The 253,515-nt window shown below is 37.0% G+C and overlaps 33 protein-coding genes, 3 long non-coding RNA genes, 3 other non-coding genes and 13 pseudogenes across 75 annotated transcripts; 33 read left to right on the forward strand and 19 right to left on the reverse strand.

Moving 5' to 3' along the window:
* Positions 1–13,517: 13,517 nt before the first annotated feature.
* LOC147934625 (secreted RxLR effector protein 161 pseudogene) lies at positions 13,518–14,321 on the forward strand (annotated as a pseudogene).
* Positions 14,322–19,754: 5,433 nt separating this feature from the next.
* On the forward strand, positions 19,755–21,821 carry LOC104724455 (uncharacterized). Of its 8 annotated transcripts, none has more exons than XR_757677.2 (6): positions 19,755–19,938; positions 20,079–20,104; positions 20,200–20,240; positions 20,644–20,740; positions 21,138–21,324; positions 21,428–21,821. It is a non-coding gene; the product is annotated as an uncharacterized LOC104724455 (long non-coding RNA). The 8 variants fall into 8 exon arrangements; XR_015570915.1 differs by having other exon boundaries at positions 19,756–19,938; positions 20,200–20,247; XR_757675.2 differs by having other exon boundaries at positions 19,813–19,951.
* Positions 21,822–22,245: 424 nt separating this feature from the next.
* On the reverse strand, positions 22,246–23,200 carry LOC147934626 (uncharacterized; annotated as a pseudogene).
* Positions 23,201–28,480: 5,280 nt separating this feature from the next.
* Positions 28,481–30,331, forward strand: LOC104724457 (uncharacterized protein At3g27210-like). The gene is made up of 4 exons (XM_010442948.3): positions 28,481–29,039; positions 29,236–29,349; positions 29,580–29,663; positions 29,747–30,331. The coding sequence occupies exons 1-4, from the start codon at positions 28,925–28,927 to the stop codon at positions 30,136–30,138; spliced, it is 705 nt and encodes a 234-aa protein (XP_010441250.1). The 5' UTR covers positions 28,481–28,924; the 3' UTR covers positions 30,139–30,331.
* A 4,664-nt stretch (positions 30,332–34,995) lies between these two features.
* LOC104724458 (uridine/cytidine kinase UKL1, chloroplastic) lies at positions 34,996–39,071 on the forward strand. 2 transcript variants are annotated; one of them, XM_087471787.1, is made up of 14 exons: positions 34,996–35,470; positions 35,712–35,803; positions 35,912–35,981; positions 36,109–36,227; positions 36,400–36,496; positions 36,844–36,923; positions 37,220–37,414; positions 37,496–37,579; positions 37,664–37,724; positions 37,905–37,965; positions 38,115–38,208; positions 38,278–38,350; positions 38,453–38,535; positions 38,677–39,071. In XM_087471787.1, the coding sequence occupies exons 1-14, from the start codon at positions 35,287–35,289 to the stop codon at positions 38,830–38,832; spliced, it is 1,449 nt and encodes a 482-aa protein (XP_087327913.1). In that variant the 5' UTR covers positions 34,996–35,286; the 3' UTR covers positions 38,833–39,071. The 2 variants fall into 2 exon arrangements, 1 of the variants encoding a protein (XP_087327913.1); XR_015571062.1 differs by having other exon boundaries at positions 35,116–35,470; positions 37,905–37,980.
* Positions 39,072–39,202: 131 nt separating this feature from the next.
* Positions 39,203–41,828, forward strand: LOC104724459 (zinc finger CCCH domain-containing protein 59). 2 transcript variants are annotated; one of them, XM_010442951.2, is made up of 6 exons: positions 39,203–39,341; positions 40,003–40,669; positions 40,765–40,866; positions 40,962–41,114; positions 41,204–41,383; positions 41,468–41,828. In XM_010442951.2, the coding sequence occupies exons 2-6, from the start codon at positions 40,004–40,006 to the stop codon at positions 41,702–41,704; spliced, it is 1,338 nt and encodes a 445-aa protein (XP_010441253.2). In that variant the 5' UTR covers positions 39,203–39,341; position 40,003; the 3' UTR covers positions 41,705–41,828. The 2 variants fall into 2 exon arrangements, with proteins under 2 accessions (XP_010441253.2, XP_010441252.2); XM_010442950.2 differs by lacking the exon at positions 39,203–39,341 and having other exon boundaries at positions 39,784–40,669.
* Positions 41,829–41,920: 92 nt separating this feature from the next.
* LOC104724460 (chloride channel protein CLC-a) lies at positions 41,921–46,325 on the reverse strand. The gene is made up of 6 exons (XM_010442952.3): positions 45,336–46,325; positions 44,435–44,635; positions 44,162–44,339; positions 43,544–44,076; positions 42,334–43,465; positions 41,921–42,240 (listed from the first exon to the last, which is right to left on the reverse strand). The coding sequence occupies exons 1-6, from the start codon at positions 45,512–45,514 to the stop codon at positions 42,136–42,138; spliced, it is 2,328 nt and encodes a 775-aa protein (XP_010441254.1). The 5' UTR covers positions 45,515–46,325; the 3' UTR covers positions 41,921–42,135.
* Positions 46,326–54,679: 8,354 nt separating this feature from the next.
* On the forward strand, positions 54,680–56,086 carry LOC104728425 (uncharacterized protein At4g15970-like). Its single transcript, XM_010447402.2, has 3 exons — positions 54,680–54,959; positions 55,055–55,402; positions 55,496–56,086. Exons 1-3 carry the CDS (start codon positions 54,816–54,818, stop codon positions 55,955–55,957), a joined length of 954 nt encoding a protein of 317 aa, XP_010445704.1. The 5' UTR covers positions 54,680–54,815; the 3' UTR covers positions 55,958–56,086.
* A 380-nt stretch (positions 56,087–56,466) lies between these two features.
* On the forward strand, positions 56,467–57,834 carry LOC104728426 (putative F-box protein At4g22165 pseudogene; annotated as a pseudogene). Its single transcript, XR_015571200.1, has one exon. The product of XR_015571200.1 is annotated as a putative F-box protein At4g22165 pseudogene (transcript).
* A 2,526-nt stretch (positions 57,835–60,360) lies between these two features.
* Positions 60,361–63,459, forward strand: LOC104724461 (disease resistance protein RML1B-like; annotated as a pseudogene). The gene is made up of 4 exons (XR_015571706.1): positions 60,361–60,928; positions 61,050–61,543; positions 61,623–61,907; positions 61,977–63,459. The product of XR_015571706.1 is annotated as a disease resistance protein RML1B-like (transcript).
* LOC147934627 (F-box/kelch-repeat protein At3g27150 pseudogene) lies at positions 63,311–67,727 on the forward strand (annotated as a pseudogene).
* A 4,643-nt stretch (positions 67,728–72,370) lies between these two features.
* LOC147934628 (uncharacterized) lies at positions 72,371–73,722 on the forward strand. The gene is made up of 3 exons (XM_087472708.1): positions 72,371–72,458; positions 72,500–72,670; positions 72,719–73,722. Exons 1-3 carry the CDS (start codon positions 72,371–72,373, stop codon positions 73,720–73,722), a joined length of 1,263 nt encoding a protein of 420 aa, XP_087328834.1.
* Positions 73,723–76,945: 3,223 nt separating this feature from the next.
* Positions 76,946–78,297, reverse strand: LOC104728429 (uncharacterized). Its single transcript, XM_087472709.1, has 3 exons — positions 78,210–78,297; positions 77,998–78,168; positions 76,946–77,949 (listed from the first exon to the last, which is right to left on the reverse strand). Exons 1-3 carry the CDS (start codon positions 78,295–78,297, stop codon positions 76,946–76,948), a joined length of 1,263 nt encoding a protein of 420 aa, XP_087328835.1.
* Positions 78,298–82,925: 4,628 nt separating this feature from the next.
* On the reverse strand, positions 82,926–83,450 carry LOC104728430 (F-box/kelch-repeat protein At3g27150 pseudogene; annotated as a pseudogene).
* A 1,481-nt stretch (positions 83,451–84,931) lies between these two features.
* LOC104728431 (uncharacterized) lies at positions 84,932–86,446 on the forward strand. Its single transcript, XM_087472710.1, has 2 exons — positions 84,932–85,799; positions 85,956–86,446. The coding sequence occupies exons 1-2, from the start codon at positions 84,932–84,934 to the stop codon at positions 86,444–86,446; spliced, it is 1,359 nt and encodes a 452-aa protein (XP_087328836.1).
* Positions 86,447–90,863: 4,417 nt separating this feature from the next.
* LOC109127364 (uncharacterized) lies at positions 90,864–93,337 on the reverse strand. The gene is made up of 6 exons (XM_019231979.1): positions 93,270–93,337; positions 92,533–93,179; positions 92,284–92,436; positions 92,156–92,224; positions 91,511–92,037; positions 90,864–91,406 (listed from the first exon to the last, which is right to left on the reverse strand). The coding sequence occupies exons 1-6, from the start codon at positions 93,335–93,337 to the stop codon at positions 90,864–90,866; spliced, it is 2,007 nt and encodes a 668-aa protein (XP_019087524.1).
* Positions 93,338–97,825: 4,488 nt separating this feature from the next.
* On the reverse strand, positions 97,826–98,473 carry LOC147934629 (secreted RxLR effector protein 161 pseudogene; annotated as a pseudogene).
* A 1,724-nt stretch (positions 98,474–100,197) lies between these two features.
* LOC104728432 (disease resistance protein RML1A) lies at positions 100,198–103,925 on the forward strand. Of its 3 annotated transcripts, XM_087473665.1 has the most exons (4): positions 100,198–100,740; positions 100,868–101,942; positions 102,033–102,311; positions 102,398–103,925. In XM_087473665.1, the coding sequence occupies exons 2-4, from the start codon at positions 101,826–101,828 to the stop codon at positions 103,877–103,879; spliced, it is 1,878 nt and encodes a 625-aa protein (XP_087329791.1). In that variant the 5' UTR covers positions 100,198–100,740; positions 100,868–101,825; the 3' UTR covers positions 103,880–103,925. The 3 variants fall into 3 exon arrangements, with proteins under 3 accessions (XP_087329791.1, XP_019088660.1, XP_087329792.1); XM_019233115.2 differs by lacking the exon at positions 100,198–100,740 and having other exon boundaries at positions 100,849–101,942; XM_087473666.1 differs by lacking the exons at positions 100,198–100,740; positions 100,868–101,942; positions 102,033–102,311 and having other exon boundaries at positions 102,529–102,628; positions 102,705–103,925.
* LOC104724463 (disease resistance protein RML1A) lies at positions 100,265–101,819 on the forward strand. The gene is made up of 2 exons (XM_010442953.2): positions 100,265–100,740; positions 100,868–101,819. The coding sequence occupies exons 1-2, from the start codon at positions 100,265–100,267 to the stop codon at positions 101,817–101,819; spliced, it is 1,428 nt and encodes a 475-aa protein (XP_010441255.2).
* On the forward strand, positions 103,016–105,585 carry LOC104724464 (mitochondrial import receptor subunit TOM20-4). Its single transcript, XM_019233116.2, has 6 exons — positions 103,016–104,207; positions 104,357–104,435; positions 104,527–104,696; positions 104,793–104,840; positions 105,139–105,231; positions 105,310–105,585. The coding sequence occupies exons 1-6, from the start codon at positions 104,094–104,096 to the stop codon at positions 105,445–105,447; spliced, it is 642 nt and encodes a 213-aa protein (XP_019088661.2). The 5' UTR covers positions 103,016–104,093; the 3' UTR covers positions 105,448–105,585.
* Positions 105,586–106,036: 451 nt separating this feature from the next.
* Positions 106,037–107,413, reverse strand: LOC104728433 (putative fasciclin-like arabinogalactan protein 20 pseudogene; annotated as a pseudogene). Its single transcript, XR_015573024.1, has one exon. The product of XR_015573024.1 is annotated as a putative fasciclin-like arabinogalactan protein 20 pseudogene (transcript).
* Positions 107,414–108,830: 1,417 nt separating this feature from the next.
* Positions 108,831–110,770, forward strand: LOC104724465 (large ribosomal subunit protein bL27c). The gene is made up of 3 exons (XM_010442955.2): positions 108,831–109,611; positions 110,129–110,230; positions 110,320–110,770. Exons 1-3 carry the CDS (start codon positions 109,309–109,311, stop codon positions 110,509–110,511), a joined length of 597 nt encoding a protein of 198 aa, XP_010441257.1. The 5' UTR covers positions 108,831–109,308; the 3' UTR covers positions 110,512–110,770.
* On the forward strand, positions 109,010–109,090 carry TRNAL-AAG (transfer RNA leucine (anticodon AAG)). The gene has a single exon. It is a non-coding gene; the product is annotated as a tRNA-Leu (tRNA).
* Positions 110,771–110,856: 86 nt separating the features above from the next.
* On the reverse strand, positions 110,857–111,576 carry LOC109127148 (uncharacterized). Its single transcript, XM_087471864.1, has 2 exons — positions 111,192–111,576; positions 110,857–111,027 (listed from the first exon to the last, which is right to left on the reverse strand). Exon 1 carries the CDS (start codon positions 111,414–111,416, stop codon positions 111,210–111,212), a length of 207 nt encoding a protein of 68 aa, XP_087327990.1. The 5' UTR covers positions 111,417–111,576; the 3' UTR covers positions 110,857–111,027; positions 111,192–111,209.
* A 4,656-nt stretch (positions 111,577–116,232) lies between these two features.
* LOC104724466 (putative amino-acid acetyltransferase NAGS1, chloroplastic) lies at positions 116,233–117,691 on the reverse strand. 2 transcript variants are annotated; one of them, XR_015571135.1, is made up of 6 exons: positions 117,513–117,691; positions 117,298–117,409; positions 117,095–117,152; positions 116,957–117,000; positions 116,644–116,860; positions 116,233–116,537 (listed from the first exon to the last, which is right to left on the reverse strand). XR_015571135.1 is itself a non-coding variant. In XM_010442956.3 (6 exons), exons 3-6 carry the CDS (start codon positions 117,110–117,112, stop codon positions 116,323–116,325), a joined length of 417 nt encoding a protein of 138 aa, XP_010441258.1. In that variant the 5' UTR covers positions 117,113–117,152; positions 117,298–117,409; positions 117,513–117,691; the 3' UTR covers positions 116,233–116,322. The 2 variants fall into 2 exon arrangements, 1 of the variants encoding a protein (XP_010441258.1); XM_010442956.3 differs by having other exon boundaries at positions 116,233–116,460.
* Positions 117,692–119,242: 1,551 nt separating this feature from the next.
* LOC104724467 (uncharacterized) lies at positions 119,243–121,636 on the forward strand. Of its 2 annotated transcripts, XR_015571136.1 has the most exons (3): positions 119,270–119,609; positions 120,477–120,605; positions 121,294–121,636. XR_015571136.1 is itself a non-coding variant. In XM_087471865.1 (2 exons), exon 1 carries the CDS (start codon positions 119,377–119,379, stop codon positions 119,584–119,586), a length of 210 nt encoding a protein of 69 aa, XP_087327991.1. In that variant the 5' UTR covers positions 119,243–119,376; the 3' UTR covers positions 119,587–119,609; positions 120,477–120,587. The 2 variants fall into 2 exon arrangements, 1 of the variants encoding a protein (XP_087327991.1); XM_087471865.1 differs by lacking the exon at positions 121,294–121,636 and having other exon boundaries at positions 119,243–119,609; positions 120,477–120,587.
* LOC109127183 (uncharacterized) lies at positions 120,030–120,483 on the reverse strand. The gene has a single exon (XM_019231616.2). It carries the CDS (start codon positions 120,417–120,419, stop codon positions 120,210–120,212), a length of 210 nt encoding a protein of 69 aa, XP_019087161.1. The 5' UTR covers positions 120,420–120,483; the 3' UTR covers positions 120,030–120,209.
* A 6,554-nt stretch (positions 121,637–128,190) lies between the features above and the next one.
* Positions 128,191–136,717, forward strand: LOC104728434 (GDSL esterase/lipase 1-like; annotated as a pseudogene).
* Positions 129,058–131,466, forward strand: LOC147934631 (uncharacterized). 3 transcript variants are annotated; one of them, XR_015572821.1, is made up of 5 exons: positions 129,058–129,921; positions 130,117–130,218; positions 130,946–130,959; positions 131,032–131,094; positions 131,177–131,466. It is a non-coding gene; the product is annotated as an uncharacterized LOC147934631 (long non-coding RNA). The 3 variants fall into 3 exon arrangements; XR_015572822.1 differs by having other exon boundaries at positions 130,950–130,959; XR_015572823.1 differs by lacking the exon at positions 131,177–131,466 and having other exon boundaries at positions 130,953–131,094.
* Positions 136,718–136,931: 214 nt separating the features above from the next.
* Positions 136,932–138,245, forward strand: LOC147934632 (uncharacterized; annotated as a pseudogene).
* A 7,399-nt stretch (positions 138,246–145,644) lies between these two features.
* LOC104724470 (putative metal-nicotianamine transporter YSL4) lies at positions 145,645–148,619 on the forward strand. Its single transcript, XM_010442960.3, has 6 exons — positions 145,645–146,230; positions 146,333–146,505; positions 146,606–146,703; positions 146,806–146,943; positions 147,081–147,270; positions 147,384–148,619. Exons 1-6 carry the CDS (start codon positions 145,876–145,878, stop codon positions 148,443–148,445), a joined length of 2,016 nt encoding a protein of 671 aa, XP_010441262.2. The 5' UTR covers positions 145,645–145,875; the 3' UTR covers positions 148,446–148,619.
* Positions 148,512–149,913, forward strand: LOC104724471 (DNA-directed RNA polymerases II, IV and V subunit 12). Its single transcript, XM_010442961.3, has 4 exons — positions 148,512–148,661; positions 148,752–148,815; positions 149,258–149,350; positions 149,621–149,913. Exons 1-4 carry the CDS (start codon positions 148,560–148,562, stop codon positions 149,641–149,643), a joined length of 282 nt encoding a protein of 93 aa, XP_010441263.1. The 5' UTR covers positions 148,512–148,559; the 3' UTR covers positions 149,644–149,913.
* Positions 149,011–149,155, forward strand: LOC147934633 (small nucleolar RNA U19). Its single transcript, XR_015573255.1, has one exon. It is a non-coding gene; the product is annotated as a small nucleolar RNA U19 (small nucleolar RNA).
* Positions 149,914–151,171: 1,258 nt separating the features above from the next.
* Positions 151,172–153,070, forward strand: LOC104724472 (cell division cycle 20.2, cofactor of APC complex). Of its 2 annotated transcripts, XM_010442962.3 has the most exons (3): positions 151,172–151,497; positions 151,677–151,763; positions 151,847–153,070. In XM_010442962.3, the coding sequence occupies exon 3, from the start codon at positions 151,953–151,955 to the stop codon at positions 152,922–152,924; it is 972 nt and encodes a 323-aa protein (XP_010441264.2). In that variant the 5' UTR covers positions 151,172–151,497; positions 151,677–151,763; positions 151,847–151,952; the 3' UTR covers positions 152,925–153,070. The 2 variants fall into 2 exon arrangements, with proteins under 2 accessions (XP_010441264.2, XP_087329490.1); XM_087473364.1 differs by having other exon boundaries at positions 151,173–151,497; positions 151,677–153,070.
* Positions 153,071–153,482: 412 nt separating this feature from the next.
* Positions 153,483–155,920, reverse strand: LOC104724473 (uncharacterized). Its single transcript, XM_010442963.3, has one exon. It carries the CDS (start codon positions 155,651–155,653, stop codon positions 153,722–153,724), a length of 1,932 nt encoding a protein of 643 aa, XP_010441265.1. The 5' UTR covers positions 155,654–155,920; the 3' UTR covers positions 153,483–153,721.
* A 1,436-nt stretch (positions 155,921–157,356) lies between these two features.
* On the forward strand, positions 157,357–158,503 carry LOC104728435 (transcription factor TCP6-like; annotated as a pseudogene).
* Positions 158,504–160,284: 1,781 nt separating this feature from the next.
* On the forward strand, positions 160,285–162,336 carry LOC104724474 (omega-hydroxypalmitate O-feruloyl transferase). Its single transcript, XM_010442964.3, has 4 exons — positions 160,285–160,431; positions 160,532–160,844; positions 160,948–161,123; positions 161,238–162,336. The coding sequence occupies exons 1-4, from the start codon at positions 160,339–160,341 to the stop codon at positions 162,108–162,110; spliced, it is 1,455 nt and encodes a 484-aa protein (XP_010441266.1). The 5' UTR covers positions 160,285–160,338; the 3' UTR covers positions 162,111–162,336.
* Positions 162,337–162,346: 10 nt separating this feature from the next.
* Positions 162,347–163,437, reverse strand: LOC104724475 (uncharacterized). The gene is made up of 2 exons (XM_010442965.3): positions 162,948–163,437; positions 162,347–162,854 (listed from the first exon to the last, which is right to left on the reverse strand). Exons 1-2 carry the CDS (start codon positions 163,117–163,119, stop codon positions 162,520–162,522), a joined length of 507 nt encoding a protein of 168 aa, XP_010441267.1. The 5' UTR covers positions 163,120–163,437; the 3' UTR covers positions 162,347–162,519.
* Positions 163,438–169,400: 5,963 nt separating this feature from the next.
* Positions 169,401–172,051, forward strand: LOC104724477 (putative protein S-acyltransferase 6). The gene is made up of 5 exons (XM_010442966.3): positions 169,401–169,948; positions 170,490–170,672; positions 170,754–171,044; positions 171,134–171,367; positions 171,455–172,051. The coding sequence occupies exons 1-5, from the start codon at positions 169,865–169,867 to the stop codon at positions 171,893–171,895; spliced, it is 1,233 nt and encodes a 410-aa protein (XP_010441268.1). The 5' UTR covers positions 169,401–169,864; the 3' UTR covers positions 171,896–172,051.
* Positions 172,052–172,614: 563 nt separating this feature from the next.
* LOC104724478 (double-stranded RNA-binding protein 5-like) lies at positions 172,615–174,399 on the forward strand (annotated as a pseudogene). The gene is made up of 4 exons (XR_015571509.1): positions 172,615–172,795; positions 172,877–173,144; positions 173,249–173,468; positions 173,553–174,399. The product of XR_015571509.1 is annotated as a double-stranded RNA-binding protein 5-like (transcript).
* A 1,904-nt stretch (positions 174,400–176,303) lies between these two features.
* On the forward strand, positions 176,304–178,820 carry LOC104724480 (glycerophosphodiester phosphodiesterase GDPD2). The gene is made up of 7 exons (XM_010442969.2): positions 176,304–176,470; positions 176,567–176,751; positions 177,028–177,087; positions 177,188–177,469; positions 177,854–177,949; positions 178,066–178,262; positions 178,386–178,820. The coding sequence occupies exons 1-7, from the start codon at positions 176,401–176,403 to the stop codon at positions 178,618–178,620; spliced, it is 1,125 nt and encodes a 374-aa protein (XP_010441271.1). The 5' UTR covers positions 176,304–176,400; the 3' UTR covers positions 178,621–178,820.
* Positions 178,821–179,853: 1,033 nt separating this feature from the next.
* Positions 179,854–181,093, forward strand: LOC104724479 (NAC domain-containing protein 104-like). Its single transcript, XM_019232447.2, has 2 exons — positions 179,854–180,180; positions 180,322–181,093. Exons 1-2 carry the CDS (start codon positions 180,009–180,011, stop codon positions 180,918–180,920), a joined length of 771 nt encoding a protein of 256 aa, XP_019087992.2. The 5' UTR covers positions 179,854–180,008; the 3' UTR covers positions 180,921–181,093.
* Positions 181,094–181,682: 589 nt separating this feature from the next.
* On the forward strand, positions 181,683–185,542 carry LOC104724481 (uncharacterized protein At2g33490). 2 transcript variants are annotated; one of them, XM_010442971.3, is made up of 11 exons: positions 181,683–182,089; positions 182,456–182,528; positions 182,950–183,021; positions 183,104–183,165; positions 183,268–183,336; positions 183,454–183,482; positions 183,569–183,779; positions 183,870–184,109; positions 184,201–184,254; positions 184,382–185,192; positions 185,283–185,542. In XM_010442971.3, exons 1-11 carry the CDS (start codon positions 181,973–181,975, stop codon positions 185,306–185,308), a joined length of 1,764 nt encoding a protein of 587 aa, XP_010441273.2. In that variant the 5' UTR covers positions 181,683–181,972; the 3' UTR covers positions 185,309–185,542. The 2 variants fall into 2 exon arrangements, with proteins under 2 accessions (XP_010441273.2, XP_010441272.2); XM_010442970.3 differs by lacking the exon at positions 185,283–185,542 and having other exon boundaries at positions 181,691–182,089; positions 184,382–185,227.
* An 809-nt stretch (positions 185,543–186,351) lies between these two features.
* On the forward strand, positions 186,352–190,051 carry LOC104724482 (uncharacterized). Of its 8 annotated transcripts, none has more exons than XM_087475955.1 (7): positions 186,352–186,643; positions 187,333–187,595; positions 187,693–188,655; positions 188,784–189,035; positions 189,142–189,222; positions 189,349–189,705; positions 189,798–190,051. In XM_087475955.1, exons 2-7 carry the CDS (start codon positions 187,434–187,436, stop codon positions 189,846–189,848), a joined length of 1,866 nt encoding a protein of 621 aa, XP_087332081.1. In that variant the 5' UTR covers positions 186,352–186,643; positions 187,333–187,433; the 3' UTR covers positions 189,849–190,051. The 8 variants fall into 8 exon arrangements, with proteins under 8 accessions (XP_087332081.1, XP_087332082.1, XP_087332083.1 ...); XM_087475956.1 differs by having other exon boundaries at positions 188,787–189,035; XM_087475957.1 differs by having other exon boundaries at positions 186,390–186,643; positions 187,333–187,437; positions 187,703–188,655.
* A 10,304-nt stretch (positions 190,052–200,355) lies between these two features.
* On the reverse strand, positions 200,356–201,201 carry LOC147934634 (uncharacterized). Its single transcript, XM_087472712.1, has 2 exons — positions 200,968–201,201; positions 200,356–200,814 (listed from the first exon to the last, which is right to left on the reverse strand). Exons 1-2 carry the CDS (start codon positions 201,199–201,201, stop codon positions 200,356–200,358), a joined length of 693 nt encoding a protein of 230 aa, XP_087328838.1.
* Positions 201,202–218,627: 17,426 nt separating this feature from the next.
* On the reverse strand, positions 218,628–219,991 carry LOC147934635 (uncharacterized). 6 transcript variants are annotated; one of them, XR_015572763.1, is made up of 4 exons: positions 219,584–219,991; positions 219,200–219,380; positions 219,059–219,113; positions 218,628–218,954 (listed from the first exon to the last, which is right to left on the reverse strand). It is a non-coding gene; the product is annotated as an uncharacterized LOC147934635 (long non-coding RNA). The 6 variants fall into 6 exon arrangements; XR_015572761.1 differs by having other exon boundaries at positions 219,024–219,113; positions 219,200–219,484; positions 219,584–219,977; XR_015572759.1 differs by having other exon boundaries at positions 219,200–219,484; positions 219,584–219,970.
* An 89-nt stretch (positions 219,992–220,080) lies between these two features.
* On the reverse strand, positions 220,081–224,515 carry LOC104724485 (phytyl ester synthase 2, chloroplastic-like). Of its 3 annotated transcripts, none has more exons than XM_087475803.1 (13): positions 224,002–224,515; positions 223,837–223,888; positions 223,583–223,638; positions 223,339–223,497; positions 222,983–223,087; positions 222,697–222,803; positions 222,424–222,545; positions 222,187–222,292; positions 221,921–222,051; positions 221,409–221,778; positions 221,191–221,304; positions 220,843–220,928; positions 220,081–220,742 (listed from the first exon to the last, which is right to left on the reverse strand). In XM_087475803.1, the coding sequence occupies exons 1-13, from the start codon at positions 224,354–224,356 to the stop codon at positions 220,433–220,435; spliced, it is 2,073 nt and encodes a 690-aa protein (XP_087331929.1). In that variant the 5' UTR covers positions 224,357–224,515; the 3' UTR covers positions 220,081–220,432. The 3 variants fall into 3 exon arrangements, 2 of the variants coding, with proteins under 2 accessions (XP_087331929.1, XP_087331931.1); XM_087475805.1 differs by having other exon boundaries at positions 223,837–223,905; positions 224,002–224,375; XR_015572758.1 differs by having other exon boundaries at positions 220,262–220,742; positions 222,161–222,292; positions 224,002–224,461.
* Positions 224,516–225,312: 797 nt separating this feature from the next.
* On the reverse strand, positions 225,313–231,063 carry LOC147934636 (GLABROUS1 enhancer-binding protein-like). Its single transcript, XM_087472713.1, has 4 exons — positions 230,854–231,063; positions 230,470–230,760; positions 230,345–230,398; positions 225,313–225,564 (listed from the first exon to the last, which is right to left on the reverse strand). The coding sequence occupies exons 1-4, from the start codon at positions 231,061–231,063 to the stop codon at positions 225,313–225,315; spliced, it is 807 nt and encodes a 268-aa protein (XP_087328839.1).
* A 2,418-nt stretch (positions 231,064–233,481) lies between these two features.
* On the reverse strand, positions 233,482–237,589 carry LOC109127365 (uncharacterized; annotated as a pseudogene).
* LOC104724486 (phytyl ester synthase 2, chloroplastic-like) lies at positions 237,456–241,327 on the reverse strand. Of its 2 annotated transcripts, none has more exons than XM_010442977.3 (13): positions 240,833–241,327; positions 240,696–240,747; positions 240,515–240,570; positions 240,249–240,407; positions 239,940–240,044; positions 239,732–239,826; positions 239,456–239,577; positions 239,227–239,335; positions 238,967–239,097; positions 238,463–238,832; positions 238,270–238,383; positions 238,058–238,143; positions 237,456–237,966 (listed from the first exon to the last, which is right to left on the reverse strand). In XM_010442977.3, the coding sequence occupies exons 1-13, from the start codon at positions 241,167–241,169 to the stop codon at positions 237,666–237,668; spliced, it is 2,037 nt and encodes a 678-aa protein (XP_010441279.1). In that variant the 5' UTR covers positions 241,170–241,327; the 3' UTR covers positions 237,456–237,665. The 2 variants fall into 2 exon arrangements, with proteins under 2 accessions (XP_010441279.1, XP_010441278.1); XM_010442976.3 differs by having other exon boundaries at positions 239,720–239,826.
* A 5,454-nt stretch (positions 241,328–246,781) lies between these two features.
* On the reverse strand, positions 246,782–246,887 carry LOC147934637 (small nucleolar RNA R71). Its single transcript, XR_015573431.1, has one exon. It is a non-coding gene; the product is annotated as a small nucleolar RNA R71 (small nucleolar RNA).
* A 635-nt stretch (positions 246,888–247,522) lies between these two features.
* LOC147934638 (uncharacterized) lies at positions 247,523–251,791 on the forward strand. Its single transcript, XM_087472714.1, has 9 exons — positions 247,523–247,636; positions 247,737–248,977; positions 249,080–249,215; positions 249,544–249,678; positions 249,745–249,886; positions 250,034–250,131; positions 250,365–250,764; positions 250,806–251,389; positions 251,594–251,791. The coding sequence occupies exons 1-9, from the start codon at positions 247,523–247,525 to the stop codon at positions 251,789–251,791; spliced, it is 3,048 nt and encodes a 1,015-aa protein (XP_087328840.1).
* The last annotated feature ends 1,724 nt before the right edge of the window (positions 251,792–253,515 follow it).

The following is a 253,515-nucleotide window of genomic DNA, read 5'->3' on the forward strand; positions in this document are numbered from 1 at the left end:
TATAAAGTTAACAGAAAACTTAAACGTCATTAACAACACGTTTACTGTTGGCTCGAACTCGGGTTCTTGGAGTGCATAACAGAGTTTTTCACCACTGAACTAGTGACAACTTTTGAACATTAATGCAATGTACTTATTTTTATTATATGAGTACACGGAATTAAAAAAAAAACAGACGCTTTACCAAAATCAGACTTTGTCGATGTGGAGAGAGAAGAAGACCTCGGCGTAGAGCAAGAATGTCGATTTTTTTTTTTTTCAACCTTCAATTTATTTTGTTAGTTAAGTTTCAGATTTTAGAACTAAATTGCAGGTTTGGTTTGAACAATTCTAAGTTTTGGTTTTGTAAGTGAATATAAATTGCAGAATTTTTTTTTTTAGTTGGTTAGTTTGCAGATTTTTGTTAGTTAATTTCCAGTTTTGGTCGGTTTAATCTGTGAATTGAAGGTTGAAAAGAAAAAAAAAAATCAACATGCTTGCTCTACGCCGAGGTCTTCCTAAAGTCTGATTTTTTTTTTTTTTTTTTTTTTTTTTTTTTTTTTTTTTTTAATTTTCGTGTACTCATCTACTAAATGCAAGTACATTGCATCAATGTTTGAAAATTGCCACTAGTTCAGTGGTAATATACTCCCTTATGCACTCTGAGAACCCGAGTTCGAACTTTGGTGATGCGGATTTTTTTTTTAAACTAAGAATTTCAAAACGTTGTTAATGACGTGTAAATTTTCTGTTAATTTAATAAACGGCGTGTTGATTTGGCAAGTTAATGAAAAGCTTGTTATTATATTTGAAAGTCAACAAAAGTTGAGTGTTTATTTGGATAGATAAGAAATTCATGCTTTTTTTGGCGTATCAATACTCTCTACTGGTATTATCTGGGGATCTTGATTAGTTCAAACTCGTAGAAGCGCTTGGAGAGGATTCGTACTCTCCGCTGAATTGGTTAGCGTCGAGCTGAGAATCGCAGAAAACTCAAATCCGCTTGATCTGCATCTCGCTTGTGAGTTTTAACCCGGCGATGAGCGTCTCTTACTCGGTGACATTGTTTGTTGCCTAGAATCTGAGCTTGAACGATTATTCTACAATTTCACCGGTTGGTGACGTTAGGCGGATTCCAATGCCGGAGCCGAGGTGAGAGGATGCACCATCGACGTGCAAGGGCCACTGTCCGTCGAAAGGGTCGACGGGTGTTGGCTCGGTCCCCTCCAAAGGTAACTCAATTAAGAAATCTGCCAAGACTTGGCATTTGGCGGCTGGGCGAGTTCGAAACTCGATGTCGTACTCGCTCAGTTCGATTGCCCATTTTGTTAATCGCCCAGATTGGTTTGGACTGTGCAAGATCGACCTCAAGGCTGGTTGGTTAGAACGGTGATGGTATGAGACCGAAAATACGGGCGGAGTTTCGTTGCTGGAGTGATGACTGTTAGGGTAATCTTTTCAACTGTTGGGTAGCGAGTCTCGACGTCGTCGAGCGATTTAGTAATATAGAAGATTTAGTACTCCACTTACTGCTGATGATGACACTGCGATGTAAAGGAATATGATTTCGTCGTATTCCGGTTTGGCCGGTATCGGAGGCGTCGACAAGTAGTCTTTGAGTTTGCTGAACGCGTTTTGGCAAGCTTCATTCCACTTGAACTTTCCCTTTGTCTTGAGGAGTTGGTAGAACGATAGACATTTATCAGTCAACCGCAAAATAAAGCGATTTACGGCGACGATTCAAGCGGTTAGTCGCTGTACTTTTCTAGCATTCCTTGGCGATGGTAGATCGATGATCGCTTTTCTTTTTGCTTCAATACCTCGCCGAGTTACTTGGTAGCCGGGAAATTCTCCTGACTTAACTACGAAAGTGCACTTCGCGGGATTCAACTTCATTCCATACTTATTGAGGGTGTCGAAGTATTGTCGTACATGAGTGATATGTTCGCTGGCGTGTTGTGATTTGGCAAGCATTTCGTCTATGTAGACCTCCATGGTATTGCCGAGTTGCTCAGCGAACATCTTGTTGACTAGCCGCTGATAAGTTGCTTCTGCAGTTTTAAGCCGATAATTATAACCTTGTAGCAATAGATCCCCGATCGGTAATGAACAATGTCTATTTCTAGTCGTCCTTATGCATGAGGATTTTGTTATACCTGGAAAAGACATCCATAAAGGTTAGGAGCTCGTTGCATGTGGTTGCCTCGACGAGTTGGTCAATTCTTTGTAATGGGAAGCTATCTTTTGGGCAAACTTTATTAATGTCGGTAAAGTCTACGCAAAGTCGTCATTTCCCGTTCTTCTTTTTGACGACCACTAGGTTAGCTAGCCAGTCCGGGTACCTTACTTCAATGATGCATCCAGCGACGAGTAGTTTTTCGACTTCATTATTGACCGTTTGCGAACTTTTCGGGCCTAATTTATGTCTTTTTTGCTCTGGCTTGTGTGTTGGGTTGGCGTTGAGTTCATGCGTTGTAACCGTTCGGTCGATTCCTTTCATGTCAGTCACCGTCCATGCGAAAGTCGCGATGTTAAATTTTTGGGGTTATCTTTGTCCCGATATTCACACACTTTTTCGTATCAGACTCGTCGAAATTCACTTCTTATGTTGCAGCGACACCTTGCTGGATGGTTTTCGGCTTTCCGTCGGTCGGTGACGGGTCGCTACCGCCAACCCAATGTTGTGGTTGTTATAACTTCTTGGCTATGCGGATCTTGTGCTCACTGAGGAAGCATTGTCTTGCAATCTGTTGGTTGTCTCGTAACGTGTACACGCCCTTCGCGGTTGAGAACTTAACGCATTGATGGTATGTCGATGGGACTGTGTCATCTTATGGATCCAGGGGGTTCCGAAACTGACGTTATAAATGGTGGGCTTATCAATGACGACGAACCGAGAGTATTCGTTCCTCCAACAAAGATCGGTAGGTCGATAGTTCTGATTGACATGATAAACTCTCCGTCGAACCCTATTAAAGAGTGAAAATCTGGCTAGATGTCACATTTGTGCCAAGACATTTCTGAAAATAACGTTAATCGAGCTTCCAGTATCGACGAGAATCCTTGTAACTTGACTTTCACTGATGAGGAATTTGACGACTAGAGGGTCGTTATGTGAGAAGTCCAATCCTGCCATATCGTCGTTGCTGAAGGATATTGGTGTCTAGAGGTGAGGCCTTAGATGGCCAAGATCTCGTCATTTTGGCCTTTTTGGTATAGTCTCTGATTGGCCAAACCGAGTCGTCGCCTTGGGGTTGGGGGGGACTTGTTTTGTTTGTTGCTCGGGGCGAGGTCACTTTCCTTGATTCGCCTCGTCTGTTATGTCTTGTTTGTCGTCACACTGGTCGTCGAGATGCAGTTCACTTAAGAATTTGCGAGCTATCCTTTCGGTTCGCGAGATCTCGAGCCATTTTTGTACTTTTCCATTAGGAGGGTTTGAAGATAGCGACATTCTTTAGTCGCGTGCGTGTTGTTTTGTGATAATCGCAATACTGGGTGACGCCGCCCTCTGCCCCATCCTTTCAGATGTACTTATTCCATGGCTAGTTTGGCTGTGTGTCGCTGTCGATTGCAAAGGTTCGCCGAGATCGATCTTGGTTTCGGTTGAAATGTTGCCGTGGCTAATTTTTGTTGCAACAGGCGTACTTGAGTGCGACGATTACTGCTGGATCTGATATCGAAACATTAATGACGATATCCTTAAATTGTCTGATAAACGATCATAGTGATTCCTTGGGCTCCTGAGTTAGGGAGTAAAGGTTGGTTTGTGAATTCTTGTTCTCCATCAGGATAGAGAATTGCTTCGAGAACTCTGTCAATAAATCTTGGATGCTACCGATTGATCCAGACGGGAGCCTAGAAAACCAGCTCATGGTTGTCCCTGTTAAATCCTCGGTGAAGACCTGACACAAGCCAGCGTCATACTACTCGAGACTGAACTGTAGGGGACCGAGATCTACCCCAATGATGAGCAGAAAATCGCGCAGGTTGACTATTCCGTCATAGTAACCCAACCTCGGCTTGACCGTTCGTTGCACCAGCGTGGCTACGAGCCTTATGGAAAATGGCATTTGCCGCGTTGCCATTTCCTGCATTTTGTGCTTGATCTCTTTCAGCTCCGTGTCTTTTGACCCGTCGTTTGACCCGTTGTTTGACCCTTCGACTATTGTGGTGGAGCGCCGTCCTGACTCATTGGTTTGTAGCTGTGGCCTCGTGGTCGTTCCAATTGCGATGAGATTTGCTGGGTTTGGTCGAGTTGCGTGGAGGTGGTTGATTTCTTCTTGAGAACTAGCTTGTGCCGCAGTCAACGCGTCTAGACGAGTATTAGTCCGCTGGTCTTGTTGGTAGAGACGTGCCATTATTTCGCAGAATAGTTCGTCAATGCTGGTGACTGGCTGGTTGGGGAGCCAGGCGAGCTGTGTCAGAGCCTGTGCTGCTTCGGTATTCGTTGGGTTCGCTAGGTTCAATGCAATGACAAATTCCTCTAGGCTTTCTGCAGTCGCGGCTTTTCTCGGGGCGTCCGGAGTAGGAAGGGCTATTTCCCCTATGTGATCCATCGCCAGGGTTATTGTGCCTCCCGACGATCCTATCTCCTGATTTCTGTTGAGTCTAGTCATCTAGTCTGGTTCTCGTAGGTCCGTCTTTCAAATCTGCAAAGAAAACTTCGAGTTGGCTTGTAACGCTCGTGTCCCGCAATCCCAAAGGGGGGGGGGACAATTTCTTTTAAAGAAAATGATAGCTAGATGAGCTTAAGTAGCTAAGCTACTAGCTCAACCAGCTGGAATATGAGCTAAAGGAGCTCAACAAGCTTGTCAGTCCAACTAGCTAAGTTAGCTGAGCTACACTAGCTGGAATATTAGCTAGCTCAGCTAGACGAGCTGGCCGACAACTCAACTTAGCTCGGTGAACTGGCCCAGTGCTGATCCATCTGGGTGGTCCGGTCAGCTAACACTCGAGCTGGAAGAGTGTGGTAGCTCGGAAGCATGAGCGTTCACCATCGGAAGGGTGCGACTCATCAAAGAGACGCGACCCATCATAAAGGGGCGAGGAATGGGCGTGTCCTTTCATGGAACACACCCATTGGCGTCCTATATAAGATATTGACGCTCAATCCATTCAACACACCATCATCTATCCATCATCCATCTATGCCTAAAAAAAAAAGGGGGTGCGGCTCGGCGAGTACATCAATACTCGTCCGAACTGATGCGCATGCTACCTCTCTATCGAAGGTAAGATGAGACAAGCGACAGTTCGACAATCAGGTCGAGACGATCGAAGGATAAGTAACGGTTCGAACATTGAGTCAAACTAGTTAAGCGTTAAACCGATCGAAAGGTCATCGACGATCCGCGCCAATGGACGGATCGATCGAGGATTGATCGGTGTTTCTATAACTAGTCGGATCGTTCGATTGGACCTAGCTTTGATACCAAGACCAACAAGTCGACAGAGTCAAAGGTATGACCGATAGGTCAACTAACGGTACCTCTGGTGCCAAGCTTCGGGAACACGAGTGGTTCGAGAAGCCGATAGCGCAACCGTTCACCATGAACCGAAGGGATTATAAGTCCCCATCCCTGATGTGTGCAAAGTCTATGGGGTTGGTTGGTTGTATGGATAAGTAACAAAGGGATGGGACAAAGATAAAGATTACATTCCGCTGCGTATAAAGGTTTACAAGGCAATGCCGCAGGCCAAAGCTAAGTAAACGAGTCAATGGATATCCGGCCGGGAATGGGGCCAAACGGAAGCCGTGATCGCGGACGCTGGGACATCCGGATCGGGGTCTTTCATGGCTCCCACTACCACTACAAGAAAACATTTCTATTGCTACGGCAAGATTTGTCGCTTATCCCTCTCAAAAACGGTAATAGTGACTGATTTGCGAGAGATGTCAATTCTTCGCAATACGCGTCTCGCAAATTGGAAACGTAGCTCTTCCCTCACAAAATTTGCAACAAATATTTTCCGTAGCAAACCACACGCAAATTGCGATGGACGATAGTCCACGCAAATTGCGATGGACGATAGTCCACACAACTTTCTTGCAAAACGTGTCGAAGTAAATCTCTCGCAGATTTGCAAGACTTTTGCGACATTATTTCCATTGCAAAATTTTAATAATATCATAAACCCATAAATATGTTTCCTTGCAAATTAGTAGCAATTTTTTGCATTCATCGCAAATTCGTAGCATAATTTTGCTACGGATTTTCGTTTTTTTTTTTCATTTTGATATTTATATTTTTATTTTTAATTTTATATGTTTGCCATAATTTTTATAAATTGAAAATGTAATCAAAATAGAAAATAAAATTCAAACATATATATAAATAGAAACAATTTTTTGATTAGCAACAAAACATTGTCTTTACAACCATGTTCAAAAAACAAACTAAAACTTATACTCAAATTGTCTTAAAAAGATGGTGATAGAGAGAGAAGTCCAGTTACGGTTCCTGTGTCTGTGCCAGTGTCGGTGCCAGTGTCGTCCCCTGTCTCAGGTAAGGTTGGATTGGAGCCTCCTGGTATGGTTGGATTGGAGCCTCCATGTTTATTTGTCGTCGGGGTTCTGCTTCCAAACTTAGCAGCAAACTCAGGATCCTTCCCGGCATGGTAGTCAAAGTATGCATCATAGCTATGCATCTTTTCTGCATTGTGGTGAAGTTGAGTGGCTTGAGTTGCCAGAGTAGTGGCTTGACTTGCGAAAGTAGCTTTAGCGACAACAAGCTTCTCAGCAAGAACAACCGGATCATCAGTAGGCGGAGGCGATGGAACAAAATGGGCTGAAGATTCTTCATTTTTCATAGAACCAACTCCATAAAGTCTATTTTTCTTCTTCAGAGCAACATGTCAGCAATACAATCAAACAATTACTTTCATAGTCGTACATAGTCATATGAAAGAAAGAAACAGCAACCAACATACAAGCTTCAAATCCTAGAACAGACACAACAACACAAATTTAGCATATCCTACAAATGCACATTACAATTAGACCAATCTTAGCATATCATATGACAAACTGTAAACAACAACACAAACTATCACAACACAAAGACAATAAGGCAACAACACAAAGAAAGTAAGAAGTTTACCTCGACATAAATTTTGTTCTTGGTATGAACAGACAATCCACCAGAAGCAGAACTCTTCGTGTTATCCCCTGAACAAAGCTGAGACTCCACCTCTTGTATCTTCGATGACACTTCATTGTAGATGGACTCCGACTTTCCATCGACAAAACTCCCATCGGGTTTTCTGTGAGTCTCTTCTAGGAAGGTAGATAATCCGGAGTGCTTTCACTAGTCTGCTTAGACTAAAACAAAGGACAAAGGTTATTAGTAAGAAAAAAGAGTAGTAAAGAAGTAAATGTTAGAATTCAGAAACTTACAAGTTTTCTGGCACGAGTTTTAAAAGAGGTTTGGCCTGATCGGTGTTTATGTATGCCAGTGCCATCAGGATCATGATATCAAGCATTACTTAACTTCTGATTTGGGATCACGCCAATACTTGAGGATCAATCTATAGAGGCTTTGCATTATCACCATTATCCCTCCACTTTCCCTTCTACCGGCTCACTTGATCACACATCCGCTCCTTCAACTTTTTTTCACACTCAAGCCTAACTTTATCGTTTATTGAATGGTCCTAGTTATATGTTTGCTTGTAAAGAAGAAAACAATGTATATAAGTAATGGTACCATCGATCAATATATATAAGTAATGCTACATAAGTTAAATCAAAACACTTGAATAGAAGAATTCACTTACCGCAAAAGTTTCATACCATCGATCTACGACCTGCTCTGGCGTCTGTGTCTAATTTTCAAGAGGCTCTTTGAAATCTCTTTCAAAGATGCTGCGAACAGTGGCTGCAACTCTCCCATCTTCAAAGAACCTAGTGAAAACAGAATAAAGAGATTGGATGTAATCATTTTAAAATTGAACCGACAGTTAAAATTTCAAATTTAAAATTACAATCAGTTTAATGAATTACTTACCAGAGAGTTCCAGGAGGGCAGTTTGGATCTAATCTTGTTAGTTGTTGCGACCAGGACTATCGAGTAACTCCTCCAACGTCATATTGTGTAGACGTTGAGGAAAAGAAGTATATGCTGGAGATGTAGGAGTGGCTGGAAATGTAGGAGTGGCTGGAGGCGTACCAATGGGTGGAGATGCAGCAGCGGTTGGAGGCGCACCAATGGGAGGAGATGAAGCAGTTGCTAGAGGCCTATGATGTGAGGTTGCATGTCGAGAATCCTGAACCCCCGATGAGGTCCCTCGAGAACCACCACTGCATGGAATTGGAGCATTAGACTGAGAGAGGAATCATGTGTAGTCGTTCTGAGAAAACATCTACAAGGAAAAAAGAAACGTAGAGTTTACTGAAAAACTTAAATCGAACATACACAGATCTATTGGTAAAAAAACTTAAATTGTTTATTCATAAAAAAACTTAAATCGAACATACACAGATCTAAATCGAACAATCAACCACATATTTATCCATAAAAAATCTTAAATTGAACAATGAACCACTGATTTATTCGAAAAAAAACTTAAATCGAACACTCAACCACATATTTATTCATAAAAGAACTTAAATCGAACAATCAATCCAGATTTATTCAATAGAAAACTTAAATCAAACAAATAAAAAAGTAAATCGAACAAATAAATGAAGGAGACAACTGTTGTAAACCATTGAAGATGGATCTCCATAACCGGCCCATACAAGCCCAAGTTCATAAGGCCCATCATTGCTATCTATTCCCACCGTCAATAGGTTTTGGGTTTTGTGTACTTGTATATACATGTACTCTCTATTGGATGAATAAGATAAGTTTAAGTTTCACAACACGTTATCAGCACGAGTTTTCTCTAAAATCCCCTAACCCTAAATTGCTAAAAAAAAAAAAAACGCACATCAGCCCTTGTTCGTTCAAACTCGCAATTCAGCTCGTGATCAACTCGTTTGTTTTCCGTGGTCTTATAGCTCCCCGATCAATCCAGTCAACCCAATTGGTGGTTAAGGTAAACAATCAAACTCATCGGACATATATATCGAATATGATCTTTAATTGTATTAGAACCCTATCTACATATATACAATCAACAAATCGAAACCCTAAAGTTATAAACCCTAAATATCCTAAACCCTAAGTTGCGATTTTTGAAACCCTAAATTCTAAAACATTAAAATCCGGTTGTTTGAGGTTTAGAATTGCTTAAGATGAATTGATTGTTATTATCTGATTGTTCTATGTTTTGCATGAAACCCTAAAAAATAAAATCTTAAAATCGAAATCCAATAGGATAACTCCCAAAATTGTATGTTAGATTCTCCTAAAACATACTTTGGCCTTATCTCTTGTATATTTAGATTCTCCTAAATATACTAGACCATTATCCTTAACTTATTTCAAGCTTAGAAAAAAAAACCTAATCCTATCCAAAAGTGGAGAACCTAACTAAAAAAGAGAAAACCCTAATACCCAAATTGTTTGCTTTCCTATGATGTTTTTTTTTATTCATACTAGATCACAATTTGTCTATGATTGTTTTCATGCATAAACTAACTATGTGACCATGTAAGAGAACACTTACTAGGACCAGCATGATTCGGTCTTAAAAATCGCATGGCGTAGAGTCGTAGACTAAATTAATTGCATGATTCGGTCTTAAAAACCGCATGGCACAATCTAAACCGATTGTATGATTTTTACTTAAAATATTTGCTTGTATGTCTTATAGATGTCAAAGATCAACAATCTCCAATATGCTGCACTTAATGTCTCTGGTGAGAACTATTTACAATGGGCTTTGGATACTAAGATTACCCTGAAATCCAAGGACCTCTGCGAATGCATTGAGGATAACAACGAGGCCACTGAAAAACAAAGGTATAAGGCGATTCTCCTCATACGCCATCACCTTGCGCCGAGTCTCAAAAATCAGTACCTCACCATTGAGAATCCTCTTGACCTTTGGGTAGCGTTGAAAAACAGATATGATCACCAAAAGACGGTGCTTTTACCAAAAGCCCAGTTCGATTAGAAGAAACTCAGAATCCAGGATTTTAAATCCGTGGATGAGTATAACTTAGAACTGTTTAAGATAGTTTCAATCTTGAAACTATGTGGTAAGGAGGTTACAGAGGAAGACTTGCTAGAGAAAACATGCTCAACCTTTCACACAAATAAGATATTGCTTCAGCAACAATATCGTGAAAAGGGTTTTACTACATATGCAAGTCTAATCTCTTGTTTACTACTTGCTGAGCAAAAGAATGAGTTATTGCTGATGAACAGTGCAATGAGACCTCTTGGTTCTACCCCATTACCAGAAGCCCACAAAGCTGATATGACCAAGAAAGAGCCTAAAGAGACTAAAGAGTCTAACTACGTCCATAGGGACAAGCATCATGCCGTGGCCGTGGTAGAGGATGTGGTGGTCGTGGCAATTACCAAGGAAATCATTTTGATGGTCAAGGCCGTGGGAATCGATCCGATTTCGGTCGTGGTTGAGGTAGAGGCCGCGGAATTTCCAAACCGCAACACAAAACCAAATCCGTTTGCCACAGATGTGGTATGGGGAACCATTAGGCAAAGACGTGCAGGACACCTAAGCACCTTGCTAATCTCTATTAAGAGAGTGTGAAAAGGAATCCAGAAGCTAACTTGGTTCATCTTGATGGTGACGGAGATTTCGACCATGAGAAATTCTTGATTTATTTTTGATTTCCATGTTTTATGCTTTTGGATTTTATTGAATTATGATTTTGATTTAAATTCAATTATTTTATTACCTTTAATATACATTCGTTTGTTTTATTCATTTATGTCTAAAACATGATTTGTGTCTATATTAAGAAATGACTGAGGACAAGAACATATTTGTGGTGGATAGTTGATCAAGCCACACGATTTTGAAGGACAAATGATATTTTGTGAATCTCACTTTGAAAAATGCCAATATTCGCACAATAGCGGGTATAACTACTCTCATTAAAGGCTATGGCCAGGCCCATATTTTTTTACCTAAGGGCACGCATCTTAAAATATCAGATGCTTTATATATACACAGCTCAAAAAGGATCTTATTGAGTTTCAAAGATATTTGTTTGAATGATTTCCATATTGAAACTAAGGGTGAAGGGAACCAAGAGTTCCTACACATTACTGAGATCACCCAAGGTTTTAAGAAAGTCCTAGAGACTATACCCGCATTATCTACTGGCCTTTACTATGCCAAAATAAATATGGTAGAAGCTAATATGGCAATGAAAAAGATGTTCAATGAACAATTCACTTTATGGCATGACTGGCTTGGCCATCCCGGTTCTAACATGATGCGTAAACTAATCTTAAATTCAAAAGGGCACACTCTAAAAGAGAGACAAGTTATCCCTAAAAATCTCACGTGTGTAGCATGTGCACAAGGGAAACTCATTCTAAGGCCATCACCAGTCAAAGTAACTAAAGAGACTTTCAATTTTCTGGAAAGGATACAAGGAGATATATGTGGACCGATACACCCACCATGTGGGACGTTTAGATATTTTATGGTCCTCATTGATGCATCGACCAGATGGTCGCTTGTTTGTCTATTTTCCAATAGAAACATAGCGTTTGCTAGATTGCTGGCCCAGATCATACGTCTGCGAGCACAGTTTCCAGATTTTCTACTTAAGACTATACGTCTAGATAATGCTGGTGAATTTACATCCCAAGCGTTTAATGATTATTGTATGTCCATGGGGGTAAGTGTGGAACATCCCGTGGCACATGTATATACACATAATGGATTAGCTGAATCTTTCATTAAAGGAATTCAATTGATTGCTTGACCATTACTCATGAGGTCGATGATTCCTGTGTCGACTTGGGGACACGCAGTATTACATGCCGCAGAGCTTATACGCATCAGGCCATCTAGTGAGCATAAATATTCACCATCCCAATTACTCACGGGTCATGAGCCAGACATATCCCATCTAAAGACATTTTGGTGTGTTGTTTATGTACCCATTGCACCACCGCAGAGAACGAAGATGGGACCTCAGAGGAGGATGAGAATATATGTAGGATATGATTCTCCCACCATCATTAAGTATCTAGAGCCAACAACGGGTGATCTATTTAAGGCTAGATACGCGGATTGTCAGTTTGCTGAATCTGAATTCCCTACATTAGGTGGAGAGACAAACAAGCTGGTCAAAGAGATATCATGGAATCAAACATCCTTGAATTAGCAAGATCCTCGGTCTCTGGAATGTGAAGCAGAGATCAAAAAGATTATACATTTACAAAAGCTAGCTAATCAATTGCCAGATTCCTTTGCTGACTCAAAGAAAGTTACAAAATCGTACATACCAGCTTGTAATGCACGAGTACGTATTGATGTTCAAAAGGAACACAATAATCAAGTTGCTACAGAGTCTAAGGCCCGTTTGAAACGTGGTAGACCATTAGGTTTGAAAGATAAGAACCATCGGAAATCTAAGAAAGGTGCAAAACAAACCGAGGTTAAGGAAATTATAGACATGGCCGCGGCAAATCCTAAGGTACCAAATGAGGTTTGGGACGCTGAACCTCAAGGACCTGAAGGTATTGATAATAATGAGATCTCAATCAATTATATCATGTCTGGAATACAATGGAACCGAAAAGATGTCGACATCGATGAAATATTTGCATATAAGGTAGCACTTGAAATGAATAAGGATCATGAACCCACGTCTATATTAGAGTGCACTCAAAGATCAGATTGGCTAAAATGGAAAGAAGCCATAAACGTGGAGTTGAATTCATTAAAGAAAAGAAATGTGTTTGGTCCGATCATAAGGACACCATTCGATATAAAACCAGTACGACACAAATGGGTTTTTGTGAGGAAGAGAAATGAGAATAATGAAATCGTGAGATATAAGGCACGGCTTGTAGCACAAGGATTCTCAAAAAGACCGGGGATAGATTATGAGGAGACATACTCCCATGTGATGGATGCAAAGACTTTTAGATTTTTGATAAGTCTGGCTATAAGAGAAAGTCTTGATATGCGGCTAATGGATGTAGTGACCACATATTTATATGGTCCACTAGATAATGAAATATATATGAGATTACCAGAGGGTATTGAGCTCAAAGATAAAAAAGGTTCTCGAGAACATTACTGCATAAGGCTGAATAAATCCCTTTTATGGAATGAAACAAAGTGGGCGTATGTGGTACAACAGATTGAGTGAGTACCTAGTCAAAGAAGGCTATAAGAATGATCCCATCAGTCTATGTATTTTTATAAAGAAGTTTGCAAACAAAGAATTTGTAATCATAGCAGTATATGTGGATGATTTGAACATTCTAGGAACCTCTGGGGAAATTACCTAAACAGTTAAATATTTAAAGAAAGAATTTGAGATGAAAGACCTAGGTAAAACTAAGTTTTGTTTGGGATTGCAGCTTGAGTACATAAATGATGGAATCCTTGTGCATCAAATAGCATATATTGAAAAGGTACTCAAGAGATTCAATATGGACCAGGCCCACCCATTGCCTAGCCCGATGGTTGTGAGAAGCCTCAGATTGGACAGTGATCCATGCGGTCCAAAAAAGGACGATGAAAAAGTTCTCGGTCCTGAAGTGCCATATCTCAGTGTCATAGGAGCTTTAATGTATTTGGCTAGCCACACTAAGCCATATATTTGTTTTGTCGTGAACCTCCTATCAAGATTTAGTTCATGTCCGATCCAAAGGCACTGGAATGGTATCAAACATATATTGCGTTACCTACAAGGAACGATGGATTTGGGTATATTCTATACTAACCATAACAAAGAAGGTTTAGTTGGTTTTGCTGATGCAGGTTATCTATCTGATCCACATAATGCTAGATCTCAAACCGGCTACGTGTTTACACACGGTGGTACAACAATTTCATGGCGTTCAATGAATCAGACTATTGCGGCCACATCATCTAATCATGCAGAAATTTTGGCTATGCATGAGGCCAGCCGTGAGTGTGTTTGGTTGAGATCAATCACTCAACACATCAGATCAGATTATGGCATGGCCGAAGACAAGGAACCGACTATTATGTATGAAGACAACACAGCCTGCATCGTACAACTCAAGGACGGGTACATCAAGGGAGATCGGATGAAGCATATCTTGCCTAAGTTCTTTTTCACACATGAACTACAAAAGGCCGGTGAAGTTCAAGTGGTACAAGTCCAATCTAGCGACAACTACGCCGATCTTTTCCCCAAGTCATTACCAACATCAACATTCAGGAAGCTCACGCATCAGATTGAGATGCGTAGACTCAAGGATCTTTAGTAATGTTCAGAACAGGGGGAGTAATACGTGCTGTACTCTTTTTCCTTCACCATGGTTTTGTCCCACTAGGTTTTCCTGGTAAGGTTTTAATGAGGAAGCATCCCCAAGCGTATTATGATGTTCTCTTAGCATCTACACGGTTATGTCATCCAAGGGGGAGTGTTGTAAACCATTGAAGATGGATCTCCATAACCGGTCCATACAAGCCCAAGTTCATAAGGCCCATCATTGCTATCTATTCCTACCGTCAATAGATTTTGGGTTTTGTGTACTTGTATATATATGTACTTTCTATTGGATGAATAAGATAAGTTTAAGTTTCACAACAACAACCTCAGATTTACCGGTGATGAAGGAGAACAAGAAACGATGAACCGGAGAAGAAGAAATACTTCAGAAAAACTTAGGGTTTACCAGTAAGGCCGAGAGATTAACCGGAGAAGAAGATGCAAGGATGAAAGAAAGTAACAGTTTACCGGAAACGGCAAGAGGTTAACCAGAGAAGAAGAAGGAAGAATGAAGAAGGAATTTTAGGGTTTTGGTTGCGGCATGGTTGGAGCTCGCTCAAACTAGGGCTTCCATGTATATATAAACTTATGTAGCTTCGCACTTCCGTAGCAAATATTGTGACGACTTTGCTAGTTTCTCTCGCAAATACGTCGCAATACAGAACTAGGAATAAAACAATAAATCTTTATATAATTAGAAACAATTTATATATAAAATGTGTGTGTATTTTTACATTAATACTATGTAGATACATTAAGAATTATTGATTTAAGAGCTGAAAACTATAAAACAAGAATAAACAAAACTAAAATTTTCATATATATATATATATATTAGTATATTGCGAGGCATTTGTGAGGGAAGCCTCGTTAATCTGTCGCTATTTTGTGAGGGATTAGTTACGATCCCTCGCGAAAACCTCGCAAATAAGCTGGACCTCACAATTACGTAGCAAAACCATCGTAAAATATATATAATTATGGACAAAAACACAACAAAAAATCTTTACAATTTATTCAGATTCATTTTATGATTCATTACAAAGTTCATTATCCTCATTAGAGTCTACAAATTTCATGAGATAAAAAATAAATCACCTAGTTCTACCACTTCTATGCATCCAAAAAAGATATCTTATACTTCTATATGATTTGCGGATCAATGTGGGTGATATTTTCTGTTGGCATAGTAATAATGGAAACTTTGCCTACTCTTTCTTATTCTAACAACACATCATCAACAAACCTGTTTAACTGTAATGACAAATAACCAAATTTCATATATTCACTGCATAAGAGCATAACATCTATACTTACTTTGCCCTCCTTGTGATCCTACGATATAAGGGTCGTCCAATATAGCATATATATGTTTTCACATTAATACCATGTAGATACATAAATATGATTAATATTAGAACTAAAAAAATAAAACAAGAATAAATATAACATAAATTTCATATATGTTAATGCTCTTCTTTAATTTGCCTGTAAAATATCAAATTGCGAGGAAACCGTGACGATTTAGCGAGGGATTAGCTAGAGTAAATCGCACATCCCTTGCAAATTGCGAGGGATCTGCGAGGCTCCTGTAAGAATTCCGTCGCATATCCCTCGCAAATGTATATATTCTTTTGCATCAAATTTATATTTTTAGTGATACAATCTCTATTATTTTTATGTTTTTCCTATGTTTTGGATAGTTCATTGTTCGTATAGTTAGTTATTACTGGACTATGGAATTTACATTGCAATTGTTGATCAAAAAACTTTAACACTTGGTCTCATGATCATAATAAAAGTAAATCACATCTTGATATATATATATATATATATATATATATATATATATCTTCCGTGTCTTCACGTCAAAGTTTTTTTACACATGTCAACATCTCAAAAGTTTTTTGTCTCTTGATGTTTACTGGGAACTTCACTTCAGAATTAAACCTAAGCCTTAAACCCTAAACTTTAAACCCTAAACCCTAAATCCTAAACCCTAAACCCCTAATGACCTCACAAATCCCTCGTCTCTTCCTCGCAAATTTTCTATGGATAGTATTACTCGCTAATGCGTCGCAAATCTGCGATAGATTTGCGTGGGAGTGTCTCCTCCTCACAAATGAGTAGCACATCCCTCGCAAATTTGCTAGGGATTTGCAAGGGACAAGTCTCTCGCAAATTTGCGAAGAATTGGCAAGGATCCTCGTCTTCGTAGCAAATGACCCGCAAATCCATAGCAAATTTGCGAGGGACTTTATCTGTCGCAGTTATCTGTCGCAATGAGCGTGTTTTTATGTAGTGTACCTGGCACGCCAAATTGTTGTGTTCCAAATCAGTTACAATTAATTAGATAGTTTAGTTCCGTGGAAAAGATGTCGAAATTCTCTTTATAATGCGGTGTCGGGGCACAATAAAGTCGGGCTACAAAATAGACTAGACGAGTTAAAAAATGATGAAGGGAAAAGACCGATAGAGAAAAGACGAGTTAACAAGCTCGTCGAACTTAAGTTCCGGACGAGAACGCAGTCAATCGCTTGTCATTTCTCTAAATGTTTCCTCTCCTTTTCTGCTGATGCCTTTTTCGATATCGTACGCCCATATTTATAGAAAGTCATGTCGTTTTATCCTCTGAAAAGACCAAAGTACCCTTCATGTGCCTTAAGACTTATTTGGGCCTTTTCTGGGCCGGGTCTTACGTGGGAGTGAGGATCGACCCCCAACATTCCTTGCTATATTTTAATGCATTTAACATCGAAGCCATTGGAATGAAAAACAAACAACCTTCTCCAGAAGATAAGGCAATGATGCTGCAACCAAAAGCATCATCTACCCGTAGTTTGTTATCTTGTACTAGAAAACTTCTCACCAAACTAAGAAGAAAAGAAATACAAATTTGTTAAAGCATTACGAACACAATTCTTGACGCTTAAACTAATCCAAGAAAGGTTTCCAGTACTACACATCAACGCTTCTGTGTTTTTGTATAAACAGACTTAAAACTTTGAAGGTTTTGCTCTAGTAGCCTCCCAATTTATCTCAAATCTACATCAATTGCTTATTCTATTCAAACCAAGAAACAAAACCTTTTCGAAAAATTAGAACTGATATAATGGTTATTACGTACCCAAAGGAGGAAGAAAAAGAAGTAAACATACTGAGTAATCGATGGTGGAAGGATCTATCTCATCAAAGTAAGGCAACGCAGCCATGCCTGAGTAGGCAGGATGAATGAACCCCACAATCAAACTGCACAAAACAACCAAAATCAACACAACAATATATATATATATATATATATATATATATATATATATAAATTGCCCCGCCACCAACACCAAAATCAAAACACGATTAGAAGACAAAACGGGGAGAAAGAAAGACACCATAATGTTTTTTTACCTCTGAAGGACACAGTTTTCCACATAACTTGATGAGTAAGGTCCCCTGCCACTTGGCCATTTAGTGGTTACCATAAAATTTGGGTCATGCAAATCTTCCAACTCTAGTGATGCGAGATCTTGACTCTATAAATTCTAACCAAAATATAAGTTCATCCATACATTAGACTAAATTTGTGTTCAAATTAATGCCACTTTTGCTCGCATGTGACATATAAGATCAAGATAACTGTCTTGTAAATGGGGAAAGGAGCGAATAAATATTGCAAATCCTACGCAAACATTATGGTGTACTTTTGAAGATTTTACATTCTTGGCAGAAAAAAAAAACAGTACTTTGAAGATGTTATAGCCAACACAAAACTATGTGGTTTGTCGTTCCACCCCTGCATGCTTCAGATTAATTTTATCGGCTAATTATTAAATAAAATAAAAGTTATTGAATACTTAGCACCAAATTAACCCAAATTATCTATGTCCAATCCGCTATACTATCCTGAGGCATATACGTAAAAATTAGTGATTTGTGTTGGAAATCGTAGTGAAATAGTATGTATATCATATGGATAGCCATTAATTTCTAATATGTATAGATGGTCTAAAAGTTTTTAAAATATTTGGTTTTCCCAAGTCGAACCTTAACTGTATCTGTATATCTCTCCTCGAACATACATATCTCATCACTTATTGATATCACAATTCAATCCTAGATTCATGAACATCACTTTTTTGTTCACAACAAGTTATTAGCATGAAATCCTAGATTCATGAACATCGATGTTTATAGTAGATTAGTTAATGAGTCTAGGATTTCATGCTGATAACATATTGGGAAATAAAGTTTAGAAATTGTTCTTTGTGTATTATTTGTTAATGAATGATAACATAGGAGAGTTATCCGTTCTTTTTTGCTTGTCTAATTTTTTTTTTTGGCAAATATATCACTAATTCAATTTTTATACGTTTGCCTACGCAAATATATTTTTTAAAAATAGTTCAACTAATTTAACAAGCCAAAAAGTAAATTAATTATAAAACTAAAAAGGATTCTAACAAAAATTTAAATAGAAAAGAATTAACCAAAAGAGATGCTGTGATTAATCTTCAATAATAAGAAACGTAAGTAATTTTCTAATATAAATATAAAGTAACATAGTTAGGGGAGTTACCCGCGGACATATATGACCAAATGTACTTAACAAAAATAGTTTAAGATATTTGTAATATTTTAAAAATATTTTGATTCATTATTTTGGTTGTTTACTTTTTCATATTTAAATGAAATGTTTAATTGGTTTTGTATTTTTTTTTAAAAAAATAAATGAATAATATAGTTATTTAATTTATAACTAACAAATCTTAAAAATTTAGAAAAACTAACATTCACCTAATGAAAATATTAACATATTCTTAAAATCAAAAATTACATATTTTTGGATTATAATTTGTTTTACTCAATATAAATATTTTGAACTTTACTTTATATAAGTAATAATATAACATTTCTTTTAGTGAAAGCTGAAAGCAAAAAAAAGAATTCTTCTGCTAAGATATATATATTTATCTCAAACTTAGAATTTTTTTTTAAGATGATAATATAAATACCTTTTTTTTTTACCTTTCACAATTGCAGTATTTACCTAAAATAATAGTATAAATCTCCTCTTCTTAGTTTTAGTATTTTGTTGCTTTTTTAAAAAAACATTAAACTAATATACAATGATATAAGATTATAAGGACAATTCTCACAAATAGCACAAACATAGTTTTATTTCTAAATTTAGCCCATCATCTCTAAAGTTCCAAAATAACACTATACTATTTTAAAATTAAACCCTAAACTCTAAATACTAAATTCTAATTCCTTAAAAATATACCCTAAATGTAAAATAGAGAACTCAAACCTAAAAACAAATGTAAAAAAAAAAATTTAAATATTCTAAAAATGTAAATAGTGTTATTTTTGGAAGTTTCAAAATTAAACCTTAACCTCTATATATTAAATGTTACCCCGTTTTGTTTTGGTTTATTTTTTATTTTTTATTTTTTATTTTTCTCTTTTCTTCATTTGCTCTTCTCTCTGCCGAAACGAAACGATTTATCAAAATCGACATCTTCTTCTTCTCCGGTTCCGCTTACTTCTTCTAGGTAAGAAATTTTTGGTGACACAATCGTCGCGCCGCAGCTTTGTCTCCAACCAGAGTTCGGGTAAGATCCCATAGTGAGTCTCACTCAAAACTATGTATCCAATTTTTTAATTTTCAGAGGTTCTAGGTTTGAATTGTTAACGAAGCTTCTTCTAATTCTCTATTGTTGTGCACATTGGGGATAATATTATGTGTTTGAAGAATGAAGAAGATTCGGAACCAAAAAGGTAACCTCATCAAACTGTTTCTTCTAGTTATAGGTGTCTTTGATTCTATTGTATTTGTAATTTATAATTCGAAACGCAATTTCGGATACTCAAAGAGCACGACCTGTGAAGAGAGCTAAATGAAGTCAAGAAGCAGGTACATTGTGTTTTATTTGTTTCTGTATTTTTTTTTTTTATCAACAGTCGAACAAGAATTGTGTTTCGACTTTGGTGTTGAGATTGATTACTTGATTGTCTGCTTTGTGAGGTTTGCTCTGTATTGATACTAATCACTGTGTTTAGTTTGGGTGTTGAATTCGATTGAAGTTTTGAAATTACTAGGGATTTAGTTAGAATGATAGGTTTGTCTCGGTAGCTGATGACCCAAACAAATGGTGGTTCTATTCTTTTATAATGTGCTTTCTTGAAATGGAACTTGTTTTAATCTCTTGAAATGGAATGTAGGTGTTGGTGGTTGGTTCCTCTTCTCTTTGCTGTGAAATCTTTTAACCAGAAATGGTGGATCAGATGTCAAAACTTGAGCCTTATTGACTTTGTAGGTTCAACAAACCTACAGATATTCCAGGAACCATCACGAAGACTGCACCTGATCTCCATTACGCATGCAGCTTCAACAGGCTAGCTTAAAGCCACATGGTATGTCTCTCTTCTATCTCCTTCATACTCTCAAGCACAAACTTACTTATTCTCCACATATAGTTTCTTAGGTGTGACGCTATGTTTGCTCGTCTCTAATTGATTAGAATTACCTGGACTAGACTACATTCTACCTGCATATTTTAGTTTCATTGATATATCAGTTGAGAAGTATGTTAATAATCTTGTTCTTAAATACTGAACCTGCTGATTTTCCTCAGTTTCAATTCCTTACATCTTTATAAAAACATGATGTTAGTTAGGCGTACAGTTTTATCTTATAAATTACATACTCCATGTCTAGTGCATTTGCCCTTTCTAACTGCATTACACATTCTCGAGCTTCATGACTTGTGTAATTCTCTTCTGATTAGTAATTTGTTTTTTCTTTGTCTAGTTCTCTAAGTGGAGTTACGAAATTGTGGGAGATGCCTCAAGTTACAAAAAAGATTGCTGTCTTGAAGGACCACAAAGAACGTGCAACTGAGGCAAAACAGGAGAAAGATTTGCGTTTAGAAACTAAAGTAATGATTCTGTATTTGTCGGAGGCAAAACAGGAGAAAGTTTTGCGGTTAGAAACTAAAGTAATGGTTTTTGCTTCTTCACACTCTGTTTTTTGCTGGTTTTTGCCCTTATGCTTTACATTGCAGTAAACGTGAACCGTAAAGCTATAATTCTTTTGTGTAGATCGATGACAACAACAAGAAAGTTGATGATGAGGCACTGAAGAGAGCACCAATATTGCCTCATTGTGACATCGACAAAGAAGCTCCAGATTCTTGTTTGTTCCCTAGATCCTTGATCATACTGCCAAGGCGGCTCTTAAGCACACTTATATCACATTGTTCTGAGTTTGTCAGCGGCTCAGGCTCAGCGGCACCAGTGTTAACAATAATTGCTGTGGAGGAACAATGATCAATGTCTGAAATTATACAATGGCTTGAATTGTTGAAACTGGTTTTGGTTTGTGATTGTTGTGCAATGAGAGGATGTTTGAGAGTTAGATGGAAAATGGTTTTGGTTTGTTTGATTGTTGCTTGTAAAACAAGTTCTCTGATTTTTAAAAATTTTGGCTTAGAAACTTGGTTAGGTATTGCATACATTATATAACCAACATTTATAACATTATAAAATATACTTAAAAATAAAATAGTGGTGAGTTCAAGATAATATAAGGGCCAAAAACGCTCTCAGGCACTCTTCCCCATGCAACTTTAAAACTGCATGGAGTTTTCAAAAAACCGGATCTCACCTACCAGACCTAACTAAAAAAGGCAATATCCAATGGATCTTTCGATACACAAGAAATACCCAGCGGTCCCTGCCTTCCCTCCGGTCTGAAAGTCCCGTTTCCCTTCCCTCCAATCTATGCTCCGACGAACCACTACTCCTGCCAGACTGATACTCCCCCAAGCGCTGGTATGGTTCATCGTACTCCCTCTTAGTTTTTTGTATTTGTAACCATGTCTACTATTTGTAACCCTGTTCAACTCTTCGAAAAATCTCACCCCTGAGTGAGTAACCCTTAAACCCTAACCTGTTTAAATCTGTCTTGATCTTATCCCCCTGTAAGCCATGAATAACAAAATCCCTCAGTACCTAAAAGGCAAATCTGTTGCTAGTGGCTATTCCCCTCCACCCTGTAAAAGAATCAGAGCCCCAGAGCTAGACACGAGTAGCCTCATTGAAGATAATGCTCTTACCCTCATAGGAAGACTGACAAACCCCTCGGTTCAAAGACTTTGGTCTCTCTTTCCTTTTCTCTCGAACCGTTGGAACCTGAAAGGTAAAGCTATAGGGTCAGATCTTGGAAAAGGTTGTTTTCAGTTCAGATTTGACTTTGAAGAAGATCTACAAAAGGTACTGGATAACAGACCCTATCACTTTGACCAGTGGATGGTCATTCTCCAAAAGTGGGAACCAATCATCTCCGAGATTTTTCCTTCTATGATTCCCTTCTGGGTGGAGATCCAAGGTCTCCCTAAACATTTCTGGCATCCTGCGATGGTAACCACTATTGGTGAGGAACTTGGCGAAATCCAAGAAATAGAAATAACCAACATGACAGCCAGGATGAAGGTCCTCATTGACGGTCTACAACCACTAGTCAAAGAAACCATCATTGAGTACCCGGAAGGGGGTGAAGCAAGAATCCAACTATCGTACAAAAACCTCAAATCCCACTGTCTATATTGCAACCGTTTAACACACGAAAAGAAAAATTGTCCTGGCTATTTCGCAGAAAAGGAAAGACAAGAAAGGAGCTTAACAGCTCCAGTTGCGATACCTGAAGTGCGAAGAAACTATTATACACCGAGTGATAATTTCCGTGCTCCCTCTACAAAGGAGAACATATCTGAGAATCGTGGTTTCTCGAGTGCTGCCCCCTCTGACCACAGGAAAACACTCAGCCCGACGAGAAGTAGGAGATCCTCCCAAACATCTTCTAGTGACTACCATTATGGTCACAGGAAACAGGGTGAAAGCTATTCCAGACGATCCTTCTCTTCAAAAGACCATGCTATGGGAAGCAGGAACCCGAGAGAAAGAATACCATCAAACTCTACCTACTCTTCAAGAGACAGATATGCCAGAGTCAATGGAAACCGCCCAAAGGATAACTATCAATGGAGAGAGGTTTCTACACCTAAAAATAATCACATACCTGAGGCGTCTGAGAACTCAAGAACACGACGACCACCCTTGGAAAGAACCATGTCAACCACTGAAGTCACACCACCACCCCCTCCTCCAATCCCTACTACAGATGAGGTCCTGGGCGAGCTTAGAGACGTAACAGTGCAGTATATTAGCTGTGCAGATCCAGTAGAGAGTGCAGCCAGGAAATGTAGAGTGATCCAAGGGGAAGCCAGGGGTCTAACGGCTGAAACAGCCTCAAAAATCATCGAAGCAGCTCAGCTGGCTAATCATCTCGCTCTGGACCCCCCCCCCACCTCAAACCAAGAAACCCCACTGGAACTGGAAAAAGATTTGCCTCCCCACCCTTCGCTGAAGGCTCCGGAGGCTAACTCTGGGAAAAAGAGAAGAGGTCGACCTCCCCTGCATAAACCACAGAACAAAAGCCCTTTACGTCTCTCAGGTGCGAAGTCCAGTAAACGAAACAAATGCAATATACAGAACTCACCAAAAAGAAGAGGGACAAAATCTTCAACAAAGGAGACAACCTTCCCTAAGGCTCTTAGTGACTTACCCTCATCAAGCAACGCTGCACCAAAAGGGACCCTAATTCCAGCTATGGTCAGGAAAAGGGTGGATTTTCACAATCCACCTGCTCCTCCTTAAAGATCTTGAGCTGGAACTGCTGTGGGTTGGGGAACCCCATAACAGTCCAGCGCTTAAAGGAGATGTCCTCCAACATCTCCCCTGAAGTCCTATTCCTCATGGAAACAAAGAACCCTGATGAGATAGTGATCAAGTCACTAAAGAGTCTGAATTATCCGAATCATTACCTGGTATCCCCCATAGCCCTGGTGGAGGTGGTCTAACGTTACTCTGGAAGAAGGAAGTAGAACTTTCAATCATCTCAAGGTGCCAAAACTTCATTGATACACAAATCAAAGCAGAAGGAAAAACTTTCTTCGCTACCTTCCTGTATGGAGAACCTGAAAGGACAAAAAGGAAGATGATATGGGAAAAACTAACGGAGATTGGTATAAGCAGAGAAGAACCTTGGTATCTGACTGGAGATTTTAATGATATTATTGATACCTTGGAAAAGCAAGGAGGCCCAACTAGACACGAAGGAACTTTCACTGATATCCGAAGTTTCATGTCAACTTGCGACTTATTCGACCTTCGACACTCTGGTAACTTTCTGTCCTGGAGAGGCAAAAGAAATGATCATTTGGTACACTGTCGTTTGGATAGGGCAATGTCCAACAGTTTATGGGCAGAAACGTACCCCTTTAGCCGATGTGAGTATATGAAGTTTGAAGGTTCAGATCACAGGCCCCTCCTCACTCATTTGGATCTCTCAAAGAAAAAGAAGAAGGGTATTTTTAGATACGATAGACGCCTTAAAGAGAATGAGGAAGTAACATCAATAGTTAAAAGAGCTTGGACCTTTGATGAGAGTGAGGATGTGGAGGAAAGGATCACCCGGTGTCGTGGGGAGATCATTGCTTGGACAAGAGCAAAACACCTAAGCAGTAAAGAGCAAATAGAACAACTCAAACATCAGCTCGACGAAGCAATGACAAGTCAGAACCATGATCAAACAGTCATATCTTCCATAAACAACAAGCTGTTGAAAGCCTACAAGGAGGAAGAAGATTTCTGGAGACAGCGAAGTCGACAACTCTGGCTGGCCCTGGGAGATAAAAACACGGGTTATTTTCACGCCATCACAAGAGGACGAACAGTCCAAAACAAATTTTCTGTAATTGAGGATCCAGAGGGCAAACCCATTTATGAAGAAGAAGGCATCCTCAAGGTCATCTCTGAGTATTTCTCGGAGCTATTTTCTTCCCAACAGAGGGAACGTTTGGAGTTAATTAAGGAAGCAATCGTTCCCTGCATCACAGATGAGATTAATCAGAAACTGATAGCAACTCCTTCTCCTGAGGAGATTAAGAAAGCATGTTTCTCCATTCACGCGGATAAGGCACCGGGCCCCGATGGCTTCTCAGCTAGTTTCTTTCAGTCAAATTGGGAAACAGTGGGTCCGAATATAGTTATTGAAGTACAAGCTTTCTTCTCCTCAGCCAACCTGCACCAAAGCATCAATGCAACACATGTGCGATTGATACCAAAAATCCAGAGTCCCCAAAAAATGGTTGATTACAGACCTATTGCGCTGTGTACTGTTTTTTACAAGATCATTTCCAAGCTTCTTTCTCGACGCCTCCAACCTGTTCTTCAAGAAGTAGTTTCCGAGAATCAATCAGCCTTCGTCCCCAAGAGAGCAATCACTGACAATGTACTCATCACTCACGAAACACTGCATTACCTTAAAACATCAAAAGCCAAGAAATGTTGCTACATGGCGGTTAAAACTGATATGAGTAAAGCATATGACAGAATAGAATGGGACTTTATTAAAGGAGTTTTAGAGAGGATGGGTTTTCATGAAAAGTGGGTACAATGGATAATGCAATGCATCACCACCGTTACTTACTATTTCCTGCTGAATGGGGCAGCTCAAGGATCGGTGACCCCTCAGAGAGGCATCCGCCAGGGTGACCCTCTGTCTCTGTATATCTTCATACGCTGCAGTGAGGTGCTCTCTGGTCTCTGTACAAGAGCACAGGGTGATGGTAGTCTCCTGGGAATAAGAGTGGCTAAGAATAGCCCTAGAGTGAATCACCTTTTGTTCGCAGATGATACAATGTTCTTCTGCAGATCGGATAGACAGAGCTGTGAAACACTCCTAAACATCCTCAAGAGATATGAAGCTGCATCCGGACAAACTATAAACAAAATCAAATCAGCAATCATTTTCTCATCCAAAACCGCAGAATTTATAAAGAAGGAGGCTCAACAAATCCTTGGAATCCAGAGAGTAGGAGGGTTGGGAAAATATTTAGGCCTACCTGAGATGTTTGGCAAGAAGAAAAAAGATATGTTTAATCAAATTATCGACAGAATCCGTCAACGCTCACTGAGCTATTCCTCATGGTTTCTTTCCCCAGCAGGAATAACTGTGATGCTCAAGTCAGTTCTCTCAGCTATGCCTACCTACACGATGTCCTGTTTTCAAATCTCAGTTTCACTGTGTAAGAGAATCCAGTCTGCCCTCACTCGCTTTTGGTGGGACTCATCAACAGAGAAAAAGAGCATGTCATGGATTGCGTGGTCAAAAATGACAAACTCTAAAAGAGATGGAGGTCTGGGTTTCCGGGACATTACCAGTTTCAACGTTGCGCTTCTAGCCAAGATAGGCTGGAGAATTCTTAAGAAACCTTCGTGTCTGCTTGCTAGAGTCTTATTGGGAAAATACTGCCCAGACTCCTCATTTCTAGACAGCTCAGTACCTAATTCTGCTTCACACGGATGGCGAGGCATTTGTGCGGGCAGAGATTTACTGAAGACTCAGCTGGGTAAGATAATTGGCTCAGGGACTGATACTATGGTCTGGTCAGACCCATGGATATCTCTCTCCTCACCATTAACACCTATGGGACCACCTACAGAACACACACAGAATTTGAAAGTCTCAGAGCTCATTTGCCCGATCTCCAAAGAGTGGAATTCAGAAAAGATACGCCAAGTATTACCTCTCTATGAGAACGATATCCTGGCTATACGCCCTAGTGTGTTGGGAGCTGAGGATTCCTTGGCCTGGCTTCCCACTAGAGATGGAGAATATAGTGCAAAATCTGGGTACCACGAAACCTACAAGATGACAAACCATTGTAAACCTGTTAATCAAACCCAAGGCAACTTCAACTGGCAGAAAAACATCTGGAACATTGACTGTCCGCCCAAGATCAAGTTTTTCCTGTGGAAAGTAATGAGGAATGCCATACCGGTGGGTGCAAATCTACATGCAAGAGGTATAAATCCGACAGCGGTGTGTCCACATTGCCAGGAGGCTGAGTCGTGTCTTCACCTACTTTTCCACTGCCCTTTTGCACAACAAGTTTAGGAGCAAGCACCCTTTAAGACCACGCTGATGACAGAGCAAATCACAGATATCCGAACAGGTATAGAACTTTCGAATAAAGTTACCTGCCTACCGCCTATTGGAATCGGGAAAGGTTCTCTCTTCCCCTGGATTCTATGGACACTATGGACCTGCAGAAACAAGAGGATATTTGATCAGAAACAGGCAACTCCGATGGAGGTCTTAGGTCAAGCTATCGTATCAGCCAAAGAATGGATCTCGGCTCAGAAACCAATCGAAAAGGTGGTTAGCAAACCTACCAGACCAGATCCAACCTTCGATACAAGTACAATAAGGTGTTTTTCGGATGCAGTCTGGCGTGAAGAGTCAAGAGTCAAGTACAATAAGGTGTTTTAGGATGGGTTTTCTCCAAACAACTCTCCAGATCCGACATCTCAAGCCGATCAGTGGCTTACAACGTCCACTCACCGTTACTCGCAGAGGCCCTCGCCCTCTTCCAGGCCGTTAAACACGCCATCGATCTGGGATACCAAAACCTTTCTTTTGCTTCAGATTCGCAACAGCTAATCAAAGCACTCAATTCGGAGCCCTACTCCAAGGAACTCCACGGGATTCTCCATGATATCCTAGTTTTATCACTCAATTTCAATGTTTGTGAGTTTAGATTTGTTAACAGAGAGATGAACAAAAAGGCGGATGAGGTAGCTAAATCGGCTTTAATTATCTCAACCGTTGATGTATCAAACGTTATTTAATGAAAAAGCAATTGCTCTTTGACAAAAAAAAAATATATATATATACTTAAAACACATTTCTAATAAAAATTATATAAGACACTCATATTTAGGAATAACTAATGGGTGGAGAAAAAATAAAATCAAGAAAATGAAGATCTAAACTTAAAATTAGTATTATTTTTAATATTATTAAAAGTTAGAGACACTAATTTGATGATGACTAATGGACATGCTCTTATAGTTATCTCAATTTTTGAAAATTTCACGTATTTTAAAAGATAAACATTAAACACACTTCACGTTTACAGCGAAGGCGTAAACAACTTTTTTATCTTTTCTTTTTCTGTAAATAACTTCACTTCACGTCTTTCGCTGAAGAAAAACAAAAAACTTCAATTCACGTCTTTTCTCACTTTCACATTCAAAGAAAGTAAAAATAAGTAAACAAACTAATAATTAGGAAAGACTTGCTCTACATGTACAACAGCCAAACTTCTCATTAAGAAAGACTTGCTCTACATGTACAACAGCCACGTCATTCCAATGAGACAGAAACCGCACGAGACCACCGTGAAGTGAAACAAAAACAACATCTTCTTTCTCTCCCGATTGAGCCACGTGGAAGGCTGATTGATTCCATAATATCTTCATAGGTGGATAGAACTCTTACAACGTTTCTCCGACTAATTCGATGAATCATCGGCCGGCCAATTTCTTTAACATGCGTGCGAGGCATTATTGACGTGTCAACGTTTTCCACGAGTAAATCAAATCTTTTAATTAAGTGTTGTGTGTTTTTAATCGAAGTCTTAAATTTGGAACGTGAGCGTCCGTCAGTAGAAGGTCGTGAAATTTCCCACTATGATGATACGCCACAACTCAGTTCCGGTGAATATTTCGCCGGAGACGGCGGAGGAGAACGGTGGTGTTATGGACAAGCCAAGTTTTTTGTCTTCCTCTACTAAGAGAATTTCTGGTATTACTTTTTCTATTTTCGGATTTTGGAATTATTATAGGGTACTTAATATTATATCGACCTAACGAGGGATCATGTAGGGTTTCTACGAAAATAATCAAATATAAAATAACTTTAATTTGTGTTATATGTATACACGATTTCGTTTCATTACGTACGTATATATGATGAGCTTTCATTCATATTTTACCTTCAGAATCGCCGGTAAAGGAGAATTTAGCTCCGGTGGCTACTCCAACGACGGTGGATACTACTGGCTTTCATCAAGTGAAATCTCGATGGTCGTTTTCTTCTTCTAAGAGAAGCTTTGGTACTTGTTTCCATAATCTTTTTTATTTATTTCCTTAGTCATACAATACTATCATAATTACTTAACGTTTCCATCAATATATAGTAACGATTTGTTAAGATCTTTTTATAACTATGAATTCTTAATCGGATTTCTCCAAACATTGGCTTTTATTTCTTATATTTGAATTGTGTTTTTATTTATTTATTTTAGTGAAGCCTTGAAATGTGTAAGTTGTTCCAATGTGTCAGGGAGTAGTAAAGATGATACCTTTTTTGAATCACATCAATGGCTGCAATCTGATTCTGAAGATGATTTCTACAGCGTTAATGGCGGTTTGTTACATTTAATTACACCGCAATATAACTTTGATTGATATCTTTATGTAAACTTAACATTTGAGATTTGGTTTATGTAGATTTTACTCCATCACTTGGAAACACTCCAAAGTGTAGTTTCTCGGAGAATCTTCCTCGGTTTCAAAACCCTTTATTCGAAGGAGAGAAACCTCGAGTATCGTTTTCGCATTCTCTAGCACCGCGGAGGAAGAAACTAGGTGAACTGTTTAGAGACAGTATAAGAGAAGGACGAGAGGAAATTTTCGAAGAGTCATCGGAAAACCAAAGTGAAAAAAGTAAAAAATCATCAAGTGATCACTCTGATGAGCTCAAAATCATTGAAAATTCTGTAAAAGAGAAGAAGAATCTTAAATCTTTGAATTATCATCATCGTTGTCTTCCAAGATTCTCGTCTTTTAAAGGAAGTTTAATGGAGAAGAGAAAGAAGAAGAAAAAAATTCATGTGAAATGAGATTGAAAGTCTGGATGTTTGATTATAAGAAATCGAATAACTTTCACCTATGGTAATTTTACATGTTATTTGCTGATTGATGTGATGGAAACATAAGCACTGATTTAGATGAAGAAAACATATTTATGATTTATTAAAAGTTAGTTTTTGGATCATTTGTTAATGAAAATACAAACATGTTTTCTATGTGAAAGCTAGCAATGAGAAACAGAGAGAAACAGAGTAGCGGCTCGAAAATATATCTTCATTGCGTTAAAGCTCAAGTTACAACTAGTGTCCTTTTTATAGTAGAATACACGATACCCTAATGATTACAAAGATGACAAGGCTAATCTCTGACAAGTGTCCCTATCAATAACAAACTATTGATGATGCTAAAGGAGCATATCTGTTCTGCACTTGGACTGTAGTGTGAGCTGGTTGCAGTGTACGGTACAAGGCACATGGAACATATCTTGCTTCCTCTTTGTTTCCGTTAGTAACAAGAGCAAGTTGACAAATTGCAATGGGCTTCTTGTCTTCAAGGCCCATCTTGCTTTGTTTGTTACTCCTAACATCCCTCCGCAAACTTTGTGTGGGAGGACTGACCACACCAAGTTTGTATCGAAGATCACTAAACACTTGAAGTGGCAGAGACTTAGTAAAAATATCCGCGAGTTGATGAACGGAAGGAATGTGATACACAACAAGCGAGCCATCTGCAACCTGCTCTTGAACATAGTGGTAGTGAACCTTAAAGTGCTTAGTTTTCTTGTGCAGAGTCAGATTATCAGAGAGATATACTGCAGACAAATTGTCACAGTATAACTCAGGTGCATTAGTAGCAGGCATACCAATATTCGCCAGAAGATCCATTAGCCAAGTAACCTCTGCAGCTGTATCAGACAGACAATGATATTCCGCCTCTGTGGAGCTACGAGAAACGGAAGTTTGTCTCTTTGCAGACCAAGAAATGAGATTACTTCCTAAGAAGGTGCAAAAGCCACCAGTGGATCGACTTGTAGTTGGACAACCAGCATAATCACTATCACTGTAGGCTCTCAGAGTGAAGTCGGCATCCTTGGAAAAATTGACACCATAATCGACAGTTCCTTTAATGTATCTGATGATTCTCTTGAGCAAGTTGAAGTCTGCAACAGTTGGTGTATGCATTCTTTGACAAACTAGATTGACAGCAAACTGTAAGTCTGGTCTTGTAAGGGTGAGATACTGAAGTTTGCCAGCAAGACTTCGAAAAAGTGTAGGTTGATCAAATACGTCATTTTGACCTTTGACCTTGTGAAGCTCAAGAGGGAGAGGTGTAGCAGCTGGAGCACAATCGGCCATACCTGCTGCGAGAAGCAGGTCTTCTGCATATTTATGCTGATTGAGAAACAGACCTGCAAAGTGATAGTGCGCTTGGATGCCCAAAAAATAACTGAGCCTTCCCAGATCTTTCATACGAAACTCCTGATTAAGACAATGTAGAAGCTCACTGATCAACGCTTTATTGTTGCCTGTTAAGGCCATGTCGTCAACGTACAGCAACAATATGATGATGTCATTGTCTTTGAGATACACGAACAGGGAGGGATCTTTAAAGCTGCATTCAAATCCGAATTTCAACAGAAAGGTACTGAACTTGTCGAACCAAGCTCTGGGAGCCTGTTTTAAACCATAGACAACTTTGTTAAGCTTCCAAACATTTGAAGGATTATCATTGTCGACAAATCCTGGAGGTTGTTTCATATACACTGTTTCATTTAGATCCCCATGGAGAAACGCATTTTGCACATCTAGTTGTTTGACTTCCCAATTCAAGGTTGTTGCAGCATGAAGAATCAAACGTATTGTGGCAGTTCGAACCACAGGGCTATATGTCTCAAGAAAGTACACGCCTTCCTCCTGGTCATAACCCTTAGCTACAAGGCGAGCTTTAAGTCTGTCTAAGCTACCATCAGCTTTAAGTTTTGTTCGAAACACCCATCTGCAGCCAAGAACATTCATGTTCGGAGTATGTGGGACTGACGTGAACGTGTTGGTTTCAACAAAAGACTCATATTCATCACCCATAGCAGCTGTCCAACCCGGGTGTTTTAGTGTTGTGGAGATTGTTTTTGGCTCCTTGATCGTTGTATGAGTAGCATGAAGAGCGTATTTTGGATTTGGTTTACGCACTCCATCTTTTCCCCTTGTAATCATAGCATGATCATTGACTATAGGAGCTTGAAATGGGGGAAAATCATCAGCTGTAAAAAATTGTTCTTCATCAGAGATGGATGAGGTACTATCATCAGTGTCAGTGCGATCAAGAGAGGAGGGAGAAACCGCAGGAGTAGCAGGTAATTCTGGTTCTAAGTGAGTAGCGTCTTGAGCAACAGAGACTGATGCAGGCTCATGCATAGCAGGAGCTGCAGAGTCAGGTATTAGTGCAGGATCCTGGGATGATGGGATAATTGTTGCATCAGAAACAGGTGGAGACAGAAAGCTTTGTTGCCAGGCAGTGAGCAACAATGTGGTTGCTTGCGGAATGAACGCAGAGTAGTCTGTTTCAAAAGGATAAACATGTTCATCAAAAAGAACATGTCTACTTATGTAAACCCGACCAGTTGGAGGATAAACACATATGTACCCCTTGTACTTTTCATTGTAGCCGAGGAAGACACACTTGAGCGACTTAGGATCAAATTTGTTGGAGCCGTAAGCACGCAGTATAGGATAGCAGGTGCTACCGAAGACCCTGAGATGAGAATAGTCTGGTTTTGCTGCAAACAGAACCTCATAAGGACTTTTAAAAACTTGGTGGACAGAAGTTGGCAACAGATTACTGAGATAATTAGCTGTGAAGAACGCCTCAACCCAATAAGCTTGTGGAACCTTACTCTGAAACATCATGCTAAGTCCCAGTTCAGTCAAATGCCGGTGTTTTCTTTCTGCTAGACCGTTTTGCTGCGGTGTGTGAGGACATGATATTAGTTGTTTGATACCATTATTTGCGAGATGAGTTACAAATTGATTGCTAACAAATTCACCACCCCCATCACACTGAAACATCTTGATTTTCTGACTGAACTGATTCTCAACAAGTATTTGAAACAGGAGAAAAACTGAGTAGAAATCAGACTTATTCTTCAAAGGATAAAACCAACAATATCTGGAAAAGTTGTCGACAATGATAACATAGTAATTAAACCCTTGAGTAGAAGTAACAGGAGCAGGACCCCATAAGTCACAATGTAATCTCTCAAGCGGTCTAGTAGCTACAAAAATAGAAGAAGTGAAAGGTAACTGAGCACTCTTTCCAAGCCTGCACGATTCACATGACTTGTTGGTGCGTTTATTGACAGAAATAGTAGCAGTTGAGGAGAGGTGTTGAAGAATCTCTGCATTTGGATGCCCCAAACGATTATGCCAGACATCATCACTGGTAGCAAGCTCTCTCATGGAGTAAAAGGCACTGATTGCAGGGTTATTCAACACATAGTAATCCTTACTCCTGCTTCCTGTTGTGAGGAGCTGCTTGGTATGTTTGTCCTTTACACACACACCATCAGAATCAAACTTAACAGAACAGGGATAGTCATCACAAAGCCTAGATACTGAGAGAAGTGACCTAGTGACATTCGGGCAAACTAGCACATCGTTTAGAGGAAGGTATTTACCTGAGAGAGTCTGAAGAGGAACAGAGCCAATGTGAGTGATTGGTAATAATTCTCCATTTCCAACTATCACAGAGTCGTTTCCTTGATATGGTTGTGCATGTTGCAGGTTTGATGTCGAGTTTGTGATATGAGCTGTTGAACCACTATCTGGTAGCCATTCGTTTCCAGTATGCTGCTCATCCTCTGAGATTCCCATAGCAGCTAGAGCAGTTGGTAGTTCAGGTGGCACATACTCCTCATTGTAGCGATTTTTAGTTGTCAAATATGGCGGAAACCAAATAATCCATTACTAATATAGCAACATAGTGTAAGGAGTAACAAACAAATTGCAATGGGCTTCTTGTCTTCAAGGTCCATCTTGCTTTGTTTGTTACTCCTTACACTATGTTGGTATATTAGTAATGGATTATTTGGTTTCCGCCATATTTGACAACTAAAAATCGAAACAGTTTTAAAAGCGCTATGAAACAATATCAGTTTTGATTCAATGAGCACGAGGATGACGATAACGACGAAATCACCTAATTTAGTAATTTTATCTATTTCATCGGGAGAAGTACTCATGAGAAGTCTAAGAGAGATGAAATACTTCAAAAATTGTTAGAATGGTGTTTGTTAGTTTTTTTTTTTTACTTTTATTTAATTATCATCACCACAATTTGGTGGAGCACATATCACATTGTCAAAAATATAATATAAGTATAAAATATATAAGCCTAAATTAACCAAAAATATAAGATTTATTCCTAAATCCTAAAAATAAGTACAAAAAATTATGTAACTATAAATATATATAAATCTAAAAATGTAAAAGTTGTTAAAAATATGCCTAAAATTAACACAACATTTAATATAGTAAGATTCATTCCTATAAACCAGTGTTCAAGAAAGCGGTCTAGGCAGCCGCCTAGGCGCCATCTAGGCGCTAGGCGCTCAGCTGACGCCTAGATGACCGCCGAAACCGCTTAAAATTACATAAATTTTATTTTAATATATATATTTGATTTTTAAATTACATGTAATTAAATTATTATGTTTTATATCTGTATACGTAATTATAAACATTTATATGTTATTAATATAACTTAAATAAATGTATTTTTCTTACTTTTATTTATAATTTATAATTTTTTTATTTTTATAACATATTTTTTGACATAATTATATATATATATATAATGTTTTATGTTGTAAACGCCTAAACCGCCTAAAAACTGTATAGATCCCGACTAAGCGTTTTAGGCGCTAGGCGCTAGGTCACCGCCTACATACTGCCTAGCGCTTTGTTGAACACTGCAATAAACTAAATAAAAGTACAAAAACATTATTATAAAATAAAAATATCAATTTAGTCAGAGGGAGACAAAGGTTTTGATATTTGCGTTGAACAGATTCCTCCGTTGTTACTTGTCAGTGTCTCCACTACGGCACGAACGCTTTGGTTCTTCGCCGGAAACAAAATAACATAAAAATCCAATTTCTGCAAACACCGATTCATCGGAGTTCAATGCCGGAGGATTCTTCTTCGATAGACTACGCGATGGAGAAGGCATCAGGGCCTCACTTCTCCGGTCTTCACTCTTCTTCTCCACCCAATTCCTCCGTCATCTCTTCACTTTCTCATCTCCGATCAGTTGTCTCTTCTTCTTCTTCTCCTGCTTCCGACGCTCCCAAACAACCCTTCATTATCGGTGATTTTTTTCTCAATCCCTGTTGTTTAGGTTTTTTAATCGAATTTGGGGAACTGGGTTCTGTCTCTCTTGAATTTTGGGAGTTTCTACTGCATTTGATTTCGTTTTTAAATATAGGGTTTTGATCCTTTGTCTATGGTAGCATTTTGTGCTTACAGGATTTAACACAAGTTGTATAAATTTCAGTTTTTTTTTTTTTTTTTTTTTTTTGACGTTTTTGTTTGATTTTGCCATTTGAAAGGGGTTACTGGTGGTACGGCTTCTGGCAAAACTACGGTCTGCGATATGATAATTCAGCAGCTTCATGACCAACGTGTTGTTCTAGTTAATCAGGTTTGATTCTTTACTTCAATGTTCCACTTTCTTTTGTATTGATTTGGCTGAGATTCACATCATATATAGTTTGAATTGATGTTTTTTTTTGTTGTTGTTGTTGATTAGGATTCCTTTTACCGTGGTTTGACATCGGAGGAGTTGCAGCGTGCGCAAGAGTACAACTTTGATCATCCCGGTACACTATCTTAATGGGGGTTTTCTTGAATTTTCTCACTGTTTTTAATTTGGCCTAAGACCAGTGAGGTTCAGTACATGGCAGCATTTGGTTAATCTATCACCTTGTGTTTTTGTTTCTTTTGCAGATGCCTTTGACAATGAGCAGCTTTTGCATTGTGCTGAGACTCTCAAGAGCGGGCTACCCTATCAAGTTCCAATCTACGACTTTAAGACCCATCAACGTAGATCTGATACTTTTCGTCAGGTGCATACTTTACTATGCCCCATTTGATCTGATTCTCCTATTATTCTGGCTTTTGATCTGTTTCTCTTTTTTATTTCACGTACTTGTTAGCACCTCTTGACTTTATTCCTGTGTTGCAGTTGGTGACAATCATTTATTTATCATATTAATATCTGTTGGAACCCTCTGTCAGGTCAATGCTTCTGATGTTATAATTTTGGAAGGGATTCTAATCTTCCATGACTCACGAGTGCGGAATCTGATGAATATGAAGATCTTTGTTGACACAGGTAATCACCAACTTTATCTTCAGTTAATCAGTTCAATCAACTGCTATGTCTTTTCGTTTCCCCAAAGCATGCATATATCCTGCGCTACTCATCGTCTTTCACTCTTTTGACAACCTTATTACTTATTAGTTTTGTATACTGCGGAAATGATATTGTAATCAAAGTTGTCCATCTCCTGTTCTGTTGCTGATGCCTTGATAGGTTCTTTCACTGTGTCCATTTATATCATCCTTTAACCACTGACTATAGAACAAATGCTTTTAATTTTTTTAAGCTATTGAAATAGTCAAATTGGAATCTATTTAACATTTTTAAAGTTCTCATCTTAAGCTATTATATGGTTTCAGATGCTGATGTAAGGCTTGCTCGCAGAATCAGGCGTGACACAGCTGAGAGGGGTAGGGATGTCATTTCTGTGCTTGAACAGGTTAGTCCTCGTTTCTATTTATACTGTAGGATTGGTCAGCATAAGTTTCATCTATCTTAGTTCTTAGTTAAGTGTGGCTTTATTATTTCTCTGAATACGGGACCTGGCTAACAACACATGAAAATTTTGTACTGTTTTGCTACTCTGGTTTCTCCTTCTTACTGTTGTTATTTTTTTAGAGAACTCTATATGTTCTTGTTCCATCCTTTGAGATGGTCCTCTGTAAACATTTATTTGAATCTTCTAAGCTTCCCATGTGTTCAACTTTTTTCTGAGGATGTTATGTTCATTTACAGTATGCAAAGTTTGTGAAGCCGGCATTTGATGACTTTGTGCTCCCGACGAAGAAATATGCTGATGTAATCATACCTCGAGGAGGTGATAATCACGTTGCAGTCGATTTGATTACGCAACATATCCACACAAAACTTGGGCAGCATGATCTCTGCAAAATCTACCCAAATGTTTATGTCATCCAGTCAACATTTCAGGTATGTTCTCTCTTTCTTTGATACTTGATTTTGATGGTTTGTGTTTATATAAATGGTTTCACTATAGGATCATGATTGCAGATAAGAGGCATGCATACACTTATTCGGGAGAAGGACATATCAAAGCATGATTTTGTATTCTATTCAGATCGACTCATTCGTCTGGTAGTTCTCTGCCTTATGTCTTCTCTTTCAACGTCACTTAGCTTTCAGGATTTCTTATGTTAACTAATATCGGTTTCATTTCAGGTCGTGGAGCATGGTCTTGGTCATTTGCCATTCACTGAGAAACAAGTAGTTACTCCAACAGGTAATGCATGACCTGTAACAATACTGTATACTCTTTCTTATATAACTAGGTCATTAGATGTCCATCTCCTTAACGTGGATCTACAAGTTTTTTTTTTGTGTGCCTTTACCGATACCACACATATTATTTAGAGTTAGCTCTCATTAAACTTGTTTAAACTTCTGATCTTTTCCACACCAGGAGCTGTATATACCGGTGTTGATTTCTGCAAGAAGCTTTGTGGGGTCTCAATTATTCGAAGGTGAGCCTTTGAAAGGTATTCTATTTGGTTAAGTTTGATATGATAAGATGCTTACTCTTCCAACTGTTTTACATCATTGAAGGCATAAATTACTTGTTTTCAGTTTCATATCTCTCCTAAGATTTTTCTGTTTTGTATGCTTTTCCTAGTGGTGAAAGCATGGAAAATGCATTACGCGCTTGCTGCAAAGGAATTAAAATAGGGAAAATTCTCATCCACCGTGATGGCGACAATGGAAAACAGGTCTGTTAATTAATATTCTGCTCTTTTTATTAACAAGAATTCTTAAGTTTCTCTTCTCGTTTAAATCAGCTTATTTATGAGAAGCTTCCTCACGACATCTCTGAACGCCATGTCCTGCTTCTAGACCCTGTCTTAGCCACAGGTACCGTACCAGTCTCTTTACGTTGCACATATTTATTCTAGTCTTATTGATGGATTTTTGTTTCTCTTAATCCGTCGCTTTTGTCATTGCTTGTTCTTAAAGGTAACTCTGCAAATCAAGCCATTGAATTACTCATACAGAAAGGAGTACCTGAAGCTCACATTATATTCCTCAACCTTATCTCGGTGAGTGCAAAAAGCTAAAGATCGATCTTTTTTTTCTCTCTCTCCGTGAAAATAGAAGCTAAAGATCTCTCTCTCTCTCTCTCTCTCTCTCTCTCTCTCTCTCCCTATCTCATGATGGCTGATGGCCTTGCTTTTTGACAGGCGCCGGAGGGAATCCACTGTGTCTGCAAACGTTTTCCAGCATTGAAGATAGTGACCTCTGAAATAGACCAGGGTCTGAACCAAGAGTTCCGAGTTATACCGGGCTTAGGCGAGTTTGGCGATCGTTACTTCGGCACCGACGAGGAAGATCAGTAGTCACCACTCAACACTCTGACCGGTTCGAGCAGAAAACAGACGCATTGGTTTGGTGGTCCTACTAGCTTAAATTTATGACTAGAGACACTAGAGGAACTTGTAGTATGTCTCGTCTCAAAAGAACCTACATAAAGCTTGTGCCATTAATATTTGTTTGTCCTATGATAATCATGAATCTCTCTGCACCCAAATTATTTTTTTAAATAAAGATTAAAAAATATTTAAAACAAAACAATAAATGGACTCACGACTGATGGGCCTAAGCTAAGCCCAATAATAAATTATGGCGTAATTCCCACCGCTCATCCAGCATCTACAATACTCTATAAATACACCACCATTCACCTGCGAAGCCGAGGGTTCTGTTTCATTCTCGACTCTTTACCTTTTTTTTTTTTTTTTTTTGACCTAAACCTCCGTCTCAAAATTTCCTTTTTTCTTCGCTCTCTCTCCGATCGAGTTGCAAAGCGTTCTTGCCCTAATCGAAGATATCTCCAGATTCTACTCAGGTTTGCTTCTATTTCGACTACGCTTTCTCCGCGATTATGATGATGTCTTCTGCGTGCTTTCACTTTGGGTTGGGTTTCTCCGTCTTCTCGATCCTCCTTTTCGCATCGACACCCAGAAATTTAGGGTTTCCACCGTTATGGATGAGGGAAAGCTAGGGTTCGGATGATGGATCCGAGTTTTTCTTCTTATTGTACATTCGTCGGAAGCTTCTTGGGGATTTTTCGTTGTTGTATATTAGGGTTTTGATACTTCGAAATCATCGAAGCCTGTCGATTTTGTTCGTGATGATTTTCCTACTGCTACTGGAAACTCGGATGATCGATCGTTCTTCGACTATGGCTTGTTTGGAATTGTGGAGATCTTTCGTTTTTAGTGGTATTTAGGTTTAGAGTTCTAAATGGTGATTGAAATTAGAGATTTAGTTGGGTTTTTTTTCTGTGGACGTGGTGCTCTATGATACCTGGATTGAATTTGGGGTTACAGTCAGAGGATTGGTGCTTTTGATTCTCTTCTTACTTCCAACGAGTGGGGAATCTAAAGACTCCTTGCTTCTGGACTTGTTACCCTTCTGAAATTTTATGTATGGATCATCATGGATGAAGCAACAGTGCTCGACTCTCTGGTTCAGTCTTCTAAAGTTGGTATTTTCTCAATGTTTAGTATGAATTACGAGGCGCCTAGGAGATACTCACAGGGAAGGAATTTTGGAGTCAAGCGACAGCAGGATTTCGCAGCGGATGTAGTTTCCAGAAGACCTTACGCCCCTTATGACAGTACAATGAGGAAAAGTCCAAATAAGTTGTCAAGGAATCTGGTTTGGACCTCAAAAGAGTACAAACCTCCAGAGGTCAACAGGCCAAGGAAGTATGAAGCCAATGGGTCAACAAAACCACCAATTTTAGGCAAAGGATGTTCTTCTGTGCCAAATCAGCCGAGAAAGAATGCTGCGTATGGGCCAAGAAGCTCACCTATTTCAGACACCAGAGGTCCGGTGTCGAGAGCTAACAGCAGTCCTAAAAAGAGTGTATGCAAGTATTGGAAAGCTGGAAACTGCAAGAGGGGTGAGCAGTGCCAGTTCTTACACTCTTGGTCTTGTTTCCCTGGTTTGGCCATGGTAGCTGCTCTTGAAGGACACAGGAAGGATATAAAGGGGATCACCCTCCCTCAGGGTTCAGATAAACTATTTTCAGTCAGTGGCGATGGTACATTGCGAATTTGGGACTGCCATACTGGTCAGTGTGTACATACCATCAACCTCCAGGCAGCAGCAGGATCTCTAATCAGTGAAGGCCCATGGGTTTTCCTTGGCTTGCAAAACGCTGTAAAGGTTAGCTTAAGGCGCCTCTTGACTCAATTATGCTTTCTATTATCTTAATTCTATGTTGGTTATGGTGTTAACGTTTTTGTTTATACAATCCGCAGGCTTTTAATGTTCAAACCAGTAAAGATTTACATCTTGACGGGGTGGTTGGTCAAGTGCATGCAATGACTGTTGCAAATGGAATGCTTTTTGCTGGAACAAGTGTAAGCATTATCTCTCTATCTCTGTACACATGTGTTTTTTCTCTGCTTCTTTGGTGATTCTAAATAAGTTCGTTTTCGTTATTTTGGAATTGCAGTCTGGCAGTATATCAGTCTGGAAAGCTACGGACTCTGAGTCTGATCCTTTCAAATACCTCACATCTCTCGAGGGTCATCACAGTGGTGAAGTCACTTGTTTTGTTGTTGGAGGTCAACTACTATACTCTGGTTCTGTCGATAAAACAATAAAGGTAAGAATCTGACTGCTACTAATTGGTTTCAGCTTTAATCTTATTTCGAATGAATATTCCAATCAATTCTGTTTCCTGTGATTCGCCAGGTGTGGGATCTCAACACCCTGCAATGTATAATGACCCTGAAACAACATACCGACACTGTCACGTCACTCTTATGTTGGGACAAGTGTCTGATATCGTCTTCCTTGGATGGGACCATTAAAGTTTGGGCTTGTTCTGAAAATGATGTTTTGAAAGTTACTCATACACGCAGACAAGAACAGGTAAAGATTTGTTTACACTTACGCCATTCTTCATAAAAACAACACTTGGTTTTAACAAAAAGCATATATGATTGTTTGAAACAGAGTGTTGTTCATGCTCTTTGTGGGATGCACGATGCAGAGGCCAAACCGATCATATTCTGCTCATACCAAAATGGAACAGTTGGCATCTACGACCTGCCATCTTTTGAAGAAAGAGGAAAGATGTTCGCTACGGACACGATCAGCACACTCACAGTTGGTCCTGGAGGATTGCTATTCAGTGGAGACAAGGGAGGGAATTTGCGTGTATGGAGTTTAGCTGCTGGCCCAAAAGTTTAGTCATTTTTGACAAATGAATTATGATTTAATTTGTACATAGATTGGTGGTTGATTGATAAGAGTTAAAAAGAGAGTTCTCGTTTGTAATGACTCAAAATTAAATTCACTAAATTTAATTTCAAAATCCTTGCTTTAATGTAATATCTTCAAATTCATACCCCTCAGAATCTGATGAGAACCAAACTCAAAACATGTAACTTCTCCCAAGCATCAAAGTTTTGTTCTGTATTCAATTTGTTTTTATTCTTCTTTCGAACTGAGAATGTGGGGGAAAAAAATAGAGATTTACAAGTAGAAAACACAAATCTACGAAATAGTATAATTTGTTTTTTTTTGGTCTTTAAGAAAGAATGCAAGCAAAACTGGACAGAATAAATATCAACTAAGAATGTGGAAAGAAACACAAATCACACAAACCAATGAGTGAACCTTCATTGAAGTTTTCCACTTTTGTGTTTATCCAAGTGCGGGAATGCTTGTAGAATGTTATACGCCCTTAGATCTTGCCTTGTTAGGATCCCTATCACAGGTGACATCTGCAAAAACACGAGACATATTGATCAAACACAGGAAAAGGTTTAGTATAGTGTTCTTGAATCTTGAATCAAGAGTGATAAAAGAAAACTTACCCCTGAAGCTTGAATCTTGGGAACAATCAACAAATGTCTGAGACCAACTGACCGGAACAGTACCAAAGCCTTAGCCACTGACATACTCTGCACCACTGTGTAAGGTGTAGTGTTGGTCAAAGGATGAAGATCAACATACAATTGCATCTCTGAGCTTGTGATTGCCACATCGTCGAAATTATCTTCTCTCTCAGCTAACTCAACTGCGGTGAACTTTTCCCTTACTTCCCACTCTTCTGTTCTCCTTTTCTCATTCAAGAACCATCTCTTTTTCAAAACTTTAACAAGATGAGCTCTTAGGATCAGACCATGGAGCTCTGCACCAGTGGCTTGATCTGCTCCATCCAAGACCGGGAATGCGTTATGCGTTGTGTTCCTGAGCACATCGACTATATTCGCAACTTTTTCAACTCCGTTAAGTGTTACAACCGGAGGCTTAGCGTCATTAAGCTCACCTACAGTGAGGTTCCTCATCCAGGGCTCTGGATTTGCTTCCAAGAAAGGTAAGCCCTTTAGATGGAGAATGATCTCGTAGATACTCAGGTTGAAGCTGTCTCCAACTGTTTTAGCTATCAAAAGCACAAACATTGTAATGGGCAACAAAAGAAGGTTGTTGGTAAGTTCCAGAAATATAACACAGAGTGAAACAGTCATTCTCATTGAACCAGCCATGAGTGAAGCTGCACCAAGAACCGCGTAAAGACCCTGATCTATCTTTGTGTAAGATCCCATTGCTGTGCCTAGCATCCGACCGTATGCAGAACCCATGAGAATAATCGGTAGGAAGAGACCCGACGGTGTCGCTATACCGAATGTGATAAGCCCCAAAATGCAGTAGAGGCCAAAGAAGATCCAGAGAGAGACCATACCAAACTCATTAGGAGTGTTTGAAGAGAAAATGTTTCTGACTGCATCATCATTGGTTGTCAGAAACAGAGTAGACAGATCGTTGTAATAACCATTTGGACAATTGAATTGCTTAAAGTTTCCTGATCTTCCGTTTGTTGGACATGTCTCATCTATCGATGGATCACAAGGCTTGCACTCCGCTAAGAAAGGAAGACCGTACAAGCAAACCGATGTGAATAGAGACACCGCAAGACTTAGAAGCACCTTGTGAATCTTACCCTTCCTACACACAAACGTTGACCAAACAATGTTAAGTAAACACACAAATCTTAGAATGTTTTCACTGATCATTAACACTTACTGATTGATGAGATTGTAAAGCCGGAGGACTTTATGGAGAAGATGATTGTACAAGCTTCCAAGAATGCCACCAAAGACTCCAATCAATGTAACCGGGATTATATCAGCTGCGTGGTACCTAACCTCTACATGACTCACATCAAACATAATGAGTCCTCCTGAGCCGAAAAGCCCGCATTTCCCGGAATTGCAAATCTCAATGAACGCTCTCAGTACAACCACCACAACGGCTGTACTGAAGAATGTTCTCCACAAGAGAGCGCTTCTCCACCATGTAGCGACTTCCTCAAGTGCGAATAACACTCCTCCTACTGGTGACCTGAAAGCTGCACACACTCCGGAGGCAGATCCACAGGTGATAAGGTCTCTTCGATCTCTATCGTTGTTGAAGTAACGAAGCCATCTCCATTTGATTCTGTGGTTATCTGGACCACCTTGACCAAGCAAAGAAGCTATGCAGCTTCCAACATGAACCAATGGCCCTTCTTTACCAAGATCTAGTCCAGCTGCAACCGCTCCAATACTTCCAACAATCTAATCCAAAAACCGCAAAATCCATGAGTCAGACAAAAGATGTCACATTAACTTTGCGGGAACTGAGAAGGTTTAAGAAACAAACCTTAACCATCATGGTGGTAAAACCAAACATATTGGGAGTGTCAATGCCATTTAGATAAGCTTTGATCTCAGGAATCCCGGGACCAGCTGCCGTAGGAGCAAAGACAACAACAAGTACTGTTGCCACCAAAGTCAGACCCAAATTCGCCCCCGTAAAGACCATCAGACCTGTCCAAAACCTATTTCAAGCATAGACTTAGCACACAAGGTAACTCAATTTCTTGATTTTTTTTTCTTGTTTTTCAAGATTTTGGCTGATGGATGTGTCAATTACCTATCTTGAGCGATATAGTAGCCTACGGCGAGAAGTTTGTAACCGGCAATGTTTTCGACGGCGAGGTTGATGAGAGTAGCGATGAGACCAGTGAAGAGACCGACAAGACAAGCTAATGTCCATTTTAGAAATATGTATTGAAACACTTGAGCCTTTGATCTGCTTCTCCAGTCATGCTTGAACAGATCATTCTCGTTTATTCTGCAGTTAAAATTATTTTTTTACTGAATTATTGCACTAATGCATATGTCTCAATCACTGAAGATTTATTTTTAAGTTTTTATAAATATGAATATTGTCTGAAAACAGAGTAAATATTAAAACTTTATTGAAAGAGATTTGAGACCAAGACTTATCATACTACTAATAAAGAAAAGGTAACCCAATTTTCTTGATTTTGTTCAAGATTTGGACGATGATTGCTTGCGGCAACTTGAATATGTGAGAGAGAAACATCGAAATATCACAACAGTTCATATGTCTCCATCACACTAATATTTTCATTCAATTTTTGTTCTGAAAACCAGAATAAAGATTTTAAAACTTTATAAAAAGAGATTGAGGCCCATAATCCATTCAATTTTATTTATTTTCTTAAATGAAAATCACCTGAAAACAGAGTAGGATTTAAACTGTATAAGAAGAGATTAAAACAAGAATATTTTCTCAAAATGAAAATCTATCTGAAAACAAAGTAAATATAGATGAGAGTTTTTTTTTTTTTGAAAGAAATTGAGACAAAATGGGAAAAAAAAACGTCTATCCAAAATATTATCTAAAATTGAAAAAAAAAAACTATCTGAGAACAGAGTACTATTGAAACTATATAGAAAAAGATTGAAAATCAAGAATACTAAATCCATATATATATCTGATCATCTGAAAGAAAAAGAAGACATACTCATAATCTAAACTCTCGATGTGTGAAACCTTGGCACCGACCAAAGCAAGAGGAGTTGAAGAAAGTGTTCTATGTCTCTTAAGGAGAGGTTGGTTCAAAGTGTTGTTCTCTGGATCTACTTCTTCTTCTTCTCCATTGTAATTACTATTACTAATCTGCAAGTTTCCATCTTCATCCATCGAGAAAACAGACAATAGGACCACTCAAGAAAGAAAGAACAAAAGAAAGAAGAATAACAAAAGCAGGTTTTTGTTAGATCTTCAAGAGCGTTTGGTTTGGATTTCTCTGCGAGTTTTTGTCGTTTCTTCTAGATGAAGAAGCACCTTTATGAAGCTTTATAGATCTCTCTCTACATATAGTCACATACATACATGCATGCATCAATCAATATACACCATTGTATGTATGGTTTGTATAAAACATCACATTTAATATAAATTTTTATTTGGAGTCACAGTGGGGGATGGGTACCATATGCGTTTCTCACTAAAGATAAGACAGACAATCATTGGCGTATATAATATTGCCTACTCACATAAAATATATAACCAAACAAAAAAAGGTAAATTACGGCATGATATGTGGCGATTAAAGGTTCATATTATCATATATATGTGTGTAGGATAGGAATCTACTATTCTCTAGCTACGTCTTTCAACCAGAATACATTATATAATTTTGAAATCGATTAGCTATAAAGTATAATTCTGTATACCACCCTATATTTGTTTATTTATTCTTACCAAAAGTATAGTCCATTTTGTTATGTGTAGAGACTACTAGAAATCAACTTTTTCTCTACCTATAAGCCTATAACTATACTATATTTTTACTCGTTTTGATGTATTTATAATACAGAAAAAAATAAGTTGTGATTTTTACGTAAGTTGAACAAGAACGACAGAAAATAAAATAATTTTACTACATTAATCTATTCTTATAAATCTTATCCACTAAAGGATACTATCCATTTTGTGTGTGTGTGTGTGTGGAAATTGACTATTATCTAGCTTCTTATATAAGACTACTAAATTATTTGTATGATTGTATCCACTATTTTATAAAAGTGTATATACTATTGAGGTGATCATTAAGAGTTTTGTGGCAGACATAAAATGGTTTACGTGGATAGTTCCAAAATCTTTGGGCGCCTCTTACATTTTTCACTTTACCATTTCTTACATTTCACCCTTTTACACTCTTTTTGTAGAAAAAGTAACAGTGCTAGAAAGTAAAGTATTGTGCATACTGCATAATAACATTTTAATATAAATCATCAGTGATTATGACATTTTTACACTATTTAAGACAGTTTTATCATTAAAAAATATGCACACAATCATATCATATGTATATATATCACAACAAACTTTATGTATCATGTATGTATAGCAAAAAAAAAATCAACCAAAAACCAAATTCTAAAACCATTTAGAAAACTACAAACATTATCATATACTTTAAAAAGTGTCAAAAATGCATGTAGAAGTCCAAATAATATTTTCCCAAATTTCTCTAACATAAGTTATTTAATTTACTAAATATATATATAATCAATCATTCAAAAGTAAAAAGTTTTAACAAATTTTCATGAAGTTCGTGGACAGACCAACGCTCCCATACTTTTCCTTTTTGGATCGACATAGACGGTTGCATGTGGATCTCCAAGGCATCATAGACAAAACAAATTATGTTTTCATTTGCAAATTAATGATATTCAAACTATATCGTCCACAAATAATCATAAAATACTTTACAATTTGCACTAGAGGACATAAACAATATTTTGTTTCGGTTGCTTGTGTACACATGGACATGGTATATCTATAACAAGAAATCGACAATCTTCTTTTATTTCCAGTTCATTTTTTCGTTTTAAATTAGAATGTTACACAATACCCGAATAAGTAGCTTCTCTTTTTTTTTTTTTTTTGTTCGATCCCATGCAAATTTTCTTTTCTAACCATATCATCCGTTTTAATATTAACTGTCGCTTAAAACTTTTTCATTCACCTTGAAAATATGAAGAAAAATAAATAAATTACCAATTGGAAAAATAAGATATCGTAATAATTTGTGTTTCTTCTAATTCATAAACTTAGTTGTCCATAAATTAGCCATTTGGTTGCGTACAGACCAAGTGACCACAACATCTTCTGTTATACTGGTGACTTGTGTCAAGCGACAACTCAGCCATTACATTTGACAGATCAGCAGAAACCTTTGTGACCAATTAGCTTTAAACACGTTAAAATAATCACACTCGTTTGATCATCTCAAAGATCCAACGTTCAGAATAATTCCGACCCTTGAGGTAATCTAACAGCCACTTTTACAATTAATTTCCTTGTACGAATATTTTATCTCTAATCAATTTATTCTCCACACACGTGATTTAATATGTCCCGGCCCCAAAACGTCTGATTGAAAATAAATATTTGACCAAATAAAAGAATATATTACCAATTGGAAAATAATATTTATTTTTATAAACAAGAGAAGCAAAACAACCTTAAGATGATTCGATGTTTTGTTTAATACATCGATCGTTGTCAAATACTATTTAATTATACGTATTCGTAAATGTATACGAATTGGATGAGATTGGAAATTTGGAATATCCCATAACCAAATATGAAAAATATACGAAAACAAAACATACTATATATAAAAGAAGGTGTGGCATACAACCCAACAAAAAAACAAATAAAAAACATCATATATATAAAGAGGAGTACTCTATCGGATAATCTAGAAGGTGTTGGTAATTCAACTAGTTTACATAATAAGAGAACTAAAGATTACAAATTCGAATACTGACGGCAGATAGAAAACTAGTTAATTGGTAGTATAAGAAAATTCTTGGTTAGAAAATAATTATGAAACTAATAAATAATCAAGCCAACCAAAATAATGTGTTGTACATAAGTTTGGTCAGGAATGGGGCCAATACAGAAAGAAGCTACACACGTGGCATATGCGAAAACCATGTGACACATATGTAGAGTCCCTATTTGACGACGATCTTGTGATCAGATCTAATCCCCACTGGCTGGTCTCATGAATTAGACACGTATCTAGTCACGGTTCATGTGAGTTTTTTGTTTTTTGCTTTTTATTTATCTTTTGGTTTCTTTCCCTCATGATTGACATGATAAAAGGAAAAGATTACTGATCACAACCCAAACAGTTAAACACACTTATAATTACAGGCAGAAGTTCTATATAGTGTACAAATTTTCTTTACAACGTATACTAGGTAACAACGTAAACGTATACTATGTATGAGATAAATCAATTTAAAGAAAATTATTATAAATAAAATTATTATTTTAGAGCCAATATTTGTTTGTGTCAAATATAAATTTAATTAAATTACTTGGTAGTTTAATTATTCAATTTTATTATATATTAGTAACAATCAGATTCTAAACTAAATTTTCTGAAGATAATCTAATTTATTGATTTAATATTTTTGATTTTATTTAAATCTTTTGAGTTAGTCGATTTGTTAATATTTTCTAAAATGACGGATTATTACCAAAAAAGCCATTATGAAAAAATTAATGAAATTCCAAAATCAACGTATACATGTAAGAATACATTTCACCTGTGAAATATGTGAACATGGTAAAGAAAATAATTATAAAATGTTACAATTTATGGCAATATATATTTTTGTGTGTTTTAAAAATCAAATTTATATTTATGGTTTGTCGAGTAACTATTACAATTTTGCATAATCTAATAATCACTTATTTTAAATATATTATGATTTTTTTATACTAAGTTTATTTATAATGATAAGGGTTATTGTCTCATTCATTTTTAATAGCACATAAATGAATATACAATTAAAACGTATATTCCTATTCGATTATCAATAGTTCTATTTTTTAATAAATAAGCACACTAAATGTTGAGATTAATTAGTTTACATACTTAGATATATATAAATAATCACACATCATGATATCCCCTAATTTGTTGTCATTTTTATTTATTTATGAATATATATAATTATATATTTATTGGGAATTAAGTTTCTTTTAATGAGTTAGAGATATTTTAGGGGTAATATACTTCCTTTTATAATCCATTTTAATAACTATTGAAAGCTTGTTATATAAATTATTATAGTAGTAATACTAACATATAACATTTCATTTTTATATGATTATGTTAATAAGTTATATGTTTAATAAGTTATATGTTCTTTATTTTTATTAATTGATATGTTTTATAGCCTTTTTAGAATATTTTACTTATATTGATTTTAAGAAATCAATATTTATATTAATTTTAAGAAATCAATATAATTTTGACTTATATATTTGTAAGTAAATTTTAGTGAAATTTTGTTTTACTATTAAATTTGTGTGAGAAATGATGACATATCTAATTATTATTCAGTTAATTGTTTTTAAAATAAATACAATGGCATAGAGCTATAATTAATTAGAAAATTTAAGGGTATTTTGCTAAAAAGTGTCTTGAGCTCTCTGGCGGCGACACATCAGCTTTTTCTCAAATGTGTTTCTCTATTAATATATAAGAGATATGTACAAACCAAACAGCAACACCTAGAAATCAGAATATGGTAAAAGCTCTCGCAAGAATAATTTTCATATTACTGGCAACTGAAATATATAATTACTCCGTAGCATAAATGATGATTTTTTATAATTTATTTTTGTATTACAAAGAATAATTTTTTGTAAATTTTTATCAATTAATACTAAAAAAATTGTAAAATTTAAGAATCATTAATTGGATATTTAAAATTTTGATGAATTATTATTGGTTAATAGTTATGAAAATATTATATATATATATATCTATGTGGCATATATATCTACTATAAAAATATATATAATTCATATATAGCTAAATATTAAATGTTTTTCTTAATTTATGTGAAACTCTTAGAAAATCATCCTTTATAATAGAAAGGGAGTATATATTTTGGACAAACAGAGATGCATCCATATATTCATGATAAATGTTAAATGAACCAATTGCACAAGCAGTTAAAGATACATTAAATACACACACAAAACATTATCATGTGCAATGGATTTGTTTATGGAACGATCCGCCCATCTTTAACCAATGGTCCAATACGCATGTTTCTATTCCAAAATCTGCTAGGTTGGATTGTTAGTCAACGTGATAAATTTTGTAAAGTTTAATCTATGCGAAAGCGTAACAACTTACCAAATTCATGATTTCCAACACTTATTATATATATGAATAACAAATTAGAAGTCTTTTCACGATGAATTTGAATAATTCGGTATTAAAATAATTATATATATCGAGATTTGCATATTTCCTTTTGACTATGAAGTTAAGCAAAGATATTGACGATAATATTGTTTTAAAACTGGGAAAAAAATGAAAATGAAAAGATGGTAGTATTGAACACGGCGTCGACTCACCGCCTATGGCCGACCAGATACGTACACTCTTGACATGTTTGTTACGTAATTCCTCGACTTTGGGGATGGGGTGATAGTGACCAAAATATTTAAAAACAAATTAATATTATTTTTTCAGCAATTAAGATGAACTAGAGAAACATTGGCGATAAGATTTATTTAAGGAATAGGTAGGTTTAGGTTTAGTTGATCAGAATATGCAAGAGAATGACCAGTTTTTTAGTCTTCGGGTCATACCCAATATTTATTTTTCAAATGTTCCTTTTGTATACCAATAATATTATTAATTAATTGATAATACACGATAATAGTGTGTTGAAAACTTGACCATATATATTAATGGCAGTGAATATTGTAGATATATGCAATCAGTCAGACTGTAATTTAAAAAATTATTGGTGAATTTGCTAAATAACCAAATGGTGGAGGTTTGTTTGTAGAAATTATATGGTGGCAAAAGTTTAAATAATTGAAAATGAGATTTTACGCATAATTGATAATAATAAATCATTTTCAATAGCATGCTATTAAAACAGACACAAATTTCACATTATTTTCTTCAAACATATGTGATCATACACTACCCACTTAGTCATGATTTTGCCATCTTCTCACCTTTTTAAACTATCATCCCACGCACATATATATGAATATGATCATTTCAAAAGAAATTTGGAAATATAAAGAACTAACTTTCTATAAGTCATCTGATGTTTTTTTTTAGAATGACATGATTAATATAATGTTACATGTAAATGTACAATATATTTAGTATATAGTTGTAACACCAAATTGTGATAACTTAGTTTACTTGTGTTTCAAGAACTCTTTTGGGAGGGAATTTGAGTCTTTGTTAATTCGAATTTTTAAGGGATGATTTATGTTATATCACTTAATGTCGCTAGAACTTCATTGTTAAAGATAGCCCTGAGCATATTATCCGAACCCGAAATAAAACCCGAACTAATCCAAATTAAATGTAAAAATGCATATAGGGGGAATTGAATCCAGTACCTTGGATATTTAAAGGTGCATATTAAACCATTTTGCCATCTTAGTTTCTTTGTCTTAATTTGAAACGTTAAATATTTATATATATACATATGTTCTGAAATTAATAAAATGATAATAAAAAAAAATTTGTTCATGATTTTTTTGAGTTCGGGTATACCCGATAACCCGAACCCGAACGGATAATACCCGAACCCGACCCGAAAGTACAAAAAACCCGAACCGGTTCTATATGCTTAAACCCGAAAACCCGAACCCGAATGCCCATTGCTAGTTAAAGAAAAAAAGTATATATTCGTAACGTTGTCTATATATGTGAGTGATATTAAAACTCAATTGTTGGATATAAATTAAAGAAACAAAAGGTCGAGAACATTTTAAAAGAAAACGAATGCGTTCAAGTTTCAACATTATATACAGTACTAGGAAACAATCCGCACTATGTGCAGGATAAATCGATTTTTTAAAAATATTATAAATAAAATTATCGTAGAACCAATATCTATTTGTGTCAAACATATATAATATCTAACTAAATTTTTTTTTATTTCTATTCAAACCTGTGTTTTTTCATGTAAAAAAATATATTTTACCGTGAAATCTTTGAATGTGTAAGAGGTTTTATGGTAGAGAAAATACTGATAAAATGTTACTACTTATTGCAACATGTCTTTTGTAAGATTTAAAAATCAAATTCATATCTTCTTATGTTTTATTTTGTAATCATAACAATTTTGCATGTTTCTTATGTAACCATAACAACATATACTAAATTATCCGGTGGTTTAATTATTTAATTTTATTATATGTTAATAACAATCAGATTATAAATTAAATTTTCTGAAAATACTATAATTTATTGATTTAATATTTTTGATTAGACTATTTAAATCTTTTGAGTTAGTCGGTTTGTTAATATTTTTTATAAATAACGGATTATTACCAAAAAACCATTATGAAAAAATTAATGAAATTCTAAAATAAATGTATTCGTGTAATAATACATTTCACTCGTGAAATATGTGAACGTGGTAAAGAAAATATTTATAAAATGTTAAAATTTATGGCAATATATATTTTTGTGTGTTTTAAAAACAAATTTATATTTATGGTTTATCGAGTAACTATAACATTTTTACATAATCTAATAATCACTCATTTTAAATATATTTTAATTTTTTTTGGGTACTAAGTATATTTATAATGATAAGGGTTTTTGTCTCATTCCTTTTTAATAGCACATAGATGAATATACAATTAGAACATATATTCCTATTCGGTTATCAATATATCCATTTATTAATGAATAATCACACTAAATGTTGAGATTAATTAGTTTACATACTTAGATATATATAAAATAATCACGCATCATGATATCCCCTAATTTTTTGTAATTTTATATTTATTTATGAATATATATATATATATATATATATTTATTGGGAATTATGTTTTTTTGATGAGTTGGAGATAATTCAGGGGTACTATACTTTTTTTTATAATCAATTATAATAACTATTGAAATCTCGTTATTTAAATTATTATGGTAATAATACTAACATAAAAATTAACATTTTGTTTTTATATGATTATGTTAATAAGTTATATGTTCTTTATTTTTATTAACTTTATATTAATTGATATATTTGTATAGCCTTTTTAGAATATTTTACTTATATTTATTTTAAGAAATCATTATAACTTTGACTTGTATATTTGTAAGTAAATTTTAGTGAAATTTTGCCTTAAAATATTATGTAATTATTTAATTTTTTTTAATATGTGATATTAAAATTTGGGTGAGAAACAATGACATATCTAATTATTATTCAGTTAATTATTTTTTTAAAATATAATGGCTTATTAATGTAATTAAGTAGAAAATTTAAAGATATTTGTTAAATTATGCACAGAGTTCTCTGGTGGCAACACATCAGTTTTTTCAAAAGTATGCTTATATAGATTCTTATCCATTTTGATCAGATATATTTTGGGTCTAACGTGTCAAATCTTATCTACGTACCAGGCCTGACCCGCCCGTAAGGCAGCCAAAGCATGTGCTTAGGCGATACATTATATCCTAACTATTTGGGCAACTTAACATATTCTTAGCTGAATTGCTTACATACTATGAAATTGTTACCTCTGGTGCGGGTTCAAACCTCTGAATGGTCATTTTACATTTTTATATTTTATGTATCTTATATTTACGGTCAATATATTTATAAGATATTACAAAAAAGCTTTAGGCCTCCCCAACCCTAGAACCGGCCCTGCTACGTAGTATTTTTACATTGCTTATCTATCAAACCAATTTTAATTAATCAAAGTTCTAAACATTTGCTACTGAGACATCATCACCGGTTTAAATATATATTTCGGTTTAAGTCCAAATGATTGGTTTTGTTTCCCTATTGGCTATCTGTGGATTGCCATAAGTCACTTTCTCTTTTATATATTGCAAGATGTATATTATTTAAACATAAGAGAGCATTCTAAAGGGTGCATTTCAGTGTAATCTAAAAAAGTCAATAAATCCATGAAATACACGGTCGCTATATATAGTCAATTCACTTTAATGTAGAAAGTAATTTAATACATACTTGGAAAAAAATCTCAAAATCTGAAAATCAGAAAAGAAATGATTAAAAGTGAAAGTAAATTTAGAGAAAAGATCTCTAGTAACAATCTTTAGTTGAGTCAAAAACAAAAGTTATTTGGGTGATAAGTTCTGAAAGGTGCAAAATGCAATAATTTGTCATGATTAAAAGAGAGAATCCCAATTTAATGTAAATAAAATCTAACCAAATATTACTTTACAAATATGGATTGTGGAAGCAAAAGAAAATGATTATAAACAGATTCTGCATTAACCCCCTTCTTCTCTATTCAAGTATTCAATGTATTCATATTAATCACCATTAATGCAAATATGACAAAACAAAAGAACATAAACAGTATGTTGGACTTTCAAGGTTTTTAATATTGTAAGATTTTGCCAGTCAAAACTCAAGAAGAACAAAAAATGACGATTGCAAGGATAGTGAAGTCACCGTACCTTGTCATATGTTGCCTTCTCTTGATCATTCTCTGGTTGTTGTCTCATCATCTCTCGTGTGCTCCATACATGAATACTATCAGAGGACCAGAATTCTCACATCTTCAACCTGTAAGATCAAGATTATGAATATCCCATTTATAATGCTTATTTTAAATTCAGTAATTAACATTATTATTGATAGATTTTGGTAATTCTGGTCGTAGGAATTTCCAGGCCTATCGGGTCTACTAAAACAAGTAGCTAACGAAGACAGGGTAGTGATTATTACCGTGGTGGATAAAGAATGGGCAAAACGTGAATCCATTCTTGATCTGTTCCTTGAGAGTTTTCGGATTGGAGAAAGAACCAAACACTTGCTGAACCATTTGATAGTTGTGGCTTTAGATGATCAAGCTCTTAGATATTGTCTTCGTGCTCACCCACATTGTTATCTTCATAGAGACTCGACAACAAAGTCAGAATCTTCAAATCCGGATGGTCTTGTTACCGGCTGGAGCAAGAAGTTTTTGGTTAACGAGATTCTAAAAATCGGTTACAACATAATGTTCACCGTGAGTTTTCTTAAGTGATTGATTATAGCGTTTTTAATTTTTTTTTTTTAAAACACTGATTAATATATTTATTTTGTCTGAATTTGGCTTCAGGAAGCAGATGTGATGTGGCTAAGAAATCCTCTAATGCATTGCCACCAACAAAATCCAATCTCAGTGGCTTGCGGGAGTGATCAACATCAACAAAATCATTTAACAGTGGAAAACACAGGAGGTTTCTTCTATGCCAAGTCCAATGATATAAACATAGCATTGCTCAAGACCTTGAACGTAGAGAGGGTTTTGTATCCTGCAACTGAAAACCAATCCTTGTGTGACATTGTCAAGCGCAACGATGTAATCCAGTCCCTTAGCATGACAGTAACCTTGTTGGATGATGCTAACTTTGGGAGGTTTTGTCAACCAAACCCACAAAATCAAAACGAGATAGCTACAGTCCATGCAAGTTGTTGTAATAATACAAAGAGTAAGGTGCATTACCTAAAGCTATTTCTCCAAGGCCGGAAAAATATGAACCCGCAATGGATCATTCCGAGCCAATGCAGAGGATTTTAATTGTTATAAACATTTCTAAAATATGTAACAAAAAAAAAATGATTTACGTAAAACATGTCTCTGTCATCGTTGTGTGTAGTGTCACATCTGGATCTAAGCAAATATATCATTCCTCTTTAAACCAACAAATTGTAGTGGGAAGATCATCGATGCGAGTAATGTTCATTCAAATGGATTATTGACTTGGTTTCTTTACTTATAGTGGACCAAAACCAAATTATTAGAGGTTCATCATGTGGAATCTGTTACACAAACAAGAAATCATCACAAGCGTCAATTCAATAATATTCGATTGGATGAACGATGGTAACCTACACTTTTCTTAAACAAAAATGCGTGTTAATCTCTAAGCTTTCACCGGGCCTAAACAGCCATATTTAACCGACACGATTAAAAAGTCATATCCCAAAAAAAAAAAAAACCCTTATGGGCTTGAATATATTATTTGAGGGTTTAGGCACCCACCCTAATTTAATAGAGTCGGGTCAGAGTATTATCAATTTGCCTTGGAGATGAAGCAGTTACGCAATTCATCCAGTTCCTGGTCGGAGCTTCCTTCAGATCTCTTGAATTCAGTGTTCGAACGCCTTGGCTTTGCTGATTCACGACGAGTTGAATCCGTATGTTGGTCTTGGTACTCCGCTGCGAGACGATGCTTGGCCAAAAAACAGATCCCTTGGCTGTTTCTCTTGCCAGACGAAGAAGGCAAGCTTTACAGAATGCGAGCTGAGGTGTTCATATTCGCAAAGAGCTATTGTTTAGCAACATGTGGAAACTGGCTCCTTATGATAGACCATTGGTCTGATCTCTACATTTTGAATCTGTTTACCCACGAGTGGATCTATTTACCTCCGGTGGAGTCACTACGTGGAACGACAAAGCTGGAGCGAAACTCGGAAGGTGGGTTTTGTATTTCAAACCGAAACGATCATCATCCCTTCCCAGTGAAGTTCAAAGGTATTAAAGATATTATGCATTCCCCTGTGTTTTGGATTGACGAGCAAACTAAAGAGTATGTAGTTGTATGGGGACTTGGCCATTGGTGCAGTGTGGTTTATTCCAAGAAAGGAGATGCGTTCTGGAATCAGCTTCAAATTCCCCCAGGTTCTAGTTGTTCTTCTCAGATGGTTTACAAAGATCACAAGCTTTACTACTTCCGATTCCGAAATGACTATTTTGGTAATAGTAGTGGTTATATCAAAATATTCGATTTCTCCAGAGAGATTCCGCAAGAAACATTTCACTGTGGTGTTACTTTCGGCACCTCTCTACTTGATTATCAACCAAGTGATTCATGGCGGATTAGGGCCACAAAAATTGTAGTCACAGTAACCGGAGATGTCCTCAAGGTTGAACAATTGGTCAAGAATGAACAACGGGTACAGCTCTGGTCCTTCCGCGTCTACAAGGCAGGTTTCTTTAACAAGTATGATGAACAAGTTGATTCATTGGGCGACGAGGCAATGCTTTTTGATCTAGGCATCACTGTGCTCGCTAATGATGACATTGTGGGTTTTAAGAGAAACTCCATCTACTATAATGTTACATGTTATGAAAATAACACTACTCAAATTTGTGTCTTTAATCTCGAGACACAGGAGATGGAGGAGCCACTCCACGAGTTTGTTTGTTCGTCAGAGCAACAACTCGCCAGAGCTCGATGGTTCCTACCAAGTTTCAAGCAGCCATAATTTGTCTTGTTGTTTTTTATTTTTATTTTGGTTTGTTAAAATCCTCTGCTATAACATCACAACTGATATATATGCTGTCTGATGTAGTTTGGTAATGAAGTAATGATTATGGTGTGGAACATAAAAAATAATAATAATCAGAATGTATTGGTTATTTGGAAATAGTGTTTGACCCCTGTTTGAAAAGATTATTGTTTGCTCTGTTTATAAATCTTATGTCTTGCGCTTGTCGTAATTCATGGCTTTCAATGTGTTGGTTATTTGGAAATAGTTTTTGACCCCTGTGATAGAAGCAGTTCAATGGCTTAATCATATTTTTATTAAGTATCAAGTTAACAAAGGTTTAGTGTGAGAGTAAACCGGGGCTGTTTTAGCTTATTTCTTTTGTCTATCTATATATATAAGGTGGAGAGGGTTAGACAGCTTTATCGAGTATTTGGTGAGGTCTTTTAGGGGGAGTGGGATGAGCTCCATTAACAAAATCCTCAGTTCCTTTTGTAATTCCAGTTCTATCATCTATCAAATCCTTTTCTATAAGCAAATCGTAACCTGTTTGAAAAGATTATTGTTTGCTCTGTTTATAAATCTTATGTCTTGCGCTTGTCGTAATTCATGGCTTTCAATGTGTTGATGTTGATAATAAATTTGATTGAGCAAGTGGAAAGAGAAGCTCTATCAAGCGGAAGAAAGGACGGACAAAACACACAAGTAACCAAACCAAGATGCGATAACGAAGAACCCCCGACTTTTGGATGCTTAAATCAAGTTCTCTGGTTCATAGACAGATGAAGGAAATTGTATGTTATTTTATTTTGCTTGGTTAAAATCCTCACAACTGTTATGGTGTGTGATCAACAGGTCAATTAAACCCAATGTGTACTCCACCACGATCTAGTGGTATCGTTGTAACACTTCAGGATCGAATCCACAGAGACCAAGCGATGCACTATGAAATTGTATAGATCAAATAAAGCTAAGGCAATGAGAAAGAATGTTTTTCAAGTAACCGATTAAAAACAGAAAAATAAATACGAGTTTCGAATTCAAGGGAAGATATTGGGCGTTGGGTATCAGTTAGGGGACACAATCTCGAAATTAGATGATAGGTTGGGAAAGCATTAGATACCATTTTTGAACTCAAATCTCGAATGTAAAACTAACCTACTGTCGCAGCATTAGTTATCTATGCAAGGAATTGATAAAACTCTAAACCGTCGTTTGAATCTAAGCAATCCTAGCAAGCAATAAGTTCAAGTTTGATTCTGTTCACAAGGTGCCTTAACTTCAACTTTCGTTGGCTAAGGATCATCTTGCTCTCCTATGTTCTTTTCAAATAATTCAACAACACTTTTGATGCCTAGATGAATTTAACCTACAATCATAAACTAGGTAGCTAATCTAGTTTAAGCATTATAATCAACAAATAGAAGAAGAACACAATAGATCAATCCCAAATCTAGCAACCTAAATTTAGAGAATCATGAAAACCCCTTTTTGAAACCCGAAACCCAACAGAGAGACTACTCAGACATAGAAGTAACAGAACAGCAAAACAAGAATGAAGAAATCATAATTGAATTGCAAAGAGAAGTAAAAGGGTTCAGAAATCTTCTCCAAAGAGATACAAAGGACTAGAGATCTTCTCCCAAGCTTACAAGTACTCAAAAGCTGCGTAGAATAAAAGTTATCTTTCTAGAGGTCGAACCTCGTGCTTAAATAGTAAAATAAAACCCTAAAAATCGGTTTAAAACGAAAAAGGAAAAGTTGCTTCGGGTACGGGACTAGTCGATCCCGAATGTAGATCAGCCGATCCAGGATGCTTTTCTGTGTTTGCTCCATCTGCTTGCTAGTCCGATCAGTCTTAACCAAATTGGTTCCAGATGCATATCTTCATCTCAAAATGCTCAGATTCCTTCCAAAATCACCTAGAACCTGTAAAGACTCTCACAAGACTAAAAAGACTCTAAAACCACACTTTGACTCAATAAAAAACTCAAAACAAACCTAAAAACTATGGTTAAAACCTATAAAATACAGACACATCACACTGATGTGTGGTTTTTTTTTTTTATTGTAGAGTTTGACGAGATGGGGAGGAGCTTTGCTGGAAATAGCACAGTTTCAACAAGTCTCAGAGTCAAAGCAAATGATTTTAGGTGCTTTTTAAAAAACAAATATATTTCTTCGGTTTTTTTAGTTTGCATCGAATTCAAATTAGCTTTGATGATATTTTTAGAAATGTGAGCTCTATGGTAGAATTTTAAAATTCTCTTAAACTTCAAAAAGAATATCGTCTTTACCTATATAGTGTCACTCTTGAGTTGACCTTGCGTTGCTCCAAACTGGCACTCATGATTCTGTAGTAGTAGTAGTATTAGTGCTACTTTTCATGTGTTGCAGTTTTAGTATGAGGGATACGTTTTGAGGTAAAAATGTCGGTAATGTAGTTTGCATTAATTATTTGCCAATGGTGTAAATGATTGTGAAAAATTGTCTTCATATCTTGATCTCTAGATTTTAATAGTTTCATAACAGAGTAAGGTATGACTTATTCTTGTTAGTCCAAAAAAAGCTAATGCTATGTAGGGCAAGCTTTGCAAAATGAAATACAAAATCGTAAAAGTCAGTGGTCCTCGATCAGTATACAACCATTCACTCTTATGGGGTCCTTGACGACTTTAGGGCCACATGTTTGTATGTATATTTTCTGTACTAATTTCTTTGGAACTTTCTCATGTCTTCACGCGTTTTCTCTTCATTGTGATACCTTCTTTCTTCAAATCTCACTTCTACTCTTATCTCCATGGCTTCTTCTTCTTCGTCGTCGGACGTCAAGAGATACCATGTATTTTCGAGTTTCCACGGCCCAGACGTCCGTACAGGATTTCTATCTCATTTACACAGTCACTTCGAAAGCAAAGGGATCACTACGTTCAAGGATCAAGAGATCGAGAGAGGCTATACGATCGGACCTGAGCTAATACAAGCTATTAATAGATCTAGAGTCTCGATTGTGGTGCTCTCGGAGAAGTACGCTTCTTCTGGCTGGTGTTTAGATGAGTTGGTGGAGATCTTGAAGTGCAAAGAAGCTTCGGGCCAGGCTGTGTTGACTATTTTTTACAAAGTTAATCCATCCGATGTACGGAAACAGCGGGGAGATTTGAGAAGTACTTTCAAGAAAACATGTGAAGGGAAAACTAACGAAGTGAAGCAGAGATGGAGCAATGCGTTGAGTGATGTAGCAACCATAGCTGGGGTCTGGGGAACACTCTCTAAACTGGTTCGTTGTTTCTTTTGACTCATGAATCAGAATGCTTTTATCTTTCTTAATCCATGCTTTAGCGGAGGAGTTTCTCTCATTTAATTAGACCCACCAACATGATTTTGTTTGCTTTTATTAGGGCTAACGAAGCAGAGATGATCCAAAAGATTGCTACAGATGTTTCAAACAAACTTAATCTGACAACTTCAAGGGATTTTGACGGGATGGTGGGACTTGAAGCTCACTTGACAAAATTGAACTTTTTGTTATGCGTGCAAAGTGATGAAGTGAAGATGATTGGAATTTGGGGTCCTGCAGGGATTGGTAAGACTACCATGGCTAGAGCTTTATATAACCAACTCTCTAGTAGTTTTCAACTTAAATGTTTCATGGGGAAGATTCGTGTTGATGACTATAATCCAAAGATTTGTTTGCAAGAAAAGCTCCTGTCCAAGATCCTGAACTAAAGTGATATGAAGATACATCATTTAGGTGCAATAAAAGAATGGCTACATAACCAAAGAGTGCTCATAGTTCTTGATGATGTGGATGACCTAGAGCAACTAGAGGTGTTGGCTACGTCAGTTTTTAGTAGAGGCCAAAGAGATTCGTGATGTGTTGGCAAATGAAACAGTACGTTCTTACCTATCTATATTCCATACTTTTGTTTGTGATAACAATTTCCACAGTCTTCTTTTGCAATATTTGGTAGGGTACTGGATCCGTCATAGGCATATCGTTTGATATGTCCAAGATTGGGACATTCTCTATAAGGAAACGAGTCTTTGATGGGATGCGTAATCTCAAATTCTTAAAGTTCTACAATGACAGTGGAAATGTTAGCTGGTCGGAGGATATTAAATATCTACCTCGTCTAAGGTTACTTCATTGGGATGTATACCCGAGAAAAAGTCTTCCTCTAACATTCCAGCCAGAGTGTCTCGTCGAACTCCAAATGCTATACAGCAATTTAAAGAAGCTATGGGGAGGAATCCAGGTTGGTATTTAATATTTTTGAATACGTTACTAATGGTATTCCTCATTTTTTTGTGTGTTTGACATGTAGCCCCTTACAAATCTCAAGAAAAATAGATTTGAGTGGTTCCAGGCATTTGAAAGAAATTCCAAATATTTTGAGAGCCACTAATCTCGAGACGTTGAGACTTTCCGGTTGTGAGAGTTTGGTGGAGATTACATCCTCTATTTCGAATCTACAGAAACTGGAAAAGCTGGATGCGTCGTGGTGCTCTAAGCTACAAGTCATTCCCACCAGCATCAACTTAGCATCTCTTAAGGAGGTGAGTATGCATGAATGTTCACGACTGAGAAGTTTTCCAGATATGTCTAGAAACATCGAGAGTCTCTCTGCAGGAGGCACAAAGATTAAAGAGTTTCCTGCGTCCATTGTTGGACACTGGTCTCGTCTTGATTTTCTACGGATAGGCAGCAGAAGCGTCAAGAGATTAACACATGTCCCGGAGAGTGTAAAACGTCTAATCCTACGCAACAGTGATATAAAGGTGATTCCAGATTGCGTCATAGGTCTCCCGCATCTACTATCTCTGTCCATCGATAACTGCACAAAAATCGTGTCAATTCAGAGTCATTGACCTTCGCTGGTTTCCCTAACTGCAAACGACTGTATATCACTCGAGAGTGTATGCTGCGACCAATCTGGATTCTGAGTTTCTACAACTGTCTGAAACTGGATAAAGAATCAAAAAGAAGAATCATACAACAATCAGGTTTCAGGTGTATATGCTTGCCAGGTAATAAAATCCCTGCACACTTCACTCACCAAACCACAGGGAACTCCATAACCATCTCTCTTCTTACATTCCCAGGTGGTGGTAAGAAGGCCTTTTCTACGTTCTCAACATTTAAGGCTTGCCTTCTGCTTTCACCAATCAACGGTTTGGGAATGTATACGATAACATATTCTCTAAGAAGTAAAGAAGGTGTCGAAACTAATTGCACTGGAGAGCCCCTATGTTCTATTACGCCCATTACATCTTTGTCAGAACATCTGTTAATATTTTGTGGCGACTTAATTTCTGTAAAAAACAGATGCCTTATGGATGCAACTCCGAATGAGATTCTGTTTGAATTCAGCTCCAGTAATATTGATATTATGGAATGTGGTGTAAAGATCTTGGCAGAAGAAGGACAGAGTAGTAGTAGTAGTGACATGGAAGTGGGCTACGCTGAAACTGGAGGCAACATAAACCACCACATAGATGGAGAAGCAGAAGATTGTAAGGTCCCTCAAGATGAAAACAACAAAAACAGTAAATATACACGTCACTGGAGTTGGCTTAGAAAGCTTCGTCTGGGGAAGAAGAGGATTAGATGAATAAGTGACAGAGCGTAGTTCAAGACCAGTCTCAGGATCCAGTGATGATGATACCTGAGAATCTTCATGAGGGTAATTTGAGCCTGCTGACGCTGTTCAGCTCTCAAAAGATGAAAACGTCAAATGTTAATGTTGGATTTTGCTTGGGAATAAGACACTATCAATTGGTAATAGAAATGTTAACTCATTCCTCAAAGTTCTTGATTCTTTGACATCATATATAGTACAACATATAACAATATGGATTTCTTTCTGATTGTTGTTAATGATGAAGACATGCAGTAAACTAAAAGCAGGAAGTCTATTATCGGAGTGGAGAAGAACTTGGTTTTAGCTTACGTGCGGAAATAGAAATTGATTTCTTTTGTCACAACACAACCACTTTAATGTATTTTACTCTTTCCAATGTACATAGAAATTGTATATACGCATGCTCTTATATCGTATTATTATAATTTTTTTTTTTAAACTGCTATATTGGTTACTACTGTGGTATGTTGATTATAGGGGTCAAAATATGCTTTTCACTGTCTCAATCTATGTTAAATATGCTTTTCGTCGTATTTTTTGGTTAAATATTTTTTATATATATATATTTTTAAATCATATGGTTGCTGTCTGTTTATTGTTTATTGTAGAGTTATCTTTTTTATATTAAAAAAAATCATGCGGTTGTATCTGTTTATTGTAGAATTGTGTATTTTCACCGTATCTTATTCATAACTTTTTTTTTCCAATAATTATATTTATCTAAATATTTATGTCTTTATAACTATATATATATATATTTTGTTTTCTCTCTTCTTAGATAACTAACAAATCATTGTTCGCTGACATAAAAGTATCGTTTATGATGAATCTAAATAATATAAATTTTACTATTTTATATCCAACATTATTTTATAATCTATTAAAGATTTTAAAAATCAATATAGTAATATAAAAAATTAATGAACTTTTAATTATGTAACTTACAGTTGAATTAATTTATTAATCATAACTCTTTGTAAGAGATGTGTTTTTTAAGATTTCACTATTTAATATTTTATTTTTTGAAGTTGTGTATTTTTATTATAATTATTGGTTGATAAATTTTCACTAAAGATGAAATTTCTTTTATTTCTAAAATTATTTTATCAGAAACTTTCATTTACTTATTATAATATTTCTTTTGATATATTTTCACTTAGGATCACTTCGTCATTATATTTGTCTATTAGTAATATAAATATCAATAAATGTTATGATGTTTGTTACTAATAATAATAACAATCTGAATAAATGTCAACAATAGTTGCAATAATTCGTCGTATTTTTTCGTTAAATATATATATTTTTAAAAATTATATAGTTGCATCTGTTTATTGCAGAGTTGGGTCTTTACCAAAAAAAAAAATCATGTGATTGCGTCTGTTCATTTTAGAGTTTTGTTCTTTCACCATATCTTATTAACAACTTTTGTTCCAATAGTTATGTTTATCTAAATGTTTATGTTTTTGAACTCTCTCATATATATATATATATATATATATATATATATATATATATTTGTCTCTTTTAGATAACTAACAAATTACTGTTCGCTGACACAAATTTTCTGTTTGATGATGAATCTAAATAATATGAATTTTAATATCTATTATTCTATAATCTTACTAAAGATTTTAGAAATCAATATAGTAATATAAAAAAATCAGTCAAATTTAATTTTGTTACATACATTTGCATTTATTAATCTTAACTCTTTGTAAAATACATGTTTTTTTTAAGATTTAACTATTTAATATTTTTTTTTATAAATTGTGTATTTTTATTATAATTATTGGTTGATAAATTTTCACTCAAGATGAAATTTATTTTATATTAAAAAAATATTTTATCAGGAAATTACATTTACAGATGATAATCTTTCTTTTGATATTCTCACTTACGATCACTTCTCAATTATATTTGTTTATTATTAATATAAATATCAATAAATGTTATGATGCTTGTTACTCTTTACTATATCTTTTCATAAAATATCTTATGACTATAATACATACAAAAGAATTTACAAGGTTATCTCGATTCATTATGATTTTTTATTTAATAATTTTTAACTTAGATTTAAATTTTTTATCATAATATTTTATTATTATTAGCCCTACTTATTATTATTTTTCTTTTGAGATAATGTTTAATTTTATTATTAGCATATGTTTTCAAACTATTTATTATTTTTAATAATTATATAATATATAATTCTCAATTTGAAATTTAACTTAACTTTTCTTGATATACTTCCCTCGTAACAGCACAGAGGTTTGAGTCTTAGTAATTCATGGTAGAAATTAGGCCTGGGCATTCGGTTAACCATTCGGTTTCGGTTCGGTTGTATTCGGTTTCGGTTATTTTGGATATAGTAATATAGTAACCATTTGGATATTTTTGAAATTTCGGTTCGGTTCGGTTCGGTTTCTTTCGGTTCGGTTTCGGTTTGGTTATTTAAATAAATAACCATAACTAACATAAATTATATTAACATTAACCAAATAAACCAAATATAACCAAAACTAACCGAATATAACCAAAATTAACCAAATATACAATAACAAAAATACAAAAAAGGGAAAAATATGGATTCAATTTTACAAAATAGTATTTAACTTTGTAAATTCAAAATAATAACATTTACATATATTGATTATTTAAAATATTTAATTGTTTTGAATCTAGAAATAATTTATATTTTAAGTTTATTTTATAGTTTTGCATAATATTAAGTATATAATATTTGATATCTTCTAGGTTTTCGGATATTTCGGTTAACCATTTAATTGTCGGTTCGGTTCGGTTCGGTTTCAGTTAGTTTGGATATAGATTTTTACTAACCATTCGGGTATTTGAAGAATTTCGGTTCGGTTCGGTTTGGTTTTTTCGGTTTGGTTTCGGTCGGTTATTTGGTTATCGGTTATTTTGCCCAGCCCTAGTAGAAATGTAGGAAAAAAATATTATGCTACAATACTTTTCATCCTATGGCTCCCGCCATATCGTTCTGGTCTTAATTTCTCTAGCATGTCTTACATTTACCATAATATCAATCTAGTTTTTTTTTAAAACCAACAATGACTAACCGACATTATATAAAGTAGGATTCTTTGGTATTTGAAAATGTTATAACACATTTTACATATGATGAATTGCGTGCTCATTGATCTAAATTATTTTTTTCAGGAAAATGTCAATCTTATTGCTAGGAAAAGAAAAGATTTCAAGACTAAGAGCAAGCTTGAGCTAGCTAACCAGTCTCCGGCAAGGAGGCTTTTGATTGTTGACTCGAAATTAGGAGCAAGAAAAGGAGAAATCATACAGAAATTTCAATAGCATACAAGTCTTAAATTTCAAGATGACGAGTCTGACGTTTCTCAGGTTTTGTACCAGCTCAAGGTTGAGATTTTTGTCGGAGTCTTGTGTTCGACATACTGGAAAATGCAACGTTTCGATAGTCAGTTTTTACAGCTGCTAAAAAGGTATGATGTTTTTAAGATGAGGCGAGAATGCGGGATCGTGGAACCATACGTGTTTATGCTGATGAGCGGTGAAACTTGCTGGACGAGGTTTGATAAAAACTTTGAGAATTTTGAGACACTTCCAAGAATTCCGTCTGACGTTTGCTTCTCTCTGAGTGATAAAGAATCAGTTTGTGCGGGGACACATTTGATGGTCATTGGAAAAGAGCTGGCAGGCATGATAGTGTGGCGTTACGAGCTAGGGATGCATGAGTGGGTAAAAGGTCCAGCAATGATCACACCGCGTTTCATGTACGCTTCGGCGAGCTGTGGGTTCGATGCTTATTTTGCTGGTGGTCTAAAAGTAAATGGATTTCCGAATCCCGAGGTTTTGAGAAGTGTGGAGAGATACAATGCTCAGACCAAAACCTGGTCAACGATTCCGGAAATGCATAAGAGAAGAAAATTCAGCTCAGGATGTTTCTTGCGCGGCAAGTTTTATGTGATCGGCGGTAGAAATGAGTATAATGAACACCTAACTTGTGGAGAACGCTACGATGAGGAGACAAATTCTTGGACGCTCATCCCAGACATGCTTGGAAGCATGACGTTCATGCCTTCCCAGTCGCCGCCCCTCATCGCAGTGGCCAACAACAACCTTTACTCGCTTGAAGCATACTCAAACGAGTTGAGGGTTTATGATGTAAATGCAAACAGTTGGAAGAAACTTGGTGTTGCACCTGTGATATCAAATGTGGGCTTCGGTTGGGGCGTGGCGTTTAAGTCAATTGGAAATAGGCTTTTGTTGATTGGAAACTCGTCTCCTCATTCTTCGTGTGCGACAATGAGAGCTTTCACGTGTCGTCGTCCGTCTCCAGACGTGGAGGAGCTAGTTTGGGAAGAGCTAAATACCAACTATGGCAATGTTCAGTTCGACCATTTCATTCGTAATTGTTGTGTAATGTTTGCTTAGAGTTTTTTTTAAAACAAAAAGTTGTCTGCATTTCGATTTCTCTTTTCTTGGTTTATGTCTTGGGTGATTTGGACGTAAACGTTTGTTTGGTTTTATCATCAATAAAGTCTTTATGTATACCTTGCTTCATTTCAAACGTAGTAGTGCTACTTTTCATGTGTTGCAGTTTTAGTAAGAGGGATGTGTTTTGAGGTAAAAATGTTGGTGATTAGCTTTGCATTCTTTGCCACTGGTGTTAATCATTCTTGATCCACGTGAGATCTAAACAGATGCAAGTTTCATCTACGTTTGATCTTATTCAGTTTTTTTTTGTAGAGGCTTTAAGCTTTTCCAAGTAACTTGTATCTGCACCGCATTTGATATTTGAGTACGTTAGAACATTGGGATCCTTTATTCTGAATCAGAGGATATTGATATCTGTTCTAGGAACTTCTCTGTGCCCTAGACTTTGCACCTGTATCCTAGCCAACGCATGTTGCAGCACAGTACGGCCAGACTGCTTTTTTTTTTTTTCTGTCACATTGTCTCAAAGTGTATTGCCGATCCTGATAATGATGGAAGAGGGATCCCTTGCACAAGGTTGCCATAAAGTGGAACTCATGTTTGCCTGCTTGTGTTACTTCATTTATGTGCCTTATATCTTTTCTTATACGGTTTTAAAATTGCGTACTTTTGTGGAAAATGGATAGTTTATTTTGTTTCCATTTAAGATGTACATTTTGTCACTGAAATTGGTAACTAATAATAGATAAATTTTGCGTAGATGCCATTTCGAAGCTGGGAGAGGCGGTGTTAATCAATCCAAAGAAGCACAATGCGCTGTTCAGGAGGAGATTTCTAAGAAATGGACACGATGATCAATTTAGAAGTTAAAGAGCTAACGGTAAGCGGTTAATATTGACTTGCATGGCTCAAGCCTCAAGTTACTTGATCTGCTTTGCAAATACTTAAGAGAAAAATTGTATGGAATAATTGCATTTTGTATACCTTTATTTGGCATTGAATGCAATAGTAGACTCCATATTCGATATTTGAGAAATATAACCACTAAGGGTACTGAAATCACAGTTGACTCCCTTACGACCAAACAAAAAACCACAAGCCGAAATGACAGATGTAACCCGGAGGAAGTCTGCAATAGATTTCTTTAAGGTAGATTACAAATTAACGTCGACTAGAAGACATAACAATTGGTCTACTCCTTAATTATAGTTTAAATTTTAATTAACCTATTGACCAAATAATAACCACATAGACTTCATGCATTGGAATAAAATAAATTTACCTATAAAAGAGTCAAATTAAGGGAGGAAAGGCTGATTAGGTTAAAATTATATGATTTAGGGTTTTGCTTAAGTGACTTCTCTGTGGACTATTCGTGGTTACTTTGTTATGTCATAATATTAATACCAATAATTTAACCAAACCGATAGCTGAACTTAACCGAATGCGTACCGATTCCTTGTTTTTAACCTAACTGGATAATTTAACGATATATATACTTCTTTCTGTAGGTCAAACCTAGTTTTTACGTGATCTCTCTCTCTCCAAAATTTCTCTCTCCAAAATTTCTCTCTAAAAAATTCTGATATTGTTGTTCTTGGAAATTCAGATTGTATTCTCATCATTTCTCTTCTTCAAATCTCAAGAACATCTCAGTTACGTATTTCTTGGTTTATCGTCGGCAATTTGCTTTTGTAACGCTGTAGCTATTTTTGTTCGTAAATATATATGTTCTCATCGTTTTTGTTCATTTTGCACACAAATATGGGGTTACACAGCTACACTCAGCCATCTTCTAATTCTTTGCAAGTATGAAGTGAAGGTCCACCCGAAGTCGTTAGATAGTCGCCAAAAATAACGACTACATATGTAGTCACCAACTGTAGTCGTAAAAACCATGTTTTCTTGTAGTGTTATCTCTTTGCTTGCAAAATGATTGTGTAAATGACTGAGAAATCCACTACGGACGTCTGGTCCATGGAAACTCGAAAAGACATGGTATCTCTTAAAGTCAGGCGACGAAGAAGAAGCAGCAACCATGAGAGATAGAGTAAAAATGAGATTGACGAATAAGGTTTCACAACGGTATATTAAGGAAAATGAAAAGATAAATAAATTACAATTAAATTTGCACAGAAAGAGAAGCAAACATGTTTCCCCAGATTGACTTTATGATTTTGTATATAATTTTGCAAAGCTTGCCTACATGGAATATCATGATAGGTATATGACTTTTCTCATTCCAAAAAGTCAAAAACTAATTGAAGACAAAAGATTCATCATTTTATTTTCCACCTAAGCCGAAATCTAATTCATCATTCTAGCTCTAAACATTCAAACTCCAATTTCTAGAAACTCCATCTCCCACAATAATTAACTGTCTTTATCTCCCTCTTGAATTCAAATAACATCTTCACAAACCTTTCCATGTGTAGTTGTAATACAATTTGGGAGACTTTCAAAATTAGACCCCTAATTTGAGTCAATTGCAATGTTAGACTCCTCTTTTTCTCTCTCCAACATTTGCCACTTTCTCCCTATTAAATCCTTGTCCATTCATTGTATTCACAAAATTGCCATTATTTCTGATTTATTTGAATTTCTTGCGAAAATGTTTATTACATTCATATCATCATCTTCTTTTTTTATTTACGGTTGTGTCACCGCCATCAATTTTCCAACAACCATGAACAACCAAATTTGAAGCTCTTAAAGCTTTAACAACCTGAATTTGTAAGCTTAAATAACACCCAATGTTATGAGAACTTCATTTTCTTCCATCTTCTCTCTATTTTAATCCAAGAAAATTTGCAAGTGCATTTATCTTGTTATATGTCATGATTCTTGGATAGTGATTAAATTGGTGCTGGGTTTCTTCCGTGATGACTTAAGACGACGTCCTCGACTGTTTGACATTGCGAACAACCACCGTAAGGTTATTTTCCGGTAGATTTTGTGATTTTCCTTATGTTTTTGTCGAAATTAGACTTCATTTGTTAGTCCAACCGTCATAATATCATGTAAAGTCTACTATGTGGTTAGTTTTGCAATTTAAAATTTATCGAGTTTCGAGCCCGTAGACTAAAATTTCAGTCTCCTTTATTTCATTTGAAAACAAAAAAATATGGTTTAGACTGGATTATAATATTTCTAACGGATACTTCATTTGCAGTCTTCTAAGGTGTATTTTTGCAATTGACCAAATGCTTGACTTTTTAGTTAAGACTGTCAGATGAAGTCTTCGCAGGATAATAAAATAGTAGACTTCTACAGTGGTTATTTTTGAAGTTGACCAAAATATAAAAGCATTGACCGTAATATTATTTATATAAAATTAACTAGTTAACTGCAAAAGAAGTCTACTAGTTAAAAAAATAAAATATTGGTCAACCCCAAAAATGACCAGGACAGACTGCAAACGAAGTCAACATTCCTGGAGACTTCGTACGTAGTCTAATTGGCAAAATTCAAACTTGGTCAATTGCAATACTAACCACAACGAAGTTTAATTTTTCTAGTTGACGGATATATGAAGTCTACTTGTTAGTTAGAAGTCTACTACAAAGTCAATGGTTTGATCAATTGCAAAAATAACCAGTGTAGACTTTAGTCGAAGTTAACTTTTTGAAACTTTCAAAGAGGTCTACTCTTTTATATGTTTTGAATTGCAAAACTGACCAAAATATTAACAAAGAAAGACAACAAAAGAAGTCAACTATCATAGTAGACTTCATACGGTGTCTGCTTTATTAAATTGTAATTGCAAAAATAAACCACACAAAATAGACTTCAAAGGAAGTATCTTAATAGAGGCTAGTTTATGTCTACAATGTTGACATCAACATGAAGTCCTCCAAATTTGAAAACCAATTTATTGCAAATTGGTGAATAATTTTAAAGATTTTCTTGTTGTATTCTTTGATATATGGTATGTACTTGCTTCTGTATCTTATTGACATGATTACGTATTATACATATGGAGAAATCAAGTTTTTAGTTTTCATAGGCAGTTAGGTTATTAAATTAGACTTATTTAGGAAGTCAAACTGTTGGAGTTATCTGTAATGTCTGTACAATTGAAATAGTCTTTAATTGGAAATTTATAAAGATTTTTTTTTGATTTTTTAGTGTGTATGTGTTATATCAGTTATGTACTTGCCTATGTATATTTTTACGATGATAATATATTATACTATTCAATTAATCATGTTTTTGCTTTTCTTAGGCTATTAGGGTTTAGGGTTTAGGGTTTAGGGTTTAGGATTTAGGGTTTAGGGTTTAGGGTATTTAACTTGCTGCTTACTCTTTCAGGTAAATGGCGCAAATACCTGTTTTTTTTTGGAGTATGGCTGAAGAGAAATGGGTCATGGCATTTTGACATGGATGGACGCAAAGGTGGGAGAATGTTTCTTTTGCAACACGATTGTACATACGCTGAGCTTGTTGAAATGGCTGTAGAAGATTATCTGATTGACAAAGAAACAGAGATGGTTCAGTTATCGTATCCCTTAACAGAGATGATGCTTCAGCAATTGCCCCAAGATACCCCTCCTGTCTATGTCACAAATGATAGATCAGTTCAGAACTTGATAGATTTTAGTAGTAGGAATGTTGTTCGCCTTTGCGTCTCTACGTAATGCATGGATAGACATCCGGTTATGTTAAACAACTCTCGTTCTGTTGACGATGGAGAGCCAACAAATGAATTTGGTAACGATATAGATCCAGGTCAATATCGACTCTCGTTCTGTTGACGATGGAGTGTGCAGATGAATGTGCAGAAGAATGTCATGAAACTGATCATACAGATGAGAAGCCGAAAGATGTTGATGACATGGATTTCGATTACAATGAATACGGGAAATTTAAAGATGAAGATGACGATGGAGATGGAGATGACCTGGGATTAGATGCTGAAGAAGGGCAACCCTTTTTGGGTGGTATTCATGAACAGTTAAATAATCCTTGGATAGACTAACTGAAAGTAGGTCAATGCTTTGCATGCAAAACTGACGTCATAACTGAGGTGCATTTGACCGCGATTATGTTAAAATTCTCTTTCAAAATTAAGAAGTCCACAATGTCTCAGTTGGTGGTAATATGCTCTGTGCCAGGATGCACTTGGAGGGTCGTAGCCACTGTGAAGAATGATCCAAACACTTTTTGGGTCACCAAATATCTGAACGTGCATACATGTTCTATTGTGGACCGCGTAGCTAACCGTAAGCGTTGCACCTCAAAATATATTGGGAGGCTTTTCATCGACCAGGTAGGAATAGTAGATGGTGTTGTCCCACAAAATATCGAAGATTCAATGAGGACAATGTTCGGCATGACTTTGGATTACACCACTTCGTACAAGGCTTTACAGTATGCACAAGAATATGTGAGAGGAAGCACAGATGACGGATATGCGAAGTTGCCTTATTGTCTTTGGAAAATAGAGCAGTCAAACCCGGGAAGTGTCGTTGACCTTGTTGTTGATGACGAGCATAGATTTAAGTACCTTTTCATATCTTTCAATGCTTCAATATGTGGTTTCAATTACGTTAGGCGAGTTATTGTGGTTGATGGGATCTATCTCACTGGCAAGTATGAAGGTGTACTGTTAATAGCTTGCGCACAAGATGGTAACTTTCAGATATTTCCGTTGGCTTTTGGAATTGTCGACTCGGAGTGTGATGCTTCATGGGATTGGTTTTTCACCAAATTAAGTGAGTGTATCTCGGATGAATATCCTTTGGTAGTAGTTTCGGATAGGCATAGTTCAATAGCTAAAGCATGTCGCAATGATATCCCATGGGCAACACGAGGGATATGTTATTACCATCTTCAACAAAACATAATTTCTAATTTCAATGGGAATCAACTGATGTACTTGGTGAAAGGGGCAGCATATGCACATACGCATGATGATTACAACCGCTCTTGGTTTATCGTTGGAGATTTGCTTTTGGTGAAAGAGATTTACTGCTCTAGACAAGGTGTTTAGCTCCAGACAATCTAACGATAAACCAAGAGCGGTTGTAATCATCATGCGTATGTGCATATGCTGCCCCTTTCACCAAGTACATCAGTTGATTCCCATTGAAATTAGAAATTATGTTTTGTTGAAGATGGTAATAACATATCCCTCGTGTTGCCCATGGGATAACATTGCGACATGCTTTAGCTATTGAATTTTGCCTATCCGAAACTACTACCAAAGGATATTCATCCGAGATACACTCACTTAATTTGGTGAAAAACCAATCCCATGAAGCATCACACTCCGAGTCGACAATTCCAAAAGCCAACGGAAATATCTGAAAGTTACCATCCTGTGCGCAAGCGATTAACAGTACACCTTCATACTTGCCAGTGAGATGGGTCCCATCAACCACAATAACTCGCTTAACGTAATTGAAACCACAGATTGAAGCATCGAAAGATATGAAAAGGTACTTAAACCTATGCTCGTCATCAACAACAAGGTCAATGACACTTCCCGGGTTTGACTGCTCTATTTTCCAAAGACAATAAGGCAAGTTCGCATATCCGTCTTCTGCGCTTCCTCTCACATATTCTTGTGCATATTGTAAAGCCTTGTACGAAGTGGTGTAATCCAAAGTCATGCTGAACATTGTCCTCATTGAATCTTCGATATGTTGTGGGACAACACCATCTACTATTCCTACCCGGTCGATGAAAAGCCTCCCAATATATTTTGAGGTGCAACGCTTACAGTTAGCTACGCGGTCCACAATAGAACATGTATGCACGTTCAGATATTTGGTGACCCAAAAAGTGTTTGGATCATTCTTCACAGTGGCTACGACCCTCCAAGTGCATCCTGGCACAGAGCATATTGCCACCAACCGAGACTTTGTGGACTTCTTAATTTTGAAAGAGAATTTTAACATAATCACGGTCAAATGCACCTCAGTTATGACGTCAGTTTTGCATGCAAAGCATTGACCTACTTTCAGTTAGTGTATCCAAGGATTATTTAACTGTCCATGAATACCACCAAAAAACGGTTGCCTGTCTTCAGCATCTAGTCCCAGATCATCTCCATCTCCATCATCATCTTCATCTTTAAATTTTCCGTACTCACTGTAATCGAAATCCATGTCATCAACATCTTTCGGCTTCTCATCTGTATGATCAGTTTCATGACATTCTTCTGCACATTCATCTGCACACTCTTCGGCACCTGGATCTACATCGTTACCAAATTCATCTGTTGGCTCTCCATCGTCAACAGAACGAGAGTTGTTTAACATAACCGGATGTCCATCCATGCATTACGTAGAGACGCAAAGGCGAACAACATTCCTACTACTAAAATCTATCAAGTTCTGAACTGTATCTATCATTTGTGACATAGACAGGAGGTGTATCTTGGGCAATTGCTGAAGCATCATCTCTGTTAAGGGATACGATAACTGAACGATCTCTGTTTCTTTGTCAATCAGATAATCTTCTACAGCCATTTCAACAAGCTCAGCATATGTACAACCGTGTCGCAAAAAAAACATTCTCCCACCTTTGCGTCCATCCATGTCAAAATGCCAAGACCCATTTCTCGTCAGCCATACTCCATCGTCAACAGAACGAGTATTTGGTATGGCTGAACGAGTATTCAGTATGGCTGACGAGAAATGGGTCTTGGCATTTTGACATGGATGGACGCAAAGGTGGGAGAATGTTTTTTTTGCGACACGGTTGTACATACGCTGAGCTTGTTGAAATGGCTGTAGAAGATTATCTGATTGACAAAGAAACAGAGATGGTTCAGTTATCGTATCCCTTAACAGAGATGATGCTTCAGCAATTGCCCAAGATACACCTCCTGTCTATGTCACAAATGATAGATACAGTTCAGAACTTGATAGATTTTAGTAGTAGGAATGTTGTTCGCCTTTGCGTCTCTACGTAATGCATGGATGGACATCCGGTTATGTTAAACAACTCTCGTTCTGTTGACGATGGAGAGCCAACAGATGAATTTGGTAACGATGTAGATCCAGGTGCCGAAGAGTGTGCAGATGAATGTGCAGAAGAATGTCATGAAACTGATCATACAGATGAGAAGCCGAAAGATGTTGATGACATGGATTTCGATTACAGTGAGTACGGAAAATTTAAAGATGAAGATGATGATGGAGATGGAGATGATCTGGGACTAGATGCTGAAGACAGGCAACCGTTTTTTGGTGGTATTCATGGACAGTTAAATAATCCTTGGATACACTAACTGAAAGTAGGTCAATGCTTTGCATGCAAAACTGACGTCATAACTGAGGTGCATTTGACCGTGATTATGTTAAAATTCTCTTTCAAAATTAAGAAGTCCACAAAGTCTCGGTTGGTGGCAATATGCTCTGTGCCAGGATGCACTTGGAGGGTCGTAGCCACTGTGAAGAATGATCCAAACACTTTTTGGGTCACCAAATATCTGAACGTGCATACATGTTCTATTGTGGACCGCGTAGCTAACTGTAAGCGTTGCACCTCAAAATATATTGGGAGGCTTTTCATCGACCGGGTAGGAATAGTAGATGGTGTTGTCCCACAACATATCGAAGATTCAATGAGGACAATGTTCAGCATGACTTTGGATTACACCACTTCGTACAAGGCTTTACAATATGTACAAGAATATGTGAGAGGAAGCGCAGAAGACGGATATGCGAACTTGCCTTATTGTCTTTGGAAAATAGAGCAGTCAAACCCGGGAAGTGTCATTGACCTTGTTGTTGATGACGAGCATAGGTTTAAGTACCTTTTCATATCTTTCGATGCTTCAATCTGTGGTTTCAATTACGTTAAGCGAGTTATTGTGGTTGATGGGACCCATCTCACTGGCAAGTATGAAGGTGTACTGTTAATCGCTTGCGCACAGGATGGTAACTTTCAGATATTTCCGTTGGCTTTTGGAATTGTCGACTCGGAGTGTGATGCTTCATGGGATTGGTTTTTCACCAAATTAAGTGAGTGTATCTCGGATGAATATCCTTTGGTAGTAGTTTCGGATAGGCAAAATTCAATAGCTAAAGCATGTCGCAATGTTATCCCATGGGCAACACGAGGGATATGTTATTACCATCTTCAACAAAACATAATTTCTAATTTCAATGGGAATCAACTGATGTACTTGGTGAAAGGGGCAACATATGCACATACGCATGATGATTACAACCGCTCTTGGTTTATCGTTAGATTGTCTGGAGCTAAACACCTTGTCTAGAGCAGTAAATCTCTTTCACCAAAAGCAAATCTCCAACGATAAACCAAGAGCGGTTGTAATCATCATGCGTATGTGCATATGCTGCCCCTTTCACCAAGTACATCAGTTGATTCCCATTGAAATTAGAAATTATGTTTTGTTGAAGATGGTAATAACATATCCCTCGTGTTGCCCATGGGATATCATTGCGACATGCTTTAGCTATTGAACTATGCCTATCCGAAACTACTACCAAAGGATATTCATCCGAGATACACTCACTTAATTTGGTGAAAAACCAATCCCATGAAGCATCACACTCCGAGTCGACAATTCCAAAAGCCAACGGAAATATCTGAAAGTTACCATCTTGTGCGCAAGCTATTAACAGTACACCTTCATACTTGCCAGTGAGATAGATCCCATCAACCACAATAACTCGCCTAACGTAATTGAAACCACATATTGAAGCATTGAAAGATATGAAAAGGTACTTAAATCTATGCTCGTCATCAACAACAAGGTCAACGACACTTCCCGGGTTTGACTGCTCTATTTTCCAAAGACAATAAGGCAACTTCGCATATCCGTCATCTGTGCTTCCTCTCACATATTCTTGTGCATACTGTAAAGCCTTGTACGAAGTGGTGTAATCCAAAGTCATGCCGAACATTGTCCTCATTGAATCTTCGATATTTTGTGGGACAACACCATCTACTATTCCTACCTGGTCGATGAAAAGCCTCCCAATATATTTTGAGGTGCAACGCTTACGGTTAGCTACGCGGTCCACAATAGAACATGTATGCACGTTCAGATATTTGGTGACCCAAAAAGTGTTTGGATCATTCTTCACAGTGGCTACGACCCTCCAAGTGCATCCTGGCACAGAGCATATTACCACCAACTGAGACATTGTGGACTTCTTAATTTTGAAAGAGAATTTTAACATAATCGCGGTCAAATGCACCTCAGTTATGACGTCAGTTTTGCATGCAAAGCATTGACCTACTTTCAGTTAGTCTATCCAAGGATTATTTAACTGTTCATGAATACCACCCAAAAAGGGTTGCCCTTCTTCAGCATCTAATCCCAGGTCATCTCCATCTCCATCGTCATCTTCATCTTTAAATTTCCCGTATTCATTGTAATCGAAATCCATGTCATCAACATCTTTCGGCTTCTCATCTGTATGATCAGTTTCATGACATTCTTCTGCACATTCATCTGCACACTCCATCGTCAACAGAACGAGAGTCGATATTGACCTGGATCTATATCGTTACCAAATTCATTTGTTGGCTCTCCATCGTCAACAGAACGAGAGTTGTTTAACATAACCGGATGTCCATCCATGCATTACGTAGAGACGCAAAGGCGAACAACATTCCTACTACTAAAATCTATCAAGTTCTGAACTGATCTATCATTTGTGACATAGACAGGAGGGGTATCTTGGGGCAATTGCTGAAGCATCATCTCTGTTAAGGGATACGATAACTGAACCATCTCTGTTTCTTTGTCAATCAGATAATCTTCTACAGCCATTTCAACAAGCTCAGCGTATGTACAATCGTGTTGCAAAAGAAACATTCTCCCACCTTTGCGTCCATCCATGTCAAAATGCCATGACCCATTTCTCTTCAGCCATACTCCAAAAAAAAACAGGTATTTGCGCCATTTACCTGAAAGAGTAAGCAGCAAGTTAAATACCCTAAACCCTAAACCCTAAATCCTAAACCCTAAACCCTAAACCCTAAACCCTAATAGCCTAAGAAAAGCAAAAACATGATTAATTGAATAGTATAATATATTATCATCGTAAAAATATACATAGGCAAGTACATAACTGATATAACACATACACACTAAAAAATCAAAAAAAAATCTTTATAAATTTCCAATTAAAGACTATTTCAATTGTACAGACATTACAGATAACTCCAACAGTTTGACTTCCTAAATAAGTCTAATTTAATAACCTAACTGCCTATGAAAACTAAAAACTTGATTTCTCCATATGTATAATACGTAATCATGTCAATAAGATACAGAAGCAAGTACATACCATATATCAAAGAATACAACAAGAAAATCTTTAAAATTATTCACCAATTTGCAATAAATTGGTTTTCAAATTTGGAGGACTTCATGTTGATGTCAACATTGTAGACATAAACTAGCCTCTATTAAGATACTTCCTTTGAAGTCTATTTTGTGTGGTTTATTTTTGCAATTACAATTTAATAAAGCAGACACCGTATGAAGTCTACTATGATAGTTGACTTCTTTTGTTGTCTTTCTTTGTTAATATTTTGGTCAGTTTTGCAATTCAAAACATATAAAAGAGTAGACGTCTTTGAAAGTTTCAAAAAGTTAACTTCGACTAAAGTCTACACTGGTTATTTTTGCAATTGATCAAACCATTGACTTTGTAGTAGACTTCTAACTAACAAGTAGACTTCATATATCCGTCAACTAGAAAAATTAAACTTCGTTGTGGTTAGTATTGCAATTGACCAAGTTTGAATTTTGCCAATTAGACTACGTACGAAGTCTCCAGGAATGTTGACTTCGTTTGCAGTCTGTCCTGGTCATTTTTGGGGTTGACCAATATTTTATTTTTTTAACTAGTAGACTTCTTTTGCAGTTAACTAGTTAATTTTATATAAATAATATTACGGTCAATGCTTTTATATTTTGGTCAACTTCAAAAATAACCACTGTAGAAGTCTACTATTTTATTATCCTGCGAAGACTTCATCTGACAGTCTTAACTAAAAAGTCAAGCATTTGGTCAATTGCAAAAATACACCTTAGAAGACTGCAAATGAAGTATCCGTTAGAAATATTATAATCCAGTCTAAACCATATTTTTTTGTTTTCAAATGAAATAAAGGAGACTGAAATTTTAGTCTACGGGCTCGAAACTCGATAAATTTTAAATTGCAAAACTAACCACATAGTAGACTTTACATGATATTATGACGGTTGGACTAACAAATGAAGTCTAATTTCGACAAAAACATAAGGAAAATCACAAAATCTACCGGAAAATAACCTTACGGTGGTTGTTCGCAATGTCAAACAGTCGAGGACGTCGTCTTAAGTCATCACGGAAGAAACCCAGCACCAATTTAATCACTATCCAAGAATCATGACATATAACAAGATAAATGCACTTGCAAATTTTCTTGGATTAAAATAGAGAGAAGATGGAAGAAAATGAAGTTCTCATAACATTGGGTGTTATTTAAGCTTACAAATTCAGGTTGTTAAAGCTTTAAGAGCTTCAAATTTGGTTGTTCATGGTTGTTGGAAAATTGATGGCGGTGACACAACCGTAAATAAAAAAAGAAGATGATGATATGAATGTAATAAACATTTTCGCAAGAAATTCAAATAAATCAGAAATAATGGCAATTTTGTGAATACAATGAATGGACAAGGATTTAATAGGGAGAAAGTGGCAAATGTTGGAGAGAGAAAAAGAGGAGTCTAACATTGCAATTGACTCAAATTAGGGGTCTAATTTTGAAAGTCTCCCAAATTGTATTACAACTACACATGGAAAGGTTTGTGAAGATGTTATTTGAATTCAAGAGGGAGATAAAGACAGTTAATTATTGTGGGAGATGGAGTTTCTAGAAATTGGAGTTTGAATGTTTAGAGCTAGAATGATGAATTAGATTTCGGCTTAGGTGGAAAATAAAATGATGAATCTTTTGTCTTCAATTAGTTTTTGACTTTTTGGAATGAGAAAAGTCATATACCTATCATGATATTCCATGTAGGCAAGCTTTGCAAAATTATATACAAAATCATAAAGTCAATCTGGGGAAACATGTTTGCTTCTCTTTCTGTGCAAATTTAATTGTAATTTATTTATCTTTTCATTTTCCTTAATATACCGTTGTGAAACCTTATTCGTCAATCTCATTTTTACTCTATCTCTCATGGTTGCTGCTTCTTCTTCGTCGCCTGACTTTAAGAAATACCATGTCTTTTCGAGTTTCCATGGACCAGACGTCCGTAGTGGATTTCTCAGTCATTTACACAATCATTTTGCAAGCAAAGGGATAACACTACAAGAAAACATGGTTTTTACGACTACAGTTGGTGACTACATATGTAGTCGTTATTTTTGGCGACTATCTAACGACTTCGGGTGGACCTTCACTTCATACTTGCAAAGAATTAGAAGATGGCTGAGTGTAGCTGTGTAACCCCATATTTGTGTGCAAAATGAACAAAAACGATGAGAACATATATATTTACGAACAAAAATAGCTACAGCGTTACAAAAGCAAATTGCCGACGATAAACCAAGAAATACGTAACTGAGATGTTCTTGAGATTTGAAGAAGAGAAATGATGAGAATACAATCTGAATTTCCAAGAACAACAATATCAGAATTTTTTAGAGAGAAATTTTGGAGAGAGAGAGATCACGTAAAAACTAGGTTTGACCTACAGAAAGAAGTATATATATCGTTAAATTATCCAGTTAGGTTAAAAACAAGGAATCGGTACGCATTCGGTTAAGTTCAGCTATCGGTTTGGTTAAATTATTGGTATTAATATTATGACATAACAAAGTAACCACGAATAGTCCACAGAGAAGTCTACTTAAGCAAAACCCTAAATCATATAATTTTAACCTAATCAGCCTTTCCTCCCTTAATTTGACTCTTTTATAGGTAAATTTATTTTATTCCAATGCATGAAGTCTATGTGGTTATTATTTGGTCAATAGGTTAATTAAAATTTAAACTATAATTAAGGAGTAGACCAATTGTTATGTCTTCTAGTCGACGTTAATTTGTAATCTACCTTAAAGAAATCTATTGCAGACTTCCTCCGGGTTACATCTGTCATTTCGGCTTGTGGTTTTTTGTTTGGTCGTAAGGGAGTCAACTGTGATTTCAGTACCCTTAGTGGTTATATTTCTCAAATATCGAATATGGAATCTACTATTGCATTCAATGCCAAATAAAGGTATACAAAATGCAATTATTCCATACAATTTTTCTCTTAAGTATTTGCAAAGCAGATCAAGTAACTTGAGGCTTGAGCCATGCAAGTCAATATTAACCGCTTACCGTTAGCTCTTTAACTTCTAAATTGATCATCGTGTCCATTTCTTAGAAATCTCCTCCTGAACAGCGCATTGTGCTTCTTTGGATTGATTAACACCGCCTCTCCCAGCTTCGAAATGGCATCTACGCAAAATTTATCTATTATTAGTTACCAATTTCAGTGACAAAATGTACATCTTAAATGGAAACAAAATAAACTATCCATTTTCCACAAAAGTACGCAATTTTAAAACCGTATAAGAAAAGATATAAGGCACATAAATGAAGTAACACAAGCAGGCAAACATGAGTTCCACTTTATGGCAACCTTGTGCAAGGGATCCCTCTTCCATCATTATCAGGATCGGCAATACACTTTGAGACAATGTGACAGAAAAAAAAAAAAGCAGTCTGGCCGTACTGTGCTGCAACATGCGTTGGCTAGGATACAGGTGCAAAGTCTAGGGCACAGAGAAGTTCCTAGAACAGATATCAATATCCTCTGATTCAGAATAAAGGATCCCAATGTTCTAACGTACTCAAATATCAAATGCGGTGCAGATACAAGTTACTTGGAAAAGCTTAAAGCCTCTACAAAAAAAAACTGAATAAGATCAAACGTAGATGAAACTTGCATCTGTTTAGATCTCACGTGGATCAAGAATGATTAACACCAGTGGCAAAGAATGCAAAGCTAATCACCAACATTTTTACCTCAAAACACATCCCTCTTACTAAAACTGCAACACATGAAAAGTAGCACTACTACGTTTGAAATGAAGCAAGGTATACATAAAGACTTTATTGATGATAAAACCAAACAAACGTTTACGTCCAAATCACCCAAGACATAAACCAAGAAAAGAGAAATCGAAATGCAGACAACTTTTTGTTTTAAAAAAAACTCTAAGCAAACATTACACAACAATTACGAATGAAATGGTCGAACTGAACATTGCCATAGTTGGTATTTAGCTCTTCCCAAACTAGCTCCTCCACGTCTGGAGACGGACGACGACACGTGAAAGCTCTCATTGTCGCACACGAAGAATGAGGAGACGAGTTTCCAATCAACAAAAGCCTATTTCCAATTGACTTAAACGCCACGCCCCAACCGAAGCCCACATTTGATATCACAGGTGCAACACCAAGTTTCTTCCAACTGTTTGCATTTACATCATAAACCCTCAACTCGTTTGAGTATGCTTCAAGCGAGTAAAGGTTGTTGTTGGCCACTGCGATGAGGGGCGGCGACTGGGAAGGCATGAACGTCATGCTTCCAAGCATGTCTGGGATGAGCGTCCAAGAATTTGTCTCCTCATCGTAGCGTTCTCCACAAGTTAGGTGTTCATTATACTCATTTCTACCGCCGATCACATAAAACTTGCCGCGCAAGAAACATCCTGAGCTGAATTTTCTTCTCTTATGCATTTCCGGAATCGTTGACCAGGTTTTGGTCTGAGCATTGTATCTCTCCACGCTTCTCAAAACCTCGGGATTCGGAAATCCATTTACTTTTAGACCACCAGTGATATATCATGGTTTTTAGGTGTTTTTGTGTGCGACAATGAGAGCTTTCACGTGCCGTCGTCCGTCTCCAGACGTGGAGGAGCTAGTTTGGGAAGAGCTAAATACCAACTATGGCAATCTTCAGTTCGACCATTTCATTCGTAATTGTTGTGTAATGTTTGCTTAGAGTTTTTTTTAAACCAAAAAGTTGTCTCCATTTTGATTTCTCTTTTCTTGGTTAACGTCTTGGGTGGTTTGGACGTAAACGTTTGTTTGGTTTTATCATCAATAAAGTATTTTATGTTCTGTTTCGGAAAAAAAAAAAAGTATTTGTGTTCTTGTTACATTTGTAATGTTTACTGGGCTAACATTAGCAATAAGCCCATAGGCCCATTAAGCCATCTGTTGCTTTCATATTTTTTTGGTTTCGTGATTTGTTTGGAGAAGAATCACAAAGTTTTTTTCGATTTTGCCCCAACATTTATAGAAGCCCAAACAGAAGATTCTATGAAATTTTGGGTCTGAGGTTTTGGATTTGGCCCATCTGGCCGCAGGGGTAAAATCGTCATTTTATAGAAGGACAGAAGAAACCCTAGGACAATGATCCACTATAAATACCAAAGGTCGTTGTCAGAGAAAGGGATCCACTTTTTGGGCAATTAGAGAGAGAAAAACAATTATTTTCGTATTAACTGCGTTTGGCTCCTTGATTGTCATTTTCCGTAAACCCTCACTTCAATTCAACGTTAATAAAAGGACCAGCTCCGATTTATTCCCATTATGATTCGTATTATTAATATTGTCGGTTTCGTACATCAACAATTTGGCGCCCACCGTGGGGCCAGATGGAATCCTTTCTTTGACGACAAGAATTTGAAGACTAAGGCGTTTTTGGAAAACCATAAGCATGTCTCACACCGATCTTTCCAGCAACGAAGGCGTCGAGTCCTCTACGTCCCGATCTTCCGCAGCTCGCGTGGAGTCTCCTAGGCCAACCATATGGGGCCGCACCCGTTCGAGAACGAACCAAGGCGTCAATCCAACCGACCGCGAAGACGTAGGCGCTACGCGCGTCGCTCCAACCAATGGCCTAGCCAATGGCGCTATCCCTCCAGAACGTGCAGCCGTAGGCGACCATCCAGCTGACCGCGAAGCCGTAGGCGCTACGCGCGTCGCCCAGACTAACGGCGTAACCAACGGCACTACTCCGCCTGATCGTGCAGCCAACGACACTACTCCAACCAACCACGTAGCCGCTACTCCCAGTCGTGCGCGAAAAGGCGTTACTATCAGTCAGGCCGCGAGTACACTTTCAGGCTGATCAGATGCTCATGGATCGACATGTTGAGCTAAGTCAACCAGAGAATGCAGAGAATCGCGCCCTCAAGCAAGAACTTCAGTAGATGCAAGCCCAGCTGAAGAAGATTACGTCTCAGATGCATCGTGTAACAAGCGCGACACCGGAGCTGGAGACCGTTCTGGCAGAAGCACGACGTTCGCAATTCACCTCAAGGGTTTCAGGTGTCAGAGTTAGACGCAATCCTGACACCAGCAAGAACAAGCCAATACCGTATGACGGAAAGGGAGATCCCACGGTCTTCCTGAAATCGATGTCCATTCACATCGGCAGTTCGTACTTCTCACCAGAAGAGGAGCACGCGGGAAGTTGTCAGTTGTTCGTCGAGAGCTTGACTGGCGAAGCATTGAACTGGTTCTCAAGGCTGAAGGCTAATTCGATCGATGGCTATGAAGCACTGACAACCGCTTTCCTCCAGCATCACCAATGCTTCATGCGTGCGCCCGCGTCAAATGCTGACTTGTGGAGAATGTATCAAAAGCCTAACGAGTCATTACGGACTTTCATGGAAAGATTTAAAGGTGTCGTATCCCAACTCGCTATAAGCGACAAGTCCGCCATCGGTGCGTTGAAAAAAGCACTCGCTCGTGGCACCAGATTCAAAGACGACTTAACAATCCTCTCCGTCACAAGCTTAGGCGAAGTACTTACGCGTGCTAATCGGTACATCCAAGTTGAGGAGGATGAAAGGAACCCCGACCAACCAAAAATTCCCGAAAAAATTCCAAGTTCGAAAAACAAGGCCGTAGAAGAATACTACGAGCCACGCCAGCATTACACCAGAGACTACGCCAAAGGCGAAAAAGGAAGGAAGGCAACGATGTTCGCTATCGAAGGCAACGAGCACCAGCAAGGCAAACGTTGGAACAAGTACGATCGTGAAACTGATGGTCATACCTACAAGGGCAAACGCGGTTATTGCAAATTCCACTAATTTGGAGGACATTCTACGGAGGATTGCAAAACACTTCAATACCTCCTCCTCCACAAGTACAAGAGAGGCGACATTGATGTAGAATGAGAACGAACGAAGGTTAACACGCATAAGGACAATCCGTATTGTTTGGCAGATCAGCAACAACACGAAAGGCAGCGTGCAGAGGAAGCAGCATTACAGAATGACCGAGCACGAGCTCAAAATGACCGAGCACGAGAAATCGCTCGCCTGCCTCCTCCCCCGAAACAAAACCATGATGTGGAAGAACACGATGAACCACCAGCACCTCGCCGAAGGATCAACATGATCATGGGCGGCTTGTCAACGTGCCGCGACTCTGTACGGTCGATCCAAGCCTACTGTCGCGAAACAGAAGTAAAGCGCAACTTTCCCTCCCACACCAACATGTTCAAAACATCCTCCGATCCAATTATGTTTACTGAAGAAGACGCACTTAACGCGAGTCCCAACAACGACCCCCTTGTCGTAGAAATGATAATTGGAGAAAGCTCAGTAACGAGAATTCTCATTAACACCGGAAGCTCGGTTAATGTGATATTCAAAAGATGTGCTAATCCAGATGGATTGATCTATGTAACACAACACGTGACACGCATCCTTTGACGGGATTCGACGGAGACACTATAATGACTGTTGGAACTATCACGCTTCCAATCTATGTTGGCGGTACGATGCACTGCTTCAACTTCGCAATTGTAGACAAACCCATCGTCTACAACGTCCATCTGGGAACACCGTGGCTTCACAAGATGCGCGTCGTGGCTTCTACCTACCACCAATGTGTCAAGTTCCCAAACGCGTACGGAATCTATACGCTGCGCGGAGATCCTCTAATGGCACGAACTTGTTTCATCATCGAGAAGAAGATGCGAAACGCGAGAGCTTTCGTGATTGCCGAATCAGCACCACCACGAGACCCACGCACACCACCTTCGGAAGAATCTGTGATTCAAGTCAACATCAATCTGTCTGATCCCAAGCGTTGCGTCGGGATAGGCGCCGAGCTACCAATAGCCCAGAGGGACGAGCTCGTTAAGTTCCTACATTAAAACGCGACCACATTTGCCTGGTCGATAGATCACATGACCGGAATCGACCCCAGCGTTACCATCCACGAACTCAACGTTGATCCGACTTACAAGCCCGTCAAGCAAAAGCGTCGAAAGCTTGGAGCAGAACGTACAACCGCAGTAAATGACGAGGTACGAAAACTACTTGATGCAGGATCAATTACTGAAGTTAGCTATCCAGATTGGCTGAGCAACCCGGACGTGGTTAAGAAGAAGAACGGTGCGTGGAGAGTTTGCGTCGACTTCACAGGCCTCAACAAAGCTTGCCCGAAAGACAGTTTTCCTCTTCCGCGCATTGATCAGCTAGTCGAAGCTACAGCTGGAAACGAACTGTTATCTTTCATGGATGCATTCTCGGGATACAACCAAATAATGATGCACAAAGACGACCGCGAAAAGACATCATTCATTACCGAAAAAGGCACTTTTTGTTACAGAGTCATGCCCTTCGGGCTGAAAAACGCGGGAACAACGTATCAGCGTTTGGTAAATCGGATGTTTGCAAGTCAACTTGGGCGGACAATGGAAGTTTACATTGATGACATGCTTGTCAAGTCGGCTCACGCTGCGGACCACGTTTCACACCTGAAACAATGTTTTGAGATTCTCAACAAGTACAGCATGAAACTGAACCCGGCGAAATGCACGTTTGGGGTCACTTCCGGCGAATTCCTAGGATACCTCGTTACAAAGCGCGGTAAAGAAGCAAATCCGAAGCAGATTTCGGCAATCATCAACCTTCCATCTCCAAGGAACACTCGTGAGGTACAACGCCTAACTGGGCGTAATGCCGCACTGAATCGATTCATCTCTCGCTCAACGGACAAGTGCTTACCATTTTACCAGCTCCTTCGCGGAAACAAACGTTTTGAATGGGACGAAAAATGCGAATCAGCATTCAGGGAATTAAAAGACTATCTCTCATCTCCACCAGTGCTTGCTAAACCGGAACAAGGAGAAACTCTGTATCTTTACATCGTCATCTCCAGTTCGGCTGTAAGTGGCGTGCTTGTCAGAGAAGATCGCGGAGAGTAGCATCCTATCTTTTATGTGAGCAAGACCCTTGATGCTTCCGAACTCCGATATCCGACTCTCGAGAAGCTCGCATACGCAGTCGTAATTTCTGCTCGAAAGCTCTGCCCCTACTTCCAATCTCACACCATTGAAGTCTTGACAAATCAGCCTCTACGGACAATTCTCCATAGCCCTAGCCAATCGGGACGTCTTGCGAAATGGGTCGTAGAATTGAGCGAGTACGACATAGAGTACAAAAATTGCACTTGCGCTAAATCACAAGTTCTCGCAGACTTTCTCGTTGAACTCCCTCCTGAACTCGAAACTGACACTCCTCCACCAGAAATATGGTCGCTTCATGTTGATGGCGCTTCATCAAAGATGGGCTCAGGAGCAGGCGTACGCCTAACATCGCCGACAGGCAAAATTCTGGAGCAATCCTTCCGTCTTGCTTTCTCTGCCTCAAACAGCGACGCAGAGTATGAAGCACTAATCGCTGGACTGCGTCTCACACACGGAATCGGTGTTAAGAAGATCCAAGCTTATTGCGATTCTCAGCTGGTAACGCGTCAATTCAGTGGCGATAATGCAACAAGACACGCGCGCATGGATGCCTACCTCAAAGTCGTCCGTGACTTGTCCCAAAAGTTTGAATTCTTTGAGTTCGTCAAAATCCCTCGAAGTGATAATGCCCCAGCTGATGCACTTGCGACGCTCGCTTCCACATCAGACCCTGTTCTCCGCCGAGTGATACCTGTAGAAAGCATCGATCAATCAAGCATCAAAGTCAACCTTTTGTCTCCCGCTCCAGCTGCATTCCTCGACGCCACACACTCAGTAGAACCAAACAACGTCTTAGCAATCACAAGATCTCCCTTAACGGATTCCACAACGCCAAACATTCCAGCTACGCACTCACCAGCACCCACTCCTCCTTCGCACGATGACTGGGAAACCGAGATTATAACGTATATCGCGGACGGAATTATGCCAAAAGACAAGTGGGAAGCACGGCGTCTTCGAGTTAAAAGTGCACACTACATAATGTTGGATGGCAGTTTGTTTCGTTGGGATGCCAATGGCGCTCTTCTCATCTGCGTTAATACGAAGGACATCAATGACATCATGCGAGAAGTTCACGAAGGCGCCGTCGGAAACCACTCTAGAGGTCGTTCTCTAGCACTTTGAATCCGCCGTAACAGACATTTCTGGCCAACCATGGTCGCCGATTGCACCGCCTTTGCAGCCAAGTGCGAAAAGTGTCAGCGTCACGCAACATTCATCCACTCTCCGTAAGAGCTTCTGCAAACAACATCCCCACCTTACCCCTTCATGCGATGGGCGATGGATATCGTCGGTCCGTTAACTCTGTCAAATCAAAAGAAGTATCTCCTCATAATGACGGACTACTTTACCAAGTGGGTCGAAGCAGAATCATATGTCTCGTTCGAAGCTAATGAAGTCCAGAACTTTGTTTGGAAAAATATCATCTGCAGGCATGGGCTCCCATACGAGATCGTTTGCGACAACGGCCCCCAATTCATCTCGCTTCAGTTCGAAGGATTATGCGCTAGCTGGCGGATACGTCTTAGCAAGTCAACCCCACGATACCCGCAGGGCAATGGACAGGCAGAGGCAACCAACAAGACATTTCTCGCTGGAATTAAGAAACGCCTCGACGCAAAGAAAGGTCTATGGGCTGACGAACCCGACGGCGTCCTATGGTCTCATCGAACTTCCTCGCGCACATCTACTGGACGAACACCATTCTCTCTCGTCTACGGCATGGAGGCATTCGCACCAGCCAAAGTAGGAATCCCCACGCTCTGACGTTCCATGCTTGTTCATAACTCTGACTTGAACAACAAAATGTTATGTGACAGACTCCTGTTCGTTGAGGAAGAACGCGACCAAGCTATACTCCGCATCCAGAACTACCAACAAGCTGCCGTAAAGTTCTATAATAAGAAAGTAAAGTCTCGCTACTTCGCTGAGGGCGACCTCGTCCTCCGCAAAGTCTAAGAGAATACGAAGGAGAAGAACGCTGGAAAACTCGGCGCTCATTGGGAGGGTCCGTACTTAATCTCCAAGATCGTCAAACCCGGTGTCTACCAGCTACTCGAGATGAATGGCACCCCAGTCCCAAGATCGTGGAATTCCGCCAACCTGAAGCGCTACTATCATTAGTTAAAAAAAAAAAAAAAAGCGCTCGTGTAATCCGAACTACGAATGGTTTGATCCCTTTCGAGGGTACGTAGGCAGCCTTTCACGAGGTTCAACTATAACTTAAAAAAAATAATAAAAAATAAAAAAGTTTCACAATGAAACGGTTTTGAGCAATCTATCGACTCTCATTCTGACGTCCTGGCCAGGCGCACAGCTCTAAAACGCGCTTCGCATGGGTGCAGTGGTGAAATAACCCACGTCCTTACTTCGGTAGGACATTTTAAGCCGAGCCCAGACTCGCATAGCTAGTAGGAACCGGAATGAGTAAGCCGAGACCCCGACTCACACACCCGCAATTCCTGCAGCACCCACAGGGTAAGCCGGTCACGCGTACCACACCTAAACTAGTACGACAAGTCCGTCTTGTCTACTCGAGACGTTTCGGGGAACAACATATCCAGGGTAAGCCAGGAGACGTCCTGCACTGCAAAATATGCCCTATAATAAACCAAAACATCGCATCTCTATTGTACGCAATAATCAAACTTTGTGCAATCATTCAGAAGAAACTTCATCATGATGAAGAAAACTAAAAAATCGGCAATAATCGACATTCGCGTAGTAGGAAGCAAATAACCAAGTTTATGAAGCAAAAGCAAAAAGGTTGCAAATATCCGAAAAAGAAATGCAAAAGCAATCAACAGTTGAGTTCGCAATAACAGAAGAAAAATCCAAAAGCAATAACAAAAAGCAATAAAGACGAGGACATATCACTCGTTTGCAGCATCATCGCCACCTCCATCAGCAGATTCCGGGAATGGCTCGAGATCACTATCGAAGAGCGGAGGCACTGCAACTTGGTTCACTTTCGTCCGGAACTCCTCCTCGCTAGCAGCAAGACGCAACATCCTATCTTCGGGAATAGCAATGCCCCTCTTGATCAATTTCTCAAGACATTGTCTAGTCCCCGTCACTTGGCTAAGAAGGAGCAAGTCAGACTGTTTCTCGCGTGACGCAATCACGTGCCTCCTCAGGAGGTCAATAAGCTTGCAATGCATCCCAATCACAACAGCAGCCTTAGCACGCTCCCGCTCCCCGCGCTCGTCCCTCGCCTTCCTAAGTCGCTCCGACTCGGTAGTCAGCTTCCGTTGGGATTGCTTGAGGGAGGCCATCAGCTCCTTGACGAGTGTTGCATTCTCCTTGCTCGACCGTTCAGCTTGAACAAACGCATCCTGAATGAGTGAGGCTTCCCTCCTAGCAACACGTACCTTATCCTCGTAATCTCCAGCGAGGCGATTCATCCAGCTCAACGCCTAAGGGATCAAAAAAAATAATAGTCCGATTACGACTAACTAAAATCCACATCAAAAAGTTATCCGCTGAGAGATCGGGTTCTAACCTGAAACTATCGACGAACGGCTTCCTCGTACGTAGTTGGACAAGCCAGATTGCCAGGGGTAGGAAGCAAGACGAAATCACCATGAATCTTGCTGGCGAGGTCCGCGCAAGCACTCGAATCGCCGGTAAACGCTTGGTCCTTCACGTCATAGCGAAAGGAGAAGGAGTGGTCAATCCCCACATGACCATCCTCCATGCGATGAGGGCGCCTAGAACTTCCTCCAGCATCACTCCGAGGACTCGAGCGTGACGTCCTCTTCCGAGCACGATCACCACCACCAGCTGCTGGAGCACTCTTATGAGACACCGAAGAAGGCATCTTCGCAGCACGAGTTCCAGCAACCTCGGCGGAACGAGATCTACGACTAGGCTCACCCTTGGGAACGGGCAACTCGCCATCCTCGCCCTCCACAGCAACAATCTCCACGTCGGTCTCGGCGTTCGGTACAACAACGTCGGTCGCGATAGCTGGCGCATCCTCGGCATCGAACAAATCAGCATAGAACGTCATCGGACAGTCTCCCATTTGCAATCCGGTTCGCGAACCTGTAAAAGAAAAAGAGCCTTAGATATGAAAGCACAAAAGTTTAGAGGACGAAGAAAAGCCAGCAAAACCTACAAGTCTTGAGATGAGAAATAACGTCCGGCCACCACAAAGTCTTACACGAAATAAAGGAAGCAGCTTTGTCAACAGTTCCCAAGTCGCACGCAGCCGAAAATGACGACTTTTTTCCTGCGAAAGTAGAACGTATAATCAGAAAACAAAGTCAAGAAAAACAAAATGATAAGAACCCAACCCAGCCACGGCTACCGGGGCGAAGTTCCAATTGGGAGGGCAGATCGTGTCGGGATCCTCGATCGAGGCATCATTTATTTCTACGTAGAAGAATCGTCTTCGCCAATCGTGAATATGACTCTTCTGGCCGCTCACGATCGTGAGACCGGCTGCACAGCAAGCACATCATAACCCTGAACTGTCGTGCGTAAATCGAGTGAGCAGCTCGAAGAGGTCGGCACTCATCTCGATGTCCATATACTTGCCCATTATTGTAAGCCCAACTGCATTACGGATAGACGAGATCGACAACTGCGAAAATGCAATCTTCCGTCGCGCACAGTAACTCGTTAGAAATTCTGGGATGGGACACCAAAGGCCGCAGTCGGTTAAATAGTCAACGTAAACGCAAAGGTAACCTGCTGGGCAATCCCACGGCCGTTCATCAGCGTTCGGTAGCGTAACCTGGAGATCGTCAGGCGTTCCGAAGAGGCCAGTAATGCAGGGTATATACCTCTTGTCGCATAGGGAACTTCCAGTATCGTGGGGGATGCGTTCTCTCATACGATCTCTGCGGCGTCTTGGAACTCTGTTACCTACAGGCAAGCCAACGACGAAAGACCTAGGAGCACGTTCCGAGCAAGTACGTTCTTCGTGAGCGAGCACCTTCTCACAACACTGACTTGAAGGAAAGGGAATCAAACTAAGGGCCAGAGTATCCGTAGGGAACATCACTTCGAGCTCCCGAACATCTTCTTCCGTCAAATCCGCGAGATCAGTCACAACACCTCCCCATGAAGGATTGTCCGCTCTAATTTCGTCGAGGCCACTCTCAAACGCGCGATACTGATCGTCCCCAAGCTTCTCCGGAACATCTCCAAAGACATCACCTCCAGGAACCATAGCGCAGGACCTTGCAAAAAACAACCAAACAACCGATCAGTATGGGAGCAATAGATTCCAGATAGAACGAGCACAACCAAATGAACTGCGTACCGCGTACCGCGCAATGCGTAATGCGTAACGCGCACTGCGTCCTGCATCCTGCGTACTGTGTACTACGCTCTGCATACTGCGCACGACATCCCGTTTCACCTCGCTAAGACACCCGCGAGCTCCTCCTCACCTCGCCAACACGATCTAACTCAATCTCGCCTGCGAGACCACTATCTCACCAATCGGTCAAACTTTGAGCTCGGCACATATCACGTGAATGCACCCGATAGACACATGTGCGAGCTCGCCACCCCATCTCGCCAGACCATCATCAATCTCGCCTACGCATCAACAAGAACCTCCACCTCTCCACCGAGAGTCTCGGAGCTCATCTCTTCGCTACTTCGCCCAAGGAACCAGCACGCCTCTTATCAAAACCAGCACGCCTCGTATCAAAATCAGCACGCCCCGTGTCAATCTCGCCACCAAGTATTCCGTCTCGCCGCAGCCCACCGCACCACCGCCTCACGAAGTGCGCCGTCAACATATTCTCTCTGTCGTACGCCCACTACACGCCATCATCGCGTCTCGAGCGGTCCTGGCCTGGATGGCGAAGCACGGCGAGCGAGACCAGGACGCCTAACGGTCCTGGTCCGGATGACAAGCAAGGTGGCGCAATGGGCGAGAAGCAATCGGCGGATTTGGCCAGACCTGGCTGGTCGGGGAGCGGCTGGCGGCGAGATAAGAGCTGGGCTTTCCGGCAAGAGGCGTATGGAGGCGGAGCGACTCACGGCTTTGGTCGGCTCCATGGCGGTGGAAGGGCTGAGCACGCGCAGATCGGATCCAGCCGCAAGGAGGCGTCACCGGCGGAATAAACCGGCCGGATCCAGCGGTGGTGGCGAGGTAACACGGCGAGAGAGTCACGGCGGCGAGACCAGGGTCGTACAAACACAAAAAAAAGGGAAGAAGAAGATAAGGGAGAGAGAGAGAATTTACTTTTTGGAGAAGGAAGCAAAGATAGAAGTAAAAAAAAATAGGTCAAGGTAACAAATATATATGGGGAGACCAGCGCGTCGACCGAGGTAAAAAGGAAAACCCTAATTTTTAAGCTTCCTCCACTTCTCGCACCTCGAGAAACGTGCAGAACACGCAAAACCCTCATTTAAAACCCGAGAGACCTAGAAAAACGTGCACAATGCACTATTCATCCCGGAATCTCCCGGATGCTTCGAAAAACGTACACAATGCACTATTCATCCCGGAATCTCCCGGATGCCTCGAAAAAAGTGCGCAATGCACTATTCATCCTGGAATCTCCCGGATGCCTCGAAAAACGTGTGCAATGCGCTATTCATCCAGGAACCTTCCGGGAGGCCTTCAAGCTCTTAAAAATCTTTTGTTCCTTCTGCAGGACGGACCTAGAGACACATAACTGTACCCGACGGGCTCAAGCAAGCCATCGCACATCAGACTAGGGGGGACCATTGTTGGATATGGGTTTTGCCCCCAACATTTATAGAAGCCCAAACAGAAGATCCTATGAAGTTTTGGGCCTGAGGTCTTGGATTTGGCCCATCTGGCCGCAGGGGTAAAATCGTAATTTTACAGAGGGACAGAAGAAACCCTAGGACAATGGTCCACTATAAATACCAGAGGTCGTTGTCAGAGAAAGAGATCCATTTTTTGGGCAATTAGAGAGAGAAGAGCAATTATTTTCGTATTAACTGCGCTTGGCTCCTTGATTGTCATTTTCCGTAAACTCTCACTTCAATTCAACGTTAATAAAATGACCAGCTCCGATTTATTCCCATTAAGATTCGTATTATTAATATTGTCAGTTTCGTACATCAACATCGAGAAGCCATGGATATGCAGCAGAGTGAAATGGAGAAATTGATGTTCTTCGAACATGCTCGCTAAGTATCAGAAGCAACCTACACCAAAAGCCCCTTACGATGTTAGTTGTTTCTTTTTCTGGCTGGGTTCATTCATTTCGTGTTTTGATTTCATGGCGGAAATCGAATTGAGGATTTTTGTAGAACTTATCGGAAATAGTAGGCTTTGATGATAATTTTAGATTCGTTTGATTGAATCTGTCAGGGAATGTGAACTCTTTATGTTAAACTTTCATAATTTTAGATATTTGTTACTGAAATCAGTAATTAATAGAAGATATGATTTTGCCTAGGTGCACTTTGGAGGAGGAGATTGTAAGTGTGAGAACTTATGATCTAAATAATGAAAATATTGATTTCTTTAAACTCTGTTTTAATTGATAGAAAATCTGTTTACAAGTTAGTTCTAAACAATTTTCTAACCTCTCAAAACTCTCTTAAAAAAACCTCTTACTCTCTCTAAGATTTTAGCTCTTTTTCTTAAAGACTAAAACTTAATAGCTAGGTTAACTTTCTCTTGTTTGTGCTGAAACTCAACTTTGCTTTAGCATCCTTATTTATAGATCTAGGTATTAGCTATTTAATTAGCAAACTACCTAATCTAATCCTAATAGGAATTGGACAATTTCCTTTTTCTTTATGTTTTAGGAAATTTCCCACTTTCTTCATGTTTACATTCCAATTGTAAACATGAAGCTCTTCAATCTTCTAGAAGCTTCTCGTGCCTTCTAAATGTGTATGAGTCTTGATAATAGCCGTCATAGATCACTCGAAACTCTGTTTTCGTATTAAAGTCATGTCCTTCTGGAGTAGTTCAAACACTTGTTCAAATGTTGCATCTTCAATCTCCCCTTTTTTTAACTTTGTGCTTCTCAAGCAGAAGAATTTTTGGCTTAGATATAAAACAAACATCTTTAAACCATAGTCAACTGTTCATATCATAAACCAAAAACGATCATCAAGCCATAGTTAAACATCCAAACACAATGAACTAAAATGATCACTAAAAATCTTCCAAAGTTTTAATGAAAACACAAAGCTCCCCCAGAATCTCAGACCAGCTAGACTCCCCCAGAATCTCAGACCAACTTCTTCTCCTTCTCCCCCTGCTTGAGAAAACAACAGTTAAAAACAACTCAAATCATCTTGGAAAGTGGATGATTCTGTATGAGCCTCTGAACTACTTCAGTAAGTCTCTGTAGAGCTTGTGTTGTGTCCACCAAAGCTGCATATGAACTCTCCTCATTTTTTTGATCAACCTGTGGCATACGAATGCTACCCAACTGAATTACCTCAGAAGTTGAAGAAGATCCCTCATCCATTTGTCTTCAAACTGGTGTGGGGTCTTCATTCACAGGAAGCAAATTGTGTTTAACCGCATAAGCTCGCCTAGTCCTAACATCATTAGTATAAAACTCAGCAGCTACTTCTTCTTCTGCATCTGACCATTCAAGCGGACCTTCTTGAACCTTAAGTGTTTCGAAAATGGTTCTAGGAAACATTACGCACCGAGTAGTATCAATCCAACTCATATCCATAATCTGATCATAAATTAGTTGTCGTAGATCAAACCGAATTCCTTGAACAAGCTTATACACAACTCGAGCACGATCGATTGAAATATGATCCCTATGAACCGAAGGAACCCAATTATAACTCGCCAACATGAAAAGAGCTGCAACTTGTCCCGGTAGATCCCTAACCTTCAATTGATTCCAAGACAACTTGTCGCGACCACTCAGAACTTCTGCAAGTTCATTTTTACTCAGCCTATCTACAGTTGCATCTGCTTGCTTCTCTTCTTGAGACAATGATTCAAGATTAAGTGCCTCATTGATAGCGCTAGGAGAAAACTCATACCAGTGACCTCTAACAAACACTTGAATTCCATTCCTAGTTTTTTCCTTTGGCAGATTCGCATAAAACTCACAAACCACCTCTTTGACATACACAGGCAAATCTTGTACCGAAAAATGCAACCCTAGATACATAATCTTATCAAGAATCCCAAAGTCAACTGGTTGAGAAAAATCTAGTTGTCTTTCTTTTGTAACCTTCCAAGAAAAAATATTTGCATACCTTGCTTGAGCTGCTTTGCACACAAAAACATTAGACCTAAACTTCCCCTGTGCACGAACACTCTTAGCACTAATAGTTGCAGATTTAGACCGCACGGCAATGGAAGAAGACCCTTGCTTCATCTTCCTCTTTTTAACCGTGTGACGCTCAGTCTGCTCTTGCACCAAGACTTCCTCAACCCAAAAACCCTCAAAATTCGAATCAACTCATTTGCCCTTATCTCGAACCTCTTCTTCCACATTGTCAGATGCGATTTCATCATTACAAGCTGATTCTGATTTGTCTTCTGCGGAATCTTCAACTCCTACTGAATTGGTTTGAACATCACCCCTCCCCCCCGATTTATCAAGAGCTGATCGATCATCATCACTGCTTGATTCGTCGATCAGATGAGGTCGTTGAGAATCACCATCTTGATTCACCTTCGATCTCCTTCCTCCTCTTACCAAACCTTGTCGAGTCGCTCTCACCATCTCTGTTTTTTTTTAATCCGTCGATACAACCGAAGACAACACCTAACATACCTTAACCTAAAAATTAAAATCCAACCAAAACCGCAAATAACCCGGTTTAAATAACACACTTAATTAAACAATCTCAAACCCAGAATCTTCCTTACACTTCGTTCTTGACCAGCATCAACTCAGAATCACATTTCACACACCCCAATTGAATTCCTCAATGTTGTGAATCGATTAGAATCCAAAGCCTTTGTGAATATATCTGCTAGCTGATCTTCAGTATCAACATGATCAATCTGAACTTGCTTTCTCTCAACCAGTTCTCTGATAAAGTGATGTCTTACATCAATGTGTTTGGTTCTTGAGTGTTGAACTGGATTCTTAGAAATATCAATTGCACTTTTGTTATCACAATACACCTGTAAAACTCCTGAATCCATACCATAATCTGCTGACATCTGCTTCATCCATAACAATTGAGTACAACAACTTCTCATTGCTATATATTCTGATTCATTTGTAGACATAGAAACTGAATTTTGTTTCTTGCTTAACCATGCAATGAGATTATTCCCCAGAAAGAAACATCCTCCACTAGTATTTTTCCGATCTGTCACACTCCCTGCATAATCTACATCACAATATCCAACTAAACCTTGATTTGAGTCTTTAGAATACCAAATTCCAAAATCAACAGTCCCTTTTACATACTTAATGATCCGTTTGACTGCTTCTAGGTGTGATTGTTTTGGATTCGATTGATATCTTGCACATATTCCAACACTGAAACTCAAATCAAGTCTACTAGCAGTGAGATACAACAAACTTCCAATCATTCCCCTGTACTGCTTGACATCCACTTCCTTTCCATCAATGTCTTTTGACAATTTCAGAGATGTGCTCATAGGTATCTTGGCTAAAGTCTGATATTGATTCGTGTTCTTCCATCCTTAGATTTTCGAATCGTGAAGCCAACATGTCTTTTCTTGAGCTTTGCACTTTTGCGGTTCCTTCATACTGGATTTGCAGAATATCCCAAGCTTCCTTAGCAGTTTCACACCCCTGAATTAGATCGAACTGCTTCCTTCCTACACTGCAATGAATAACACTCAATGCTCTTGAATTGTACTTGGATTTCTTATGTTCTTCATCAGTCCAGTCGGCTTCGGGTTTGGGAATTCGCTTGCCTGACTCGTCCTTGATCGTCGGTTCCTCCCACTTTTCTAGAACAGTCTTCCAAGCAAGACGATCAATACCTCCTATGATAGATTTGATTCTTGATTTCCAAAACCCATAGTTTCCATCATCCAAGAAAACTTTGTTATTGTTGATCAGATCTCCGTAGCTCTCCATCTTGTCCGCAGAATCTCACCTGTAGTAATCCGAACAAGTGTTGCTCTGATACCAATTGTAAGTGTGAGAACTTATGATCTGAATAATGAAAATATTGATTTCTTTAAACTCTCTTTTGATTGATAGAAAATATGTTTACAAGTTTGTTCTAAACAATTTTCTAACCTCTCAAAACTCTCTTAAAGAAACCTCTTGCTCTCTCTAAGTTTTTAGCTCTTTTTTCTTAAAGACTAAAACTTAATAGCTAGGTTAACTTTCTCTTGTTTGTGCTGAAACTCAACCTTGCTTTAGCATCCCTATTTATAGATCTAGGTATTAGCTATTTAATTAGCAAACTACCTAATCTAATCCTAATAGGAATTGGACAATTTCTTTTTTCTTTATGTTTTAGGAAATTTCCCACTTTCTTCATGTTTACATTCCAATTGTAAACATGAAGCTATTCAATCTTTTAGAAGCTTCTCGTGCCTTCTAAATCTGTATGAGTCTTGATAATAGCCGTCATAGATCACTCGATACTCTGCTTTCGTATTAAAGTCATGTCCTTCTGGAGTAGTTCAAACACTTGTTCAAATGCTGCATCTTCAGAGATTTGTCGTGTCATGTCGGCTGAGAAAGGAGCATCTTATAAAAGGATAATAATGTAAAAGAGGTACTTGATCTGATTTGGGGATAGAAAAGTTATAATCTAATCTACTCTTGAGTGAAATGAGCATTTTGATATGTACACATGGGAATATGGAATGGTTTGTGAAGATGTTTTTGAATTCTATAAGGAGTTGAAGACAGTGAAATTTGCGTAGATTTGTGAAGATGTTTTTGAATTCTTGTCTAATTAGTTTTTTTTGGAATGACAAAAGTTTATCCCTTGGATTGGTCTCACTTTTATCTTAGAAAATTGGTTTATCTTAAAATATTTAGAAAATTGGTTTTTATCTTTATCTCCGGATTTTTAATAAAATCGCAATCAGTGGAAGTTTCAACTTATTCTTGTTAACACACAGAAGCTGATGCTAATTAGGCAAGCTTTACAAAATAGATTACAGAAAGCATAAAGTCAGTGGTCGTCGACGACTTTGCTGGGGACACATGTTTGTAACTTTGTATTTTTCTGTAGAAACTTCTTTGTTGTTTCTCTTACACGTTCGACCTTTTATAGTGAAAGTGGGAAATATGTTTGTTTTTACTCTGTACAAAAATTCATTTTTTCCCTTAATATATAGACTCCATTGTGATACCTTCTTTCTTCCAATCTCACTTTTACTTTAATTCTCATGGCTGGTTCTTCAGTTTCTTTACCGTTTGACTTGAAGAGATACCATGTCTTTTCGAGTTTCCACGGCCCAGACGTCCGTGCTGGATTTCTCAGTCATTTACACAGTCACTTCGAAAGCAAAGGGATCACTACGTTCAAGGATCAAGAGATCGAGAGAGGCCATACGATCGGACCTGAGCTCGTCCATGCGATTAGTGAATCTAGAGTCTCGATTGTGGTGCTCTCGGAGAAGTACGCTTCTTCTGGCTGGTGTTTAGATGAGTTGGTGGAAATCTTGAAGTGCAAAGAAGCTTCGGGGCAGGCTGTGTTGACTATTTTTTTTAAAGTTCATCCATCTGATGTACGGAAACAGTCAGGAGACTTTGGAAGTACTTTCAAGAAAACATGTCAAGGGAAAACCGAGGAAGTGAAGACGAGATGGGGCAAAGCTTTGACTGATGTAGCAGCCATAGCTGGAGAACACTCTCTAAACTGGTTTGTCGTTGTTTCTTTTTGCTCAATTAATGATTAGAATGTTTTATTTTTCTTAATTGATGCTTCAACGGGTGAAGTTTTATCATTTAAATAGACTCACCAACATGACTTTGTTTGCTTTTTTTAGGGCTAACGAAGCAGAGATGATCCAAAAGATTGCTACAGATGTTTTCAAGAAACTGAACGTTACTCCGTCGAGGGATTTTGAGGGAATGGTCGGTCTTGAAGCTCATCTGACGAAACTGGACTCTTTGTTATGCCTCGAGTCTGATGATGTGAAGATGATTGGCATTTGGGGTCCTTCGGGAATTGGTAAGACAACCATTGCTAGAGCTTTATTTAACCAACTCTCTACTGGTTTCCGGCGAAGCTGTTTTATGGGGAACATTGATGTTAATGACTATGATTCGAAGTTGTGTTTGCAAAACAAGCTTCTGTCTGAAATTTTGAACCAAAAGGATATGAAGATACATCATCTAGGCGCAATAAAAGAATGGCTACATAACCAGAGAGTGCTTATTGTTCTTGATGATGTGGATGATCTAGAGCAACTAGAGGTATTAGCTAAAGAAAGTTCTTGGTTCGGTCCTGGAAGTCGGATTATCATTACCTTAAAAGATAAAAGTATTTTGAAGGCACATGGGATCAACGATATCTACCATGTAGATTATCCATGTGGACGGGAAGCTCTTGAGATCTTATGTCTATCTGCTTTCAAACAAAATTCTCCACTAGATGGTTTCGAAGAGCTTGCAAGAAAAGTAGTAGAGCTTTGTGGTAATCTTCCATTAGCCCTTCGTGTTGTTGGTTCTTCTTTTTATGGGGAGAGCGGGGATGAGTGGCGGAGTCGATTATATGGGATTGAAACTAATTTTGATAGAAAAATTGAGAATGTCTTGAGAGTGGGATATGACAAATTGCCGGAGCGACATCAATCTTTGTTTCTTCATATTGCATGCTTTTTCAACCATAAAAGTCATGTTGATTATGTGACAAGCATGCTCGCTGACAGTACTTTGGATGTCGAAAATGGGTTGAAGACCTTAGCCGCTAGATCTCTTGTGTCTACTAATGGGTAAATAACGATGCATTGTCTACTACAACAATTGGGTAGAGAAATTGTTGTTCAACAGGGCGAACCGGGGAAACGTCAGTTTTTAGTAGAGGCCAAAGAGATTCGTGATGTGTTGGCAAATGAAACAGTAAGTTCTTATCTATATATATACCCTGGATAGTGCCTTCTTCTGTTTGTGATAACAGTTTCATCAGTCTTCTTTTGCAATATTTGGTAGGGTACTGAATCCGTCATAGGTATATCATTTGATATTTCCAAGATCGAGACGTCATCTATAAGCAAGCGAGCCTTTAATAGGATGCGTAATCTCAAGTTCTTAAATTTCTATAATGGAAGTGTTAGCTTGTTAGAGGATATGGAATATCTACCTCGTCTAAGGTTACTACGTTGGGGTTCATACCCGAGAAAAAGTCTTCCTCTGACATTTCAGCCAGAATGTCTCATCGAATTGAATATGGGATCCAGCAAGTTGGAGAAGCTATGGGGAGGAATCCAGGTTGGTATTTGATATTGTGAATACGTTTGTTTACTAGTGATTGAACCTAAGTATGATATTCCTTATTTGTTGTGTTTGACATGCAGCCCCTTACAAATCTGAAGAAAATAAATTTGGGATATTCCTCTAATTTGAAAGAAATCCCAAATCTTTCGAACGCTACTAACCTCAAGACGTTGACACTTGCCGGTTGTGAGAGTTTGGTGGAGATTCCATTCTCTATTTCTTATCTACAGAAACTGGAATTGCTGGATGCGTCATGTTGCATTAAGCTACAAGTTATTCCCACCAACATCAACCTAGCATCTCTTGAGGAGGTCAGAATGAATAAGTGCTCACGACTGAGAAGTTTTCCAGATATTTCGAGTAACATCAAGCGTCTCTATGTAGCAGGCACAATGATTAAAGAATTTCCTGCGTCCATTGTTGGACACTGGTCACGTCTTGATCTTCTTCAGATAGGCAGCAGAAGCCTCAAGAGATTAACACATGTCCCAGAGAGTGTAACACAGTTAGACCTACACAACAGTGATATAAAGATGATTCCAGATTGCGTCATAGGTCTCCCGCATCTAGTATCTCTTCTGGTCGAAAACTGCTCAAAACTGGTGTCAATTCAGGGTCATTCCCCTTCGCTGGTGACCCTATTTGCAGACCACTGTATATCACTCAAGAGCGTATGCTGCACTTTCCACGGACCAATCTCGAAATTGATGTTCTACAACTGTCTGAAACTGGATAAAGAATCAAAAAGAGGAATCATACAACAATCGGGTAACAAGTCTATATGCTTGCCAGGTAAAGAAATCCCTGCGGAGTTCACTCACCAAACTACAGGGCACTCCATAACCATCTCTCTGGCACCAGGTTGTGAGGAGGCTTTTTCTGCGTTCTCAAGATTTAAGGCTTGCCTTCTGCTTTCGCCAATCAAGAATTTCGCATTTAATAAGATACGTTGTTTTATAAGAAGCAAAGGTGTCAAAATTAACTGCACTACAGAATCCATATATCCGTTTGTGTCTGGTGGATCTCTATCAGAACATCTGTTTATGTTTTGTGGTGACGTATTTCCTGAAGAAAACAGATGCCTTATGGACGTGACTCCGAAAGAGATTCTGTTTGATTTCAGCTCCAGTGATGTCGAGATTATGGAATGTGGTGTGAAGATCTTTTTGAGTAGTGGCATCGAAGTGGGCTACTCTGAAACTATAGGCAACAGAAACCACCACATGGATGGAGAACCAGAAGCGTTTCAGGTACCTCAAGATGAAAACATCAAAGACAGTAAACATACAGATCACTGGAGTTGGCTTAAGAAGCTTCTTCCGGAGAAAATGAAGATGAATGATGATAATAAGACAGAGCTTAGTTTGAGACCAGTCTCAGGATCCGGTGATGATACCCTCGAGACCATTTTCAAGGGAATCTTCATGAGGTACAATGAGCCAGAAGCTGTTCAGCTCACTACAGATGAAGACATCACAGATCTTTGGCGTTTGCTATGCATTGGTTCCCTTGTGGTATCTGTTTTTTTGCTTTTTTATTGCTGGTTTCTTCAGATGCAATGATTTGTGGTTTGGTGTTATTTAATAAAAAAAGAGTTTAGTTTCCTTATACGATATTCGTTGGGCCGACTTTAGTAAGAAGCCCATAAGGCCCGTTAAACCATCTCTTGCTTTTCATTGGACGAGAAGAGTGAACCGACTTATGTATGAGATGACATGGCTCGCCTTCCTCAAAATTTCGTTGTGACGGAAGAAGAAGAAGAATCGAGAAGCCGCCATGGATATGCAGAGTGAAATGGATATGCAGGGTGAAATCGAGAGATTGGTGTTCTTTGAACATGCTCGAAAAGTTGCCGAAGCTACCTACATCAAAAACCCTTCAGATGCCGATGTTAGTCTTATTTTTCTTTTTCTTTCTGGGTTCATTCATGTGTGTGTGTGTGTGTTTTTTTTTTTTGATAATTTATGAGAAAATCGATGAAGAAATTGTGATTTCATTGCGTAATTCAAATTGGATTGTTTTTTTTTTTTGCTTAATAGAATTTGACGAGATGGGGAGGAGCTTTACTGGAAGTGGCACAGTTTCAACAAATCACAGAGTCAAAGCAAATGATTCTAGGTGACTTAAGAGTAGTCTTTATGGTCTGATAAGATGTACAACATTTTTAAACTATTGGAATCCGTAATTAGAAGATGGGATTTTTGTGTAGAGGCCATTTCGAAGCTGGAAGAGGCGTTGTTAATTGATCCAAAGAAGCATGATGCTCTATGGGTCATTGGTAATGCTCACGTTTCATATGGGTTTTTAACTCCTGATCAAACCGAGGCTATAGATCACTTTGAGAATGCTACTCAGTTCTTTCAACGAGCTCTGGAGGAGGTAATAATTTAGTCTCTTTCTTTCTTTCGTGATTGATTGTTATATGTTTTTTTTTGTGTGTGCTATTTTGTAATTTTGACATGTATTTTTTTGCAGCAACCGGGGAACGAATCCTATCAGAAATCCCTGGAGTTGGCTTCCAAGGTATACTTGTGGTCTTTTGTTTTATCTTTTGGTCCTGTGTGCAAGGAATTGAGGATATACATGTTGTCGAGGCTTCTCTAGTTTTCTTAGGAATAGGAACACTGCCTGGTGTGCTTTGGATCAGTGGGTATATATAGTGACTCTTTGAAAGAGAAAATTTATCTGCATCATATCTTTATGCTTAGAGATGAAGTTTTTTTTAGTGTAGAAAATCACATTGTACAGTGAAGCTGTGGTTATGAATCTTTGGTTTTTGTTCGTTAGACCAATTCTCCTTCCCTCTGTGTGAAAACTGCAGGCTCCAGTACTACATGCAGAGGTTCACAAACATGGTTTAGGCCCACAACCATTGGGCGGTGTCGGTGGACCATCATCATCTAACAATGCCAAGGTTGTTTCTTTTATTCAACACTACACTACTAATTTGGTTTGATGATAATTTAACATGTTTGTTCTTTCTTTCTCACAGACGATTTTCTCACAGACGATGAAGCAGAAAAAGAAGAGTGATTTCAAGTATGACGTGCTCGGATGGGTCATCTTAGCCGTTGGCGTTGTTGCGTGGTTTAGTTTTGCCAAATCTCAGATGCCGGTCCCAAGGCAGTAACACTCACCAAGAGCGTGTAAAGACTTATTCATTTTCAAGCTAAAGAGTTTTTCATTATTACAACTCAGAAAATGTAAAAGAATTCATATTCTCCTTTGGAAATTAACATACAAATCAGTGAAGAGCATAGTTACTTAACTCAGAATAGTACTTCTCATGAACTCATATTGTCCTGTGTCATTTATCACCATTTCTGTAAACTTGTAAAGGAAAACAGTAAACCTGGTTTATCTTTTGGTCTTGATTCAAGGAATTGAGATCTACAATTCTATGTTCACAGAGGCTCCTCAAGTTGCCCTACCAATAGTAGGAGAATAGTGCATCTGAATAAAGTTCTTTTGCCTATAGACTAGATGAAGTTTTAAGTCTAGAAAGAAAAAAACATTATACAGTTACAGTGAATGAATTTTTAGCTACTGTTCTTTAGACTAATTCTTCTTTATGTACTAAAGTGCAGGCTCTAGTACTACATACAGAGGTTCACAAACATGGTTTACGTCCAGAACTATCAACAACCTCAGAGACTATGAAGAAAAATAAAGCACTGATTCCATGTACTATCATCGACATCACAACAAATGGACTGGTATTAAGGCAGTAACACTCACCAAAAGAGAGTCTAAAATCAGAACTATATATTCATTTTCAAACAACACTCTGAACATATTCGAGATTATGGAATTAAGAGAATCAGAGAATGTGTATGAGAGCTAATATGTGTATCTCTCTACATTATTGTTGAATTAAATTGTCTTGTAGAAATCAGTGAAGACCATCATAGTCACCTAACTGAGAAGAGTACTCTTCATGAACACCTTCTACTGCTTCTTCTTCTTCTCCATCGTTAGGCACTGAGATAGACTCTCCCAAACCAACCTGTTTCTCTTTCGGTTCGATCATCTGATTAAAGCCATGAACAGCAATGCAATCGTTGACAAACATATCTGGATAGATGAGTGGGACTCCATTGAGAAGAAGTATATCACCAGACCAAGAAACCTCAATTTCATACCCTTTGAGAACAGTTTGCAGAATCGATCCTTCCCAAGCAAGTTTCTGAAGATCTTTCCAAGAGACAAGTCGATTGATCACATGTCCTCTGAAGATAGTAGCGTAATCGGAGAACTTGGTGGTTGGATTTGGAATCGCTTCGTCGACTGGAGCAAAGACTGTGATCATATTCGTGTCGTTGTTTCCTGAAGTTTCCAATTGCAGAGCGAGAAACGTGGCCATGATCACGAAGCCTCTCGACATTAACAATCTTGAAGCCGATTCAAAGATGTTGAAGCATTTCACTACTGGTTTAGATCTATTAGGAGGACTTGGAGCAGTACGAGTCGCTGAACTAGGGATTGGGATCGAACCAGTAGATGATGAGGTAGGGTTTGGGGTTGAAGAAGACGATGATGAATCGTCGGAGATCTTCGTCGGGGATGTGAAAAACTCGTCGGATCCGTAAATCACGATGTAACCGTCGTCAAAAACAGGGGAGTCTTGGACCACGGCGCCGTTGATCGAAGCTTTACCACCTCCGAATCGTGAAGAGTTGCTGACGACGAGAGATGAGTTAGATCTGAGAGTAGGGATTTTGGCGCCGTTCGGGAGGTTTCTAAGGGATTCACCGGAGAGTCTCGTCGGAGAGAGCTGGTACTTGATATCGAGAAGCGAAGGTTGACCGGATCTGGTGAAAGCTTGATCAGAAGGTGCGAAGATGGTGAGTTCTTGCCAGTCGTCGAGGTTTAGATCTTGGCTCGCGAGCTTTAGAGTGAGTCCCATGGAGAAGTAGCTTGAATCGGAGAGGACTTCCACGGCGGATGAAACAGATGTCAGAGAAGGTGCGACGAGATTGAGATCGAGAACGAAAAATAGGAGGAAGAAGGTAGTTAGAAGATTTGACGCCATTGATGCGTTCTTGGAGCTTTCTCTTTTGGTTTCTCGATGAGAAAAGCCGTTGCAAGGGAAGTTACACTTGTTTTTAGTCCATCCTATTAAAGAGCGGGAAACAGAGTTTACTGGGCTTTTTTGGGGGCAATTCTGGGCTTTTATTAGGCCCATTTGTTTTTTACTGTTGAAACTTTATTTAAGTTATTCAAAAAAAATTATTTTTATTGATTAAATTCTGTAAAAGAAATGGAATCCAACCTCAATCTTTTTCTTACAAATCACCAAATTTTTATCATAATTATCGTAATCACATATATATTTACAATCATACACAAAAAAATACATTGGATGCAAGAAGAACCGATCCTAACAACAAATTGATTATATGTCCTCCAATCCAATATCCACATATATGAGAGATGCTCAAATGCTGTACAAAGAACTAAAACAATAGATTGTATAGTTTACTTGTAAAAATGTATCATTCATATTTGATAGAAAATGATTCAATTGTCAACTATTCCTATCAGAAAAAGGATTGACTGCAGATTCGATACAAAGCTTATCATCATGGTCAAATAAGAATTAACCAAACTAAATATTTCAAAATGAGCTACTATAAAGTACCAAAGCTAAGTAGGTAAAATATGGTCTTCCAACGTGTACTCTTTTATGAAAAAAGTAATCAAGCCTTCTACAACTTGCTATATAATCATGTTTTGATAAATATGTTTGACGACCACTTATTTGGCATTATGGTAGAAGTGTAACACTTATCCTTTTTTACCTAAAATAGTAATACCGTATCTTTTTTGACATACAACATCCACTTCTACGGATATAAATATAATATATCTATCTTTACAGCTATCATAACTGTTTAATACTTTTACACACTAATATTGTTTCACTATCTATCAATATGCAATCAAGCATAACAACAATACATTTTATATTTTTTTTGCATAGGTTAGATGGCCAAAATAAATTTATGGATTTTTTTTCATTTTTTGAAACAAATTAATGCAGCACAAATCGGATGTTCCATCGTCAAACGTTCAAAATTTTATGTAAACTTATGTACTTAAAAATAAACATAAGTGATACAAAACATAATTACAACATTCAAACTTCTCAATCATGTTTGGTTTTGCTACGGGGATCCTGTATTTTATTTAGCCAATTATTGTTAGACTGTATATTCATAACCTTGCGTAAGGGGACTAATATTAATCTCGAGCACATATGAAAGTTTTAATATAATAGTTATGATTTTCTTTGGTATCTAGTAGTCTTTTTTATTTACAAAAATTTTAATTTCTTAAACCACTGAAAATCCAAAAAAAAAAATATTTCATTGAATTTTATACATTTTTGAAATAGAAATCGAAACAAAAAGTGTAAATAATTATTTAATTAATATTTTAGAATGTAGTCAATCAAATAACGAAAGAAAAAAAAATGAAAATATGTGCAGACAGAATAAAAAAAGGGAAACCATCAAAACAAATGAAAACCAAAATGAAATTGAAGGTATTGAACTCATCATCTACCGGGGCACCAATAGCCATCTGACGTAACAAATTGAAGGTATTGAACTCATCATATACAAATTGTTTGAAGATCGAACTTGAGCGTTAATGAATAAATTGCAAGTTTGAAGAATTGTATACAACAAGTTGATATGGCCGAGTTGGTCTAAGGCGCCAGATTAAGGTTCTGGTCCGAAAGGGCGTGGGTTCAAATCCCACTGTCAACATTCTCCTTTTGTACTCGCCTTATCGTCTCGAGTTAAACATACATAATATGATGACGTGGCATTATAATGGTCACTAATAGAGAGAGTGAGACGAAACGATAAGGTAAAGAGAAGAACTTATTCACTCACTCTTCTTCTTCAACCTCTCTCACAAAAAAAAAAAACCTAATTTTAAAAACCCCACAGAGAGTTCTCTGTTAGGTTTTATTGTTGTAGCAATGGCGATGGCAACATCGATGAGTGTGAATCTGATTGGTGCTTTTAAAGGCTTGTCACTCTCTTCAACCTCGTCGTTCCTCAGAGGCGATTTGAGTTTATGCCCTAAAACAACCTTCACCGTGACTCTCCCAATGCAAAACCTCCAAGCTCCGATTCCATTGACGATTGAGTCTGCGCATAAGAAAGGAGCTGGTAGTACTAAGAACGGTCGTGATTCTCCTGGTCAAAGACTTGGTGTCAAGATCTATGGTGACCAAGTCGCTAAACCTGGCGCCATCATTGTCCGTCAACGTGGCACTAAGGTAACAACACTTACGAACACGAAACTGACGAAGTTTAGAACCTCTAGTTTCTAATTTCACCGTAACTCTGCTTTCAAGCTCTGGTTTCAGATTTTTAATTCTCGATTTTTTTTTCTGGGTTTTTGCTTGTGTTGAGGATGGAATTGCTTCGTTTGAGGAGATTGATTACGTGAAATGATGTTCCAAAATTCAAAATTCTCAGAATTTAGAAGAAGCTCTTGACCTCTTATTTCAGATTCTATTACTTGTTTGGTATGCTTATGTTGTTATAGGATGAAACAATTTTGATTGAGAAGATTGATTCATGAATGATGGTTTTAGAAGCTCTGTAGCTCTTATCCAGGTTCTGCTTGTCTTCAGGATGGAAACAATTTGTTTGAGAAGATTGATTTATGAATGATGTTCTTGTTTTAGATTACATTCTCTGTTTAGTTGTAGTAGGTAGGTTATGTTTGTGTCTAGGATGATAACTTTATTTTGTTTGAGAAGATTGATTCATGGATGATGGTTTTTGCAGTTTCATGCTGGGAAAAACGTTGGTATTGGTAAAGATCATACCATCTTCTCTTTAATCGATGGATTAGTGAAGTTTGAGAAGTTTGGTCCTGACAGGAAGAAGGTAAATCAGTTGTGATGATCATAACGATTAAGATCTATAAGCTTTCTCTATTCTTCTTGGAATCTAAAGGAAATGTTAATTGCATGCAGATAAGTGTGTACCCACGAGAAATTGTGCCAGAGAATCCCAACAGCTACAGAGCACGAAAGAGGGAGAATTTTAGGTTGCAGAGGGAGAAGAAGAAGGCAAGACGTGAGAACTACACTTACACAATTCCTACTCCTCAACTTGTCCTTGCATCTGCAGCTATCGATGATGCAGAAGCCAACCCCGAGTGCTAGTAAACGAATGTGAAGTTTTTTCCTTTTGTCTCTTTTTATTTAGTCTTGGTTCATGAAAATATTCCTTTTGCTAATGTCAGAAGAAGCTTGAGTTTCAAGAGTCATTTGTATGTTTCCAATCTACCTCTCTTTTGTCAAGTTGAGTCCAAGGCTCTGCGGATTTTTTACCCAACCGAGTTACAGAGTGTATTCAAATGGGTTATTATTGTTTTTTATTAGCCAAACGAAACTGATATAAAACAGTTCAGGTTTTAGTTTAGTGAAAAAGTCTTCCAAGTATCAATACTGAATCACTAATCAGAGAAGCGACCAAAACCTTTTAAGTAAAAGAAGACAAGAGTAAGGTAGATAACATTGATTGGTGTGATTCACGATTCGAAAATGAAACCAAAAGGAGTTGAGGATTTTTGAGTTTATCAATTTCTAAATCAAAATGGTCACTATCCTAAGGTTTACAACTTACTCTGTTACATAACATCACAACATAGTCTTGCAGGCTTGTAATTGTAAAGAAACCTATATTGATAAAGTAAAGTTACATGTAAGAATGACTCCAGAGCGGACGATTTAATAATGAAAAAGTTCAATATTTTAAGAGTAACTAAGAATAAGAACAAAGACAAGTCCTAAAACAAAGCTTTTGTACTAATAAACCCACCGGCACAAACAGAGCCACATACATGAGTGTAATAAATGATCTATGCGTAGACATGGATGTTGAGAACGACGAGAAAGAGGATGAGGAAAAGACCGTATAGAACAGTGTGAACGAAAATAGAAGCTATTGTCGTCTTCATGTTCATGCAACCCACCGGAGATTCTTTCCCTGGGAACTGCAGTATCAATCCTGGCTGCAGAAACGCGAACAGAGCTGAAGCTATCAACGGTGCAGCCCAATCATGCATATCTTCTTACAAAGAACAAGAACAAGCAAAAGCACAAGAACAAGAGCAAGAGCAAGAACAAGAGCAAGAGCAAGAACAAGAATAAGAACAAAAGAAAAGAAAGAGAAATGGAGAAAGAAAGAAAAGAAGAGAGTGGGAAATAGGTATGGTGGATGGAGGAAAGAAAGAGATGATTGAAAAAAGAGAGAATGATGGAAAAGAGAGAATGAGAATCTGATAAAGTCTAGTTCTTTACACTCAAAAGGAAGAGAGAGAATTTGTGGAATTTTGCTTTAGCTGATGTGTCTTAATTTAAATCGTAATTTGTATATGGAAAGTGCGTTTGAAACGATTAAAGATTCAGGATATCAAACGGTCAATAATCAAAATAGTATATTGGCGGTTTGCAGCGTTATGGATGTGCGGTTTGAGGGGTTTAACCATTTGATGTGTTAGTTCGCCCTTTGTTTTACAATACATTTCCGATTTCCAATATATTGTTGATTATTTAGACTCAAGTCAAAGATTTTTTTACCAGAATGTTTTTGTTTCAAAATTAATACATTTTTAAGTTATAATTATTTAAAAATAATAATCCAAACTCTCCCAAATCTAGCGTGATAACGTTTAGCAGTTTAGAGCAGTTATCCTTTTTTTCGACACGTGTGAAAGGGAAAAAAAAAATTCTTGATTGGCGTTGAGTAGTGGCGTTTCCCACATAACGTCCCCACAAACGTTTTGTCAATCTAGATTTTATAAATTTCATCTCAAATCTATCCCATTAGTAAGAAGAAATTGAGACGATTATGACCATCGTAAACAACATATTTTCTTGTAGTCACTTTCGTCCTAACCAGAGATCGATTTTTACTATATAATTCACATGGCAGTTTTATGATTTATGGACTGTTGTGACCATATAGGAATGCAAAAGACAAGACACAATCGTAAATAATGATGTAAACAGGATAGAATCATCCAGAAACGGTTCTATGTCACATTCAAATCCGATGTGATTCACATGAATATAGCGACATGTCACATGTCTTGCGGTGATCAATATAATAATGAACACGCCAGTTTTCGAAATATGTTTGGAGGAATTATGTTATTTATGATTTTGAATGTAATCTTTGACTAGGTAGTAATCCGTGCTACTCCATCGGTCAATATGTTTATTATAATTTGAAATTAATAATATTGTATTAGTTATATTTAAATTATTACACATTTTTAACATATTAGTGGTACTATGTATTTATTTTTAACATTTAATTTCAGTGAGCATGATATTGACTCTGACACCAACTTCCATCTCTACAGCCTAATTTGCTCTGACCTCTATCCTCTATTCCACACCGTATCTAATAATCTTTGTACTGTATTCTCCTGTATTAGTTCTTGTCTTATGCTTTTGTTTCTATAAATGTGTATATTTTATTATAATTTCTTCAAACTAAAGATATTGTACAATAAGATTTTTAAAGATTTATAACGAATATAATGAATGTACTAAGTTATTAAACTTCTCTAATATTATATATAATATATATATATATACATGGTTAAATAATTAGAAATAATATAGTAGTAGAATATGAAATATAATAAATATATGTAATAAATTAAATAAACGAAACTCAATATGTCTATATGGGATAAAACTTATTTGGTGTAGTAAATGAATAGTAAGATTTTAGAAATTTATTTGATGGGTGAAAATATAAAGAAAATCTGCAAAAAAAAAATTATATATGATCAAATAATTTAAACGAAGACCAAAGCAATTAATTTTGTAAGAATGGAAACAAAGTAAAAACAGAGTCTTACAAAGATATGCATGAAGATGGAATAAATGTTTTGGAAAACCTCTTTGAAGACATTTCTTGTTTTCTTTTGAGGTTTTTCTTTTGGGTGAGTAATGAGAATTTTCAATCCTGATTTACTGCTTACATGGAACATCGCTACATATTGCTGACCATGAGAGAAAACATATCTAGGCAAGTATAAACCAACATTTGAGAGAGACTGACCTTGATATTAATATGTATAAAATCGCAAGATTGACCTTGAGAGAGACTGACCTTCCTAGGAAGTAACCCGTGCTACAGCACGGACAAAATATTTTGTATATAAAATTTAAATTCATAAAATTAAGTTAGAATATTATTATTTTAAATACATCAATTAAGTATTGTACAATATTGGTATTAAATCATAATATTATATTTCAGTTTGGTTTTAATTTGGATTATTGTGTGTATATAATCTAGACGTATGTACTTTAGAGCGAGAAATACATCCCCTCCCGTCCAATCTGTACTGTTCCATTTCGTCTTGTTCCATGTACCGTCCCATATGTGATTACTCGTTAGACTATGTTTATTAATAGAGAGTGGGTAAAAAATTTAGACAGGATACCCAAATTCTCCGTTAAATAATTACTTTTATTTAGTTAGCTGAAATTATTCAAAAAGAACTATTTAATTGTTTTCAAAAATATCCAAAATTTTCAAATTACCCGTTCCAGAGTAACTGATTACATATCGCATAGTCAACCTTTTAAAAATATATATCTTCGTATAAACAACACAATACACAACGGCCTATTAACCACTGAGACTCTTAATGTCTTCTAAGTACTATCTCGGCATACAACATGCTCCTATATCGTATCCATTTTTTATATTTGAAAGTTGAAATTAAATTTAATTATCCAAATTTTATGATCTCATCTTGTTTTTTGATTAGAAATAGTTTAGATAATTACTTTTATTGTTTGAATTACCTGTTCCCATTTCTTACACGTTCTTTTCTATAAGATCATATTTTCTTTTATATAAATGACATCATTTACATGTTATTAAAAAAATGTTTCCTAAAATTTTCATATAATTATTCCAAAGTAGAGATTTTGTTCTATAAATATCGAGATGGTATAAGATAGGACAATATTTTATTTACTTTTATTATTACATAAAATGATTTCCCTAATAATCATAACTACTTAGGTAGCAAATATTCCTTACTTTTACCATCTCTTTCACCACAAATATCCCCTTGAGTACTTATTTTTTATTTAGTTAGTTAAAATGATCCAAAAAAAAATATTTAATTGTTTTTAAAATATCCAAATTTTTTAAAGTATCCGTTCCAAAGTAACTGATTATATGTCGCATAGTCAACCTTTTAAAAATATATATCTTTGTATAGACAACACAATACAAAAAGACCTATTAACCACTGAAACTCTTAATATCTTCTAAGTACTATATCCGCATAAAACATGTTCTTGTATCATATCTATTTTTTATATTTGAAAGTTAAAATTAAATTAAATTATCCAAATTTTATGATCTCATCTTGTGTTCTTTTAATTAGAAGTAGTTTAGATAATTTAATTTACCCCTTCCCGTTTGTTAAACGTTCTTTTCTATAAGATATTATTTTTTATACAAATGACATCATTTACATGTTATTAAGAAAAAAAAATGTTTCCTAAACTTTTCAAATAATTATTCCAAAGTACAGCACGAGATAAATTAATAGTATTTTAAATTTCTATCAGTATCGACCCAACTGTCTTGTCATATAACACTCTCCTTTAAATTTTCATATAATTTTTTTCTGAAGGATAATGTTAATAATATTGTAAACTTTTCATATGTTTAAAATTTGTTATATTTGTACGCTCCAAGATTTCTATGACTAAAATACATGTTAATATTAAGTTTTTTTTCCATTTACTGTATTTGTTTAAGCTGCTAATAATAACTTAATTATATAGTGAAATTTATATAGCTGCAAAATTATCTAGTGAAAAAACAATTTATTTGATTACATATCTTAATTAATGAGATTCTCATTAACTTCAATTCATGTGTTACATTTAATTATGTTTTTATTATTAATTATGTTTTTATTATTAATTATGGTTTTTTTAATTCATACTACATTTTGTGAAAAAAAAAATATTCTAAAAAAGATACTGAATATATGGATTGAAAAATATATCAAACATGGATTTTTATAGATTTTGTTTATATTATTTTCTATTTCTTGGTTTTAGAAAACAACTTCGAATATTTACAAAAATATGAAAATCTTGTAACCAAATGGTGATTAAGATTTAGTTACATGTTTATCTAAAATAAAACATTATGTGCTTTTTTAATAGTAGTGAACAAAGTTCAACAGAGAGAAGTCTAATCTTCTTCATTGGAGGAGTCATGTGTTACAAAGATATTATAATGATCGAAGATTGAAGATATCGCAAAATTACAACATATATTAAAAATCAAGCCAATAACTTCAATTATTTTTTTAAAAATAAACTAAATTAAATTAAAGGTAATAAGGGTATGATTGAATAAAGAAAATTAAAAAAAAAATATTTTTGAACTTTGCTTCAGTGGCAAATCACATTCTTGAAAGATGAGATCAATTTTTTTTGGGGAAAAGATGAGATCAAATTATAAGAAGAGAATCCAACAAACATTTCCTGCAAAGTCAAAATCAAATTAATTTATGAATTTAGATATAAAATTAGTTAAAACCAACCAAAGCATACCTAGAGAAAAGTAGTAGAAAATATAAATATAAAAATATTATATAAATTGATCACGAAGAAAAGTAGTAGAAAATATTAATATGAAAAACAATTACTATCAAATATAAATATGAAAATATTATATACTTTGTTTAAAAGTATAGATTTGATGAGCACATACGTATTTTCCCCATTGTTTCATTCCCCGAGATCAAGACATCAAAAGAGAAGATGGTGTCACGAAGGAGATGACTTGTGGAGAAACTCAAAGTGATAGATGCTATGGCGTTGGAAATAATGTTGATTCATTCAAAACTCGATATAATCTTATACATTGAGCAAAAAAATTCTATGTCAATTACATTCTTCTCGACATTCTCAGAAGTCAAACTGAAATGTACGAACAACAGAGATCCCACTCCTGTCTGGCAATAACTTCTTCATGTAATACTTTGATCTCCTCGAAAGATTGATTCTTTCTTGTCTTGCCTCTGGTATCATCGAGATTGAACATTCCTGAAACCCGCGTCTCACAAACCAGTCAGTTGTTCTCGTTGTTAGCAGAAAATGCATCTCAAGTCCAAGAGCTGACGCTTTTTTAGTCAATGTAATATGCAAAAATTTGATAGTCTAAGAAACTGATTTTTCTTTTAACTGTAGATTGTAAACACACAATACTCAAAAGTTTCATGATTGTACCGAGCAATTTATCTCCCTGTCCTTGTCCACGGCAATCTGATGAAACCGCAATAGCTGCAACATCTCCACACTTTTCTTTAAAGAAAGGGAACAAAGCTGCACAAGCGATAATCTGCGAACCTCTTCATCAATTCTGCGAACTAAAGCCCCTGATTCTTCCAGAAGTTTGATTGTTTTTCTAATTCCAGTAAGATCTTCCACTATCGCCTCTCGGGTTCTTTCGTATACGTCATTGTGACAGTAAGGGCCAGGAAGCTTTTGTAAGAAAGATTAAAACTTTGAATCGTTTGCAATTGAAAACAGTTGTGTATACCTTGCCACCATAGTCCCCATTCCATCTCCAACAATAGCACTCCGCTTATAGTACCATCCAATAAGTGAACTCTTATAGTACGAATCAAATTATCAAACCAACTATTTGTGTTAACCTTAGCAGAGGTTCAAGATATACCAAGTACTCTTGCTTCATTCTCCTATATCGCCTTTGATGATTCCCTGTTTGAGTACATCTAAAGTTCACATACAAATAAAATGTTAAAGATCATATCATGAATCCAAAAGAAAAAAAACATTTAAAACCATAGAACCCACCAGAAGAGAATCTTACACAAATCGATTCGGATTAAAAAGAAAACAATCGGTATATGAGCTTACTTGATCGGAGAGATGAATCAGACAGATTTTTGAGGTTGAGTTATTGACGATTTATGAGATTGAGTTTATCATCTCAAAATCGTGCTGATGACCAGAGAATAATCCAAAACCACTACACATCAAGATTCAGAAACCAAATTCTAATTAAACTTGGTTTTAATCATCAAACATATACCTAAAATATAAATTTAATTAAAAGAGAAAAGAAACTAAACCTTAGCATAATGGAAATTCTTTTCCTTCTTCTTTTCCTCTGCATCTCTTCGAGTTCGTCGACAAAAAAGAAAAAAAAAACTTTAAATCCATTTGGGAGAGATGGCGAGAGAGAGAGAATAGAGGTGAAGGAAAAAAGTTTTTTTTAGGGTTAGTCAATGAACTATTGCGATTTATTCTTAAAAAAATATTAAACGGCTGAGATTAAAAAATGAAACCGGGTCAGAATAATGGGTAAAAAGGATCCGCGTATTTATCCGAATAGAAAAACGATTAAATGACGATTTTGACCTTTTTAAAATGAATTAATTTGGTTATAATTCTAATGGCATACTCTTATAATTTTTTACAAAACAAAAGTTTATTAGTTAAACGATTCCAATGACATATCTTTGTAATTTCTTACAAAACAAAAGTTTATTACAAATAATAGCAGGTATTAGTGAAATATTATTTGAACTTGAGGTACGATTAAAGAGAAGACTAAATTGGATTACAAGTAACGAGGCCACCACTTGCTTAGTGATCAATATTCCGTAAAAAAAGAGAACAAAATATGTATTCTTTTTCGATTTTGACATAAATATTCTTTTTAATTTGGTAATAATCAAAAAAGTTTTGGTGGATCCAATTTAAAATGATTCCTTATACAGTATTGGCATAGAAGAAACATGTAAAATTACATATATTTCTTCTTGAATCTTGAATATATTATACTACTATCCTTTAACTAGCTAGGCAAATTCCAAATTGGTAAATGATAAGAGGAAGTGAGTAACATTTTGTTTTTGAAAAAGGTGAATTTGATATACGCAAAAGTAATCAAAGAAACTTTTCAAAATTTTGTATTGTTCTTTAGTGCATGAGATGAGAGTACGCGTTTACACCAGAAGTCTCTATGCTTCCCAAGTGGCAGTCTTAATATTCCACTAATCTTTCATCAGAATTATATTAATTTATTGTAAACTTAAAAAGAAAAATCATAAAATAATCATTCTCAAAATTATTGTACATTTTTCCGACATGTTTTACATTTCCAAAACTTTTCTATTTATATTTTTTTAAAGCTGGTAACAGATACGATACAACAAATATATATTATAAAAAAACTAATTAATTGTGAACAAAGTGAACTAAACTATTTATTCAGTTTCGCATTATTTTCATTATTATTATTATTATTTTTTCTGATGATTACTAAATAGAAATCTAAATTAATTTGGATAGCTAGTAATGTATTAGAGAATTATTTTTTAACGTGAAAATGTGAAAATACGATAAACATTTTGAACAGTAAAGAAAAACACAATCACGTTTTTAATGTGAACATGTGAAAATACCATTCATCCTATATTTACACCAACAATATAAAATCAAAACGATCTAATTTTTTTAATTAGTTTGAATTTTTTTTATTTCCGTCTAAATTGCTTGAGATAATTCAAAATTATCGTTATAAAATATAAGGTTGGTTGACAAAAAAAAAAATAGTAACCTTTACCCTCACCAGGATTTTACGAGACGTGAATGTCAGAGTCGATTGCCTAGTTCGATCTTCACGATCTCTACCTTCAGAATCTATCTTTATAAACTCTCGTTTTTTTCTGTTTGGACAACCAATCATAGAGTTTTATTTTAATATTTATAGCTTGGTTGAAAAAAAAAATAGTAAAGTTGGAATATATAGCTAAATTAACTCAAAAATAAAAACTGAAAAAGTAACGAAACTTTAAAATAAAAACAAAACCTTTTCTTCGTCGTTTCAACTCTGTCTTTTGACTCTGTTTCCGTTTTCTCTCTCTCACCACCGCTTTATCGAAAAGAAAAAACAAAGGCATCTGCTTTTACTTTACACAGTTCACAGCCATGGCGGATTGGGCTCCAGTTCTCGTCGGAGTTGTATTATTCGTGCTTCTTTCTCCAGGTCTCGTCTTCTCTTTACCCGGACATCACCATACTCTCCAATTCGGAGGCATGAAAACCAACGGTAAAGCCATCGCCGTTCACACACTCATCTTCTTCGCTGCTTACACGATCTTGATCCTCGCTGTCAATCTCCACATCACAACCGGCTAATTTTAGGGAAAAAGGAAATAAAGGTAACCCTTTTTACTGAATCTGGGTTCTTCAGGAATCAATCAATCTTCTGAGATCTGCAACTCTGTTTTTAGGGATTTTGTATACTTTTACTCTGTTCTGCTCTGTTTTTTAAAATGCATTGAATGTTACTGAAAATGTATTAATCACTAAGCTTGTATTGTTGTGATTAAAGTTATAAGGAAGATTTGATGTTTGATTCGATCATTTCTTGAGCTATTCAGAGTTGACAAATTGAATTGTGGAATCCAAAATTATAGATTTTTAAACCATAATTAGCAAAGAATCAGAGATTAGCGAAAAAATGTGGCAAAAAAAAAGAAAAATTTTGTAGCAAAAAGAAGATGCTTTATATTGCATTGTTACATGTTGAAGCCACAAGAGAGATCAGCATTTGATGTATGATTTGAGCTGAAATTGAATTGTGGAAAAACAAAATTACCGATTATTTTATTTGTATACAACTCTTTTATGATCACCCTGCTTGAGACCCTATGAGCGAAGAATCAGAGATTTTAGCAACAAAAAGAAAGAAAAATAAATAGAGAAAGGTGAAGCTTCAAACCAAAGAAGCTGCCTTTGTTATATAAACTACAAGATGATCAGAAATGGATGTGGATTTGTATGGCAATGATCAAGATAGTGAGTATACAGAAGTAAATAATGGCGTGGACCAAAATCGAAATCCCGCTTGTGCTCATGTTCCCAAACTCCATCACTCTTGTCCTTGCCGGTAGCTGAAAGAGCAATCCTGGTGACAGTAGGATGAACAGAGCCACTGCTACTATCACGGGTCCCCAGTCTGCACTCATATCTCAAATAATTTCTGTAATCTGATATGTGTTTTTGTGTTTTTTTTTTTGTTGCAGGTGAAAATGGAAGTTAAAACTGAGAATGGAGAAGCTTGTTAGTGTTTTATGTAGAGTTATGGGGTTTCTTGGTGACTAAGGAGAGGAATTGGTTTAGATGCTAAGCTTTGTGAAGACTACAAAAGAAAGGTATTGTATTCTTGAAGTGGGATTTGCTTTTTTTTTTGGTCTATAATAAACTTTTTTTATTCTTAATTCTTCAATCAATTGCTTCTTTAAGTTTCTGTTTTCTATTTTCTACAACTGCTTTACAGATCGTTGTTGGTATGTGTGTTTCTGCTTTTGGTTTTTGCTTTTGTTAAAGAGTTTCTTAAAAGTAGATGACTGTGTAAAGATGATATAACTAGTTGTTGTTTCTTTGTAAGGGTCTTGTTTGATAGTTTCCTTCATAGGTTTGGATTTAGCGTTTTTGTCACTCTTGCAGAAACTGTTTTGGACTAGTGAAAGTTGGTATCCTATTTTCTACTGATGTAAACCAAACTAATCGGGACAAACCGAGACTGACTTAGGTAGTTTGGTATCGAAGATTGATTGCTGGTATTGATTTATGGTTTTGACTCTGTAGCCTTTCCAAATGTTAAATTATTTTCCGTGTTTCAGGCTTTGCACTTGTTGGTGGTTAATAAAATCAAGAACCAAAGGACTGTATAGTTCATATGCGATGTGTTCATGTTAGATTGTTAGGTAGTAGTAGTTCCTTGACATTAGCGCGCTGCATCAGTGTTGATCTTGGTCCACTTCTCTGTTTCCATTGTCTGCATGATTCAGATTACCGCAACTACATCTATCTTACTTATCTTTTTTTTTTCTCCTTCAGCTATGGGATTGTTTGAGACTTTCTGAAATCATTAGTATTGGTCATAGACTCAGAATCCTTTCTCCACCGAAGACCCCTTTGGACAGTTCGGTTTTTGGAGGTTGGTTCCAGTTATCGGTTAAACTTAACCGAACAAAGTAGAATACTTGCAGCTGTTAATCGTCAAAATTTGGCAAAACTCGTTTTATGTACTCGGGTGGTGAAGTAGAGGACCATACCTACTGACTTACCTCCCAAGAACGACCATAATAAGTTTGTACTTTTTTTTCCCAACCATATGTTATGGATCGGAACCCTTTTTGCTAAGTGCTAAGAGTTGAAATAAAAGAATAATTGTACCAAACACTATTAGCACTCATAAAATATACAAGCTATGAGTTAAGACTTATTTAAGAGACCTGAATCTGAATCTCGTTTAAGTAGTTGGATTGCTTCAATCAAATACGAACCAATCTATATTTCGATTACAATCAAAACATAATTAGTTGAAGTTACTAATTTTCTTTTCTCGGCTCAACATCTCACACGAAAGTTAAAAAAAAACTCATAAGTTATTGGGCATGGCCAGTTTTAAGAAATAAGTTATTTTCCTACCAAGTTCATAACGGTGTGTTGTTTGTAAAATGATCTAAGGAATTATTAAATTTTTTTTTTGTAGGAATAAAATATAAATAAAAAAAGTTCAACTTTAAAATAGAATATAAAATAGAGTTAAATTAAATGTGGAGTACTCCAATCAATTATTCTATTTTAGAGTGAGATATGGAGTAGTATTGGAAAAGATTTTACTCTATGATAAAATTCTTACTCTAAAATAGAATAAGGTTGGAGATGCCCTTATTATACTTTTGGTGAGCAGCTAGTTATGAGCTACAAAAGTTTTGCTGCAATACGAAGTGTTTTGTATAATTGTATATTTGGATAACAAAAGTGTAGAATGTTTTGGCAATCCGTAGAGGCAATTATATTTGGATATAAAAAGTGTAGAATGTTTTGGCTCTATTACAGTCCGTAGAGATAATTTACAGATGTTTTGAATAAACGTGGCTTTGCTAAAATCATAGTTTCATTATGAGCATAGTTCAGTTAGCAATTAATATTAAAAAGGTGACGTTATGGAATGAAAATTTCAAACCAAAGAAAACTACAGTAAAACCTCTAGGTTGAAACTACGATATTTTATTAATTTATAGAGGTTTTAATTTATCGATAAATTAATAATTATTAATTTATTGATTAATTAATAAAATATTAATTTATGAAGAGATTTTCATTTTCATAATTTTGAATATTTTTGATTATAAAAATATATTTTTGCTATAATTCACACTTTTATATTTCTTAATTTATAATCTTAGCTATCATAATATAATTTATGTCAGTAGTTTACTAGATTATCAAAGTGAAAATGATAAATGTTTAAAAGTTTACAGTTTAGAAGAAACTGTGGTTACTATTCTTCATGATGAAGTCAAAGAAGATATTATGATATCTTTATAACTAATTACACGTAAAAAAAGAACTATCGCGTGAAAGACGCTCCATAATTTTTGGATACAATTTAAGAAAACAACACAAAAAGTTTTTGATGCAATGAGAAAGATTATAGAAGAGCACCAACAAGAATGCAAATTCAAAAATAGGCAAACAAGAATAGAGCCATATTTCACTAAATTTTCATAGATATATATATATATATATATATATATATATATATATATTTAGTTTATATCATTATTAATTTATAATATTGATGGGACTATATTTTTACATAGTATTTCAAAAAAAAGTATTATCTTATTATTTTATCTAATTGTATCATTTTTTACATCAGCCCAACTCGGGACTGGAAAAATTTATTAATTTATAGCGAGTATTAATTTAAAAAGTATTAATTTACAGAGGTTCTACTATATTGATCATACTTATGATGGACCTGTTCCGATGGACCACTGGTCGACCCAACTTGTCTACTTTACTAACTAATTTTGTCCATCATGCATATCTTCTGAAGCCGCAAGTGATCGATCATAGGATGAAACAAGTGATACGTCTATGAAAGACGTTGTCCACGATCCAGCCAGGTTTACACTGTGGACCACACATTTGGTTGTAGATGGACAGATCTGGTGAACCAGTTCGAGTGGACCAAATCTATTTTTTTTTGTAGACAAGTTGGTTTTCTTGTTTGTGGACAAGTTATACTTAATTACAATTAGATACTAAGTTTGTATAGTACTAGTTTCACGACTTGTCCATAGACCCAACAAATTGGAACTTGTTCATCACAATGAACTTGATAAGTTATCTATATGCTCAACTTGTCTACAAAAATACTTTCTCTATAAATTCATCAAACATGATTTGTATACAGCCTCAACGAATCGGAACTTGTCTACCCATAAAATCTTTTGCTGAGCGCTACAGTACCGTAACAAATGTCAAATCAGACATAGTACAATTTGGTTGTATGTTCAGTTTGTGCTCATTTAAAACAACATATTTTCTTTAAATTTCCAGCTACTAAAACATAAGGGTATTTTCGACATTTGTAATGTTACTTGTGGTATAATTGAAAAGGGGTTTATGATTGTGGTAGAATTGGAAAGTTTTATATTAAATGTGGTAGATTAGAGTAAAAATTATACAAAAATTAATAAAAGTTTTTTTAGATTAAATATTTTTAAAATTATTTTTTATATGCAGAAATTGTTTACGATATCTATTAAAATCTTTACTAATATCTTTTATTAAAATTGTTATTTACAAAATAGTAAAAAAAAAAAATACAACCCATTTAGTGTAGATTCATCATCGATTTACAAAAGAAAAAAAAAGTAAGATGAACTCAGATCATAAATTCATAACCCAGCCATGGTTTTTTCTTGCTTAAGTGTTATATGAAACACATATTACTTTTATTCTATGCCTTTCTTCCATTTTCTTGATGACATTGTTGTTTCATCTTGAGATTTTCTGAGTATATAACCAAAAGTAACAGAGAAAAAGTTAGAATTCTACATGAGATAGTTAAAAAAAAAATAAAAAATATGGAGAAGAAAAATATACTTGCCTTCAAATGTTCTTAGATGTGATGATAATATGCTGAAAGATGCCTTGTTGATAATTAAAAAAAGAACTTCTGCAAAAGTTGTTGTTATGATCACTCCCAATTTGTTTTTTTTTTGTTTTTGCTAATAGAGAAAAATTTCACCTTTAAATAATCACAAAGATTTTTTTTTTTTTTTTTTTGAGAATTTGCAGAGATCGTGAGTAGTGTGGAAATGAATTTTCAGATTTAAAAATAAATAGTTTTTAATACATATATTTTTAATAAAACAGATAAAAGTGAGGAATTTAAAAAATAAAACAAACAGGTTTCTATATTTTAAATATTAAAACCACATTTGGAGTCCAAACAGAAAATATATGTTTATGATTTTTTTTGTTTATAATTATTAATTTATGGAAAAGATTTTGGTATATATCGATATCTATAAAATAATGAAATTAGATGTATTTATTTAATTTTGAATCGAGTATATATTAATTGGCATTATTTTAATATTGAGATCAATTTTGTATCATTTACTTAAATAATATTTAATTTTCATCATTATATTAAGTGATGTAAATTTATATTTTTGTTAAATATTTTTGAAGTGATGCAAATTAAAATAAAATTGTGTCACGTTTTATTGAACTGATCGATGTCAAATTATTCGATTATCACATCAATAATTATAATTGATACTAAACCACATATTATGCATCATTTATTAATAAGTCATTTAAATAGATATCATTTACTTTTGTGATACTATTTAATTGATGCAATTAACCAATTTTTTTTGTAGTGTCTATAGCAAAAGATAGTATATAATTTGTGTTTTTTCCCCCAAAAATGTAATAATAATTAGTTTAGAGATTAAAAATAAACTATTGTTAAATAGTAATTGGTATTTTTGTGAATTTAACTTTGATGTACAAAATGAAATAAAAGATAATAAGTAAGAATATGGGTTGGAAGAGGAAAAAACAAAAGTTAGAGTTAGAGTTAGAATTTAGCCAGAAGATATATTGTAATTTTACAAGTGAAAATATAGATATAGCAAAATGGATGTCAAATATAGATATTGTACTATTTTCTCTATATAATAATTAATAACACTGGTCAAACAAATTTATAGATAAGTGAAAGACTAAGAGTAAAAGCGTAAAACTTATACGGTACGTTTGCTACTTAATTGTTCCTAATCAATGTGATGTACATACTGTATATGCCGTCTGGGCTCTTGATCTGGTCGTAACTCGTAAGGATTCTTCTCGTACTCTTCCCAACCCAAGAAATAAGAAGAATCTTGGCCATGAGTGTTACAAGTAGCTTTCTTTGAGTCTGTTTGTGCAATATGTGACAATGGTGGCGAGCTTTTGTGGTATGTTTCCTTGCTGGATATCGATCTTGTAGTTTGATTTTCTCTGGAAGTTTTTTTGCAATTAGTCTTCCTCCTTTTACTTTCTTTGTTAGAATAAGGCTATGCGTAGCTTCCGTTTGCGTCTGGCATTTACAAAAAATATTTTATGAAAACTGAAATGTTTTAACAACGTGAAGATGCAAACGCAATTCCAGTGGTTGAGGCGATCGAGGCCTTCATAGGTTTCTGCAGATTCATTGTTTTATCCCATATTGTGTGTTGCTCTGTCTGTGAACACTAATTTTAACACTATTTTTTTTCAGCATCACTAGTTTTAGCACATTAAACTTTTTTATACTTCTATCACTTTTCTGTATAAGTTTATTTTTACTATATGATTATAATAAATAATAATTACAATTAAATTGCAAATATTTTCTTTATTAATTGCACATATTTTCCTATTAAAATTTGTAATTTAATAGATAACTTTCCTATTAGAATTAATGATATAATAGATTACTTTTGGTTTTATATACTTTTCAAAAATATTAATTGTAATCTTTTTATTTTTAGGATTTTTATTTTTCCTAATAATTATTAAATAAATTTTCTTTTTACAAATGTCAAAATATTATCGATATACCTGACAAATGTCGCGACTATATGAATTACTAACTTCGAAAACTAAGATTTATATAATAAGATAATATATCTGTTAGGAAAATAAGTTTTTTTGCAAGAAATATAATTAGAAGACGGTAGTTAAACACAAGCAAAATAAAAGCAAACCCATAGCAAAAGATAGTATATATAATTTGTGTTTTTTTCCCACAAATGTAATAATAATTAGTTTAGAGATTAAAAATAAACTATTGTCAAATAGTAATTGGTAATTTTGTGAATTTAACTTTGATGTAAAAAATGAAAAAGATAACAAGTAAGAATATAGGTTGGGAGAGGAAAAAAACAAAAGTTAGAACTAAAGTTAGAGTTAAAATTTAGCAAAGGGATATATTGTAATTTTACAAGTAAAATATATAGATATACCAAAGTGGATGTCAAAGTGATTAAAGTTGGAGTAATGTAATGTGAGTACTATTTTCTCTATATAATAACACTGGTCAAAAAATTTTATAGATTTGGCACTAATGGTAATAAGTGAAAGACTAAGAGTAAAAGTGTAAAACTTATACTGTATGTTTGCTACTTAATTGTTCTTAATCAATGTGAGGTAGCCTATTTGTTTCGTCGCTGCAGGTACTTGCGGCTGCAGCAGCCGCATGAATTGTTGTTTGTTTGGTTGTCGCAGGTGCCTGCGGCAAGACGCTGCGGTGAACGCTGCTTCTGATTTTAAACGTCGATTAAATACGGCGATCAAAAGTGTTGTATTTGCCGCTGTCGCTGCCGTTGCCACAGCCGTCTACGTCGACGAAATGAACACGGCCACATACAGGGTATATTATAATTTTACAAGTGAAAAATATAGATATAGCAAAGTGGATGTCAAAGTGATTAAAGTTAGAGAAAGGTGATGTGAGTACTATTTTCTCTATATAATAACACTGGTCAAGAAAATTTATAGATCTACCACTAAGGGTAATAAGTGAAAGAGTAAGAGTGATAGTGTAAAATTTATACTGTATGTTTGCTACTTAATTGTTCTTAATCAATGTGAGGTACATACTGTATATAGTTTCTCGTGTCTTTAACTCTTATCATCACGTAACTCACGTCTTAAATTAGTTGTTTGTACATGTTCCACTCGGTAGCGAAGATGATTCAACTTTGGTGACGAAGATAAATTTTCCAGACCTATAAATTAAGATTTAAGGATATTTTTTTACTTTTCAGCAAACACATATCTAAAGTGAAGTCTATACGTTACTACATATTTATTTCGCGATCTATAGTAGTATATACTTGTACAATAATTATTGTTTTCAAAAGAGACTTAGATGATTTTCAAGTCTATACGTTACGACATATTAATTGTTTAAGTCAAAAGTGACTTCGATGCTTACACAAATCAATTGCCTACAAGTGGTTTTGTAATTTTGTTCATATCAAATATCATTTCGCTCTATACTTTACCAAATACTTATGACTTTAGATACTTCTTATTGAAAGGTATTGTTTTTACGTTCGGGATTTTAATGCAAAAAAACTTCAAGTATCAGCTGAATTATATTAAATTTTCAACTAATTATTAATTAAAAAACTCTCAAGTAATAGATGGTAACAAACAAATCATTCAACTAACTGAGTAAATTATGTTATTTTTGAAAATTAGAATCAAAACATATACGAAAATAATATATATTTTTATTTATAAGAACTACGTATTGATTTAAATATATATACAAGTATCACCGCATTGCACAGATCACACTTATATTACAATAACCAATATGAACACAATATTTCGATCGCTTAAAGCTTCACATTAGATTAATTAGAACACAGACATCAAACAATAGACATGGAAAGCTCTCAAATAGTTTCGATCATATTCTTTGCTTACACAACAATCATATCACTCGGCTCCATCAACTGCATAGACAACAATAACAGCAACAACCTGGTAACAAACCAGTCCGCTTTATTCGTGTTTGGAGATTCTGTGTTCGATATGCTGGCAACAACAACTAAATCGATACTCTCTCTAGTGTCCGGTCAAATTACTGGCCGTATGGTCAAACGACATTCAAGTCCCCTACTGGAAGAGTCTCCTACGGACGTCTGATTCCTGATTTCATCGGTATGATCAATACTACCTTTTTTATTATATTGTTTCCCGGCAGTTTTTTTTTTTTGAACTGATCGCTATTCGCTAACATGGCAGCTGAGTACGCATGGTTACCGTTGATCCCACCAAATTTACAACCATTCAACGGTAACAACCAATTTACCTATGGTGTAAATTTTGCTTCAGGTGGTGCCGGAGCTTTGGTCGGAACCTTTTCCGGATTGGTATTCATATTTGTTTGATTATTTTTTATTTTGTTGAATATATATGGTAATAATTGGTTTGTCTAAAAAGAATTACTTAAATGTTATCGAAAAGTTGGTTTATTACTCATATCTATAAACCTTCTAAATATTACTCAAATATTTAGTGTCTTGGATATAATTACAATCTATCCCTTGGATTTAGTTTTTCGATTTTGATTAAAAAAATAAAAAAAATACACATCAACAAATTAAAATACACGTCATTTTCGGTTTTCCATCTCACTAAACAGTTTTTTTAGAATGAACAATTGCTTTTTTTGTGAGTAAACCACACATCTAACCATGGTTAAACCAATCTTTCACTAAACCCTAGAAAATATCTTAACCTTCAGTTAGTCATCATCTCAGCCTCCCTCACCCCCATTATAAATTGGAGACTTCGTCTTCTTGATTCTTCACAAATCTCTTTCGTCCCTCACTGTTAAACCCTAGATCTTCTTCTTTCTCAAAATCTTTGAATGGCGTCCACAGATGTTGAGTTCCCGTGCTTCGTTGGAGGTCTAGCCTGGGCCACCGATGACAGAGCTCTTGAGACAGCCTTCTCTCAATACGGCGACGTTGTTGATTCCAAGGTCTGTTACACGCCGAGATCGAGGCAATTTACTAATGTGTCTCTGAATTTGGGTAATTGTACCGGAAATTGATAAGTTTGGTACGGAGATCCGGTTTAGTGTGGTTTGATGGATCAAGCTTTGAAATTGGGGCAAAAAGAAAACCAAAATTTCTCACTTGTTCTTGTTAGAGAGAGAGAGAGAGAGAGAGATAGATCGCCGGAGATGGGTTACGGATGGGCGATCTTCGAGGGGATAGTGGTGATGGGATCTCTGTGTCTGTTAGGATCGGCCGGTCTCTGGTTTCTCAATCGGAGGCTTTACAAGGAGTACGAAGAGAAGCGAGCCTTGGTTCAAATCATTTTCAGCATCGTCTTCGCCTTCTCTTGCAACCTCTTACAGCTCGTTCTCTTCGAAATCATCCTTGTTTTATCTCGAGAGTAAGCTTTTTGACGAACAGATGAGAACAGATGAATCTCTTCTGATTCTTTAGATTTCAATAGATTTCAATCGATTCACCTTGATTTTTCTGGTTCCAATCGTTATTAATCTCGATATGACGTTTCGGATTTGACGGCAATTGATCTCCGATGGACTTACGGGGACGGCGAGAGGACTGGCAGGGGACGGCGAAGGGCACCGGCAAGGTTAGGTTTCTTTGTAACTGTTGTGAATCAGTCTAGATTTATCTTAGTTTCGTTCTTAGTCTAGATTCATTTGAGAGAAGTATATTGTTGGAGAGTTTTGGGTTTGTTGTTGATGCTTATACTGTTGATTCATGGCATTTTTTTTGTAGTACAATTGATGAGTGTGTTGTGTTGCTTAATCTTAATCCTGTGCAGCTCTTGGCAGAAGATTCTGCTTTGAAGAGATTCAGTCCCACAAGAAAAGTGTGCACAAACTTAAGAGGATTGGAGATGTGCTCACAGTCGTTGTTGTTGCAGGTATATCACTTGCTTCACAACTTTGTCAAAGCTCTATAAGTAGTCTCAGTAAGAGGTTCACTAGGCACACTTAGATTGATGAATCATAGTAAGATTGAATCTCAAGTACAAGCAGAAATGCTTAGAAACTTTTCAATCCATCCTCTGTCAAAGTTGTTCTTGAAATGTCACTTCATTGACTGATCGTAAAATAATTTCATACCAAATACAATATCTATTAGCTGAGCTTATAAAACTAAACAACTCTCCAACTTTTATTCTGATGTACTTAGTAATATGAATTATGGAATCACGACATACTCGAACATCCTGGATTGAGAGTCTTACTTGTCTTTCTATGCCTTTACACATTCGATATCTTTCTAATAATAGCACACAATAATGTTTGTTAACTCAATGAAAATGGCATCTACTAAATTAGACAAAAAGAAATACAGTGTCCAGTGAAACCAAACTCTGTTTTTTTCTGCCGTTTTTGTGGAATCTCTGCTTTTCCTTCTTTTAAAATATTCCTTAAGATTAATCGTACTTTGTTTTATAGAATATCATATAGTTATATTTGCACTTTGTCTAACCCATCGATTAATATCTTATTCATGGATTAGGTACCTCCATATTATGTGAAATTGTGAATAAATCACACTTGATCGTTTACTTAAGGCTCTGCTGTTTTGTTGATTATGTAATAAAATGATGAACTTAATAATTGTTTTGCCTCTTCTTGAAGCCAGCAGGATCGAGGTAGCAAGAATATCAAAAGCAAACAAATCTTTACTCTTTAGAAACACAAAAAGAACCGATGTTCTTTTGCAGGCTGTTCCAACTGCAAAGGGCCAAGCTTTGGCTGATGAGTACGGAATCAATTTCTTTGAGATGGTAAGCTAGAAAAAAAAAACCTGTCTACTGTTTTCATTAATTATCGTCTTGAGATTACTGATGTGACTACAAAATGTTGCAGAGTGCAAAAACAAACCTAAATGCAGAGGTAAGAACTGCAGGAATCTACTACAATTACTCGGTACTGACATTATAGCTGAATGTTGAATGTTGTTTTTATTGTGAAGTTGTATCTCCTTCCTGGTCTCTATATATATCGAACCACCATTGTACTAAACATATCATTCTCATCCTCTCTTTCCCTCTTGTAAACTTTAGAATCTTGGTTTCTCTGTATTTCTTGTTCTTTACACTTGGGTATGTAAAACATTGATTTGTCTATTTTCAAAGTTATGGCTGATTTACGGTTAACTTACGGCTGAGTTATATACTTCACACGGCTGAGTTATGAATTACGGCTGAGTTATGAATTACGGAGTTATAAGATATTAGTACGTATTCTTCTTTTTTCTCCGGGTCTTTTGTTATGTTAGATTCCTAATAAATTATCTAATTAAAACGTCTTTCGATATCACAAAAAGTGTTGTTGGGGAATCGCGAAAAATCACTAATTATGTGTAAAGTTAGCTTTTCACACAATATATTATTCAAATTAATTAAAAATTTTGAATTCGAATTGCGAATAAAAGTATTTCTCAAACAATTAACTGATATGGCTGAGTTATCAACATAAACGATTGACTTATGAAATATTTGTAAACTAGAATTATTATAACTCAAAATTAAAATATAGAATGAAAAAATGAATATTACAATCATTATAAGCAATAAAAAATAATAATTATAGACAAAGATTGATTTTTACACAGTCTGATCAAAATGTGTAAAACATTCAAAACATGACATTTAGGAGTTAGGGTTAGGGTTAGGGTTTGAGGTGTAGGGTTCATATTTCCAACATTATGGGTTTTAATATAATAGTTTGGTTTTGGTTATATTGTGTTTGGTTAAAGGTGGTAATTTGGATATAATAATATGATAACCATTTGAAAATTTAAAAAATTTTGAAATTATTTTTCGGTTATTTCCGATTATGGGTTGGTTAGATGAATATATAACCATAAATAATCCAAATGTTATCCAAATTAGGTCGATTAACTTAATATAACCGATAGCAAGCCGAATATAACCGTAATTAACCGAAAATAATGGAAAAAATAGTTTCCGGTTCGGTTCAGTTTGATCGGTTATTTAGTCATTCTAATTTGAAGATTGGCTGAGTTATGGTAAAGTTATGGCTGAGTTATGCAACAGATATATTAATTTATTATATACCTTCTCGAGAATACAAAAAGTGTTGTTGGGGAGACGTAAACAATAATTATGTAGTTTCCGGTTCAGTTCGGTTTGGTCGGTTATTTAGTCATTCTAATTTGAGGGTTGGCTGAGTTATGGTAAAGTTATGGCTGAGTTATCGTTTAGGGTCTTCTCAATAATATGAAAACGTATTCTTCTTTCTTTCCTGGGTCTTTTGTTTTGTCAGATTCCTAATAAGTATTAAAACGTCTCTCGATGTCACAAAAAGTGTTGTTAGGAAAGCGCGAAAAATCACTAATTCTATGCCTGCTCAAATCCACACGCATAATAAATTCATAAAGTAAGCTTTTTATCATAAGATATTATTGCAAATAATTAAATAATTGTTATTCGAATTTAGAATTTTATTTTTCTAAAAGTATTTCTCCAACAATTGAATATTAAAATTATAATAACTCAAAATTTAAATTTAGAATGGAAATATGGATATTACTATCATTAAAACCAAAAAAAGGGATATTTATAAACCAATAGGAAAACGAAAGCTCGCGTTTATTATTAGGTTAACTAATGGTTTCCCGCCAAAATATCGCTTTACGACTGAGTTATAATCATTACGGGAAAACGAAAGGTCTTGTGACGACTGAGTTATAGTGAGTTATGGCTGAGTTATCACAAGAAACAATCTGAAAGTAATTGGATGATATATATGACTTTACGGCTGAATTATAATATTTACGGGAAAACGAAAGGTCATGTGACGGCTGAGTTATAGTGAGTTATGGTTGAGTTATCACAAGAAACAATTTGAAAGTAAATGAATGATATATATGACTTGACGGCTGAGTTATAATATTTACAAAAAAACGAAAGGTCTCGTCGATTTATGTGACGGCTGAGTTATAGTGATTTATAAATCCTTAATGGCTGATATATCGGAATCATCAAAAAAATCAAATCGGCTTGAAAATTCATCGTCTTCTTCTTCGTCAGATGCTACTTCGACAGCTTCTTCTGCTTCTTCGTTTTCTTTGTCAACAATCTTACCATAATCAAAACAAGTGCCTTCAAATCCCCCACCGTACACTTCGTATGTAGATTCTACTTTCGAGTCACTCCTTGGCCGAATCATACTTCCTCTAGCTCCACTAGTTTCTGTAGACTCTTTCGCCGAAAACTCTACACAGAGACATAGCTGATCGGTTTTCCATAGCCCAAAAAAACCTTACAACTGTCGATCATTGGAGACAAAAACTGGTGGAGTATCATGCGCCATTAGTTTCAGTGCCTTGTTCGAGAACATGTAGCTCATCTTTAGCTCATGGCTAAACGCGTCCAATCCGTAGTCTTCAAGAACAAGCTCCACAAGCTTGTGGTGTGTTATGCCACCATCAATCTGCACAACTATACACCCTCTATCGTCGGTGTTAAATACATATCTTTGTTTCTTTACCCATTTACCGGAAACAACTAGTATCGGAACTGGATCCATGAAAGAAAATGAAGAACAAGGTGAAGAAGAAAAGTGAAGAAGAAGTATAAGAACAAGGTGAAGAAGAAGGTAAATAGTTCACTTATTTACCAGTTGAAGAACAAGAGTCGAACGACGTTTCGTATTTCCGGAGAAAAAAAAGATGACATGGAATGCTGACATGGATGTTGCGTCCGACGTGGCAAGTCAGCCGTCAAACAATTAATAACTCAGCCTATATAAAACCTAGCCATCAAACAAATTATAACTCAGTCACAACATGAAAAACATTACAGTAATTAAAAAGCAAAAAAAATTGCCGCCAAATTCAGCCGCTTCATCAACTGAAAATATGTAACTCAGCCGTATCGTTTAATAAGTCAGTTGTAACTGAATAACATTCTAGTAATTAATCTTTTGCTACTAAGTCAGCCGTCGAATGGCTGAGTTGTACGATAAGTCAGCCTATCACGGCTGAGTTGTACGATAAGTCAGCCTATCACGGTTGTGTTGTACGATAAGTCAGGCTATCACGGATGAGTTGTACGATAACTCAGCTAGTCGGAAGATGGTAACTCAGCCGTGTCGTAGTGATAACTCAGCCAAAATTTTAACAACTCAACCATCGGGTGAAAACTCAGCCGTAAGGACGGCTGAGTTAGAGCGTAACTCAGCCTGATTTTGATAAGTCAGTCGTAACGCTTGGCTGAGTTATGCTATAACTCAGCAAGATTTTGATAAGTCAGCTGTAACGTTTGGCTGAGTTATGCTCTATCTCAGCCGTTCGCTCTTACTCAAATGTTTTTTTCCATAACTCAGCCGGAATATACCTATATTTAGCCGCAACATACCTTTGTAACGCGTTATGGCTGAGTTATTGTTACACGTCAGCGTTTTTGACGTGGCGTCTGATGTGACAATAATATTTTTGTAATTACGTTTTTTCCGGTAACATAAAACAAGGGCACGCTGGGTATTTTGAAAATACCCGAAATATTCTAGTAATAAAATCTTTGTTTGTAGATTCAGGTAATATTACCTAATTTGGATAACATTTGAGTAAATCACCCCTTTTTTTTGAAAAAAAACATTTCACCACTCAAGGTGATAAATTTGAGAACGCAATTAAACAACTTCAAGAAGGTTGAAAAAATGTTGCGGTCTAAGGGCCTGAAATGTTCTCCCGCTACCACCCGCAAACGCTGCGTTTGCGGGTGATAGCGGTTGCTAGCGATTGGTACCAATTACACAAATCGCTCCCAATCGCTCCAAATCACTGAATTCCAAAAGCTGCTTCCCGCAAGCGTTTGCGGTTGCGGGCGATTGCGGTTGGATTTTTTTTTATTAAACTTGAAACAAATCAATGATAATGAAATATTTTTTTATATATCTTTTATCTAACTATTTTATTCATTAAAGATTAGAGAAAATGAAGTACGAATAAAATTGAAAATATTAAAAAATAAACAATTTGAAGAAAATAAGATTTCAACTAAAAATAACCCAGAAAACTTGATGTAAACTTAATGGCACATCGCACATATGTTCAAAAAAATCTAAAATATAACATTCCATCAGAAATTTTTAAAGATAAGATTATTTTTTTGAAATATATAAAAACAAATCACGAGTCTTCTCAACTCTCGTTTTATCATTACTACCGATGCGACTACTGCCCTACGGAACTTATTGAGTGTGTGAGATTTAAAAAGAAGATCTACGATCTAAAACATATGTTTTGTCATTTATCAAATTACTTGATTAAAGTTTTGGTAAAAAGCCAAATGCATAAAGTAATAAGTATTTCAATATGAAATTTATTTGTTTTTTAAATAATTATTTTAGTATTTTTTAATGAATTTTAATTATAAATCAAGTTTAATAAAAATTTTGGTATTTTTAAACATTTATATAATTATATATTACATTTATTATGTTTTAACCGCTAATGCACCCGCTGGTCAACCAGTCGTAAACTCCCGCAAATGCACCCATTTTAAAACGCTAAACCAGTCATTCAAAACGCTTAATAACGCTTGAAACCGCAACCACCCGCTACCGCAAACACAACCGCAAACACTGCGGTTGAACCAGTCGGGCTCTAAGTTAGGAGATGTCGAGGGAAAGAGGGTTATCTCAAGAGCTGTTTATTTGTTTCATATTGGACTCAACGATTATCAATATCCATTCAGTATAAACTCATCCATTTCCAACGAGAAGTACGTCGATTATGTTGTAGCCTTGTAGGTAACATGACAGACGTTTTCAACGGAAATTGAAATTGAAATTGATCTTTAAAAAAAAATGTTTGTTGGGTTTCTATTTTGGACTGAAAATAATGAGAGTCGGTGTTATGCTCTTTAGGAAGTGTATAATCTTGGAGGAAGGAAGTTTGGATTCTTGAACACGGGACCGTACGATTGTGCACCTGCCTCATTGGTTATAGATCTAACTGATCAATCTGCACAACAAGAAGCTTCTGAATGGTTTGAGGCGGCTAAAGCATGAACTTGCCGGATTCAAATACGCAATCCCTATCCGAAAGAATGAATAATCCTTCAAAATACGGTAACAAAACTTGGTTCATAATTGCAATATATATAACAAGATTCATTAATATAAAATTTTGGATCGTTCAAGGAGGGGAAGAAGGCATGTTGCGGAAGCGGACCATTCAGGGGAATCAGTACGTGTGGAGGCCGAGGGGGACCGTCGCAAAATTATGACTTATGCGAAAATGTTACAGATTATTTGTTCTTTGATGCTTTTTATTTGACGGAAAAAGCTAATGGAAAAATTGCTGAGCTGATTTGGAGCGGACCGACCAACATCACTGGACCCTATAATCTCAAAGCACTGTTAGAACTTAACTAAATCTCAATGTCTCGTTTCGTCTTGCTGGTTTTCATTTTTTTGTGTGTGTGTTTATTTAAAGTATCACAAGGATCGAATGTTAGATTAAAGACCAGTTAAAAACTGGTTAAAAACGACTGTGTTTTGCTAAGGGTGCGAAAAATTGGCAATTAGGGTTTTGGGTTGCGTGCTCGCAAAGTCTGCCTGCCGGCGCCGCTAGGCTGCTCGGAAGGGGATGACAGAGAGGTCAGGGGGTTCGTCGGGGACGTCTAGTCCTCCGGTTAAGGAGTCGTGGGTTTCGATGGTTAAAAATAAGTGTGTTCAGCAGAAGTTTGAGGTTAATCTTACATCTTTGGAGGGGGAGACCTCTGTGGAGATCCCGGATGAAGTGCCTAACAATGCTACGCCCCTTTGGGAGGATTTCCTTGTTGGTAAATTCTTAGACACCGCTCCTCATATCGGTAAGGTTCATGTTATTCTCAACAAGATCTGGAAGCAAGGTCCTGAGCATCAGGGGATTGATGTATATGAAGTGAACGCAACAACTATGCGTTTTAAGGTTTCTGATCCAGTAATAAGATCTTGAATCCTTAAGCGAGGTATGTGGAATATTGCGGAGGTGCCAATGGTGGTTTCAATGTGGTCTCCGGACACTGAAAAAACACAACAGGAGGAAAAGTCCATTCCATTATGGGTATGGTTAAAGAAGGTTCCGATGCACATGTACTCCTGGGAGGGACTTAGTTTCATTACCAGTGTGGTGGGAGCACCAGTGCGGTTACATCCAGAAACTCTAGCTTGTTCGAACTTTGAGGTTGCTAAGGTTTTTGTCCAAGCTGATCTCTCAAAGGATTTACCAAAAAGTATTAATTTTTCAAATAATGGCTCTGATTTCAGTGTTGATTTCCATTAGCCGTGGCTGCCACCAAGATGCTCTGTCTGTGAGAAGTGGGGTCATCTGCCAGCTCGATGTAAGACACTTGTGGAGTTCCCCCTGCCTGCTCAGTCAACGTAGGAGCATACTCAAACAGTGCCAGCGGTTGTTTCTGAGTCTGTAGCACCTACTGATGATCTTTCGTCAAATGGGGCTGTAGCGAGTATCCAGTTAGCGAAGCAACTAGAGGAGGAGACTTTGGTTGATGAAACACCTTTGGCAGAGGTATCGGGGAAATGGTCTACTGTATCCCCTTCGAAAACTGGTCGTAGTCCAAATAAGCATTCTGGTTCAGACGCTGGGGGAGCTCTGGTCTCGGCGTCAAAATTTGCCGTATTAAGTATGGAGGAAGAGGAAGGAGAGATAAATGACACGGATGAGGTTGAGGAAACAAAGGAAGAGACTCCTGCTGAATCAACTACTGAGGCAACCCAATTGCGAGAGGGGTCTAATCGCTCTACTGATCAGTCTATTGTTCGTGATGCCGGGCAGGGGAGACCTCCTTCTGCTCGCATCTCCCAGAGGAAACAACACGACACTAAGGAAACTTCAGCTATAGCACCTAAGGCCGCCGCCTCAGTTGCTTTGAAGAAGTTTTACACCCGACACACTTAAATGATGAGTTTCTCATGGAATGTTCGCGGATTCAACAAAACTATTAAACATTCTGTGGTTCGAGACTGGACTAGGAATCCTGATATGCTTTTTTGGCTGCTTATTGGAGACGAGAGTCAAGGAAAAAAAGGCAGATAATACAGCATCCACGGTTTTCCCAAACTGGTCTTTTTTGGCGAATTATGAATACCATCGTCTTGGTCGCATCTGGGTGCTTTGGAGGTCTACTGTATGATTATCTCCGGTTTTTAAGAGTGACCAAATTATTACATGCTCTGTGTTACTGGCAGGTGAAACAGAGGAGTTTTTTTGTTCGTTTATCTATGTACGAAATACTGCTAAGGAGAGAAAGAAGTTATGGGAGGATATGCAAGCCCATCATGACTCTCCACTCTTCCGCAATAAGCCATGGATCCTAATGGGCGATTTTAATGAAATATTGGACAGTGAGGAGCATTCTGATCACTTAATTTCCCTTGTTCTCCCCCCGGGAATGAGTGAGTTTCAAGCTGTTGCAAATCATTGCAATCTAACTGATATGGGATCTCATGGTCCATTGTTTACTTGGTGTAATAAACGAGAGGATGGTCTCATCTGTAAGAAACTGGATCGGGTTCTAGTCAATGATGTTTGGCTTCATTGGTTTCCGCGTGCATACTGTGTTTATGAGTTAGGAGGGTGTTCTGATCATCTTCACAGTCGCATACAGTTGGATATGGGCACACTGGCTCTCAAGAAACCATTTAAATTTGTTAACTCAGTTGCTAGTCTTCCGTATTTAACTCCGCTTGTGCAGTCATTTTGGGAGACTACTGAACCTTTATTTCACTCTACCTCAGCTATGTTCAGGTTTCTGAAGAAACTTAAGGGTCTAAAGCAGGGAATTCGTGACCTGATCAAAGACCGCTTGGGTGACCTTGTCAAAAGATCTCATGATGCACACTTGGAGTTATGTGCTAAACAAGCAGAGACTTTAGCACATCCGACTGTTAATGCGGTGCAAGAAGAGGTTGAGGCTTTTGAGCGCTGGCAGTATGTTGCAGGTCTGGAAGAGAACCTCTTAAAACAGAGATCGAAACTCCACTGGCTTCACGTTGGTGACCAGAATAATCGAGTTTTCCACAATGCTGTCAAGATACGCGAGACACGTAACTCAATAAGGGAGATTCATTGTGCTGATGGCTCTCTAGCTAAAACTCAAGAGGGAATTAAAAAAGAAGCGGCTAGATTCTTCACAGATTTTCTAGGACAGATCCCGAGTGAGTATGAAGGTGCCACTGTCGCATCTTTGGAAGCTCTACTGCCTTTCCGTTGTAATGATACTCAAGCTATTATGTTGACAAGGGAGGTCTCTGAAGAAGAGGTTCGTACTGTCTTATTCTCAATGCCTGCAAACAAAAGTCCAGGGCAAGATGGTTACACCAGTGGGTTCTACAAATCTGCTTGGTCTATTATTGGTAAAGATTTTACGGTTGCAGTGCAGTCCTTTTTCCGCACAGGTTTCCTGCCGAAGGGTGCTCACACTACTATTCTTGCCTTGATACCTAAAATAGAAGATGCTACAGCCATGAAAGACTATAGGCCTATCTCTTGATGTAATGTCATATACAAGGTGATTTCGAAGATCCTTGCGAATCGACTCAAGGGTTTGCTTCCTGAGATTATCTCTCCGGCTCAATCAGCGTTTGTAAAGGATCGCCTCCTCATGGAAAACGTTCTCCTAGCCTCCAAACTGATCAAGGATTATCACAAAGATGACATATCACCCCGCTGTGCCATGAAGATCGACATATCTAAGGCTTTCGACTCGGTCCAATGGTCATTTCTCCTCAATACACTACAAGCATTACATTTCCCTGACCAGTTTATCCATTGGATTCGTTTATGTATCTCCACGGCTACATTTTCAGTCCAAGTAAACGGTGAACTGGCAGGCTTTTTCGGGAGTGCTCGCGGGCTGAGACAGGGATGTTCACTTTCTCCGTACCTGTTTGTGATCTGTATGAATGTCCTTTCACACTTGATTAACAAAGCAGCAGCAGAGGATAGGTTTGGCTACCACCCTCGATGCCATAACCTACTCCTCACCCATTTGTGCTTTGCAGATGACCTTATGGTATTTGCTGAGGGAACCAAAAGATCAGTAGAAGGTGTAATCCAAGTTTTCAATGAGTTTGTGATATATTCGGGTTTGAAAATCAGTATAGAGAAATCTACTCTCTATATGGCTGGGATCTCCCAAGCTACACAAGAGATCCAAGCAACTTTCCCTTTTGCAGTTAGCGTTTTACCGGTTCGCTACTTGGGCCTACCACTTATGACGAAGGCAATGACGAGTCATGACTATGCTCCACTGCTAGGAAAAATTCGAAATAGAATAAGTGTGTGGACAGGAAGATTTCTATCTTATGGGGGACGTTTGGAGCTTATTAAATCGGTTCTTATGAGTATTACAAACTTCTGGTCATCTGCTTTCCGCCTCCCAGGGGACATGCATGAAAGAGATTGAGAAACTCTGTTCTGCATTCTTATGGAGTGGTCCCGAACTAAGCTCTCATCGTGCGAAGGTCGCCTGGTCTGACATATGCTCTCCTAAAAGAGAGGGTGGCCTTGGTCTCCGCTCTCTAAAGGAAACCAACATTGTCTGCGGTTTGAAGCTCATTTGGCGCTTGCTATCCCATAATTCTCTCTGGGGGGAAATGGGTACACACTTACCTCATTTGCAACGGATCCTTATGGGATATAGCATCATCCTCATCGCAGGGCTCCTAGATGTGGCGTAAGTTGCTCAAACTTCGAGGATTAGCAAAGCAGTTTCATCGCAAAGACATTCAGAACGGTCCGACCACGTCGTTCTGGCATGATCAGTGGTCTTCTTTGGGCACACTACATGATCTGTTAGGCATTAGAGGGTGTATTGATCTCGGGATAACCACATATGCCACTGTGGAATCTGTAATGTTAACACATCGAAGCAGAAGACGCAGAACTGATACGTTGAACCTTGTAGAAGCAGAAATAACACTAGTGCGAGCTAAAATGAAACCGCATACGGAGGATCGGCACCTTTGGAAAGGGCGGACAGGTTTCAAGTCAAAGTTCTTGACTTGTGATACTTGGCAACAGCTGCGTTCGGCAAAGCCGGAGTGTGCCTGGACAAAGGGGGTGTGGTTCTCCCAGGCTACCCCAAAATTTGCTTTTATAACGTGGCTCTGCATGCTCAACAGACTTTCAACAGGTTACCGTATGGTGAAGTGGTCCCTGTCCATAGATCCATCATGCCCTTTATGCAGTGAACCTTTGGAGACAAGAAACCACCTCTTTTTCCAATGCCCATATTCTCAACAGATTTGGTGTAAGCTATCTGCTGGTTTGCTTGGGACCAACTATACTTCAGACTGGGAAGTGATCAAGGATCTCATTTCCGATTCTACACTTGCAAGGACCCCTTTACTGTTCTTGCGATACACTCTTCAGGTCACGGTCCATACAGTATGGCAAGAGAGAAATAACCGCAAACATGGCGAAGTTCCAACATCGGCAACTAGACTTGCGAAGCAGATTGATCGGACCATCAGAAATAGGCTCCTCCTCCTTTTAAATTCAGGCAACGCTCAGTACGCAGATGTTCTTACGCTCTGGTTCTCAACCAGAACTTAATGTAGTCTCAAAATATCTAGTTGGGATTGGAAATCGACCTGCGGATCTATAAAAAGGTGCAACAAAAAACTCGTAATTACAAGAAGAGACATGTAGCAACCGCAAAGAAACATGATGTCCCAATATATAAAAGAGGGAAAATAGTCGTTTATAATATATCTATAAGGATTTCTAAGAAATTTCTCATTTGGATTCTTTAGAATGTGCAAATCTTTTAGTCGGATTTAGAAAATAAACTTATTGATTAGTATAGCTTGTCGTTCTCAAAATCAAACTAAAATATATATTTTGTAAAAAACGACTATCATAAGTTAATATTTAAAACAATATTAATTTCTAAAATCTGGCATAATAATAATTTATATTAAAAATGATAGGAATATCTATAGTTCGGTGTTCAAAAAGAAAGAAAAAAATAAAAAATTATACGGTGTGTCTGTGGAAATAATTACGTATAATTTCGAGTTTAGTAGGGAAGTGAAAGTCACATACTCATTAGCCACGTTTCAGTTTCAGAAAGCTTTATTGCAAATTAAAATAGGTATTTTTTTGTTTTCGTCAAATTAAAATAGGTTTTTCTTTATCACTATATATGTATCTACACTTCCCAATTTAGTGGATCTTAATCGTCTAAATAATATTCAAATGGATTCTAATGTACGCAATTAGTTCAATCCAATTAATGTAATTAAACTAAGTGAATATAAGTAATTTGTACATAATTTCAGAATTCAAAGGGATTGTAATGTACATAATTAGTTCAATCCAACTTCGACGTAGACTATTTGACGTATCTATTTCAATTTACTTTTCAATTTTTTTAGGGAGATGAAAATGTTAAATTATGAGAACTTTTGAGAGGCCAACAACCGAAATTTAAATCCTCAAAACATTGGTGGAGGTTAATAGACTTTTGTAAACCAATACTAAACGCTACTGCTATCGCTCATTTCAACTTTCTAACTTTTTTTTAGTTATTAATGTTTTTAAAAAGAAATATATTTTTCAAATTACTTTCTAAAAAGTGTCTATACCTCAAATTACTTTTCAATAAGTGTCTATTTGGTGTACCAATTATGTTTTTAACTTTTAAGAGTATGGTTTGTTGAAAAAGAATCTATTTTTCATTGGGTTATGACTTATGACCATTTGAAGAGTAAATCTTCAATTAAACCAAAGCAAATCTAATTATAGTTCACTTCTCTTGTTTCAAACTGAATCCAACAAAACCAAAACCGTTTAGGTTAAATCATCTATAATAACATTTTTGAAGTACATTTGATATTTTACTCTTTAAATTATACTTAATTACATGGAAAGTACTTGGGAAAAGAACATTTTTAAATTTTGTTTTGGTGGATCCAAGCCCATATTCTCGAGAAGTATGAAGTCGGTTGCTTGTTTTTTATCTAGAAAAGTCCAAGCAAATAAACAATTATAAATGTTGGTTTAGTAAATATCAAAAAGATAAATCATTAGTAAATATCAAAAAAGATAAATTGCTAATAAATATTTTTTACCAGAAAAAACATGGTGGACTCTGATTCCTGATTTTTTGAGCTTTTCCCCATTCTGATGAAGAATGTTATGGTCAGCAACATCAATGTTTACTGGACCCACATAATTTGATCCAGCAAGAGACAAGCACATATTTTGTGCAATTTGACTTGGCCGGATATGTTTTGGTATGTTACAATTGTCTAAATCCATAAAGATCCCAATATAAGCATTGGAATAGCTATCTTCTGACTGCATAATTAAAAGGAATAAAATTAAAATCCTTTATATAATAAAAAAATTACTAAAAATATATATATTTAAAAAGAAAGTTTTTGGATGTAATTTATACCAAGGTGTCTCCATTGCCTCCACCACTAGCGTCCAGCAAACCATGCCAAATGACCTCTGAGTTCAGCTAAACCTGGAAGACTTAGATCTTCAAGAACGACTTCATTTGGTGGAGTATAATACCCACGTATCTCCTGATTTCAAGGAACAATGAAATTGACTATATGAAAAGAACGAAAAAAAGATAAACTTAATGGTCTACACAGATCTTTTTTAACATTATAGAATCTGCTTTGTACATCAGAAGCGTGTTAGTTTCTTTAGAATGGAAAAAAAGACATCATATTTGGTACATTACCTCTAGCAAGTCTCGAAGATTTTCGGCTTGTAGAGAGAGATTTTGCACACTTTGCATAAAAAGATCCTGCCATACCAACCAAGAAACCCGCATAATCAGAGGCAACTAACTCATAGAGTAGATGAGAACATACTTTTGGAGTACACAAACGTAAACATGCTCATGCAGGTTGCATTTCTATTAAACCAACATTTTAGAATATGGCTACTCACATTATAAGCATATTATTTAGCAAAATTTACCAATAACATTAGCCAACCTTTGATCTTGAGTGAAAAGCTGGATCTGTACTTCTTGAAAGAAGCCTTGCGAGAGGAAGCATCTCAGCAACCTCTGCCTTAAGCACTTCAAGTCTCATTCTCCATCTTCCCATGGAAGATATAACACTTCCAAGATGACCCGTCATGGCGGTTGACAAAAAAAAAAAAAAAAATGACCCATCATGGCTCTCATTATGATTGATTTATATATTTGCTTGTAAAAAATTCCACCAATTAGTTTAATAATTAGAAACAGCCACTTAATGAATTTTACTTATATTAACAATTTAAAATCATTGAATTAAACGAATTGCTATCAATAATATTACTTTAATCATTTATAACAAGAACAAATTATTTGTAAATATCCCATACTATTAGTGATGCAAATTGTGAACGTTAGAGAACATATTTGTTTAGATGTAATCTTTTAGTATTATGAAAGGTGAGTTGAAAATAAACTTGAAGAACTTAATGGTTTAATAGAGATCTAGTAAAGCTAAATCCACATCGAATGAACATTGTGGTCTATACAGTAAAACCTCTATAAATTAATAAATTAATACTTTATAAATTAATAAACACTATAAATTAATAAATTTTGCTAGTTCCAAGTTGGAACAATGTAAAAATTAACAAAATTCGATAAGATAATAAGATAATAATTTTTTTGAAATTCCCATGTAAAATATGGTCCCAATAATATCATAAATTAATAATCGTGTAAATTTACATATATATAAATATATATGATGATATAGTAAAGTATGTTTCTCTTAAACCTCATATATATAAAACAATTGTTATGTTATATCTTCAAACTATAATGATATAAAATATTCTATAACATTTCATTACACAGCTAAAACTTTTTAAAATTTTCAATTTCTAAATATGCATCATTTACATTTTCATAGTTTGATAGACTATTAAAATACGAGAATTGATATTCTTATTCATAAATTTGAATATTTATGTCATATGTATAAGTGAATTTGTCTATGATATTTGTAATTCATTATCAATAATATTTTTTAATTATTTCAAATTCAATTCCAATACCATAAAATTTACAACATCCAAAATTCTAATCTTATTTTGCAAAAATTGTCTCAATTCATAATTTTTAAAAAATTAAACAATTAAAAATATATTTATAAATTAATAATTATTATTTTATAGATATATTATTATTTTAATTTATACTATAAAATAATAATTATTAATTTATAAATAAATTAATATCACTATAAATTAATAAAAAATCTTGATTCCAAAATTATTAATTTATAGAGGTTTTACTGTATATGTCTAGACTGAAAAATTACACGTCACTTTTGGACACATGTCATTATCTTATTTGATTTTAACCAACGAGACGTCTTAGTCGATCATAAAGTTTTTATAACCGCAACTTAGTCAACTGCCACCATTGGCGAAGGAAATGATGTGTGTGTTCTTGTCGGAGTAATCAATCACTAGGGAAAAAAAAATCAGATTTATGTAATTTTCCGGTGAAATCTGCCGGAAAATACTCGAGGAAGGAAGTAGTTTTTTTGTAGTTATGGAGACGGAAATTACAAAGTCAACGGAGATAACAGAGACATTGTTGTTACAAGCGACGAATCTGGATCACGATGATGAAGATGTACCAGAGTGGAAGGACCAGATCACGATCCGAGGCTTGGTCGCTAGTGCCCTGTTGGGGACATTGTTCTGTATCATAACCCATAAGCTCAATCTTACAATCGGAATCATTCCTTCGCTAAACGTAGCTGCTGGTCTTCTCGGCTTCTTCTTCGTCAAGTCGTGGACTGGCTTCTTGTCTAAATTAGGTTTTTCACCTAAACCTTTTACTAAGCAAGAGAACACTGTTATCCAGACTTGCGTTGTCTCCTGCTACGGCCTTGCTTACAGCGGTACTAAGATTCACATTGCTTTAGCTTGGAAATGGGTTTTTAATTTTAAAGCTGTTTCTTGAATTATTCTTGTTTTTTTTTTTTTTTTTTTTAATTCTTCAGGAGGGTTTGGTTCGTATTTGATAGCTATGGATGATAGGACGTATAAGCTCATTGGTGCTGATTATCCTGGAAACAATCCTGAAGATGTTATAAATCCTGGATTGTGGTGGATGACTGGCTTTTTATTTGTAGTTAGCTTCCTTGGTCTCTTCAGTCTCGTTCCACTTCGCAAGGTAGCATCTCATTTTACTCTCTGAGAACCCCAATATTAATCCAAGAGAACACTGTTGTTTGATATCTTAATCCTTATTTAGTAGTGTATCTCGCTCACAGGTGATGATTTTGGACTACAAGCTTACGTATCCCAGTGGAACCGCTACAGCAATGTTGATTAACAGTTTCCACAACAACACTGGAGCAGAGCTTGCAGGGTAATTTTGTCAAAGATTCAACTTTTCAATCTCATCATCTCCCTGCAGAACATAACTAAATTGAGTTTCATCAATATTTATCTCCAATGTTATTTACCTCAGAAACCAAGTTAAATGTCTTGGGAAGTACCTGAGCCTTAGCTTAGTTTGGAGTTGCTTCAAGTGGTTCTTCAGTGGTATTGGTGGTGCTTGTGGTTTTGATCACTTTCCCACACTTGGTTTGACACTGTTCAAGTACACGTAAGTTCATAATTTCTCTATCTTAAGTTCTTAACCAATATATAGTTCAGTTTAACAATAATTTATTGCAAGTGAGAATGTTTTTAGCATATGGATCTAATTGGTAACGAGTAACTAACGATTTTTCTGGTGCACAGGTTTTACTTTGACTTCAGTCCTACTTTTGTTGGTTGTGGTATGATATGTCCCCATTTGGTCAACTGTTCTGTTCTTCTCGGTGCAATCATTTCTTGGGGTTTTCTCTGGCCATTTATATCACAGCATGCTGGTGACTGGTATCCAGCTGACCTTGAGGCCAACGATTTTAAAGGTCTCTATGGCTATAAGGTACAATAAACAAATCACGGAGTTTCAAAAGGGGAGGAACAGAGTTGAGTTTTATTGGTACTCTCTCTGCAGTGGTTACTGATTCTTTTTTTATATCATTACCGAACTTATAGGTCTTTATCCCCACTGCTATCATCCTTGGTGACGGTCTCTACAACCTCATTAAGATCATTGTTGTCACTGTGAAAGAGTTCTGCAACAAAAACTCCAAACAACACCAGCTACCTCTCTTTACCGACATCTTAGATACGAATGAGACCTCGAAGTTACTGCTGGAGAAGAAGAAAAGAGATGACGTATTTCTCAAGGACCGTATACCCCTAGGGTTTGCGGTTTCTGGTTATGTAGGTCTTGCAGCCGTTTCAACAGCTACAATTCCGTTGATATTCCCACCATTGAAATGGTACTTAGTCCTCTGTACATACATGGTTGCCCCGGCTCTTGCTTTTTGCAATTCTTATGGAGCAGGGCTGACGGATATGAGCATGCCTTCAACCTACGGAAAGACTGGTCTTTTCATCATCGCTTCAATCGTAGGTAGTAAAGGTGGAGTCATTGCCGGTTTAGCAGCATGTGGCCTTATGATGTCAATCGTCTCAACTGCAGCTGATCTCATGCAGGACTTCAAAACAGGTTACCTCACATTGTCGTCAGCAAAATCCATGTTTGTAACTCAGCTTTTAGGTACTGCAATCGGTTGCATAATCACTCCTATCACGTTCTGGCTGTTTTGGACTGCTTTTGATATCGGTGATCCTGATGGTATCTACAAAGCACCTTACGCGGTCATCTACCGCGAAATGGCTATTCTTGGGATAGAAGGCTTTGCGAAACTTCCCAAACATTGTTTGGCTCTTTGTTGCGGATTCTTCATCGCTGCTCTGGTTGTTAATCTAGTAAGAGAAATCACACCGCCGAAGATCTCTAAGTTTATACCGCTTCCAATGGCTATGGCTGGTCCGTTCTACATAGGAGCGTACTTCACCATCGACATGTTCATAGGAACTGTGATTATGTTTGTATGGGAACGGATGAATAAGAAAGACGCAGATGATTACTCGGGTGCAGTAGCTTCAGGACTGATCTGTGGCGATGGAATCTGGACTATCCCATCCGCCATTCTTTCAATCTTAAGAATCAATCCACCCATCTGTATGTACTTTGGACCATCCTAGACTATTGTTACCATGTTGTGTATATTGTTGCTACACAGATCACAAACTAAACTAGAGTTTAAAAAAAGAGTCAACATCGACCGGCATTTGATAAGCCCATCGGCCCAACTTTATATGGGCTTTTTGTGTCAAGAAGCCCATACAAGTATAATAAATGTCGCTAGCTCCTCGTCTCTTCGTCAAAATCATCCTCATCGTCAACAACAAAACCCTAGGGTAAGTATGAAATCAATCCTGAACTGAGAAATTTTGTTCGGTCGCTTAACTTGATTCTGATTTCTGGGTACTCTTTCTTTTGTTGAATAGATTCGTTTTAATACCATGGATCAACAACCAGCACTGCCCGAACCCGTTACTTACGTCTGCGGAGGTAAGCTTAGACTCGAATTTGTCATCGAAACATCTTGCTTTGAACTTGAAGGGAAGCTTTGAAATTTGTTACTGGTTGCTTAGTCTCTGTAAAAAGATTGTAGCTTTGTAAATTTAAATGCTAAACTTGTTCTCTTCGTTTGATATGCCTCTTTTGAGTAGCCTTATGAATCCTAATCTATTAGGAGATTTCATAATCTGGCTTAGTTAGGAGGCATAAATCAATCTGATCATCAATACTTTCCTGTATTGTTTTGATCTTATGTGACTTGAGGTCTTTTTGAGGAGGAGCTTTGCTTTTGCTTAAAAATTAAGCTTCTTCCAAGCAGCTTCAGACATATACAATGAAAACCCAAAATTCATTGGAAGATCTCTGATATTTTGTATGTAAAAAGGTTTATCTTTGTTTTGTAGTTTGGCTTTAACTTCTTTTCTTGTATCAGATTGTGGACAAGAGAACACTTTGAAATCTGGGGATGTCATCCAATGCAGAGAGTGTGGGTACCGTATTCTCTACAAGAAGCGTACCCGTAGAGGTAACTAATCCTTGATCCTCCTTTTGTTTTTAGGTTTCTTTGACCCATCTTTATTGTTGCTCTTGATCTTAGTATATGATATTGATGGAACGTTTTCAGATGTGTCACAAAACATATGATATAGGGATCTCAGTGTTTTCCAATGTACCTTGAGTTTGTACCTTTATAACTACATTCGCTCTACTCCTTTTGTATTTGGATTGTTAATCATTTGGTTTTCATGTGATCTTATTTCCGGCTAATCTATATGGTCGTTTGATTATCTTGCAGTTGTTCAATACGAAGCTCGCTGAGAACCTGAAGATGGTTCATAGTCTCTTAAGATGGGTTGATACGTTTTGCCTCTGTTTGTAATATGTATCGACATGGTTTTTGCTAAACTGCCTGTTCGGTTGATTTGATTACAAATGAGTTGTTGATTTGATTACAAGTGTGAGTTGATTTAATCACAAGTGTGACTCTACAATCTTTATCTCTTTGCGATTTTTGATTGATGTAATCCTTGGAATAACCAAGTTCACATTGGTAGAATCCTTTATTGACTACAATCTCTTTTAAAATTACTCAATATTCATCATTTCTACCAGCAAAACATATCTCGCTGTTTTGCTACCTTTGTTCTTTAGTGTTCTCTGCATTTATTTGGTCGGCTTCTAGTAGTGGAAAAGGTACTGTATGTGCCATAGATCAATCTTGTTTGCTACAAATTCTACGAAGTGATCTTGTTTGCTACAAATTCTACGAAGTGTTAGGAAGAGACCGAAGCGAGTGGCATGTAGAGAAACCACCACACTGTTACTCGCAAAATGCTTCACTAGTATCAAACAGAGGAATGAATTAGTGTGTTAATATCTGATGAAACATTTGGTGAGTGCTAGGGCTACAAGTAGAAGAGTTGAAATAAGGGAATTATCGTAGCAAACACTATTAGCATTCATCAAATACAAGCTAAGTTAAAAATGCCTCGTCAAGTAGCATCTGAGGCTTAGCTTAGCCTGGACTTGCTTCAGTAAGTTCTTCGGTCATGGAGATGCTAAAATCAAATACATTCTCAGAGTTTCTATCCGCGAACACAGAGAAAGTAGCAATACATTTTATGAAACAAAACAGAAGTACAAAGAAAACATCTAATGTATGGTTCCAAACTTAATCTTCAGGATCATAGGGCCTGTTGTCAAAATCCTCTCTGTCCTCAGCTATGGATCCAAAAATTTAATCACATAGCTTTAAACTTGTTAATTGCTTTTTGAAAGAAAACTAGTAAAGATGTTTGACTTGTCATGGGAGTTTTACATGAATGAGCTGTTTCTTGAATGTGTAGCAGTAATGTACAAGTAACAAAATGTTTTATTAGTGTTTTCTCATTGACGAATCTTATCATGCTACTTTGTTCCCCTTGAGCTAGTTGTTTTCATGTAGATAAAATGCTCCCCTAAGCTACTTTATAAGTATATGATGCTTTTGATGGATTTGGGTGTTGTATTGTTGTCATTAGTTTCAGCTTTGAGTTGAGTATATGGTTCTAATGCAAATTGGTATATATATATATATGCTTGTGAAGACATTTCTTCTTGATTCGTTTATGATGAGGTTTCGTTCTTTGGTTTCAAAGGTATCAACTTTCGTTAATGCTTGCGAGGGAGATGATGTGACTAAAGTCTCTCAATGGAGAAGATTCCTTATTTTAATGCTTCATATTAATGAGGTTTTGTCTTGTGTATGTCAAGTTTTGTTTGTGTGTATGGTCTAACGGGCCGGGCCGTGAGTTTATTATCGGCCCGTTTAAAAACTATAAATAACCCCAAATCTTTCATACCTCTTCCATCTGTAATTTCCCAATCCACCGTCCTCACTTCTCTCCACATCAACAGCTCGCTCTCTCTCTCTCTCTCTCTCGATCCAATTTTTACTAACGTTTTTCATTCTGTTTAATTACTATTTCGACTAGTTTCGTTTCTATTTTTAGATCTTTCTCTAACCCTTAACCAATCGCTATATACATTCGTTCTTGTTTCTCGAATTTTTTTTCTTTTGTGATTTTTGGTATAATGGATACAGGTTTGAACTCTTCTTCTTCTTACTTGAAGGCACAGACTCGATGTCTTATTCAAAGATCCTTTCTCCCCAAGGACACCTCGAAAGAAAACGTAAGTGTTTGTTAAAAATTAGGGTTTCGATTTTTTTGGGCTTTGTTCTATTCTTCGGGATTTAGGGTTTTGAACGCTGCTTTAATAACATCGGTTTCTTTAAACATTAATGTCTTCGTACCAATTAGTTTCGTGTTTTGATGACTGATTGATTTTGTTTTATGTGTGTTTCTCACCAGCTTGACAGATTTATACCAAATAGATCAGCCATGGATTTTGACTTTGCCTACTCTCAGCTAATGGAAAGACCAAACCGGAACGATCAGGTAAGCTCACCATCAAGAGAAGCATACAAGAAACGATTGGCTGAGGCGATGAATCTCAATCACACTCGTATTCTTGCTTTTAGGAACAAACCTCAAGCTCCAGTGGGAACTCTTCACAGCCATCACTCTGTTTCTGCGCTTTACCAACAGCCTAAGCCGCGTAGACACATCCCTAAGACTTACGAGAGAATGTTGGATGTACCTGACTTGGCGGATGACTTTTACCTCAACTTGCTTGACTGGGGCAGTGATAATGTTTTAGCCATAGCATTGCATGATACTGTTTATCTGTGGGATGCTTCTAAGGGTTCTGCTACTGAGCTTGTGACAGTTGATGAAGATAAGGGACCTGTCACAAGTATCAACTGGGCACAAGATGGTCGTTATCTTGCAGTTGGGCTTAACAGCTCTCAAGTCCAGATTTGGGATTGTGCTGATAGTCGTAGAGTGAGAACGTTGGAGTGTGGTCACGAGTCTAGAGTAGGATCATTGGCATGGAACGATTATCTCTTGACAACGGGAGGAATGGATGGGAAGATCATCAACAATGATGTACGGGTTAGTTCACACGTTGTGAATACTTACAGGGGTCACACTTCAGAAGTTTGTGGGTTGAAGTGGTCAGGATCTGGACAGCATTTAGCTAGTGGTGGCAACGACAATGTGGTTAATATATGGGACCGTTCTAGCTCTCAGCGGCTGCATAGGCTTGTAGAGCACACATCTGCAGTTAAAGCTCTTGCTTGGTGCCCTTTCCAAACGAATTTGCTTGCAACTGGTGGCGGTGAGAGAGATGGGAGAATAAAGTTCTGGAATACTAGGACAGGAGCTTGCTTGAACACGGTAGAAACTGGCTCTCAAGTTTGTTCTTTGATATGGAGCAACAAGGAAAGAGAGTTGCTTAGCTCACATGGGTTTACTCAGAACCAGCTTACACTTTGGAAGTACCCATCTATGGTGAAAATGGCTGAGCTCAGTGGTCACACATCACGAGTTCTATATACGGCCCAGAGTCCGAATGGTTGTACTGTAGCTTCTGCAGCAGCAGATGAGAGACTGATGTTTTGGAATGTCTTTGGAGTACCAGAGGTTGGCAAAAAAGCTGCTCCAAAAAATGTAGTAGTACCTGAGCCATTTTCTCATGTGAACCGTATTCGCTGAAGTTGTTGTGAAGCCATTGTCTAATTGTATTTTTGCTACACAAAAGAAATGTTTCTGCACACTGTAGTAACATGTTAAGTTGTTGTTTCTACCTGAAACGCTTGTATAAATCTCATTATATGGAAAGGTTTTGATTTTGTATGACAGATGATGGTACAAGAAGTTCTTAAGAACAGTCGCTTATATTAACTCTTCTCAACAAGTTGACTAACATTTACATCTAGTCACTTGGTTTCAATAGTTCACGACTCCACGTATACATCTTTCTCTTAATTACTTAAATTGATAGCTTTAGTTTATCATCAAGTAAACTATATACATAAATCGATACTTCACAATGTTACCACAAAAAAAGACAGAGCACATCGAATCTTTTCAAATCATTCTTACATATTTAATCACTTCAGAATCCAAGTGAGTGGCATGTAGAGAAACCACCACATTGTTACTCGCAAAATGCTTCATTAATATCAAACAGAGGAATGAATTAGTGTGTTAATATCTGATGAAACATTTGGTGAGTGTTAGGGCTACAAGTAGAAGAGTTGCTATAAGGGATTTATCGTAGCAAATACTATTAGCATTCATCAAATATAAGCTAAGTTAAAAATGCCTCGTCAAGTAGTATCTGAGGCTTAGCTTAGCCTGGACTTGCTTCAATAAGTTCTTCGGTCTTGGAAATGCTAAAATCAAATACATTCTCAGAGTTTCTATCCGCGAACACAGAGAAAGTACCAATACATTTTTATCAAACAAAACAGAATAACCAAGAAAACATCTAATGTATGGTTCCAAACTTAATCTTCAGGATCATAGGGTCTGTTGTCAAAATCTTCTCTGTCCTCAGCTATGTCAGGACGATACCTTTCAGACAAAATCTCAACTTGTTCTACAAATGTTTTCGATTTCGGTATACCAATATGAAGGACCATCTGGTTCCACCGTTTTCTACAAGCTTCCCCATCTCGATTCTCCAAAAGATAATCCCAATCCACATCGTCGATACAAGCAGCATCCAATTTCAAAAGCTCTTCCAAGAGTCTATAGTCATCTACGTTAGCCCATGTTCCCTTTGCTACCATTGGTGATGTCAACTGATCGTACCATTTATTGCAGCAAGTCACGTGGTCTCGTGTTCCAAGTACGTCGCTTATTGCCATCCAAGGGATGTTGTCTTTGAGCATACCATGTTTTGCGTGCTTCTCTTGGAATGCTTTCATCCTAATGTCTTTGTTCACAAGATCAAAGAGATTTTGATACTCCTCCCTAGTCCAATGACCTTTCTTCTTGGATGCCAATCTTATTCTCCTCCAAGCGTCTTTCACATGCTTCCTGTCTTTACCCAACGCATCTGCAAGTGTTCTCCAATCATTCCCATGTTTCTTTTGAAACTCTATAACGAGTTCCAAATCTTCCTGCGTCCATACACCCTTGGATCCTTCTTCAAATATAGTATGTGCACGATGATACACACTATCATATGCCCTCCAAGGTAAAGTAGATGCAATTTCTTTCCAACAGCCTTTAAGTTGTGGGTGTGATTTGCATTCCATAACCATCTTTATCCCATTATCTCCCAAGGCATGGTTATCAACGTATTCTAATACAGCCTTCTTTACTAACTCATCTTCTTCTTTTGTAAATCGCTTACCTCTCACCAGCTTAACTTCTGCTTCATCTTCCTCCGATTCTTCATCCTCAGCAGGGAAAAACTCCACTTGGTCAGAAAATGTCACCCTTTTTGTGCTTTTACTTGATGGGGTGGTCACATCTTTATCACTCTGACCACACTCTTGCTTCTTCTTCCTTTTCTTCTTTGCATCATTGTTGGTTTCTTCAGCCTCTGAAACTTCACTTTGCTTCTTCTTCTTCCTTTTCTTCTTTGCATCTTTTGTTGAGGTCAAGTCGTTTTCATCGGCCTCTGAATCCACATTGTGTATCTTCTTTGCGTCTTTCTTAGAGTTCTTGCTGTGTTCCTCAAGCTCTGAATCCTTACTTGGTTCCTTCTCCTTGCTTTTCTTGCTTGCATCATTAGTAGAGTTGATCAAGTTGTTATCTTCAACATCAGAATCCACACTTTGTTGCTTCTCCTTCTTCTTCCTTTCCTTCTTTGCATGTTTCGTAGAGTCCTTGTTAGCAGCCTCTGGATCCACACTTGTGTTTGTCTCCATGATACTTCTCTTGGCATCATTTGTAGAGTTCAAGCTGGTATCTGATACAACACTTGTTTTCTTCTTCTTGCTCTTCCTCTTCACCTCCTTGTCTGTGTATTTTTCATCTCCCAAATCACAATCCTCCCGCTTTCTCTTATCACAAACTTTGGAGCTTTCACTGTTTCCTCTCACATCACTACCAGATTCTTTCTTACTCTTCTTCTTCTTCTTCTTCTTCTTCTTCTTCTTCACACCATCCTCAGCTTCAGAATCTACCTTTGCCTCCTTATCTTTCTTCGATTTCTTCTTCTTCATACCATCCCCAGCTTCAGAATCAATCATTTGCTTTTTCGATTTGTTCTTCTTAACAAGAGCGTCTTCACCCAATTTCTCACTTTCACGCTCAGCAATCTCCCCATCTTCTCCAGCAAAACCATCCTTAATCTCTCGATTTTTCTTCTTCTTCTTCTTCTCCTTCTTCATAGAACTGTGCTCGGAAACTACTTCTTCAACGGTTCCTCCAGAATCAACCCTAATGTCATCACTCTTCTTCTTCTTTTTATTCTCCTCTGCCATCTCAGATTCCGGCGGATGGATTCGGTTACGAAACCCTAATCAGAAAAATCGCCACGAAGTTCGCTCAATTTCGAATTCGATTGAGTGAGTTTAAGACGTGACGATGATACTGGCGGCGAGCCTGAGACTCTGACGGAGCTTTTTTGATATGGCGGAGGCAAGGGTTTATTTATTTTAATTTGGGATTTGAGATTATTATTAGGGATTATGGTGTTTAACTATTTCTATTAATTAATTTTTTACAAGTCTACCTCTGAACTTGGGTCTTCGACGACACTCTCTATTTTGGAGGCCAGGTAAACTAGGCCCAACGCCTTGCTCTTGATCGCTATATGCGTTTGAATCTAATTGTAATCAGTGCTAGGTTTTCATCCGCCGGACGAGACTAAATTATAAATTATAGTATTTTTAATAAGAATTTTTAATTTATTTAGTTTTTAAATTTTTAATTAATTAACTTTTATCTAATTAATTTATAATTTTGTTTAGAATGTTTTTTCTTCTTCTATCGTTTTATACAGTTTATAATCTAATTACATTAAATTTATTATTAGATAGAATATAAAATTTTAAAACATTAGTTTTGTTTTCTATAATTAAACAGAAATATATGTATATATGGTATGTTAGTGTATAATTTTATGTGTATACAATTTTTTTTTTTTGGAATATTAAGAATGTGTTGTAGTATGTGTAATATTTTGTAGTTCATATATTAAATAATTTATAAGTTAATTTTCCAAACTATGACTACAAATCTATAGTATATGAAATAAACTAATAGTTTTAGTGTTAGTTCTATAGTCCAAATCCGCCATGCTAGGCGGATCACGCAACATGTTCAAAAATTTTTAATTCGCAAAAACTTATCATAAGAAACCCGTAAAAGTAAAATATAGTATGTGAGACTAAAAGTCACTTTTTATTAGATCAGTTTTTCAAAATTTTAAAGAACAATAGTTTTTCACTCACCTCCTTATAAAATAAAGAAATAAAATTTGTATACATATACAATTATGTTTTTTACCTTTTAAAACACTTAGTTTCTATAAAAAATCGAATGTAATTAAAGTTAATTTATTTATTAAATTAATTATTTAATGTCAATGGTATGCCGGTAAATAAGTGTCAACTTCAAGATTTATTTTATAAATGTCACCAAAAATGTATATATAAATAAGTTAAAGTTGGTTTATAGTTACGCCTTACAAGTTGGTTTATAGTTGTATGATTAGCTTGAAATTTTATTCGTTAATTTTTTTTTTTTGAAAGACCTACCTACATTTAGGAGGTGCAGACATATAGCAATCTCTTAAATGGTAAATGCTATCATATTGTGAGAATGTGGTTCATTTTATCTACCATCTCAAATTCTTCACGTCAGTGGTAATTTTGTAAACAAATCAAACAGTCCCAAACAAAATTATTATTATTATTTTTTTTTAATGATAAAAAATGGTAAATTAAAAAAGAGTGAAATGTAAGCTCAAATTTAATCCTTGGAAATTCATCCGTGTTAAGAATATTTCGTGATTATAGAACTTCTAAATTATTTTTAAAACAACTATAATAAATTTGAATTTTATAGAATTGTTACCTTTTAAATTCTAAATTTATAAAAATTGATATGAATTTTTTAAAAAAATGAACTATATTAGGTCAATAGGTCAACACGCCCCCACCACCACCTTTGATTCTGAGAGAGAGAAAAAGTTTGGTAATTTTTTACTCACCGACCTGAAAAGTCCCCACACCTTCTTGACCTGGTCATGAATCCCAAGACGAACCCAAATTTACCAAGTTACTTAAACCCATCACCACATAATCAGAACAACGACAAGAACAGGAAACAAACAGTGGTTAAAGGTTTCGACATTGTGGTCGGCGACAAAGAACTGAAGAGGAAGACGAAGACGAAGGAGAAGGAAAAGGAAGAACAACAACAGATTCAGCTTCTTGGTGAGGAGCAGAAGAAGAAGAAACCAAACAAAGATCGTCACCTTAAAGTTGAAGGAAGAGGTCGAAGAGTTAGGTTGCCTGTACTCTGTGCAGCCAGGATTTATCAGTTGACAAAAGAGTTAGGTCTCAAATCGGACGGCGAGACTATTGAATGGTTGCTTCAACAAGCTGAGCCATCGATTATCTCTGCTACTGGAAATGGAATCAAACCCGTTGGAGCCACCACTGAGTCTGTTGTTGTTTCTCAACCTCGTCCTCTTCTCACGGCGGATCTGATGGTGGGTCATCATAACACACAAGGAGGAGCTCCAACTCCAAGGTCTCAAATGGCGGCAAATGGGTTGTTGCGGTGGATGAATGAAACATGGCAAAACACCACTCAAAGGTTGTTTGATTTGAACTGCGGTTTTGGGTTTGGTTTCAAAGGTGTTTCAGAGATGGGTTTTGGAAACAATCCAAGGCCTGGACTTGAATTAGGGTTGTCTCATGGCAGTGGGAATGTTGGGGGTTTTGTATCCGCAGGTTTATCAGCAAATGGGTCAAGAACAGTCTAGGGTTCATCGTCATCATCTTCATGAAGATCAGCAACAGAGAGCAGAGAAAAGTGGTTCTTAAAGCTCAAAGCTTTAATGGCTTGTTACTTAGATTTGCATATATACATTTAGTGAGAGAATGTGATATGCTGAAATCTCAAACCTTTAACAACAGCTTTTGGGAAATGCAGAAGAGAAAGATTGGTTCTCAAAGCTCATCAAACCTTTAATGGCTTTTACTTAGATGTTGGATTTGCGTATGTATAGTGAGAATACTAAAGTGTGCTCTTACTGAAATCTCAATGTGCTAATTTGCTTAACCTCTCTCTAATCAATGGCTACTAAATTACCCTATAAAGTTACCAAGTATGTTCTGCTCTTTAAACTACACTGAATTAAGCACTCCTGATGATTGAGTTTTGTTTTACAAAGGAAAGTTTTTTGTTTGATTTAAGAACAATCTTGTTTCAGAGCTAAGTTGGTTCAAGTCTCTGCACAGTTGATCTCTGACTCTGATGATGGCTAATGCTTGATGGAGTTTGGACTACGCAACGTTTTTTTAGTGAAACAGTATGATGTTTACTTTTGTGTTGTGTCAATAACTCAATATAAACAATGTTACAATGAGATGGGCCTCAAAGCAACGAAAACCCAAATGCCATCAAGAAAAATAATCGATTTGCCTCCAAACTTACATTTGATGCTTATTTTGATCTCTAATTATGTAACTCTATTAAATTTATGCCTTTGCATATTCATGTCTATTATGTTTATGGAGATTCAATCTTTCCTGTTCTATATGTAATATGTGGATGAAGAAGCTGTTTTACATAATGGATATGAAGTAAAATTTGGTCCAAAGAAAAGCAAAAAAATAAAATAAATGTTACATAAAATGGGTCAAGTATACAAAAAGGTTGAACTCAGTTAATATATATATATGTGATATTCTTGGTCCCTCCTTCTCGTTTGATTCGGTAACCTAAACCTTCTCTTTGCCAAGAAGACACAAACAAGGAAGAAACCTACGTACATAAGTTGAACTACTTATCTCTGTATTAAAATGGAAGAATCTACTTTAATCTGCTCTCTTTTTAACCCAAAAACGAAAAGTCGTCAAAATAATTCTTAGATATTACTTGTGGGAAAAAAAACATGCTTGTTTTCTGTGACATTCTTCTAGATGTAAACAATGGCATACTACTTTAAAAAAATAATAATAATATGCCTAATAGTAATAGTAGCTCATGGCTTGGTTAGATAGTTTGGGTTCTCTATGATTCAACAGTTATAGGTTTTCTGTGTAATTGAGTTTCTATGGTCTAGGACAAATCAAGAACGCATTCTTCAGGTGTGCACAATCTTATATACTTAAGAGCTGTTCTTTGGCATAAACTAATATACTCCCTCCGGTTTTTTTACTTGTTGTTCTAGAGCTTTGCACACAAATTAAAAAAATATATCAATGTTCTATTATACCCTTTCTTTAATACATTTTCTAATTTTTTTGTTGGTCAAAGCATTAGAATAGTTGGGATAAAATTGGTATTTTTACCAAACATATGCATTGGAAATGTAAAACGACAAGTATTGGAAAACAAAATTTTTACTCTAGAATGACAACTAAAAAAAACGAGAGGAAGTATTCAATTTTGAAATTGTCTATAGAAAACTTTGCTTCATTGACCAATCATACTATATTCTAGAAAATGAGTAATTTTGTGTTGTTACTAAAATTTTCTTCTATAAAGGGAATATGCATGATATCATCTATTTGAATTTGCGAAAAATAAATAAAAGGCATAACATGAAAACATCGTAAAGAGTAAGATAAAATGACAAAGAGAAAGGAAGTTAAGAAGTCATCCAAAAATTGGGAGGCCTACTCTCAACTACCAAAAAAAAAACACACACAAGTGTTTGTTGTGTTAGGTCATTTATTCAGTCACCTAACCCTAACTATATGAAATACGTTAAAATTCATATTTAGAAAAATGAAGAAGAAAACGATTAGTCAATATAACTTTCTTTTTTGTTCAATGAACAAAAATATCCATCTTTCAATCTAGACCGTCCAAATATTCTCTTTCACATCATTAATATTACGTTTTACCCAAACAAGGACGAGAATTTTATGAGCTTGTGGGGTCACACTCACACTACAATGTCCATTGGTTTCCCCATATATATCACATGAGAATCCAACTCGACTTCATAACATTTAACACTAGTTATAATCCCAACCACAAACCCATTTTGCTGTCTTCTCCATTTGGATCAAAGATGGTTTGTGTACTTTATTGGTTTTCATAATTGATGTTCTTTTATTTTGCTTTAAATAATCTTGTTAATAATAAAGCTCACGCTTCTTTTTTTTATTGATCAGGTTGCCGAGAACAACAACAACAAAGAAGTAACACTCTCTGCATCGATGGAAAACAACATGAAAGGAACTAACGTTCATCTTGAGGTTCATCAAAAGGAACCGGCTTTGGTCAAACCCGAATCCGAGACACGAAAGGGTCTTTACTTCTTGTCCAATCTTGATCAGAACATCGCCGTGATTGTTCGTACAATCTACTGTTTCAAATCTGAGGAGAGAGGGAACGAGGAAGCAGTCCAAGTAATTAAGAAAGCTCTGAGTCAAGTTCTTGTTCATTACTACCCTCTTGCTGGACGCCTCACTATTAGTCCTGAAGGTAAATGATTGAAGTCGATTAATGATTACTTCGGATTCCGTCTCAATCTTTTTTAAAGTCACACAATAACATCATTTAATGTCTTTTTATGTTGTGAATTCAGGTAAACTCACAGTTGACTGTACTGGAGAAGGAGTTGTGTTTGTGGAAGCAGAAGCAAACTGTAAAATGGATGAGATTGGTGACATTACCAAACCAGATCCCGAAACTTTAGGGAAACTTGTTTACGATGTTGTCGACGCCAAGAACATTCTTGAGATCCCTCCTGTTACCGCTCAGGTAAACTTACTTGTCTTCCTCCTCAAGCAATCTTTTTTTCTTTCTTAGGGTTGCAAATTTTGTTTGAAGTTGAGATCTGATTTGTTAGGGTTTTAAATTGATTTGAGTTAACAGGTGACGAAATTCAAATGTGGAGGATTTGTTCTCGGACTCTGTATGAACCACTGTATGTTCGATGGTATTGGAGCTATGGAGTTTGTCAACTCATGGGGTCAAGTCGCAAGAGGCTTGCCATTAACAACTCCTCCATTCTCAGATCGAACCATTCTCAGTGCTCGAAACCCTCCAAAGATCGAGAATCTTCACCAAGAATTCGAAGAGATCGAAGATAAATCCAACATCAACTCTCTCTACAACAAAGAGCCAACTCTCTACAGATCCTTCTGCTTTGACCCAGAGAAAATCAAGAAACTTAAGATCCAAGCAACAGAGAACAGCGAGTCTCTCCTTGGTAACGCCTGCACAAGTTTTGAGGCTTTATCTGCTTTCGTGTGGAGAGCAAGAACTAAGTCGTTGAAGATGTTGTGTGATCAAAAAACGAAGCTTCTCTTCGCCGTTGATGGTAGAGCCAAGTTTGAGCCTCAACTGCCAAAAGGGTACTTTGGGAATGGGATTGTTCTCACAAACTCCATCTGTGAAGCTGGAGAGCTTACCGAGAAACCGTTGAGTTTCGCTGTTGGATTAGTCAGAGAAGCGATAAAGATGGTCACTGATGGATACATGAGATCTGCCATCGATTACTTCGAAGTAACCAGAGCAAGACCGTCTCTTTCCTCGACACTTCTGATCACTACATGGTCGAGATTGGGGTTCCATACCACAGACTTCGGTTGGGGAGAACCGGTTTTGTCCGGTCCAGTAGCTTTGCCTGAGAAAGAAGTAACTCTGTTTTTGTCTCATGGGGAACAGAGGAGAAGCATTAATGTGCTTCTTGGACTTCCTGCTTCAGCTATGGATGTGTTTCAAGAACAGTTCTTACAGATATAATATGAACAACAACAAGAAAAAACATATATCTGGCAATTATTGTCAAAACCTATTCGTTTCACTCTGTTTTTCTTGCTTCCTTATTTTCTTTTTGATTTCTGCTGAATTATTATTATTATCTTCATCTTAAACTTGTTTGTATCTTGCATCAAGTTCCAACCATAAATTTCTATTATTTCAACTATATTGTAATAGTATTTTTATATTATTATTTGATTCATTTCAAGAGTGTTAGATTTTATATATAAAAAAAAAACTAAAATTTACGTATGAACAAAATAAACAAAGTCTTAAAGATAAAGATACAGAGGACTAGAAGACAGAACAGAGTGATCCCTGTTGCAGTCTTAAAGACATAGTTAGAGTAGAAACAAACAAAGAAGATTATTACCAGTTTGTTTGTTCTCTATTACTTGCCACACAAGTCAAGATTCTTTTGTAAGGGTCTGTAATTTAAAGCCGTAAACCCATAGACACAGAGATTAGAGCTCTTGGACTTGAACACGACCTGATCCGTTGTAGTTCTAATGCCTGGAACGTTGCAAGAATCTGAGGAGCTACCGATCAAACTTGCCTGACAAGAAGCCATTAGAGAATCTTCGGCGCAAGCAACGCCTTCCAAAGATGTTATGTCTAGCTTGTAGAGTCCAAGCTCATTTGTGGTTCGATTTGCAGAGAACGTTATCATATCTCTAGTCCTCCATGAAGCTGAACTGAATCTGCAGATTACTCTCACTTCCACACCTGTTTTTTTTGTTCAGTTAAACAAAAAGTAAGAAATGTTTCAACTTCAGTCTTCGATCAAACAATTTTAGAAATTCTGGTTAGAATCTTTACCAGGAATGAAGTAGCTGTGTTTAGAGAAACTGTTGTTGGAGCAGACGTCGCAATAAACAAGACCTGTTACAGTAATCGTTGCATTTGGTTCGGCTGAAGAATGTTTCAGAGACAGAGAGTTTAAGGACAGAAGTTGCAGAAGTAACAGAAGCATTATCAGATTCTTTCCCATGTCCACAAGCTTCAGCTTTTTTTTTTTTTGTCTTTGGATAAACACTTGGTTACAGATGAGGTTTACTATTTATTTATGTGGTTGATGGAAGAAACAGACAAAGAGAATGGGCCAAGAGGTTAAAGACAAAAGAACAAACAAAGATCAACAGTAACTCCTCCATTTAAACAAAGCTTCAAGGTTGCCATTTTTTTTATAATCTCAAGACTTCTGTGGAGAAAGAGATGAGCAAAGCAGAGGCACAAAAGATGAGACCAGTTAAAGGAAAAGTAGAGAAACTGAGAGGTTGGTTTGTTGGGTTTTACATTTATTGAGCTCTCTCTATTTTAAGGGTTTTTGTCTATGAACACCCCCTTAAAAAGTTACTAAAACTGGAAAATAGAAGGGAGAAGGTAAACCACTAGTGTGAATATATGTATGGACCACTGAAGCTAAAGTGTAACCATCATCAATTCATCATCATAAACACCACCAAGAAAGTGGTCAGAGGAAATGTGGCTGTTTTTAGATATCATCAATACAAGAAGAAGCCAAACTACGATATTTTCCCGATAAGTCCGGTTTTGGCTGTGCTCTGGTAGAGAATTTCAGGGTTAACCATAAAAGATTTTTTTTTTTCTTGTCGATCAAGCCCCATACAGTAGCTTATCGGAAATGACTTTCTTCGAGAGAGAGTCAATTAGGTATCGATGAACTTACATTGGAAAAACAAAAACCTCGCATTCTTGCACATTTCGTAAGTTTATCAGCCCGGGTATTTTCCTTCCGAGAAATATATCTAATACTTAAATCTATAAAACCATCTCTAAAGAATCTAAAATTCGTCAACTCGGAAGTAAAAGTAGGCGAATCCTCTTCAGATGTCTTCATTGCGATTAGATCCATGCAATCCGTGATAAACAAAGCTTTCTTCATATCCAAGGCCAGCAAGCACTCCATTGCCCAAATGAGGGTATCCAACTCTGCATGTAGTGGGGAGAGGCTTCTACGCATCCCTTGAGTCCCAAATGGATCAACTTGTTCCTAGAAAATACAATCCAACCATGTCCACTTCGTTCTTCCTTCGGATGCCATGAACCATCTATAAAGCACACAAGAGAATCTTGTGGAATAGGGGGCGCTTGTATGCCAGTTTCTCCCATAGCGGGTGCACTTATTGGCTAACCTCCAAGCTTTCTCTTCATGGCTTGCTTTCTCAAGAGTCTCATATGGAGATTCCGAAATATTCTCATATAACTTTTTATTTCGTGTTTTCCAAATGTACCACATCAACCAAGGAAAAATTCTCAAATTTTGCTCTAGTGCGCTGAAATCTTTCCCTGTCCCATACAGAAAGTCTAAATTATTATAGATGGAGGCTGATGGGGATACCATTTGAGGGGATGGTATTGACGATAGGGCCCAAACTTGTCGAGCTGGGGGGCACTCGAAAAGCATATGATTGATGGATTTCTCCTCCGCTCCACATCTGGGACAATCTTTATCTCTACCAATATGGCAATAATGTAGTCGGTTAACCATACAAGATTAGCTTACATTTATATAGACTTTTTTGTTCTTCACATTATAACAGCTGCATAAGATTTTCAGGTTTAAAATCTACATGGGCTTGAGGTTACATAAGGCCCATTAAGTGTATAGTTGTTTTTCTTATAGGATTTGATTTAAGTATACATTTCTGCTTTTTGTATATTTTTCTTCTTTAATTCTTGTAATGCTTCAAGGTGACTCCAACTGGATTGATACCATTTGTCAATCATTTCTATTTTCAACTTTATTTCTGTTGAGCAAAAAAACAAGTTTACCCTTAACAATTTCAATTTTGTTCTTAATTCTATTGTAGCCTTGTTTTTTCTTTTTTTTTGCCTTGGCTACTTTTCTTAGGTTTTGTAAAACCTCAACTTTCATTTATAATGATATTTACATGCTTACCAAAAAAAACTGTATTAGGTTTAACATAATAATCTCCAACATCAACATACATACATGCAGTGATGTTAAAATGGGCCGGATGCCCGCGGGCCTAAACGGGTCAGTATTAAAAATTTAAGCCTGTGGCCCGTTTAATAACACACCAAAAAATAAAAAACTTAAACGGGTTCACCCTTTTAGACCCGCGGGCGTAATGGATATGTCCGAAATTAAACGGGTAGCCCGTTTATTTCTCAACTTTAAACCTAAAAACTAAAACGTCGACGTCTTATTTCGTCTCTCTCTTTCGATTCCATCTCTCTTTCGATAGATGTCTCCATCTCCATTTCTCCACAATGCTAAAGCTCGAATTACCAAACAAGGGTAAGCTCGAATTCGATGGATACTTTGTTAAAATCACCAAACAAGCTCAAATTTTTCGTCCCTCAGTTTCATGGGTTTGAGAGATTAAGGAGTAACAATCCAAACCCTTCAAGGGTTAAGCTTGGTTTGAAGAAAAGGGCTATCAAAATTGGCTCTGGTGTTGTTGTTTCTGCGACTGCGAGTAGTACTAGTGCTTAGTTTTAGATGAACCTCTTCTTATACTTAGTTAGTGTTACCATATTTTTGTGATTTTGGATTCAATTTTGAGTAATTAAGAGTTGTTTAGTGATTCTTATTTTGTGTTAATTTTGCTGTTTGATTTGTACAGGAGCAAACAGTGTTGAAAAGAGTAGCACAAAGAGTTTAGACCTCTTGGAAATGAACTGTGTTCAGAAGGAGCGCTGTTGAAAAGTTCTTGGACTCTGAGAGTGACAAATCTGATTATGAATGGTACTTCTTTGAGTGCTCGAATGTGAATTCTCTTAATATGTTGAAGTGTTAAGTTGTTTGATGAGGAGATTCTGAACATTAGCTTGCTTCTAATCTATAATATAACGAGAGTTGAGTACTTGTCTTGTCTTTTAATCTTTTGTTTCTGGGTTTTTGTTTTGTTTGTGAACGGTTTAGGGAACAGTACAATCATCTCTAGCTACAGAGTTTCAAATCCATTGCAGCAGAACCAATTAATTACTCACAAGGTACGTTTGTTACTTACTTAAGATCATTTTGGGGTGTGTGTAGATTCACTCATGTCTCGATTTGTGTTTGTTTGCTGATTTGGATTATGTTTAATGGCATAGGTGGGTACCGGACTCTAATTTGGATTACTTACAAAGCTCAGTTCTATTTGTAAACCGGTAAGTATCTTATGTATGTTTGCCTCATGTCTTTGTTCTCTGTTCTCGATTTATTGTCTCAGTTCTTTCTTCACTGTTTGATGACTCATAAACACTTACAAATCTGTTTTACAGGTCCTCTATCTCAAATACAACTCTCATCTCTCGACAGTGAGACACATGTTTTTAAACTGATTCAAGCTCACGAGGTGTGCTTAATGGAGAATAACGATTGTTATGTGAGTAGTATGTTCTTGTTTTTGATTAGGGTCTTCTCGAGAATTTATTAAAGCTTGTTTCTTCACTGTTTGTTGACTCATAAACACTTACAAATCTGTTTTATTAATTTTGCAGAATGGACTTAGAAACTGAACATTTGATAGCAAGACTTAATGCTCAAAGTGAATATATGGATATGAATGAAGAAGATTGTGCTATAGATGTAGAAATTGATGGGAATGAGGAGGAAGAGACAGAAATGCATGGAACAAATCAAAGTGAAACTCAATCAACAACTCAAGCAACTCAAGCAACTCAAAATGCTCCACGGAAGAGAAAGTTAACTTCAAAGGTGTGGAAAGATATTATGTCAGTTGGGGTTGAAGATGATGGCAAAGAAAGAGGCAAATGCATTCACTGTGGAACCAAGTTGGTGATCAATACTAAAACACATGGGACTAAGAGCTTGATTCGTCATTTGGAGAAGTGTCCAAAGAAACCAAAGAATGAAGATAGACCTCCATATGATCATCAGATTAACCGTGAGATGACAAGTGAGATCATAATTTACCATGATTTGTCATTTCGCTATCCTGAGTATGAGAAAGTTAGAGCAAGAGACAAGTATCTCAATCCCGAGTGTCAACCAATTTGTAGACAAACTGCTGCAGCCGATGTGTATAGGAAGTATGAGATGGAAAAGGTCAAGCTGAAAGAAGTACTTGCAAACCAACGTGGGTGTGTCTGTTTCACTTCAGACTTATGGACAGCAAAAGCTACAGTTATGAGTTATATTTGTTTGACTGCGCACTACATTGATGAAAACTGGCACTTGAATAGCAAGATTTTGGCTTTCTGTGAACTTAAATCTCCTCACAATGGTGAAGAAATCTCTAACAAGATTCTGGAATGTATGAAAGAATGGGGATTGGAGAAAAAGGTATTTTCTATTACCTTAGATAATGCAACAAACAACAATAGTATGATGAACATTCTCAAGGGTCAACTTCAAATGATTAGTGGTAGTGGTTTATTATGTGATGGGAAATTTATGCATGTTAGATGTTGTGCTCATATTCTGAATCTGATAGTGAAGAAAGGTTTAGATCTAGCAAAAGATGTTATGCACAACATCAGAGAGAGTGTGATATATGTTAAAGCATCTTCAAAGAGGAGAGACGCTTTTGCTGCATGTGTTGAGAGAGTAAAGATTAAGAGTGGAGCAGGGTTATCACAAGATGTTCCTACCAGATGGAACTCCACATATGAGATGCTTGTAAGAGCTTTGAAGTTTAAGGAAGCATTTGTCAGCTTGAAGTGGTTTGACAGCAACTACAAGACTTTGCCTTCTGATGATGAATGGAATCGTGGAGAGAAAATCTGTGAGTTGTTGAAGCCGTTTAGTGATATCACGACACACTTTTCAGGTTCTAAGTATCCTACTTCTAATGTCTATTTTACACAAGTGTGGAGAATTGAACTGTTGCTGAGGAAATTTGCATCTTGTGATGATGAAGATGTGGCAAAACTGGCTCAAGATATGCAGATTATGTTTACCAAATATTGGGAGGATTATAGTCTTATTTTGGCAATGGGAGCTGTTTTAGACCCAAGAATGAAACTGCAAATGCTTGAAGTAGCTTATGAAAGAGTTGATCCAACTACTTCTGCATCGAAAATCAAAAAGCTTAAAGACAATTTGGAGATGCTCTATGAAGATTATAAGGCTAAGTCTAGGACTTGTTCTTCAAGTGTTTCTGTAACTCCAAATCCGCATGATTGGGTCAATGAATCTCCACTTGATGACGATTATGACAATGTAAGAATGTTGCTTATGTTGTTTATGTTGCTTGTGTTGCTTATGTTGCTTTTGTTGTTTATGTTGCTTCTTTTCTGTAGGATCTTTTTGAGCTTGAAAAAATCATCGGAGTTGGAGTAGGCAAGACAAAGACACATCTGGATATCTATTTAGAAGAGCCAAGATTGGAGAGAAAGTCTTTTCCAAAATTGGATGTTTTGTCCTTTTGGAAGGACAACCAACATCGACTTGGGAAATTAGCCTCTTTGGCTTGTGAAATACTAAGCATTCCCATCACCACGGTAGCATCTGAATCAGCCTTTAGTATTGGATCTCGGGTCATAACTCCTTACAGAAACCGTTTGCTTCCAAAGAACGTTCAAGCTTTGCTCTGTACTCGTAATTGGTTACATGGTTTTGCAGATTATGAAGGTAACTAAACTCTTAACTTTTACATAAAACTATTTTCCTTAACAAGTGAACTTTAACTTTTACATAAAACTATTTTCCATAAAACTCTTAACTTTAACAGGTAACATAGAGAACAACTATGACATTGGCACAACAGCATGTACTTCAGAAGAATGTTCAAGATCAGGAGATTCTATCATGCATTGAATATGTTGCTTCTATTGTTTATGGTTCTCTGTTGCCTTATGATCAAGAGATTTATCTATGTAGTAGTACTTTTATTGTTTTTGCATTTTGAAATTGGAAATTATGAGATTATCATATTAAGTTTGTTTAGTGAATTTATGTTATTCTAAAATATTTTGATTATTTCTAATCTTTATTTTAGTTTTATTCATATATCATTAATGTTAAATATACAAGTTATACAATCTCTAGTAAAAAAGCAATTTTAAGTAAAAAAACAAAAAAAAATTTATCTAAACAGATCTAAACGGGCCAGATAAATGGACAGGATCTAAACGGACAGAATATAAATGGGTCCAAAATGGACAGAGTTTAAATGGACAGGATCTAAATGGACAGGGTAGTCCCATTTTAGGATCACTACATACAGGTTTACATAAATTTGGTAAACTATCAATTTGCTGTAAAACAAATGTTTAAATTTAATTTCCGTTATCGAATCTCTTTTATGAATGACAAGGTCGACTAGTCAAGGTAGGAAACAGACCACTAGGTAAACGCCACGTCAGCTATTTTCGTTCTTCGCCTTTTTGGCTTATAAAAAAAGTGTTAAGCTGCTGAACTAAAACGACGGTGACAGACTGACATTAGCTATAAGCCTATAAGCTTACCCAGTCGATTTTTAAAATATTGATTTATCGCACAGTGTGATAAAAAAGAGAAGCAAAGAAAGAAAGAAAAAAGTAAAGTGGAGGAAGGAAGAAGAAGAAGAAGAAGCCAAGAGCAAATCTAATTTCTCTGACTACTCATTTTCATGTCGGAGACTTGCCGGAAGCCTAAAAATCTCTTCAACGGAGACTAAAAAACTTTCTCTTTTTTTTTTTTCTCTTGTTCTTTCGGTTATCTTCGTTTTTAGTGTTTTCCCCTTTGCTTACTTTTGAATAAATCAAGAGAAAGCGATAGCGAGAGTGAGAAGAGAGAGAGAGAGAGAGAGAGAGAGATGTATGTAGTGACGCCTCCTCAAAGATCCGGTTTGGGATCCGACTTTGATTTACGGGTTTACCAAACATGGAAAGGAAGTAATGTGAGTTTTTTTACTTTCTTTGTTTTTATGTGAAAGCTTTAGGTTTTGGAATTTTTAACTTCTGTGTTTATGCTTGAGATCATTTATGTTTGTTGTTTCTTCTATTGTGTTAAGATTTTCTCAGTTCATGGGCTCTGATTAGTCTGTTTAAATCTTGTATAGCTTACAAATTGAGACTTGGGGTTTCGCTTTTAGGGTATTTGTCTGTTAACAAATCAAGCTTTTGATGTCATTGTTGGTACAAAGTCAAGAAGAGCTCTGTTTTAGGTCATTACGTTGAAAAAAATGAAATCTTTAGCTTTAGCCAAGAACTTAGGGGCACTATCTGATTTTGCTTGCTAAATTTATCTGATTGGTTCCATTTACAAATGGTTAGATAGCTGATAAAGTGTGTATATTGAAGGCTGTTCTTTGGCTTTTAATGTCGAATCAAATATAGTCTAGTAGTAAGGTGGACTGAAAGATTCTGAAGGTCTTTGCTCAAATCCCTCTACTCAAGTGTTGTAACAAATACTCTTTTCTTTTGGTCCCATGTCTGCAGATATTTTGTCTTCAAGGAAGGTTTATCTTCGGGCCAGACGTGAGGTCACTTGGTTTGACCATAAGTCTCATTGTGGTCCCTGTTATTATTTTCTGCATCTTCGTCGCTAGCAAACTAATGGAGGACTTCTCTGATAGTTGGGGAGTATCAATAGTCTTTGTTGCTGTTGTCTTCACCATCTATGTGAGTTATCATAACTTTAACTTTGCATTGTCAAACGTTTTCTGTGACTGGTTCATTCATAACAACTAATGCTTCCCTCAGGACATAATTCTTCTGATGCTTACATCCGGAAGGGATCCAGGGATTATCCCAAGAAATTCTCATCCTCCTGAGCCAGAAGTTCTTGATGGCAACACAGGATCGGGGACAAGCCAAACTCCAAGATTGCCTCGTGTAAAGGAAGTAGAAGTTAAGGGGAAAGTATTTAAGGTCAAATACTGTGATACTTGCATGCTCTACAGACCGCCTCGCTGCTCACATTGTTCCATTTGCAACAACTGTGTAGAAAGGTTTGACCATCACTGTCCTTGGGTTGGCCAATGTATCGCTCAAGTAAGTTTCTCGGTTTCTTTGTTTTCATGTCCTTTAGTTTCTGACATTAGTCTATATAAATCATCTCATGCTCCTTTGGGAATTTGCAGAGGAACTATCGATTCTTTTTCATGTTTGTCTTCTCCACGACTCTTCTCTGTGTATATGTGTTCGCCTTTTGTTGTGTCTATATACGGAAGATAAAAAAATCTGAAGATATAAGCATCTTGAAAGCAATGCTCAAAACTCCAGCTTCCATTGCTCTGATAATCTACACATCCATATCGACGTTCTTCGTTGGAGGCTTAACATGTTTCCATCTCTATCTCATCAGCACAAATCAGGTACCATAATCCTTTGCCTCTTTCTTGAAAAACCTATCTCATCCGCTATGCGTGTTTAATCGTTTGAGCTTCCTTTATATTCTGTAGACAACATATGAGAATTTCAGATACAGTTATGATCGGCGTAGCAACCCACATAACAAAGGAGTTGTTGATAACTTTAAAGAAATCTTTTTTTCTTTAATACCTCCTTCAAAGAACAACTTCAGGGCTATGGTACCAAGGGAAAATTCAATGCCGTCGAGATCAGTTGTTGGCGGTTTTATGAGTCCAAACATGGGAAAAGCCAATGATGAGATTGAGATGGGGAGGAAGGGTGTTTGGGCAATGGCTGAACATGGTGGTGCCAAAAATGATGATAACAATGAACGTTTTCATGTTAACGACAACGAGTTAAACGAGTTATCACCAGACATGAGGACCATAGTGGATAGTGGTGAACAAGTCGATAGGCCAAACAATCACCCGAGGAGCTCAAACTGGGAAATGTCACCAGAAGTTATGGCCTTATCAGCAAGAAGAACTTAGAAAAAACTGGGCAAATGTTTTATTCATCGATGTATTGCTTGTGTGTTTTAGTTGTTTTAGTATTGTTTCAGACAGTTAAATCTTGAATCATTGTGTGTTAGTGTAATCTATGACTTTCACACTGAGAAAACAATATGAATACAGAAGATTTTCATACTGTACTTTGCATATGATAAAATTGCTGAAACTGAACTTTCAGACAAGTGGACCATAAGACCAGAGAACTCTTATTATACTAGTGTTCATCGAAGCACGGCTCTGCAATAAATGCAAAAGAATCATAAAGTCTTCTTTCTTCTTCTAAGTTCTAAGGAGAAGAAAGACCATTGTAATAAGATCTTTAAATCTCTTCAACCAAAAACTTTGGCTTGTTTAAGAGAAAGGTTAGAGATTGAACATTACAAGCCAACATTTTTGGTTTAACAAATTTAAAGATTAGTAGGCAATACATAGGTATATTTGACATTGAACAAAGACAAAGACAAAGACAATGAACAGAATCAACAAACTGGTCAAACTAAATATGAATAGCCTTACTGTACCAGACTAAAAATCATTTTTCACAAATATTTATGAAAAATAACTGTTTTTAACTGAGAGTGAAGGTAACTGACCAGTCAAAACACCATAGACGACAGAGATAATAAAGAGAGTCAATAGGAGTGCTCATAAGTGTGATTTGTATGCACATGTTATAAATTATATAAAAAGACGAACCATATTTCAGTTGAAATGTCACTATTACTGTTTTAGCATCCTGTACTCCTCTTTATTTAGAACCTTAGTACCTTACCATGTGAGTGAAGAGTTCAAAAACCTCTGCAAAAACTCTCTTTTTTTTTATCTCTCTCTCTCTCATTAAATCTTACTTTCAAACACTAAATAGCCAAACTTCAACAGGTAGGTTTCTTTCTTTGTCTTCTCTTAGACATACCAAAAGAGATTTGTGGTTTTTGGAGTTGACTTTGGGTTTGATTTTAGTGTAATTTACAGCAAGAACAAAATGTATAAGAATCAGCTACAAGAGCTTGCACAGAGAAGCTGTTTCAACTTACCATCATATACTTGCATAAGAGAAGGACCAGATCATGCGCCAAGATTCAAAGCTTCTGTTAACTTCAATGGTGAGATATTTGAGAGTCCCACTTACTGCTCTACTCTCAGACAAGCTGAGCATGCAGCAGCTGAAGTTTCTCTTAGCGTCCTTTCTTCTAGAGTCCCTTCAAGAGCCTTAACTGCTAAGATTCTTGTAAGTTCTCTCTGTCTTTTCTTCTTGGTTTTGATCATCATGCACAAAAAAACTGCAAGAAGTGTAACATCTTATATCTTCATGTCACACCCTCTATATTGAAGGATGAGACAGGGATTTACAAGAACCTTCTTCAAGAGACAGCACATAGAGCTGGTCTTGATCTACCTATGTACACAAGTGTGAGATCAGGATCTTGTCACTTCCCAGGTTTCTCTTGCACTGTGGAACTTGCTGGGATGCGTTTTACAGGAGAATCAGCAAAGACAAAGAAACAAGCTGAGAAAAACGCAGCAATTGCAGCTTGGTCCTCTTTGAAAAAAAGTACTCATATTCCAAGTTGTACCATAAATCCCAAAAAGCTTCTCACCTTTCTAACTGAATCCATCCTTTTATTCTGATTTGTAGTGTCAAGATTGGAATCTCAAGATGAAGAGAAGGAACAAGAGGCAGTAGCAAGAGTACTCTCAAGATTCAAACCCAAAGAAGTAAGAAGAAGAGAGACAACAAACCAATGGAGAAGAAGAACAAGTCATCAAGATACAACAAACAAGGATTTGCTGACTGAGAGATTGAGATGGATCAATCTATTGACCAATCAAGCTTCATCTTCACCATCATCATCAGCAACACAGAATCAACACAAGAAACCAAGTTTCATCTCTCTAGTTCCCCCACCAACACAGCCTAAATCCTCCAAAATTCTGCCATTTAGAACAAATCTCCAAGAAGCTAAGCCTGAGACAGAGACGATGATCACAAACTCGTTTCCTTTACCAATGGCTGATCATAAGGCCAAACTCAATGAATCATCAAACAGCTTCAGCAAGCAATCACCCTTTTCTGACAAGGGAAGATACAATTTCGTCGGAGGTTGTAACCTAAACTCTAATAGATTTGCTCCAGTAGTTCATATGAGATCAGTGATCCCGGTTTTCGCAGCTCCACCATCAAAACCAAACTTTAAACCGAACCCATCATCGTTATCGTCGTCAGTCAATGAATCCACCACATCCATAAAGCCATTGTTCTGTTACAAGTACGCCGGGACTGGGAGGCCAAGAGAAGAAGAAGAGCTCAAGACGTGAAAGGATCAAACTTGGTTTAGAATCGAGAGTTTTAGATCAAACCCATGATTAGTTAGCTAATTTTGTGGTTTAAATGACTAATCTCAAATAATATTGTTCTTTGTTAAGTGTTGTAACTTGTCAGTTTTCATATAGATATCATTATAGACCAGAATACGTTTCCGTTTCTTGATTGTGTTCTTGTTTTTTTATTTTTTTCTGGTCCGACATGAATTTTGAATGCTTGCGAATTGCACAGAGAACGAAAACACTGAGGGAGAGAGAGAGAGAGAGAGAGAGAGAGAGAGAGCATTAAATTGGGGAAGAAGGAAGAGGAAGAGAAATGTGAGTTGTTTTGCAGGTGAGAAAGAAAACAATAAATGGGGTTTTTGTCCTCCTTCATTAATGCGCCGAATGCTCTGTTCTGCTCTGCTTCCCACTCTTCTTCATTAATAATGGTTTGCTCTCTATACCGTCGGTTCTAATTATTAATAAATATATATAAAAAGTTAATATTTCGATTCCCACACACATCCACAAGTTACATTTTGTGTGAAAATAAACAAAGTTAACATTTTGGACCATATAAAAAACATTATGGTTTCTGAGAATGACATTAGTGATTTGTATTGGAGCATGTTATTTCAATACAATGCATGCAAATATCAATTATCAAAGTTAATATTTTTTTTTCATATACTCCATGTTATTTCATAAACATAAATTTATGCATATTATTCCTATAATGAAAGACTAGATTAAATCCGTACTAGAGCACGAGTTAAAATTCATTTTATTTGGACCCATACATTAATTTGTGGCATCTATCTAACTTTCTCGTGGGCCGTAACAAACCGAAACATAAATCTAAAGTGGTACCCACCAAACCGTAATTACCTACCGGACACAACTCAACCAGCCACTTGTTTGGCTTGGATTTTCATTAATAATACTATTTTCCAGGTTTGGAAACAGCTTATACGTTTTGACAAATTTTAATGACGTGGTCCGAGTAGCAGAAAGGTCACATGTGGTTGGATCTGATCTCTGACCCACGAACCTACCATAAATCCACTTTCTCATTATCCTGACAGATATATCTTGCATTATTACACGTCAGATTTTAGTGGACCAAAAAAAAAATAGAAATGCAATCCTTATTTTATTTGATTTCCAAAAATGGGTTATCAATTTAGTATTACCCGTATTCTTAACTTGCATATCAAGCTTAACAAAACTTGTATATTAATAGTAAGATATTAATTTTCTTTTTTTAAGACGAAATTGAATAAACTCTGTATTGTTGGAAAACACCTTTAAATGTATCCTTATTAACCATAATCAGAAATTCCGTTTGATAAATCATAAATCTCTTTTTACTTGCAAATCACGGTAAAACAAATATTTTTACACGTCAGATTTTCTTCGTTCTCTTTTTTTTTTTTTAAAATAAAATAAAATTAAAAAGCTACTGCCGCCTACGGCCTACTAGTCTAATTGCTTCAAATGTGACCACTGACCAATTCATCTTGTAATATAAAAGTTCAAAACATTGATAAAAACGTGTCAGAACATATATGGATTTGAATGGAAATTACGTGTTCAGATTGTAACTGCATTTTTTATGTATGTCAAACGCAGTTTTTAAAAATTATTTCTTGAACAAACTATTACATTTTTATAATTCTTTTCACACAAGTTTCCTTTCCAGAATAATTTAGGTTAAGTTTTTTTCCCTATTTTTCTGTTTTCCGGTCTGAATTTTGGAATTTTTTTTCTATTTATGCAGGAATCTGTTAAATAAATCCAAGAATATATTGCACTATGTTTGGAAAAAAATGAAAAGAAAAAACCAAAAAATTCATAATTAAACGGGAGAGAGAGTGAGTAAGCCGTGCAAAAGAAAAACTTATCTCCAATGAGTCATCGACACGTGTAAAAAGATGAGAACCGTACTCTATTGCTTCGTACCAGATCCCACAAAAGGCGGGAAGGAAACCATCAAGAAAAGCACATTGCTGACGTGGAATCGAATATTCGAAACGCAGATCCATCCAGCTCCTTTTTTCCTCAGCTCTTTCTTTTTCTAATTACTATAAATACTCTGCAAAAAAAATCCCCAAATCCTCACACAAACATTTTTCGAAATCCCTATTTTACCCTCTCTCTCTCTCTCTCTGCTCTTGAGAATGGCTCTTAGAACTGTGCTCGTCTCCGACGTCCCTAGCCTCCCGGAGTCCGTTTACGGATTAACCGAAGGTATGACTTATCTCTCTGTTCTTGAGCTATGTCGTCGTCGTTGTTGTTATTTTTTTTTCTTTTTTTTCTTAAGTTCTTGTTTTTTGATTACAACAGGTTTAGAATTGAGCAAACCGACCTCGTTTAGGTTGCCTGGTTTCTCGGTGATCGGACATAGAGGAATCGGTATGAATGTGTTGCAATCGTCTGATCGTAGGACGAGAGGTGTTAAAGAAAACTCAATTCTGTCATTTAATTCCGCCGCCAAGTATCCTATCGATTTCATTGAGTTCGATGTTCAGGTTGGTACTCGATCTTTGATTTAGTGTTCAATTCAGGTCAGAGGGGGTTCCATTGGGGTTTATGTTTTCTAATGGAAGAAGATGCTGATTTCGATTTTGTTTTTCTTTGGGTGGGGTTTGTGGATGAAGATGCTATGTATATAGTTTCTTAGAAAATTGATATGAAAAAAAAAAAAATATATATAAGAACAAGAAGATTTGAAGAGAAACGAGAGATGGCCAATAGAAGCAAAGTGAAAAAAACGACAAAAGCTTTGTGTGGTTTTTCTTTTGTAGGTGACAAAAGATGATTGTCCTGTCATTTTCCATGATGACTTCATCTACTCTGAAGAAAACGTGAGTCTTCTTCTTCTTCTTCTTAGATCTCTTTGTATTTTTTGTTTCTCTGGATCTTTGTGGGCTTGATGGATCTGGTGTTTTCTTTTATTTGGTTCAGGGTATTGTTAATGAGAGTAGAGTGACGGATCTGAGTCTGTCTGAGTTTCTTCTTTATGGACCTCAGAAGGAGTCTGAGAGAATTGGGAAGACCCTGATGAGGAAATCCAAAGAGGGGAAGGTTTTGAAATGGGACGTTGACTTGGATGATTCTCTTTGCACGTTGCAAGATGCTTTCGAACAAGTTGAACAAACTCTTGGGTTCAATATCGAGTTGAAATTCGATGATCATATCCTCTATGAACGAGAGTTTCTTGTCCATGTCCTGAGAGCAGTTCTTCAGGTATGCACAATACTAGTTCCTATTCCTCCTAATAGAACCAATTGTTAAAAATGCTCATTTTCTGATAATGTGTCATATCAAATTCCGCTCTTAGTGGAAATTGAATGAGAAAGGTCTCTACAACGTTTTTGATCTGTTTAGCATATACGAGAGGGTTTTGTCCATATCCCTTTTTGGATCATTGCTGTTGACCTAAAATTGCTAGTCTATGGTGGATTTTGATAGATCAAGACTTGTTAACTTATCATTTTAAGACATCATAAGCCTTACTGAGCAACGTTTTGTGTTAGACCTTAGAATTTCAGAGAAGTTGCTTATCTTTGGTATTGTAATGCTCTTGAACTTCTTCTGTTTTCTTATTCAATTCTGTGACAAAAACTACAGGTGGTCTCTGATTATGCTAAAGACAGACCAGTGATCTTCTCAAGTTTCCAACCAGATGCAGCAAAACTTGTTAAGGAGCTGCAGAGCACTTACCCTGTATGTTCCATTCTCGTTCTTTCCTTTGATAAATGCCAAAAAATTAACTTAAGATCTTAGTCAAGAATGAATGTAGAGTTTTCCTAATTTAACAATGTTTTCTGAACTGAACCCAGGTTTTCTTTCTGACTGATACGGGGAATGAGATTCACAATGACGTGAGAAGAAACACACTGGAAGAAGCCATTAAAGTTTGCTTGGAAGGAGGTCTTCAAGGCATTGTTTCAGAGGTAAAAGGAGTGTTCAGAAACCCAGCAGCCATTGCCAAGATCAAAGAATCTAACCTCTCTCTCCTCACATATGGCAAACTCAAGTAAAGCTTCCTTCACACTTCTTATGCACAACTAATTTATGACTAATGTCTAAATCCCCCAATTCTGTTTTCTTATTGCTGTTGGATCCGATCATTGATTAGATTTTATATATTGTGTTGCAGCAATGTGGGAGAGGCCGTGTACATGCAATATGTGATGGGGATTGATGGAGTGATTGTAGATTTTGTTGAGGAGATTATAGAGTCCACGAGACTCATGATGATAAGACCACCATCATCATCATCACCATTACCATCACCTACCAAGGATGATGATGGTGCCATTACACGACCTGAGTTTTCACAGAAGGAGATTGCTTTTCTTCTCAAGCTTCTCTCTCAATTAATACAAAATTGATCTTCATTCTCTGCTTTTTTTTTTCTTTTTCCCCAAGTTTCTTTTTAGGGTTTTTTTTTTTTTTTTTTTTTTTTTTAAATTTTTAATTTCCTTGGTTGATTTTTAATTTATTATTCTGGGTGCATTGCCCAATAGTTGGAACTGTACATAATTTTATGTAATTTTCTTTCTTTCACAAGGATTCATTTTACAGAAGGAAACCAACTATTATTTATTATTCATAACTAGAAAATTATATATTTGATACATCAGCTTTGTAGTATAATTATAGGTCGATCAATGTTTTTAGTTCAGTGTTCTAAACAAGTCAAGATAATTCTTAATTCCTCAATTAGAATTTGAAGTAATTGATTTGTTCCAACCTTTACAGGATGCTCGAAGTTCCAATATTCAAACTACATCTCATGCTCTCACTCCTCTGCCTTAACAATGAAGAAAACAAAAAGACATTCGTTTCTCTTCAAGTATCAAATTCAAGAATCCAATGCCAGTTGCCACAACAGAAAGTCTCTTTTATATACCCTAACCTAAAAAAATTAACAACTGATTCACGATCGCTTAATAATAAAACTTCCCTTCAACTCAATTTTAATGTTTTGATTTGTTTCCATGCATGCTTTATTTAAACGTTTTCTACTACGTTTTCAATTCTACTACAATTATATTTACCACTCAAGATCTGAATTCAGTTTTCATTGTAAGGTTTTATACCAACTACTGATTGATATAGTACAATCACTTTTTTTTTTGTTCACTAATTCTAACAATGACTGGAATAGGAAAAAAAAAAAACTCAAATTTATCTGAACACAAAATCTAAGTTTATCTTCATTTTTTGTTTAGTACGGAAACATCAAACAAAATAAAATAATATATATAAAAACCGTTTTAAAATATATTTAGGAACATTAAAAATAAAATAACAGTAGTTTGAGCTTTCGATTGTTAACTATTTTAAATATAATAAAATGTAAAAACTCAAAAATTGTGTTATATAAATATTCCATTCTGATTTAAGTAAATAAAAAAAAAAGTAAAATTGTGTTATGTAAATATTACTCTATTAATAGTTACCATTAACGATCAATGCATGCGTGGCGTGTTATCTTATTCAATTTTTTTTTGTTTTTAAAAAGGAAAAATCATTTTTCCTAGTTGTATTAGGAATAAGACGAAGCTATCTTTGTTCCGACAGTATATATATATGATCACAGTCTAGTTCGCAACAAACTTATCTTATAGGCAGCTTCGGGTTCAACCTACCAAACTCCTCCACACAAAAAAAAAAAACATCCCCCAGATATTTCACACGCTTTGCGGGAGATCTCCATCAACATAAAACCCTGGCGGTCGATAATTTATTTAACTTTATTTACTTTATTATTGCAATGGGGCCTGTAACATACAACGACCTGCCAATAGGGATGAGGTTTCGTCCTTCAGATTTGGAGATGGCAGTTTATTTCTTGTACAAGAGAGCTTTCGGATATCAGATGAATGCTCGTATAGTACCTGAAGACTGTCATGATATCTTCTCAAGACATCCTCAGGACTTGCCTGGTGAGACTTCCTTCCTCTTTATTCTGAATTGTATCAAAAATATGTTCTGTTTTTATTGGCTTATTCCTTGTTTTCTTGAATCAGCAGCTTTGTTTTGTGAATATGATAACCTTTTTTTTGATTTTTATGTTCTTCTTTCAGACTATGAAAAGGAAGATGAGCATTGGTACTTCTATCGGAAAAAATCTAAAAGTCCTACCAAGTCTTATAATCTTTGGATACCAACTGGAGAAGAAACGGAAGTGTTGGATCCAAAGAAGAATGACAAATTAGTCGGTATAAAACATTCATTTGCTTTCATTGAGAACGAAGAAGAAGAATCCGAAAATAACGGTTTGCCTGACGAAGAAGAAACTCCAGAATACAATTGGTACTTGGATGAAATTAGTCTCCCATTGACAGTTACAGATACTGATTGGACTATGTGCCACGTCTATTGCAAGAATACCAAACCTGAGTTTGTAAGTTTGCCAGTAGTCCCATACGAATCCGAATCCGAATCCGAACCCGAGTCGGATCAATCGGAAGGAGAGGAAGGAGAAGAAGAAGAAGAAGAAGAAGAAGAAGAAGAAGAAGAAGAAGAAGAAGAAGAAGAAGAAGAAGAAGAAGAAGAAGAAGAAGAAGAAGAAGAAGAAGAAAAAGAAAAAAGTGTAGAGAAGCCTGCAGCAGAAACATTGAACCTTGTTAAAGAAAAAAAAGACGAAACCGGTCTTCTTCCTCCACCTCCTGCTTCACCTTAAGGCTTCTTTATCCATCACATGGTGCTTTGGTCGTTTTATCAAGTGTTCATGAACGCAGCTTTGGTGCCTTTTTATGATATTTAATTTATTCAATCTTTTATGAAGACAGAGTTTTTGATTTGGTCTATGGAATAATTTTTATGAGAAAATGAAGAGAAGAAAGAGTTTTGGAATCAGAATGAAAATGCAAAAACATAATCACATCATAAATAAATAATAATAGCTCTTCTTGGTATCATCATCAAGAAGAGTATTAGATTCTCTCAACACCTATCAAAGTCCAAATATTTTTATTACCTTCTAGCTGCATACATAAGTACAGGTTTATGTCTCTGATTGTCTCATTTCAGTTTCCGTTAACATCACTTACTCGCTGAGGGCTCATGTTAGTAATCACCCGTCTACCTTGCTAAATTGCGCTCGTATTCCTCCAGAGGAGTAAATCAGAGCTATACGAGTCGTAATCTATTCCAATCGTTTGCTAAAATAGAAAGATATATATTTATATACAATATGATTAGTCCAATTTTAAGACTAGAATCCAAAAAAAGAAAGAAAAAATTTCAAAATTATTAAGGGAAAGGATGACTTTGACCATCTTAAAAACATTTTTTTTGGTCAAACATAAACTTTTTTTTTATTTTTTTTTCTTCTTCCTACTTCCGCCTTTGTCATAAATCTTTGACTTTGACTTTGACTTTTCTCCAGTCTCGGCAGATTAGGCCACGTGTTAAATCTCTTATCTGAACCGTTCATCTTGTTAAGACGACGCGTATCATTTTTTTTTCTCTCTCTCTCCAAAATGGTCTCGTCTCCGTCTCTCTGTTGTTTCTTTCTTCCGATCTGTTTTTTTTTTTTTTTTTCTTTCTTTGACCAGAAAAACAATCTTTCTTTTTTCTTCTTCAATGTCGTTGAACACATCCTAAAGATACTTGAAATAATCGCTCACTCCTTCGTCTATCTTCTCTCTCTCTTTAGACAACTCCCAAATTTTGCGAAATCATCGAGCGCTTCGTGATTAGGGTTTTTGTTTTATCGGGGGAGATATAGATATGATGAAAGCTTCGTTTGGAAGGTTAAGGAGATACGCATTGCCTAAGACCGATGCGATTGATGTTGGAGAGCTTTTTCCCACCGCTCAGATTGAAGGTCTTGCTCGAGCTGCTAAGGTTATTTTATTCACTGTTTCTCATAAATGTTCGTTCTCGGGATTTTTTTAAGTAGGGTTTTGATGTTCTTCGTACTTCGATCGAGTTTTTTTTTTCTGACTTTTCATGAATTGGAATGGTTTTGAGGATTTACATTTATAGAAATTTGTTCATTAATTTCTACTTTTATAGATATTTCTTATGGAGGAATTAGGAATTGGCTTTTATATTAGTTATGGTAAGAGAACTGATATTGTAACTGATGCTACTTTGTTTGCTTGTTTCATGAATTTAGACCTGGAGGAAAACATGAATTTTTTTAGTCATTTAAGTTATGAATTTTAGCGAATTGTGTGATGCTAATAGTCTAAGTTATTTTGTTTTCAGGATATGCAAGACATGAGAGAAGGTTATGATAGATTACTTGAGGTAGCTGCTGCGATGGCTAATAGCGCATATGGTAAACTAAGCTCTCCAATTTTTATTAGTCTTTCACTTTTGTAGCTTCTTGATGTTCTCTAACATTGTAACTGTAAGTCTGTAATGTGTATGGTTGCTTCATATGAGATGGGGCTTGCAAGTTGCAATACCTGCGAGCTCTGTTGGATTGAATTTACTTCAATTTTGTACTATTGCTGCTAGCCTCTCATTGATGTCTTCGATAAAATTAGTCACCATGCGAATTTTTCATTTCCTAGTGTCTTCAGCATTTCTTAATAAGTATTTTTTTTTTTTGTTTAACTTTGTTAGAAACCTTTGTTGATGTTTTAGGTTTCTTTTATATTTTGTGCTCATTCTGCTTCATACACGAACATCAGTATATTGTTAGACTTGATCAATTTTCTTTTTTTTTTGTTTCTTTCGTTTGGTATTATTATCAGAGTTTTCTGAATCATTGGGGGAAATGGGTTCATGCTTGACACAAATCGCGCCTCATAATGATCAAGAAACTGGTAAGCTTTCCAAGATTCGGCGGCTATCATGGAAGTTTGTTTTTCCTGTTTCCATGCGGTAACATTGTTTCTTCTTCTGCAGGTGGAATTCTGCTAATGTTAGGTAAAGTTCAGTTTGAGCTTCAGAAACTCGTCGACACTTATGTAAGTTGGATGTTGCAACCTTGTACTTTTCATGAACCAAATATGTATAATTATTATGAACAAAACTGAGGAAATTCTTGTTTCACTCTTTTTTTCCTTCAGCGTTCTCAAATATTCAAGACCATTACACGACCATCAGAGTCACTTCTTAGTGACCTTAGAACCGTCGAGGTATGCCCTAGCTTTAGACTTTTGAAGTCAAGAGTTTATATGAAAGCCAGAAAACTTCTCGTTCCAACCTTATAAAGACCACTTAGATTCTCATCTTTTCTTGTCTCTCCCTCTCAGGATATGAAGCAACAATGTGAAGAAAAGAGGTCAGTTATTTTCTGCAATGTAGTTTTTCATTTTCTTGGTTTTGGTTTGATATAATCTTGCCTTAACCTCTGAGTCTTACTTACAGAGACGTCGTTAAGCACATGATTACGGAGCATGTGAAAGACAAGGTACAACTTAAAGGCAGTAAAGGGGAAAGACTTATTCGCCGTCAGTTAGAGACTGCCCGTGATGAGCTACAAGATGAGGCGACTTTGTGCATTTTCCGATTGAAATCTCTAAAGGAAGGCCAAGCTCGAAGTCTCCTCACACAAGCTGCCCGCCATCACACTGCTCAGGTACAATATGAATAAGATGACTATTTTCTGTATGAAACCGATCTGCAATTGCTCAATCAGTGTCTCTTGTGCTTTCTTATATACGCATAGATGCATATGTTCTTTGCTGGTCTAAACTCGCTGGAGGCAGTAGAGCACCAAGTCAGAATTGCTGCAGAGAGACAACACATCGACTGTGAGCTCTCTGATCATGGGAACGAAATGGAATGTAGTGAGGATAATGATGATGATGATGACCGACTTGTTAACAGAGATGGAGAACTAAGTTTTGACTACATAACAAGTGAGCAGAGAGTAGAAGTTATATCTACACCACATGGATCGATGAAGGTAATTTGAATTTTAAAATGGACCTGAAATTGGAAAAGAGAAACTTTACCGATTAAATAACAGAGTCTCATGTACTGCCATTTCCATATAGATGGATGACACAGATCTCTCGTTTCAACGCCCTTCACCTACAGCAGCAGCAACAGTATGTTATTTTCTTGAATCTTATATCAGATTTTAAACATTTTGTATGTACTTAAAAATTTGTGAACTCTCAATTGTATGAGAATTGCATGAGTGATTCGGTGTTGAAGTTATATTCTCTGCTGCAGGTAAATGCAGATCATAGGGAAGAGCACCAGCACCCAATTTCAAACCGAGATCGCAGAACGAGCAGCCATTCAGCACCTTTGTTTCCGGAAAAGAAATCTGATATAGCAGATAGATTGATGAGACAGGTGACGCCATCTGCAAATGCTTACATATTACCAACTCCAGTCGATTCAAAGTCCTCATCAATCTTCACAAAACCCGTCACCCAAACAAGCCACAGTGCAAACTTATGGCATTCTTCTCCGCTAGAACCGATAAAGACCGCTCATAAAGATGTGGAAAGCAACCTCTATTCCCGTCTTCCCCGTCCTTCAGAACACGCATTTTCTGGACCACTTAAACCATCCTCGACCCGTCTTCCAGTTCCAGTTCCTGCTCAGGCTCAGTCATCTTCTCCAAGGATCTCTCCTACTGCTTCACCTCCGCTTGCTTCTTCTCCTCGGATCAACGAACTCCATGAGCTTCCAAGACCACCAGGTCAGTTTGCACCGCCAGGACGCTCGAAATCTCCTGGTCTGGTTGGTCATTCGGCGCCATTAGCGGCTTGGAATCAAGAAAGAAGCAATGTAGTTGTGTCAACGAACATTGTAGCATCACCACTTCCGGTACCACCACTTGTCGTAGCGAGAAGCTTCTCTATACCTTCTAGAAACCAGAGAGCCATGGTTCAACAACCCTTGCCTGAGAGGAACCAAAACAGAGTAGCCTCTCCACCGCCTTTGCCACTAACGCCAGCGTCTCTGATGAATCTCAGATCGCTGTCTCGGTCTCAAGTTGGGGAAGTTGCTCATCAGAGCGGACTAATTAGAGGTAACGGAAACAAAACTAACTTGGTCTTTCTGTAACTTATCTTAATCATTAATGATTTGATGACATGGTTTGTTTATATTATAAACGCAGGAGTAAAACTGACTGAACACTACTGACGCTGTAACGTCGCGTTTGATCAAAACGTTAGTTGTAGAAAGAGACCTACGTACGCGAGTAAATATAAAAGTCGATATTTTGTAATTCTTTAGTTGTTGAATCTCCTAATTTGTTCTTAGGCTTCAGATTTTTTAAAATTTTTTTACTTCTTATTTCACTTTGAGACCAATGTTAACGTAAAAATTAGTTCTTTACTTTCTGAAAAATAGGATAAAAAGAGTTTTTAGGGGAAATGATAGGATACTACCTTTCTCCAACCAAGAAACTAAATAAACCTTACAAAATCCATCGATTTCACCTTTGAAGAAGAAAGTAGGCATTTATCTTCTTTTTTTTGAGTTTATAAGCTAAAAAGTTTATTTAATTTCTAAATATGGTATTTTGTGTTATACAAAAAAAGAAAGTGAAAATGACAGTAACATGATCAGAGAGAGAGTTAGGCTGGAGAAATATGTTTACCGGATAACACGTGAAGATGGCTAGAATACCTAACTTTGTAGCTTCTCGCTCTACCCTTTATTCTTTGATTTAATTGGAATTTTTGTATTTTAAAGCTTTATTCTAGTATAATTTGCATTGTAAACTAAGGGAGTGTATTCAAACCATGATTTTGGAGAATTTGATGGGATTTAGGAAATTTAGAATTTTGATAGATTTTAGAGAAGTTGATATGATTTTCTGTAAAATTCTTTCAAATCCCACCTAAAAACATGAGATTTAGATTTCGGTATGTTTAACTAAACAAATCCTCTCAAATCCTCCAGAATCCTAAAAATCATTAAAATCCAAATCCACAAAATTGTTTTGAATAACAGTGGATTTTAAAGTAGATTTTTAAATCATCAGTTCAATAACAGTGGATTTTAAAGTAGATTTTTAAATCATCAGTTCAATAACAGTGAATTTTAATAGACTTTTTAAAATCCATGATTGAATAACATAAGATTTGTAAATTTCACACAAATCACTTAAAATGTCAAGTTGAATACACCCCCTAATATTTTCTATTAAGTTTCAGTCTAGAGATCGTGATTTTTTTTTTGTTTCCCATTTTATAAAGAGACGAAAATAATAAATTTTGATTAATTAAAGCCGTTAGAAAAAAAAAACGAGTATTATGCGTTAATGCCGAAATAGTTGTATTATACAGTAAACACTACAGTTTCCAGAAATATCAAATTAAAAAAAAAAGGGAAAAAAAAAAGCAAAAAAAAAGAAAAAAAAGAAGGGGAGCTATGGTGATGCGATGTTGGGATTTATTTATAAGCGAGACGAGACGAGACGAGAGGTAAGAAGAGAAGAAGAAGAAGAAGAAGAAGAAGAAGAAGAAGAAGGTCTCCATCATCTACATTCTTCTTTTATTTTATTTTCTCCATTATTAGTTTTTTCGTATTGCATCCTTCGAATTCACTTAGTTGGTGTTCGATTTTGGGGCTGGGATTGCGATTTTTGGATTTTGGCGTATAGAAACTTTTTTTTTTTTTTGCATCATCCTCAGGTTCTTTGATTTTTATTGCTTCATCGGTGCGTTTCATCATCAGATTCTTCTGATTGACGACGATGAGAGCTCTCATCTCTTCATTGTTTTGATTTCATCATCACACAAAATGTTTCCCCTGTGCAATCTCTCTGGTTCATCTTTCAACATTCATGATCCGCACTTTTTTTTTTTCTTTCTTATGTCGTTTGTTGATTTGTGCCTTATTTGTATACTATAATTCCTCATTGGTTCTGGTTTTGTATGATTAATGTTCCTTGATCATTATCTTCATCTCTTCTTACTTTTTACATGTAAGAGAAATAATGAGAAAAGTTATAAACTTATCTTCTTCATTTATGTGTTGACTCCTTGTTTCTTTCATGGTATCAGAGCCAGGTTGCTGTCTAATACTACAGCTTGTGTTTTAGTGTGATGCAGCTTTTATGAATCTTTCAGATTAGTTTTTTTTTTTTGGATTAGAGCCGTATTGTAATTGGATATGTTGTTGATTCTTCTTCTCCCATTTTTTTTTGTTCATTTCAGGAGACTGTGACACCTATCAACTCTGTCTTATCTAATCCTCAACATATATATGTTGTAGGCAACTATATTTTTAGAAGTGATAAGGTCCTCTGAGCATTGGCATGGGTCTGCCACATACTGCTTCAAACGAGCAAGCAAATGAAGGTTTGTCTTCTGCTTCAAGTTGCAGCCTTTCCCAAAGTCTTCCTGTAAATGCCTCTTCTGGTGATTCCACCGGTAATTTAAGAGGGAATAATGAAGGATTATTCCCTCTTAAATTACCGGTGGAATCACCAGAAGAGGCATTTACAGGAAGACTTTGGGAAAGGCTGCAACTTGAAGCAGAAGACAAACCTTCATTTGCTTGCTCGTTTGAAGCAGTATGTGGCAGAATCTGATAGGAACACTACATTGAAATCTTTGGAGTTTAGAGATGATGACTTTTGGAGATTTCATGACACCCGGGCTGGTACTTCATTATCTGATCACCAACCGGCTTATGCCATGGATAAGGTTAATTTGAATCGAAATGGAGTTAGAAGGATAGTTGGTTTCCAGTCAAATGAATCTAGCTCACCGAGTAGTGAATACACACGTATCACTGGTAATCGCACTGCTGGATCTAATGAAGTAGATATCACCGGTGGATCATTAGTCAGGAAACGGGTTAGCTCTCCTCTGAGTAAGCTTTTCCCTGAGAAATTTAGAGGTGACTCGCTCGATATCAGCCGTAGCAACCAACAGTTAACAACCAACACTCCTGTTGCACAAGATCATAAAAAGGCCAATATCTCTGAGACATTATGTTTCTTTACCACTTCTACGTGCTCTGAATGGGGGAATGACTCGTCACACAGGGGTAAGCTTTCATCTACCATTTTCACGGATGGTCCATTGCTTGACTCCAGTGATCTACAGCCCACAAAAGATATACCTTACTTATATTCACCAGTACATGAAAGATCTCTAGTACATGCTAAACCATTACCATGTCATAAGAATATATCTGTCTCTCCTCCATTTTCTCTGTCACCTCTTGGGCCAAGATTTTCCGAGAGAATGAAAGCTCTCCAAGGGGGCCTAAATGGGAATGTTTTTGAAGATGGTGTTTGTTTAAGGAATACTGGTGAAGAAGCAGAACTCAGGACTGGTCGTATATCGTTTGATGATAGTAATGGTATCCAGAGAGCCTTTTCAATGGATACAGGTATTGAATCAGTTCCTACATCTCCATGTAAAAGGTTTAGTAGAAGCTTGAGTGGACGTCCCATTCAAAGGTCATTGGTTGGTTCTTTTGAAGAATCGCTATTTTCAGGAAGGTTTTCCTGTGGGCAAACTAATCAGGTCTCACTCACACCAAAACCCATAAAAGATTCATAAGATCAGTCAAACCTCTTTGTTGTCAGTAACCAAAAAACATTTAAGACATTTACATTTGATTCACTTACTCTCTTTTGTGTCTTTCTTTGTAGAAGATCGACGGTTTTCTTGCCATTCTTAGTATTGCTGGTGGAAACATCTCTCCAAAATCACAAAAGCTTCCATTCTCAGTAACAAGTATTGGTGATGATTGCTTCTTACTATACTACGCCTCCATAGATATCTCTGGAGGGTCTTCGCAAAACAAACTATGGGGTCAGAAACTGAAAACCAACCAAAAAAATTCTGATGCTCAGAGCATTAATAGACGGCTTCGAATTCCTATGAAGGGTCGTATCCAACTGGTACCCTCTTGTCTCTTGTCTTATTTGAAAAAGTAGATTCTCGCAATAATGATTAAAATTAGAATTATATGATGACTTATTCATGATATGATCTTCTGTTTTGCAGGTTCTGAGTAACCCTGAAAAGACACCTCTTCACACTTTCCTCTGTAATTATGACTTAACAGATATGCCACACGGTACAAAGGTAACTTCAAACCTTCCTCCCCTTGTTTAATTCATTTGCTGTCCCATTTTAGATTTCAGTTGTTGCTTGCGTTATCTAAAAGATGCAATGATTCAACGTTTGATCGAAGTCTTGTTTCATGGTCAGACCTTCCTGCGCCAAAAGGTTACCCTGGCCTCCTCTGTTCTGACCAAAGCCAACCAAAGTCTTGCAAATAAAGGTAGTGAAGGATCTGAGTCAGTGGATGAATTGCATTCGCCGAATGAGTGTGGGAACAAGAATTGTCGTGAGACGTACAGAGAAACAGGAAAACGCTGCTCAAAATCCGGAGTCATGCGCTACGCTCTACATCTAAAATTTATTTGCCCGTTACGCAAGAAAGCCACAAAATTAGGTCAGAAGAAAAGCTTGGATGCAGCAGACGATGGGGAGAGGAGATTCTATTTGTATAACGACTTAAGAGTTGTGTTTCCTCAACGCCACACTGATTCTGATGAAGGAAAGGTATGTTTTAAGAAATTTTATTTAAACGTCATTTGGTAAAAGCTACTTTTGAACGCAAACGCAAAACGCTGATGTGGCTTTTGAAATTGCAGTTGAATGTGGAGTATCATTACCCGGAAAATCCAAGATACTTCGACGTGTAACCAATTGAATCTCTCTGCTTCCTAAATCGTTTTCTAATTTAGCTTTTGTTAGAAGAAAATAAAAGAACGTTGTACATATAAAATAGAGAATAAATCATCTGTCATCTAAATAGCCATACCAAGTTGGTTTCACTTTCAGTAATGGCTGACTTACTTTGTAGAGAACACTACTGCTAAAAAACGAAAACATGCAATTTTATGAATCTGCTATCCAATTTTTTTTTTATCAGACAGTTAAATCAGGTATCCTGTAAATAGAGCTACAACACAAAATTAGTAACTAAATTTAATGATCTCGTAGATCAAAGGTTGGGATTTGGGAAGAGAAACCATGAAGGAGGTAATAGAGCGACCTCGGCAAAATGTTTCTGTAAAGATCAGTTTCTCTTTTGATCTTCAAATAGGTCATACACTTTTCTACCTCAGACTTGACCTGCAAGTAAACCTCCTGAGCTTTCTCTTTATCACTTAGCTCTTTGTCTCTACCTTCTGTTTCTATTGGTTTCCCAGAGTATACATAAAACCGTCCCGGAATCTTGGGAATTATCCCAGGCACATGCAAATCTTGTTTTCCCAGTTCCCCTTCTTGCAGTTGTAGTTGTAGTATTAGAGTCGAATTCACAGAGACTTTAGATAACACAATAGACTTATTAATCTTTTAATTATGTTAAATCAAAATATTAATTTAAAAACAATGCAAAAACAGAATTAAAAAGTGTTGTAAATTCAGGAATTAAAAACGCAAAGTCTAGGGAAATTTATGAAATATTAAATCAATCAATAAATTAGAATTCAATCAATTAAAATCAGATCTAGAACTCTAAACACAATTATAAAAGAAATCATTTCTCCCTGCAAATATTATCTAAATTTAAAACCCAAAAATCCAAATCTCTTTGTAAAATTCAAAGTTAAAAATCAGCTTTAAAAACAAGTTTAGATTGTTCACAAAATTACTAAATCAAATCTCTTTGCAATAAGTAATTTTGCTCATCAAAAGTTTTATCAAGAAAATCAATTATATTCTCATATCAATTTATTTTCGTAGGTTATTAATTCTAGTGATCAATCAATAATTAATATTAAGAACAACCAAAGATGAAGATCATAGAAGAATAAGAATCCTAATAAATCAGCAGATCTAATAAATCATAAAAATCCTGAACCTAACTAGAGATCTACTCAGACATGATTAATGAAACAAAAACCATGAATAAAATAAATATTATATAATTCAAAAGAGAAAAACAAAGAGTTTAGAAAGCTTCTCTCAACATGGCTGAGTTCTTGGCTTGTCTCTCTCAAAAAGCTCTCAGGATCTCTCTCTCAAAAGGTGACAGAAAAAATAAAACTTAGTTCTAAACAATGGCCTAAAACACCTATTTATATTCCTAAAACATGTCGAGGAACTAATGATGCAAATATGGAAAACTTTAGGGCAAATTTGTAAATCTTCAAAACTTTTGGGAAAACTTCCGATTTGTCTTGTGGATGCTGCATTGACCGATGCTATGGTTACATCGGTCGATGCATACTCTTGAACTCGTCTCCCAGCTTCGTAGCTCAGCCTTATTGCTTAATTATGCTCCAAATCTTTCTATTTAGCTCCATTATGTTCCATCCGTGCCAATGAGTACCTAATCCTATAAAGACTCAAAATAACCTAGAAAACAACTCAAAAGACTCAAAAAGCACACTTATCTCATGGTTAAAAACCATAAAATCCATGATATATCAACTCTCCCAGACTTAGCATTTGCTTGCCCTCAAGCAAAACAAAAACTTAGACCTGTGAAAGAGGTTTGAAAATGTGGAAACTCCTTTTCTTTTTAAAGTAATGCCATGGTCATCCAAACCATAATCCATATGCTTAGCAGATAAATCCAAATCAAACCACCATGTAATTCTCCGTTGACATTCTTAGCATCCCAAATTCAAACAAAATTCCACAACATCCTCCATTAAGCCTTCATCGATGAGACTCATCAATTTGATTAATGTCAAGAACCAGAACCTTCTAGACTCATTCCCGTACAATACCATAACAAACATGATAATATTTTACAACATGTGGTACCCTTTCTCTCCCCCAAACTTATTCTTTTTTATCTTCCTTTGAGCTTTGCTTTGTTGTTGTTTTTTTTTTATTTTTATTTTATCTTCTTTATTTTTTTTTTTAAAACAAAGGTGTAGGCGAATAATGGGTCATCGGTAATTTACCTACCCTCGCTTCCAAGTTTTGTGTGATCATTTGACTCAAGAGTAGAATAATGGGGTCACAGGTAATTTACCTACCCCTCTACACTGATCAAATTCATATTATCTTTTATTATCTATTTTTGTTTAACAAAGCTCTCAGGAATAATCTCTTAAACTTAAATAAGGGAGAAGAGTACCAAATTCTTTGGAAATCTTACTTGTCAAGTATGAACAATGAGTCAAGCTCTAATTAACATCAATCTCCTTGATGAGATAAAAAGAAAAGCGCAGAAATTACCTCATGCTTTTATGGAATCTGTTGGAAATTTGGATGTCTCTGGTTTACTAGTCAGCCTTTAGATTTTTCATTAGTCAGATTTTGGATTCAATCTGCGACATTAATCAACCAATGCAGTACTCTAAAAAGAAAAATCATAGTTCCCAACAAAAAATTTGACTCAATAAAAAAAAAAACAAGAATACAGTTTTGACACAATAAAAACAAAAACTAAGTTAGTAGTTAGTACTAACCTCCCCCAGACTTAAACAACACTGTCCCCAGTGTTATCAAGCAAGAAGGATGTAAAAAGAAACAAAAAAATGTATTGAAAATTTCAATAAAAAGTTTTGAACTCATATTCGGGCTACCCATAGGTGTCGGCCGACACCATTTCAGTGTCGATCGACACTCTCGGCGAATGGTGAATTCAGGCCGAAACTCCTTGTTAGTTGCAGTTAGTTGTGTTGATGTGTTGTTGGATCGATCCTTGGATGTGAATTCTGTTAAGAAACACTCAAACACAAGTTAAAAGCAACATGATAGATAGATAGTTCATAAGTTCATACAAAATCCAAACAAAAACTGACTCAATGCAAGAATAAAAATGACTCAATCCTAAAAAAAATGAAAAAGAACAACCTATGAGTGGGTTGCCTCCCACTAAGCGCTTGTTTTCAGTCATTAGCTTGACTGTGTCGGAGCTCAGGCATCCGGTGGATCGGAAAGTGGCAATGTATGCCTCCGAGAGAATGTTCTCTTCATCCAAGGTGGTATATAAGCAGTAGATGCATGAGATCTGCCAAGGATGTGGGAACAAGAACATGGCGGGACTTAAGTATGGGTGTTCTTCCTGCAAAATCATCAACAAAAGAAACAAGCGCTCTATGATAATCTTGTGGCTTGGTTAACTACAAAACAAATTTTGTACCTTTGAAAGTATTATTGATGATAAGAGGGGGTTTGGGTGAAAAAGATGCATACCTTGGCCTTACCTGAGGACTATGGAGTGTGGAGTGGGGAGGTTTCTGTTTGGGAACAGTTTTCTGACTTGGAGCATCAGTTTTGGAAAAGTTCGGGCTCGGATGTGGAGGAGTGTCGACCGACACCGATGTTGTGTCGATCGACACCGAGCCTGATGCTCGTATCGCAGAAACTTCCTCAACAGAAAAAGTCTGTCCATCAATAGTAGGAGCCCTCTTCAGCTTATCCATCTCAAAGTTCATACTCAAACCTTCCACATTCACTGTTATGTGTCCCTTCTTCACATCTATGATGACACTAGGTGTAGCCAAGAAATATCTTCCTAAGATGAGAGGATCTTTAGGCTCTTTATCATATTTCAGCACCACAAATTCACTGGGAATCATGAAATCTCCAATCTTAATTGGAATATCCTCTAAGACACCTTCATGACTTCTCTGCTATCTATCAGCTAAGATAAGAGATATCTTAGTTGGCTTGAATTCTGTCATCCCAAGCTTCACAGCAACATAATGTGACATCAAGTTGATACTAGAACCAAGATCACAAAGTGAGTGAGGAAACCTTCCTGTGGAGATAGAACAATCTAACACAAAACTTCCAGAATCAGGTAGCTTCTCGGCAATTCTACTCTGGATCACTGCACTCACTTTCTCAGAGACAGCCATTTTCTCTTTCCTCTCTTTCTTCCTTTGAACAGGCTGGTTCAACAGAATCGCACTGACATCTTTGGTAAGTAGTGCTCCTTCTTCAGGGTTCAAACCATTCGACACCATTCTCTTCACATACCGCTTAAGTCCAGGAGAAAACTTGACTGCATTAACTAAAGGCATCTCAATCATTACCTTATCCATCATTGCCTTGCATCTAGCTTCCTCCAACTCCTGCTTGGACCTTCTTGGCTTAGGAAAAGGAATCTTAGGTTGGTACACCCTTTCAGCAGCTGGAACCTGAGATTTTGCAACTTCGGGTTCTGTCTGAGATGAGTGTCGACCGACACCCAGTTGGTGTCAATCGACACCATCATCTGGTGTTGAATTCTCCGTCTCGGGTTTGGCCGATTTCTCTCCAGAAGATATTTCACCATCATCTTCATCTCTCACTAATATGACATTGCAAGTATGCTTGGGGTTTGACTCAGTTCTTCCAGGAAGAAAACCCTCTTGTCGTTTGACAGACCCAACAGTCTGTGCGACTTGACTCTCCAATTTCTTGACATGAACATTCAATGCATCAATCCTTCCAGTAAGCTCATTGTAGACATTGTTGATCTTTCCATTGAATGTCATTGTCAGATTCTCTTGTCCCTGAAGAATCTGATCAAGCATGGCCTCCATTCTACTCTCAGAAGAAGTCTTAGGAGGAAGAGACTGATAAGATGAGTTCCCATATGTTCTTGTATAACTGTTGTTCTGTTGCTGCTTCTGATAATCCGGCTTGGGAGTGTAGCCTGAAAAGTTCCCACTGTAAGGCCTGTTGCCTTGCTGATTACCAAATCTCTGACCTTGATATCCAGCTCCATACACAAAATTGACATTCTCCTCTGTATTATGTGGTTCAGGATCTAGCTCATATGTTTCAACTTCATAAGCAAAGTGAACTGATTTCTTACCAACGAGAAGATTGTGAACTGAATCAAGCTTAGCATTGGCTGAAGCTAGCTGGTTTGCATCATACCCTCCATGTAATCTCTTTCTTTCAGCATGAGCTCTCTTAGTACTATTGATAGAAGCCAAATTCTCAATCAGATTCTCAGCCTCATCAGGAAATCTTGTCTTGAAGTTTCCATGGCTTGCAACATCCAAAGCTAGTTGATACTCCCAGTCACCCAATTAGCCTTGAAAGCTTCATCTTGTCTTTGCTTAAATGAGGAGATCTTGACTCTTAACTCATCAGACATAGCATCATCATAAAAATAATTAAGGAAAGCCACCTTAATTTGTTGCCAAGATGTCAAAGATCCAGGTTGCAACTGCTTCAACCATTGAGATGCTTCTCCTGTAAGTGAGTAAAGGAAAAGCTTGCAGTAGATGTAGTCTTCAGTCACCCAATTAGCCTTGATACTAATTACAAGATCTTCAAAGTGCTCAATGTGGTCTAGAGGCTTCTCATTTGGCAGGTTTGAGAAAGGTCTCTGTCCAACTAGATGGAAGTATGCAGGCTTCAGCTCAAAATCATTCCTTGGGAATGGAGGTGGAACAATTGCAGAGCGGTTCTCATACATAAGATCAGCCCGGTTAAAGTCAGCAATGGTCCTGATCAAATCCCGGTTTTGGTTCTGTCTTCGAACCGAGTTGTTAGCGTGGTTGGCAGCTCCACGTCCGTCTGCTGGAGGTGGGTGTCGATCGACACCATGTTGGCGTTGATCGACATCTTGTTCTTCGGCGACAACAATCTCAACAATCACGTTGCCCCCAACATTAATATTTTGGCCCTGCTCATTGCGCAAGTGGCCCTCTTGATCCCTCAAAACACCAGCTTCATCAAATCTCAGAATGATTGGATTGACCATCTTCGCTGATTTGGCTGCTTTTTGGTTTTCACGCTCAAGTTTTCCCAACTCTTGGTTTGAAAGCTTCATAGTATGATTAGTCTTATTGCTCTGAGTGTGAGGCCTAGGAGGCATACACCTGAAACACACAAGAGAAAAATAACAAAAGCGTGTTAGTAAAAAAAAAATGTTTAGACGAAATTAAAAACTCAAATTTAATGGTAGATCAAAAGAGTCCCCGGCAACGGCGCCAAAATTTGATATGCTCAAATTGTAATACCCTAATGGTGTAATAGCCTTGCAGTTGTAATACTCTAGGGGTCGAATCCACAAAAACTCTAGATCACACAATAGACTTATTAATCTTTTAATTATGCTAAATCAAAATATTAATTTAAAAACAATGCAAAAACAAACTTAAAAAGTGTTGTATATTCAGGAATTAAAAACGCAAGGTCTAGGGAAATTCTCAGGAATTTATGAAATATTAAGTCAATCAATGAATTAGGATTCAATCAATTAAAATTAGATCTAGAATTCTAAACACAATTGTAAAATAAATCAATTCTCAGTGCAAATATTATCTAAATTTAAAACCCGAAAATCCAAATCTTTTTGTAAAATTCAAGGTTAAAAATCAGCTTTAAAAACAAGTTTAGATTGTTCACAAAATTACTAAATCAAATCTCTTTGCAAGAAGTAATTTTGTTCATCAAATGTTTTATCAGGAAAATCAATTATATTCTCATATCAATTTATTTTCTTAGGTTATTAATTTTAGGTGATCAATCAAGAATTAATATTAAGAACAACCAAAGATGAAGATCATAGAAGAATAAGAATACTAATAAATCAGCAGATCCAATATATCATAAAAACCTTATGAAAACCCTGAACCTAACTAGAGATCTACTCAGACATGATTAATGAAACAAAAACCATGAATAAAATAGATATTATATAATTCAAAAGAGAAAAACAAAGAGTTTAGAAAGCTTCTCTCAACAGGGCTGAATTCTTGGCTTGTCTCTCTCAAAAAGCTCTCATGGTCTCTCTCTCTCAAAAGGTGGCAGAAAAAATAAATTTTAGGTCTAAACAATGACCTAAAAAACCTATTTATATTCTTAAAACACATCGAGGGACTAATGATGCAAATATGGAAAACTTTGGGGCAGATTTGTAAATCTTCAAAACTTTTGGGAAAATTTACGATTTGTCTTGTGGAAGATGCATCGATCGATACTGTGGTTGCATCGGTTGATGCATACTCTTGAATTTGTCTCCCGGCTTCGTGGCTCAACCTTATTGTTTGATTATGCTCCAAATCTTCCTATTTAGCTCCATTATGTTCCATCTGTGCCAATGAGAACCTAATCCTATAAAGACTCAAAAACAACCTAGAAAACAACTCAAAGGACTCAAAAAGCACACTTATATCATGGTTAAAATCCATAAAAACCATGATATATCAGTTATCTCTTCTGTAAGATTCTTCAAGAAAGGGATCTTCATCTGATCATTGTAATCTAAAACCATCTGAGCATCATTCCATTGTACAAAGGAGACTTAGACCAAACCCGATTGAAACAATAGGAGTTCAAGAGTATACTAAAACTTGAACGAAAAAGAGATTTCTTACTTCAAAAAGATCATCTTCTCCAACAACTCCAAAAGGAATGATTTTTGCTCCAAACTTAGATGTGATCCTTACAAACTCTGAGTGTTCTGGCCAAAACAACTTGTATTCTTCACCCTGTATGTTGTGTCTTTAGATATAAAAGTTTCAAATAATTATAATGAAGGCAAATATGGAAAATACATCATTACCTTTCTGTGCAAAGCTTCACGGACACCACCAGGATACAAAGCCACATGAGTGTTTGAGCGAAGTAGTTTGTAGAAATTCATACCCGAGACAGGAACTGCGCCTATTATCCTAAATATGTCGTAAAACTTCATATCAGGGAGTTTTGAGCCTTTTTTTTTTTGGTAAACATCAATGGATGTGCCAGTCCTCGCAACAGAATGTTCCTTTCTTTCAAGAACTGAAGTGCTATTGCATGTAACTCCATACCAAGCAACATGTGATTTCCAACATATAGAACCGGTCCCTCTGAAGGTAGTCCTGCAAGTGATCTTACTAGTGCAACATTGTTTAGAGTTGAGAGAAAGACTGGGGAGGTAACAGCAATTACCAATCTGGACCAGAGAAATTATAAAAAGAATACTACTTCAGTATGTGCTAAGTGGTATTATACTGAAATACTTTCACTAGATCTAAGTCGCAGAATTAGTTTTTTTTTTCGTTGTTAAAAGGCATTCAATTGATAAACAGAAAGAGAAAGCAAATGTTTACAAGGCTAGGAAAGCCCACAGCCCATTAGGGAAACTCATAGTTTAAAGAACAGAACTTGAACCCTTACAGTTGAACCAATAGTTAGGATTGAACCAGATTTACGGTTAAGAATTTAACCGCCTAACCTCCTTCAATTATTGCTCTCGATACGTCCAACCCAAAAGAAAGTGAAGAGTTGCAGATCGCATCTGAAGTAGATCATTTTTAGGTTTAGGAGCCTCCTCCTACTCAGCTCCGGCGAACCAGTGATGAAGAAGAGATAACGATAGATCAGGATTGGTGTCTCGATAGCTCGATGCTCTGTTCCTTACCATCAAGTCGATTTGTCGCAAGAGAAGATCAGGAGATTTGAAGCTATTTCGATGAAGTCGGTGATTCCTCTCAGTCCAGATCGTGTATATCACCGCTTGCCAAGCGATTAGAAGCAACCTCTTGGTAACTCGGGGGCCTCTTCGCTGAGTAAGGTTTGTAATATTTAAAGACCAGTTGATTGAAGCACGGAATGAAACATGTCTCGCTATTGCTGACCAGATCGACCAACTATAAGGACACTCAAAGAAAAGATGATCTCGCGATTCAGGCATCGTTGCACAGAGCAGACACAGACGGCCGACCTGGAAACCCCAGTTGAGAAGTCGATCCCTCGTCGGACATCGATTCAAAACAACCAGCCAGGTAAGAAAAGAGTGCTTGGGAATTCTTCCTGAGAACCAGACCAAGCTGTGCCAAGTGACTTCGGGAAGAGTGTCTCTTAGCGCAGTGTAGATTGCCCCTGTATTGTGCCGACTTTTACATTGATCGTTGATCCACCATAAGTAAGTATCAGGCTCATCCGTTAGGTAGATGGTAGAGAGTTCAGATCGCGCAGGAGGTAGTCTCCATTCTCCTTGCCGCCAAAGGTCAGAAAGACGAGCTCCTCTGCGAATTCCTATCTGATAGAGACCATCTCCTTGAAGGTAGGTAGTCATCTTACCTAGATTGCTCCAATGATCTGTCCAGAATTGACAAGATTTTCCATTCCCCAACTTCAGCTTTATCCATGAGTAAGCATCTTCACGAAGCTTCAACAACTTATTAGCTAACCAAGAGTTCTTATTGTTAGGTTTGCGGGTCCAGAACGAACTCAAATTGTCTGCCAAGGCTTCCTTCCGGAACCAAGCTACCCAAACTGAACCAGATCGAAAGAAAAGCAACCAGATAAGTTTAATCATGCAAGCTTTGTTCCATATGAGCAAGTCTCTAACTCCCAACCCTCCCTCTTTCCTTTCTAATACAACTGTGTCCCATGCCACTTTAGCTGAATGATGACCCTCCGTTGTACTTTTCCAGAGAAATGCACTACAAAGGGAGTTCAAGATCTTCACGCACGTTTTTGGTAACACAAAGCTCGAACACCAGAAGTTGGACATGCCAACAATCACCGTATTCAGCAATTGTAGTCTTCCAGCAAAAGAGAGTGATTTGGTAGACCAAGCGTTAAAACGACCCTTGACCCTCTGTATCAGTGGCGCACAATCCAGGAGGCTTAGCTTCCTCGTACACAAAGGTACACCAAGGTATCTAATAGGCAACTGACCATGTGTAATTCCCGTCATATTAACCATGTGATCTATTTCAGACTGGGACAGACCTGAGTTAAAAAAAATTGTTTTGGGAAGGCTAATAGCAAGTCCAGAAACATCTTCAAACTCTTTTAAGACTTGGACGACACTTTGCAAAGAAGAAACTGAACCATCAATAAAGATAAGTAAGTCATCTGCAAAGCAAAGGTGCGTTAGTTTGAGGTCTTTACAGCGATGATGATACTGAATTCTTCCTTCTTCGGCTGCTTTGTCCAAGCAGGCAGAGAGGCATTTCATAGCAAGAACAAAGAGATAGGGAGAGAGAGGATCACCTCTACGCAAGCCCCTGAGCCCTTTGAAGTAGCCATGCACGTTGCCATTGAAACCAACAGAGAAGGATGGCGTATCAGGTGAGCATCTGTAGATCAAAATCCTTTGGAACCAAGTGATTGAAGCAATAACAGGCGGAAGGACAGCTAGCGCTAGAAGGGATTTGAAATCTTTAACGGCCAACAAACTCATCTCCAAAGGATCATCTATGATAGAGCCAGAAGGAGAGGAGAACGAACGGATTGCATTGAAAGAGTTCCTCATTTGCATGATTCGATGGAAATAGGTAGTGTTCATGTCTCGTTCTTTTAACAGGGTTCCTGAGGAGATATGCTTCCAGCCTGATTCCATGCAGTTCCAACCAAGGTAAGGAAGTTAGGGTGTTTGGTTAAGAAATTGAAGAACTTGAAAGGCTTTGTGCCTGCTGAAGGTAAAGGGGCAAAGAGGTTGAGGCAGCTAGGGGAGTGGTCAGAGATCGCAGGCGCCAAGAAGGAGACGACACTGTCAGGGTAAGAAGAAAGCCATTGATTATTACCAAGAACTCGATCAAGCTTTTTGGCTATCGAATTTAACGGGTTTTTATTGGTCCATGTAAATAGAGGGCCTAAGAAACGCAGATCGAAAAGTTCAAGCTGTAGCAGACAGTCACGAAGCTCCATCATACGAGATGTAAAATGGTTGATCAATGGATTAGAGTGCTCTGCAGGATGAATTATTTGATTGAAATCTCCACACAGGACCCAAGGAAGAGAGTCAAGGGAGAAACTCTGTCGTAATCGCAGCAAATCACACCAAAGGTCAGTCCTATCTTCTCCTTGGTTTGGAGCATATACAAACGTATAATAGAAGCGATGGCCTCCTTGTACTGAGATTTCACACGTGAGCAGATGACTTGACTAATGAAGGACGGAGACTGATACCTTCGGTTTCCAAATGACAACAATCCTACCATCCTCATGAGAGATATGGTTAGAGGTGTAGTTCCATCCAGGACAAGTAAGATTCATAACACGGTTCAAATTTGGTTCCTTAATATGAGTTTCTAATAGAGCACCAAAAAGAGGCTTATTAATAGCAAGCCAAGAAGCAAAAGGCCGATGCTTATCCGTATCATTCAGACCACGGATATTCCAACAAAAAGATGTTATATACATAGGGACGGGGAAAAAGTTAGTGGAAAAGTGAGTCACCACCCAGAGGAGGAGGACTTTCACCAGTTTAGGGCAATAAAAGGTTAGGCACAATCGAGTCTATCACCATATCTGAGGGTTGAGTAGTAGAAATAGAGGGGGTAGGACAGGGGTGAGAAGAAGGAGTGAGGTTTTGGGGCGGGTTGGGAAGGTTAAGCGGCAAGGAGCAACTACTGGGGGTAGCTAACACCTCATAGGGGTTACGAGTAGTTATTTCAGTAGGGGCCGGAGTGGTTTGACGTTTTGGTTTGGCCTGGTTGGGAAAGGTGGAGTGTTTAGGTTTAGGTGGGCTTGACAGGACAGTAGTTTGGATATCAGCTGGTACTTGAACACAAGGCAGAGGGACAGAAGAGAGAGAGGCACATCCTGGACCATACAGATCAACCTGGATCTCAGGAGTAGAGGAAGGAGCCGATGAACAGCCAACTTCCACAGAAGAAGAAACGGAATCAGGAACAAGCTTTCCTTTACCCTTCTTGACTGTAGCAGGTAAGTTTGATAAGTTTTTAGCTTGTGTGTCTTTCCCTTGAGTCCAAGGGGGTGTCACAAGTGGGCAAAACCGAATGACATGACCTATTTCTTCACAGTGGGAGCACGTTGGAGGAATCCAGGGGTATTCAACCTCAATAGTGATAACTTCGCCACTCTCCCTGACCACTTCAACTGAGGAAGGCAAAGGTTCGTTGAGATTCCTCTCTACTTTGACGTGAGCAACTGATAAGCTGACCAAGTTCTTTGTAAACTCATCCATTTCCTTCGGCTCTCCAACCAGTCCAGCAACAAAGCATATGCCTTTGTGATGCATCAGATCAAACGGCATACCCTTAAGATGAGCCCAGATAGGGATTGCATCAAGGTCAGTACTTTCACCTCCTAGTGAATCCCATTGTGCCACAAGAAACATACATTCACCAATATACAACATTTTTTTCTCAAGGATCTTTTTCCTCAGGTACTCATCCGGGACACGGACCAACATCGAATTGTTTGCATGGTTTAGGTGGATCTCGAGTCTTTTTCCTCTTCCCCAGATGTGATTTATCACACTCTGAATGTGTTTGTAGGTAGGGAGGCTTCCCTTAAACCTACCAATTATAAAATCTTTATGAATGTCAGCACCTTCTTGAAATACAGAATCTGGGATAGTAACGTGAGGCTTCCCATCTGAAGAGAATTCAACTGGAGCTAGCCTGGTAAGTGTTCTATCCGCAATGATTCGTAGCTTCTGAGCAAGAGTTTTCGGTTGGGTACTTCGGGCTGAGGTTTGAGGTATGTGACGGTTAGTAGGTTTGGCAGGAGCAGTGGGAGCTGAAATAGGAGAGGGATGGGGTTGTAGAGGTTCAGGAGGGAAGGAGAAAACAAGGATAGCAGAGGCAGAGGAAACAACAGTAGGGGTCATATCTATCTGATCCTGGGAAGAGATAACAACATCAGCTTGCTCCTCACGAGCCAAGGCCCCTGAGGGCTGAGGAAGAATGGCAGTATACGGAGCCACTCCGCTTGGCAATGAGGAATTACGAGGATGCGAGTTGGTGATATAGCGACGCACTACCTTCGGTGGAGGAGTACCCAGTAAGCCGTCTGTTTGTGCAACTGATTTACAATCTGCTACAGTAGGATTTATATCTTAATACACAGATCTAGGGTTCAGACCCAAATTTTTGTAGTAGGAGTTGAGAATTGCTTGCGCCTGAGGATTCACCACCACAGGAGTAGATTTGTGCTGAGCAGGAAGAGCTAGAATAGTTCTCTCAGGGTCCAAGAGTACAGTTTGAGCAGAAGTTAGAGAAGCTGAAGAGGGGGAGATAGGAGAAAGAGGGGGGAAATCAGAAAGGGATGGGAGGGGGGATTGGTCAGGTGGGTCAGGAGGAAAAGGAGGGGGACGATTGGAACTGCCTTCAACCAAGATTGAAGTAGAAATCGGGCTGGAAGAACGGTCCTGTGGGAACCAGCAGTTCACCATGTTGTCCGTATGATCTCGCAGAATTAGTTTGATACAACAATTAGAGAAGTAATCTGAAATGGGGTAGGCAGAATGTAGTCTGAAATGTAATCAAGTGACTTCCCACGACGATAATAATATGCACGCTTGATGATACTCACCAGATCTATGACATCGTCCTGACATACATTAATCGAGCTGTATGTTATTAAAGCAAACACAAAAAGTTTGTTGGCTATAAACTCGTAGAGACTAGTTTTTCATGTGGATTAATTAAATAGGACTCACTGACACAAGACGAAAAACTTCTTTCATCAGGAGAAAGAACTCCTTACCAAGAAGAGGAACTGTCCATTATTCTCAAAGTCACGAACTTCACATCTTGGCAGTGCACGGAGTCTTTCAGTGTCTTCCTTGTTCACTAACCATTGATCACGTCCACTGCAATAACACAAGCTTCCAATTAACTAAATTCATTACAATCAAACAGATCACTGGAACCTCCACTTATATTTAGTAACGAAATAGATAAGTTTACTAGTGTATGAACCTCAGAATTATTAGTGTTTGGGCGTTGACTGTGTCCATCTGCGAATTAGCACACGCTGAAGCAGACTTAAGCAATTGAAGCTTCCATAGAAGTGTGTCCTTGGGAAAGATTCTCATCAGAGTCTGTAAATTATTTGTTTTCATGATTTATCTCCTGACATGTAGCGAATGACTATGGAAAGTAAAATCGAAACTACAAGATTGATAGATGCATATTGTTTGTCTTCCAAATCATATATAGTGTTAAACTAGCAATGTGCTAAAATAGAGTCTTACAGGCAGATTAGATGAAGTTTCAAAGAATTCTCCTAATAGCCCTCGAGCCATCTGCGCGGCATCAGTTTTATTGAGCATGGTCTCGAACATTTCTGTCAACGGAGAACCTATGTAATATACATATATATTAAATATATATATATATACTTATTTTTGTTTTTTCGATTAATCCCTGAGTAACACATAAACCTAATGGGTTTATCCTGATAAATTCATGAACCGTTAGATGAGTTCATCAAAACCCATTTATTTTATGTGGTTTTAAAAACTTAACCTATACCCGTTTTAATAATAGACAAAGAAGGTAAACTCATAAATTTGTATATATTTTATTAGGTTAGAGGAAAAATAAGATCGTAAGTAAAAATAAATGTTTTGTAATTTTTTTTTCCAATAATAGGTGTAAGAAGGTAAAAGATTTTGGACAATTTTTTTAGTTTTCCTTTTTCGCGTTGTTTCAATTTATTTTTATGAAATATAAATTATGAAAAAAAAATCTATATGGCATATTTTTATTGGGTAATGACTTATGCTGTATAAAATAAAATATATTCTCTTTCCTACTGTAAACGAAAAAAAAGTTAAAACAGTCTTCTCTTCGGTGGCTCTATACCTAAGTTTCTGTACTAGGACGCGCACTTCACGATTCTTATAGTTAATCTTGGTGAAATTGGATTTGATATCCTAAATCATCAGAATTTTCAGGTACCTTGTGAGAACTGAGTATAATCCTCAACCCTCGAGATGAATTCTGAGTGGAAATACTTACTACCGTTCTAATTCCGAACCGGATCGAGAGAATACAGTGATTTGTGTGTAACGAAGGAATATTATTGCCTAAAAGAAAAGTGCCTGTTTACAATCCCCCCCTCACATATTTATCAGTTAGCTGGACTATTAACGTCTTCCTAATCAAATTATTCCGTCCATCACGCAGTTTACTTATGACGACCATTTATTGAGATCTTTGACCGTACCTCCGAGCCCCGAAGTGAGTGAGTCCTCTTATGACTTCGATCCGCTTCTTCTTACTGGACCTCTCCCAGCTTCGCACTAGTCCGGCCCATTATCCGTCCTGTCCCACTCCGTCAAGCCCGGATCCAACTGAAGGAACCGAAGTGACTAACCGTGGTACCAACATACGTGACGTCTTAGTTTTTAGCCATTATCTACACGATTTTTTTCTTTTTTTTTTTTTTTCTGAAAAACGTCTGCCCTTAAAATAACTGTTGATTAGTTTTAGTTTATGGTTTGTGGTAAGGTTAGTGTCGGGTATCGTTAAGGTGGTTTCTAAAGTACCGATAATGATAATCTTTGAAGAGCTAAACTCTATTGCAACCATCTTAATTATGTCTATTACAGAATTTGATTACTCAAGATTGCTTTAAACAGATTCTAGAAGGATGGTCCTTAACTTTCAGGAAGGATGGTCTTACATGCAGAAAGGTATTACCAAGCTAATAAAACTTATAGAAGGAGAGCCTGAACCACCATTTAAAGTTACGGATTATATGAAATTATACACGTACGTAAGCCTTCAGATGTAATGTTTGTTTGTGAACAGCTCTATATATATGTACGGGTACCTACGACAGTAGTTTCTTATGTATGTAATCACAGGACTATCTACAATATGTGCTTCCAGAGAACCGATGGTTATTACTCACAGCAGCTAATTTATGAAAAGTATTGTCAAGTAATTGAAGATTATACTATCCATACTGTGAGTACCAAAGTTTTTGGTTTGGGCTTGATTTTTGGATAGTGCGAAGAAGACATGTTCGTTTTGTTTATTTATAATGTTTTTTTATCTTTTTTTTTTTTTTTTTTTTTTTAATGTGTGGTTTAGGTGTTGCCAACCTTAAGGGAGAAGCATGGTGAAGATATGCGAAGAGAACTTGTTAGGAGGCGGAAGAACCATGATATTCTGGTCAATTGGTTAGGCAAGGTCTTCCGTCATATTGACATATACTATGTTAGTCGGAGAGCCGTCCCAACACTGAGTGAAGTTGGCTTGAAATGTTTCTGCGACCTGGTTTGTCATGCATTCCTATAGCTCCTAATTTTTCACTGACTCAAATTTTTTTGTAAGTTTGTTAATGTCCTTGCAAATTATATACTACAGGTTTATCGGGAGATGCACTCCACTGCCAAAGAAGCTGTATTAGCACTTGTAAGTATTGGTATCTAGCTATAATGAGAAAGCAAAGGTTCAGCCTAAATTTTGTTTCTATCTAACAAAAATTTGTATTTGCCAGATTCATAAAGAACGCGAGGGCGAAGAGATTGATAGGGAACTAGTGAAAAGCGTATTAGATATCTATGTGGAGAATGGGATGGGAACTTTGGGAAAATATGAAGAGGATTTTGAAAACTTCTTGCTTCAAGATACTGCTTCTTACTATTCTTGCAAGGTGTCAAGGTGGATAGGATTCTTGTTCTGATTACATGCTAAAGGTGCATCTCCGACTATGTTATTTCTTTGATATCAGGAAAGGAAATATATATTAACGTCAATAATCTTATATATTGCAGTCTGAGGAGTGTCTAGAAAAGGGAAGGGAGAGAGTCACTCACTATCTCCATCCAAGCACTGAACCCAGACTTGTTGAAGTAGGTTATGATCTAATTATTTGGTTTTAATCATATTTTACAAGTGGAAGTTTAGCGTTTGAACCTAGTTATTGGCTTTCTTATTATTGCAATTTTCTATAGTACTGACAATAGTTTTTTTCATGCATTGTAGGCCGTGAAAGAGGCATTTGATGAAATCTTAAAGAAGGATGGTGGAAGTGAGAAGCTAGCTTAAGTGATAAAGTATTAAACGATATATACGCTTAATTCATGAAGCAGTAGATTTGTTCTTCTTTTTCTTGAATCATTTCAGTTCAATAAGATTCACTTTCGTATTTTCCTTCCAATTCGATAGGATTAGCTTTCGTATATTTCAGACAATTGGTTTCTTGTTTCACAAGCAAATTCTACAGATCTAATCCAAGGATGTTCGGTTTTTAGTGTGAACTATATAGTTCAGCGCATCAGTTGGTGAAATTTAAAGTATGATCAAATATTTAAAAATTAAAATAAACTACAAGTGTTCAGTAATTGCAGTGTATTAAACTAAACACATTATCTTCTTATTAACTAACCAATTAAATTCACAATTTTTTGTCAATTTACATGATAATTAGTTGTATTTGTACAGCGTCCAAAGAAAACAATTCTAAAAAATAGAACAAACTAAAGAGTAGATCAAACAGTTCAATGTTTTTTTTTTTTTTTTCAGTTCAATGTTATAAATTATAGAACTTCTTTTTAAACTGTATATTATTGAGAGAGTTTAGGACTAATATGTAATTAGTATATTCTTATGTATTATTGTGTAATTTACATCTTTGTATTAGGGCATACGATTGTTGTGTATATAAGGCTAAGCCTTACCATCTTAATAAACAAGAAAACCTTAATACAACTCTAGGTTTTTGACATGATAGCAGAGCCTAACAACTCTAGGTCTACGATTCTCTGCCTCTGTTCCTATTGCGTTATTGCCTATGTGATCTCCACTTTCTTCAAGAGCATCAATTCTCAGATCACCATCGAGCGTTTCTTGCTGCTATCACTGCAGGTAAGATTCCTCTAACATATGATGAGGCCGTTCTTGATGAGAACTGGCGATGTGCTGTTGGTGGAGAGATTGATGCTCTTGAAGAAAGTGGCACATGGACTGTTGGTACTTTGCCAGAAGGTAAGAAAGCTCTTGGCTGTAAATAGGTGTTTACTTTGAAATACTGTTCCAATGGTTCCTTAGAGCGTTATAAGGCGAGACTAGTGGTTCTTGGGAATGAGCAAACTGAAGGACTTGATTACAAGGAAACATTTGCTCCGGTGTGTAAAATGGTCATTGTCCGGTCCTTCTTACAAGTTTCTGTGTCGCGTGACTGGGAAGTCTATCAAATGGATGTTCATAACGCCTTTCTTCATGGAGATTTAGATGAAGAGGTTTACATGCAGTTACCACCCGATTTTCGAACAGCTGATAAGACTCAAGTTTGTCGTCTACACAAGTCCTTGTATGGTTTAAAGCAAGCTCCGAGATGTTGGTTTGCAAAGCTTAATACTGCTCTCCAGGACTACGGTTTTACTCAGTCTTGCTCGGATTACTCTTTGTTTACTCTCACGGATGCCAATGGTGATCTTTGTCTTCATGTGCTTGTTTATGTCGACGATCTTATTATCTCAGGTAATACTTTGGCGCTCATTCAAGAATTCAAGGATTATTTGAGTTCTTGCTTTCGCATGAAGGATCTTGGCTTATTGAAATATTTTTTGGGTATTGAAGTGGCTCGTAGTCCGTCTGGCATGTATTTGTGTCAACGGAAATATACCCTAGATATCATTTCTGAAGCTGGTCTTCTTGGTGCTAAACCATTTTCGCATCCTCTTGAACATAATCATCATTTGGCTTTGGCTACAGGTGAGTTTCTTCCAAATCCCTCTCGTTATCGGAGGTTGTTTGGTCGTCTAATCTACCTCGGAGTTACACGCCCAGAACTATCCTATGCTATCCATATTCTCTCTCAGTTTATGCATGCTCCAAGGATGGACCATTGGGACGCTGCTATTCGAGTTGTTCATTATCTCAAAGGCAATCCTGGGCAGGGTATACTTCTTCGAGCTAACACCGACTTGCGTCTTACTGCTTGGTGTGATGCTGATTACGTTGGTTGTCCTCTTTCTCGTCGTTCTCTTACAGCTTGGTTTATCCAACTCGGCGGCTCTCCCATTTCTTGGAAAACACGCAAACAAGACACGGTGTCTCGTTCTTCGGCTGAGTCTGAATATCGAGCTATGGCTGACACAGTGAGCGAACTCTTATGGTTGTGAGGTTTCCTTACGACTCTTGGTGTTGATTGTTCAGCGGCGATCCCCCTTCATTGTGACAATCAATCGGCGATATACATCAGCGCCAATCCGGTTTTTCACGAACGTACTAAACATAATAAGACGGATTGTCATTTTATTTGGGATGAGATTGTTCGTGGCGTCATTGCTCCTGCTCATGTTCCTACGGTGCTGCAGCTTGCGGATATCTTCACGAAGGCTCTTGGACAGAAAGAGTTTGAATGTTTCATTTGCCATCTGGGTTTTTATGATCTCCATACTCCAGATTGAGGGGGATGTATTGAGAGAGTTTAGAACTAATATGTAATTAGTATATTCTTATGTATTATTGGGTAATTTACATCTTTGTATTAGGGCATACGATTGTTGTGTATATAAGGCTAAGCCTTCCCATCTTAATAAATAAGAAAACCTTTATACAACTCTAGTTTTTTTACATATATCTTAATAACCCTTATAACAAAAAAAAATGTATATCTTAATATTACAAGAACGTTGAATGATGGAGATCGAAATACAACGGAAATAAATGTTGACCATATCAAACTCATCTAATAGATCGGAGAAAACAGATAACTCCATGAGACATAACTCAAACATCATCTAAAATATATAAAGAGTGTTATTTTGACACATTTCACACAAATTAAAAAAATATTAAAATACATATATCTATCTTTATTTAATGGATTAATTTAGTCATAAATTAAAAGTAAAACTAGAAAATCTATTGTAAAATATAAAATAATGTATTGAAAATGTAAAATAATACTTTTGTGAAACAAAAATAAAACTCTAAAATTACATTCTTTGTGAAACAGAAGGAATATATGGCAAATAACACAAATGTCACTTACGTTTAGAAATTTGTCTTATGTTTGTTTAACCTTTTTTAATGTATAGGAAATGTATCATTAAACACTTAAAATGGATTAAGAATTGAATTGGAATAAGTTTTTAAAACACGTCAATTAAAAAATCAGTTAAAACAATCCATACTCGACAGTCGACACAATCTTTGATAAACTGTTACGAAACCATCAAATATTCTTTTAAAAAGCAGGTATCAATGAGATTTGATGGGGTTGAATTTTAACTTCATGTGGTGAATTTCTTTTTAAAAAGAAAATTATATAGTTAATTAAGACGATAAATAATATAGTTGAAAACATTCTGATATGATCTAGTTATATAATTGAATGAGTCAGCCGTATAGTTTTTTTTTTGGTAAGGGAAGGGGACTTGGTCCCCCTTTTATTGAACAAAAACATAAATTAAGTACAAATCCGACGTGGAACTGCAATTCCCCGGACATCATCCGAGAGAATCGACTCGACACCACTCGGAACAGTATCAAACGAATGAAAACCCAACGGCAAAAAAAAAGCATAGTTTGCGAATCCGTTAGCAAGACGATTAGCCTCCTTATATGCGTGAGTAACACGGACAATCCAGTCTCGTGAGATGAAGCCATGGTACAAACGTACCAGGAACAACAGTGGATGAGCCTCGCTAATCCCTATCACAAGAAAATCAACCACCTCTTTAGAATCTACCTCCAACTCCAATCGTCGAACCCGTCTCTCCCATGCTATTCTTAACCCATAATACACATCCCACAGTTCTGCCAGAGCTGCCATACATATCCCGATGTGTAAAGCAAACCCACAAATCCAATTGCCAAATCCATCCCGCAAAACTCCACCAGCCGTGGCCAGTCCCGGGTTCCCCCGAGATGCACCATTTGTATTAAACTTCATCCAACCATCCCTTGGAGCAATCCAAGCAACCAGTCGTTCCACTCTCACAGTCACAACTCCTTGGTTCCTAGGAAATGTGTTGGCCTCAGCGACCTCTCTAGCGATATCCTTAAGAAATTTGACTCTATCCCGACACTTACCATTAGTACCGAACACGTTCCCGCACCTCCATTTCCACCTCCACCAGACTGCAATCCCAAATAAAGTCGACCAAGGCAACCCCATGACACAAAGCTCACCACCCAAGTTCGCATATAACCATTCCAATAATGACAATGTAAAGAACCGTGGCTGATTCCTCACTGGAACCAACCTTCTCCACACCCCCGCCATCGCCAGACAATCCCTCAACAGGTGAATGAGAGTCCCCTCCCCTCCTTTACACACAACACAGATAGCAGAATCACAAAGATGACGCCGAAAATGCTCTGCATTAGACATGACAGCCTGATGTCCCATTAACCACAAGAAGGTTCGTATTCTCTGTGGCACTTTGACACTCCATATCTGTGACCAAAATATACCCATGTTAACCCCTGACAGTCAGAACGAGTGATCAAGTTATAGGCTGAAGTCACAGTGAATGATCCATCAGTCGTCTCGCCCCACGACAGTCTATCTTGAGCCCCTGTAACATTGTCCAGTACCACCGAGTATAGCTGTAAACACACCTCTTGAGAGACATAAGGTGCAATACGATCTAGAATCCAACCAAATCCATCCCTCCACAAGTCTCGAACATGCTCATTTCTTCTCTCTTCCGGCAAATCTGCCACTAAACACTCCATAAGTGGCATTTGTAGCAGCCACCTATCCTCCTAAAACCGAACGTCATGACCGTTGCCAAGCACCCAACGCTGCCCCGACACAACAACCTCCCGCATACTCAACCCCACACTACGCCAAGTCGAGGACCATGTACTTTTAGGAACCAACCAATCCAGTTTCTGAATACCTCCCACTTTATACTTGCTTCGCAACACACGGGCCCAGAGACTCTCTTTATCATGCAGTAAGCGCCAACCCACTTTTGCCAATAACGCAAGGTTCATCTCCCATGCCCGTCTAATACCAACACCACCCTCCTGCTTAGGTAAACAAACACGTTCCCAGGCTATAAGATGCTGTTTCTTTTTCTCCCGTGTGCTACCCTAGAGAAACGAACGAGATACCTTCTCTAGCTCATTTAGAAGAGACTTAGGCAGAGCAATCACACTCATTGTGTGGACAGGAATGGAGGTTAAAACTGCTTTTGTAAGTGTCATCCTACCACCAAAACTCAGACACTGACTTTTACACCCAGTCAGCTTTGACGAGACCCGTGCTAAGACCTCATTGAAGGTCTCTTTATTCATTCTTTTGTAGAATTGGCATTCCCAAGTACTTACCTAACGCTGTTGTCGATTTGATACCACTCTCATTGCTAATACATTTGGCCAACTCTCGAGACACATTAGCTGAGAAATTTTTTTTCGATTTCTCAAGACTCACTTTCTGTCCTGACGCACAGCAAAACTTCTCCAACACTCGTCTTATTATCTGAATTTGTGCAACCGAGGCTTCAGCAAATAATATCAGATCGTCGGCAAAGCAAATATGAGACAAGAAAGGACCACCCTGTGACAAATGAATTGGTTTCCACTCCTTTCTAGCTGTAGCCTTGTCAATTTGATGACACAACCGCTCCAAACATAAAACAAACAGATACGGTGACAAGGGATCACCTTGTCTCAAACCTCTGGACGCTTTAAACCCCTCTGTCCGTTCCCCGTTCCAGAGTACATGCATCGTAGGCCCCGTGACACACTGCATGATCCATCTAACCCAAACCTCCGACAAACCAGCAGCTAGAAGCGTGTCCTCCAGAAAATCCCATCTGATGCGGTCATAGGCTTTTTCCAAATCCAACTTCAGAAGCATCCACCCTTTCCTTCGTTTTTTGCGCTTCATAGAGTGAACAGCCTCCTGCACCACTACTATATTATCAATACTCAACCTCCCAGGTATGAAACTAGCATGTGCGGGACCAATAAGCTTGGACATCAACCCCTTGAGTCGTAACACCATCACCTTCGTAATTACTTTAAACAAAATATTACACAAGCTAATCGGCCTAAACTATGTAATCCTCTCCGGTTTGTCCACTTTTGCAATCAAAACCAGAAGGGCATCATTAGTTCCTGGTGGAAGTTCCCCTGTATCAAAGAAACGTAGCACAAACTGCGTCACAGACTCCCGAACAACCTCCCAACACTGCTGGTAGAATACTGGTTGAAACCCGTCAGGACCAGGGGCTTTAAACTGTCCCATACTCTTTAAAGAAACCTCAACCTCAGACCCACCAACCGGTCTGCACAACCCCCGTATCTCCACATCAGTTAATCTTTGAAACCCTTCTCGTGGGAGTCCTTCAACCCGCTCCTCAAGATCCTCCATAGAGTAGAGCCTCCGATAATACTTCATAGCAATCTGCTCTAGCTCTTGCTGATCCAATATCCATCTACCATCATCACCCTTCAAAGACTCAATGCGATTCCTACACCTCCGAATCACTGTTGATATGTGGAAAAATTGAGTATTACGATCCCCTTTAGTAATCCACTTCTCTCGAGATTTTTGGAACCAGAGAGTCTCCTTATGTTCCAGAACTTGATCCAGCTCTTTAAGAAGAACATCTTCCCTGCGTAGCAGATCATCTGTCTGGTACTGATCTAACTCAACCTGTACTCACTTAACCTCAGTCAGCAACTCCTCCTTACACCGATTAACATCCCCAAACACTTCCTTATTCCATTTCTTCAGAGCACCCATGAGCGCATTCAAAGCCACCGAAGTTGTCACATCACTCCTCCAAGAGGACACCAAAAGTTCCTTAAAGCTGCATACAGATGCGCCAACCATGCAGCTTCAAACCTGAAAGGACGCCGCCGAGGGTCCCTTTTTGTTTCAGGGCACAACTGGAGCCGCACCGGCGTATGATCAGACGCCAAGAAGGGAAGGTGAGTGACCGACGCATCCGGCCACTTCAACCTAGCTTGAGCACAACACAACACTCGGTCCAACCATTTAGCAAAAAAAAACCTCTGTTCTTTCCCCCTCCGCCAAGTGAAATTATTACCAGTATAACCCATGTCTATTAGAGCTTATGCATTGATCCATACTCCGAACTCTAAAGAATCTGCAGACAATCTCCCATTTCCTCCAGTCCTCTCATCCGTACGAACGATGATGTTAAAATCTTCACCTACCACCAACGGTTCAGCCATACCGTTGATCAACTGATGGAGTTTCTCCCATAGTCCACTCCTCCGAGTCACGGAGGGAGCCGCATAGACGACAATAAGGTTTAATACCTCCAACCCATTCTCCACCCTCGCAAAAATATACTGATCCGACGCTTCCTGAATTACCACATTACCCACATCTGATCTCCATAAGAGCCACAACCACCCACTTTGACCTTCTGCATCCACCCAAACCGAGTGGTCAAACCCGAGACCCCGACAAATGCGGCTTGCTCTCTCACCTCCCGCATGAGTCTCAAAAACAACTAGAATATCAGTACTAAACTTCTTCAACAAGTAGTGAATCGACCGTCTGAAGTTAGGCTTATTTGCCCCCCCAGCAATTCCAGAATATACAATTCATGAGACAATCCTCAATTGAAACAAGAACCACCGGGGCAATCTGTTATTGCAACCCAACCTTCACCACCTCCGTCGGCGGATCTGTATGCAGAACCATCTCAGAACAACCAGAATGCACCAATTCACAGCCATTATTACTACATGACAAACCGGATTGCTCCCCCAATGGTCCATCACTCCGCACCGCAGTTGACTGAACTCGAGCAAAAACACCACCGGGTCTCCCCAAATTCTCCTTTTCGACACGAAGACGTTTTCCGTTCACTGTAAGCTCATTCTCGCCTCTGACTGGGCAAAAAATTAATCCCTTGGCAGGCCTATTTACCTTAGTCGACATGGCCCTAGATACATGTTTCATCGGCCCTTTAATATGGGCCTCCTTTCTCCCAGGACTCACCTCACGAAGCCCATTAGCGATCTGACCCGAATTAGACCCAAAAACCACCTTCTTCAATCGCATATAACCTTTTCCCTCCAGAATCTTGTTCGACGAATCAATATTCTCCTTAGTCTCTCCAGAAACTATTCGTCTTTCCTTACCTTCCGGAGTTGCCAAATCCACTGCCAACCTACCAAAACTGTTTGAGAGTTCAATATTCGCGGAATTACTCTCCCTCCAAGATTCACGAGGGCCACTTCCCTTCGCCACGCTACCACCAACTACCGTGAGCGGGTTCACGAGGGCCACTTCCCTTCGCCACGCTACCACCAACTACCGTGAGTGGGTTGTTCCTCCTCGGCGGTTCTGTCTTCCTCCCCCGGTGTCGCACATCAATAAAACCATCCGCCGCCTGACTAGGTACAATCTCGACCTCCCGACACACCGCCGGCGGCGACGATGTAGCCACTTCCCGATGAGTCAGCCGTATAGTTAAGACGACGATAAATAATATGTGAAAATAAAATTTACAAATGCACCAATTGGGTAAGAGAAAAACTAAACTTTTGTATATTAAGATTTAATTTATGGCTTTTTATACTTATGATATGCAATAAATTATTCAGAAAAAAAATTACATTAAGTTTTGTTTTTGCTACATCTTTAAAGATCTGACTATATATATATATATGTGTGTATATTAATCATAAAAATTCAAAATATATTAAACAATCTTTAAAAATTTATATCTGTAAATATTAATGGAACTATAATACAATAGAAATGAAAAAAATATAAAACAAATTAATTATTTTTCATTTCTCAACAATTTGTATGCTATATGGAGTAGTATTTAGGTAAATAATAGTTTTTATATGATATGAGAGAAAAATAAACCCCAACGAAACTTAAATTTCATCAATTGTTAGTCTTAATTATAATAAAGAAACTTCTATTAATCAGAAATTAATGAGTTGCTTGTATGGTTAATTTTATAGTTAAAAATATATTCTTAATAAGGTTGAATTTTATTATATTTAACTTTGAATTTTGTGCATATAATGTTTTAATGAAAAAAAATTTAGAAAGGTTAATTGGCGCATAGCTCTTCTGGAATAAACTTTACTTACTTTACAAATATTATATTATTATATAAGATATATTTTAGGCCTTTTTCTCCCTTCACTTGCAAGCTTTTCATTTCATATACTATTCGAAATCGGAAATCTTCAGGTACGTGATGTCTTAGGTTTAGTGTTAATGTAAAAAAAAAAAAAAAAAAAGGTTTAGTGTACATGATTTTAATCGAGTGTGTGGTACATCGCCTTCTCAGGTTTTTATGTTACTTTCAAAGATTGTGTCTTTCTCTCCAATCGTTTTGATTCTTCTTCAAGTTTGTGGATCTATCCCTCTTGGTGATTATATCTGGCGTTAGCACCATGCATGAATGCGTAACATTTTGTCGTTGTTCTTTTGGTATTTTATTTGGTTTCAAATGCCAATATATGCTAAAAGTATTACAGAGTTTTATTCATTTTAGAAGAATGGCACGATGCAGAGAGATTATTACATTTGAGGAAGGATGGTCCTATATGCAGAAAGGTGTTACCAAGCTGATAAGGATTATAGAAGAAGAGGCTGAACCACCAATTAAAGCTGAGCAAATTGTTAAACTTTACACGTACGTAGGTCATCATATGTAATGTTGGAATCTTATATTATGTTTGCTATTACAGTTCTGTACGGGTACTTACCACAATGATTTGTGGGACACTTGCAAAATTAGACCCCTAACTTGAGTCAATTACAATGTTAGATTCCTATTTTTCTCTCCAACATTTGCCAGTTTCTTTCTATTAAATCTTTGGTCATTCATTGTATTCACAAAAATGCCATTATTTCTGATTTATTTGAATTTCTTGCGAAAATGTTTATTACATCCATATCCTCATCTTCTTCTTTTATTTACGGTAGTACCACCGCCATCAATTTTCCAACAACTATGAACAACCAAATTTGAAGTTTTTAAAGCTTCAACAACCTGAATTTGTAAGCTTAAATAACACACAATTATGAGAACTTCATTTTCTTCCATCTCTTCTCCATTTTAATCCAAAAAAATTTGCAAGTGCATTTATCTTGTTATATGTCATGATTCTTGGATAGTGATTAAATTGGTGCTGGGTTTCTTCCGTGGTGACTAAAGATGACGTCCTCGGTGCTTGAATTGCGAAACAACCACCGATAAGGTATTTTCCGGTAGATTTCGTGATTTTTCTTGATTTTTTTGCGAAATTAGACTTCATTTGTTAGTCTAACCGTCATAATATCATGTAAAGTCTACTATGTGGTCAGTTTTGCAATTAAAAATTTATCGAGTTTCGAGCCCGTAGACTGAATTTCATTTGAAAACAAAAAAAATATGGTTCAAACTGCATTATAATCTTTCCAACAAATACTTTATTTGCAGTATACTAACGTGTATTTTTGCAATTGGCCAAATTCTTGACTTTTTAGTTATTACTGCTGGACGAAGTCTTTTTCCGATAATAAAAGAGTAGACTTCTATAGTGGCTATTTTTGGATTTGACCAATATAAAAGCATTGACCGTAATATTTTTGAAATAAAATTAATTAGTTGACTGCAAAAGAAGTCTACTAATTAAATAACTTAAAATATTGGTCAACCCCAAAAATGACCACGACAGACTGCAAACGAAGTCAACATTCCTAGAGACTTCGTACGTAGTCTACTTGGCAAAAGTCAAACTTGGTCAATTGCAAAACTAACCACAACGAAATTTACTTTTTCTAGTTGACGGATAGATGAAGTCTACATGTCAGCTAGAAGTCTACTACCAAGTCAATGGTTTGGTCAATTACAAAAATAACCAGATTTGACTGTAATCGAAGTTAACTTGTTGAAACTTCCTAAGAAGTTTACTCTGTTCTATGTTTTTAATTGCAAAACTGACCAAAAAATTAACAAAGGAAGACAACAAAAAAAGTCAACTATCATAGTAGACTTCATCCGGTGTCTGCTTTATTAAATTGTAATTGCAAAAATAGACCACACATAATAGACTTCGAGTTAAAATCTCTGCGTAGAGGCTTGTTGATGTCTACTTGTTTGACATCAACATGAAGTCGGCAGAATTTGTAAACAAATTTATTGCAAATTGGTGAGTAATTTTAAGATTTTCTTGATGTATTCTTTGATATATGTTATGTACTTGCTTTTATATTTTTTTGACATGATTATATATTATACATATGGAGAAATCAAGTATAAGTTAATGACTTAACTTAGACTTATTTTGAAGTCAACTAGACTTATTTTGAAGTCAACTATTGGAGTTCTGTCTGAAATCTGTAAAATTGAAAAAATATTTAATGAAATTAAACCATCCTCGTATGTTTTTCTATTTTATTATGAACAATAATTATTTAGCGTACAAATACAAACTCAGTATTTGACTATTTTCTCGTGACACTTGAGCTTCAAATTTTGAATAGAAAAGCAGGCTCTATACAATCATTTATTTTCTTTTGTGTGTGATATAAAATCATATAGTATGCAAGTGGATGGATTTAAAAAATCATTAGATTCCGCCGAATCAATGGCAATGAGACCAAAGATTATGTACTAGTGTGGTGGGGTGCGAGTTCATCGATAACATTAACAAATAGAGCACATCCACACACAAAGATTATTTAATAATTGTTACTACTTTATTTCGTTACAACCACTGCATCTGCGTATAATACGTGTTAAAAATCAGAGTGTTGCAAGCATCTCTATCCATGTTGTTTAGTTGTATGATTCTATTTGTCTACCTTATGCATCACGATAAGGGTTTTTCTGGCTATTTCAACTTATTGTTGGTTAAGCATCTATTTTCAGTTTAACAAAAAAAAAAAAAATCAGAGTGTTGATAAATGTATCTGCAATTGACATGATTGTTCACATCTTGCATAAACTGCAAGTGACACGATTTACAAAAATTCCTTGAACTCACAATGTGTAAAACTCAAATACGGCTTTGCCACTTTGGCGTCGTCTTTCTTAATTTGCATCATTCACTATGAGAACCGAATGTTTAGTTACCAAATTAAAACCCAGTTAAGAATGAAAAAAATTACAAAAGCTTGGAAAAAGAGATACGTCTCTCAAATTCATATCTTCAAACTTTTTCTACGACAAATTCATAGTGGACTTCTGATCTTTGTAACTTCTTCTGCAATGGTGTCATACCGTTCTGCATAAAACCCAGAACCAAATCAGACCAAGCTGTTGTCACATTAGAAAAGGGACGAAAGACAATTACAGAGAGTATGCAGGCTTTGGCGTTAACAAAAGTACTTGCAGCTCGTGACTGGTTCTACTAAGCTAATAAACTTGAAGCTTTGAAGATATGCTGCAAAGATAAATCGACAAAATACCTCAACCTCAATTAAATTTGTTATTTTGAATATTTAATCATTAAATCAAAATCTCACATACCTTTTAAATCAAAATGAACACTGACGGAGAAGTGTTATCTAATAATACGCTCACTGAAACAATGACTTTTGTGTTCCCAAACTCAGCATAACCAGAACCAGAAGCAGAGCTCACAACACCAGTTTGAAGTACTTAAAAAAAAATCCATTTTTTCCCACAAAACTTCAAGGTACCTCGCCTTCTTCCTCGTCCAAGCCAATTAAACGACCAATCACATGAACCAAAATCAGATTCAAAAAAGTTGAAGAAAAGTGAGAATCGTATACCATTGAGCAAAGAGACCTACTACAAGTGTGGAACGGAAATGTCAATGTTCAGATCTGGAAGTTGAAAAGGCAAATAGAAATTAGATTTACAGATTGTTCTTAAAAACATCTCATTTACCTTCTAGATCGATCTTAGAAACGAAACACAAATCGAAGAAGCAAGAACATAAATGATTTGAAGAACTGCGAGAATCAGATCTGAAGAAGTGGAGACGACAATGACTAGATCTGAAGGAGGATTCTTATGCCGGATAATAGAACGAGAGGTAGTGGGAAAGAGAGGAAGCTTGACTAGGTTTCTGGATATAGAAATAGTTGGAAGAAAATTGAGCAGCTTACGGAAGAAGAAGAAGAAAGGTGATTATGATGATGATTTGATGAGAGACAGATTTTTTCAGTTTCGGAATCTCTTAGCTTGTCACTTCTCTCTTAACTTGTTTGTCCTCGTCGTTTTTAGCTCGTCTAGTTGAGTCTTGTGGTCCGACTTGTACGTGTCTCGGCACAGATTTATAAAGAGACCTTCTATATATTTTCCACCGAATAAAATCTCTAATTGTAACCGATTTGGACATCAACAATTTGGCGCGCCAATTCTAAGTTTCTTACTTCATTAGCTTTTGTTAGAAGAAAATAAAAGAACGTTGTACATATAAAATAGAGAGTAATCATCTATCCCTGATTTACATAGCCATACCAAGTAGGTTTCACTTTCAGTAATGGCCGACTCACTCTGCAGAGAACACTACTGTTACTGTCTCGAACCTCTCTCGGTTTATAAAAATTAACACAAATATAATTCTCGATAAAAAAAAAAACTCCCGACTCGCTCACTTCCACATTAACTAACAGCCATACACACTTTCAAAGTTCAATAACATACCCAAATTTACGAGTTTTTATTTTTTTATCACACAGCTAAATCAGGTACCCTGTAAATAGAACTACAACACAAAATTAGTAACTAAATTTAATGATCTCGTAGATCAAAGGTTGGGATTTGGGAAGAGAAACCATGAAGGAGGTAATAGAGCGACCTCGGCAAAATGTTTCTGTAAGGATCAGTTTCTCTTTTGATCTTCAAATAGGTCATACATTTTTCTACCTCAGACTTGACCTGCAAGTAAACCTCCTGAGCTATCTCTTTATCACTTAGCTCTTTCTCTCTACCTTCTGTTTCTATTGGTTTCCCAAAGTATACATAAAACCGTCCCGGAATCTTGGGAACTATCCCAGGCACATGCAAATCTTGTTTTCCCAGTTCACCTTCTTCATCGTTCCTAACCATATAGTATAATCATCACTAGATTCAGAATCAACTGTTATATGATTAAGGTTCATCTGTTAATTATTTCTAACATAGTCGATAAAAAAACATACCTCAAGTTAACAGAGTCTTGTGTTATCTCTCCTATAAGATTCTTCAAGAAAGGGATCTTCAATTGATCATTGTAATCTAAAACCATCTGAGAATCATTTCGTTGTACAGAGGAGAGTTAGTCCAAACCCGATTGAAACAAAAGGAGTTTCAAGAGTATATGAAAACTAGAACGGAAAAGGGATTTTGCATTCTTAAACTAGTTTTAAGAAAGCGTTTTGATCATTGTAATCCATTGCCATCGGTGAATTCTTCCATAGCTCAAAGAAGTTACTCAAAAACCGAATGAAACAAAAAAATGAGTTTAAGAATGCAGGTGTTGAGTCTAGAACGGAAAAGAGATTTCTTACTTCGAAAAGATCATCTTCTCCAACAACTCCAAAAGGAATGATTTTTGCTCCAAATTTAGATGCGATCCTTACAAACTCGGAGTGTTCTGGCCAAAACAACTTGTATTCTTCACCCTGTAAAATGTGTCTTTAGATATAAAAGCCTCAAAAAAAAAAAAGATACAGTAGAAAGCCTCAAAAATTTATAATGAAGGCAAATATGGAAAATACATCATCACCTTTCTGTGCAAAGCTTCGCGGACACCACCAGGATACAAAGCCACATGAGCGTTTGAACGAAGTAGTTTGTAGAAATTCATACCCGAGACAGGAACTGCGCCTATTATCCTAAATAAGTCGTACAACTGCATATCAGGGAGTTTTGAGCCTTTTTTTTTGGTAAACATCAATGGATGTGCCAGTCCTCGCAACAGAATGTTCCTTTCTTTCAAGAACTGAAGTGCTATTGCATGCAACTCCATACCAAGCAACATGTGATTTCCAACATATAGAACCGGTCCCTCTGAAGGTAGTCCTGCAAGTGATCTTACTACTGCACCATTGTTTAGAGTTGAGAGAAAGACTGGAGAGGTAACAGCAGTTACCAATCTGGACCAGAGAAATTAAAAAAAGAATACTACTTCAGTATGTGCTAAGTAGCTAGTACTATCTAAAATATTTTCACTAGATCTAAGTCGCAGATTAGTTTGACACAGCAATTAGAGTTGATATGATAAGTGAGTCATTTTACCTTTGGGATTCTTCATACTCTTTGAACTCAAATGGGGTAGGCAGAATGTAATCTGAAATGTAATCAAGTGACTTCCCACGGCGATAATAATATGCACGCTTGATGATACTCACCAGATCTACGCCATCCTCCTGACATGACATAATATACATCAATCGAGCTGTATGTTATTAAAGCAAACATAATCTGAAAGTTTTCTTGGCTCTAGAATTTCTTGTGAATTAATTAAATAGGACTTACTGACATCAGGAGAAAGAGCTCCTTACCAAGAGGAGGAACTGTCCATTATTCTCAAACTCACGAACTTCACATCTTGCCAATGCGCGGAGTCTCTCAATGTCTTCCTTGTTCACTAACCATTGATCACGTCCACTGCAAATAACACAAGCTTATTAAAGCTACAACTCAGCTTCCAATTAACTAAGTTCATTACAAACAAACAGATCACTGGAACTTCCACTTATATTCAGTAACGAAATAGATTAGTTTACTAGTGTATGAACCTCAGAAGTATCAGTGTTTGGGCGTTGACTGTGTCCATCTGCGAATTAGCACACGCTGAAGCAGACTTAAGCAATTGAAGCTTCCACAGAAGTGTGTCCTTGGGAAAGATTCTCACCAGAGTCTGTAAATTATTTGCTTTCGTGAGTTTATCTCCTGACATGTAGCGAATGACTATGGAAAGTAAAAGCGAAACAACAAGAATGATAGATGGATATTTTTTGTCTTGCAGATCACAGAGTTTAACTGGTAATTTGCTAAAAATAGAGTCTTACAGGCAGGTTAGATGAAGTTGCAAATAATTCTCCTAATAGCCCTCTAGCCATCTGCGCGGCATCAGTTTCATTGAGCATGGTCTCGAACATTTCTGTCAACGGAGAACCTACGTAAATAAAAGTTATAAAACACGGTTAGTCCTGACTTTGAAGCAAACCCTGACACTGAAAGTCTGAAACCCATCTTTGGGACAGAAATTTTGAAGGCTCAGTCTTTGCATCTAATTTGTTTTTGCTTAACACCGATAGATAGACGTGGAAGATATACAAAGGGTTGAAACTTGACCTTGGTTAAACCCAAAATTCTCTGCTATCAAGCTGGGAACTCCGTCAGGCAAAATTTCCAGGAAGCCCAATAAAGATTGCAAGATGAAGTTGTTGAAACGAGTGACTGCATCAAACAGAGTGTATTTATTAGCACAAGATAAGATGTATACACTCCATGAGATCTACCTACTCAAATTCCCCAAAGTAAAAAAGAGTAATAATGTTATGCTTTACCAACAAAGCTTATATCACAAAGTACTTCTCTGATCTTGCTACATTGTGGTTTCATAAATGTCCCGAAACATCTTAGGACTCAGACAAAACACAAAAAATGATCGCAATGATCCAGAAAAAAGATGAGTAGTCTTGTTTTACCTGGATTAGCCAGAATCAAGACAAGATCAATGTCAGGGTTACTGGCTGCAACAACTAGAGCAAGAGAAGCTCCAACAGATTCTCCAACAATATAAATGGGTCTATTTGGGAAACGGTAGTGCTCTGACCTAACTGTCTTCTCAATGAGCTTCACAAGATCTGCAAAAGCGAACAGTAAGTAAGAGTTTCACCCACATAAGAAGAATACGAAACACTAAAAATTAATTGCTGAAAGAAGAAGCACCTCGAGCAGGAGTACGATCACTGACTGGAAAGTGAAGGCACCATATGTCAAATATCCTATGCATGATCAACAAAACATAATAATGAGATCAGAAACAAAAAAAGGTATTCACTATAGATCTCTACTAGTCTCTTGAAATAGAAAATTTAAAACATTCATATCTTTCTTAAGTAACAGGAGCTGTGTGTGCAAACAAAGAAGAGCCTATCTAAGGCAAATAATAAATAAGATTGAAACAAACAAACAAGACTTACTCTCCAAGCCTCTTATGCTGGCGAATGAGCCCTAATCCAGTACCATCGATCCCTACAATTTTGGAAAAACTAGTTTTCACAATTTCGATAATCATCATCAACCCAATCAATCAGAAATCTCAGAAATCAATCAAACGAGAGCAACCGAAATCGAAAGAAACAGACCGGGTAAGTAGAGAAGAAGAGGCGATTCAGGAGCGCGTTTGCCACATTCCAACGGAGAGAACCACCGAGGCGGACCACCGTCTGATCCGACGAAATCTCCAGCTTCCACAAAAAAATCCGTCAAACTCTTCCTCTCCTCAGGCCGTGCTACTTCCGTGTACGAATACGGATTAACCGTCGCATTCAACTTACCACCGATTCCGAACCTCCGGATCGTAAGGCGATCATACGCGATGGGGTTTGATTTCCAGTAGCAAATATCGAGATTGTAAGCTCTAGTGGAAGCTGAGGAGAAGAAGAAGGTGGGAGAGATTTCATCAGTGATACGAACTGTAACCGTAGTAGTAATCGCCATTGACGATCAGAATTGAGAGAAAAAAAAAGTTTGATCGAAGGTCTTCTTCTTCTTTTTATCATTGTTTAGGTCGAACACGACAAGCTCGTGCACACGAGAAAAAAAAACAAGTTTGATTTTTTTTCAGTTTGAATAGTTTCAAATTCTCAATTTTGGCTCGGTTTAGATGGAGGAGGAACTTGCTTAAATTCAATTATTGTAGCTGGTTCGGTCTGATACAAATCGAATGGGTTGGTTTTACTTTTGGTTATCTAGTCAAAGATTCCATGGATCTTTCTTAATTATTCGAAGAATCTCTCATGGAATATGATTTTTCGAGAAAAGGGGTCTTTATTTGATCATTGTAATCAAAAATCTCCTCTAGCAAGTCAAGCGATATGAGACCATATTATATACAAAAGGTTGCAACATGAAGTTGTTGAAATGTGTGACTGCATCAAACAAGAGTGTATTATGAGCACAAGACCATATTCCATGAGATAGATTTACTCACTCACACAGATCTGCCCCCAATATAGCAGACACCATTAGACTTACACTTACCAAAAATAAGTCATAAGCCCTCCCTTTGTTCAAAGAGATGACTTAAACAGAACACAGAAAGTAACCTAAAAAACATCATAACATTCCAAAAGCAGAACTTGTTTTCCTTGTTGAGTTAAGCAAGCAGAAAAGCCAGATCAACTGAACCTCATTGTTGAACACTGTTCAACAAACATAGTCTATATTATGAGCACAAGATAAGATGCATAAATGAATTCCAAGAGATTTACTCACACAGATCCGCCCCCCAAAAAAAAAGGATTTTAATGGTTAACACAAGCCCGATACCATTACACTTACCATAAAGAAGTCATGAAGCCCTTTTCAAGAAGCTGTTCAAAAAGAGATGGCTTAATAAACACAACCTAATAACATTCCAAAAATAACATAACTTATATATTTTCCTTGTTCAGTTAAGGAGAGAATCCTGTGTTCACAAGCTTTGCATAGAAACTTTGTTTCTTGATACCCAATTGCATGTCCTCAGCAAGCAATGCCTTCCACTCGTCGGTTAGCTCTTTCCTTTGTGTATCTCCAAGGTTTTTCAAATTCCGAAGCAGCGATCTATGTTGATAGCTACCTAAACTCCTAAACGATGCAGCCATCTCAAGTGCCTCTTGCAGAACATTCAGATCCTCAGACTTGTCTTTCTCACCAACATCAGTCTAAAAGACTCTATGAGATATTAGGGAAAAACTTTACTTTGTTGAATAATATACAGTGTTGATTTATATTTGTCTTATATAGACACTATAGAACAATCTAGAACTGGTCAACAATGGTATAACTGTCATGGTGAGTCATCAGATAGGGATTGCAGAACGTTGAACCTATTGTCGTGAAGGACCGTTGTTCTCGTCGTCTTCTCTGTACGTTCTACACTCTGCTTTTGAGCTGGCATTGTGTTCTTCTTATCTAGAGTAGCTTTGGTTGTTGTTGGGCTTGTTGAGTCCATTGGACTTTCCACACTTGAGCCCACTTTGTTGCTTACACTCCCCCGCAAGCTTGGAGTGGGGGGAAGACACACGCCAAGGTTGGACCGTAAGTGAACGAAGGACTTCTTGGGCAAAGACTTTGTGAATACGTCTGCAAGTTGGTCTTCTGCATAGATGTGGTGTGTTTCGATGAGACCAAGTGCAACACGTTCCCTGATATAGTGGTAGTCTGTGTCGAAATGTTTGGTTCTGTTGTGGAGAGCTGGATTGGCTGTTAGATATACTGCAGAGAGATTGTCACAGTAGACCTGTGTAGGTTCATATTGTGAGATGCCAATGTCTCGAAGCAGTGATAAAATCCAAGTGATCTCCCTTGCTGTAGCTGTAAGCGTTCGATACTCTGCTTCTCTTGAGGAGTTTGACACCGTTGGTTGCCTTTTTGCCGACCAAGAGATGATGTTTATACCTAGAAGAACACATAAGCCACCAGTAGATCTTCTAGTCTGCTTACAGCCTGCATAATCACTATCACAATATGCAGATAGAGAGAAGTTTGTGTTCTTCTTGATTGGTAGCCCCATGTTAAGTGTTCCTTTTAGATACCTTAGTATTTGTTTGAGCAGACCAAAGTCAGAGTTGGTAGGTGAGTGCATTCTTTGACAAAGAAACTTGACTGCAAACTGTATATCTGGTCTTGTAATTGTCAAGTACTGCAGTTTTCCAGCAAGACTTTGAAAATAGGTTGGATCACTGAAAGGTTCAGAATTGCTCTTGTCTAGCTGTTTAGGAAGGGGGGTTGGCATAGAGTTGCAGTCACTCATAGCAGCTTGATGAAGAATGTCAGACGCATAGGCCGTCTGATGGAGAAAAAGCCCATCGGAGTATGACTCTATCTCTATACCCAAGAAGTATTTTGGGGGACCAAGGTCTTTCATTGAGAAGCGAGTGTTGAGAGCCTGCAATAGATCGTCGAGAAGAGCTTGATCACTGCCAGTAAGGAGGATGTCGTCAATGTATAGAAGCAGTACCAACATCTTATCATCCAGTCGACAAACAAATAGTGATGGGTCAGTAGTGCTGCAGTTGAATCCGTACTCCAGAAGAAAGTTGTTGAAGGTGTCAAACCAGGCTCTTGGAGCTTGCTTGAGTCCGTAGAGAGCTTTGGTGAGACGACAAACGTGATTTGGTCTGTTTTCATCAACAAATCCTGAAGGTTGATACATGTACACTGGTTCTTGTAGTTCACCGTGTAGGAACGCATTGGAGACATCTAGTTGCTTGATTGGCCAGTCTCTTGCTGTTGCTACATCAAGAACTAGTCTAATTGTTGTTGTTTGAACCACAGGACTGAATGTCTCTAGATAGTCAACACCTTCTTCCTGACCAAACCCCTTTGCAACAAGACGTGCCTTGAGCTTATCTACAATGCCATATGGATTAAGCTTGGTCTTGAACACCCATTTGGAGTCTAGTATGTTCATATCTTTTGTTGGAGGAACTAAGGACCATGTGCATAACAAGTTAATTCTTCTTACCTCTTCTAGTACAACTGCATTCTAACCAGGATGCTTCATTGCTGACACAATTGTTGTTGGTTCAGAAGTAGTAAACTTGGAGGCAATAAGTGCGTATCGGGTATTAGGCTTCTGAATTCCAGCCTTGGATCTTGTTGTCATAGAATGAGCGTTTGTGACATTGTTGATTGGATTCCCAGCTTGTTGAACCTCCACTACAGCCTCTTCTTCTTCGTTATCTATATCTTCTTCAGGAGTATTTTCTGCAGGAGCTGGTTCTGTAGTAGGTGGAGTCGGTTTTTGCAACAACTGAACCGGAGCAGGAGTTAGAGGAGGTGGATTTATCTGCATTTTTTGCCACGCCTGCAAGATGGGTGTATCATACTGAGGGATCAGTGATTGGTACTTGTTCTTGAATGGTAATTCATGTTCATCAAAGATGACATGCCGTGATATGTAGACTTTTCCTGTGGGAGGAAACGAGCAGCGATAGCCTTTGTATTGACTGTTTTATCCGAGGAAAACACATTGAAGAGAGCGTGGTTCAAATTTGTTGCTTGTGATGGGTCGAAGAAATGGGTAGCAAGCCAATCCGAACACACGAAGAGCTGAGTACTCTGGTTTTTGACCAAGTAAGACCTCATGAGGACTCAAATTCGCCAAAACAGAGGAAGGCAGCAGGTTAATGAGATGATTTGCGGTATTGAAGGCTTCAACCCAGAACTTTAACGATGTATGACAGTGAAATAGCATACACAAACCAAGCTCAACTAGATGTCGATGTTTCCTTTCTGCCAATCCGTTTTGCTTAGGGGTATGTGGACATGACAACTTGTGATGAATACCGCGCTCTTGTAAATGTTCTTTAAACTTTTTGCTAGTGAATTCTCCACCACCATCACTCTGAAACACTTTAATCTTGCTATTGAACTGATTTTCCACCAGCTTTTGAAAAGCAACAAACACTGAAAAGAAATCTGATTTGTTGCACAATGGATATAACCACGAGTATCTTGAGAAGTCATCAACAAAAACCACATAATATTTAAATCTTTGAGTGGATACAACTGGTGCAGGACCCCATAGATCACAATGGATTCGATCTAATGGGTGTAAAAATCGAGAATCAGAAACAAAAAAAGGAAGTCTTGTACTCTTTCCCATCTGGCAAGGCTCACAAATGGAAGTGGTGCTGCTCTTATTGAATTGAATAACCTTGTTGTGTTGAAGTTGTTGGAGAACTGCAGTGTTTGCATGTCCAAGTCTGTGATGCCACAATTCCTCTGTTGTAGCACACTGACGATTTGAGTAGAATGCTACAAACTCCTGATTCTCCAGCACAAAAAGTCCATTCTTACGAGGACCCTTTAACACCACTTTAAGTGTTGGTAAATCAATTATGCAGACCTTATCAGTATCAAAGTAAACTCCACAAGGATAGTCATCACACAATTTTGATACTGAGAGAATAGACTTTTGTATATCTGGACAGACCAAAACATCATTTAAAGGAATTGTACCTTTGGAAGAAGTGATGTTTGCAGAGCCAATATGAGTAATCGGAAGGAAGGTTCCATCTCCTACCATGATTGTATCCTTACCTTCGTAGTTTGTTGCAGATTGCAGAGCTTCAGGCGAGGGTGTCACATGCGCTGTTGCTCCAGAGTCTGGGTGCCATTCAGTGTTATCGGACACACGAAGAGCTGAGAAGGCTTAAGCCTCATCTTGGTCGTTGTTGTCGAAGCGGTTGTAGCACTTGAGTGCAGTGTGACCAGTACGACCGCAGATCTGACACACTCGACGCTGGCCAGAGGATGGAGAGTGAGACTGATGTTGAGTGAACCCTCGTCCTCTTGTAGAATAACCTCCCCTTCCTCTGTTTTGTCCAGAACCGCGACCACGACCTCTTGAAGCAAACTGAGGGTCGCAAGGATTCGTCTTCTCCGTGTTGAAGGCAAGGTAAGGAGTGACTGAAGTGGCATCTTCATAGGATTGGAGTTTGCAATCGAAGCTCTGGACTTCATTGACAACGTCATTGAACGTTGGAGCAGGAAGCTTTGTCAGAGAGCTTTCTATGACCGTGGCTATCGGATCATACTCTCTCCCAAGGCCATTAAGAAAACCGAATATCTTCATAGACTCATCAACAGGTTTTCCAATGGAGCTTAGGGAGTCACAAATGTTTTTGAACTCACCGTGGTAGGTAGAAAGAGACTTATCTTTCTTGAGGAGAAGCTGAAGGCTACAACGAAGAGAAAACTCTCGAGCAACACTGCCTTTGTTGAAGTTTTCTACAAGAGACAACCAGATCTCACGAGAGGTTTGCAGATTGTGAACATGACCAAGGACTTCTTCTGACAGAGTACCAAACAACCAAGACCGCACAAGCTGATCTGTGCAGAACCACGACTCATACTGAGGATTTGGGACCTCATTGGAGACTTCACCATTGACGACGAAGCGAGTCTGAGTTGGAGCATTGACGACTCCATTGACAAAGCCGATAAGCTTTTGACTGGACAAGAGGGACTCAAACTATGTCTTCCACAGAAGATAGTTGGTGTCATTCAGCTTGAGAGTGACAGAGCTGGTGACATGAACGTTGTCTGGAAACGGAAAAGTATTCGCCATTGTTTCACCTGTTAAGGTTTACAGTGGCTCTGATACCATAAAAGACTCTATGAGATATTAGGGAAAAACTTTACTTTGTTGAATAATATACAGTGTTGATTTACATTTATCTTATATAGACACTATAGAACAATCTAGAACTGGTCAACGATGGTATAGCTGTCATGGTGAGTCATCAGATAGGGATTGCAAAACATTGAACCTATTGTCGTGAAGGACCGTTGTTCTCGTCGTCTTCTCCGTACGCTCGACACTCTGCTTTTGAGCTGGCATTGTGTTCTGCTTATCTAGAGTAGCTTTGGTTGTTGTTGGGCTTGTTGAGTCCATTGGACTTTCCACACTTGAGCCCACTTTGTTGCTTACACAGTCCCGTTACTCACCTGAACCTGCTCCACACAAGGTAAACAAACAAACAAACACTCCTTAAAAACAAAACACGGAAGATTGGTCCATATTTAGAGAGATGGTCGAACACACACAAAAGACTCACCTTTCTTTGGTACATATACTTCTCATAAGAAGCAGTGTCGGTTTTGTTTCCACCCCATATGACCGTCGACAATTTAAAGATTTGTTTATCATCAGCATCAATAAAAGAAGGAATTTTTTCAGCACTAGATCTCGTCTGATAGTCTCTGAATCTCAACTTCATCTTTTCAATCTTATTTTGTAGCTGTCTCTTTGAGAAATCTGATTCCATGGAACCTCTAAGACGATCGTAAACCGCATTCCAGTCAGACATGTAGCTAGACTTGGTTTCCTTTTCATAGTCCACAATACCCTTTTATCCACCACAACAGAAACAAAAACAAAAAAGGTAACTACTTCATTAAGAAAACAGAGAAAAATAAAGAAAGCCATTGAAATTACAAACCTTGAAGATGAGGAGCTCTCCCGCTTTAGTCCAGTTCAGCTTCCAAGCACCAGAAGGAGAAGAAAAACAAAATGTTTTCGTCTTCAGCTGTCCGATTTCGTGGTCATCTTCATCCATCATCGGGGGAGGTTGGGGATTGTGTCGGATTACAAAGCAATCCGAGCTCGAGTCCTCGCTGGAATCACTTCTTTGACGATGATGTCGCTTCATCGGGTATAGTGATCAAAGATCAAAACTTTTCCAAAGGTTTTAGAAATTTGGGTGATTTTGGACAAACCCTAGTTCTAGTTCTTCTAATACTGAGAGTGTAAAGAAAGAGAGCAGTGATCCAGCAACAAGCAGCGTTGTGGGAGTGGAAGTTTCTAGAGTCCAAAAAACCGTAAATGACTAAAGTACCCTTTTCTCATATTTTTGCCGAATTTAAAATGCACCAAAGGAAAAATAAAGTCTAAGTTTTTTTTTTTTTTTTTTTTTTTTTTTGACAATCAAACCCATATATTAAGTTATTGGAGATGACTTTCTTCAAGAGAGAACCAATTAGGTTCCGACGAGCTTACATGGGAAAAACAGAAACCTAGTGCTCTTGCACATTTCGCAAGTTTATCAGCACGGAAATTATCCTCTCGAGGAATATATCTAATACTAAAGTTAGCAAATCTATCTGTGAAATGAATAAAATTCTTCAATTATGATGAAAAGGTCGGTCAAACTTCAATATTAGACGTCATCGTTAGGAGGTCTAAACAATCGGTAGCAAAGAGAGCAGTATCTAAGTTCAAGGCCAGAAGGCACTCCATAGCCCAAACAAGAGTGTCTAACTCTGCATGTAAGAGGGATAAGCTTCTACGCGAACCTTTAAGCCCCATATGCAAGAATCTAGCACCGAAAGAAGCAATCCAGCCGTGTCCACTCCTATCTACCTCTGCATGCCAAGATCCGTCTATAAAACATACAAGGCAATCTTGTGGGATTTGCGTAGGTATGCCTGCTTCTACTAACCCTGATGGTATGTCTCTATTGTTTGCTCTTCGCCAAACTTCTTCTTCTTGGATGGCTTTCTCCAGAATATCTTGCGGAGACTAGGATATATTTTCAAAAACTTTCTTGTTTCTTGCCTTCTAAATATACCACATCATCCAAGGGAACGTCCTCAAGTTTTGATCAATGGCACCAAAGTCTCTACCACGCCCATTTAGAAAATCGAGGTTGCTATATAGGGAAGATGAAGGGAACACCATAGGATGGGAAGAGATTGTCGATAAGGCCCATACTTGACGTGCTGGGGGGCATTCAAATAGCATATGATTTATAGTTTCCTCCTCCGCTCCACATCTAGGACAATCTTTAACTCTACCAATATGGCGATAATGCAGGCATTGGCATGTAGCCAAGCACCCAGTCACACATTGCCACACGAAATGCTTAAGCTTTCGTGATGTTTTTAACTTCCATGCTTGCGCCTTGAGTGTTGTAACACTTGGCTCCTGAAAAGGGAGGTCGCAAACAGGCGAGAGATAGCTCTCGCGGCTTCGTACCCAGACTTAACAGTATAATTCCCAGACTTTGTCAAGGTCCAAGAATAACCGTCCCTCGAGGCAATTAAGCTCGGTTTGATTCCCAAAATAAGGGTAATTTCTTTCGGGGGAAAAAGTTCCCGAAGACGCTCCAGTTTCCACCTTTTTGTATTGAAGTCGATCAAGGTGTTAACACATATCAAAGGATTTCTCTCAGTATTTAATCCTTGTGGTGGTCGCGCTAGAGTATCTGGGATCCACGGTTCAGTCCAGATGCATGTGCTGAACCCCGAACTTATGGTCTTACGGATTCCATACGAGAGAACATGTTTTGCCGCCAGCATGCTCCTCCAACCATATGAAGGTCGATTGGATACTTGTAACTCTAATGGGCTACAGTATCTAAAATATCTCCCATTGAGAACTCGACTAAGGAAGGAATCTGGATATCTCAGCAACCTCCATAGCTGCTTTGCCAAAAGAGCAAGATTAAATTCTTCTAGTGTTCGGAAGCCTAGCCCACCTTCAGAAAGTTGAGTACACATCTTCTCCCATGAGATCCAGTGTAGACCTCTACTATCTGCTCTATTGCTCCACCAAAAAATCAGCAATCGCACTAGTTAGTTTTGAACATATAGCTTTTGGTAGGAGAAATTAAGAACTCAGTCCCTTTCCTGTTATTACAATATTTAATCCAACAACATCCATAAAGTTGAACAGCATTTACAAAATCATCCCAAAGTTGTAACTCAATTTCCAAAATATGATCCAAAATAATCACAATGTAAACGTTCCAATTGTGATACCATCTGAGAATCATTCCAATTGTATGAAAAGGAGTTATCCGAAATCCGATATATAGTAACAAAAAGAGTTTTATGAATATATGCAGGTACCACCGAAGAAGAGATTTCACGCTATAAAGCTAGTTTTGAGAATGCACTGATCATTGTAATCAAAGAGCATCAGCAAATCATTCCAATTCCATTGCTGAAAAAAAAAAGTTTAAAGAATACATCCATATATATGAAAAATAATAGAAAAGATATTCTTGCTTACTTCACAGATATCATCTTCTCCAACAAGCCTAAAAGGAATGATTTTTTCTCCAAATTTAGATGCAGTTCTCACGCTGGAGTCTCTCAGTGTCTTCCTTGTTCAGGAACCATAGATCACCTCCACTGCAATAGCCATAGCTAAAACATTTCTTTACAAACCAAGATCGTTGAACTTCTACTTATAATTAATAAATGAAACAGAGAAGTTTTACAAGTTTATGAACCTTAGAAATATCATTGAGTGCACAAGCCAACCAAATTAAACCCATTACATTTAACAGAAAAAAAGACACTCACCTTGGTCTGGTTCTTGTTCTCCTCATAAACCCATTCAGTTTCTTTTTCAACCCATATGATCTTTGACAATCTGAACAATTCTTCATCATCGGTGTTAGTAAAAGAGAGTCTTATTCCATCATTAGCTCTCGCCAGCTGATTATCTCGAAACCTCTTTTTCAACTTCTTAACCTTATCCATTAGCTGTTGCTTAGAGAAATCTGATCTCATGGTCATGGACTCTCTCATAAAACTGTAAAAATCATCCCAGTTTTTATTGTAGCTCGATCCGGTTTCTTTCTGAAACTCCAAAATCCCCTTTTTCCACACAACAACATGAAAAGGTAAACACTTTATATAAAAAAGGAGTTAAACAAGAATGTAAGAAAAAAAAAGATAGTAAACAGAGATGTTATTAGTTACAAACCGAGAGAATAGAGATCTCAGCGTCTTTAGACCAGGCTATCTTCAAAGAAGAAGAAGGTTGTACAAAAGTGGCCGTTGTGCTCGGTAGCTTTCTCCTCCTAAGCATGGCCTCCCTACCGGAGATGTCTTCATCATGTTCACGCTTCCTCGAGTAAGGAGACGGAAGCATTGGTCGACTGTTGTTGTTGTTGTTATTGTTGTGTCGGATTTCAAAGCGAGGCCGAGAGTTTGACTTAATTTGAGTAGTCGTCGCTGGAAGCACTTCCCTGAAATAACCGCTTCATTGATAACTTTTGAATTTGGAAATTTGAAAAACCCTAGTTTTTTTCCCAAGTTGAGAGAAACGAGTCTTCTTTGTTTCAAAAATACCAGAGATATTTCACCAAAAAAAAAAAAAAAAAATACCAGAGACAGAGAGAGTAATAACTAACAAGAAACGCAAGCGTTGCGTTGGACTCCTAAACTGGACAACCAAATGCATTGTGTCGTTGGAATTTCAAGAGTCCAATACAGAAATGACTTAAATACCCTTTTATCACACTCGAGGTTTCAAAATGTACCAAGGATAGATCTGGGAAATTGCCAAGAGTTTTTTAGTTCCGGTCTTTGATTGGTTGATTGAGATGCGTTTAGTACAACTACAGAAATTAAAAGGTGTTTTGATGTCTCATCTTATTTGCCTCAAAAGATTACACAGTTTTCTTGTAATTGCAATATTCACCCAACCCTCCTGAAGTTGAACAATATCTACAAAAATAATATCAAATTAGCAGATAAATCCTGAAATTGTAACTTATTTCCAATCATGTCATTAACATTAAATTTTATTATTATTATTTTACTTTAAATAATATCAAATTCGGAATCTAATTGAAGAAGATTTGGAGCCCGAACTAACACAAATTATTTTTAAAAAATTATTTCTTCACCGAAGTGTTTTTCGGTAGCTAATATCTTATTATATAAAGTTGAGTTTTCAAAGTTAGTTATTAACAGGATTATGACACGTGTCAAGTATACCGATGAGATGTTGATATGTGTCAAAAAAAAAAAATTTTAAACAGCTAATTAAGATAATAACATTAAATCTACATAAAATTTGCATGTTTATATCTAAAAAGAAATTTCCTAAATCAAAAAGGAAAATTAACAAAGCTAATATATTTTTCACTGTACGCTAATTATATTATACATGTTTTCTCAATTAGATTTTGACATGTATAAACAAAAAAATAATTCATTAAACATGTATATTATTATTAATCAATAAATAAGGAATAACAAATCTAAAAAGAATAACATAACTTATGTCAAAAGAATTATTATTTTTGAAACGTAATAGGATAGCTAATTAAGAAAATAACATTATATTTACATAAATTTACATGTTTAAAAATCGAAAGCTTTGATCTTTGATTTTTTCTGATATAATTTTGCTTATCTATTGTGGGTTTTTGATTCGTGCAGGTTCTTCAATGGAAGCTATCATATGCAATAAAATGGAATCAAAGTATATAAAGCCCGCTAAATTGATCGAGGATAGAGTCACTAATGGAGGTTCCAAAAGCGATTCTATAGTTAGCAGCGTTATAAGTTTCGAAGATTAGTCGATGGTTGATGTTTCTGGTCAAAATATAGAGTTTTCTATTCTGGATAATGTCAATGATTTCGGTAATGAAACAAAAGCTACTTGATCGAGTAATTGAGAAGCAATTTTGAAATTTGGGAAGTTAGAACAGTAAACTGTTTTAAAATTGGTTTCAAACCGGATTTATGTGATTTTTTATCAGATTGGGTTCATAAACCGTTTAAACCCAGGTATATAGAGAAATATACGAGAACTTTTGATTCGGTAGAAATAAATTGAGAACTGACGATTCGAAAATATTTGAGACGAGGTCATAGTTCTAAGTAATTTTGGTACAATGCGATACTTCTGAGGAGTAAACAGGTCATCAATCCTTTAACGTGATTATGACATATGTCATGTTTTGGATTGTTTATAAAGTTTCGATTTTGTATATCTGAATTATTTAACACTTATATATACCATCATGATTATAATTTTCAAATTTTTATTTTTTTATATGTAATATTAACTTTCTTTCAATTTCTCAATGTTTTATTGGGTTGGTCATCATTGTACTCGAGCTCAAGTTAACAGTTGTGAAGGTTGTTGACTTGTGTTGGTTGTTGACGTGTAGTGGTGATGGTTTCTCTCGTTGGATTAGCATTATTATCGAATCATGATCACATGAAATGGAATTGTGGTTTATTAAATTATTAGATTTTGGTCTAATTAGTTTAATTGGAAAATATTAAATGGAGACTTGGTTTAGGTTGGTTTAATTAATTGTTGTTATCTAAACTCTTGCAGACCAAGTTTATGTCACAAAACAATTTTAGTAATTATAAAAACTATAATTATATTAAAATGAAAGTAAAGCAACCTAAAATTTGTTTAAAAGACATTTTATTGGTGGTGATAAACAACATACTTTAACAATAAAATAATTTTGGGTGTAAGAGCATATTTTTAATGGTAAAACATACAGTAAAATTTTACGTGTTTATTAATTATATGTTATTTTGATGAATTTTTTGCATGTAAAATATTTTGTAATAAGTTGTGAAATATTCTTGAAATTTGTCAATAATAATATTTGTAATGATGAGTATTTGGCAAAAATTTTGGTGGGATATAATTTAGCTTTAGATTATTGTAATAATTTTAATAATATATTTAAAATACAAAAATATAAATAAGTGTATGAAGGTAAATACAAATATGATTTTTTCTCTAACTAAAATTATTGATATATTTACTTCAGGAAATACTTTTTTTATATAATTTTAAAAAATTGTTTAGGGTTATAGATTTATTTTCTTTAACAATTTTAAAACCCGCACTTTTAAAAATTGTTTAGGGTTATAGATTTTTTATCTATACTAATAAGAAACAATTGATATAAATCAAACTTTACAAAAAAAACACTCCACCATTTTAATCGACTTGTACAACTATAAATACAAAAGTGTTAAATGATATAGAGATAAAACAACTAAAATTACAAAGTCAAATTATAATATACCCATATAATTATAAAAATAGAATATATTATGTAATACTATTATCTCTACATTGTAAATGAAAAAGAAAAATTACAAAACGAATTTTTGTTGACTAAATTAAATTTAATGAACAATAAGGATATCCTATAAACACTGCATGTAGACAATAGAAATTATACACTGCATAATACATATATAGTTAATATAATAAATATATTTTATTTTTGTATTTCTAAAAAAAAAAATATAGGTCCGCCGCAGTGAATATCTAGTTTCTATATTTAAAAAGAAAAAAGAAAACACAAACCTTTAAGTCTTCAACGTAAAATGTGTTGTATGAAATTTTAACATACCACCCCGAACTTACTCAATTTCTACATTAGCTGCCATATGCAGATATGCTTTTTGAATATTGATTTCAAAAAGTTAATTAAAGTCTCAAATCAAGTAACTATATTTATTGATATCAGAGATCAAAGGTTGGGATTTCAGAAGAGAAACCGTGTGCGAGGTGATAGAGCGACCTTGGCAAAATGTTTCTGTAAGGATCAGTTTCTCTTTTGGTCTTCAAATATGTCATACATCTTTCTACCTCAGACTTGACCTGCAAGTAAACCTCATGAGCTCTCTCTTTATCCTTTAGCTCTTTCTCTCTACCTTTTGTTTCTATTGGTTTCCCAAAGTGTACGTAATACCGTCCCGGAATCTTGGGAATTATTCCAGGCATATGCAAATCTTGGTTTCCTACTTCTCCTTCTTCACCGGTCCTAACCATTTATTAACGTCACACAAATATTATATATAACAGTTTCATGTGATGATTATCTCTAACAGAGAGTCGAAAACAAAACAAAATACCTCAAGTAAGTAGATTCTTCTGTTATCTCTTTTATAAGATTCTTCAAGATAGGGATCTTCATTTGATCATTGTAATCGAAGACCACCTGAGAGAGAATCATTCCATTTCTCAAAAGAGTTACTTGAAAACCGTTTGGAACAAAAAAAAAAGAGATTTAAGAAACTGCTGCTACTGAAAGCTAAAACGAAGAATAAGAAGAGATTTTGCTTACTTCACAGAGATCATCTTCTCCAACAACTCCAAAAGGAATGATTTTCGCTCCAAATGTAGATGCGGTCCTTACAAACTCTGAATGTTCTGGCCAAAATAACTTGTATGCTTCACCCTGCAGAAATGAATCTTTCAATGAAGTAAAGCCTCGATATTAAAAATGAAGGCCAAATATCAGATATACAACCATTTACCTTTCTGTGCAAAGCTTCACGAACACCTCCAGGATACAAAACCACATGAGCCTTTGAACGTAGTAGTTTATAGAAATTTATATTTGAGACTGGAACTGCGCCTATCATCCTTACTGAGTCGAACATCTGCATATCCGGGAGTTTTGAGCCAATCTTTCTGGTAAACATCACTGGATGTGCCATTCCTCGCAACGAAATGTTCTTTTCTTTCAAGAAATGTATTGCTGCTGGACGCAGTTCGGTACCAAGCAACATGTGATTGCCAACATACAGAACTGGTCCCTCTGAAGGTATTCCCGCTAGTGATCTTACTACTGTGCCATTTTCTAGCGTTGAGAGAAAAACTGGGGAGGTAATAGCAGTTAACAATCTGGACCAGAGATATAAAAACAATACTTCAGTATTTGCTTATAGTAGCATAAGCAAATATCATATTCTAGCTATACAAACTATTTTCACTACACAAGAAGTGTAACATCTCTGACACAGCGGATTGTCATATACCTTTGTGATTCTTCATACTCTTTAAGCTCAAATGGGGTAGGCGGAATGTAATCAGAAACGTAATCAAGCAATTTTCCACGGCGATAATAATAACTGCACTTGATGATAGTCACCAGATCTACCCCATCCTCCTGACACGACATAAAATTAATCAATCTCCAAGTTTACTGAGCCAAATTTTATGTAACAAGTTTTCTCCTGGTTATAAACTGATACAAAGAAAAACTTTCTTTCTTACATCAGGACAAAGAGCATCTTACCAAAAAGAGCAGCTGTCCGTTATTCTCAAACTTACGGACTTCACATTTCGGCAATGTACAACGGAGTCTTTCAATGTCTTCCTTGTTCAGTAACCATTGATCGCGTCCACTGAAATAGTCATATTAAAGCTACAACTCAGCTGCTAGCTAAGACAATTTTTTATGAACAAATAACTGAACTTCTACTTATACTTAATAATGAAGCAGAGAAGTTTACTAGTGTTTGAACCTCAGAAGTATCAGTGTTTGGGCTTTGACTGTGTACATGTGAGATTTAGCAGATGCTGAAGCAGATTTAAGCAGTTGAAGCTTCCATAGAAGTGTGTCCTTGGGAAATATCCTAACCAGAGTCTGCCAATAATTTTTTTCCGTGAGTTTTATCACATAACAACAAAATTAAACTACAAAACGAAGAACAAACAAGAGCATGTTACTAATCAAACACTACAAATCTGTAAAGACGGAAAGAACATGCATCAATTAATTGTTTTACTGTTAGATTAACTGAAGTTGCAAAGTAGTTTCTTAATAGCCCTCCACCCATCTGTGCGGCATCAGTTTCATTCAGCATTGTCTCGAACATTGCCGCAAACGGATAACCTATAAAATCAAACACAGTAAACCATGATTTTGAACCAAAACCTGATACTAAAACCCATCTTTGAGACAATTTGTCTTTGATTGGAAGATATACAGGGAGTAGTTAATTTCACCTTGTTCAAACCTAAAATACTCTTCAAGCAAACTGGGAACTCTGTCAGGCAAAATTTCCAGTAGACTAGATAAAGGTTGCAACATGATGTTATTAAAACGTGTAACTGCATCAAACAAAACATATAATGAGCACACGACAAGACGCATACAGTTCATGAGATGTACAGAAGCCAACAAAAAGAAGAAAGACAATGCACAAATCATAAAGTACGCGCTGTGCTCGGTGCTCCATGACATATTTTTGAGCTTGCAACATTGTGTGCTTACATAACATTGGCCTAGAAAGACAATAAAAGAACTTAATTTACCTGGATTAGCCAGAATCAAGACAAGATCGATGTCAGGGTTACTGGCTGCAACATCTATAGCAAAAGAAGCTCCAATAGATTCTCCAACTATATAAATCGGTCTATTTGGTAAACGGAAGTACTCTGACCTAACTGTCCTCTCAATAAGCTTCACAATGTCTGAAGACGACAGAACACAACAGAAATAGTTTTCATCCACACAAGACTTAATCCGTTTGGTCATAAAATCGTAATGAGACAACAAAAATTAAAGAAAGAAGAAGCACCTCGAGCAGGAGTACGATCACTGACTGGAAAGTGAAGGCACCATATGTCAAATATCCTATCAAAAAATGATGATGACATCAGAAACTAAGAGTAAACCTTGTAGATAAATATTGAAGTGTTCAAACATTTAAATCTAAGGCTCTAAAGGCAATAAAGAAGATTGGAACAAACAAGACTTACTCTCCAAGCTTCTTATACTGGCGAATGAGCCCTAATCCAGTACCATCGATCCCTACAATTTAGATTTCTAGGTCTTGTTAACTTGAAAAGGCTACATTTTCACAAATCTTTAGAAATCGAAAATTGAAAGAACAGACCAGGTAAGTAGAGAAGGAGAGGAGAATCCGGAGCACGTGCGCCACATTCCAACGGAGAGAACCACCGAGGCGGACCACCATCTCCGCCGTCTGATCTGACGAAACCTCTAGCCTCCACCAAAAAATCATTCAACCCCTTCCTCTCCTCGGGCCGTGCCGCCTCCGTGTACGAATAGGGATTCACCGTCGCCGTCACTCTCCCACCGTAACGAAAACGTCTATGGAATCCGAGTTTCGGGTTCGTAAACCGATCATAGGTCGGTCGTCGGGTTGAACTCCAGTGGAAAAAATCAGTGGGAAAGGTTCCATCGGCGATACAGAGTGAGGGAACCGCCATCGATGGATAGAAGAACGATTACGTAGCTCAAACAACTTCATCATCTTCAACTTCAAGAGAGGAACACAAGAAGCTCGTGCACACGAGAAAACAGCGATGAGTGCTCCGCCTTTTCTTTTATCGAGGTCCGCGTTTTCTGTTTGAATTTTGCCAAATTCAACTTTTGGTTTTAAAAGAACCTTACCTAATTCAATTTCAGATGGTTCGGTTTGGTTCAAACCATGTATGTGTTGGTCTTAACTTTTCTCACCCAATTAAATTTTAAATGATTTTCTCGTCTTATTAGAATTGGTTAACATCGTAAGTTATGAGATTAACAATTCTAAATTACAATAGAAAAAAATGAGTTGATTATATTTTAATTTTAATAGAAATAAGAATTGTAGATAAATCGAATAATTTTTTCTATTTTTTCTTATTTGAATTACAAAAAAATTAGAATATATCCCGTGCTATAAATCGCTGATCAACATTTTCTCCCAAAATTATAATATAATAATAAGTTACTGTTATAATTGTTTTAAAAAGTTATTTTGTTTGAGACAGTATTTACTTTTAATATTGCAATTGTTTGGTAAATCTACATATAATTTTTAAAATACTAATTATTTAGAATATTATAGTATTTTAATTTGTTGGATGTATATTATCATTTTCTATTTTTTGTCGGTTGTATTTACATCATTATTTTGTAAATTGTTTTAAATTATTAATTATTATATTCTAATTGTGAGCAAATTCTAAATTTTATTAATCAAATAGTTTTAGTTTTACTTACTCGCCCATGTGGAATATTAAAAACACACATTTTTTCATCATAGAGTGAGTAATATGTCTTCAGTTTTAAAAATTAAAATCACAACATATGCATAAAAATCTACATGTTAATTATCATATGTATTTTATGATAATTCAAAACAATTTGTAAATGAAATAAAAGAAAGATGATAAGAGAATCATAATTTAAAATTTTAACAACATCTTCCAAATATAATTATTAAAATAATAATTTGGATACTTAGATATAAAATCTTATTTTATAAAATTCTGATTGGTTTACAATTTTTTAAAAAATAATTAATAATTTTTACCCATAATTAATTAGAAAGAGTTAATATTATTTTTTGAAACTAAGAATTATTTAAAAGAAGTCTTATATTTAAATTACATTTTTATCCTTACTAAAAATAAACATTTGCCTTTAAAAGTAATGGCATAACAATGTAATTTTTTACACTTTATAAGCTTAGTTTTATATTTGTACTTCCCAATTAATATAGTAGGATTAGTTAATCATTATTTTTTGAATTATGCAACCATTTCCACTTTAACCAATTGATAAAAAAAAAACTCTTAATAAATTTCATCCTACATATTATAGTATACAATGAAATCGGCAAGGGTGTCTTGATAAAATTTCATGCTGCATATTGTAATATACATTGTATAAAACGAAATCGACATACTTGTGGAGAACAATTATAAAATTCTCAAAAAGCAACTATCCAACAATTCATGTAGTTAGTACAAGAAATAATAATAATAAAAACATTATGGTGTTTTGAATTTACTATTTCTACATTTTATTTACAATTTTTGCTCATCTTATAGTGTCAATTTCGATGCATCAAAATAACTTTAAAACATATATGATTTCAAACAAAAATAATGCAAAAAAAGATAGGACATGGTTGATGTGAAACTAAAAACCATTTCGAATTCATCATAAGGTGTTGTAAAAGAGGTTGAAAAAAAAAACATATTCCATTTAAGAATTTGTGAACAAAAGAAAAGGGATCAAGAAAGTTTGATTTGCATATTATTACCAATGCATGACTTTATCATATCAAAGAATGCTCTCTCACATATCTACAAACTAAGAAACAAGTATTAGATTAACTAAATGTGAATAACCAACACCTTTTGTATTGGCTTTGTGCATATTTGACATTAAAAATTGAGTGAGATAACTAAAACATTTTTCTACCAAGTCGATGCAATCTCCAACACTCAACATTTGTGTGTTGATAAAATTTTGTATCAAAATGCGGAATAAAAAGTGATGAACTTCACTATAAACGATAGCTTCAATATCTATCGTGACAATAATATGTAATTTAAAAGTAATTTTGTATTAATTTTTATTATTGAAATTACTAAATAATATATATTGATTTTTAAAAATATTATATAATATTTTCATAAAATTAGGCATAAATTAACTTTTCTAAATTTTAAAATAACCAAACAAAAATAATATGAGATTTGTTTTTTGGACGACAACAATATGAAATACAAAATTTAAAGACCATCATCCACATGCAAATTTTTTCTTCAAAGAAAACTTATGGTGTGTTAAAAAAAATGCTAAATTTGGTTGCATGTATATGACTATATGTTGATGAGAATCTTTATACACTCAGAGACTTAAAGAGAAAAAATGAGCTATGTTTCAACATGGACATTTCCATTTCTTTGGCTCACGCACGCCAGTATCCGCTATTACAAATATCTAACACTGTTCTGGTTTTAATTCTTATTCATCTAGCTTGTTTGCTTATACTTTTTGACTCATTTCTCTAACTAATTCAGGGGAGAATCGATGTACTTATTTTTAACACTAATACTTCTAATGTCGTCCGAAATGTTTCAACTGCTTATATATATATATATATATATATATATATATATATAGAATTATACATTCATATTACAACCTTATAAATTTCCACATATAAATTGTCTTAAGCTTAAGTTTTCGCAGTGTAATACTCAACTAATTAACTTTCTTAAGGATTTTGGAACTGTATTAGTGTGTGATCTTCATAAGTTTTGACTTTTGACAGACACAATAAGGTAGATTACTCTTGTCGCTTGATACCAAATAATTAAAAATAAAAAGATTTAATAATACTTAATTACAGTAATAAATGGGTTTAATTTCGGCCATTTTATAGGCTCATGCTTTATAGCTTACTAGTATTATATCCGGTGCGAAATTATATCTTAATTACATTACAAATTTTACAAAGATAAAAAAATGTAGGAAAATTTTATTTTTATGGTTAACAAACCCAATTACAATTACATAGCAAACATTAACTAATTTATAATAATATGTCACAAATAGAGTTGTACACAAAGATTAGTGATAGCAAAAGAAAAATCTTAAAGATCCATAAATTGTTGACTTAGTAAATATGCTGTTAAGGTAGAGAAGATAAATTAGAGATAAGAAGATATAAAATTTACTTTTTATTTGGTTATAACATAGAAACAATTTACCTACAATAAAAAAAAAGGAACTTACCCAAAACATGGTGTAATTATAGATCATTTGGCAGCAAATCTTTGGAATTGACGTTCTACTTTCACAAACGCCTCAAAGATGAAGATTTTGACTTTCTCAAAAATGGCTTTTCTCTCTAGTTTTTAGTGATAATTGGAGAAGAATCAATGAAGAAATAAAAAAATGGAATAGAGAACTGATATTGGAGAAGAAGAGAGATTAAAAAAAAACTAGTGAGAATGGTTTTTTTTCTCCCATAGAACGTAGCAGTAAAATGAAGACTGACACTTTTTTTTTATCAATTAACTTTATTTTTCTTAATTTATTTTCTGCTTAATTTTGATAAACTTGACCACATGTCAGTATTTAATTGATCAACTAACTTATATTTAGTTGAATATATAATTTGTTTTATTTTTCTTTCTTTACCACGATTTTACTTTTATTTATTTTATTTTTTTGAAAAATAATTATTTTCACATTAATTGGATTTTAGGAATTTGTTTTAATTATGTAATTTTACTTCTTTGCTTTTTTTCTCCACGATCCTTTTTTGTTTAACGAATGATTATTTATAAAAATAATGTTTTTTTGCTGATGTGTCAAAGAATTATTGATGGAGTGACTTGTGTTTTATAGTATAAAGGATTCGGTTATTCCTTTAAGGAAAAGCCACAGCTATTCTGTGACTGAACCGAAGATAACTGAACCGGTGAGTTGGCTCAAAAAATGGGGTAAAGGTGCTTCACGTGGTCACATTGGGTTGTCGCTCATGTGAGCACTACTTGATAATTGATATGCTCGTAATCATTTTACACATCCTTTTTCTAATAATTTATTTCCTCACTCCATCATTAGATTTCTTGGTAAAAAAAACATTTGACAAAAAAAGGATATACACAGTTAGATTCTTCATTTTAAGAACACATAAAAAAAAATATATATATATAAAGTATATTTTTGCCAATATTCAAGATATTGATCAGTGACTTATATGTAAAAAAGAAATTCTTAAAAATAGCACCAAAATAAGTTTTTTTTTCTAAATTTAGTACAACATCTCTAAAATTTTAAAAATAATATTATATTTTAAAATTAATTTTTCAAATTTAAATCTTAAATTCAAAATACTAAACATTTTCTCTCAAAACTATACCCTAAATATGAAATTAAGAACCTAAACCTAAAAAAAAATATAACATTTAATTTAAAATATTGTAATGTGTTAAATAATACTATTTTGGAAATTTATGAAGTATGTGTTATATTTGTCTATAAAATTTGTTTTAATACTATTTAAGGATATTTTTCTATATATAAAACTGTGAAAAATTGTTTTAATAATCCGCTTATTAATGAATATTATTTATCAGCCATGCATGCCACGATTATAAAATGTGCATTTGCGACTTCTTGTTAATTACTTTCAAAAGTTTAAACTAAAAGTGGAGATTAAATCATAAACAAGATAAGGAGTGACATCTAAATGACGTAATAGTAGTAATACATTTGTACGTACGTGTTCGAAGTTCTCTATTAGTATATCACATGAGGATTAAAGCTTTACAGACAAATGGAAAAATGTCACTTGTATTTTAATTGATTTTTGATCAATTTGACGTCGGGACCAAACGTTGCCTTGAAATTTTAGAATTTAATTTAGTCTAAGGTTTATTTTACATTAATTTGCTGATTTGTTCTTGTGTTCTTTCTCTTTTGTTTCAGGTGCATGCAAACAAAAAGCCACAAGCCAACTGATTTACGTAATCTACGAAACAAGGATTTAGCACAGTTTGAACGAGAGAACCGAAAAGCAAAAGCCCAATCCGACGCTATGTCCCAGGGAAATAAAACGGAGACTCGTCAACCCAACACCCAAGGGGTTGTTAATCAGCCTCAACAAAGACAACTCCCACAAGAGCGAGACGAAGCTGAACCAAATCCACCAGCACGTCAAACTACTTTGAGGGACGAAGATGCTCACAACAGGCTTTTTGCGAATCGATCTGCGATTCAACCACCGGCTCCTGCGAGGCAAGACTATGAGATTAAACAAAGTCTAATCAACCTGGTCCAAAATCGTGTGTTCAACGGACTACCTTCGGAGAGTCCTTTGGATCACATAGAAGCCTTCGAAAGATTGACCAGTACAACAAGGTCCAATGGTGTCCCCTACAATTACCTCATGCTGACACTGTTCCAATTTTCCTTAGGAGAAAAGGCGCTGAGATGGCTAAACCTTCTAGATCCTGGATCACTCACCACTTGGGCACAATGTAGAGCAGCTTTTCTGAATCACTTCTACACTAAATCTCGTTCAGCCAAGCTGCGAAGCAAAATCACTACATTCTCTCAAGGAGGTATGGAGACTTTTTGTGAAGCATGGGAGAGGTTCAAGGAATATTTCAGAGACTGTCCTCACCACGGTTACACCCAAGCGAATCTTATGAACATCTTTTATGGGGCTATCGAACAGAAGTACCAGATGGCATTAGACACAACCAGCAAAGGGGATTTCTCCACTAACACCGCTAAATGAAGCCAACCTCTTGATAGGAACCTTGCAGCAAGAAATAGCAATCATGGTACGGGTTACAATCGTACAATGCGAGTCAATGTTGTCGAGACAAATGCTATTAAAGACCTCACCGCTAAATTGAATCTCCTTCTGAAGAGAGATCACCAAAACATCAACATGTGTGAGGAACAGCCCCAGACATAAACAGAATTCGGATCTGAGGCATGCCTTGAGGGGACGGAGGAGATGAACTACATAGGAGGGCAAGGAAACTTTCAAAATCGAGATTTCAACCAGAATTTTAGGAATCATCCGAACCTGTCCTACAGAAGCAACAATGTTGAGAATCCTTAAGAACATGTCTATCCGCCGCAACCTCAACAAAGCATCTTTGCACAAGGATTTCAGAACAAAGGAAAAGGTTATGGAGGATCAAATTTCCAGCAAAAGCCTCAAGTCAACAACATCTCACAAGCTTATCAGGAACCTCCACCACAGCCCGCAGCCCCGCAAGAAAGCAAATTGGAACTGATGATGCATGCACTAATGGAAAATCAGAAGAAAAGTGCCACTGAGGTGAATGTCAAGATCTATAACATGTATTTAGAGCTGAATGGGAAAATAGAGACGCATGCGAGTCTTAGAGAACAAAGTGGCACAGTCTGCAGCGAGGATTAAGGCACCTCCAGGGACACTTCCAGGCAAGAACGAGGCTAACCCAAAATAATTCTTGAATGCTATTACCCTTCGAAGCGGCAAGGAACTGAAAGATCCTCAACAGATAACAAAGACTGACCGATCCAATAACAAGACTAGCCAATACTCGATACTAGAACAGGACAGCGACCCCGATAAGGTGACCAACAAAGCTACAAACAACGTGGAAATCCCTGGTACAAAAACTGCTAAAGAAGAGCAACCCTGCAAACCCCAACCATATGGACCCAAACTTCCTTTCCCTACATGTCGTAAATCCAAGATACAAGAGCGAGAATACGAAAAGCTGAAATCAGTGGTAGGAGAGCTTCAGGTCAGACTCCCTTTCATCGAGGCAGTACGGATGGTTCCATCTCTTGAGAAATATATGAAGGAGATCCTCACCGATAGGCTCATTTTGGAGAAAGGAGTTATGTATCTCACACACGAATGTAGTTCAATGCTTCAAAATCGAATGCCAGAAAAATGTGGAGATCTAGGACCATTTACGCTACCTTGCACAATAGGAGATCTCAAGTTCAATAATTGCCTTTGTGACTTAGGGGCAAGCGTAAGCCTAATGCCACTTAGCGTTGCAACACGACTTGGACTATACGCCTTCAAACCGACCCAAGTCACTTTAGTCCTAGCTGATTGCTCTACCCGACATCCAGAAGGATTATTGGAGAACCTACCAGTGCAAATTGGGAACTGCTACATACCTACTGATTTAATTGTTTTGAAACTCGACAAAGAATCTCAAGAACCCATTCTGCTTGGAAGACCTTTCCTGGCCACTGGGGGTGCAATGATAAACGTCCGAGAGGGCAATATTGATTTGCACATGGATGATTTGGTCTTGAGATTCAATCTGGAGAGAGTAGCTAAGAAACCCACCATCGATGGCCAAACCTTCTGGAATGACACGATAGAAGAAATAGTGGATGAGATCTGTGAAGAAGTATGCTCGAATGATCACCTGGTCGTACCCTTGACAAAGGAGGAACCAGAGCTAGGATACTTGTCTGAAGAGACTGTGAAGATGGTAGAAACACTCGATGCTGCAGCAAACTTAGAATGCGAAGTCCTTTTTGTCAATTTACAAACTGGACTGACTGATCCCAAAATCGGACTGACCAATCCGCCCCTTTCTGCGGAAGTCGCTAATAAACGCAGTGGAACGATCGTTCCTGTTTTTGGAATAGTAAATCCTAAATCCTGCTCTGAGACCAAAGAACACCGGGAGGACTGGAGCAAAATCAAAGCTCCAAAATTGGACTTGAAACCACTTCCAGAAGGACTCAGGTACGCTTATCTAAGACCAAATTCCACATATCTGGTAGTTATTAATTCTAACTTGAATAATATTGACTTTGCACTCTTGCTTTGCGAGTTGAGAAAATACAGGAAGGCCTCGGGCTATTTCTTAGACGACATTTCAGGTATTTCACCGCTGTTATGCTCTCACCGCATTCACCTTGAAGATCCTTCCAAATATTCTATAGAACATCAACGAAGGCTGAATCCAAACTTAAAGGAGGTGGTGAAAAAGGAGATCCTCAAACTTTTAGGCGCTTGAGTTATCTTCCCAATCTCCGACAGTACCTGGGTGAGTCTGGTCCATGTGGTATCAAAGAAAGGAGGGGTGACAGTAGTTGCAAACGAAAAAAATGAGATGATCCCTACAAGAACAGTAACAGGACATCGAATGTGCATCAACTACTGTAAGCTCAATGCAGCCACCAAGACGGATCATATTGCCCTTCCGTTCATCGACCAAATGCTTGAGGGCCCAGCCAAATCACCCTTACTACTGCTTTCTAAATGGTTACTCTGGCTTCTTTCAAATTATGATCCATCCGGATGATCAGGAGAAGACAACATTCACATGTCCCTACGGCACATTCGCTTATTGGCGAATGCCTTTTGGGCTATGCAATGCCCCAGCCACCTTCCAGCGTTGCATGTTGTCCATCTTTTCTGACTTGATAGAGGATATCATGGAGGTATTTATGGATGAATTCTCGGTCTATGGTTCATCTTTCTCCTTGTGTTTTTATAATTTGTGCAAGGTTCTTCAACGTTGTGTGGACAAACACCTTGTTTTGAATTGGGAAAAATGCCACTTTATGGTCACCAATGGAATTGTTCTTGGTCATCAAATTTCTGAGAAGGGGATAGAAGTTGACAAGGCAAAAATTAAGGTGATATCCAGTCGGCAGCCTCCTAAGACGATGAAAGATACTCGAAGCTTCCTCGGCCATGCTGGGTTTTATCGGCGGTTCATCAAGGATTTCTCCAAGATCGCTCGACCCCTAACCTAGCTGCTGTGCAAAGATAACTCATTCGTGTTCGATGTAGAATGTTCAGCAGCTTCCCTTACACTCAAGCAAGCACTAGTCTCCGCTCCAATAGTTCAACCACCTTACTGGAGTCTACCTTTTGAGGTTATGTGCAACGTAAGTGAATTTGCAGTAGGAGCTGTTTTAGGTCAGCGAAAGGATGGAAAGCTTCATGTCATTTATTACGCCAGCAAGACACTCTATGGGGCACATGTCAAATATGCCACAACGAACTGAAGTTATTACGGTGGATCCTACTCCTGAAAGAATTCAACCTGGAAATAAGGGACAAGATAGGAGTAGAAAATAGAGTGGCAGATCACCTTTCTAGTCTAAGGGTCGATGAATAGATCCCCATCGATGACCGACTTCCTGAGGAGAATGTGTATGTAGTCTTAGCGTTTAAGGACTGCTACAACGACAAAGCCGATGCTAAGGTTCTTCAACAAATTGGTGATGACTCCCCATGGTATGCTGACATCGCAAATTATTTGTGTGCTGCAGAGGAACCTCCAAACTTTACTGGATATGCAAAGAAAAAGTTTTTGCAGGATGTGCACCGCTATTTTTGGGATGAACCTTACCTTTACAAGCACTGCGCCGATGGCCTTTACAGAAGATATGTTCCAGAATCAGAAGTTCCGGGAATTCTTTTTCACTTTTATGGATCCAATTACGCAGACCATTTCACTACATTCAAAACTGCAACCAAAGTACTTCACGCCGGCGTATGGTGGCCTACTCTGTTCCGTGATGCACATGATTTTGTCTCCTGATGTGATGCTTATCAGCGAAGACGGAACATAATCAGCGAAGAGGGAACATAAGTAAGAGGAACGAGATGCCACCGAATTTCATCTTGAAAATTGAGGTATTTGACTGTTGGGGAATCGACTTCATGGGACCTTTTCCACATTCTTATGGCAACCTCTACATACTTGTGGCAGTAGACTACGTCTCCAAATGGGTCGAAGCATTGGCAAGCCCCACCAATGATTCGAAGGTGGTTCTCAAGACGTTCAAGCATATAATTTTTCCACGGTTCGGTGTTCCTCAAGTGGTAATAAGCGATAGGGGAACTCACTTTATCAACAAACTCTTCGTGAATCTTCTGAAGAAGCATGGAGTAACACACAAGGTCGCCGCACCATACCATCCTCAAACTAGTGGGCAGGTTGAGATCTCTAACCGTGAAATTAAAAACATCTTGGAGAAGACAGTAAATTCAACAAGGAAGGATTGGTCTGCGAAAATCGATAATGTGTTGTGGGCCTACCGGACCGCTTATAAGACACCTATCGGAACCACACCATTGAAGTTGATCTATGGGAAGTCATACCATCTACATGTCGAGTTTGAGTACAATTCACTTTGGGTGACGAAGCAGATGAACTTCAATATTAAGACCGCGGCCGAATGATGTCTGATTCAGCTGAATGAACTTGATGAGATCCGCATAAACGCATATGAGATCACAAAAATCTACAAGGAACGTAATAAAACAATGCTTGACAAAAAAAAAATTCCTAAGAATTTTGTTGCTCATGACTTGGTTCTACTCTTCAACTCATGATTGAAGATTTTTCCTGGCAAACTACGTTCTCGCTGGTCTGGACCTTTCCGCATCAAGGAAGTTATGCCCTATGGTGCCGTCGTTCTTTGGAACAAAGAAGGGAAGGATTTTACAATTAACGGTCAACGCCTAAAGCCATATCTTGCTGATCATGATCCAACTGGGGATTCTACAATTCATCTGCTGGAACCCCAAGCTGCTTAAGCAGCAAGAACCGTAAGGCTTGCGACTTTAAACAAGCGCTAATGGGAGGCAACCCAATGGGGTTAGCTCTGTTTTCCCCTATCTTTTTATTATTTTCTTTAGGATTTTTCTTTTGTTTTGTTTTCTTATAAGAGCTACTCACCGGTCATGCTGGTATTGAGTCTTTATGGGACAAGTTCAAAATGCAGAGGATGCAAATTCTTTTAAAGAATGTTTCTCAGCCATTTCAGGATCGGTCAATCTGTTTTCGGATCAGCCGATCCTCGTTCCAGGTAAGTAAATTTAAGGGAAAAAGAGAAGGGGAAGGAAATCGGTTTACTCTGGTTATTGGACTTAAATTGAACCGTTAACCCGGTTTCGCGCCCAATTCCAGTTTTTCAAGCTAATTTCGTTTTCTTCCTTCCTCTCTTCCCTCTCGCCGACCCCGACTTCAAATTGCCCTCTCTCTTTTGATTTTTCATTGTTTCGATTGAGGTTTGGGTTTAATCCACTCGAATTTTCACTTTGTTTCAAACCCCCATAGTTAGAGCCGCGATCGAGTAAGGTAAGTCCTTCAATTTCCCATTCTTACATTCGATTTTCGGCGATCTCCAGGTTCAACTTTGGTCCTCACAATTCTTTTAACTTTTTCCAAAATTGGACTGCGAATCGATGGGGTGAATGATCATAAGCATGTTTCGGACCTAAATTTTGGCTGATGTAGCTTGAATTTCAATTAAGGGTTGTAACATGTGTTAAATGATTAGGAGAATTTTCGGTTAGGGAGATTTGTTTTAGCTGGAATCACTATGGGATGAAGTTGGTGAAATTACCTCCTTTACGAATGCACCTTTACTTCCTCAATTCCAACCTCTCAGATATTGAATTTCTCACTCTTTGCAGATAATGCCTAAACGACGCTGCAGTGGTAAAGAGCCTGCGATTTCTCTAACTGACGAGCCAAAAACCAGAGTTTGGAATACTGAGGATGCTAAGTGGTTAAAGATGTTGGATCAATGTAAGATGGAGCAGACTCGGTTTGCTGATCGAGAGCTTTTTGGGAGGATGGCCATGCTAGCGGATTTTGATGAGTTTGTGAGGAACATTGAGTTTGGTTCTTTTGCTGAGAAAGCATGGGACTTACATGAGCGGTTTGCGCGTGAGTTTCTGGCCACCGTGAAGGTGGATTTGTCTGACAGTCCTGACATCGGCGGAGAATTGTTCGATATGCTTCTTCTTGCTCAAGAAACATTACACCATCAGCATGTTCGACCTTTGTGACATCTTTGGCTTCCCTCGAAACATGCAATGCAAGATGGATAAGCTTGACAACAGAACCAATGTTTAGAAACTGATTGGAGCTCAGAACTATGTCTCCTGCAGAGCCAGGCATCCGAAACCCAGTCCTTCGCATCACTGCTAAGTTCTTGAGCAACACCATTTATGCTAGGGCTGAAACTAGCACATTGCAGCTACCAGAGTTGTGGATGTTCTTTCACGGTTTTCATCGGTTCCTGGATGATCTGACTTCCCCGGTCTACCACCAAACTCACGACGTTAACTTTGGATTCTTGCTTTCTAAGGAGTTTGAGCAAGTACGAAAGAACATGGCCAAGGCTAAAAAGAAGGTGATACTCATCGATAGCTTGGTGACTCCTATCATTGAGTATTGTGGCATTGCTTTGCCATCACCCAACTCAATTGGGAAGAGGAGGTTCCTTGACCTTAAGTATATGTTCACCAGT

The sequence above is a fragment of the Camelina sativa genome, chromosome 11 (assembly GCF_030686135.1).
Source record: "Camelina sativa cultivar CO46 ecotype springtype chromosome 11, ASM3068613v1".
Classification (NCBI taxonomy): Eukaryota; Viridiplantae; Streptophyta; class Magnoliopsida; order Brassicales; family Brassicaceae; genus Camelina; species Camelina sativa.

What these genes read in the sequence shown, in the direction of transcription:
- LOC104724457 (XM_010442948.3), top strand. Translation starts at nt 28,925, where the DNA reads ATGATGATACGCCACAACTCAGTTCCGGTGAATATTTCGCCGGAGACG. An exon ending in TTCTTCTAAGAGAAGCTTTG is followed by an intron (nt 29,350 to 29,579) that starts GTACTTGTTTCC and finishes CCAATGTGTCAG; the next exon opens with GGAGTAGTAAAGATGATACC. An exon ending in TTTCTACAGCGTTAATGGCG is followed by an intron (nt 29,664 to 29,746) that starts GTTTGTTACATT and finishes TGGTTTATGTAG; the next exon opens with ATTTTACTCCATCACTTGGA.
- LOC104724458 (XM_087471787.1), top strand. Translation starts at nt 35,287, where the DNA reads ATGCCGGAGGATTCTTCTTCGATAGACTACGCGATGGAGAAGGCATCA. An exon ending in CAGATCGACTCATTCGTCTG is followed by an intron (nt 37,580 to 37,663) that starts GTAGTTCTCTGC and finishes GTTTCATTTCAG; the next exon opens with GTCGTGGAGCATGGTCTTGG. An exon ending in ACAAGTAGTTACTCCAACAG is followed by an intron (nt 37,725 to 37,904) that starts GTAATGCATGAC and finishes TTTCCACACCAG; the next exon opens with GAGCTGTATATACCGGTGTT.
- LOC104724459 (XM_010442950.2), top strand. Translation starts at nt 39,935, where the DNA reads ATGGATGAAGCAACAGTGCTCGACTCTCTGGTTCAGTCTTCTAAAGTT. An exon ending in GCTTGCAAAACGCTGTAAAG is followed by an intron (nt 40,670 to 40,764) that starts GTTAGCTTAAGG and finishes TACAATCCGCAG; the next exon opens with GCTTTTAATGTTCAAACCAG. An exon ending in CTGTCGATAAAACAATAAAG is followed by an intron (nt 41,115 to 41,203) that starts GTAAGAATCTGA and finishes GTGATTCGCCAG; the next exon opens with GTGTGGGATCTCAACACCCT.
- LOC104724460 (XM_010442952.3), bottom strand. Translation starts at nt 45,514, where the DNA reads ATGGATGAAGATGGAAACTTGCAGATTAGTAATAGTAATTACAATGGA. An exon ending in ATCGAGAGTTTAGATTATGA is followed by an intron (nt 44,636 to 45,335) that starts GTATGTCTTCTT and finishes TTTTAACTGCAG; the next exon opens with AATAAACGAGAATGATCTGT. An exon ending in CCAAGATTCAAGCTTCAGGG is followed by an intron (nt 42,241 to 42,333) that starts GTAAGTTTTCTT and finishes GTGTTTTTGCAG; the next exon opens with ATGTCACCTGTGATAGGGAT.
- LOC104728425 (XM_010447402.2), top strand. Translation starts at nt 54,816, where the DNA reads ATGACGATTGCAAGGATAGTGAAGTCACCGTACCTTGTCATATGTTGC. An exon ending in AATTCTCACATCTTCAACCT is followed by an intron (nt 54,960 to 55,054) that starts GTAAGATCAAGA and finishes TTCTGGTCGTAG; the next exon opens with GAATTTCCAGGCCTATCGGG. An exon ending in GTTACAACATAATGTTCACC is followed by an intron (nt 55,403 to 55,495) that starts GTGAGTTTTCTT and finishes ATTTGGCTTCAG; the next exon opens with GAAGCAGATGTGATGTGGCT.
- LOC147934628 (XM_087472708.1), top strand. Translation starts at nt 72,371, where the DNA reads ATGGATAGACATCCGGTTATGTTAAACAACTCTCGTTCTGTTGACGAT. An exon ending in TGGTAACGATATAGATCCAG is followed by an intron (nt 72,459 to 72,499) that starts GTCAATATCGAC and finishes TGGAGTGTGCAG; the next exon opens with ATGAATGTGCAGAAGAATGT. An exon ending in AGGGCAACCCTTTTTGGGTG is followed by an intron (nt 72,671 to 72,718) that starts GTATTCATGAAC and finishes AACTGAAAGTAG; the next exon opens with GTCAATGCTTTGCATGCAAA.
- LOC104728429 (XM_087472709.1), bottom strand. Translation starts at nt 78,297, where the DNA reads ATGGATGGACATCCGGTTATGTTAAACAACTCTCGTTCTGTTGACGAT. An exon ending in TGGTAACGATATAGATCCAG is followed by an intron (nt 78,169 to 78,209) that starts GTCAATATCGAC and finishes TGGAGTGTGCAG; the next exon opens with ATGAATGTGCAGAAGAATGT. An exon ending in AGGGCAACCCTTTTTGGGTG is followed by an intron (nt 77,950 to 77,997) that starts GTATTCATGAAC and finishes AACTGAAAGTAG; the next exon opens with GTCAATGCTTTGCATGCAAA.
- LOC104728431 (XM_087472710.1), top strand. Translation starts at nt 84,932, where the DNA reads ATGCAAGCCCAGCTGAAGAAGATTACGTCTCAGATGCATCGTGTAACA. An exon ending in TACCTACAAGGGCAAACGCG is followed by an intron (nt 85,800 to 85,955) that starts GTTATTGCAAAT and finishes ATTGTTTGGCAG; the next exon opens with ATCAGCAACAACACGAAAGG.
- LOC109127364 (XM_019231979.1), bottom strand. Translation starts at nt 93,337, where the DNA reads ATGCAGAGCGTAGTACACAGTACGCAGGATGCAGGACGCAGTGCGCGT. An exon ending in TACGCATTACGCATTGCGCG is followed by an intron (nt 93,180 to 93,269) that starts GTACGCGGTACG and finishes GTTTTTTGCAAG; the next exon opens with GTCCTGCGCTATGGTTCCTG. An exon ending in GGTAGCCGTGGCTGGGTTGG is followed by an intron (nt 92,225 to 92,283) that starts GTTCTTATCATT and finishes CTACTTTCGCAG; the next exon opens with GAAAAAAGTCGTCATTTTCG.
- LOC104724463 (XM_010442953.2), top strand. Translation starts at nt 100,265, where the DNA reads ATGGCTGGTTCTTCAGTTTCTTTACCGTTTGACTTGAAGAGATACCAT. An exon ending in GGAGAACACTCTCTAAACTG is followed by an intron (nt 100,741 to 100,867) that starts GTTTGTCGTTGT and finishes TGCTTTTTTTAG; the next exon opens with GGCTAACGAAGCAGAGATGA.
- LOC104728432 (XM_087473665.1), top strand. Translation starts at nt 101,826, where the DNA reads ATGCATTGTCTACTACAACAATTGGGTAGAGAAATTGTTGTTCAACAG. An exon ending in ATGTGTTGGCAAATGAAACA is followed by an intron (nt 101,943 to 102,032) that starts GTAAGTTCTTAT and finishes AATATTTGGTAG; the next exon opens with GGTACTGAATCCGTCATAGG. An exon ending in AGCTATGGGGAGGAATCCAG is followed by an intron (nt 102,312 to 102,397) that starts GTTGGTATTTGA and finishes TTTGACATGCAG; the next exon opens with CCCCTTACAAATCTGAAGAA.
- LOC104724464 (XM_019233116.2), top strand. Translation starts at nt 104,094, where the DNA reads ATGGATATGCAGAGTGAAATGGATATGCAGGGTGAAATCGAGAGATTG. An exon ending in TTCAACGAGCTCTGGAGGAG is followed by an intron (nt 104,697 to 104,792) that starts GTAATAATTTAG and finishes ATTTTTTTGCAG; the next exon opens with CAACCGGGGAACGAATCCTA. An exon ending in CCCTGGAGTTGGCTTCCAAG is followed by an intron (nt 104,841 to 105,138) that starts GTATACTTGTGG and finishes TGAAAACTGCAG; the next exon opens with GCTCCAGTACTACATGCAGA.
- LOC104724465 (XM_010442955.2), top strand. Translation starts at nt 109,309, where the DNA reads ATGGCGATGGCAACATCGATGAGTGTGAATCTGATTGGTGCTTTTAAA. An exon ending in TCCGTCAACGTGGCACTAAG is followed by an intron (nt 109,612 to 110,128) that starts GTAACAACACTT and finishes TGGTTTTTGCAG; the next exon opens with TTTCATGCTGGGAAAAACGT. An exon ending in TTGGTCCTGACAGGAAGAAG is followed by an intron (nt 110,231 to 110,319) that starts GTAAATCAGTTG and finishes AATTGCATGCAG; the next exon opens with ATAAGTGTGTACCCACGAGA.
- LOC109127148 (XM_087471864.1), bottom strand. Translation starts at nt 111,416, where the DNA reads ATGCATGATTGGGCTGCACCGTTGATAGCTTCAGCTCTGTTCGCGTTT.
- LOC104724466 (XM_010442956.3), bottom strand. An exon ending in ATGGGGACTATGGTGGCAAG is followed by an intron (nt 116,861 to 116,956) that starts GTATACACAACT and finishes CGTATACGAAAG; the next exon opens with AACCCGAGAGGCGATAGTGG. An exon ending in ACAGGGAGATAAATTGCTCG is followed by an intron (nt 116,461 to 116,643) that starts GTACAATCATGA and finishes CGCGGGTTTCAG; the next exon opens with GAATGTTCAATCTCGATGAT.
- LOC104724467 (XM_087471865.1), top strand. Translation starts at nt 119,377, where the DNA reads ATGGCGGATTGGGCTCCAGTTCTCGTCGGAGTTGTATTATTCGTGCTT.
- LOC109127183 (XM_019231616.2), bottom strand. Translation starts at nt 120,419, where the DNA reads ATGAGTGCAGACTGGGGACCCGTGATAGTAGCAGTGGCTCTGTTCATC.
- LOC104724470 (XM_010442960.3), top strand. Translation starts at nt 145,876, where the DNA reads ATGGAGACGGAAATTACAAAGTCAACGGAGATAACAGAGACATTGTTG. An exon ending in TTGACACTGTTCAAGTACAC is followed by an intron (nt 146,944 to 147,080) that starts GTAAGTTCATAA and finishes TCTGGTGCACAG; the next exon opens with GTTTTACTTTGACTTCAGTC. An exon ending in AAGGTCTCTATGGCTATAAG is followed by an intron (nt 147,271 to 147,383) that starts GTACAATAAACA and finishes CCGAACTTATAG; the next exon opens with GTCTTTATCCCCACTGCTAT.
- LOC104724471 (XM_010442961.3), top strand. Translation starts at nt 148,560, where the DNA reads ATGGGCTTTTTGTGTCAAGAAGCCCATACAAGTATAATAAATGTCGCT. An exon ending in GTCAACAACAAAACCCTAGG is followed by an intron (nt 148,662 to 148,751) that starts GTAAGTATGAAA and finishes TTTGTTGAATAG; the next exon opens with ATTCGTTTTAATACCATGGA. An exon ending in CAAGAAGCGTACCCGTAGAG is followed by an intron (nt 149,351 to 149,620) that starts GTAACTAATCCT and finishes ATTATCTTGCAG; the next exon opens with TTGTTCAATACGAAGCTCGC.
- LOC104724472 (XM_087473364.1), top strand. Translation starts at nt 151,399, where the DNA reads ATGGATACAGGTTTGAACTCTTCTTCTTCTTACTTGAAGGCACAGACT. An exon ending in AGGACACCTCGAAAGAAAAC is followed by an intron (nt 151,498 to 151,676) that starts GTAAGTGTTTGT and finishes GTTTCTCACCAG; the next exon opens with CTTGACAGATTTATACCAAA.
- LOC104724473 (XM_010442963.3), bottom strand. Translation starts at nt 155,653, where the DNA reads ATGGCAGAGGAGAATAAAAAGAAGAAGAAGAGTGATGACATTAGGGTT.
- LOC104724474 (XM_010442964.3), top strand. Translation starts at nt 160,339, where the DNA reads ATGAGAATCCAACTCGACTTCATAACATTTAACACTAGTTATAATCCC. An exon ending in CTCCATTTGGATCAAAGATG is followed by an intron (nt 160,432 to 160,531) that starts GTTTGTGTACTT and finishes TTTATTGATCAG; the next exon opens with GTTGCCGAGAACAACAACAA. An exon ending in TCCCTCCTGTTACCGCTCAG is followed by an intron (nt 161,124 to 161,237) that starts GTAAACTTACTT and finishes TTGAGTTAACAG; the next exon opens with GTGACGAAATTCAAATGTGG.
- LOC104724475 (XM_010442965.3), bottom strand. Translation starts at nt 163,119, where the DNA reads ATGGGAAAGAATCTGATAATGCTTCTGTTACTTCTGCAACTTCTGTCC. An exon ending in ACACAGCTACTTCATTCCTG is followed by an intron (nt 162,855 to 162,947) that starts GTAAAGATTCTA and finishes CAAAAAAAACAG; the next exon opens with GTGTGGAAGTGAGAGTAATC.
- LOC104724477 (XM_010442966.3), top strand. Translation starts at nt 169,865, where the DNA reads ATGTATGTAGTGACGCCTCCTCAAAGATCCGGTTTGGGATCCGACTTT. An exon ending in TTGGCCAATGTATCGCTCAA is followed by an intron (nt 171,045 to 171,133) that starts GTAAGTTTCTCG and finishes GGGAATTTGCAG; the next exon opens with AGGAACTATCGATTCTTTTT. An exon ending in ATCTCATCAGCACAAATCAG is followed by an intron (nt 171,368 to 171,454) that starts GTACCATAATCC and finishes TATATTCTGTAG; the next exon opens with ACAACATATGAGAATTTCAG.
- LOC104724480 (XM_010442969.2), top strand. Translation starts at nt 176,401, where the DNA reads ATGGCTCTTAGAACTGTGCTCGTCTCCGACGTCCCTAGCCTCCCGGAG. An exon ending in AGCTGCAGAGCACTTACCCT is followed by an intron (nt 177,950 to 178,065) that starts GTATGTTCCATT and finishes AACTGAACCCAG; the next exon opens with GTTTTCTTTCTGACTGATAC. An exon ending in CTCACATATGGCAAACTCAA is followed by an intron (nt 178,263 to 178,385) that starts GTAAAGCTTCCT and finishes ATTGTGTTGCAG; the next exon opens with CAATGTGGGAGAGGCCGTGT.
- LOC104724479 (XM_019232447.2), top strand. Translation starts at nt 180,009, where the DNA reads ATGGGGCCTGTAACATACAACGACCTGCCAATAGGGATGAGGTTTCGT. An exon ending in ACATCCTCAGGACTTGCCTG is followed by an intron (nt 180,181 to 180,321) that starts GTGAGACTTCCT and finishes TTCTTCTTTCAG; the next exon opens with ACTATGAAAAGGAAGATGAG.
- LOC104724481 (XM_010442970.3), top strand. Translation starts at nt 181,973, where the DNA reads ATGATGAAAGCTTCGTTTGGAAGGTTAAGGAGATACGCATTGCCTAAG. An exon ending in CAACAATGTGAAGAAAAGAG is followed by an intron (nt 183,483 to 183,568) that starts GTCAGTTATTTT and finishes TCTTACTTACAG; the next exon opens with AGACGTCGTTAAGCACATGA. An exon ending in CACCTACAGCAGCAGCAACA is followed by an intron (nt 184,255 to 184,381) that starts GTATGTTATTTT and finishes TCTCTGCTGCAG; the next exon opens with GTAAATGCAGATCATAGGGA.
- LOC104724482 (XM_087475955.1), top strand. Translation starts at nt 187,434, where the DNA reads ATGGGTCTGCCACATACTGCTTCAAACGAGCAAGCAAATGAAGGTTTG. An exon ending in TATTCCCTCTTAAATTACCG is followed by an intron (nt 187,596 to 187,692) that starts GTGGAATCACCA and finishes CGTTTGAAGCAG; the next exon opens with TATGTGGCAGAATCTGATAG. An exon ending in TGAAGGGTCGTATCCAACTG is followed by an intron (nt 189,036 to 189,141) that starts GTACCCTCTTGT and finishes TCTGTTTTGCAG; the next exon opens with GTTCTGAGTAACCCTGAAAA.
- LOC147934634 (XM_087472712.1), bottom strand. Translation starts at nt 201,201, where the DNA reads ATGTATATAACATCTTTTTGTTGGAATATCCGTGGTCTGAATGATACG. An exon ending in TTGTCATTTGGAAACCGAAG is followed by an intron (nt 200,815 to 200,967) that starts GTATCAGTCTCC and finishes CGATTACGACAG; the next exon opens with AGTTTCTCCCTTGACTCTCT.
- LOC104724485 (XM_087475803.1), bottom strand. Translation starts at nt 224,356, where the DNA reads ATGGCGATTACTACTACGGTTACAGTTCGTATCACTGATGAAATCTCT. An exon ending in TCTTCTTCTCTACTTACCCG is followed by an intron (nt 223,889 to 224,001) that starts GTCTGTTTCTTT and finishes CCAAAATTGTAG; the next exon opens with GGATCGATGGTACTGGATTA. An exon ending in GCGAAGCTTTGCACAGAAAG is followed by an intron (nt 221,305 to 221,408) that starts GTGATGATGTAT and finishes CACATTTTACAG; the next exon opens with GGTGAAGAATACAAGTTGTT.
- LOC147934636 (XM_087472713.1), bottom strand. Translation starts at nt 231,063, where the DNA reads ATGAAGCGACATCATCGTCAAAGAAGTGATTCCAGCGAGGACTCGAGC. An exon ending in GAGAGCTCCTCATCTTCAAG is followed by an intron (nt 230,761 to 230,853) that starts GTTTGTAATTTC and finishes GGTGGATAAAAG; the next exon opens with GGTATTGTGGACTATGAAAA. An exon ending in AGTATATGTACCAAAGAAAG is followed by an intron (nt 230,399 to 230,469) that starts GTGAGTCTTTTG and finishes GTTTTTAAGGAG; the next exon opens with TGTTTGTTTGTTTGTTTACC.
- LOC104724486 (XM_010442976.3), bottom strand. Translation starts at nt 241,169, where the DNA reads ATGGCGGTTCCCTCACTCTGTATCGCCGATGGAACCTTTCCCACTGAT. An exon ending in GTATTTTAGGTTTGAACAAG is followed by an intron (nt 239,827 to 239,939) that starts GTGAAATTAACT and finishes TTGATTTTATAG; the next exon opens with GTTATCCGTTTGCGGCAATG. An exon ending in CAACTTCAGTTAATCTAACA is followed by an intron (nt 239,578 to 239,719) that starts GTAAAACAATTA and finishes AATTATTGGCAG; the next exon opens with ACTCTGGTTAGGATATTTCC.
- LOC147934638 (XM_087472714.1), top strand. Translation starts at nt 247,523, where the DNA reads ATGGAAAATCAGAAGAAAAGTGCCACTGAGGTGAATGTCAAGATCTAT. An exon ending in CCACTTCCAGAAGGACTCAG is followed by an intron (nt 248,978 to 249,079) that starts GTACGCTTATCT and finishes GAGAAAATACAG; the next exon opens with GAAGGCCTCGGGCTATTTCT. An exon ending in TGATAGAGGATATCATGGAG is followed by an intron (nt 249,679 to 249,744) that starts GTATTTATGGAT and finishes AATTTGTGCAAG; the next exon opens with GTTCTTCAACGTTGTGTGGA.